This window comes from Mya arenaria, chromosome 13, assembly GCF_026914265.1.
Source record: "Mya arenaria isolate MELC-2E11 chromosome 13, ASM2691426v1".
NCBI lineage: Eukaryota > Metazoa > Mollusca > Bivalvia > Myida > Myidae > Mya > Mya arenaria.
This window is the reverse complement of record NC_069134.1, coordinates 38869466-39089864: the sequence shown is the minus strand read 5'-3', so window position 1 is coordinate 39089864 and position 220399 is coordinate 38869466. Positions and strand designations below refer to the sequence as shown.

The 220399-nt window shown below is 34.2% G+C and overlaps 2 protein-coding genes across 5 annotated transcripts; both read right to left on the bottom strand.

Annotated features, from left to right (window-relative positions):
- Nucleotides 1-3458: 3458 nt before the first annotated feature.
- Nucleotides 3459-189282, bottom strand: LOC128214284 (cAMP-dependent protein kinase catalytic subunit 1). Of its 4 annotated transcripts, none has more exons than XM_052920673.1 (14): nt 189138-189282; nt 168796-168940; nt 148101-148241; nt 109281-109390; nt 81607-81772; nt 41036-41097; nt 39721-39849; nt 37322-37420; nt 34567-34649; nt 28099-28225; nt 21654-21749; nt 13073-13195; nt 8275-8439; nt 3459-7073 (listed from the first exon to the last, which is right to left on the bottom strand). In XM_052920673.1, the coding sequence occupies exons 5-14, from the start codon at nt 81728-81730 to the stop codon at nt 6948-6950; spliced, it is 1134 nt and encodes a 377-aa protein (XP_052776633.1). In that variant the 5' UTR covers nt 81731-81772; nt 109281-109390; nt 148101-148241; nt 168796-168940; nt 189138-189282; the 3' UTR covers nt 3459-6947. The 4 variants fall into 4 exon arrangements, with proteins under 4 accessions (XP_052776633.1, XP_052776632.1, XP_052776635.1 ...); XM_052920672.1 differs by lacking the exon at nt 28099-28225 and adding an exon at nt 27399-27525 and having other exon boundaries at nt 189138-189277; XM_052920675.1 differs by lacking the exons at nt 81607-81772; nt 109281-109390; nt 148101-148241; nt 168796-168940; nt 189138-189282 and adding an exon at nt 43248-43444.
- Nucleotides 189283-202688: 13406 nt separating this feature from the next.
- Nucleotides 202689-203817, bottom strand: LOC128215254 (octapeptide-repeat protein T2-like). The gene is made up of 2 exons (XM_052921961.1): nt 203811-203817; nt 202689-203227 (listed from the first exon to the last, which is right to left on the bottom strand). Exons 1-2 carry the CDS (start codon nt 203815-203817, stop codon nt 202689-202691), a joined length of 546 nt encoding a protein of 181 aa, XP_052777921.1.
- Between the last annotated feature and the right edge of the window lie 16582 nt (nt 203818-220399).

Genomic DNA, 220399 nt, shown 5'->3' with positions numbered 1-220399 from the left:
TTTATTTTTTTCAGGATATTCACATAATCAAGTACTCATCAGTGATGTCAATTTTTTGCTGATTTCCTTTTTTTTGGCCACAACTTAAGTTAAAATTATTCGATCTTTAAAAAAAAAGAGATTTTTTTTGTATATAGTTTGATGGGGATACTCAATTTCATACTGGTTTCCGCTTTTATTACAATTTTTCTTGGCATCCCTGACTCATACTGTGGTTGACACAGAAATGAGAACAATCCTTCTGATTCTTATCAAATATATGCAGTGCAACTATAAATGGTTCCTCTGGTTAGACATTCTCAACCTTTACTTGGATTTTAACCAAAATCGATGGCTATATAACAGAACTGTTGAGTCAAATATGTTTTTTCTCTCCGCTTAAAGGTCACAATTGAGATGTCCTACAGCCCCTGTGGGATTTCATAGTAATACATATTAATATACTTTGTATCTCATGCATTATGCTGTTGTGTGTTATTGGAAATAAACTACACAGAACTAAAGAGCACCATGGAAAAAAGTGTCGTGCATAACATTTATACGGGCAATGGCACACTAGGAGGTCAAAGTAGCCCTATAGTAACAATTTCCTTGCAATACTTGTATTTTAGCCATTTGTGTCTTGGTCTGTACAATTTCTATCAAACTTAACAAAGAAGCCCTGTAGTAACAATTTCCCTGCAATACTTTTATCTTGGGCATTGGTGTGTTGGGTATGTATAATTTCTATCAATCTTGGCAAAGTTGCCCTATAGTAACAATTTCCTTGCAATACTTTTATCTTGGCCATTTGTGTCTTGGTCTGTACAATTTCTATCCACAGGGGTCAGAAACAAATTATTTTCTTATATGTAAAAAGTCGATGTTACCCTTTATTCTATATAAATACATATAGGCTTAAATAAAAAAAAAATTGTTTCTGGCCCCTGTGTTTCTATCAAACTTAACAAAGAAGCCCTGTAGTAACAATTTCCTTGCAATACTTGTATTTTAGCCATTTGTGTCTTGGTCTGTATAATTTCTATCAAACTTAACAAAGTAGCCCTATAGTAACAATTTCCTTGCAATACTTGTATTTTAGCCATTTGTGTCTTGGTCTGTATAATTTCTATCAAACTTGACAGACTTGTACAGCATCTTAGACAGGTGCACCACACAACTTTCATGCTGTCAACTTTTAAACGTGCATGTATCCAATAAAGAATGCCAGACAAATTAAAAGCGTGACCAGAAAAACATGTGACAGAAGCTTTTAAGACAGCGAAATGTGATAACAAGTAATTACAAAAATAAAAGCGTGACCAACATAACACATGACTGAGGCTTTGTAGACAGAGCTACTTGATAACAAAATAATTAAATTCTTCCAGGATTCAATTATCCTCCTAAGAGAAATATGTCCATAGATTACTTATTCCATTTCTATTTACGAACTGATTTCCTTGGTTCCCAGTGGCGGATCCAGGCATTGATGTAAAGCTGGGCGTAACTATGGGGCACAATTTTTTTACATTCGCTCCTTCCTCAAAATCAAAATTTATATGATTTAGAATATGTGCAGGTGAGTGAGCTGGAGGTGTTTCCCCAAAGATATTCAACAATTCACGTCCGAAATGGTACATTTAAAATGGGTTTCATTACTTTTCTTCTCCAATACTGACAAAGGTAAAATTGGACGTTTTCAGGGGAGGGGAGGTCACGTGCCGGGTGTGTCCCCTTCTAAATCCGTTTGTGTTCCATAATCAATCCTCTCATTTAAAGTTATGTCTTTATAAATAGACATAATCAGGGTGTAAGAACTAATCTGTCACAAGGTCATATTGTCACGTACCAAGTCATTAATAACACAACATAAGAATCTTTTGCGTTATAACATGCTTTCGGCTGTTGACTGCTCATTATCTGGAAATTGTGGCGTGTGATGTAAACACAAAACATGAAAGACGTCTTTTTCCCCTGGAGCATTGCCATTGTAAACAAATGGTTAACAACAGATTCTTAACATGGCATTCTTTCTTGCATCATTTAATCTATTTCCCAGCGATAAAATGTTCATGATATTGTTGATAATAATTACAAATGGAGGTTGGTTTCTCTGAACAGTGGAATCAAAAATACACTGTCAACTACAGGGACTAGCCCAGTAGTATTAAAGATGCACCCATACTCCTCAATAAGGTTTACCACAATTAATGACTTTGTTTTAAACTTCAATAATAAATTAATACATGTTGTAAACAATGGTTCTTATCAAGGATAACAGGTTGAATTTGAGAGAAATGAGCATAAAACACGGTATTTCTACCTTACGAGACAATAGTATACCACAGTAAATCTTTTAGCATTCACCAATCATTTAATATTTTTGCAATTTCTGCTATTAAATACACGGTAACAATCTTGTTATCAGAAATTAATATTTTCTATAAATGCATTATTTAGGAGGAAGTTTAAGGTTAATCAGTCAAAAATGATGATTGTTATGTTTGTGAATCTATTGATTTTGAATAAGAGTGTCACTTTAACATTCAAAAATAAAGCCTGTTTAGAGCCCCCAAACAACAATGAAATAGAGACACACACATATAAACACCACATACACAGAGACACACACATATAAACACCACATACACAGAGACACGCACATATAAACACCACATACACAGAGACACGCACATATAAACACCACATACACAGAGACACACACATATAAACACCACATACACAGAGACACACACACATATAAACACCACATACACAGAGACACACACATATAAACACCACATACACAGAGACACACACATATAAACACCACATACACAGAGACACACACATATAAACACCACATACACAGAGACACACACATATAAACACCACATACACAGAGACACACACATATAAACACCACATACACAGAGACACACACATATAAACACCACATACACAGATACAAACACCACATGCTTGTCAAAATAGCTGATAAATGAGTACAGCCTTGGAACGGCCTGTGAAACCACAGGTTCATTGAAACCCATTTCAACTATGTCAAAGCTATTTACCTTTGGTGGACCACTGTATGATGCTACATGTACATACAAAATATCAAGGGTCTGGGTCTAGCAGTTTCAGACAAGAGGATTTTCAAAGACTCCTATATTAGTCCTAAGGAAACTTGTGAACCCCAAGGTCTGACCAATTTTGTCTCCCAAGGTATAATTTGAAGATACATGTAGGAGGACCTCTATTTGATGCTTCATACAAAATATCAACGGTTTGGACCTAGCCGTTTCAAACAAATACTTTTTTTCTTATTTCAGTCTATAGGAAATTGTGACCCCTAGGGCGGCCCAGTTTTGACGCAAGATGCATAATTTAAACAAACTTGATTACAGCTATGTTATATGCTAGATACAAAATATCAAGGGTCTGGATGTAGGTAAAACAACAATAAACACGCCTTTAGATTGTGGAAACTTTTATTTCCAAAAGACTTACAATTTATATTGAAATTAATGACCAGTAACATTATTTCCTATTTAATACTATAGCTTAAAACATGTACACATGTTACGATTAATGCAAGGTTTGTAAAATGATTTCAAACAATGAATATTACCTCAACTAGGTTAAATGCCGTCGATCAATCAAAATAGATAAGCTTGACCAACCTCTTGACCACAACAGATAGTAATTAGAAAACCAACATTATACAGATATAATATGCTGAACCAGACAAAAAATATAATTCAATTTATGCTTATTTATCTATTATTTCCAAATTTCCATTTTTTTCTCGATTCCGAAAATGCTTCACTTAACCATTTAACTGGCTGGCTGGCTTTAAAGCTGCATTCTCACAGATTGAACATTTTGACATTTTTTTTATTTTTTGTTTTTGAACGAGGAATTTTTTACCTAAATATCTGCAAACCAGTGATAAAAGACTGCTGAAAAAAGATCAGAACGCAGCTTTTCATATTTCCAACCCAAAATTGATGTTTTATGCATTTTTCTTAAACCGTTAGTAACAGTTTAAGCCATAAAACATTAAATTTGGAATGGAAATATGAAAATCTGCGATCTTATCTTTTGTCAGCAGTCTTTCATCACTGGTTAGCAGATATTTACGCAAACATTTGCTAATTTCAAGACAAAATATAAAAAAGTTGGAAAAACAGTATATCTGTGAGAGTACAGCTTAAAGTCTTAACTTCCAAATGTTGAAAACAGTTAAGTTTTTACCACTGGAGCTAACTGTATGAAGATTATTATTGAAAAAGCACTTTAACAAGCAAACAACTAACAATATATATAAACAATATCATGCAACCACAATAAAATGAAAAACTTATAAAATTAGTTCATTCTATACATGTTTATAATCATTTACTTGACAGATAGAAGAAATTTCCTTCAGACAAATATTTAAATTAATTTGAACATATACAACTAAATGATATACAGATTACATAGGATTCTAGACAATAATGATCAGACATTTGCACAACTTAACAGTACAAAATATTAACTTTTTACTTGAAAACAAAACATCCATTATTTCTTTCAAATTATTTTTTTGGCATACAACATTTTCTGTTTGTTTCTAACATATGTAATTGACTTAGGTACAGTCGAACCCCACTGGCTCCAACTCCCAGGGACCGTCAAAAATACCTTGAGTCTCGGAAAAATGGAGCCAAACAGGAATGCTGATATTCAGTATATAGAAATCGGTCCTTAACATCAAGTTCGAGCCAACAAGGAATTGGAGCCAACAGGGTTCGACTGTACTTAAGAAATTATATATAAATATATATATATATTCTTTGTTCTTGCAATTCAAGTATATACTATACTATAAAGCAAGCAAACCTTTCAAAAATTGCCAAAAATACATAAATAATTTAATAAATCAATCCGTAGTAACATGATTAAAAACAGTACACTACTCCTTTAATTTCAATTTCACCAAGTTGCTATTCAATGTACAAATCAGTTGAAAATACACATTTTAACAGTTACAACACTGAAAAAGAGTAATCTGCCTGGTTAATGAATATTTACAGCAAGATGTCATTCCAGAAAGTATTTACACCCTACGTATTTCAATTCAACCATATTATTGAAGCTACTTATTTCATTTTTGTATTTGCTATACAGCTTTCACTTGCACAAAGCAAGTTTAATCAGAAAGGAGAAGTAATACATGTAAAAACTTGTCAAACAACTGCTTTTTATTCAAGACTGAACAATTATATACTGAACAAAAAACAAAATTAATATGTCCACTTGTGTCAACCTGTAAGAAGTACACCTACCCTGCTACCTATATATATATATATATATATAGATACAATAGAGAGGTTGGAAAACACTATGTGTACAGTTACTTATGTGTATCTACACTTTTATGCATTAGCCACAGTTGGGTTCATAAATTAGTTAACAAACTTCACTGTAAACTTATGTGTATGCTTATCGCATGAATCCCTTCCTTGTGCCATCATATGTGGGATTGAACTTGTAGAATGTACATTTACCTGGATGACATCGTTCACAAGACGCAACCCATGTGTAGGGTACACGTACCTTAATGACAAAGTGCACAAAAAGTCACCCACATTTACATGGACCTGTATGATGTAGCGCACAAAAAGTACCGGTAATCCACATTTACACGTTGTGCACAAGAAATAACCCACATCTACCTGTATGATGTAGCGCACAAAAAGTTACCCACATGTTACCTGTACATGAAGTGTTCTATAACCTCTCGAAAAAGGGGAAAAGTGCCTTGTTTAAATCAAGCATGCTTTACTTGCTCTTGCCTGTGACAATGTCCAAATGTAAGTATGACACAATAACAAAGATATGATGGAAATGGTAAAAACGCGGATGACTTACATAATATACAGACTTTTAAAGATTTTATTGCTAACATAAACAGAACATTATCACACTCAAATCTAAGTTCAAACATAACTGGCCTAACATGTAAGGAATAACTAGAAAAATATTTCAAGAAATCATGTCAGAGTTTAAAAAGTTACGCATAAAACAAAAACAATGAATGCCCTGTTGTTGTCAGTACTTCTCTTTGTTCAAAACGATCAATAAAAGCATATTGTACTAGCTCAAGCAATTTATTTTTCAATCAAGTACTAAGTCATAAATCCATTTCTGTAAAATTTCAGGAATAAAGGGTAATTGATTTGTTAAGTAAGTTATTGTCAGTTTAGGACTGTAAGTTTAACAGATGCTTAACCTTAAATAGTAAAAATCAATATAATTTTTATAATGCTCAGACTGTATCCGTAACAACAGAATACAGAGCTGAGAAATATTGATACAGATGGTACATCAACAGGCCAAAAAGTAGACTGCAGAAAGGACGCTTCAATCATATAGGTAATCAGACAATCACACACACTGCTCACAGCATTGCACTGGAAGGAACCTTGCCGTCCGTCCGTCCACTGTAAGCAACCTTCCATGTCCAATAAATGTCTTCGCACATTTTCTAGCTTCGCTGACAAATGTCTTCATAAATAATTTTATAATCACTTATATTATTGTTTAATACTTGAACCATCAAACATTCTAAAAGAATTCACTAAAAAAACTCATAAATAGACAGGACAGTCGTAAAATAAATCCACATCCATCTGGTTCTTCTCCATTACATTGACCAGAGATGTCACATGAATCGGCTATTCTTCTTCAATGTTGTTTCAATATGAACGGTAAAGAATATATCCAAACAATGAATGATTATTTGGATTATATCTGGAGACATTGTCATCATTTCTCAGCAGCCACTTTTGCTAACTCCGACCAACCGCCCACAAGGCTTCACTCAAACTGTCCGATGACGAGCTTACGCGTCACACCATGTTTTTTTTTAATCAACAACAAAATGGTCTTTGTGACTCGTACACACAAGATGTCTAGAAATCGGCAAACTCCTTGGAGCACTTTTCCGTTGATGAGATCCTGAGGGGCTCCTCCTCGTAGTCGTCAAAGTTGCTGGTGTCTCCTGGCCCTTTGCATTTGGGGATGAATGGAGCTTCCACCTGGGGAGATTAAAGTATAAGTAAATCAAACAATATTCACAGAGGTTCTGATTTGTCATACCTATTTATAAGGCTTGTTAAAAAATTGACTTTTACATAGCTATGTTTGTTTATGCTTTTCACAAATAAGGAGATAGGCTTGCTTATCCGAAATTGTGTTATTTAGATGAGTAGTGCCAGCAAGCCAGGTTCCCCCATGTATTTTTCAGGCCTATTCCACCTATTACACAAGGATATATCCCATTGAATTACTGCCAAAGAAATTTCTCTGCAATGATCATTTAGATGTTACTTTTTCATATTCTCTGCTATTTTTTTGAGTAGATTTACATAAATGCGACTTTTGCTCAAACATGTTTTATCAACCAAATATGTAGGGTAAATAATAATTGGGTAGTTAAAATCACCTATTGTTTTTCTTGATAAACAAGATCATAATTATTACAATGAGGTCAGAACAATTAAATTTTATAAAAATACAGAACAGAACAGTTCTGTTCAGTTATAAAAATACAGCTGATATAGAATGCTGTCATTTATAAAGTACAGCTTGACAATATAAACAATTAGTACTTATAATTGGCGTAATAAAAGTGTCATTGGTTGACACCTAGAGCTCAGAGGTTTCAGACTCATGCATGTAATTAATTGTTCATTATGAAGATGAATTAGGGCATCTAGACCCCAACAATTGTAGGTCTGGACCGATTTTGAACATGCGTGACTGATATCAGTAACAGAAAATGGTTAAAAAAAGTGATATTTTCAGTACAAAACCATTTCAGTACAAAACCACTCTGTCAGTTAAAATTGTAATAGACAAACCTGGTTTGTCATTCACACATCCCCAAAACACCCCCTGAAGGAATGACTGGGTTAATTAATTCGTAATTTTATAGGTTCGCAGAGTAACAATGACATCCTTTGATGATTATGGCTCTATGTAGCAGAAGTGTGACAATTGTTTACATGAGTAAAAGACAACGATGTCAACTTGTCTTTGATATAATAAAAGAGTCATTAACACAGAGCAAATTAATCACCCTCAAGGATTTCCTGTGTGTATTTAGAGATTTGTGAATGACTAACAATGTTTGTGTATAACAGTGAGTTTTTACCTTTGTTGTTTTGGACCAAAATTAGTCCTTATAGCAGGCAAAATTATTTCTGTACAACATGGAAAACTTCCATGAGATGTTACCTTCTTCTGGTAGATAGCAATCCAGTCAGTAGTGGAGAACCATTTGTGGTTCTTGATGTCATTCACTCCGTTCTTCAGGTTTCCGAAGCGCTTGGTGAGGTCTACTTGGAGAAGCGATCGCAGGAGGTCCTTCAGATCAGAGCTGAAGTGTGATGGGAATCGAACCTGCAAATAGCAAACATCTTGGGTTATCCTAAATTGATTTTGTACATTCTCTTGGCTAAATATTCATCACAAATTTTTTCTTGCTCAGTCATCAAAACAAGTGTTTTGGATGAACAAGCCTGAATTCATATTCTGCTGTTTGGCTTTTCATTTTTGAAAGTCCTGCTGCAAAATAACCCCCAGAATTTAAGCAAGCCCGAAAAGCATTTTAACAGTGAAGGGCTTGGTTTAAACATATTTATTTCATGAAAATGCAAGTGACAACATATATTACATTCTATATATTTAAGAATTTGATCGAAAACAAAAGCTTATTATAAAGATCATTTTCTAGTGAAGGGCTTGCAGGCTTGTGCTTATTTTGACCACTGCTTGCCTATGTCTTAATAAAACAAGAGCTTTCACAGAGACAGCGCGCTCGACTATTCCGCCGCTTTTCAGTGTAAGGATTAAAAAGTTTTGGCAAAACATGCATAGATCACTGTTAGATTAGATTTCAATGCAATACATGATGTGCGGAGATATTAACATAAATGTGGTTACATGCAAAGTTTTAACCAGAATTTTTAAGTGTAATAATAAAGGGCTATTATTTGCAAAACACAGTTATCTAACTTGGTTATTCAATTAGGTTGGGTGGTTGAATACCATTGTATAAAGTCTCAATGCAATACATCAAGTAGTTGCTGAGATATTATCATATGTGTGCTAACATGCAAGACCTTAACCAGAATTTCTAAGTCGCATAATAAAGGGGCAAAAATTATATAATATGAAAGATGAGTTATCTTACTGGATTAAATAAGAAGGTTAAATGGTTGGGAGACTGTGTGTAAAGTTTCAATGCAATACATGATGTATTCGCTGAGGTATTGCCTTAAAAGTGGTTACATGTAAAACCTTAACCAGAATTTCTATGTCGAATAAAAAAGGGGCCATTATTTGAATTTAATGCAAACTAGAGTTATCAAACTTGGTTAATTAGGTAGGTTGGATGGTTGAGTACCATTGTATAAAGTCTCAATGCAATACCTCAAGTAGTTGCTGAGATATTAACCTATGTGTGCTTGCATGCAAAACCTTAACCAAGGGGTGACGCCGACACCGACGCTTGGGTGAGTAGTATAGCTCTCCTTATTCTTCGAATAGTCGAGCTAAAAATAGATATATTTTTTTGAGGAAAATAAGGTAACTGTTTATTGGAAGTTTAAAAGGCAAGGTGGTTTCCTATGTCAGAGTTTTATTATCCGCCATGGCACAGACATTGCACAGGGAAATTTGGATTCCAACCGAATAATCTTATTTGCCTGGCAATAGCTTGATACCTTTGTTGGCAATTAAATTAGTTACCTCCAGGGTTGCAAGCTCTGACATATTGAATAATCAGGGAACTTTGTCACTGGCTGCAGAATCATCACACATAAGTACTTTTAATAAAAGTAATCTCACAAAGCTAATTTTTATTGAAATAAGATTGCTATATAAATAAATTATGTGTCTACAAATGCAGGCTTTGAGATCATAAGATCGTGTGGCAAAATGCGCAGAAAAAATCCTCTGAAAAATGGCGAGACAAGACTTCAATCGTGTTACTTCATTTTTCTCATGGGATGGCAATGTACAGAATTCTCCCTGACCTTAAATGTCTGTGAAAGCCTTATAACAAAGTTCTTACTTCATGAGAAAAACAATTACTTTTATCGATTAACTCGATGTGTACCAGAATTAGGACAAAAAAAGTGCCATTGTATTTTTTTCCTCTGTTCAAATGGACCAAAATACTGACTTGAATACAACTGACAGGACCCTGAATAATCCTGATATAAATACTTATAATGGCAATGCCACCTCATGGTGCTTCTCCATTTTTTGTACAAATTGAACTCTTAAAGCTGCACTCTCACAGATTGACAGTTATGACAAGTTTTTTTTTTCATTTATTGTCTTGGAATGAGCCATTTTTGGGTAAATGTCTTGAAACCAATGATACAAGACTGCTGACAAAAGATCTGGTCACAAAAATATTGACACACAAAATTGATGCCTTATGACGAAAAGCGTTAGTAATGCTAAAGAAAAATTAAATTTTCTGGTGTTTTGCAAACAATAGAGATGTGTTCTATTGTGAGTTATCTTTTATGACTGTATTGAAGGCATTGATGCCAAAATCAGCTGATTCTGAGACAAAAACTTAACACAATGCCAAAACTGTCCTTCTGTGAGAGCGCAGCTTTAAGCATAAACTTGGATCTTATATATTCTTTTGTGGGTTACTGAATAATCGAGGGCTATCATACTCATATTAAAGCTTCTTATTGATTAAATTTACAATGAAAATGAAAACTACAATGAGAAATTATGAGGCGTTTACCGACATAAATGATATTAATTCTGTATGCAATCTTGTATTTAATATTTTTTTTTGATCATTTTACTTTTGATTTCAGCTACCATTAATTTCTAACCGCAAAACAAATCACAGTGAGAGAGGAGTAAACAATTGGACACCATTGAACTCTTACTAACCTAAGTCATTGTATTAAATATGCATTAACTAAACAGATCTAGCTGTCAGCACTTAAAAACAACTCTATTTATGGCTCAATAAGAAACTAGGTACATATTTTCTCTAGTCATTTAATCAAGTTTTATTTTTTGTTACTCGGTCTTAATTCTTTTAACTTAATCGATTACAGAATAATGATTGCTCTCTCATTGATGTTAACAGATCAAACACCATCATATTAAACCGGATCAAAATGAAAAAGCAATTTTGCACAAAGATTTTTGTTATAGATCTAAGTGAGTCTGAAAAAACAACTTAAGTTTGTTAAGTTTAAATTTATTTATTTCTACAATGATTGTGATACAAGTTGCTTCAACTTATATTAATCGCTTTTGTTGGCACAATGTTGAGCCAGAGTGTGATCTTGTGCTGTGGGGGAAACTGGAGCACCCAGAGAAACCCCACTTGTCTGACTTGGTGACCACAAACCAAACTCACATGAATCAAGTTTGGTTTGTTGTCACCAAGTCGGACAAGCGAGTTGCCTAAACAAAACTTGCATAGTTTTTAAAATGAAAATCTCCAACATCAAAAACACTGACTCATAAGCAACATTTTTTCTTGAATTTCATTTGTCTTTGTTTTAAATTGCTCTTAATTGATCTACATTACAAATATTCCTTCAAATCCCTGTACTTGTGGTTCATATCAAACTCAACAACATAAATCAGAGACTAGTACTTTTTTGCAAGAATCGTAACAGGGACTCGCTTAAACTAGTTCTTCCCAGTTATGCATCTAAAAACACTTCTTTAATCATTCTTTCACTCTATTATAACTCTAATATCGAAATTGCGGAAAAAATAAATAAATTCAAGTATAACAAAATATTTTGGTTTTAGTGGGGTGCGAACCCATGCCTGTCAAGTCAAGAAAACCAACGCCTTATCCGTTAGAAGATAAGGACTTATAAAACAGTAGATGGATATTTTGACCTTTAAGAATACATCAATAACATAACGTGATAATGTCAATCAACCAATCACGCAACAATGAAATTATCAACGTGATTAAAAATTTTGATCAGACGTTAAGACTATATTTGATCAAATATCAACATTTGCTGAAGGGTTCCAGCTGTCAGTTGTATATAACTTCTAATAATTTTCCATACTTTATTTCGTAATAAAAAGAAGTGCATTTTACAAGCCATGAGCGTGCCTTTAAGGTGTATAGACACGCTAATGCTTCAATCACGAGTTACATAAATGTTACTCCACCCACTATCACGCTATCTCACGATTATAAAGATATTTTTTGTTTTGTACAATTTCTCTTCTGTTTTTTTTTTCTTACAATTACTCATAAAACAATAATCCCCACCGACATAAAAAACTGATGATATTAGAAATTGAAGAATTTCTGATGAAATTATCTCGAAATCATAAACAAAGACTGTTTCCAAGCCAAGATATTTTTTCAATGTTATGAACAAAACAAATCCTCATCTGTCTACAAAACTACATGGATTAAAGAAAAAAAATTATGATAAATTCATGCTTAATTAATTCTTAAGTAACAACTTGTTTACAGGTTAAGTTAGCTTTTAAAAAACTAAACTCCTCATTATCTTAGCAATAAATGGAAATTATCATGAAAAAAGGACATTTTTCAGATTACAATATCTAGATCACTTTGACTCTGATGTATAGTAATTTGCATAATTGAGATAGATGCGTGTCTATTAAAAATATTGAGATGAATGCAATTAAGGTTGATGGATTTTTTTGAAGAATTTAATTGTGTATACATCTGCATTTACCACAGGTTATTTCGATTAAGGAAAATAAACATTAATATCTACATAATGAGAATACAATTCCATGTATGAAAACAACTTTTTTTTCAGCATCATTTAAAATAACAGCAATAGAAACTTTGGGCGTTCACACTCTAAAACATTAATTAATTATTCCTACTTACGACCAATATAAATTTTGATTCAGTCCATGACATGATTTCACAAAAGTTACGACAACACCTTAATTTTTCTTTTCATCTGTAACATATTTTAAATATAAATATAATGTCATTTGCATGTAGATAAATTACCACAAAGCACCTTACCTTCCCAGAAACAATTTTCTCGTAGATCTGTATGGGCTGATCTGCGAAGAAGGGGGGATAGCCAGCGGCCATTTCATACACCAACACTCCGAGTGCCCACCAATCCACAGCCTTGTTGTAACCCTGAAATACACAGAGTCAAATTGAAGTGGAATCCAGTAGGTTTCTTTAATTCTTAGTATACACTGTAAGCTTGATTGTTGCAAGCGCCTGAGTGTGTTTAGCCCTAATTGGGTGTTCGTAAAACATCTTAAGTCAATTCTTACCTTAAGTCAATTTCCGCAGACTTTTGTACAAAAAGTCAGATTGAAAGAATTGTACCAAAGAAAATGCCACAGGTGGGGCTCAAACACACAACCTTCTGAACCTCTACCAATGGGCTTGTTCACCCAATTATTAAGCCATTATGTTATATGATTAGAGAGATCATTTAACTTAAGAAAATGTCAAGAAATGCAGCCCAGTCACTTCTTGCATGAAAATAGACCAATAACTTTCAATCTTTTGCAGCAGCAACTTTCAGCCAATTTTTAAGATTGATACATGAATAGACCAGGTTAATGACCTTAAACATAACAGCTACAGCAACAAACAAAGTTTAACAGCCTAAGGTGTTTCAAATCAGCTTTACTTAGTCATCAATTTAACAAGATTGATGATAATATTAATAAATTTCAACCTTGAAAAGAAAGTACAGGAGAAGTTCCACAATATTGTAAATGGCAACCATTAATTCATTTTAATTCCTTTTCCATAAAGTGCCTGATTGATCTGTTCAAAACAAGCTAACTAAAAACACAGCTATGTGACTAAAAACCAGGTTTTCAACATTTGTGTGGATTTAACAGATCAAATAAGTGATGATAAAGAATACAGATGAAGAAGGGAATCTCTTTAATGTTTATCAGATTCAGAAGTTAAAACATGAGCACCACAGTGCAAATTTAAGTGCTAATATAATCTTTTTGACCAAAGACCCTAAATCCAGCGAATTTTGACCAAAGAACCTTAAGTGTAACTTTGACCTTTAGTGTAGACAGGAGTGTTTCTTGTGACAAAAAATCTTATCGTGGTGAAAATGTGTTCGAAGTAAATTTGCGACTTTGGTTTTGTAGGCGAGGCAACAAGCTGTCTTGTCATGAACAAAATTATAGGCATGGCAAAGTTACAGCCCGAACACAAATTGTAGACCTGCCCACCTGCAAGGCCGCCCACTTACATCCCAAATCTAATAACCTAGTTTTCTTCCTTGATAAAAATGGCTTATTAAACGTGCATGCTTGTGCTTATAGGGCCTTAAAAAATATACTTGGTTTTAGTTATCCTACCCTACCTACAAAATAGGTGCCAACCCAACCATTTTTATAGCCAATTATTAAAAAAAATAGAAAACAAAACAAAACATAAAAACATTTTCTTTTTAAGTGTGTGTTTCAATATGTTGTTTAAAACCTTTAAAGTATTATACAAAAAAAAAAAAAATAACCACCATTCTCCAATGATGACAATTACGTTCTTAAATAAAGCCTAATAAAAAATAGATAAAATAAAAAAAACTTAACCAGCTCTAGCTGTTTTTGAAAAGGACGTAACCCTAACCAAACTATTTATATTTTTTTTGCCTTACTTGCTTCAAATGTGTGGCCATTTGTGGACTTGTGCACTCAAGTTATTACAGTGCTCAAGGATGGCCATGCTACTTAATTAAAGGTCAATCTGTTTGTCCCAAAGGGCATTCGCTTGCTAGAGGGTGAAAAGTTTATAACAGTTGACATTTCATCTAGAAGTCTAATAGGCACAGGTGAATATGTCTAGATCTCATATTTCTTTTAGAGAATTATGTTATCTTTATGTAGATCAAAATTAGTGGCAAACATTATATACAGCAATTGTGGACCTGTCAGACATGTTAAAACCTTGGTCCATCATATTGAACTTTACTTTCATGCATTTCTAAATCAATCACTTTCAATGTATACAAGACGGGCATGAACCTTTACACCAGCTGTGAAGTTGACCAACGAGCATAACTCACAAAATGGTGAACATTTGTGCCAAGTTTCATAGAAATATAAAAAAAGGTTTTAAAACAGTCTTCTCATAAATTGACAGTTTTGACCATTTTTATTTTTTTTGGTCCCCAGATCAGTTCATTTTGGCATAAGTGCCTTCAGTTCAGTCGTATAAGAGAACTCACAATAACACAGATCTCAATTATTTGGTAAACTGCAGAAAAAAATACGCAAAAATGGACTCATTCAAAGACAAAAACTTGTTGTCAAACCGATAATTCTGTGAGAGTGAAGGTATTAAAAAGTGCAAATCTGTTTATAAGCTTACAAGGGACAGCTACCAATTTAACAACAATGGGGATGAAACTAAAATTATAGCAATACACTTATTTATTTTTCTTAGAGGAAAAACCAGACAAGCTAAGAAACCGATGATCCTTTCATAATCATGAGTCAGACAACAATGTTTCCTCAGCTTAAGAACTGGGAAGAGTGCCAGTGTTAAAGACAAGATGTAAACATGCCGCTGGCTTCCTGGAAATACAGCTCTACTGGCACGGCTAGTCTGTATATAGTGCCATTCTGAACTCCTTGGCCATTTTCAACCAAAAACAACCTCATGCCACAATTTCTCGAAACTTTTAAAGCTTAAACAGGCTTAAGTAGCTTATTTCAATTAGCCAGAATACATACTTAAATTTATTTCTAATAAATGATAAATGGTTTATTGTGATAAGCATACAAATATGTCCAATTTAATGTTAAACAACTCCTAAAGAAGTAAATATTACGCAAATTATAGAAAAAAAAAAACTAGTCAGCTTTGCTTGTTATAACGGACTTAAGAGGTTTCGAGAAATCAAGGCAAGATGTATATGGACAGTTTACAATGTTAGAAATCTTTACATCTAACTATGCTGCAAGTAGATTGAGTAGTAATTTCAATTTAGCAGTTAAACTTAATGACTTTAATCTTGGGAATCTTCATTATTAATGCAATAATTCACTTCATTGGCAATCAATTAAAACTTGTGAAAATTCTACAATTAATTAATACTATTATTCATAAATTTACGAACTACTTCTACTGATTATCAGCATACATCCGAGGTTTTGTTTTTGATTGAAAATTGCCGAGGAGTTCCAATTGCTGTAGTGCAATATAGGGGGATGGCATTCGGAGCATTTTTATCGAAAACAACCTCAGATGTATGCCGGTACATAAGTTGAAGTAGTTGGTAATTTTTTGAATTATATCTTTAATCATTTGTAGTGATTTAGAGTTGTATTTATTGATCTAAGTTTAAATTAATTGCCAGTGAAGTGTATTATTGCAAACATAATTCCCAAGAGATAAGTCATAAAACTTAACTACTAAATAAAATTACTACGCAATCTACTTGCAGAACACTTAAAATGTACCGCTTTTTGAGTATGTAAACCGTCCTAATACATCTGAGGTTGTTGATAACAAGAGGCCCAAAAGGGCCTATGCTCTACTGGCATGGCTTTTGTGGTCATATCAATCCAGAGCATGTATGTATGGGTAAAAGGCAACAGACATATAGTTATGTTTTGTGTTTGGGTAGCACGTTCAACATTTGAGCCCAGAAAGTATTGTAAGCAGATTAGTTGCATGAACTATTTTAATATGTGCCAAATAAAAGTCATCTGACAAAAAAAAAAAAAAAATGCTTTCAAAACTGTACTCATAGTAAAAATTTCTGTAGTTTTAAAAGTTAAAAAAAGTTAGTCAAAAGGTCAAAGTCAAGGGCATCCTAGGACAACATTGATCAATTTGAACAAACATTCACAATCAATTGTGCTGAGATGGATGCAGAACACACAAGAAGATTTTCAAACCTTTCCAGATTTATGTTTACCAAACCTGTGAACCCTGGGTGTGGCCAGTAATGACATCAGGTGCATAACTTGAACATTCACAACCAATTTTGTTAAGATGAATGCGCAAGTACAGAACTTAAAAGCTAAAAAATGGCCTTTGGGCTTTCAACAAGAACAAGGCAGAGTAATTCACAAAATCAACTGCAGAAGCAAAAAGCAAATTGTCTCTCAAAATCCTAGACTTGCAAATTGTCCCCCTTAACTCTAGACTTGAATTTACATGTACATGTAAACTTGGCATTTCTTTAAAACTTTCATGGCCCATAATCTAGGCATGCATGGGCAGATCTGGCTGGTTTTCGAAAGGAACCGAGCTCTAATGGATATCTAGATACTGTACAAGTTTCATTGAGATACAATCAAAACTGAAGACTGTATCGTGTTCACAACCAATTGTTTACACAATAGCATTTTTTTATACTATCAAGGGCCATAATCTAGGCATATATGGGTGGATCTGGCTGGTTTTCGAAAGGAACCCAGCTCTAATGGATATGTAGATACTGTACAAGTTTCATCGAGATACAATCAAATCTGAAGACTGTATCGTGTTCACAAGCAATTGTTTACAGACACACGAACGGACGGACGCACGGATGCACATACTACATACACATTACCATCGCATAAGCTCTTCTGGCCTTTGGCCAATAGAGCTAAAAATGGCCAAGGAGTTCCGAATGAGGGGGATGGTTCTAAATGAAATTTAATCTTTATATCAGGAACTAAAAGAGACAAGCCAAAAGCAAAAATCTGTAGCTATCGGTACTTGAATTACAGGGATAAGTTGAAATCCTAGCAAATATAACACTAACAAGAACCCACAGTACATTGAAGTGCAGAGAAAATCATGAAGTTTCAAATCAAAAGACACAAAAAGCAAGATGTTTAAAATCTGCATTTTTCTGAATTGTTTTTGCAAACTTTTTTGCACGGATGACTAACATCAAACAGCGATACCATATCGAAGTAGATACACTCTTGCTATTTATAACCATAACTATTACTTATATTTGGGTAGATGCGCAACAGTAATTTGAAACACATAAATATTTCTTTTCAAGTACATAGCTATAAACTGTCTGCACTTTCTTAAAACCAAAGAGCCTTCAACCATTAAATTTAGGATTTCAGACAGGGTAAAAATATTACTTTCGTTAAAAAAGACTTCAATGATGACTAAAATTTAGTTTGTTTACGCAAACACCATCTTGTAAACATGTTAAATAATCATAAGACTAAGATCTCATTTATTAAACTTGACAAACAGCCTGAAAAAACATCCTGATAAGGGTCTGAATATAGCAGGAAGTCTTCTAAATTAATCGGAAAGTATGTAATTGCTTACACCATTAATTTCGTCTCCTCGTAACAGTTTTGTATTGACTTTCTCTCTTCTTAGAACTTCACAATTGGATGCAAAAGGGCATTGTTTTTTACAACTGATGTCTCCGCGAAATATTGACCAAGGAGTTACTTTTAAAAAATATTCTATTATCATAATAGGACCTCTGTGTTTGTATATAAGCAGTCATCGAAATTAGACTTTTGGATCAACAAGCCCGAATTATTATACTATAATAATTGCTTGGCGTCAAATTTTTGAACAAGCCCTGCTATATAAAATTCAGAATTTGAGCAAGCCCGAAAGCCATTTTACCAGTGCAGGGCTTGCGGGCTTGTGCTAATTTCGACCACTGTGTAAGTGGCTTGGACACAGCACCTAGGACAACTTTCAGAAAGCACAGACAAAAGCACCGCAGGGCGAACACCAAAAGTAGTCTTTTGTACTCAGCCAAAAATATGGGCGAAACTCAACAACAAAATTTTAAATCTTAAGTTATGGGCCTTGCTTTAATTGTGTGTATTATCAATGGTCACATGACTGTGTACCAAGGATCAATGGAATATCTTGAAACTGTTTCTAAGTTTTGACAATGGTTAAAAGATTTGGGCTAACCAACAATGCATAAAAAAGATGACAATGATATGACAATTATGTGACCTCACCTTTTTTGGTCATAAGCAACAAACATGAAAAGAAACGCATTAGATCAACTGGAAATTTTACCCATTTAAGGTGTTTTATAAAACATCACTGTTTTATGATAAAAGCCTTTTATGGTCTAGCAAACAAAGTACGGAAATGAGAATAATCTCAGAACAATCCAGTATTGGCTAGGCGTTCAGAGAAAAAAACAGTCTCGTATGTAATTAGACAATGATCAATAGCTTCCTGACATGTTTCCTCTAACTCTGAAAGAATTAGGGTCACTAACCTTTCTCAAGATTTTCTAGGAATTGAAGTACCAGACTCAATAACAAGGAAGCACCAAGTGGAAGAACAATGTTTTTTCTTCAAAATGCTACTTAATACCAGACTTCATAACAATGAAGCATCAAGAGGAAAAAACAATGTTTTTTCTCTTCAAAATGCTACTTAATATGATTAGAAGTATGTGAAATTAAGAGAGTTAAGTTTAACATTACAGTCAATGGCAAACTGCAAAAACCTCGAACAGAATTTAGAATCAATGTCGTGATCACATGATTTTTATCTACACTATGTATTCCCAAAGGGCAAATTTATCAACGTGGGGTATTTTTTGGACAATTTTATTTGAAGCTTTTATATATGACAATTGAGAAGAAATGGATATTATAAATAAAATGCCAATAGTTTAAAAATTGTTATGTCAAAAGTATATTGTGAATGATTTATGATAAAGGTATTACTAACATATGATAGAAATAGACATACTCATACGCAATATCATGTTGCAATTCGGGAAAATAATAAAGAAAACTGTGTGTTTTTAAAACAATTATTGTAAAACTGTTAGCAAACATTTAAACTGTTCAAATTTCACAATTTCTTTCTAAGATCAAAAAAGGAATCATGTATGTGTTTCAAGTAGTATCAGCTTAATAAGAGTGCGATAGCTTTTAATGAAATGTATTTTGAAATCTAAACACTCCATTTTGACAGCATACATACATGTGTATGTGTCCCCCAGAAAGGATAGCCAAGTTTGAGAACAAAATAACTATCAGACATAAACAGGGTAGATACATACGCAGAGAAATCTAAAAAAAATAGTTAGAGAGAAAAAAATGAGTTTGTATTGATAACAATATCCTTCCGTAATTTTGATTTATTTGTTAAATATTGACTGTAAAACCATGCCAAAATTGAAACAGTCTCGGGTAATATCAATTTATGCATTTATGTGACATGAAATACCAATAGTGGCAAACTTACCCCCCTCCCGACTTGGGGTAAATTTGCCCCCAACAGTAAATTATACCCTAATATATAGGGTATTTGCATTAACATTTGGAGGTTGTTTTTCAAAAATGGAAATATGGTGGCTGTACAAGATATTTGGTTGTCTGCTGCAAAGCTCTTCTAAATGATTAAATGTGAATCTTTCCAGAGATCTCATTGGCTGAGGCATGAATCTAAACATTAAATGAAAATAGAGCTGAAAGCACTGTTTGAACTGTTTGGAAGAATAAGGATGAATCATGTAAAAAAATCACACAAACTATATTGCATAAAAAGAGAAAATGATGAATATCATGTGTCAAGTGTTTTGCTTTTTTCATTCGTTAACAATCATAACAATAAGATAATAATTGGATTTTCCATTTCTCGTCTATCCAATGTCTATTGCCAGCGCTTGCAATTTTTTTATTCACATAACTCTGCACTAGTCTACCTTTATTCCAAGAAATATGTTGTTAAAAATTTAACATATTGCTGTTTGTTAAAAGACATCAAGTCCAAAATTATAAATTGTTCAGGTCTATGTTAAGAACAGAAGATTTACAAAGTGCACAGACTTTAAAACTGAGATAATGAAGTGTGTATATGTATCAACACTTCAAAGTCTGATCATAAAAATGAAGACAAACATATGCCTCCCTTACAAATTTGAAATCTGGGGTGACTAAGTGTACTTCTGAAGAAAAAGAAGATTAACAGCTTGATTTTGTTGGCTGTTTGAGCTGGAATGACTGCCCTGTGTACTTTTACACAAGGTGAAACAAACGGCAATATATTGAATCATTAAACCGCAAAAGCATCAGTTCAAACAGCTTCTAATGCAACATGAAAATGTTCGATTTCCCGATATAAAAACAATATAGAAATCTTAAATCCAAGCTCATGTAATGTTCTCATACCGAATTTTTGAGACAGTACCTGATCATATTGAAACAAACTCGACTGGTTTGGGCTGTAACCAATTTCGAGTGCTGGTTGTTACACTAAGTTTAAACAAATTGGGCCACTGGACTATATGAGTCCATTTTATCCTATGTTTTTACAGCTGAGAGATGGCATATAGTTTTAATAGAACAAGGCCACTATTAAAAAAAACTTTGGACTTATCCAACCCAAATTTTGAGGGGTGGGGAGATCGGTAGGTTAGGTTATGATTTTTCAATTCCTAATATCCTCAATTCCTCAATGAAAAAAAAAGATTATATGACCAATGGAGATGAAAAAAACTCAGTCGCATGTAATTCTTGAGTCAGTCCAAACAAACTATTTTTCATGATTGCCCTTATAAAAAAAATTGCTCATGGGCTTAACCCTGTAATTCAATTTGATAAAGTTCATTTCTGGCCAAACATGAGATGTTAGAATAGGGTGTTACCTTGCTGAGGATGATCTCTGGAGCGAGGTATTCTGGAGTTCCACACAGCGTCCATGTTCGGCCTTTTACTCTCTTCGCAAACCCAAAGTCTGTAACCTGAAAAGTAAAATGCCTACAATGATCAACCTGTATGAGACACAAAATCAAAACTCATAACCCTTTGACGGAGATATGTTTAATAGTTAAAGTCTTGCTGTATTAAACCTTCAAAAACAACTTGACTTGGTTTCTATATTTTCATATTTTTATATATTTAATATATTTACTATTCATAATTAAGTCAAAGAATTAGCTTACAACTTTTCTAAAAACTCACAATTTTAATTTATTATGATTAAATACCTCATCAAAATATTTTTTATCAAAATGTTATTAAGTATTATGGGTTTTATGCATGATAAAGACAACCTTCAACTTAACCACACAAAACATTCTTTATAAAAACAAAATCTATCATCTACATGTATATATATATGTATGCACCTTGAAATGTTAAAAATTAACAAAACAGAAATATTATTTGAAATAAAACTAGGTTGAATTTCATTGAAGCATAATTATTATCAGACAAAACAATGTTAGTGTAACAAAGCGATAAAATGAAACAAATAATTATCTTAAAATAACCAAGATAAAGTCAAAATATTGAAAAGATGTTAAAACAATAATAAACATTATCCAACTCAACTGGAAAAAACACATTAGTTAGTTGTGTATGTTAAAGTTAATCACGAAAATGCAAAATATCATATTTGTCCTTACAATTATGCATATATATATGTGCAAGAAAAATTTAACCTTTTGTGCACTAATTATGAACCAAATATTTGTTGTTCACAATATTGGTTTTATGTAACCTACAATAATACAATAGGGTAGTGGGTTTATAAAAGGGGAATAAGCTGCATTCTTACAAGCTTTCAGTCAGGTTAAGCATTGCGCATGTCCCAGAATCAGACAAAATACCCATAAAATGGTCATTATTCATGAGAGCCATTTTCCTTCAAAAATAACCTCGGATGTATGTCGGTAGATCAGTAGAAGTAGTTGGTAGAAGTTTAAATAATAATACAAGTTAATTGTATTGTTTCAACATGTATTTTGTTTTACTTAGTGAAAACTGATTGCCAGTGACATGCATTATTACATAAAAAATTAAGACTCCTGAAAGAAGTCATAAAGTTTAACGGCTTAATTGAAACTACTACGAGATCTACTTGCAGCATAGCTAAATGTAAAGATTTCGGACTTTGTTAACCATCCTTATACATCCAAGGGTGATTTCGATGGAAAAATGTCAAGGTGTTCCGAATGCATTAGGGCATGAGGTCTATAAGTCAAATAAGGTTATACAATGATCACAAAGTACTGTTTGTTCAACTTGTTTTAACCGTGTGCTACAATATCTTATCTTGCGTACATTATAAATTATAAATAATGACATTTTGTTATAATGCTGTTTGTAAAAGAATACTGCAGCTATTATGAAGACACAAGTACACAGAGATATTAAGTTTTAGAATTGCAACAATTTGCCTCAGAAACATCAGCAGAAGACAGAAACTAATTACGACTAGACAAATATGTTCTTAATATGCGTGTTGTCAAAACAACAATTCCGCCTCTTTGTTTTACACTATAAATAGAAACAGAGAATTAAAACACATTAATACTCAAGAGTCATATACGTTTTACGTTCTAGAATAATTCACTACATTGCAAGAAGGTGAGTCGTTTTATGGTGTACAACACCAGTGTGTGTATGCTAATTTGGCCTACAAATGACATACAGTTGATCACTTGATCGCTTTGATCCGAAGCTTGCATTTTTACGGCTCAATAGCTGCAACTTTGTCAAGCAGACGCCAATGCCCAGGGCCGGAAATTTTTTACGCTTAATCAGGAATGTTTAAAACAAAAACATAAACAAAATCCATTATCAAAACAACTCTTCTTCTCGTTTTTAAACTTCGGACACTCATCTTTCTACAAAACAAACATTAGATATTATTGCTGGAACATCTTAATTGATAAATAAAAAGATGACTTTAATAACAGAAAACTTGACAATGAATCTAATGCCATAAAATTGGTTATTTAAGATGAATTGCATGATACTGCAAAATCATAAATATTCGTTGGACATTAATTTTCATGGATTTCTTGGGTTGGCTTATCCACAAATTCAAGATCCCAACGAAATTTTGACCTTAAATTCTACAATCATACTGTCTATGTAAAAGGGTATACATGTAATTTAACTTCACCTTTACTGTGTTTTATCAACTTGCAAAAACAATGGCTTCACTATTATATATCCATGATGTGGGTGAATCTTATTTATGACCCTGAAATTAACGATCATGCAAATTGATATGGCTATTTTTATCTGGCCTATTGTCCCATTGTAGTAAGAGTCATCAACTGCGTGACGTAGATATATATATATATAGCACAAGATCAACGTGTGGTAATTTTGCAGACGACTTTGGCTCGCAGATTCAATTATTTGTTTTTTTTTTCCCTCAACAAAATGAAAATCAACAAATTAAAGTACCCACGAATTGACTTTTTTAAAAGACCAATGAAATTCCTAGCCAACGAATATAAATGATTTCACAGAGTACTGACTGAAAAAAACACATTCTTATCAGACACGTGAATATTTCTTCTGTGATCAAAATCAGTTAAGTACTTGTGATCAGGTTTAATGTCAAGTAATTATTTCTGAGTAATTCCAAGAACATCATTTTGCAAAACTTAAATTATTTAAAGGAAGGCAGAAAGAGAGTTTCTTAATCATTTAGAATTCACATAGTATGGTCTAAATGTCTCAAATTATAACACATTTTGAGCAGACCTGGCACTAAATTATGATGTAATTTCTGGTAAGATGTAAAACTACATGCATTATTATTTATTTCCCTCATATAAAGAAATACGATACTTAATATAAATATATTTAATATACAGCATTTCCTAAATCTTTAACAAACATTTGAGCAGAACACAACATTATCAAAGCTCGCACAGAAAAATGTAACAGAACTAAACATGCCTTGCTTTTCTTACTATGACATTGAGCTAGGATTTTTGCCAACATTCAAACAATAACGTCATATCAGTTCTAGTTTATGTACATCAATAAGAGTTCTGCAGAGTTAACGCCAATCATCATTTCTGTTGTTCAAAGAACAGAACTCAATAAAACCTAAAACCAGAGTTTTGTGCCTTGCTAAATATATATTGGGCCCGTTGTTCAGAACTTGTTAAAGTTTACAATGGTATTTACGACATTGTTGTTTTCTTTTTAAAAGTGAATGTTTGATAAGGTATTCATATATTCAAATAAAACAAGCTGAAACAGTTTTCTCAACTCATGTTACGAACACTACAGATCACAAGAGCATCCATCCATCAAGCTTCCAAAAAAGTAAAGATATGAATGTTAGCAACGATACCGTTAATCACGTAGTTAACTTAAACAAAGATCACAACAATGCCGTCAATCACGTAGTTTACCTAAACAAAGTTCTCAACAATCCGCCCAATTGTCTGTATTGGCACCGGCAATATGTGTACCAAGATTCATTGGAATATCCTGCATAGCATATGAGTTATGGCCAAGTTTGGGCACAACAAGGATGCTGACCCCGCAAAGACACCTTGCTAAATATGTGTGTATTGTCTCCGGCAATATGTGTACCAAGTTTCATTGGAATATCCTGCATAGCATATGAGTTATGGCCAAGTTTGGGCACAACAAGGACGCTGACCCTGCCAACACAATGACAATACCTTGATGTTTTTCTAAAAATAGGCAAACTAAAAATTATAAACAATTCTTTTACTACACAACTTTCTATTTTCTGTATAAACTGGATAATAACCATGAAATTACCTAGCACTTGAACATAATGTCTGTTTGATAATTTTTGTATAAGTCTGATTTATTTCAAAAGAAATTCTTACATCAGTATTCTGCCCATTTATAGAGCCCTGTGAAAAAATAAATGAAAAGAAAACAAGATAGCTCTAATAAATTACCAGGAAGAAATAAAAACGCTGGAAAAATTCCTAGAAAGATGATAAGAGGCCATCAATTGTTACAGGAATGATCGGAGACCGTTCACAAATTGTGGACATCGATTTCATAGGCCATAGAGTAACGCCATTCTGCAGAAGACTGGGAAGAGACGAGGAAAAACGTTACTATGCACCAGGGAAAAAACAAGCTGTGTATGGGTTGTAGAGGGCTGGTTAGCGGATCAATATTTCACATCAGCACATGATACAGAGACACTAGTCACACTATGGCACTAAGCCTTCTTGAAGTTCTGATAAAATCGGAAAGAACGTGCATGACAATTGTTTACTTATTTGGGAACATAGGAAAAGAAAAATGCTAGAAATAACATCAAAAACTTTGCTAAAAGTCCCTATGAAAAAATCCCAGGCTTTCGAGCATTGTAAAGATACTAGTACAGAAAAAAAAATAACATTTAAAATTTAATTAAAGTTTTAATTGTAAGTAAATAAAAAATGTTTATGTAAATATGAATTAACAATAAAAGATGATGTTATTTCTTTCTCAACCTTCAGAACTTCTAAATTGATAATGCACGCAACAAACTTTTATGCGATTCAAATCAATAAACCAACAATATAATTAATCATCCCTTGTAAATGTTTAATGTGCAGCCAATTTCAAAGAAATTCAAAAAGAAAAAAAAGTTGTTTTGAATCAACTAAGCCCATTACTTATCAAATACAGACACTTCAGTTTTTTATTTTCATTTTTATGTGTATTTTGGAATAATAATTTAATCTATAACTGCAATAACAACCTTTATGTAACGTCATAACATCGCATGAACAAACACGCTTTTAATTGATTAATATCGCGTTGTTATGACTAACACAACATTGCAACAGTCTATTGATCCATATTTTATTTTAAGGTTACATAACATCATATGAACTAACACCATACTTTTATTGATACTGTTTCATTTTAAAAGATTGCAAGATACTAAGATGAACAGGAAGTTATTAAATCTAAATATCTAAGAAAATAACTGTAAACAATAAACTAAAAAGAAAAAAATCTTACCATAAATAGCCTTAAGTTAAAAAAAAATACTTCAAATGTAACATTTTTTGAATTTTGACTAATAATTTCCTCTCTAATTTCAAAATGACAATTTTCACATGTTGCTATCAAGTTTTCTATAAGTGTAAAAGTTATTTTAAAACGATATTTTAACTATTACTTGAAAACACGATTTAGGTTATAAATAACTCTGAATACATGTATATAGAACATGCACACAATAATACAGGATACTTTTCACTAGCAAATTACACACAATACAGATATAACTGATTTTTATTATCTTAGTTTTAATTGAGTAAAATAAAGCCTTAGATATTAGTAAGGTTATCAGACATGGGGGTTAGTGAAATTGGGGAAAAGGGGGTAGACCGAACCATACAGAAATTGAGTTTATGTTAAATTCTGTTACCATGGCAACCATTTGAAAGACAAACACTCGCACAAGACAGGCAACAGACAGATGCAAGAGCGCTGTTAGCAGAAACATAAAATTGCACTGGTTTTATGACACCGAGATTGCAGCCCGTGTCACATATAAAGCACCCTGTAACCTCCGAATATCAATAGCTGGTGTCCGGCATTGCCATAGCAACTGCTACATGGTTACTATAGCAACACCAAAATCCTACCTTGAGGTACCCAAGAGAATCAAGGAGCAGGTTTTCGGGTTTTAAGTCCCTGTACATAATGTCTAGATGGTGTAAATACTCCAACACCAATACGATTTGTGCGGCGTAAAACCGCGAATGTGGCTCACTGTAGGTGGAAAAAAGTACGCAATAATGAAAATATATGTCACAGTACACTAGTTTGAATGTATATCTATGTATATATATAAAGGTTAATGCTATCTAGGATAGGCTGAACCTAGGTGTTAATGCTATGAACTGGATGCACGTGGGTTGCACAAACTCCGAAAAACGGCAGGTATATATGGTACAACAGAAATGGAGCATACAACGAACAGCTGAAGTAAAAACAAACATGATCAACATAAGCATAATGCAAATAAAAGAGAAAACAACTGTGATGATGATACTAAGCTTTGACATGCAGCGTCACATACATTACACCTTTCGAGAAGGAACTAGGCTTAATTTTACTGAATTCTTCATTGTGAAAAACTCACAGAAGACTTTTGTAAACCAAAGAGGCTTAATTTTACCGAATTCTACAATTGTGAAAAATTCACAGAAGACGAAAATCAATGCAGTTACCATCATCAAAGCCGTTTTCTCGTCAAAATAAACGGTAAAAGGTAACATACAGGACTACAGTGACCTACACTGTGGGGCTACGGCTTTACGAGCCCGAAGCCCCGTTACTTACTTTTAGGTACCCTTGAAAGTCAATGAGTAGGTTTTCCGGTTTCAGATCTCGATAAATGAGATCCAGATAATGCAGATACTCAAAAGCCAAGACAATTTGTGCTGCGTAAAATCTGGAATGTGGTTCACTGTTGAAGCAAAGAAAAGAACAAAATGAGGTCATTTTTAAGTACGTCAAAAGTGAATTCTTCGTCTCCCAAACATGTAACAGTACAAGAACACGATGCATTGCTCAAATGAAACACTTTCCTGTGCTGAAAATAAATTAAGTTTATAAGACAATATAAGTTTGTTATTTAGTTGAGAATGTTAAAGACAAAGAGGACTCTGAAATAGAAGCAGCAACTAATTATGAAGTTCGAAAACAGACAACTCACAGTACAAGCAACAGTGACAATGAAAGTCGCATGCAAAATATAGCAAATGTGACCGTTAACTGTCATCAGGTGTCAAAATACTGCATCATAATTACTCACAACTTTGCATAACATGTGCGACAGATTGTACCGCCAGTAACGATAACTTTGTACAAAATGCTTTTTAAATGAATATATCATTATTATTGAAAAACTCAAAATTTGCCAACTTTTTGTACTGAAATGTTCTAGTAACTTGACATAACACTGCCTTAACAATAATATACAAAAATACAATGACCCACTGTCATCAAAGGATGTTAATTCTATTCTAAACCTTAGAGTTATTTGACAAACAAAGATAATCTATTTGAGTCAGTAACTTGACACCTTTCTTATTATACGCACAATTATGCAAAGTAAGGCAATAACTGGACCTTTTTGCTTTGGTACAGATAATACAGTATTTTGAAACACTGTAACAGCTTAAAGTGAATGATTATAAAGATATAATTTGATATAACAAACACAGGGAATTGGGTATTTTCACACAAAAATCAGAAACGGGGGATTTGTGAAGTTTTAAGGGGCAGGTAACTCAAGTCACACTGTGATTACCGGGCAGACAGGCACCAGACAACTTGGGGCAAATAACCTAGTCTTTGACGTTAGTAGTTCTGATAAATAAGCTCAAATTCTTATACTAGTGATTGACATAACATTTTTTTTAAACCCAGCTTTATGAGCATGCTCAGAAAGCATTTTACCAGTGCAGGGAGGGTCTTACGGGCTTGTGCTAATTTCGCCCACAGATAACCATGGAGACGTCTATAAAGCTTTATTGTGAAATATGAAAAAAATTCCTGATATAATTCCGTATTGTATTATTTCTTGAAAATGGTATGATATTAAAAAAAAATCATGTGACAGTGACGAAGGATTTCTTTGATCTATTCAATTTTCATTGACAAAATGTTACTTCCTTTTTAATAAATATATGGAATTTGCTTAGCATGTGACAATTTGCCTGTATCAACATGATGTAAATAATGTAGTACATTTGATATTATTCAATTCAATATTATATTGACAATGAACTCTGCTCTTGAATAATTAATCAGACTCTTATTACCTAAAAAAGTAGCATGACTCGGCATATCAAATCAAATTTACGCATTAAGGTAATTGACCTTCAATAATCCTTCACGCTTTGTGCCATGAACATGATAAAAACATATGATCGGAGGTTGACACAAATCTATGGCTTAATTACTTCCACTGCTTTAGAATTCTAATCATTAAAACCCACCATTATCTTAAGGTTTTGATCTGTGATATCAATGACCACTGTCCCTGGAGAAACAAAATTACTATCTGAAATCTGACCATCAACTTCGTCAACTACTAATGATACACTGACCATGTACACTAGCTGTCAATTCTGTTTTTGATAAGTAGCATTGGTACAGGTGTATCCAAGTATATTTAGAATGATCGTTTAATGTTGTAACTATAATTGATCCTGAACAGGTTATTTATATCTCTTCCAAGAAGAAACACCACACATGCCATCATGTGCAGACTGGTTTAGATGCTGTGGCTGTACTATTTCAAGACACCTCTTATGCATTGCTGTTTATTTATATATATTTTTCTTACCACATTTATAGAAGTGGTTTTTGCACAATTCATAGAGTTGTGGTTTAAGCAAGAATTAGGAACTGGTCTTTATTCTGTTTGGTCTCATTTCAGTGCCTTAAAGCTGCTCTCTCACAGATTGACTGTTTTGACTTTTTTATTTTTCATTTTGGAATGAGCCATTTTTTTGCGTAAATGTCTAGAAACCAGTGATATAAGATAGCTGACAAAGAAACAGATCGCAGTCTTCATATTTGCATTCCAAAATTGATGTTTTATGTCTTAAAGCGTTACTAAAGCTTTTAAGAAAAATATTGATTTTTTTGGCAGTTTTCCAAACAATTGAGATATGTTCTATCAGTTATTAGTTATCTTATATGAATGAGTTTCGGCATTGCTGCCAAAATCATCAGATTCTGAGACAAAATTTAAAAAAAAGTCAAACCTGTCAATCTGTGAGAACGCAGCTTTAAATTGGCATTTAAAGGACCTCTTTATCCATGCAGCAAAGGCCTTCTTGAGATAGAAATATCCGAAGATCCGAAAGATACTAACAAAGGAAGGTCTGCTTAAGCTTAGTTCCAAAATCAAAATACAGAAAAAAGGTTGAGTTAAAATAGTCCCAAATGAATATAAAGACAAAAGCCTGCTTAAAATTCTAGATGATGTGTATAAGCCCCAGGGTCTGGTCCCAATTGTCAACTGCCTGGGAGTTAGTGTCAGAGGGTCCTGCCACTTACGGCCACATAGCCATCCGGCCCTATTAGAATATTTTCTGGCTTCAGGTCGCGATAGGTCACATCGAGGTAATGCATGTACTCAAAGCTGAGAACAATCTGGGACGCATAGAACCGGGAATGACTCTCACTGCATAATAACATAGGCATAATAACACAAGCATCTGACGCATTCAAGGGATATATATATATATGTATCAAACTATACAATTAGGCTTAACAAAAAATAATGTTTGTTTTCAGTTTCCCGTCTTACCCTGACCCCAATTTTTTATGTCAGCAACTGTTAATTTGCTCCTTTTGCGAAATGTTTTAAGAAATTTCTTGTGCCGGATAGATGCCAAAATTTTTCGGTCTTTATAGGGCTATTTTTCCCCTATCAAAGAGCACCCCCCCCCCGACCCACCCCCCCCACCATTCCTTTAAAAGTGGAAAAAAACAACATTGAAATGTACCCTGATCAAATCGTGACAGTTTTTAGTGTAAAAATGATATTAGAAACAACTTTACTTAAAAAAAAAACAATCACGCACTATGCTATACTTTCTGGCCAGGAAATTGAAAAACAAACAAAGTTTTGTGCCCAATATCAATGCACAATTAGCCTGCTGGTTGGTTCATGAACTTATAAATTGACTATTTTACATACTTATCAGTACATACATCTATATAAACTACTTTTATAGCAAATTTTATGTAAACATTTCACGGTTGAACGAAAACCAAGTCTTCATGTACAATGTCGCCTTATATTCAATCTGTACTATTTACATAAACATATAAATACAATAAACAGTGACTTAAGTCCGACAAAGTACATGTAGCTGCTTGATATCGATTTCCTATCAGTAGCTTGCAACTTGATATAAACTGAAGATACAGTGAGAAATTTCCCGTTATAGTAAGTGAAGTGTATAACCAAAGTGCTAAATTGAACTAACAGCTTTAGTAAACTCCGTCACCTCTGGACACTTAAAACTTGTTTGTTACATGTAGTGTTTTGTTACATTCAAAGTCCTTATAAACAGAGTTGACTCTTTTCTGGTCCAATTCAGATTTAAATATGAGTCAGCATTTAGGTTTTGCTTATACCAAAATAAAATGCTGGCATATTGTGCAAATATATTCAAGAACCAACCAAAAAGACTACATATTAAATATAAGTATTAAATATTTTCACAATCTCAAAAAACAACATATGCTTATACATAACGTCTTTTTTTCTCTGATTGTAACTGTTGAGCAGTATTCATAAAATTTCTCAAGTCATTTTCTATCTTTTAGTATCTCTTTAGTCATTTAAAATAAGAACTAAAGGATTTCCAAAATGCTTTGTTTTCATTGACCTTATTGAAAAAAACTTACTTAAATGTTTAAAAACACCTATACATTTCTTTTAATTTGACTATGAAAATTTTAAGAAAACGACATAAGTTAGTAAATGACTTTATGAATACTGCCCCTTATTGTATAAAAATGTCTCTTTGACTTTGATTGAGTTTAAAAAAAGAAGGTATGTAAGCATATGTTCAAAACAGAAAGAAACAACTGTTTATATGTGTGAAGTTCAGGCCTAAAATAAACTTTGTAAGCATAAATGTATATATAACAAAATTCATATAAAGTTAAGCAATCCATTACCTAAAAGTCATAAAATATTGCATTCAATTTCGGACAGTTTAAAAATAGACTTGTATAATTCAGTATCAACATAGAATATTATATAAAAGTAAATAATTATATGTCAGATCAAGCAACAAGATAACAAACATCCACCTTGCTTCAAACAATCAGAAAAATAATGGGTTCAACAACCTTTAAACTGTTTTTACACGTTTTAACAGGAGTGAATTAGGCTTTGAATGTTAAAAAGATCAAACCATATAAAATTAATCTTGAATTAAGCCCAGCAACTATGGTTTACTTTTTATCAGCGCTTAGGTTTGCTTGTTGGTTTGTGTTTAACTGTACCACTTTCAAGCCACAGACGTTTCTTATAGCTTAACGTTCCTAATAAAGTTTAACAACAAAAATAGCATGGGCTAAAAGGAGATCTGATCTAATAGACAATGCGTTTATAGACCTGGACCTCGAAAATGTCATTGGAGATAAACGATCTCGAAGTTTAATTTATAGCGTAAACAAACAAGCATGTTTTATATATAAATAGGAATCTTCAAATGGATCCATTAAAGACCAGAACCCTATAAACAAGCATAAAGGAACTTGGTCTCATTAATCCTACTGTTTCAAAAGAATGTCACTTTCATTTGTTCAGCGAGGCCTATTGATTTCACTGTCATGTCGTTCTATAGTTTCCACTAAATATAGCTAGATCTAAATCCCGACACTTATATTAGATAGACTGATCAATTCTCCCCGCTGAGTTCCGGAAGAGAGATTTGCCAGTCCTTGCCAATAGAAGTACCTTTATGACACGGTATATTAGATTAGATAAGGTGACAACTGCATTTTGAGAATCTGGTTTCCTTGTGTATATACATAGAAGTAGAGCAGAAAAAAAAATCTATTTCAATAATTGCATTTACTTAAAGCTATACTCTTACAAATTGACAGTTTTGACCTTTTTTATTTGTCTTTCTCAGAATCAGCTCATTGTGGCATCAGTGCCTTCAATTCAGTCATATAAGATCACTCACAATAGAACAGATATCAATTGTTTGGTAATTAAATGCCTCTATGGTAGGTAAGAAACACTTTTAGCTATAGAACATCAATTTTTAAACGCAAATATGAATCCTGCATTCTGCTCTTTTGCCAGCAGTTTTAAATCATTGGATTCCAGAAAATTACGCAAAAATTGGCCAATTCCAAGACAAAAAAAAATTGTCAAAACAATCAATCTGTAAGAGTGAAGCTTTAAAATACAATAAAATTCAAATGAAAAAAGTAATGTGATACAACTTTCCCCTTTCATTTTGATAATATTTAGCATTAACTTCCGTCACTCAGGACAGATTTAAGGACATTAAAAAAATGTGTGCAAAAAAAAAACTGCAACAAATTTGCTACATTTTTTTGCCATTTCTTCCTGCCTGACTGCAATATTCTAAATTTCCTGGAAATCATTTTCTACAGCACTAGAGCTTAACCTAAAGACTTTCTTTCCTGGAAACTTTCCCCAGGAAGAAATCGAAGGTATGATCTAGTAGATCTTACATTGCCATATGCCACATGTTATTAGCTGTATACCACTTTTCTTGGCAATGTAATCATACCCACTAGCTAATATATAATTACATCTCTAACAAATGAGAAGCTCCATTTTTTCTCAACAAAGAATGTTTACACTGTTTTAATAAGTCTGCTCAGTGTTAAGATTCTTCAATATTTCTTAATAAGAAATAATTGTAGAATTTGAGTTATAAATTTTGTCCATATACATTTTTTTACCATATTAACTATGGACTCTCTTGCACGCTTTAAAGGAATATGCGTTTGAAGCAAGGTGAATAGAATACAAAGTTTGGAACTTCGAAAACATAATTGCGTATCATTTCTATAAATTGATATTCTTTTATCTACATCTAAAATAATGGTATCTTATAATCAATAATTTTTATCTTTAGTTATCTTCTTTATCAATAAATAAATAAATAAATAAATAAATAAATAAGACACAAATTTCATGTATACTGTTAAACACGTAAATATGACCCTGAAGCAGTGAAAATTGTATAGCCAAGGTCAAGGCTCGTGTGTGTATATATTTCTTACCTAAATCTTCCTATTCTTCTTAGATGGGAGAACATCTCTCCTCCGGTAACAAACTCTAACACCATATATAAATTGGAGGTATCCTGAAATACAGTGGAATAATAAAGCTACAAATAGGAAAGAAACATAAAAGGTAAAAAATGTAACATTTATAATACGACTGTTTGCAACTAAAATTAGCAAAACGTGCTTGTCAATGAGTTAATCAAACGAAGCGCGTTCACATTGGAATTTTGCACCAATCAAATGATGTCATGATTACTAGAACAGCCATGCGTTTAGTAAACATGTTTGTGGAAAACGTTTGCTGTTTGGAACCCCGCTTGTAGTGTATGCACTGCTTGTTGCAACAGGGATAGAAAACAAAACAGTTTGCGAATGTAAGGAAAACGCTCGCCCTACTGAATGCATTGCCAACTGTATTTTTCAAAATGGGTTTTAAATCAAAATTGATGTGTGCCTATTGGAAACTGTCTAACCTCATTGGTAGCATCTAAGAATTTGTTCAGGTATAGTTCAGCCGTTTAGCAGTTTTGTCACATGATACATATTTATGTTCCTGCAACTAAATCAGTCAGCAGACAATCATGGATTGGATGGACTTAACACTGCTTCTTTATCATGCTTCAGAACCTCAAAATGGTAAATCCATTGGCAAACTGTACACATAGTATGACACACTAATGTACAGTTAAACAGGGCCTCAAACAGCTACAATAAAACATAACTGATGAACAGCATTTATCAAATAAACATGATAGAGTAGAAAATGTAATGAATAAAATCATTTAAGTATTATTAGGATTTTATTTGATTTCAATGACTTTAAATGTGTTTACAAGAGAAACTACGTAATAATAATGTAGTTTATAAAAATGACTCATCGTGATTAAGAAGGTTATAACACTTTTATTGCATAATAATGATGCAAACAGTTACAAAAGGGTGATGCATATGGTTTACTCAGAAAAAACGATATGCATATAACAGATTGATCGTAATTTAATGCATAAGAATCTTTGTGGGTTTTTTACAATTCCTTCAATTTGTCAGTAAAATAAAGTTCTTCATATGTTTTTGTATCAATCTTTATCAATATTTTTTTTAAACTGCAGCTTACTTAAAAATTAAGCCCTATCATAAACTTGTAAGCATTTTGTAACAATCACATACCTTAAATCACTGTGCATAGGACACACTTAACCCCCCCCCCCTCAATTCAAAATAAATAAAATGCCTGTATGATAGTGTACAATAGTTTTGACGACAGTTTTTACATGATGCATCATTGTGAACTGTCGATGTGTGATTTTATCCCAATATACCACATGTTTAAAATACTTAACTAAAGTGTTGAGAACATTTATGTAAAATATACAAAAGTTGCTTAAATAATTCGCGGAGAAAACAAATGATTTGAGGGCTTCGTACAGAGTGACATTGGGATGAAAGAATGAGATTGTTGTTTATTGATTACTTAATACAATATTTACTGTTTATATGCTTTATATCACATATACCATTGTTAATTAAATATTTTTTGTCATTTAAGTACATGTGCTGTACTATTTAATAACTTTTGCAATTTTCACAATTCAATAAAATTTGTCAAAATAAATATGGTGGCTGCCGATCTTGACATTTTTTCACTGCCTCTCATGTAGATGCTATTAGTGGTATTAATTTTTTTTTCATGATTTTCTCATATTTTTTTGCCTGAGTGTGATCTATGATAGCTTCCTAAACAGTGATTTACGGTAATTGAGACAGATGCATGTTTATAACAATATTGAAATGAATGCAATTAGGTTAATGGATTTTATCGAAGAATTTTGTATTCATCTGCATTTACCACAGGTAATTTTGATTATGTAAATAAACATTAATATCTACATAATGAGAATACAAATGTATAAAATCAAGTGTCATTCAAAATAAAAGCAAATAGAAATCTTGGGCGTTCACACCTGAACAGTGATTTACGGTATATACATGTTGAAGAATGCTGCTAGCTCATTTTGTTCCAGATGTCAAGGTTTATTACATTAAAGTTATTTTAGTGAGAGTCATAAGATGATGACTTTACCACGTCCTTCACAGTAAAGCTCTGTTCAATTTTATCAAAACACTACATTAAATATGTAAAACATCGCACATTATTGTGTTTTAGTGCCATTATATCTTGCAATATGATGTTGTTAACAGAACACATACCAAACGCGCCAACAACATTTTTGATGCTTGTAAATAAATGTACTGAAATGTTGTAAATTGTTTGACCGTAAACTCAAACTGCGTAAAACTGAAAATGTACATGTTCCACTTAAACCATGATTTGTAATTTCATTCAAATCTTGCTTAATTATTGATAATTACATTTTTTGCCCATTTATTTGCTGTTTAAACGAAATGTACTGAAATGTTGTAAACTCAAACTGTGTAAAACTAAATATGTACATGTTCCAATTTAACTGTAATTTATAAAAAAAATATTTCGAATTTTACTGATTTATTAATAATTACAATTTAATGATCGTCCAACATTTTTTGCAAATTCATTTGCTATTTAAACAAGGAATTCTTTCAAATACCAAGTAAACAATCAATAATAAAAATATTGTCACTCTGCTGATGTAATCTTACTTAAATATTTGCTCTTTCAAGTGTAGCCTATTAAGGCCTGGTTGGTCAAACAACATCCCGCATTGAACCAATAAAATACTAGACGGATAGAAACATTATAAACAACACTTACCTTAAAATGATATTCTAAACTAACAAGAAATGGGAAGGTGATGGCTTGTAGGATTCTTTTCTCATTCAATGTGTGTTCCACTTGCTTCAACTTCACCACCTATGGAGAGCAAAAAAACAATGAAATAATATAAGCTGTCATAAAAAATAACTGTTTTAAAGCTTTTGATGTAATGCCTTCTTAGTTATTGTTGGTCATCGAAATTAGACTTTTGGATGAACAAGCCCAAATTCTTATACTATTGCTTAGCATGAAAATTTTGAACAAGCCTTGCTATATATATAAAATTCAGAATTTGAGCAAGCCTGGAAGACATTTTACCAGTGCAGGGCTTCCACTTTGCTGGCATCACAAATAAGTATCATTGCACCATGTTACAATGACATCATATATCAAAATAGTGCATTATCAAAACGCAATTAATAATGCACTAACAAATCTTTTAAATGATTAAACCAAGAATGTATATAATAAAAGGGTTATTAGTAATGTGTTTTGAGCCAGGAAGTCTTTCGAATCTCCAGGATGTTTGCAGGTATTGATTTCACAAGGCGCCATCTGCAAAAATCTACTAAAGTAATTAACCTCCCAGAACAAAAGGCAGTACTCATAACCCTATTATAATTCATCTTTTTTAAAAACATTAGGAAAATTTAAACTGAACATGTATCTCCTATTGATAAAAATATGAAGGCCACATAAACAATGCTTTAGACAACCACAAAATAATGAATTTGAAAAAAATGTTACTTTGTACAATTATAACTATCACCATAACTTTTCCCGGTAATGCATTATTCTGAAGAATTTTTAAGAATTTTTAACATAATGATCATATTACCTGTTCCTGTTTAAAAGACACCCCATTTGTCAATAGCAGTTGGATTGTAAATAACATAGCAAATAGAAACAGATCTCTTTAGAATGTTAACAAAACAACAGCGAAAGAATTGAATGAAGAATCAATACACTTTGCCTGTTTTAAAGGGACTTGCTCAATGACCTGTTTTTGTAAAATGCACTTTTTGTTTGTATGACAAAGTAAAGTTTGGCAAATCATTTGGAGTGTTTAAACTAAGATACTGATGGCTGAGACCCTTCAACAAATGTTTATATATGCTTGAATATTGTCTTTGAAGTCCACAGCTTTGAAATCTAGTGTTAGTAATGCAATTCAACTAAAAGCTTAAAGGTTAAGTTATCTCTGTGATTGTGTTTGGGTCCTCGTGGGCGTGAGGTTTTGTTGTCAGTTTTTATTTCTTATCCTTGACTGTACTGGCATGAACCAGAAGATTTTTTTACACTTGAGGTGTATTTATTTTTGCAATTTCATATGTTATTATCTTTTTTACTCTTTGAAATTGCAAAAATAAATACACCTCAGACAATATTCAAGCATATATAAACATTTGTTGAAGGGTCTCAGCCATCAGTATCTTAGTTTAAACACTCCAAATGATTTGCCAAACTTTACTTTGTCATACAAACAAAAAGTGCATTTTACAAAAACAGGTCATTGAGCAAGTCCCTTTAAAACAGGCAAAGTGTATTGATTCTTCATTCAATTCTTTCGCTGTTGTTTTGTTAACATTCTAAAAAGATCTGTTTCTATTTGCTATGTTATTTACAATCCAACTGCTATTGACAAATGGGGTGTCTTTTAAACAGGAACAGGTAATATGATCATTATGTTAAAAATTCTTACAGAATCATAATCATTAGCTATAATCGCATCCTGATTTGAATGAAATTGTGATAATTAACTCAGAAAATTAATGTAATAGGACCAATAAATCAGCACTAACCTCCTGATAACATTTAATAGAAATGGCATTTAAAATATTACTTTATATCACCTGCTTTCTATGAAGTTTAGTGTTCAAATTGATGTTTTGTCTAATTGAACGGCAGTTTTTTCAAAATCTGCCAAATTTTATTTAGGTAAATCATCAGTCAGTTGTTACTGATTTTAATCGGGTGAATTGGTTGACTTAATCAGCGGCAGGGTCAGTAGACAAAATATAACCTCAAACACTTGTGTTGGTTACAAGGTAAGTATGTATTTACCAAAATACAATATATAGAATATTCATTTTGGTAAATACATATTAATAACCATTAAACAATACACAGGGGTGCTAACAGCTGATTACTGTCAATCCTGAGAAATAGCTGGGGAGGTCTGTTTTTGCCCTAAGCATGGTAAAGGGGCTTAAACCCCTTTTGAAATTGTTTCCATTATCATTTATATATTCATTTTTTAAGGTGTATCCAACTGTTTTGAAGTGTGCATGTCCGAGCAAAAAACAATCTTAACAACTGTTCAGTCCTCTGAAGTGCCCGTGGTTTGCAATATTTAGCTCAGTGTATTTCACTCAACGCACACAAATATCACTCACCTTTTGTTTGTCAAGTATTTTCATGGCAAAATACTCTTTGTTAGTCTTGTGTTGTACTAACATGACTCGACCAAAGGACCCAGTACCCAGAGTTTTGATCCTGTCGAAGTCGTCGAGGCCCGCTGTGTTCTGCAATTAAAATTGTATACATATGTTTATGCGCAGTTTTCCCAGATAATGTACACACATTGTATAATTCAACATCTTGTTACGATTTTAACTTGTCCAATAAACAAGAAAACATGAAGCGAAATTAACATTAAAAACAACAAAGTATTTCTGCTTTGTCGGATGTCATGTCGGGTAGCAGCATCGACCAATAAGCGCCTCTGTATCTGGACAACGATTGGTCAATCATTTTTTGAGAGGCTATTTTGATTAACAGGTCATATCGTGTCAATTGTCTCCCAAACATGCAAAAGCTTACAATAGAAGGGCAGGAGTCTTCATTTGCAATTTTGAAAACTTTTACTCCACAGAAATTATATATATTGTGGATATGTATCCTTATCCATAACATGTATGACATCTTTAACAAGTTTATCATCATCAACAAGTTCAGGATCCAGACAGAAAACCATTTCAGATGTTAATGATAGTGTGAAGTGCCAGTTTTTAGCTGAAGGAGTTATGTAAAAATCTTTTTGCAACAAACAATCTGAAAGCAGTCTCAAGTAGCTGAAAGTTTGTCATTTATTAATGTTTGACGTCACACATTTGCCAATCTCGCACATTCAAAAGAACAAAATAATGATAATCATTTGCATGAGAATGCAAACATGTGACTAATAGAGTTTTAATTACAATCTTTTGACAAGTTATTCACGTAACTGGTAAGCATATAATTACTTTCTAAAGCGTAAACATGTTTTCCAATAAAAAATATCTTATTATAAAGCTTAAACTGATCTTCAAATGCTAATTATCACCATAATTCAAGTCATTCTAAATGCAAGTTTTTATGTCAAGCATATTGAGTCAACTTTTTTCTATGACAAATATCTGGATATTATTTAGATGCCAATCACTTATTGTACGAATAAGAGCTTGTACTCCAAAGTTATATTATTTCAATACTTTCAATAATTCGCTCAAGATAACCAAAATTACAAAACTGCTATTTACATCACATTCTACCTTAGTATGTGTGCATATCAACTTAAAAAAAAGCATACAAGGTAGATATATTGCTGCATTGTTGCGCTAAAATAATCATCTGATCAGAAATCCTAGGGCTTATCAGCCTTCATACTTCATATGACTGTAAGCCATTTTGGCAGTAAGTAAAATAAGTACGGAAACAACAATTAATTACCTGGCCTGGATGATCCCATTTTTGTGTGAATTCCTCTTTTGCTTTGGCGAGAAACTCCTTGACTGAAAATAGAACACAACATCATTATAGCACTTGAGACTAAAGCTTTATTTTATGCACTTTGTCTTAACTTCAAAAACAGAAAGGTGATTTTATTCTCAAGAAGAACACACATTTATTATTGTCATTTTCACTGCATGATTTCACATGTTGCCGTTTTCACATTACTGCGTTGTTGCACCCTTAATTCTAAGTATTAAAATTGTGAATCAAACTATCCGGAAATGGTGCAAACTCCAACCAGAAACAGCATCCGCGAGAACATGTTTGAAATTGGCAAACATATGAATAATAGAAATTTTGCACAGTAATGTTTTCACATGATTTTTGCATCAAAACAATAAACAATATATCTTTAATGCATCCGACTTCCAAACTTACAGTAATAGAGTTCTAGACCAATAAAGGCAAATATCTTTACTCCAAAACGCCTCATTCTCTTAAGAAATGCCATTTTTTTGGCACGAATTACGCAACTAGTTACAGGTCCATGAACTGCATCAATTTGTCACACGGCTAATATGGGATTAATCATTTTCATTTATATCTAGAATTACCAACCTATTTGTGCATGGATGACAAAACATTATGGATTTGTCAAAAATCAAAAACAGGTATATCTTTAAATAATAATAAATCTGACGCATGTACGTTGACATTTTCTTGCACATCTTCATGCAAAAATCCAGTAAGTGCCAAATATTACTATATGAACTTATTGAGTTTTAGCACTTAGGGGGATACCAGATTCATTGCTTTTTGTGTGATATGGTTGTTAACTCTCTTTCTTCCTTGATGGATGACTTTTAACAGTCATGATAACAGATCAAACTTTTCAAGCAATGTACATTAATTTATAGTTGTTTACTAAAAGAGTACGTAACTTTTGAGTGATTTTGTTCCTTTGAACTGCAGGGAAATTGATCAGCCATTAATTAATAGCTGTCATGACTTTTGAAGACTGTAGGAAATAAGTTAAGTGAATTAGTTTTGTTTCACAATTTACATACATCAGATTGATGTTAAGTTTATATGACACAATACATTTTTAAAGGGAAATAGCACTTAAATTGGTTTTCCTTCAAATATCTGTTTCAATTTCATTTTCTTAACTTTGAACGAAATCATATGCGTTCTAGCTGTTCTGATCTTTTTGACTATATCTGTTGAGATATTTAAATAATGTAAATTTGTGCAAAAAGTACTAAAATGTCAATAATTGGTTAAGAGCTTAAATTAATTGTATTAATGAAATAGCTATAAAAATAAATGTGATCCCATTTTGCCATGAAAAGTTCACTCAAAATGTGTTGCCCCTTCTTCAAATCTGGCTAAACCATAAGTACAGTAATACTTAATACAGGGCTTTTTTCTGTCCATTTTGGAAATGGACCCTAGTGGCAAACTTTAAATTTTATTTGGTGAACCAGCGAATTCCCGAAACAATTTGCTAGGCATATCCTCAAATCTTGAAATCAACAAAAATCTGAGGACACTCACATGCTGTATTTTGGAACTGTATCATTTTTGGGTCCCCAGAACCAAGTACCGAGTAGACAATATTACTAAAACAATTCAGATTGGGATTTTTGTCAAAATGGAGAAAATATCGCATATAATATATGGCTTTGGGAATGGGTCCCACAAAAAACCTGCCATTGTTGACTCAAATAGTAAAAATTCAAGAAATAAGACTTCTTGAACCAGGTTGACCTTCCTGTGAATTACATTGCATAATTGAAACAATTCTTTGCCAGAATTATAAGACAATCTACAAATAGAAAAAGGTATCATTTTATGGAAGTGGGAAACTTGTTTCTAGTCTGCGTTTTCACACATGCTAGTTGCTTGGTGTCCACATGCTTGGATGGGTGTAGTCATGATAAAAGAAATTGAAATATGATAATTTTATTCATTTTTCAATGAGGACTCAAACAATGATGATCACTCTGTCAATTCTGCATTTTCTGTGACATCAATATGTGTGGTAAACATACAATTTTTCAATGAACAACAGTAAAGGTAGTTTCTGAAATTCAACTGCTTGTCAGGTCTGCTTTAGCAATATCGATGCAAAACACCAGACTACACAGGAAAATTGAGGTCAATTTATACAGTTTAACAAATCACAAAATGACTGAAAATTCCCTACCATTTTCTGCTGGGTCCCCTTTCTTTGCAGTAGCAGAATTACCCATTATTCAACTTTCAAATAACTCCAAATGTAACTGGTTAAATGCTTTGTAATTAGAAACAAATATTCAATGAAAATAACAACCACACTAACATAAACTGTTATCCATTGAACCTAATAATATATGCAAGGTGCTTGTAAGTTGTTGACAGAGATGTGTATTCCGGCCTGTATTACCTACAAAGATCACTACACAATTTCTTATTTTGACAGCAGACTTTTCGAAAAATCGATGTATGGAATGTTTTCTTTAAAGGGGAATGTTTATTCAAAGGGTGGTGTTAATGGTTGTGAATTGAATAAGCATTTAGTGGCGCATGTGGGAACTATATTTCGACGCGTAGACAGTAATGACCGGCAATACACACGTTTTGTTATCGACCTCAGCGTTTCTAAAAATAGAATGTTGTAGCCATTTTTAGACTATCAAAAATGTACATACGTTGTATAGACATTTCAAGCGACTTAAGTCTTAGAGGAACTTATTCCCTTGATAACAAAACCCATATTCTATAATAACGTACAAAAGGGGTGGAGGTTTCTCTCGTAGTCTGTTTCTTTATGCTCTTTACTGCCCATTTCCGCGTTTGTTGAAAAGCTGCAGACGCCCTACGGAAGAGTATTGCAAGGGACACAACCCCGAATTGATTGTGAATAAATTTCAACCGCGTTTATTCAATCTTGTTAAAAGTCACGATGTATGAAATCAATCTCACACGCAGTGATTTCCCCTGACATGCAAAACAGAATTACTGTACTGTAAGGGTGGTAACACTTCGTGGAGTTTGGTATGCAACGAGACCAATTTGCTATTGAGTGTTTTATTTTACTTTGTCTTGTTTCATCTTTTTATATTTCATAAAGATCTTAACTGTTACTGTAATTTTGTGTATTCAATTCATTTGAAAATATAAACTACTAAGAACAACCCATACAGTCTTGGAAGGGTTACTTTAATGTAGATTTATTAGTGACGATTAATGCACCGCTGATTTGTACAACACTGGTCTGATAAATCTACTATTAATTCGCAACCCAAGTTAAACTATTTTAAACAGTTTAAGAATAAGAGAGATTTTAAATTCGAGAACAGGCGCGTAGGAGTTGGTGCCGCAGGGGCCGAGGCCCCAATATTTTAGCGAGTAACGGCAATGGGCCGCGAATCATAAATGTCATGGCATTGATATGAATGATATATGATATAGAATTGCATTATCCAGACTACGATTGTGTTCACACTCTCTGGAAATCGAGGTTGGGAGGTATAATAAAATAACACGTATTTAAATCGTATTTTTTTATGCAAATTAAGTAATACTAGTATGGTCGAATCTGAATACTACTTTTTACTATGCTGTCATTTTTCCCCGACTTACAATAACAATATAATATTTCAAGATAATACACTGAATAAATTTGTTGAGATAATGTTATCAAATAATATATCACTTTTAAGATGTATGGCTATTTATATATTCACTGCATTTTTAGATAGCAGTCTTATATAACTGGTTTGCAGACATTTACACAGAAATTGACTCATTCCAAGAAAAGAATAAAGAAGTTGTCAAAACCGAAAAAATCTGTGAGAGTGCAGCTTTAAGGCGTTCAGTCAACATTGATGCAGATGCTTCTTAGTTTAATACCTTCAAGAAAATTGTTGTATTTGGACATATCAAATTGTTGTATGAACTGTTAAAACCTTTGTATTTTGTGTACATCTCATTTAATATGTTTTATTTTACTGTTCATGGCCGCCGATATTGCCAATAAAACTTAAAAACTTGTATAAAATGAAACAGTTTCAAGATCGCTTCAAAGATATTTGTTAATTAAACACATTGATCTTGTAGCTATGAAAATGCTGCGCATGATTTGAGCCGCATTTAAGGTTGACGCGAGACGCTGTTAGGTCGATGAACTTGTGTCACAACAAATTATATGTAGTTCATTTTTGATCGAGTGAGGACTGTACACATCAATTGAGAAAGACCACACATACTACTGATTACGTTTCTTACAACATTCAGGTTCATTGAAGCTGCACTCACACAGATATACCATTTTAACAATTTTTTATTTTTGTCTTGGAAAGTGCAAAATTTTGCGTAAATATCTACAAACCAATGATATAAGATTGCTGACAAAAATCAGATCGTAGATTTTTATATTTCCGTTCGAAGATTAATGTTTTATGGCATAAACCGTTACTAACGGTTTAAGAAAAATGCATAAAACATTTTTTTTTCGACTTAAATATAAACATATGCGATCTGATTTTTTCTCAGCAGTCTTATATAACTGGTGTCTATGGATTTTCGCAAAAACTGGCTCATTCCAAGACAAAAAATAAAAAAAAAGTTGTCAAAACGTTTAATCTGTGAGAGTGCAGCTTTAATGTAAAATTTGTTCAGGAATATATGCAAGACCAGTTCCGGGATTCGATCCCAGTATCTCACCTGTTTACCATTGAATTAAACCGTTAAGCTACATCTACTTGACAATGGTTTTTAAGCCGGTAGAATAAAAAAGTGAAAGAAAATCCTATATTCGTGAAAATTAGTAAGTCTCCAATTAGACATAGGTTGAACCTTCACGTACCACATTGTCAGTGAAGCACGGTAGCCTAGGTAAACAAGCCTTATAAGGTATGCATAACTGAGAGAAACTGGGTGTCGCCTGTCACGTTCAAGTGACACTCTTATTCAAAATCAATACATACACATGCATAACAAATATCAATTTTGACTGATAAACCTTTAACTTCTTACTAAATAATGCATATGTGGAAAATATTAATTACTCACTGATAACAAGCTTGTAACCGTGTATTTAATAGCAGAAAGCGCAAAAATATTAAATGATTGGTACTACAGTCTCATAATGTAGAAATACCGCCTTTTATGCTCATTTCTTTTAAATTAAACTCGGTATACTTTATAAGAACCATTGTTTTCGACATTTATTCATCCATTTTGGATTATTAAAACAATATCATTAATTGTCGTAAATCTTATTTGGAAGTAAAAGTGCATCTTTAAATGTCGGCAACACCTATATTCCCAAAATCAAAGGACCACTTTGTGGCAGGGGACATGAGCATTATGTGCGACACAGGGGTTTCTCACTGATTTAAAAATCTTTTATTATAATATTATTTGTAGACTATAATTATATTATATAGGTTAAATAAATCGTGATACACCACATAGGTTGAAATCATAAATACAATTGTTATAGGGGGGGGGGGGGGGTAGAATGACTCAAAAAAGGCTGACTTCGCGTGACATTGACCTATATGGGCGTAGTTACAAGAGTATTGGGTATACTTTCATATTTGATGATACTGCCTTCCTTGTTAGTTTTAAAATCCACACTACAAGTTAAATTTCCTGTCGGACACGATCACGATATTTGCATATGACGAGTACGTTTATAAAATTACCGGCATTGACAGTATACAATCAATGACATTGGCCACAGGCACAGCAGTGGTAAAGTATTCGTTTCAGGTGCGGAAGGTCGGGGGTTCAAATCCCAGCCGCGTCAAACCGAAGGCATTAAAATATGGTGACAGTAGCTCCATTGCCTAGCGCTCGGCATTTAAAGGATATTACTGGGAAAATGGTATACTCATTACTGGTACAACCCAGGAAAGTTGTATCCCGTTTATTGGTGCTTTTAATAAACCGAGCACGTTTAAGAACCAAGAGGTCTCTTCGCAAAGAGCTACGGTACCGCAGTCACATATCTTGTATCTCTCCAATGTCTGGATTTGACAGTGAATTGCTGTCACTTTTATCTCCTGTCATTTATGGTTTTTAATAACAATTTAAGTCGTGATGACGTCACGGCGGTGTCAAGCCATAATGCAGCCAATGAGCTCGGAGAGACATTGATACTCTCAAATAAACAAAACAAACAGGTACAGCAAACCGTCTTCATACGCGCATATAACTTGTACGTTTTATAAAACTACCCCACAACGTTTGACCTCATTATATATGACCTTGGCCCCTATAAAAGCAATGACCTTGGTGAACTATTACACACATGTACAGCAAACCATCTTCATAAAGAAAAAAATACCATGGAATTGCTGACCCTCTGTACGGTTACTATTTGAACACTGGTAGACACATCCGCCTCCTACAGTTGATGTTCAATCTAAAGCAACGCCGCTATAATTCATTTTGACTTGGACATTAATTATTAATCTGTTTAATCTATAGTGTATGTAGGTATATATGCCACCTTGAACACGAAGTTCTGAGACGGATACCACTACCGATCAAATTTCAAATTTACTTTTTATGTCAATTTCAGTGAATTCTTTTTTTCAAAATACACCATTAGGTACTAAATTGTTAAATTTTTCTTTGGGGAGTACCCTCCGCCATCATTTTAAACCAGCTAAAATTTCGGTTCATAGTGAGGGAGGGCGAATGTCAAAAGATTGTACCACCACGACAAAGTTACGCCCCATTTAGTGTCAATATCTGGATACCCACTCATGCTTCTAACAAAATTGAATTACTTTAATCCGGACGAACAGTCGATTGTCAGATATACATAATGGCCTCATCAACGCTGTTTGTTGTGCTATACTTATATTCATAATGACTACTCAATGAAGGAACGAAAAGAACGATTTTCAACAGAAAAATCAACTCACAAAATGCGTCATGGAGTTTGGCCAAGTCCTTAGACTTCCGGTCATGCTTATCCTTGGATTTCTTGGAGTCCTTCTTGGACTTGTCGCTCTCGATCATGTCCAGGATAAAATCCATGTTCAGACTGTCTTTACTAGTTATAAATATATCTTTTTGTTTTTTTATTTATAATTTTCTTTTATATATGTGACCCTTTCAGCAATTAATATAGTCTTTATAGAAATATCCAATGATCATAAACTTGTTTCACTTGTTTATAAATATGCATGAGAAAATAAATCGTGTAACGATGAAGTTTCCTTTCTTACGGTCATTGGCCACGATGATTAACAATTAATTCACAACTCAACTCACCTCAACTCAACTCGGAGTATGAGTAGAATACACGTTGTCTCTGTATAACCTTCTTAGTGACGTAATTACATTTGTTGCTTTCGTTTCAGTTCATCATGGCTAGTTTGTGTGTATTGATTATCCCCACGCCTGTATATATTTCACATACACATATGCACAATGGAATTCAAAATCAACTCAACTTGACTCACTCAAACTATAAACAAATACACAATGGAATTTAAAATCAACTCAACTTGACTCACTCAAACTATAAACAATACAAAGTCGTATTTTTTTTTAATAATGTCTAAAGAAGTGTCCTTTATGCTACACAAGTTTATCATCCGTGTTCTGTGCTCTACGGGATATGAATATGAAATTTGATACTATTTAGTTAAGAAAACTCCCATTTCACGGCATCACATTTTTTTTAAAGTACATGCACCCGTTTTAATGATAAACAACTCAAATGGAAAACACCCAAAAACCATAAAAGTTCAAATGACGTTAGTCCACATTTTGAATAGAAAACGCTAAACCGCAGACAATCTTACATCTAAAACAAATTAAATGTAATTTTAGATTTCATCTCATATTTAGTGTTTCTACTTTCATCCTTTTGGTTGTCGTTTGTTTCGCATCAATGAGCTTTTAAATTAGTTATTCGCCAATTTTATGACATAAGTTATAATAAAGTCTTAAAACGCCGCTGAAATAAATATCTTTGTACGTATATGCATTATTAAAGGCGCTCTCTCACAGATGTCATTCTTTTAAAGGCCTAGTTTAAGGAATGTTTGGCATGATAATTCCCTGCTGTGCATCTCCTGCTAATTGTGTCACAGTAGGGACCTATTTCCTGTGTATTCGTTTATTGACTCGGGGCCATTTAGGGTCCCTTTCTGTAATTAAACAGCCAAAACTGCACAGCAGGATACTCAGATCGGAGATCTTATAAGACAAGGAAGGCAATTATATTAAGATCAATTAACAGAGGTTGTGTACAAATACACATTTGTTTTTTAGGGGGGGGGGGGTCACTTATAGAAGGCTTAAAATCTAAGTCTACTTTAACCCCCTTTATAAACAAATACCAAACAGTTACGGACAGGTAGTTAGAACTCACTATTCGTTGAACAGACATGCCTAATTTCAAGGCTAAACATCCCGAAAGCACAACGAGTGAGCGTGGACAAGTAATATAAGCGAAGTGTCAACAGTACTAGACCGATATTCATAAAACATCTTAAGTTATTTCTAAACACATTCCCTTTAAGTGTCTCACTTGTCACACGATACAATAATTAACTATATATTATTTAAACTACTTTATTTGTATAACTTGAATGTAATAAACACACTTTCATTTTTAAGTCACTGGCACGTTTCTTTCAATCTGACTACGAATATCTTAAATAGATAATTTGTGTTGAAGTTGGACTTCTTTTATTGTCACCATACGAATATCTTAGGAAATCAGTTTAAGATAAGAATTTGCTTAAGATGTTTTTATGAATACCGGCCCAGGTTTCAACTCAGGGAACGGCCTCGAACTTTATCATTCGGAACACCTCGGCCATTTGCCATCGAAGTTAAGTAATTTTTCGATGGAAAATGGCCGAGGAGTTCCGAATGGCGATCTATTCGATAAGCTGTCAGCTTTTGTCACAAGCCAGCTAACATAAACTATGATAATTATAAACTAAGTCTGAAATTTCAATTTTCAACAACGTTACTTATACAGTTTGGCAATGGGAAGCATTTTTGTCCAATTTTTAAATTTTTAAATGTTCAGCGTGACTTACGCATTCCGGCAAGGTCAAACATTTTCTATTCCACTGTTTGAACGTCATATATCGTTTCAAGCCCATTTAAGGATTGATCGCTTTTTTCTTGCGTTTATGCTGTATGAACGCAGTAGGGCACGCGAGCCAATTCCATGAAGCGCGCTGCAATTGCGTATTTGTTCTTAAAGAAGTGTAACCGACAACATACCATTGTATAAAAGAATAGTTGGTTTTTGTAACGTCGTATATCATTGGTTAAATGACGTCGCGTTAATCCAATCGGAGCGCAATATTGACGTAAACAATGACTTCATAACTACTTTTGTGAATATGAACGTCAAGTTTTATCTTCACAAAGGACTGGGAGCATCTAAATATCTATAGTTGAAATAACATCGTTACATTCAATAAAGATAACTTATGTTTTGTTCCATGCCTGACGCTTTCATGAACACTCAAGCGAGTCCCTTTAATGCGAATTGTACCAGTATATCTTCCTTGTTTTTGGAATATCAATATGAATATATCTGACTGCAATAAATCTAAAAGTGCACGTCCCTTGTGTTTTGAATCAAATGTACGAATTGCAATGCCATATCTTATAAACATTTTACAACGCCTACGTAAATAGGTTATTTTTACACTTTTATGACGAAACTGATACTAAATTGTAAACATCCTGGTGAATTATGCATTTTTAAAATATCAAAGCGACTATCTCTTTACGAATTTCATGTTGGCGATATACACTATACTAACGTTAGTATATCATACAGAACAAAGTGCATATATTTATTAAAAAAATATGTTTTTCAATATTTTTTCCAATTTTCAGTATTATAATTTTTAGATCGGAATTATAAGATTTTTAAAAAAAAATATAATTGAGTTTGAAAATCCGGTGCCAGTGGACCCACCAGTCATTTAATATTTGCGCATTTTTAGCTATTTAATACACGCTTACAATCTTGTTATCAGTAACTAGTATTTTCCATAAATGCACTTTTTAGTAAGTAGTTAAAGGTTAACAACTCAAAACTCTTGTTTGTTATACATGTGTACAGTATGTACTGATATTAAATCCGGGTGTAACTTTAAAAGAAACACCTAGGATTGGAACTTCAAATGAAGTTGCGCTATTGTCAGAACGAGGAAAAGCATCTGGGTTCACACTTCACATGCATATAACCAGCACTGAACCACTTGAGATAGCCCCTTTAATATGAATAGTGACAGCACTCCCTTCCTTGTTTTTAGATATGAATATAACTATGAGTGTTGTGGCTGCTATACATTTTAAAGTGCATGCACCATGGAGTTTTAATGTATATGTACGCAAAAACAGAATTTTGAAACGTCTTACGACATACCAGCTAATGTGTGAGACTAATTTCTTCGTACGCACTACTTATTTCTGAATACTGTTCACAGCAATGAATTGGTCGATTATATGGTCGACACGGCGATGGGGTGGTGTTGACACCAACTATCTTTTGCAACGACAGAATCCCTTTACTTTTATTCCGAATGTAAATGTAAAATTAAAGTTCCGTAATCGGGGGGGGGGGGGTATTTTGTCCGTCTGCGCAGAAATTTGAAAGGTCTTCCAAATTTACAGGTCCATCCAATTTTAGAAATTCACATTATTTAAAATATTCTTTGGTTTATCGCTGCTATAAAAATATATGAAAGGGAAACAATCGAAAACAAAATTTCACTTATCGGTCACTGGGGGTTTACCTCCCTTTTTGTGGCCGTTTAACTATACAAGCAAATTAGAATCAAACCATTTTCGAAACTAATGTTCTAAACAAAATATAATAAGCGGCTTCATGAACAAGTAAGTTATAAGAACCAATTCAACTCCTTACGTTCCAGTAATGTATATGCATGTACAGAATAATCATTGTATCTAATCAAACGTATAATAGATAAACACATTAATTGTGATTTATATTAAAGAAAGAAACCGTATTTGGGAGTTTACGCTTAACGCTGTCTTCACTAAAGCATTATACAGTGTGTAAATTTATATATATATATATACATTTAGTTCAAATGCGTAATCAGTCCTTATAGAAATGCAAACACAGACAGCGATGTATGTCAGATTACACCCTCCTTTGTTCGTATTTCAAAGACCTGGTCTTTGACAAAGTAGTTCCAATTATGCCACACGTAATATTACAATAATCGTAATAAATGGTTAAAGTCGCCGTTCCCAAATTATTCAGTGAATTGTGAACTATTGTTACGTTAAATTGTGCTGTAGCCAGCCATTTAACAAAGTCCCATGTCTTAAAGGTAGATTAAGCGATCTTTTAAATGCATGTGCACTGTGTTCAGATAGATTAAGCGATCTTTTAAATACATGTACACTGTGTTTTTCATAGACCGCATACTTACTTGTCAAATTTGGTGCTGTGTTTTGTTATGGATGTCTTTAAACACGTCTCAAATCCAGCAAACATGTGCTTTTAATTGATTATTGAAAGAAGAATTGTAAAAAATAACCATTTTTCTTTCAGGCGCGTAGCGCCCAATACGCGAGTACGCGGCTGAACCCACATGATTCTGACAAAAAAAATCAATAAAAAAATCAGCCTAAGTTGCAGTGCGCATACTTGACTACACGATCCTAAAACTGTCCAGTTTCCAGTATTAAATAAAGCACATCAGAACGCACAAAATGTACCAGATTGCACCATGGTTCTAAAAAATTTCAGAGGGAGTATGCCCCCGGACCCCCTAGCAAAATTATGAATCCACAATGATAGAGAATGCTGAAATCGTCCAAGTTAACTTTTTATTTCAATAAAGGAGAAAAGGTAAGTAAATACGCCTAAAACGCAACATTTCGAAATTATCTTTTCTTCAGGATGAACTTCCAAACCCTCATGCATACACTTTAAATCAAATAGGTTACGCCCTCTATAAGTACAAACGTGTAGTTACGTTCGTAAATTCAGCCTTGTAAACACACCAATTGCTTTAGAATGCATTTCGTTATTATGTTCATAACTTTCAAATTAATTATTCATAGCGGTAATGTCATCTTGCTTGGTGCATATCTAAATAATTGATATGTATGTACTATATACACTGTACTTTAAAGATGCACTCTTATTCCCAAATGAGATTTTTCACAATTAATACAAATGTACCAAAAAGGATGAATAAGTGTCGAAAACAATGGTTCTTATGAAGGATACTGTGTATATTTTGAACGAAAGGTGCAGAAAACAGTATCTCTAACTTTAATATGGGACTATAGAACAAATGCATTATTTTAATAGTAAGTAGTTAAAGGTTTAGCACTCAAATTTTATGTTTGTTATACATGTGTATATATTGATTTTGAGTAAGATCATTACTTTAAACATTCCATAATGTTTGTCATGTTATTGTATGCACTGAATTTGTGCATTTATCTTACTCGAAGTTTTTGCATTGAAAATATAGATATGATAAAATGTGAAACTTTTGGTAACGCTTATAGCTTTAGTAACGTATTTAGCCATAAAACAGCCATTTTCGAATATAAAAAAAATAAAAACTACGATGTAATATTGTCAGCATTCTTATATAACTGGCTTCGAAACATTTACGCTAAAATTTGCGCATTCCAAGACAAGCAATAAAAGAAGTTGTCAAAATGGTCAGCCTGCAAGAGAGCAGCTTTAAGACACCACTATAGCATTCATTAATACAGCACATAGTATTGATTTAATATAAACATGACAGCCATGATCATGAGTCTGTTAAGTGCCAATATTTTGCACGGTAAAATGCAGTGGACACAGCCACAATGGTAATCCTTTGAAGGTCATGCACAGATATTTTAGACAAAAATAAGTAGGCAACGTAATATGTCTTTCAATTTTGAACGTTGTTATATAAATATGAATTTAAAGACTCAACGTGTCTAGTAGACCCTTATACTCATTCACAAACAATATATTGATCTTTGTCAGATATTGTTTATTTCCTGATTACTTATCAATTTTGATATTATAGCTGCATTCTCACAGATATACCGTTTTTATAACTTTTGAATGTTTTGTCTTGGAAAGAGCAAATTTTTGCGTAAACATGACCAGATCAGATCGCGGATTTTTATATTTCCGTTCGTAAATGAATATTTTATGGCTAAGGGGTTACTAACGGTTTAAAAAAATGCATACATCATCAATGTTTGAATTTAATAGGTAAAACTCTGCGATCTATCTTTTATCAGCAGTCTTATATCACTAGTTTCCATGCAAGTTCGCAAAAAGTGGTTCATTCCAAGACAAAAAAATAAAAACAGTTGTCAAAACGTTCAATCTGTGAGAGTGCAGCTTTAAACACAAAATGCCTGTAAGAAGAAAATCGTAACACTGAAAGCGTTTTTAAGCATTTTCAGTTTGAATCGTGATACGCTTTGTGGATGAGCATCTTTTATGTACAAAATCTAGGCCTGCAAATCACAGATAACTTAAGCGTAACAGGTTTAAGTATCATAGCTCATTTCGCAAAATTAGCTGCGTACGACATTATAATGGCAATAAAAAACATTATCGTTATCTTATGTTATAAGGTTTCCCTTCAAAAGTAGAACAACTACGTTAAAAAAGAAAAACCTTAAACCTACTTAATTAGACACTTAGGGTTGTTAGAAGAACTTCTAGAAATTAAAGCCATATAAGGCACTAAAAACTGTTCGAGAATCTGGTAGCAGGTCAGGCACTAAAAATGTTTGAGAAACTGGTACCAGGTAAGGGACTCAAGACTGTTTGAGAAATTGGTACCAGGTAAGGGACTCAAGACTGTTTGAGAAATTGGTACCAGGTAAGGGACTCAAGACTGTTCGAGAAACTGGTACCAGGTTAGGCACTAAAGACTGTTCGAGAAACTGGTACCAGGTTAGGCACTAAAGACTGTTCGAGAAACTGGTACCAGGTAAGGGACTCAAGATTGTTCGAGAAACTGGTACCAGGTAAGGGACTCAAGACTGTTCGAGACACTGGTACCAGGTAAGGGACTCAAGACTGTTCGAGAAACTGGTACCAGGTAAGGGACTCAAGACTGTTCGAGACACTGGTACCAGGTTAGGCACTCAAGACCGTTCGAGACACTGGTACCAGGTAAGGCACTCAAGACTGTTCGAGACACTGGTACCAGGTTAGGCACTCAAGACTGTTCGAGACACTGGTACCAGGTTAGGCACTCAAGACTGTTCGAGAAACTGGTACCAGGTAAGGGACTCAAGACTGTTCGAGAAACTGGTACCAGGTAAGGGACTCAAGACTGTTCGAGAAACTGGTACCAGGTAAGGGACTAAAGACTGTTCGAGAAACTGGTACCAGGTAAGGGACTCAAGACTGTTCGAGAAACTGGTTCCAGGTAAGGGACTCAAGACTGTTCGAGAAACTGGTTCCAGGTAAGGGACTCAAGACTGTTCGAGAAACTGGTACCAGGTAAGGGATTCAAGACTGTTCGAGAAACTGGTACCAGGTAAGGGACTCAAGACTGTTCGAGAAACTGGTACCAGGTAAGGGACTCAAGACTGTTCGAGAAACTGGTACCAGGTAAGGGACTCAAGACTGTTCGAGAAACTGGTACCAGGTAAGGGACTCAAGACTGTTCGAGAAACTGGTACCAGGTAAGGGACTCAAGACTGTTCGAGACACTGGTACCAGGTAAGGGACTCAAGACTGTTCGAGACACTGGTACCAGGTAAGGGACTCAAGACTGTTCGAGACACTGGTGCCAGGTAAGGGACTCAAGACTGTTCGAGACACTGGTGCCAGGTAAGGGACTAAAGACCGTTCGAGAAACTGGTGCCAGGTAAGGGACTAAAGACCGTTCGAGAAACTGGTGCCAGGTTAGGGACTAAAGACCGTTCGAGAAACTGGTACCAGGTAAGGGACTCAAGACCGTTCGAGAAACTGGTACCAGGTAAGGGACTCAAGACTGTTCGAGAAACTGGTACCAGGTAAGGAATTAGAGACTGTTCGAGAAACTGGTACCAGGTAAGGGACTAGAGACTGTTCGAGAAACTGGTACCAGGTAAGGGACTAGAGACTGTTCGAGAAACTGGTACCAGGTTAGGGACTCGAGACTGTTCGAGACACTGGTTCCAGGTAAGGAATTAAAGACTGTTCGAGACACTGGGGCCAGGTTAGGGACTTAAGACTGTTCGAGGACCTGGTACACCGGTTAGGGACTACAGACTGTTCGAGACACTGGTACAAGGTTAGGGACTAAAGCCTGTTCGAACTAAAGACTGTTTGACACACTGGTACCAGGTTAGGGACTCAGCACTGTTCGAAAAACAGGGGCCAGGAAAGGGACTTAAGTCTGTTCGAAAAACAGGGGCCAGGAAAGGGACTTAAGTCTGTTTGAGAAAAAAGGGGCAGGTAAGGGACTTTGTAAATAACATGAACTTAGTTTTCATCTTTAATACTGGTTAAGAAAGTAAATGTTTTTTTACGAATAAGACAAATGGCAACACGTAAACTTCGTTAATAACACTAACTGAATTTTCATCTTAAATACTGGTTTAAGTAGTGAACATGCATTTTCTCATAGATATAGATATAGTAAAGTACAGAAATCATTACACTACGATCATTTCACCTTAAGACTATGATCTTTAAGGACTCAGGTCCCACGGATATGACGTACTATTTGGATCAGCACTCTTCTTCTTTTAGTCGCTTTGTATGAAACAAATGCGCACCTCTGAACTTAAAAGTACACCTCTACCGTATTGAGAGGTACAGAGGTATTTTCATACCTTTAAACAGAGATGCAGGTCTCATAATTAGAGGTTTTGGGCTGTAATTTCGGCTTTAGGCGACTTTTGACCCAAATAGTACGTCATATACGGAGGCGTAACCTAGTGGTGTGAAGTTTGGTTGAGTTACTTCTGGTTTATTTGATCACACTAGTACATTCACTATTTTCTGCTTTTATATATGCTACCGTGACTGACGCAAATAGTAGTCCACCCCAAAAAACAACAACAACATCATCAACAGCTTCAACAACAACAGCTTCAAAAGCAACAACAAGAAGAAATAACTTACAGTCAAACTTTTCCTTTTTCTTTGAGGATTTCGTCCCGTTGCTTGTTACACTGCTCATTTTTATAGTCCTCTTGTGCTTTTATAACACGGTCATTTAAATAAAGTTAATTTCCAAATTCCCGGATGTTTTTGATTTTTTAGGGCAAGAAATCACAGCAAATATTTGTACTCGTCTTTAATATCACCGCTGTTTCGAAACAGTCATTTAATGCATATAAATCAAATTTATTGTAATATTATTTCGCAATAAATCTTATATTCCTTTAGAAAAGAAAAATAATGAAATCCGATTAAGTTTTGGTATTTGTATATATTCCGTGTAAAGCAGTCGATTCTTTTTGATAAATTATTTAATTAAACGAAGAATGAGAAATAAATCCATTTTGTATTAACAGTTTATTTATTTGATAATCCACTCGATTTTTGCTTTATCGAAATGAAACAACAATGGTCCGGGTTTACATTCAATGTACAAATGTTAAATAGACAGCCCGTTCTTCTATTCTAACTGAGTATTAAAACCTGTTTGTTTATTGCCCAATCGTCTTACAAGATTAAACATAAACTTTGAAGATATACCCCCTTTGTTTCATATAATAACCGTCTTATTATATTGATTGATTTTTGAATTGATCACATTTTGTATTAATCCAAGATTAAATACCAAAACACTTTGAAGGAATTAGTTTTCCACCATGCGATGCATGTGTGTGCTAGATTTATACCATTTTTATTGTTAGTTCAATATAAGTCCGCCCGTCCTCCGTCCGTCCGATCGTCTGTATGTCCGTCTGTCTATACGTTCTTTTATGCATTTTGAATTCTGTAAATGCAAAAAAATGTGTTGAAAATCATGATTCAATGTAATCAACAAGATAAACAAACGTCCTCATTGTCTGTCTATCTGTATACCTGTCCCGTCTGTCCGACCGTCTGTCTTTCATTTCTTTCTTCCTTCCTTTCTTAAAGCTGCACTCTCGCAGATTGACCATTCTGACCACTGTTTTATTTTTTGTCTTGGAATGAATCAATTTATGCGTAAATGTCTGAAAACTAAATGATAAAAGACTGCTGACAAAAGAGCAGAACACACTTTTCATATTTACGTTCAAAAAGTGATGTTTTATGGCTAAAAGTGTTACTAAAGCTTTAAGAAAAAAAAGTTTTTTTCGGCAGTTTTCAAAACAATTAACATCAGTTCTCTAATGAGTTATCTTATATGACTGAATTGAATGCATTGAAACAACGACTGATTCTGAGACAAAAAATAAAACAAAAGTCAATACTGTCAATTTGTGAGAGTGCAGCTTTAAATATGCATAAATGCGCAATATATTTGCCTTTTGTTCCTAATGTGCCATTTCACCATCCAGGCATTAATGAAGTACCGTCTAATACATAAGATGGCCCAGTTTAAACACGCAACATTCAATTACTTTCTATAGTGTCTTTCATGCACTCAATTAAAAGATAACCGCTTTTGTGCGAGAAATGGACCAGGTTATGAAATTGAAATCAGATTAAAAAATGCATTTATGTAAGATGTCGCGTGCAATAAATGCTTATAAATGGCTGAAGACGGATAAATTATAGATCCCGTAGATAAAGCAATACATGTTCAATGAGCAGTATTTAAAAAACCAAAACAAACAAACATGGGACTCTGTAACGTGGGAGTTATATATATATAATTTAATATATTATATATGTATATTAAGTAAAGGCGGATCCAGGTTTTGAGGTTAAAAGGGGCGTAACTTAGGGGCGTAAATGCTTTTCACCCCGAACTGAATCTTATTTGTTTGAAAATGTTGACAAGGGGTGGTTTGGGGTAGTCCCCTACTAAAAATCGAACAATTTCTAGTCTGAAATGGTGCATTTTGGGCGTACTTTATTACCCTTTTCTCCTATATTGAAAGAAAAAGTAAACCTGCAAGATTTTAGGGATGGGGGGGGGAGGGGCGGGTGCGCCCCCTTGAACCGCTAGTGTTAAATATATACCCATAAAGGAGTGAATTAAAACATAAACAAAAACCCTGTAACTTTTTTTCGCTTTTGTACGAATAATATAACATTACTATTGTATAACATTACTATTGTAATAGAGGATTCATCAAAATTAAAATGAAAAAACAACCGACATCTTTTTTTGCACATGCACAAATACCAACTGATCGGATAATACTTCATAATAATGCTTCTACCGTATTCGTAATCTTTTCACTCAAAGTCTCAAAATTAAGCTTTTAATACCAATTGCTTATGCTGTAAATATGTGTTTATGAAGTCGTAAAACCGATTAACAAACATTACTTTTGCACCCAATGACTTACATTTGAGACAACTCTATAAAGTTACCCATGGAATGAAGATTCGAAGTAAATTTGTAAAGAATATCGTTTATGGTATTTTATGTACTAATTGTGTCTTAGTATTGTAAGCAATAGATAGAGTCGGCAGGCCAGGGGCAACGGTTGATTTCGTTACTAAATGGAAATTCAGAGATTTTCCCCCAACTAGCATAAACTTTAATGCCTCGATGTTGCTGTGAAATTTGTGAACTTTTCGACGTACGTTTGAGAGAAGTCTTGCTGTGTTCTAGACCTGCAGGGTCGGTATTAACATCTTAAGCTATTCACTAACTTAAGTCATGTTATTAAATTAAAGCTGCACTCTCACAGATTAAACGTTTTGACAACTTTTTTTATTTTTTTTTGTCTTGGAATGAGCCAATTTATGCATGAATGCCAGTGCTTTAAGACTGCTGACAAAAAATCAGATCGCAGATTTTCATATTTAAGTTCAAAGATTGATGCTTAATGCATTTTTCTTAAACCGTTAGTAACGCCTTTGGCCTTAAAACATTAGTTTTCGAATGGAAACATGAAAATCTGCTATCTGATCTTTTGTCAGCATTCTTATATCGCTGGTTAGCTGATATTAACGCAATAAAATGGCTCATTCCAAGCCCATTCTTTTTTTGTCAAAACGGCAAATCTGTGAGGGTGTAGCTTTAACAACTTTTGAAATATTTTAATATCTTTGATATGATTTGAAACATACTTTTATCTTTAACACAAATATCCATTTATTTTAATTTTTCTTTGATATTTGTAGTAAATTGACTGAGGTTAAAACATAACGTAAGACGGCCCTTAGACAGACAACCGGGCGTTCAGCTACCTTCTTGGTGTCACGGTTAATAACGATTGCTGTCGGAAAGGCCCGAGTGGACTTCGTAATCATTCGGTACATATCGTGATATCCTTTCGGCACCAAAACAAGCTCTAGTTTTTCATCAAGCGGGCATTCATCAATAAGCCAAATCTATCAATAAGATTAATTGATTTTACTAACCATATATTCAAATGTAAGAACTTAATCTTCAGGTCCTTTAGAATTATTGTTTACATGAACTGGATGACGACTTTTTGTCAATAAAGCGAATGGTTTAAACGCAATTACAGGACTAAAGCTAAGTAGCAAAGTGAATAGTTAAAATGATAACACTTTTGGCAATGTTGGCACAACGAATAATGTGAACTCCAAAGTTAGACTAAGCAGGATGCAAGCATGCCACAGTTTCTAATCAACACTTTAAAGCTGCACTCTCACAGATTTACCATTTTTACAACTTTTTTATTTTTTGTATTGAAAAGGGCACATTTGTGCGAATATATCTGCAAACCAGTGATAAAAGACTGATGACAAAAGATCAGATGGCAGATTTTCATCTTTCCGTTCGAAAATTCATGTTTTATGGCTAAAAGAGTTACAAACAGTTTAAGAAAAATGCACGAAACATCATTTTTTGAACTTAAATATAAAAATCTGCGATCTATTTTTTGTCAGCAGTCGTATATGACTGGTGTACATGAATTTTCGCATAAAATGTCTCGTTCCAATAAATATTAAAAAAAAGTTGTCAAAAAGATCAATCTTTGAGAGTGAAGCTTAAACACCCAATCTGGTGCGAACGTAAATGAGTACGAATTAAAAAAGAGTGTTGCCTGTTGCGGTTTAAGGCTTATCAGCAGCGCTATGTTCTCCACCATTTTATTAAACAAACGGCTCTATTTTGGCATGTAGGCGGGTTTCTGTTTGCTTAATATCTTTAGCGGTAAGAAACAAAACAAGTTTATGACCACTACGTTGGCATTTGAAGAAACTTCCAAAACAAAGTCATAAAACAGACACATACATAATTAACAAATCGTTAACGTATCATTTTCAAGTACACTCTAAACCATGCATGAGAGATTTATAGGTCTTAATGCACCAGTCAATTGTTACCACGGCCCCCAGGTCCGGGTGTATACCGGGGATAGCCGGGGAAATGGGCTGTGTTTTTACCTTCCAGGTGGCCCTGCAGTGCCGTGTGAATGCGGTGGTTTTGCTATGCGCCAAGTATAGCGGGGAATGGGCCTTACCTAGGGTTTCTGGGGTGCGGGGGCATTTGGCGGGGGGTTTACCAGCAGTTCGTTCCCACAGGGCGGGGATTTTGCCCGGGCTTGGCTGAACCGAAAGTCAAAGTCCCCGCTATTCCCCGGACATGGGGACCGTGGTTACAATTGACTGGTGCATAATAGAGCAAATTAAAGCGTTTATAAACCACTTTCAAAACCAAATAAAGTTACGTACACTTCTTTTGTTCTCATTATCAAAGTGAATGAATGTCGATGAACAAATTAAGTTAAACTTTTTTTCCCAATGAAAATGGTGTCCAATGCATTTATGTAGAAACCAGCGTCCCATGTATAGCCTGAACTGAGGGCAAATTTTCTCTGGTTAACCCAAATACTTGACATGACAGAAACATTCAAATAGTTCGATTGATCTCTAAATTCGATATATACTGACTGAACAAATAAACAAATCTGCTTGCTACACTATAGACAGACACCGTGAGAAATCTGCAAACAAATGGCAAACATAATCCTAGTATGCTATTCTTGTATTATTTCTTAATATATTTATTATTAAATTATTTAACGGATTCAGTATAAATTCGTGGCGGTTGTATTATTTCGCTGCTCGTAAGAATAGAACATATACTTTGACGAATCACACAACTGTTTCAAGATAATAAAAGAAAGAACATATTCAGATAAATTACTACTATAAGGGTGCACCATGCCCCCCAACCCCCGTCCCCCGTCCCCCTCTTGCGTTCTGGATTTACATTTAGCACCCATATCATGCTTAACAAATACTATTTGATTATTTTGAAAGCAAGCGTACCGATTAATGCCAAATTTTGTGTTCTGTGTACCGCTTACCTCGCTTTTAAGCCCCAAGCACTTCTTAAAAGGCCTCTAAATACGTCGTACCAAAAATGGGGGATGGTGTCTTACACCCTGTATAATGGTATTGTATGCACCCTTAGTCTGATTAATTATTATCTGTAAAACAAGTATAACATGTCTTCCCGTGAGCAATCAGTACACGTCGGTTTTGTTGCGCTTCTGTAGTCAACCACTTTGTAGACAAAGGCAACATAAATAATAATTATGTAATTTGCGGAAACCAGCACTTGGTGCTATGGATGGAAACAAATTGGCTCCACTCAGATCTCCGTGTTTTTTATGAGGGCAGAGATTGTTTCCAGCACTTATGTATGGACGCTTATAACGTATTTACTGATAATGCGACATAATTTAGCCGACATATTCAGTTAGTACATGTATGCGTCGATACGATTTTGTCAACAGGTTGAAATATAACTCTTCATGTTGACACAACATCAGTTGACAATATTACATTATCACATCTTCAACCGACTATAATACATATCTCATCAGCAGTCGACAAAACTACACTATCACATTATCAGTCCACAAGGCTACATTATCACATCACCAGTCAACAAGGCTACAATATCACATCACCAGTCAACAATACTACATTATCACATATTCAGTCGACAATAAAGCACTATTACATCTTCAGTCGACAATACTACATTATCACATCTTCAGTCGACATTAAAGCACTATCACATCATCAGTCGACAATACTATATTATCACATCTTCAGTCGACAATAAAGCACTATCATATCTTCAGTCGACAATACTACATCATCACATCTTCACTCTACAATACTACACTATCACATCTTCACTCTACAATACAATATTATCACATCTTCACTATACAATACAATATTATCACATCTTCATTATACAATACAATATTATCACATCTTCACTCTACAATACTACATTATCACATCTTCACTATACAATACTACATTATCACATCTTCACTTTTCAATACTACATTATCACATCTTCACTTTACAATACCACATTATCACATCTTCACTCTACAATACTACATTATCACATCTTCACTCTACAATACTTCATTATCACATCTTCTCTTTACAATAACACATTATCACATTTTCAATCTACAATACCACATTATCACATTTTCACTCTACAATACTACATTATCACATCTTCACTCTACAATATTACATTATCACATCTTCACTCTACAATACTGCATGTTCACGTCTTCACTCTACAATACTGCACGTTCACGTCTTCACTCTACAATACTGCATGTTCACGTCTTCACTCTACAATACTGCATGTTCACGTCTTCACTCTACAATACTGCATGTTCACGTCTTCACTCTACAATACTGCATGTTCACATCTTCACTCTACAATACTGCATGTTCACATTATCCGTGTATACGTTAATATACGCTTACATACCGATTGTTTATCGATTGAACTCGTCCATTGTTTGCCAGAAGGGCGTATCAAACTTGCATTGCGTATGCTGATAGGCCTATTAGGTTATCTTTGAACACTTCAAACACACATTAGTACAGAGGTTAGCCGTTTGTACAATTAAGTTAACGTTTCTGATTTTCCTTTTGAACAAGAACATTAAAAGAAGAAAACAAGGTCAAACATTGCAGCCTGCATGTGTCGTGCAATTTGCATACATTGACTGATTTTTTTATGCATGATCATTAAGGAAACGAAATGTACACAGCGCATGCTGCTTTAGCAAACCCTTTCAGAAGGTATCCTTTTAGTTTTATCTATTTTCAACAATATTATTTAAAGAATGATGCACTCTTTCTCACAACAATTAACACCATTGTTTTAATTTACCGAAAGGGATGAATAAATATCGAAAACAATGATTTTTATGAATTTGAAAGAATGGTACAGAAAATACGGTATTTTTACCTTATGAGACGATAGTTGATCACTGTAAATCTTTTAGGACCCACCAACATTTAATATGTGTGTGTTTTCAGCCATTAAGTACTTATACACGGTTACAATCTTGCTACCAGTTATTAATATTTTCCATATATGCATCATTTAGAGAGTAGTTAAAGTTTTACCACTCATAATTTATGTTGTTATACATGTATACATGTGTGTGCGTTGATTTTAAATACGAGTGTTACTTTAACAAAAACAACAAGGAATGTGTTTTTTCACAATCAGCATGGTTATTTATGTATGTGCAATAAAGTGCAGATGTGAGATACTTACAAAATTCCGCTTCTTTTTCCTGCCTTCCAGTTTTATCAACTTTTTCAGCCATATTCTCGGGTGCAGACTATTTAAATCCACTTATTTCAAGCATACACCCGCCCACCAAAGATAATAAGTTCCAATTTCCACCAGGCACCAGGCAACCTCACAATTTCTGTGATTCTAATGTTGTATTTTTCTAAGATTTAAAACACAGTACAAGCTGGCACAAATCCAACCTTCTGGTGGTTCTAGGTATATTTCTTTCACAGGCACTGTTTACTTTTCGTTATTTTTGTATATAATCCGTTTTTCAGTGATACATCTAAGGACAAGAACAGAAGAAGAAAAAATAACACAGAAACGAGCAGTTATAGGCCTTCTGATCGAGTTAAGTCCGAAAACCACAAAGATTGTTAAGACGAAAAACTTATTCTAATTGTTTTCCAACATTGCAAACTGCCAAAAAATACTAATTTCGTTTCTCTCTCCCTCAATCACTGCGTGAAATGTGTTTTACAAATTACTAAAATATACACCGAGTCGAGATATGTTTATTATCAACCTCGTCCTTAGCCTATTTCGCCAATGGAAAACGCTGTTATTAAGTGTATCCTAATTTAGAAGTAGCATCGCTAAAGATAACCTTCATTTATATCATTGTCTATAATTATATCTTTGTTATCTATCATTACCTAACAGATAGTTATAATAAAAACAAATGATTGTAGTTATTCAGAGCACGTAATAACATATATGTTAAGCTACAGTACTTTTTCGCTGAGTATGTATATAAATGAGTACTCCTTAAAGGCATTTCACTTTGCATAATACAGCTGAGTACGATATCCCTATGGCAGTTCATTTTTATTTTAAATGCATGGTTTAAAGCTGCGCTCTCACAGATTGACAGTTTTGACTTTTATTTTATTTTTGTGTGTCTCAGGATCAGCTGATTTTGGCATCAATGCCTTCAATTCAGCCTTATAAGATAACTCACAATAGAACAGATCTTAATTGATTATTAAAACTGTCGAAAATTTCGTTTTTGTTAAAAGGTAAGTAACGCTTTTGGTCATAACACATTTATTAATTTTCGACCTTAACTATAATAAAATGCGATCTGATCTTTTGTCAGCAGTCTTATATTACTTGTTTCAAGAAATTTACGCAAACAATGGCTCTTTCGAAGACAGAAAAAGTTATCCAAACGGTCAATCTATGTGAGTGCAGCTTTAACGTACATGTATTTGATCATATTACACAAACGTATGAATTATACAATCTGCTATGTAAGTTTGACTGCTGAAATCGACTAGTTTATGTTCAACTCGTGAAATAAAGTTAGTAATTCAAACGTATAAACATCTTAAAATATCGCTTAACCTGGCGGATGAAACATGAACTATGCAACTTCAAGTTTAAAATACAAATATTAAGTTCATGCTCCATTAAACATTGAATGTTATCTATATGCGATATGCATGAAATCAAATTTAAATATAAAACATTTACATTCCAATAAAAGTCGCTAATATACAACACTATTTTCAATAATCCGCCACCAATCTTCAAACGACACACTGACCTATAAGACTTCTACTAAATTCAATATTTTGAATTTAATACTTGTGAGCCCATGTAGGAATTTATCCTATGTATACATAACACCAGGATAAGCAGGGTGATAAAAACTGGCAAAGAACCTTTAAATGGATAACTACATAACAAGCCCTTTATAAGATTAAAGATGCACTCTAACTCCCCATTCAGATTTACCACAATTAATACCATTGTTTTAATATTCCAAAAAGGATGAATACATGTCGAAAACAATGCTTCACGTTTGATAATATGTGAAGCATTTTGGCTATGAATGTTGTACATTTAATGCTAAATAAATGTTGTTGTTGTTGTTGTTGTTGTTGTTGTTGCTTCTTATGATGGATACTGAGTTTAATTTGAAAGAATTGCACAATAAACACTTTGTTTCTAACCTAGGAGACTATAGTCGACCACAGTAAATCTTTTAGCATTCACCAATCATTTAATATTTTTGCTCTTTCTGCTATTTAAAACACGGTTACAATTTTGTAATCAGTAATTAATATATTTCATGAATGCATTATTTTAGTAAGTAGTTAAAAGTCTATCAGTCAAAATTTGTTATACATGTGTTTGTATTGATTTTGAATACTAGAGTCACTTTATAATACGTGATGCATATAATTTCGAATGTCGATTTTCGATTGCCGATGGCTAAGCCAACTTCACACATCACTCCAAAATATGATCCGGTAAATTCTAGTTTTGAACACCTTCAATCCGATCAGTATATACCATCTTTGTCAAATCCGTACAGAAATATTTTCATCCATATTTACATACAACAGAAAGATGAAAAGGGTTTAAAACTTTTACCAACTAATTAAAGCTGCACTCTCACAGATTTACACTTTTTGACTTTTTTTTGTGTCAAAGAATCAGCTGATTTTGGCATCAATGCCTTCAATTCTGTCATATAAGATAACTCACTAAAGAACAGATTAAAATCGTTTGTAAAAATGCAGAAAAACTCATTTTTCTTTAAAGGTTTGTAACGCTTTTAGCCATAAAACATCCATTATCGAACATAAACATGAAAATATGCAGGGGTAGTATTCAATATACATCTTAAGTTACGAAAATGGTCATACATCATTGACTTCATTCACACTATTTGTCAGTTATTAATAACAATTCATCCGATTAGCTACATCGATCTTAGATCCAATTAAGACCAATATAGAATACCAGTCCAGATCTTTTCTCAGTAGTATTGTAACACTGGTTTCGAGACAGTTTCGCAAAAAATGGTTCATTCCCAAACAAAACATATAAAAAACTTTGTCAAAACGGTCAATCACTTGTCAAAACGGTCAATCTGTGAGAGTGCAGCTTTAATAGTTAGTGTGTTTATTTGGTTTTCTAAACGATTAAGTTTAAATGAATGAATGTGAACCTGTCCATCGATCCAAGTCGCGTGTGAATGAGCCAGGACATTAAAGACTGATAGAATATATTACTATATAATTCTGTATCAAATTTTTTACTATGTGTAAGGTTTTCTTTTTTCTGAATTCTTTAAAGGTTTTAAAGCTTAGTACAATAATTTATTTGTAAAAACATCATTATAGGAGTGAATGCATTTAAACATACACTCGCCTAAGTCAAAGGATTAGATTAATCTGTAAATATAAAAATGGGATTAGAAAATAACACAAATCTATTTATATAGATTAATTGTTTCAACGATGAACAATACTATCATTGCAGTCCGAAAGATTACAAAATTGGCTATATCATGTCTCATTAAATCAGTAATACAGAGTAAAACTACATAAGCAACAAAAGCTAACATTAACAATGCAATTTTTAACATCTTTATCAGCATCCCTATCTGTTATTGATGATACCGACATCACAGGGAGTTATCGGAGATCGAAATTTATCATTTAGGTCAATGAAACCGCTAAAATCATATGCCGTGATGAGCATAAAAGCAGTATAAATACCCCTTTGCTATATAGATATGCACCACATACCGTGATAGGCATTAAAGCGGTGCAAATAGCCCTTTGCTATATAGATATGAACCACTAACCGTGATAGGCATTAACACGGTGCAAATAGTCCTTTGCTATATAGATATGCACCACATACCGTGATAGGCATTAAAGCGGTGCAAATAGTCCTTTGCTATAACAGATATGCACCACATACCGTGATAGGCATTAAAGCGGTGCAAATAGTCCTTTGCTATAACAGATATGCACCACATACCATGATAGGCATTAAAGCGGTGCAAATAGTCCTTTGCTATAACAGATATGCACCACATACCGTGATAGGCATTAAAGCGGTGCAAATAGTCCTTTGCTATAACAGATATGCACCACATACCGTGATAGGCATTAAAGCGGTGCACTACATACCGTGATAGGCATTAAAGCGGTGCACATCATACCGTGATAGGTATTTATATATGCACTATTATACAATGATATGCATTAAAGCAGTGCAAATCCCCCTTTGCTAAACGGACATGCACTATATACCATGATAGTGCATAAACTGCTGTTATATTTTTTACTTATAAAATTGCAATACTTATACACGTATTATTCTATATTTAATCATAGGCATTGAAGCACAGCAATTTGCGTGTTGGCGCATCACAGTTCATTTAACAAGTAAAGAAAAGTGGTGACATTTTATGGACGTTTTCTTGTTTGTTTCGATATACTTTAAAGATTATCATCGAAATGTCTTTGCGTACACATCCAATGACTTTCATATTTCAAAAGCCATTGACGTAAAAGTTTTGATCAGGAGAGCAGAAAATAACATGTATATTGCAAAATATGTGTACATATATACATATACATTAGTTGTGGCATGGGCGTATGGGATCGATGATGATGATAATGACGCTGTTCATGGTTTACAAAACTTGTTTTCCACCAACCATGGCAGTTCAAGGGACTAGACACCATATTTCTAGACCCTAGTCACGTGATAACGACTAGCTTCTGTCGTATTTGTGCCGAATAATCGGTTTACGAAACTGACCAATGTTCGATTATTAATCGATTTAATCATTATTTTTTGGTCTGAAAACATGACCGAGTTCAAAATAAGCTTGGCATGGCCTTAATACAGCCTTAATGGAAAATGCATTTTTTCACAAGTTTCTTGGCATTTACTGCAATTATCTAGCAGTGCAGATGTAAGCTTTTAACGGAAAACTTAGCATTATAGGTAAAGATGGTCTTTGTTCTATGTTTTACTGTAGGTAATTAGGTTTGCTTTGATAAAAGTTTTGTTGTTTATTGTAGTTCGATGAGATGACTGTTATGTAAATATTACAAAATACAGTCGAACCCCGTTGGCTCGAACTCCCAGGGACCGGCAAAAACACCTCGAACCTCTGAAAATTCGAGCCAAGCGGGAATGGTTTCATTTAGTAGAAAGAAATCGGTCATTAACATCCAGTTCGAGCCATCGAGGAAATCGAGCCAAGCGAGTTCGAGCCATCGAGGAAATCGAGCCAAGCGAGTTCGAGCCATCGAGGAAATCGAGCCAAGCGAGTTCGAGCCATCGAGGAAATCGAGCCAAGCGAGTTCGAGCCAACGGGTTTGGAATGTAGGTCACAAGGTTCTAGATATCAAATAGATAACATATTGACTTAATGCTAATAATAATATGAACGCAAACGTTTACGCCCGGGTGTTGGTATTGGCGATATTGGGAGTATTTTGTTAAGCCCTGTAAAATTATTTCCTTATAATCCTGACCTCCGAGTCGTTATCATGAAATTAAATAAATGTTTCCTAAAATTAATCCACGGTCAAATAGATATTGACCGGCCAGCTTTAATACTGACTATGCTAATAACATCCCCATAACTAAATTGAAGGAAATTCAACAAAGTATTTTTAATTTAATTGTTATGTGTTATGAACATGTTTTTCATAAAAATTCAAGCGTTTGTAAGCTTTCACTTTTGTAACGCATGTAATTTTCTTAGAGTTTGGACTGTATTGATCCAAATACCATATACAGTGATTTTTTTGGAATTATTTTTACCACCTGTACCTTCACGCCAAATTGGGAAAAAAGTCGAATTTGGGAAAAATACAAAATCAGGCCAAAATAGCTTATATAATGGAAAATATAGATGTTTTAACTTTTTTATGCATACATTATGTTGTGAAAGAGTAAGTCTTGTCAAGATTTTGTTTATATTTCAAGAAATTCATTCTTTTTTATTCATTAACGAACTCCGCATTTATCAAATTAGGAAAAAAATATAAAATTTGGGGAAAATGGACAGTTTTTCGCAAGTATAAGCAGCCTCTAGAAGATAGTAAATTGCACAAAAAAATATTGATTTATGTCCTGATTTTACCGAAAACACGCAATGTCCAAAGCCCCAGCATCGATAACCGTTTTCTTTAAAGCTGCCCTCTCACAGATTGACCGTTTTGACATTTTTTTTAGTTTTTGTCTCAGAATCAGCTGATTTTGGTGTCATTGCTTACATGTTTGGAAAACTGCCGAAAGTTTATTTTTTCTTAAAGCGTTAGTAACGCGTTTAGCCTTAAAAATCATTGTTTTGATCGTAAATATGAAAAGCTGCGATTTGATCTTTTATCAGCAGTCTTATATCACTTGTTTCAGGACATTTACGCAAACATTGGCTCATTTCAATACATTCTTTGGTCAAAACGGTCAATCTGTGAGAGTGCAGCTTTAAGTGGCACTCGTATTTAGAATCAAAATATACTAATGTATAACAAACATAAATTTTTAGTTAAAAACCTCTAACGTCTTACTTAACAATGCATTCATGGAAACTATTAATTACTGATGACTTAGATTGTAACCGTGTATTTAATGGCTAATCACGCACAGATATTAAATGACTGGTAGGTCCTAAAAAAATTACAGTGATCAACTATCGTCTCATAACGTAGAACTGTAGTGTTTTATGCACATTTCTTTCAAATTAAGCACGGGTTACTTCACTCCATTGTCTTCGATATGTACTCATCCTTTTCGGTAAATCAAAACAATTGTATTAATTGTGGTACTGCTAATTTAGGAGTCGGATTGTAATATAGTAAGATGTTTGTAAACAATGTTATTTTGTATTCAAGACCACAAATTTATTATTACTCGGAAGCTAAAGTGGCTGGATGACTCAACGGAAACAGTATTCGCACAAATTATCACTTTCTCATTTGTTCCACTGTCATTTTTTCCTCCGCAGACTAATTAACAGGAATTATTTACAGCCCTGGGGTTCTAATTTTAGTAACAATTCACAGGAATTGCTCGGTGGTGTATGTTTTCCTGACTATTTATACAAAGGTGAACGTCTGCAAGTTACCTGGAAGCTTGAATGTTACATGGTGGCCATCAATCGGAACATCTCGGCCATTTCTATTGCAAAGAAATATAAACTTACCGAGCTTGCCGCAGATGGCTTTGAAACCCCCCAGTATAAATTGTGAATTAAAACCGAACGGCTTATCGTACACAATATAATAGGCTTTTCTTAACAATTATCAACCTCATGAATAAAACATGAGGTTTCCAGAACGAGGCTCAGATGGGTCAGATGTAAACATTGCTGATAAGCAGAAAGGCATGTCCGGATGTTAAACAAAGTTATCTCTGGTCCAAATACAATCCAACTGGCATGATTTTTTTCGGAACATTACATAACAGACGCGTTTTATGTTAAATCAGTGTTCTTTTCTCTCATCATGATAGAATAATTATTCTTTGGTACTACACTTCCTTCTTGTCATTACCCTTTATTTCTATACCAAGTTTCATTTGAATCCCTTAAGGTACATTCCAAGATATGGCTTTGAAAAGCACCAATTTTTGAAGGATATGATAATGATTCGTGGGTACTGCACTTCCTCTTATTTTCATTAGTTTCATTTCAATCCCCTTAGTACTTCCAGACAAACACCCATTATCGAAAAATGTGAGAAAAAGGGACGATATTTAAAGGAAGATAACTAAAACATATGCTGGACAGGGTTATGGTTCTAGTTCATTTCAATGCCTTTAGTACAGTCCAAGATATTGGCCGGACAACCCCCCATTTCCAAAAACTATCAGATAAAGTGAGTTTTAGGAGAAATAGTAAAATATAGGGCCTGATTATGGCTTTTAGGCACTGCACTCTCTTGTAATGCCATCTATCTACATTTCAAGTTTCATTTCAATCCCTTTACGGTATTGCCCAAGTCATGATCTGGCCCGGACAAGAACCCATCTCAAAAACTACAAAGGTATACAAAGGGTTAACATACACGGGTAAAGGGTAAACACATTTATGGTTACTGTGCTCTGGACTTCCACTTATTGTCATTTAATGTGTTTGAAGTTTTTTAGAACTTTCCACGATATGGACCGGTCAAGAAATATTTTTTGAAAAAAAATACGTAAAGAGGAGACAACTTATACAATATGAGGATTATGGTTCTCATGCAGTGCACTTCCACTCATTGCCATCTATCTATAGACCAAGCTTTATTTCATTCCCTTTTGATTTGTTTAAAGATATGACTAGGACAAGCATCGGTTATGAAAAAAATGATTAATGGGAGATAATTCAATGCATATGCTGATGATATGATTTTAGTTCTTGAGCACTGCCCTTTTTCTCATTGCCATATATTTGTAGACCAAGTTTTATTTCAATCCCATCAGTAGTTTTGATTTTTTTTCTCCGCACAAGGGTGTGACGGAAGGGCGGACGGACGGACAGACAAAGCGGCGACTATATGCTCTGCCTTCGAGCAGCACAAAAATGTGTATGATCAAAACTGTGTATGATACGATGGCACAGATGCGGTGACCACACGATTAAAAAGTTGTAGCCACAAGATAAAAGTTGTTGCCGCAAGATAAAAAGTTGTGGCCACAAGATATAAAGTTGTGGCCACAAAATATAAAGTTGTGGCCACAATATAAATAAAGTGAGGCGGATGTCACCTCTGTGCTACCGATCCTGTGCCACCGTTGTAGGACCAATGACGGACATCATGTACACCTATGTGAATGTAGGTTGTTTTTAATATAAGGGGAATAACCACTCTTAGCCGTAAACTTAGAACGAACAAAGTTACTTTCCTTGGGTACAAAACATCTTTCGAGTTGAATAAACACGTTTATCTATAAAACTCACACATTTCAATCAATCGACTGAACGAAACACGATTTTGATATTAATTTCTCTTACACAAAGACGCATTTGTTTGTATTAATATTAAACCACAAACAACGTCTTTACATTTGCTTAAACTGACATGATCGCCTATTATGATGGTTGCTTAATAATAGTGTTTGAAAATCGGACTCCATTTGCTATCGATAATCGAATCGAATCGGAACAAGTAGTTCGATATTCTATCGGACAATAATCGAAAGTTCATAATATCGTTTAGGATTACATTCTTTATACATAGTATACTCATGATTTTATAAATGGTTCAACCTGGAATCAGTACATGTGATGCTATAGTCATGTTTTTTTGAAACAGTTAGTAAATATTCATAACCTTTTTTGTCTTTAATAACGTAACGAAAAAAAACAACAACAACAAAACACATACTTAATAATTGCACATCAATTGCAAAATGATGCATCAAGTAAGTTATCTTAGCATTTTATCCATGTAAAAGCATATTAAATATTCATTAACCAGCTTAACATTCAATAATCTGTAATATTGAAGATTTCATTAATATATCTTAATTTCATAAAACTTTCACCAACAAACGATACCAAAAAAGGTTTCAAAAAACAAAATGCATCGAGCCGGGATCCCCGGTTTTTGCAAGTCCGGACCCACTACACCACAGACACAGATTTTTGAGGTTTTATTAAATATGTAAACAATTAAAAACAATGTGTAATTTGGGGAGAGTTTTTAAGCAAAAGTGTTTACATTCACCGCATTTGTGTAAGAGAGTTACCTCCCTTTTCGAAAATGTTCTCAACAAAAATTTACCGGAAAGAGAAAAACAACAACATTCACTCTACTTTTACCGCATAACAAAAAAATATACGTAATTACCAGAAGTAACATTAGCGACATCGATTTTGGACAACCACTATCGATTGTCGCCGACATAGCATTGTCAGCGACGATTTATCGATTGTACTCGATAATCGTTTCATCACTACTTAATAAACATAACCTGTATTATAAATAATCAACACCAGACTTGTCACAATTTAGCTTGTCGTGGGGTCAGGGGGCCATGTTAGTGTCTACATGTACGTTATTAAGTATATTACATTGAATTGATGATGAAAAACACTGTTAATCAGGACGTGCTATAAAGGGAAACGGTTGAAAAACCTGATTCAAAAACGCCTTTTGTCTTATATAAGCTGTCCTCGTCAATAGTATTTTACCTTTGTTGAGTTCAAAACTGGGTTTTTAGTATCAGGGGTGCTAAATGTGTTATTTATATTATATGGAAATAAGAATTTTCTCTTTTTTTGTGTCATCCTTGGTTCGGCGTGCCTGTCATGGCTATTGATAATATCATGTATGTATAATGTTATTTACTTTACATATTGTTTATTTTAAATGTCCATGTATGTGCATTCCTTACTGAAATAAATCTATCTAAAAATAAATCTATCTTTTACCATAAAGCGGCGAAGATGAAACGCCTGTTTAGTTTGGCGAAACCTGTGGCCACCCGTAGTTACTAAGTTGTTGCCACAAGTTACTAAGTTGTTGCCACCAGTAACTTAGTTGTGGCCACGATTTAATAAGTTGTGGCCACAAAATATTTATTTAAGGTTGAAATAACTAGTTTATCTATACAATTGACCACAAAATAAATAAAGTGATGCGAATGTTACCTCTGTGCCAACATGTATCTTTTAGGGACCAGGGTGTTTGACTACAAGGGGAATAACCACCCTAACCCGTAATCTTAGAACGAACAAAGTTACTTTCCTTGGGTACAACACGTATTTCGAGTTGAATTAACACGTTTATCTATAAAACTCACACATTTCAATCAATCAATTGAACAATACACGATTTTGATATTAATTTTATCTTACACAAAGACACATTTGTTTGAATTATTATTTAACCACAAGCAATGTTTTTACATTTAATTTAAATGACATGATCGCCTATTCGCGATAATTGCTCTATAAACATAATAGCCTGTATCAATCAACACCAGACTTGTCACAATATAGCTCGTCAATGGGGTCAGGAGGTCAATGTCAGTTTTCAATGTTTGTTCAAGTGCGTAGCCGCCTATACGTAAATACGCGGCTGAAGCCACATGATGCTGACAAAAAAATAAATATATATATAATCAGCCAAAGTTGCAGTATGCGTACTTGACTCCATGATCCTAATACTGTCCATTTTCCAGTACTAAATAAAGTACATCAAAACGCCCAGAGTGAACCAGATTGCATCATGGATTTCAAAATATTACGAGGGGCATGCCCGCGGACCCCACTAGCACAATTATGAATCCACATGAATAGAGGGCTAGCTACGCCCCTGACGTTATTCAACTTGACGGAATTTTGTAGAATGATGTAACACTGAAATTTTGACCGAAGATTTCATCATTAAAAAACAAGCAAATCTTAAATATTTCACTCATGCAGAAACACAACATAACGTAGCCTTTTTATAGGCCAAGAAATATTTCCATGTATTTTCTGTCAAAAAAGTTATTCAGAAATTAACGTCACTTGCTCGATTATTTACATCGGTTGTGACCCGTGGTGAACCATTTGAAAACCCCTTCAAGTCACGTGATTACTCACCCTGTTATTTGTATGTATGTATGTATGTTTTTCTTTAGACCTTGTGGTCAAGGATAACCCGTGAATGTGCAAGCACTTATTTCCAACGGGGTCCTTTGGTTTTGCTGAAAGGACACCTTGGTAATCCTTAACGTGCTCGGTGTAAAGCACCGATACACGGGGTACAACTTTCCTGGGTTAAACCAGTACTGCGTAAACCACTACCCTTTAAATACCGAGCCCCAGACAAGGGAGCTACTTGTACCAATTTTTAACGGTATTCGGTATGACGCGGCCAGGGATTGAACCCCCGACCTCCCTCTCCGTAAGCGTACGCCGTAACCTCTAGGACACGGAGACGGTTTAGAGTACAACATATTGAAATGAAGATTAATAACAATGTTAATCATGGCGTGTAATTAAGGTACTATTTAATGTTGAAAAGAAACCAGAGCATGGATATTATTGTTTTTATAAAATTAAAACCAACCAACCATTTCCAATTATAAGCAAACGGCGAAACAGATTAATTGCTATGCCTGAGGGCATACTATATTTATGCTGACATAACTCATGTTTGCCATGTTAACTGTCTAATATATAAATAACTGAACACTATAAAATCTTAAAATGTCTGTTGCTACATAGCTATCATGTTTATGATATTGTTAACATAACTTTATTGACAATATTACTGATGTTAATGGCAATACATAATCAGAGATGAATGTAGATGACTGCATTAATGATTGACATATATACTAATTATAGCAGTGTTAAAAGCTGTACAATAAATAGAATCTTCGTTCTTCTACAATACAAACATCTTATGATCTTAACAATGGTTAAAACTGCACTCTCTTAAACCTATTTGACAACCTTTTCCTTTTTTGTTTGTCTCAGAATCAGCTGAGTTTGGCATCATTGGTGATTTCAATTTAGTTATATAGGATAACACACAATAGAACAGATCTCAATTGTTTGGAAAACTGCCGAAATTTTCATTTCTCTTAAAGCGTTAGTAACGCTTTTAGCCATAGAACATCAAGTTTTAATAGAGAGAAAATATTAAAAACTGCGATGTGATATTTTATAAGCAGTCTTATATCACTGGTTTCCAGACATTTACGCAAAGTTTGGCTCATCCCAAGAGAAAAAAAATGTCAAATCGGCCAATCTGTGATAGTGCAGATTTTAAATCTCAAGAGATGTTAAAGCTGCACCCTAACAGATTGAACGTTTTGACAACTTTTTTTTATTTTTTGTCTTGGAACGAGCCATTTTTTTGCGAAAATGCATGAAAACCAGTAATATAAGACCGGTGACAAAAAATTAGATCGCAGATTTTTATATTTTAGTTCAAAAATTGATGTTTTATGCATTTTTCTTAAACCGTTAGTAACTGTTTAAGCCATAAAACAGTAATTTTCGAACGGAAAATCTGCGATCTGATCTTTTGTTAGCAATCTTTTAACAATGGTTTGCAGATATTTACGCAAAACTTTGCTCTTTCCAAGACAAAAAAATAAATAAAAATAGTTGTAAAAACGATAAATCTGTGAGAGTGCAGCTTTAAAGCCTGTATTAATTAAGTGTGTAGATAAAACTTAATAGATAACCAGTAGCCAATAAGGTTATTAATAAACAACGCTCTTTAACGTAAAATTAACAGCAAGAACATCACAACGTCCAAGAGAGAAAAACGCAATATGCCCCATTGAAATAACACAAACTATGTCTTATAGTCATGGGCAACGACATTGTTTCGTTTATTTGAACAATGTTAGAAAAACTAAAAAAACTAATCATATTTATGCACCCTTTCCACTTAAGGGGGTCCGGGTTAAATTGCCACCAAGGGCTCTTTCTCGATGCCTCCCTTACATGGACTCGAAACAATCTCCTACGTAGTGACCTCCCTGGGCGAGAAACGTTCAGCAACTGGAAGTAACCGCTGCGTGGGGTATGGAATTCAAAGCGTTGATCCATGAGCTACCAGCATGCGTTACAATATACTTAATGTCAATGGGTTTAATACAAATATGGCTGCCTATGTGCAGAGGACATTGAATTCTATCTGACCTCTCTGTAAATAAATAAAATGATCAAACCAGGACGTCATAATTAGGGATTCAAAATACTAAAGTTTATCTTAATCGCACCCCGTTAGATTCGTTGCATGTCTGACAAGTTTATCAACTTCAACAATAATAAACCATGCTAAACATACTAGTTTGAAAACCATGATTAATCATAGAATATCTTAGTTGGCAAGAAACAGGCAATTTATCAGTGGAGCTGTAAAAAAGATGTTTAATCTGCTAAAAAACTGCACAACATGAAAAACAACGTTGTCCTCACTAGGACCCCCAAACACGGATGTGTGACGTACTTTGTGTCCCAATTACCAGCCCAGCAAACAGTTCTAAATGGTTTCTGTCAGAGCCTCAATTAATTCCCATGAAAAGTTCGTAGCGATTGTATTTTGGTATGGTAATAGGTGCATGGTTCTCCAACGTGAACATATGTGTTATTGTTATTGTTCTATAAACGGGACAATTTGGTCTTCGCACCACTTATAATTTTCCATATAAAGTCTAATGGCCATGAGGGACCTTTTCGTGAAGAGATAATAAGATGGAAGTAATTCTATTAGAAAAACTGTCCAAGTCTGGAAACGGACTTGTTTGTCTGCCATTCGTGTCAATGTTTTATCAAATCGCTTATTCATTTCGCATTTTTTGGCGTTTTATTATTATTATTATTATAAATAATAATAATAATATTAATAATAATAATAATAATAATAATAATAATAATAATAATAATAATAATAATAATAATAATTATTATTATTATTATTATTATTTATTATTATTATTTTGTCTGTGACACCTTAAATATTGCAAAAAACTATCATTCAGCAATCGCAATGGTGAAATGAAAAATTAAACATGTGAAATTTACAATACATACACGTAGTTGCGTATTTAATATAACTCCTACTCCATATAGTTTATATAATTCTATGTAAATATCTCGAACCCTCGAGAACGAATGACAGCGAGTGAATTGTCATGTTTAATTCATCTTTAGATTAGACAGATTAGATACAGCCCCAGGAGATATTTTTGCGCTTAACGTATATACTGCTTTCATATTGTTAATTTAGTTACTTACGACTATTTTCTGGATCTATATCTATGTATGAAAGATTTTAAGTATCTTCCAAGGCCGCCCGTGCGGAAACGAGGTTTACCGACATCAAAGACAACATTAATGTATGCTGTCTGGAATGCCTCATCATAATGTCTATAATGCTTCTAAAACATAACGTCCGGAATTCATTAACATAATATCTGGAATTCTTCAACATAAGGACTGTAATGCTTCAACATAACGTCCGGAATTCATTAACATAATATCTGGAATGCTTCAACATATTGTCTGGAATGCTTCAACATAATGTCTGGAACGCTTCAACATACTATCTAGAATGCACCAACATAATGTCTGGCATGCTTCAATAGAATGTCTGGAATACTTCAACATAATGCCGGGATGCTTGAAAATAATATCTGGAGAGTTTCAACATAATGTCTGATGTGCTTAAACATAATGCCCGGAATGCGTCAACATAATGTCTAGAATGCTTCAACATAACGTCTGGAATGCTTCAACATAACGTCTGGAATGCTTCAACATAATGTCTGGAATGCTTCAACACAACGTCTAAAATGCTTCAACATAATGTCTGGAATGCTTCAACACAACGTCTGGAATGCTTCAACATAATGTATCGAATGCTTTAACATAATGTTTGGTATGCTTCAACAAAACGTCGTCTTGAATGCTTCAACATAGTGTCTTGAATGATTCGGCACAATGTATCGAATGCTTTAACATAGTGTCTGGAAAGCTTCAACATAATGTCCGGAGTGCTTCAACATAATGTCTGGAGGAATGCTGCAACACAATGTCTGGAATGATTCATCATAATGTCTGAAATGCTTCAACATAATGTGCTTTTGGCCCTTGTCTAATGACATTTGCATTCTTATTTTTGCATGTTATTTTTTCATTAACTATTTTAGATTTACTGGACTTGAGCATATTTTGATAGTTTCGTATACTTTATAGCCTTTTCAATGCACGCTGTGGTATTTTACTCTAAGCCAATGACTTACGGTGTATTTTATCATCATTTCAATATGTTGCCTCAATAACGTACATATTGAAACTGACAAAGCCCCCTGACCTCATTGAAAAGCTATATTGCGACCGGTCTGATGTTGATTATTTCACGGGCTATTTTTACAGCAATCATCACAATAGGCGGTCGTGTTCGCCCATACATTTAACACAACAATTAACATGTAACTTCGACGTGACCTCACATAAACGTATACTAGCAGCAATAATGCCATCAATAAAGCCATTTGAACTTAGCCAATTTTCGGCTGGGCCAACAACGGCGTACTGTCATACACTAGTTGCCTGGTTTGAAGCCATAAAAACAAATGCGAGAAAAACAGGTTAAATACCAGGTCAGAGACAACTCCATACATTTTCTATATATTCTATTGTCAATTGACTAATATACATGTAGGATAATACTGGTTTCTAGTGATTCACTTACCCCAACACCATATGTGTGGAGATAGCTCCACAGAAGTACTAAACATTAAACAACGTTACTAAAAAATTACATTTCTCCTAAGAAAAAAAATAATTTAGTTGATCGTAACCACTATGTATTCTGTAAAATGACAATAAACACAAACAATGCGGTGAAAATGTAAACAATAAATAGTAGATCAAGTAGTTCCAGCATGTTTTTGAAAGCACAAACCATTCGGCTTCAAACCCTATAAAGATGGAAGTAGCCAATGGTCTGAGGTGGTATGACCATGCTTTAATTCACTGTCATGTGTCAATTTAAAGAAATAAGGCCTGTAGCAATGCGTAGGCACTTCCGAATAGGTGTAATTTGCCCTTCCAGTCAGCGGAGTCGTTTATAACTCAATAGAAAGAAAAATGCAATCAACACCAATGTGCAGTAAAAGAGAAACACGTACATGTGTAGCCAGACGTACATGTTCAAGTCAAGTTGAACTTAGAAACTCGTATGTATTTTTTACTTGTCAATTCGATAAATCTAGTTTCTCTTAAACGTGTACAATGTACACATGCCTTGATGACGTAGTACATAATTTTTTTTTCGAATGAACACGTATCCGAATTAGTTGTTTTTCGTAACCTAAATTGCTGAAAGCTCACAAAACAGAAATTGTATTTATCAAGCCTTCCTGTATATAAAAGGGGCATACTATATGGCCATATTTTTCATCTTTCAAAAACATTTTCTGGCGTTTGCTGTAATCCCTCCGTAACCCCAATCTTCTAAATAGTGAATCGTTATCGGCTTTCTATTTCAATTTTCGGATTATTTTGTAAGTTTAATCACATATCTGTTTCTGGTGTTAGGTGTTTACCTCCGCAGTATATTTTGTTTATAAACGGTGAATGATTTTGGATGATTCTTTTTTTGTTTAAATATGTCAACTTACAGAATTCCATCTGGTGTTTAGTGTATCCTTCCGCGACCTCCTTGTCCTCCCGTTTCCCTGAGTCGGAGTGTTTGCTGCCATGGTGACTCTGCTTTCCGAATATCTTGTGAATGATGTCCGCCATGTTGGCGCCGGATCGCTCCCCTACAGCTGGCTACCAGTCAGCCTGCAACGCATACATATGCAATTATTTAAGTATATAAGCAATCTCATTAAAATCAGATCCCCAATACACGCTTCACGACGTTACGCTATGTACATAACGTAATGAAATGAAGCGAACGTCACGATATGATTTTAATGAGATTGGTATATAAGCACATTACAATAAAATAGTGATAATTAAAGATGGACTCACCAAGCTTCACATCTAAAACTGTACAGAGCAGTTGTTTATTGTACCGGCTTCAAATAGAAAAAAATAAATATTGTTTGGGATTAACACTGGTATCAATAATAGACCCCTTTTAGCATCATGCTGGTCGCCACATCGCGTCGCCTTAGGCATAACACATTATTGCTGTAGTAGTATGGGTAAGAATGTAATGCACATCATTCCCTCAATACCAATTATATATTAAGTAATCTTATTAACATATGGTCAATAATAACAACGTGAAATGGAGTGTATAGTCCATGTCAATTTCAATGACAATGATTCTCGTTTGTCAAGGTCAAGGTCAAGGTCAAGCACAGATACGTTTCTCCATGATGAATTAGACAATTCAAAATTTAGTGGTCATTGTAATAAATAGCGTCGAAGAAGAAGGTTTTAATAATGCATGAACGACCTGCATACGGACAAACTACAATTATGACAGCCAGACAGAGGTGTTTATTGTCGTGAACATGTAAATAACAATTTCTTGACAAAAAATGATATGCCAAATAATAAATATGGTCGTTAAGATACATGGCAAATAACAAGGAAAAATGAAAACACAACAGAGAATTGTAATTTGTTTACAAATGACATTTATCTATATTAAAATGTAAATACCACATATCTGAAATACCAGACCATTATGACTTGCATGGGTTAACATTTTTGTAAGGTCAACCAAGTTAAATCAGTGATAAGGCGTGTTGACCTTCCAGCAAACTATGGTGATTGGAAGCTGACAAGAACCATGTTTTAACATACAAGTATTTCAATGTATCATGAACTTCAGTGCAAACATTATTGTCATTCATCATGAGAAAAATTATGTCAGTATTGCAATATTGTCACAAGCATGACGTCATGATCAAGAAAAAAACACGTGTACAGACCTTCTTACAAGACATCAAGCTCCGTAAACACGTTTCATAGCATACTTTGACTTTCAATTAACCTAAAGTCAATTAGGAAAACCTTTTTATCTAATTGCTTTCAAACAAGAAAACAGCGACAAGCGACTAACATGAGATAGGAATTCAACGTGTCAAGCAGACAACATAGAAAGTAACATGTAAGACAACGTTATCAGGCTTAGGGAACAGAAAAGCCATTGTCATCAAAAAATTGAACCAACTTGAGTTCATTTCATGGCCATCATGATAACAAATCGTACAGTATGCTTGTCAGTTGCGCCGCAGTCAACAGGAATGCTTCTTTGTTGTGAAGTGATGGCTGGGTTTAATTTTTTGACATGCATGTCTAGATTAAAACGAACCAAAACATGTTTTGATCGTTGAATAAGAAAACCAAATATTTGACGTATTTTCTCAAGTATTTTGTTTGTGCGCTAACGTTTAAATGACGCTACAACCATTTTCAGAACAATAAACTAATTGTTTTGAGGCCCTGTTATTACTGCTGCTTTCGTAGAAGTGTTTACTGTTATTGGACACTATTTTTCTATTATTGTTGTGGTTGATGTTTAATATAGGAACACTAAAAACAAATGTGCGAATTAGTTTCAGGCCTTTTATGGTGAATGTACAAGGTTGAGTCCGGTATCCCAAATATATATCATTATTTAAAGCTGCACTCTCACAGATTGAACGTTTTGACGATTGATTCTTTTTTTGTCTTGGAACGAACCAACTTTTGCGAAAATCCATGGAAACCAGTTATATAAGACTGCTGACAAAAAATTAGATCGCAATTTTTTATATGTTAGTTCAAAATTTGATGTTTTATGCAGTTTTCTTAAACCGTTAGTAACGGCTTAACCCATAAAACATTAATATTCAAACGGAAATATGAAAATCTGCGATCTGATCTTTTGTCAGCAATCCTATATCATTGGTTTGTAGATATTTACGCAACAAAATGCTCTTACTTTTGAAAAAGTGTTAAATCTGTGAGAGTGCAGCTTTAACGTCTCTTTAACGATATAGCCATTAGAATAAAGACGAACAATCAAGGCTTGTATTGCACGACACGTGCGCAGAAAAATCCCCTTGCAATTAAGTTTTAAAACCTAGTAAGTATGAATGAAGTCAGGGGCGGTTCCAGAATTCGGTGTTAGAGGGGGCGTAACTTAGGTGCGTAACCTTTTGACTTATGCCGCTCACTCAGACCCAAAATTAATTTAGTTTAAAGTGTTGTTAGGGGGCTGGGTGTAGTTCGACAAGAAAGTTTTAACAAATACTAGTCCGTCGTGCATTGTGGGCGCATTTTATTACCTGTTCCTCCTATTTTGAAATAAAAGTGAACTTGGATGATTTTAGGGGGTCCCCCCCCTCGATCCGCTAGTGGAAATCATCATTTGAAAGCATACGCATTTATTACTTATGCTTGAATTAAAATGTTTGAAAGTAGACATGTTAGACCTAAAATTCTACTCAACTATAAATGCTAGCTTTGGCGGTTTTCATCATAAACACGACACTAATGACAATCGTCAAAATTATAACTTGTGATATTTGATGAAATAGCTTAGTTACAGTCCCTGTAGACTAGAAGATACTTCACGAAATATATACTATTGCCCCTATATGTATACCTTCACAAATGTGGCCGTACGCTCGTTAATACTATTGCTCCTATATATGTACCTTCACAAATGTGGCCGTACGCTCGTTAATACTATTGCTCCTACACAAATGTGGTCGTACGCTCGTTAATACTATTGCCCCTATATGTGTACCTTCACAAATGTGGTCGTACGCTCGTTAATACTATTGCCCCTATATGTGTACCTTCACAAATGTGGTCGTACGCTCGTTAATACTATTGCCCCTATATGTGTACCTTCACAAATGTGGTCGTACGCTCGTTAATACTATTGCCCCTATATGTGTACCTTCACAAATGTGGTCGTACGCTCGTTAATACTATTGCCCCTATATGTGTACCTTCACAAATGTGGCCGTACGCTGTTAATGCTATTGCCCCTATATGTGTACCTTCACAAATGTGGTCGTACGCTCGTTAATACTATTGCTCCTATATGTGTACCGTCACAAATGTGGCCGTACGCTCGTTAATACTATTGCTCCTATATGTGTACCGTCACAAATGTGGCCGTACGCTCGTTAATGCTATTGCTCCTATATGTGTACCTTCACAAATGTGGTCGTACGCTCGTTAATACTATTGCTCCTATATGTGCACCTTCACAAATGTGGTCGTACGCTCGTTAATACTATTGCTCCTATATGTGCACCTTCACAAATGTGGCCGTACGCTCGTTAATACTATTGCTCCTATATGTGCACCTTCACAAATGTGGTCGTACGCTCGTTAATACTATTGCTCCTATATGTGCACCTTCACAAATGTGGCCGTACGCTCGTTAATACTATTGCTCCTATATGTGTACCGTCACAAATGTGGCCGTACGCTCGTTAATGTTATTGCTCCTATATATGTACCTTCACAAATGTGGCCGTACGCTCGTTAATACTATTGCTCCTATATATGTACCTTCACAAATGTGGCCGTACGCTCGTTAATGCTATTGCTCCTATATGTGTACCTTCACAAATGTGGCCGTACGCTCGTTAATACTATTGCTCCTATATATGTACCTTCACAAATGTGGCCGTACGCTCGTTAATACTATTGCTCCTATATATGTACCTTCACAAATGTGGCCGTACGCTCGTTAATACTATTGCTCCTATATATGTACCTTCACAAATGTGGCCGTACGCTCGTTAATGCTATTGCTCCTATATGTGTACCTTCACAAATGTGGCCGTACGCTCGTTAATGCTATTGCTCCTATATATCGAGGGATGAAAGCGAAAAGGTTCTATCTGCTTCTTTATTTAATGTCACTTAGAACCTTTTCGCTTTCACCCCTCGATATTTACCTTCACAAATGTGGCCGTACGCTCGTTAATACTATTGCTCCTATATATGTACCTTCACAAATGTGGCCGTACGCTCGTTAATACTATTGCTCCTATATATGTACCTTCACAAATGTGGCCGTACGCTCGTTAATACTATTGCTCCTATATATGTACCTTCACAAATGTGGCCGTACGCTCGTTAATACTATTGCCCCTATATGTGTACCTTCACAAATGTGGCCGTACGCTCGTTAATACTATTGCCCCTACCTTCACAAATGTGGTCGTACGCTCGTTAATACTATTGCCCCTATATGTGTACCTTCACAAATGTGGTCGTACGCTCGTTAATACTATTGCCCCTATATGTGTACCTTCACAAATGTGGTCGTACGCTCGTTAATACTATTGCCCCTATATGTGTACCTTCACAAATGTGGTCGTACGCTCGTTAATACTATTGCCCCTATATGTGTACCTTCACAAATGTGGTCGTACGCTCGTTAATACTATTGCCCCTATATGTGTACCTTCACAAATGTGGTCGTACGCTCGTTTATACTATTGCCCCTATATGTATACCTTCACAAATGTGGTCGTACGCTCGTTTATACTATTGCTCCTATATGTATACCTTCACAAATGTGGTCGTACGCTCGTTTATACTATTGCCCCTATATGTACACCTTCACAAATGTGGTCGCACGCCCGTTTATACTATTGCTCCTATATGTACACCTTCACAAATGTGGTCGTACGCCCGTTTATACTATTGCCCCTATATGTACACCTTCACAAATGTGGTCGTACGCTCGTTTATACTATTGCCCCTATATGTACACCTTCACAAATGTGGTCGTACGCTCGTTTATACTATTGCTCCTATATGTACACCTTCACAAATGTAGTCGTACGCTCGTTTATACTATTGCCCCTATATGTGTACTTTAACAAAATATGGACTAGTGTAATGGACATACATTAGTTCTAAAGAAAATACATGAGCTTGTAAAATGAACTGTGCCAATAACAATAGTTATTACGTCATCAGAAGATATTTAACATATTATAACTGACATATAATTCCAATAAAAATACCACATATAAACAAGTGTCAGCTACATTGTTTATTGTTTCTTCGCTCAAAAGCTCTGTATACAAATACAGCAAGGTTATAAACTTTATACAAAACCTTTAATAGTTGATTGTGGCTGGTGTTAATTAATATTGTAGTTGGTGAACAATGCAATGTGCCACAAGGATTGTCAGGACAAGTCAACACGTTAATTGATAAACAGAACAGAACAGAACAGAACATTTATTGTTCACTTGAACATATACCGTTCATCGTTATTACAATAAAATAACACATGGCATGGCAATAGTTGATAAATGCGAGAGTGCATTATACATATATACATATATAAATTATCAATGATTTCAACATTTTAAAATCAATAAAGTTAAGCATTATTATCCAGAGCATTATATCGTAGCTTAAAAGCATGTTTGCAATACAAAGCTAGTTTTCGTAGACATGCAGCATTTTCCGAGTTTAATAATTGAATGAACAGGCTTGGTCTTGCATAGTTAAATTTAGTTATGTATTTTTTCCTAATGTCATTATATTGCGGACAAATCAAAACAAAGTGATATTCTCCTTACAATATCATTATGAACACATAAAACACATTTACGTTGATTTCTTTCAATATTAACATATCTGCCTCTTTCAACATTCAACATAAATATTATGATAGGACAACTTGCGTGAGTAAACTACATGAAACTATTGAAGTAGATTATAAAGAAAATGCGATGTAGGGGGTAAAATGAGTTATAGAAAATATATGATGTTAAAATATAATCATTTTTAAATTATATAATTCATATCAATTATATTGTCTGTAATAAAGCTATTGATTGGTATTACTCCAATGTCCGAAAAGATACAGATAGATTATATATGGCATAATGTGACAGATTCTTTCTATCGGGACAAGAACTCATGCAACCTCTTGGATGAGAGGCGGAGACTTTTACCAGCGAGGGAAATAGACATACTTGAGCGACCACGGGACAGGCTCGCACTATATGGTCTAGAACTTATGCAGCCTCTTGCACGAGAGGCGGGCACATTTACCAGAGAGAGAAAGTTGGTTCTTACTTGATGCTCATGTTTGAGCGACCATGAGACAGTCACCTACTATAAGGGACAAAAACTCGTGGAGAGATTCCGATGAGAGGCGGACACCTTTGCAAGAGAGAGAAAGCTGGTTCTTAATTGAATTTCATATTTAAGGGAACATGAGACAGTCTCTCTCTATAGGGACTAATACAATGTCCAGAGAGAGTGAAAGTTAGTTCTTACTTGACGCTCATGTTTGAGGGACCATGAGGTAGTTTCCCGTAATAGGGACTAGAACTCGTGTAGCCTCTTGGATGAGTGGCATACATTTTTACCAGAGAGAACTTGACTCTCATGTTTAAGGGACCCTAATACAGTCTCCTAGAGATAAAACGATGATCGAGTATTGTCGAAAGTCGATTATTTGTGTCCGAGGTCGGCGATAATCGATTTCATTATTCCACAATCGATTATCGCTAATGTACGGCAAAGGGAAGTAACTGTGTTGTGTATGTACTGATTTTCTTTAAAACGGGAAACGGTACGGACTTATACGGGGTAATACGGCAATTTATTCTCAATTATTTTAGAATTAAGTTATCTCCTACACTTTACTAAATTATCAATTGTAACCTGGAATGTATAACATAACAGCATATAGAACATAACTAATTGTAATATGTGTATTCATTTAAAGACATGTATGTACAAACCAATATAGTTTTGCATATACTTGTAATATATTCACTTGTTCCGTTCCGATTATATAATCGATGATTGATCGAAATGGCTCGTCCGATTATTTTCGATAATCGATTATGACTTTGGTCCGATTTTCAATCCCTACTGAGTCTCCCACTATAGGGATTAGAACTAATGTAACCTTTTGGCTGAGAGGCGGAATCTCCATGAGAGAGAACGTTAGTCTAAGTCCCATTACAATGTATGCAGACATTTCGCATTCTCGTTTAATCGTCGTAGTATAACCATTCTCCATATAAATGCAACTGCAAATTTAATACTCGTTTAATTAAGGTTTAATGCTATTGCCTGACATTTTTCTGTACAAAAACGAAAGCAATCAACAACAGCCCACATAAATATGATGAATTGCCTCATTAAACACAGTGGTGCATTTTGATTGAAATAAGCAACGGAATGTCTACACAGATGTGCATTAAAATACTAGTTAAAGCTGCACTCTCACAGATTCACCGTTTTGACAACTTTTTTTGTCTTGGAATGAGCCACTTTTCTAAGTAAAAGTCTGGAAACCAGTGACACAAGATGTCAGATCACAGTTTTTCATATTTACATTTGAGAATAGCTGTCTTACGACCGAAAGAGCTATTAACGCTTTTAGATTTTTGTTTTTAGAATTTTCGTTAGTTTACGAAGCCATTGGGATCTTTTCTATTGTGAATTATTTTATATGAATGAATTTAAGGCGTTGATTCCAAATTCAGCTGATTCTGTGACAAAAACTTTAAAAAAATGTCAAAACTGTCAATCTGTGAGAGTGCAGCTTTAAGAAACGCTGACCATCATACGTAAAAATGACATACTTCTGGTTTTTGCATAAATGTATATAAATAAACCTTAAGCCGATTGTCTTTATTTTACTGATAATCTTATGAACTGCAATTTCGATTTCCTGTTATATTTAACTCAAGTACTGCAGGCTGAAGTTGTGTGCTCGACATAAAGCTTCATCGGAATGTTTGATAAGTACATCTTTATTTTTGGGTGACAGTATTTACTTACATAATACTTCGGGCGAAGTTATATACATGTGTGTCTTAACCACCATAAATGTACAAATTCTCGTTTTTGATGACCTTTATGGCCGCTAGCGCAATACAAAGTAAACACAAATGTATAAAGAAGAAAATAGTGCTTTAATTTGAAATGGCAAGAAATGTATTCAAACAATTAAGGGAAACTTCACTTTTATTTCAATATAGGAGAAAAAAAGTAATTAAATACTAATGCTTTAAGAAATATGAGATTTTTGGCATAAAACTTCAATTTTCTGACTTTTATATGAAAAAACAACAACTGCGATCTGATCTTTTGTCCGCAGCCTTATATTACTGGTGTCCAGACCTTAACGCAAAAATTGGCTCATTTTAAGACAAAAATAAAATAAAAAAAAGTTGCCAAAACAGTCCATTTATGAGAGTGCAGCTTTAAATGTTTGAGTCAGCTACAATCCGTCAATTGAGTTTCAAATTAAGTGCACCATCGATAGCTTTCCCACATCTTTTAAGATGCACTCTTACTCCCAAAAAAGATATACAGCCGAAAAGGATGAACACATATCGAAAACAATGGTTCGTATGAAGGATATTGTGTTTAATTTATTACCTTATGAGACGATAGTTGATCACTGTAAATCTCTTAGAACACATCAATCATTTAATTTTTGTGCATTTCCAGCTATTAAATTCACGGTTACAATCTCGTTATCAGTGATTAATATCTTCCATAAATGCATTATTTAGTAAGTAGTTAAAGGTTTATCACTCAAATTTTGTGTTGATGCACATCGGTGAAGATGAATGGTGTATCGTTAACAATGTCTTTGCAACGAAAAGAAATAAATGATGTTCCAACAATCATTTGGAACACCTCGGCAATTTTCCATCGAAAACAACATCGGACGTATGAAGATACATCAGTAGAAGTAGTTCATATACTCTTTTTTTTAAATGAGTATTAAATAAGTGAGGTGTTTTAACGTGTATTATGCACCAGTCAATTGTAACCACGGCCCCCCAGATCCGGGGGTATGCCGGGGATAGCTGGGGAAATGGGTCGTGTTTTACCTTCCAGGTGGCCCGCAGTGCCGGGTGAATGCGGTGGTTTTGTCTTCCCGCCAAATATAGCGGGAAATTGGCCTTATCTAGGGTCCCTTGGGTGCGGGGGCATTTGGCGGGGTTTTTACCAGCAGATCGTCCCCGCAGGGCGGAGATTTTGCTCGGGCTTGGCTGGACCGTAAGTCAAAGTCCCCGCTATTCCCCGGACCTGGGGGGCCGTAGTAACAAATGACTGGTGCATAAGTCTTAATTGATTGCCATTGAAGTGCATTATTGAACAAGTAATTATGATTACCCAAAGTAAAGTCATTAAGTTTAACTGCTCCATTGACATAACTACGCGTTCTACTTGCAGCGAGGTTAAAGTGTAAAGCTTTCTGACATTGAAAAAACGTCCATATACACCCTAGGTTGTTTTTGATGGAAAATGGCCGAAGTATTCCGATCGCTTTCCCACATGCACATGGACGATTCCAGCATTAAGACTCCACATGATCGCACATGGGTTTTCATGAATGTCGTATCATTAACAATATCTTTGCAACGCAATGAAATAAATGAGGTGTCAAACATGTGTGAAATATGCATAACTTGCAATTGTCCTAAACAAAAGCACGCAATTATGAGCATATATATCTATAGCATGCATCAAGCTAATGATAATAAACATATCTCCGTCCTCTATTATACGAAACAATACCAATGAAAAATTATCACTTGCTTGTAGGGAAAGGAGTAATTACTCACTAAAACAGTACTGGCTATTCTAGACTGGTACTACGTTACCTTTTTTAATACAATAGTCATTTTGGAGAAAAAATGAGGGCACCAGTCTAGGTTATTCCTGTGTCACATAAATCATGACAAATCTAGAAAACCAGCGGGCCTCGAGAACAATAAAATGTTTATTACATGTTTGTTACTATTCAAATATTAGTGCTTTCTGGCAATAAGAACACATGCTTATTATACACATGAACAGTTTATTATCATTTTTCATTGAACGTTTGGTTGAGTGTAAACATGTTGATGACAATTCTTTTGAGAAGAGAATGTTCTTTTTTTATTTTTCAAATAATTTATTTGACCTACTTGTTTGAGAATTATTTCATCATTAAAAAGAAGTATTGTCAGTATTTCTACAATATGAGACGATAGTTGATCACTGTAAATCTTTTAGGACCCACCAGTCATTTAATATTTGTGCGTTTTCAGCTAATAAATACACGGTTACAATCTTGTTTTCAGTAATTAAAATTTTCCATAAATGCATTATTTAGTAAGGAGTTAAAGATTTATCACTCAAAATTTATGTTTGTTATTCATGTGTATGTATTGATTTTGAATAAGAGTGTCACTTTAATAATGTGTACACGTTAAACGCAATCCTGACCATTACCCTAATTCGTTGTAAGTTGTACTTACATTAAAATGCTCTGGATCTTGTAGTAATAAACCAAGTAAAATATACATTAATGTCATTTCAGTATGCTAAAAATAACTCAGATTATGACACATGATTGCTACTTAAAGTAGTTAACATAATATTTCATCTTAATAGAATGTTCCCTCGAAAGTGACATGAATCCTTACATAGCTATGTCATTTGCTCAAGATATATTTTTCCGTGTTCTTGCAGTACAAAGCAATGGTACGGTTATTCCACATCAATATTTCGAATTATTCTCGCAACACATATATAAACTGTATTTTAGGATTAAAAACAACAACAACTTTATATCTAAAATCTTAACTAGCTTTACTACGTATTCATTGTATCCGGGGTCAATGTCATTTATCAAAGGCGAAGGTTATTCATTCTATCCGCGGTCAATGTCATCCATCAAAGGTGAAGGTTATTCATTGTATCCGGGGTCAATGCCATATATCAAGGGTGATGTTTATTCATTGTATCCGGGTTCAATGTCATTTATCAAAGGATAAGGTTATTCATTGTATCCGGGGTCAATGTCATCCATCAAAGGTGAAGGTTATCATTGTATCCGGGGTCAATGTCATGTATCAAGGGTGATGTTTATTCATTGTATCCGAAGTCAAGGCCATTTATCAAAGGTCAAGGTTATTTCATTGCATCCGGGGTCAGATCTTTTAGGTGAAGGTTATTCAAGAACAACACTGTATTCATGGATTGAAGACACATATTACAACTACAAAATACGCGCTGTTGAAATGTTTCCGATTCTATTGACACCAAGGTCAAGGTCACAAAGGTCAAGGTCAATTATGGAGTGATAGGAGCAGCAAACATACGACATTAAGCCGATTTCTCAGACCCTTGTCACAGTTAATAACGTAATTAACGACATCGTTGTGAACATTTAGACCTGATGGAACATATACTTAAATAAAACAAGTACAGCTGAAACAGTTGTCTGTTATCTTGTCAGAAATACTGTTGATCACAAGTGTATCCAATCAACTTCCAGAGCAATAACGATTTGGAAGTTAACAATGATGACGTTAACAACGTTGTTAACTTTAACAAAGTTCTGAACAATCGACCAGATGTGCTGTACAGACTTATTAGCTATTGAATGCCGAATAAACAATATGTTATGTTATGTTAAATGTTAAAAACCCTAAAGCCAGTTGTAAAAAACTGCATTCCGAACTCCTCGGCCATTTTCAAACGAAAACAACCTCGGATGTATGCCGGTACATCAGTAGAAGTAATTCGTAAACATTTAAATAATAGTATTAATTCATTGTAGTGATCTAACGTTTATTTTGTAAATTTAAGTTTAAATTGATTGCCAGTGAAGTGTTTTATTGCAAAAATAATTCAGATTTCCAAGAATAAAGTCATTAAGTTTAACTGCTGAATTGAAATTACAACACGATCTACTTGCAGTTTAGTTAAATGTAAAGATTTCTGACATAATAAAGAATGGCCGATGTTGACCCGAATGATAAAACTGAATTATGATCAGGTTTAACTTAGCCTATATGTGTTTTGATTGGTCAGTTGTTTATCCAATATTTAAGTTTGACCAATCATATTGCTTTCATGTGGAAACTGGCCTAAATATAACCTGCAAAAATATAAAAAAAATATCCAGTTTTATGCAATTGAGTGTTGGTAAGTTAATATTTGGCTTTGGAAAAATACGGCAAAATGATTATTAATCGGTTAATATTTATCCAGCAATTATAAACAATGAAATCATTTAAATTCCCAAACTAGCCGTATTAAAGATAACCAGTGGAAAACTTATCCAAGTTTAATACAATTTGACTGCCATATCATTTGAGGGAATCTTTACCGCATCCTTTATGTTTGATTTGAATATCATACCCCCATATACAACTTTATGAAGTGTTTGTAAGATTTGATTTACAATAACATCTTACCATATATACATCTATGTATTGCAATAAATCTCATACTCCCAATAAATGTGCAAAATCATCTTATAATGATGGAATACTTGGCACTAGTTCTTTTTATCGATCCCACGCCTCGACCTTGGAAGCCTTTTACTTTATTTGCGACTTTTAAGCTGCACTCTCACGGATTGACCGTTTTGACAACTTGGTTTTTGCTATGCAATGAGCATTTTTTTGCGTTAATGTAAAAACAGTGAAATAAGATGGCTGCCTAAAGACAAGGTCGCAGTTTTTCATTTTTACGGTCGAAAAATTACGTTTTATGACTTAAAATGTAACTAATCCTTTAAGAAAATTAAAAATTTGGTGTTTTGTTTTTCTCTAACGACTGAGATCTATTTGATCATGAGTTATCTAATGTGACTGACTTGAAGGCATTGATGCCAATTCGACAGCTGATTCTGAGGCATTTTTTAAAAACAAGTATCAAAACTGACAATCTATGAGAATGCAGCTTTGATGTTTAAACTTTAAATTATTTATTGTCATACAAAGCATCTTTAGTCTAATCTGGTGTCGTAGCTGTGTGAAACTTAATTCCTTATCATCCGCCCACGAATCTTAGGCCTAAAAAACATTTAGTTCCGGCGCCAGGCGCCGACCCTACCGTTTTTATGGTTAGTTGGAGATTTTTTATAAATAAAATAAATAATAATAATATTTAAATATTTTTTTCACCGTTATAAAAAGATGACAATTGCGTTAATAATAAAAAGCCTACCTACCCTACCTGTTCCTGAAAAGGATGTAACACTAACTAACCCATTTGTTTTGCCTAATATTTCTGATCCACACAAGCAACAGATATTGAGAATGATTCGAAACACTGGGATATTTTTCAATTTACAACATACTTAAAACGATTAAAATATTGAAATTGTTAGCGATTTTATATAGAGTTGAACCAAACGTAGAATATGTTAAGATTAACAAAATGTAAATTAAAGAATCCAAAATATAAGGCTTTAAATGATAATATATTCATCCGATAAAGAGACCAAAATATAACATTTTTTGCGAGACTTGTCATTTTAATTGTTCATCGAGTTACTTGCGTGTCATAAATTGAAATTAATAGCGTTATTTTCTCGATTTATGCACTGTAGATGCAACGGACTAAATTTCATTTTAAGAAGATAGGAAATAAAGTATCCAATTACTAAAATATATCTGAAAAAAACAACTTACCTAAACAAAGAAATATCCGAAAACGTACTTTAAAATTCTTTACAGCATTAAGATACACACATAAACCACATAAATCCAAGAAGAGATGAACAATTAACCATGCGACCGCAACTTGCAATGACAACTGACTAGTCCTATACTTAACGAAACCACCGTATTATACCATATATTTTATCTACCTATATCTCTCTGTATTCCTAAGATAGGTAGATAGCGAATGTTTGGTAGCTGTTCTTAGGATGGTCATTTACAATATGTTTTAACCATATAACTTCTGCAACATTTGTTACTTAACAGTGTATAAATGTATTAAGCTGTCAATAAAAAAATGTTAATTAACTGCCCTTATCTGATGAAAAAGTCGTAAAAGCTGACAGCGTGTTTGTGCATAGTGCAAAATTATTGTGTAAAATCAATCTCAGTTTGCAAGCAACTCAAATATTGAATCAAGAATAACACTTTAAACTGTAATTTTTAATAAAACAGCAACAATCCATTTCACACACGATGGCAGCCCTCCAATAAATACGATGCAACTACGATGTTAACAAAATACAATATGATATGACCGTATACATTGATATGCACTCGGAAAAAGAAACTTAATCTTATATAAAATAAGTCGAAATTAATTCAACACATTAAATGATGATATGGTGTTTGCATCCATAATATGAAAAATAAACATTAGAGATGCACTCTTACTCCCAAATAAGATGTACCTCAATTTATAATACAACTGTTTTAATTTACCAAAAAAGATAAATACATATCGAAAACAATGGTTCTTATAGGGGATTCCGTGTTTAATTTGAAAGAAAGGTGCAGGTATTTCCACCTTATGAGACGATAATTGATCACTGTAAATCTGATATGACTCACCGGTCATTTAATATTTGTGCATTTCAGTTATTAAATACACGGCTACAATATTGTTATAAATACACGGCTACAGTCTTGTTATTAGTTTTTAATATTTTCATAAATGTATGATTTAGTAAGTTGTTAAAAGTTTATCACTCAAAATGTATGATTGTTATACATGTGTATGTATTGATTTTAAATTAGAGTATCACTTTAACTGTGATACAGAGAGGCAGATCAAATAAAGTGACAATTTTCAGATTTAAGAGATCGATTATTAAAGTGACACTCTTTTTCAAAATCAATCCATACACATGTATAGCAAAAATTAATTTTGAGTGATAAACCTTTAACAACTAAACAAATCATGCAATAATAGAAAATATAAATTACTGATAACAATATTGTAACAGTGTATTTAATAGCTGAAAACGTACACATATTAAATGATTGGTGAGTGCTAAAAGATTTACTGTGATCTCAAATCGCCTCATAAGCTAGAACTGCTTTGTTTTCTGCACATTTCTTTCAAATTAAACTCGGTATCCTTTTACATAAGAACCATTGTTTTCGACATTTATTCATCCTTTTTCGTAACTCTAAGCAGCTGTATTAATTGTGGTAAATCTTATTTGGGAGTAAGAGTGCATCTTTAAAGAACCTGCACAATTTCTTTATTCCGCTAGAAAACATGTTTTGAATAGAATGCAATCTATCATACCACTTATTCATCACTAGATCATTCAAGATGCACTATTACCCAAAAATAAGATTTAACATATTTGATACAATTGTTCTAATGTACGCAAAAGGATGAATAAATGTCGAAAACAATAGATCTTATGGATGATACCGAGTTTATTTTGAAAGAAATGTGCAGAAAACACGACATTGCTACCTTATAAGATCATAGTAGATCGCAGTAAATCTTTTAGCATTTACCAATCATTTAATAATTTTGCGTTTTTAGCTATTAAATACACGGTTATAATATTGTTATTATTAATTAATATTTTCCATAAGTGCATTATTTAGTAAGTATTTGAGGGTATACCACTCAAAATTAATGTTTGTTCTACATGTGTATGTATCGATTTTGAATAAGAGTGTCACTTTCAATATAAAACATCCGTTATTTACGGATATAAAGAGAACATGTATCCTGCGCACAGCTGCAGATGACACTATAACAACTTGTTTCAATAGAATATCTTCCGGCATAAAAGATAATTAATTTTATGCCATATCCAATAAGCAATATTTTATTTATACTCCATTAACTTTATTTCACCAGTGTATGGGTGTGGAAATTGTATTGTTAATTTGTAAAGTAGAAATGTCAACACATATATGGTTAAGTAATTTGTTTAAATAATAATTGAAAATGTTCATCAACATGTTTTTGTAAACTTTTGTTACAGGTTATATCATATATTATTACTGTATTAATATAATTGGCTTTGTATCTGACGGTAGACTTTAAAGGGGCTGGAAACCAGCTGGTCACAAAATCGGCAAATACATTATTTCCACAAAACATGCATAGAATTGTCAATACGAGCTATTGTGAGGCCGACAAAACATCATTTTCTATTATTTAAAGAATATTTTGTCGCTATTTCAGCTGAGTTTATCCGTTTAAAAATAGCGCATACTGGTTTCCAGTTTAAAGCGTGTATATTTAGCATTTGAGAGTCACGTGATTAGTACAGATACAAATACCGACGATATTTTAAAATCAACTGAAATTTACGTGATATACAAACAAATAAAATTTCGGATTGGAAAAAGACGCATAATTGCGAAAGATACATTTAACGCAAGCGATGTGATACATCAGTAAGTAAGATTCCATATGTTGTACACAACGATATCAAGGTAAGGTTTTGACAATTTTCTTTTTTTCTTTCACTTGTATCATCTGGTGTCTAGTCCCTTTAAGAGATTGTTCAAATACACGTCAATTTCCTTAACGTTGCGCTAAAGTTAAGTGGCATTTAGTGAAAGTGTGTAAGGCCATTCGAAATTGATTCTTTGATTACCGTCATCTTGTTGGTAGCTTTTGCTTCATTGAAACCGAAAACAACATATGTCCGACATAAAAAATAGCAGAACAGAACAGAACAGAACAAATATAATTAACTCGAATATGTACAGTTCAGCGTTATTTCAGTAACATAAACACATGGCATGACAATATCAGTTTTATGCGAGAGTGCAGTATTGACATACCACGTGGTTTGTGACGTCAAATTTGGTTATTGCAAGAAGCAAAATTCATCTCCCTTAAGATATGAAAACGGCTATAAGATTGTTATTTTCATATCATAGCAGGGTTAAAGAAAAATAATTGTACACTATGCTCGGTTTCTGAGCAATATGTTGAGCTATTGATATTCCTTTATAAAAACTGGACAAAATTAATGTCAAATTAGTGCCCGTGGCCGCGTTAGACAGTTGGCCGCTTGATGCACATACTTTATATATTAAAACGTACTTGAAGTAGCCCGATACGGCAGGTGGTCCTTTAAAGCAGGTGACCGTTCGACCAGGTGTGACTGTATGTATAAAATAATGATTGCGAAATGATTGCGATTGCAAAAGAAAATTACTTTTCTGGTCCAAAAAAAAAGGGTTAATGTGTATATTTACCATGTTTGCTTCTCAAATGGAAGTTTCGGAATGCATATTCTATCCATGGGGTACATATATTCCTACAAATGAGGCTCAAATACTAAAATAATATGCCTTTTATCTATGTTGTGGCTCTCCTTCTTAGCGTGTGCTCAATTTCCACTAAGATAATACAATCTGATGTATAGGTGGTAGCATAAACCGGTAAGAATACCCTTTTACTGATAAGGCTACCTGTGATTTATTACGAACATATCATTAAATAAGAATATTAAATTTTAATAAAAAGATCTCCTATCGGCCAATTAAGTGTAAACAACAATTAAAACAATTTTAAACAAGTTATTACAACAATATATTAATCACAATCTTTGGCACTATGTTAAGCGAGAGTGAGGTCTTGTGTTGTGGGGCAAACTAGAGTACCCGGAGGAAACCCAATTGTCCTCCTTGGTTACCACGAACCACAACTCACATGCAACCTGGCAGAGAATGAAACCCTGGTCGCCTAGGTCTTTTATAACTTTAAAAAAAGAAAAGCGACATCTAGTAGATAGGCACACTTTTGTTTGGTGTTTTTACATGCTATTTTCAGTGGAATTTTAAGGACATTGCAAGAATTTAAGCAATTATGCGCTTAAAGCTGCACTCTTACAGATTCACCGTTTTGAAAACTTTTTATTTTTATTTGTCTTGGAATGAGCCAAAGATTGCGTAAATGTCTGAAAACAAGTGATACAAAAGTGCTGACAAAAGATCAGATCGCAGTTATTCATATTCACGTTCGAAAATTGCTATTTTATGGCTTAAAGCATCCCTAACGCTATAAGAAATATGAGTGTTTCGGGAGTTTTCCAAACAATTGAGATGTGTAACATTGTTAGTTATAACAGCTTATGCCAAGTCCATCTAAGTCACTATCGTTGAAATGATGCTGCGCGTGTTTATGACCTTGTAGATGTCAAACTATATAGGACTGCACACAGACTGTAAATAACAAACCAACGACTCACCCGCTAAAAATCTATGTATAAACCAGACTGTTAACAACAATCCAACAGCTCGCCTTCTAACAGTTTGCAAGTTTTGTGAAAACCATCGTTGTTTTTATGTTGTTTGTTGTGGTTGAAAAATGTGATCAGTTCAATTAAATGGGATGTTCTGTCCAGGGTAGGTATTCAATGTTAGTCTTGAATTGATATAAGAACGATGTAGCTAATCGGATTGCCTTTAATTAAAAACTGATCAATGAATGAATGATGTCAATGATGCTTTACCATGAAATGTACTTAAGTTGAATATTAAATACCACCGCTGGTTGACAAAAAGTTATGGGATTTTATGTCCGGCGTTGGATGTTTTGTCCACCCTGTCAAAACGATGTTGGATGTTTTGTCCACTCTGTCAAAATGATGTGGGATGTTTTGTCTACCCTGTCAAAATGGTGTGGGATGTTTTGTCCACTCTGTCAAAATGGTGTGGGATGTTTTGTCCACTCTGTCAAAATGATGTGGGACGTTTTGACCACCCTGTCAAAATGATGTGGGATGTTTGGTCCAGCCTGTCAAAATGATGTGGGATCTTTAGTCTACCTATTCAAAAAAGGTATGGGGTGTTTTGTCCACCCTGTAAAAATGATGTGGGCTGTTTTGTCCACCTATTCTAAAAGGCATGGATTTTTTGTCCGTGTGAGTTAAAGTCCCATATTCACAAACTAAACATAACCCAAAATATAAATAACAATTAACTTGCCTGCTTACAAATATCAAAGCTTTTTTGTAATACATTAAACAGGATTGTACTGGTTTCGTTGCTGTAGTTACACACAATTTGGGTAAAACATGTTTTTTTTGTCAACTGGAAAACGGATTATTCACAAGTTTATAAATCTGTGGGTGAAATTTAATATGCATACTAACAAAACATTTGCCTGATGGCATTACATTTCACCCACAGATTAAATAACTTATTAATAATCCATTTTTCAGTTACCGTAATGTACCAGTCAATTGTAACCACACACACCCCTCCGCAGGTCCGGGGAATAGCGGGGAATTTGACTTTCGGTCCAGCCAATCCCAGGTAAAATCTCCGCCCTGTGGAGACAAACTGCTGGTAAAATCCCCCTACACCCCGGGACATTCTAGGTAAGGACCATTCCCAGCAATGTTTGGCGCGAACACAAAACCACCGAATTCAATTGGCACTGCAGGGCTACCTGGAAGCTAAAAAAACGGCCCATTTTCCCCGTTTTCCCCGGTAAACACCCCCGGACTTGGGAGGGGGCCTGGTTACAATTGACCAGTGCATGACATCAAACAGCTTACATTATATTCAGTAAAAGTAATCATCTTTTACCTCAGCCACGAGTTACAAAGTAAAAACTATGTCCAAAAAAAACCTAAACACAATTAACTCCTCAGGGTTGAGCTAAGACAAAACTTTGATTAGAATGTTCAATTACCGTCTTACATAAGTAGCCCATCTATCATGGAAGTTACAGCGGCGTTAACAGATGATTGTCAACCGAAATAATCTTTCATGATATTAGCGAGTGTAAAAAAAGGAAAATGCAAAACAAAAGGCATGCTGACACGCTAGATAATAGTTTGATGTTGTGAACAAGTTTATTTGTCCGATATTATGACGTTATGACATATGATCCTCATAAAAACTTGAAATATCACTGGATGTGATTAATATCCCAACCGATATAAAACAGCAATAAGGTTGAAAGTTGGTTTAATTTTTAAATGCAGTACTTCCTGTCGCTCAAGTGCATCAAAACCCCATTTGTACAGGATAAATTTGGGTTGTATAGCAAATATGACATAACAACAACCCCCCCCCAACAAAAAAAATGCAACAACAAAAAACGTCCAAGTTTAATTTTATTTTTTTATTTCAATATAGGAGAAAAAAGTAATAAACATGCCCAAAATGCACCATTACGGACTTGAAAATGTTAAAATGCCTCCCACCCCCTCCACCACCCACTGCCAACGCTTTAAGCAAAAATAAAACGGTTCCGGGGGATGGGTTTACGCCCCTAAGTTACGCCCCTTAATCAAGTTTAATCCAGTAGCCGCCCATGCGTGCAACCGGCCGTGGGAAAACTACATGTCAACCCAAACTTGTTAAGTCATATTCTTTGTGCCTTTTATGAAGGTAAAGTCACATCAGATTTAAAATCTGCGTTAAATTGAAAAGACAAGACTTACTGAAAATTAGGATTTTCAAGCATTGGTTATACTTGCATGAGGTGAAAGCCTTACTAAAGTCAGTAAAAAATAAAGAAGCCACAGAAATATCATAAATTTCCTTCATGAATGCTTTAAACAAACTGGCGGTGTGGCAGATCGTCCCAGAACTGGCAGACTACGTGTAACAAACGCAGAAACGGTCAGTTTCATTACGTTGATGCGTCTGCGACGTTGTTTTCAAACGGCTTCTTTTATAGCACTTTGTTTCGGTATTAGTAAGTTTACTGTTTTACGACGTCTTAGACGAACACGCCAGTCTATTCGAGCAACGAGGCCGTATGTGTGACAAATTACTCGTTTACAGTGGGCACAGCGTCATTTTTGATGGGGTCTAGCACAATGGGCTCGGGTTCTTTTTCTTATGAATCGAGATTTTACCTAAGTCACCATGATGACCCGTTCGGGTTTTCAGAAGAAAAGGAGAAGGTTTTTCTAACTGTTTTTTGTTGGATACGAATACATTTGGGAGCGGTATTGTCATGGTTTGGGACGGAATCATGGGCTGCATAAACGAACCTTATTTTGTTGTAGTTCAGGTCAATCTCAATGCTCAAGGCTACACTGACCAGATTGTGTGACTTGAAGCAGTTCTATTTTTGCACCAACACGCAACTGCTATTCTAATGCATGACAAGGCATATCACTCAACGGTTCATGCATATAAATGTCACCAACGTGTTGCCTTGACCAGCCCTCTCATCAGATATGAGCCATATTAAGCATATTTGGGACGGCCACGGTTAGGCCAAGAGGCGACATCAACAACCTGCATGATTTAGCAAACGCTCTTAGTCAGAAATGAAATGATATTCCATTTGGCGTCATTTCAACGTTCTGTTCGGTCAATGCGTTACCGCATTATGGCGTGTATCCGCAGAAGAGGTGGTCATAAGAGATATTAAATAAATATAAACATCAATTCTTACCAATTAGCACGTGCAAATCTGTATGCCCCCTGTTTTTTGAATAGTGAATCAAATTGCAACTTTGTAAATATCTTACCTCCGTTTTGAGGGCCCTAAAACTTGTAAATAACTTCATTTCAAAAAAGCAAAAAGAAACCGCATGGTATAGTTATTTACTGCTCAACATTTTAATATAAAACACCACACATTTCACTTAAAAACAATGTACTTCAATAATATAAACGCAGGTGTATACGTTTTTTGTAACAGAGTATATCAAATAACCACAACATGGTTTGTGCTGGATTTAACAAGAATAGTCCGATTTTTTTTCAAGATGTATGCTTTTGATATGATAGACAATCCTTGTGGAAGCCTCTTCATTATGTCGACAAGAGTTAAAGTGACTCTCTTATTCAAAATCAATACAATACACATGTACAACAAACATACATTTGGAGTGATACACCTTTAACTACTAACTAAATAATGTATTAATGGAAAATATTAATTAGTGATAACAAGATTGTGACCGTGTATTTAATAGCTGAAAACGCAAAAATATTAAATGATTGGTGAGTGCTAAACGATTTACTGCGATCTACTATCGTCTCATACGGTAGAAATACCGTGTTTACTGCACCTTTACTTCAAATTAAACTCGGTATCCTTTATAAGAACCATCGTTTTTGACATTTATCATCCATTTTGGTATATTAAAACAATTGCATTAAGTGTGGTAAAATTTATTTGGGAGTAAGAGTGCATCTTTAATACTTTCCTTGAGGGCAGGTTAGTTATTGATGTTCGATTTGTTTTCATGAGTGCTGTACTTCTTTGATGTATACATGTTTTGTTTTATGGGCCGGTGGTCGTACATAATTGAATAAAAATGACTTGAGTCAATTCAACAGCTCACGTAGAATCAGTTAATTAGGTTATGTGTTTTTAACTCTTCTTTATTTTTTTTTTTACCTAGTGGTCTCCTTGGCTACCGTGGATTTAATATTATCAAGTCAAGAAAGACCAAATAGTTATTAATTGTCTCTTCCCCTCTTTCCAAATTGCCATTTTAAAGCTGCACTTTCACAGATTGAACGTTTTGACAACTTTTTTTTATTTTTTGTCTTGGAATGAGCCATTTTTTATGGAAACCAGTTATATAAGACTGTTGAGAAAGAATTAGATCGCAGGTTTTTATATTTAAGAACAAAAAATGATGTCTAATGCATTTGTCTTAAACCGTTAGTAACCCATAAAACATTAATTTTCAAACAGAAATATGAAAATCTGCGATCTGATCTTTTGTCAGCAATCTTTTAACATTGGTTTGCAGATATTTACGCAAATATTTGCTCTTTCCAAGACAAAAAATAAAAAAATGTAAAATATGTATGTGAGAGTGCAGCTTTAAGTACGGTCGGATTACTGATGTGCACGCCTTTGGTTTCATCAGATCAAAGCCGAATTTTTAAATTTTGTTTCTTTTATACACAATTTATTTTCGCTTCAAGGTTCGTTCTATTGCACAATTTTTATGCATGGTTAAACATTGGTCAGCAATGCATCAAATGAAAATACTTGCACAAATAATATTTATTGATTTTCACAGGTATTAAATCCAATCTGAACTTATATATTGCAGGAATGTTTTATAGCCACTTTCAATTATTCACTCCAGGCGAAGTAACTGTTCATGGAATGCAACTCACGAGTTAGATATAGTTGTGTCCCCTACATAATGAGAAACACTCCAAAGATAATGTTCGTTACGCGTTCAATGCTCTTAGAGAGTTCGAAAACACACAAAACTGTTTGAAACAGTAACCGTTAAATAACACAATATAAGTTCGATTATAGCCAATACATAAATGTGGCTTCAAACTGAATGGTGAGACTTAAAATTATCGAATCCATTTGATTGAAAAAGGTAACTACGGGCTACTTATTTGATAAGAAGCAAAATCAACCTTTTAAAGCCAGGTGTAACAGTACTAAAGTCAGGTGTAACAGTTCTAAAGTCAGGTGAAACAGTAATAAAGTCAGGTTTAACAGTACTAAAGTCAGGTGTAACAGTACTAATGTCAGGTGTAACAGTTCTAAAGTCAGGTGTAACAGTTCTAAAGTCAGGTGTAACAGTAATAAAGTCAAGCGTAACAGTTCTAAAGTCAGGTAAAAAAGTTCTAAAGTCAGGTTCAACAGTTCTCAAGTCAGGTGTAACAGTTCTTAAGTCAGGTTTAACAATTCTAAAGTCAGGTGTAACGGTGCTAAAGTCAGGTGTTACAGTTCTAAAGTCAGGTGTAACAGTTCTAAAGTCAGGTGTAACAGTTCTAAAGTCAGGTTTAACAGTTCTAAAGTCATGTAAAACAGTTCTAAAGTCAGGTGTTATAGTTCTAAAGTCAGGTGTAACAGTTCTAAAGTCAGGTTTAACAGTTCTAAAGTCACAGTTCTAAAGTCAGGTGTAACGGTTCTAAAGTCAGGTGTGACAGTACTAAAGTCAGGTGTAACAGTTCTAAAGTCATGTGAAACAGTTCTAAAGTCAGGTGTAACAGTTCTAAAGTCATGTGTAACCGTTCTAAGGTCAGGTGTAACAGTTCTAAAGTCAGGTGTGACAGTTCTAATGTCAGGTGTAACAGTTCTAAAGTCAGGTGTGACAGTACTTAAGTCAGGTGTTACAGTTCTAAAGTCAGGTGTAACATATTAAAGTCAGGTGAAACAGTACTAAAGTCAGGTGTAATAAATCTAGTCAGTTGTAACGGTACTAAAGTCAGGTGTAACTATTCTGAATTCAGATGTAACAGTACTAAAGTCAGGTGTAACGGTACTTAGGTCAGGTGTAAGAGTTCTAAAGTCAGTTGTAACGGTACTCAAGTCAGGTGTAACAGTTCTAAAGTCAGGTGTAACAGTTCTAAAGTCAGGTGTTACAGTTCTAAAGTCATGTGTAACAGTTCTAAAGTCAGGTGTAACAGTTCTAAAACCAGTTGTAACGGTACTAAAGTCAGGTGAAACAGTTCTAAAGTCAGGTGTTACAGTTCTAAAGTCATGTATAACAGTACTAAAGTAAGGTGTAACATATTAAAGTCAGGTGAAACAGTTCTAAAGTCAGGTGTAACAGTTCTAAAGTCAGGTTTAACAGTTCTAAAGTCATGTGTAACAGTTCTAATGTCAGGTGTAACAGTTCTAAAGTCAGGTGTGACAGTACTTAAGTCAGGTGTTACAGTTCTAAAGTCAGGTGTAACATATTAAAGTCAGGTGAAACAGTACTAAAGTCAGGTGAAATAAATCTAGTCAGTTGTAACGGTACTAAAGTCAGGTGTAACTATTCTAAATTCAGATGTAACAGTACTAAAGTCAGGTGTAACGGTACTTAAGTCAGGTGTAAGAGTTCTAAAGTCAGTTGTAACGGTACTCAAGTCAGGTGTAACAGTTCTAAAGTCAGGTGTAACAGTTCTAAAGTCAGGTGTTACAGTTCTAAAGTCAGGTGTAACAGTTTTAAAGTCAGGTGTAACAGTTCTAAAACCAGTTGTAACGGTACTAAAGTCAGGTGTAACAGTACTAAAGTCAGGTGAAACAGTTCTAAAGTCAGGTGTTACAGTTCTAAAGTCATGTGTAACAGTTCTAAAGTCAGGTGAAACCGTACTAAAGTCATGTGAAACAGTTCTAAAGTCAGGTGTAACATTCTAAAGTCAGGTGAAACAGTTCTAAAGTCAGGTGTAACAGTTCTAAAGTCAGGTGTAACAGTACTAAAGTCAGGTGAAACAGTTCTAAAGTCAGGTGTAACAGTTCTAAAGTCAGGTGTAACAGTTCTAAAGTCAGGTGAAACAGTTCTAAAACCAGTTGTAACGGTACTAAAGTCATGTGTAACAGTACTAAAGTCATGTGAAACAGTTCTTAAGTCATGTGAAACAGTTCTAAAGTCAGGTGTAACAGTTCTAAAGTCATGTGAAACAGTTCTAAAGTCAGGTGTAACAGTTCTAAAGTCATGTGAAACAGTTCTAAAGTCAGGTGTTACAGTTCTAAAGTCACGTGAAACAGTTCTAAAGTCAGGTGTAACAGTTCTAAAGTCAGGTGAAACAGTACTAAAGTCAGGTGTAACAGTTCTAAAGTCATGTGTAACAGTTCTAATGTCAGGTGTAACAGTTCTAAAGTCAAGTGAAACAACTCTTAAGTCAGGTGTTACAGTTCTAAAGTCATGTGAAACAGTTCTAAAGTCAGGTGTAACAGTTCTAAAGTCATGTGAAACAGTTCTAAAGTCAGGTGTAACAGTTCTAAAGTCATGTGTAACAGTTCTAAGGTCAGGTGTAACAGTTCTAAAGTCAGGTTTAACAGTTCTAAAGTCATGTGTAACAGTTCTAATGTCAGGTGTAACAGTTCTAAAGTCAGGTGTGACAGTACTTAAGTCAGGTGTTACAGTTCTAAAGTCAGGTGTAACATATTAAAGTCAGGTGTAATAAATCTAGTCAGTTGTAACGGTACTAAAGTCAGGTGTTACTATTCTAAATTCAGATGTAACAGTACTAAAGTCAGGTGTAACGGTACTTAAGTCAGGTGTAAGAGTTCTAAAGTCAGTTGTAACGGTACTCAAGTCAGGTGTAACAGTTCTAAAGTCAGGTGTAACAGTTCTAAAGTCATGTGAAACAGTTCTAAAACCAGTTGTAACGGTACTAAAGTCAGGTGTAGCAGTTCTAAAGTAAGGTGTAACAGTTCTAAAGTCAGGTGTTACAGTTCTAAAGTCAGGTGAAACAGTACTTAAGTCAGGTGAAACAGTTCTAAACCAGTTGTAACGGTACTAAAGTCAGACGTAGCAGTTCTAAAGTAAGGTGTAACAGTTCTAAAGTCAGGTGTCACAGTTCTAAAGTCATGTGTAACAGTACTAAAGTAAGGTGGAACAGTTCTAAAGTCAGGTATAACAGTTCTAAAGTCAGGTGTAACAGTACTAAAGTCAGGTGTAACAGTACTAAAGTCAGGTGTAACAGTACTAAAGTCAGGTGTAACAGTTCTAAAGCCAGGTGTAACAGTTCTAAAGGCAGGTGTAACAGTACTAAAATCAGTTGTAACGGTACTAAAGTCAGGTGTTACAGTACTAAAGTCAGGTGTAACAATTCTAAAGTCAGGTGTAACAGTACTAAAGTCAGGTGTTACAGTTCTAATGTCAGGTGTAACAGTACTCAAGTCATGTGTAACAGTTCTAAAGTAAGGTGTAACAGTACTTAAGTCATGTGTAACAATTCTAAAGTCAGGTGTAATAGTACTTAAGTCAGGTGAGACAGTACCAAAGTCAGGAGCGACAGTACCAAAGTCAAATAAGACAGTACCAAAGTCAGGTGAGACAGTACCAAAACCAGTTGAGACAGTACCAAAGTCAGGTGAGACAATTCCAAAGTCAGGTATCAGGGGATACGGTACCAAAGTCAGGAGCGACAGTACCAAAGTCAGGTGAGATGGTACCATAGTCAGGAGCGACAGTACCAAAGTCAGGTGAGACGGTACCAAAGTCAGGAGCGACAGTACCAAAGTCAGGTGAGACAGTAACAAAGTCAAGTGTACAGTTTTAAAGTCAGGTGTTACAGAACCAAAATCAGGCAAAGCAGTACTTAAGTCAGGTGACCAATGTCTGGTGAAACAGTACCAACGTCAGGCGAAACATTACTAAAGTTAGGTGAGATAGTACAAAAGTCAAGCGAAACAGTATCAGAGTCAAAACAACTGGTAAAAGAGATCCAAATTTCAAAGAATAATATATATATTTCTTTGCCATCTTCACTCCAAAGAAGAACAAATTATTATTTGAATGACAATTATGTGTTACATAAGATTGGAGGCATCAACGTATGTCCCTTTAAAGCTGCATTCTCGCAGATTTACCATTTAAACCATTTTAACAACTTTCATTTTTTGTCTTAGAATAAGCCAATTTTTGCGCAAATATATGGAAACTAGTAAAACAAGACTGTTGACAAAAGATCAAATCGCAGTGTTTTACATTTACGTTCTAAAATTGACGTTCAATAGCTGAAGGCGTTACTAACGCTTTAAGAAAAAAGAAGTTTTCTAAACAATTTAGATCTGTTCTATTATTGGTGATCTTAAATGATTGAAATGAAGGCATTGATACCAAAATTAGCTGATTCCGAGATAAAACCTAAACAAAAATGTTTAAACTGTAAATCTGTAACGAGTGCAGCTTTAAACGCATTTACATGGAGACGGCAAAATATGAAATATTTGTAAGTACTTAGGTTTGATAGCTGCTACTAGTCCTAAATCGTGTCTGGAGGCCGTGAGTTCTCATCAGGGTTGGCGTCTATTAGTTGCTACTTAAGGACTACATCTGTGTTCTTTCACCTGGAATCAGAGGTTGCATACATGTACATATATCAAATTGATGTCAATACTTGACCCTCTCATTTAGGAAATTAAGCTTCATTCAGTACTATGTTAATAGTGCAAGCCCAGTAGCCAAACATTCCCTTAAAGCTACAATCTCACAGAATAAACGTTTCGACAACTTTATCCTTTTTTTGTCTTGGAGCGAGCTTTTTTTGTGCGAAAATGCATGAAAAACCAGTGATATAGGACTGCTGACAATATATAGATCGCAGGATTTCATATTCATATTCAAAAATTGATGTTTTATGCATGTTTCTTATGGCGTTAGTAACGCTTTAGCCTTAACACATAAGTTTTCGATCGCGACTATGAAAATCAGCGATCTTCGGTCAGCAGTCTTATATTACTGGTTCAGATATTTATTCCAATATTGGCTTATTCCAAGACAAACCAATGTCAAAACGGTAAATCTGAGAGAGGGCAACAGGATAAGCTTGTTTGGTTTTTACGTTCATGACTCCGTTAATTGTATTATCGACATGATTCACATTCAACATTAAGACGGACAGACAGAGTTGTTTATTGTCGTAAACATGTAAATAACACTTCCTTGACAAAACATGATATGCCAAATAATAATTAACATGGTCACAATGATACATGGCAAAATAAGAAAAGAATGAGAAGAGAAAAAAATAAGCACAAATAAAACATAATATAGATTATAATTTTTATACAAATGATAAATATCTACATTAAATAAAACTGCTTAATATATGCAATACCAGGATAGTAGGGATTTGGGCGGCTATTTTCATATATTACTCTATAGACTAGATCATATTATTGATCACAGAATTTCTTAAAAGAAATGCTTGGTAAATGAATTTACTTAGATTTCTTATTTAGACTATATTTTGCGATTTCAGTAATTCAACAATTTTGTGCATACTTGGGTTTCTAATATAGAATGTTTTTATCAACTCCTTTCTGATATTGTTATACACAGGAGATATTATGACAAAGTGGTATTAAGACAGTTTCTGACGATAACGATCACCTACTCCCGTTCCCGTTTAATCAGTATTTTTTTAATTGAATGTTTTTTTTGGAAGTTCGCACATGTGCGATGGATTGTGTAGAGGCGTTTCGCACCCGGCTTGCCTACTTAGTTATTTGGAAGACAAAAAACCCCCATAAACTTTAATTAAGGGCTAAAGGCACATGTGCGATGGATTGTGTAGAGGCGTTTCGCGCCCGGCTTGCCTACTTAGTTGTTTGGAAGACAAAAAACCCTATAAACTTTAATTAAAGGCTAAAGGTTTACGACCCAACATATACCACGTGATAAATCACGTCAAATATGATACGTCGGAAGGCAATATTTTGCTTAAAATGAAGACCTAAATCAAAGATAACTTTTCTTTTGCTACACCATTTAAAATAAAACAAAGGGCAGTCAATGCCGTTTAAAGAGCCACGTCTTCGTTTTATTACCGGAGTTTGATAAGGTAATTAGTTTCATCAAACAAACCTGTTAACAAAAAAAAAAATGTTTTTACACTGCTCCGTCAGTCGACCGTATTGTTAAACGGTTTGTCGAGGTGTTTTAAGAAACTAAACTCTCGATCAAACTCTGGTAAAAGACCGAAGGCGGGGCTCCGTAAGCAGCGTAGACTGGTCTATGATTCATTAAACATGTTGAAGAAATAGTGAAGTTATCTTTATTTAAAGTCTTCATTTGAAGCACAATGTAGCCTTCCGAGGTAGCATTTATGACACAACTTATCAGGTGGTGTACACACACTGATACACTAAACGGGAGGAAATATCGGCACAGTTCAACAGTGAAAACATACATAAAATATTTACACCTTAACTTCCATTCCTTAAATGAACGTCATTTCGGCAATTGCGTTCATCAATCGATGAACGCAACATCTTCGGATATGTTCGGATCGCAATTCATTGCATAACAATACACATGAAAAATATTTATCTTATTATTGTTTGTATTGTGTCAGAAGGTCCCGTAAAATATAAATCAACATTTTAGAAAGTGTTAGTTTTTTAAATTTTAAATGTATAGTTTTTTGAATTGAAAGCATAACTGTTTGAATTTTACGTTTAAAAGTGATTTCAAGTGGTTGATCTTTTCCCGCGATATTGTGACGTCATTAAAAAATACTTCCGGGACGTTCTATTTACAGACAGGGTAGGAATGGGTTACTGAAAGTTTTTTTTTAAAATGAAATTAAGTTTTTTTTTAACAATTCTTGAATGAAATAATAAACTATTGGTGTAAATATAAGTAATGAATTGCGGGCTTGATGTCATTATCGGGGATATGAACGCAATTGGGCTTCGGACTCCACACACTTTGACCAGCCCAATTGCGTTCATACCCCGATAATGACATCAAGCCCGCAATTCATTCCTTAAATAATATCGTACACGACTATTACTTGGTCGGTCAATTGTATGCAAGAGAACGCCATTGTTACATTTTAAGATGCCACTTTTTGTACAGTCGAACAATCTTCGCATGTTTATTACCTATGGTGTTATTAACGTTATTGTGTAAACTAGAAATGTGTCCATAGGACACGGATGCCCCCACTTCGATTTTTTGTCACAGAAAATAAGCCATAATGATTATTCAGGATAATCTGAGGGCCCTAACTCCTAAATGATTAAAGCGATTTCCATGGCTATCGAACTTGATCAAGATATTATGGTCACAAACATGTGTTAAAAGTTTGGTGAGGATTGGACAAACAGTTTTCAAGAATTAGATCGGAAACAATCTTCGGGACGTATTTTTCAAGTCTTTTTTTGCAAATAAAGGGCCGTAACTCCTAAATGACAAAAGTGATTTCCATGGCTATCGAACTTGATCAAGATATTATGGTCACAATCATGTATGTAAAGTTTGGTGAGGATTGGACACATACTTTTCAAGAATTAGATTGGAAACATATATTTTTGAAGTATTTTTGGCAAAAAAGGGCCGTAACTCCTAAATGACTAAAGCGATTTCCATGACTATCGAACTTGATCAAGATATTATGGTCACAAACATGTGTTTAAAGTTTGGTGAGGATTGGACAAACGGTTTTCAAGAATTAGATCGGAAACAATCTTCGGGAATTTTTGGCAAAAAAGGGCCGTAACTCCTAAATGACTAAAGCGATTTCCATGACTATCGAACTTGATCAAGATATTATGGTCACAAACATGTGTTTAAAGTTTGGTGAGGATTGGACAAACGGTTTTCAAGAATTAGATCGGAAACAATCTTCGGGACGTACGTACGTACGTACGTACGTACGGACAAGGGCAACCCTATATGCCGCCACTTTGTGGGGGCATAAAAATGGCACTCGGTAAGTGGTATAGGGTTTTAATAAAGGTTTTTAAGCTACACTCTCACAAATTAACAGTTTTGACCTTTATATTTATTTTTGTCTCAGAATCAGCTCATTTTGGCATCACCGCCTTCAATTCAGTCATATAAGATCACTTACAACAGAACAGACCTCAATTGTTTGGTGAACTGCCGAAAATTTCATTTATCTTAAGGCGTTAGTAACGCTTTTAGCTATGAAACATCAATTTTCAAACGTAAATATGAAAACTTCGATCTGCACTTGTGTCAGCAGTCTTATATCACTGGTTTCCAGACATTTTCACAAAAATGACTTACTCCAAGACAAAAAAAAATGTCAAAACAAATTATCTATGAGAATGCAGCTTTAATACCCCTTTTATTATAGCATATTTGTCTCTCATAACTATTATTTGGCTATTTTCAGAAAATACGACAACCACAGCAAAACAGATGTTCCAGACACTTGGCACCAAAGCACATTAAGCGGCTTTATGCCAAATCACCGTTGTCTAATGGACATAGAACGCAGAATGTAAAACGACTGGCGATACGACATACACGAACTGACTGCCAAGTTCAATTACGCTGGAGATATTTTGCTTTGTAGAAAATAATGGCCTTTGATATCAGTTGATAACAAGTGGATTAAAGAATCTCATACTTCTTCACGACGTCATAAAAGTTCGGGGTCATTTCCTGGCAAAGATTTGGATCATCGTTCCAAAGCCTTTTTTCTTTTCAAAAGAAGTGTTTTGTTCACATATGTTGCAATTATTTGAATGCACTCCTTACTTACCAAATATCTTGAATGAATTTTTTCAACTGAAAACATGAACGTTCCGTTTTGTTTATGGCAATAAAGACGCATAATTGGCAATAAAGCCTAGTTTTGACTTGAAAGGATAAATTGAGACAACGATATAGGAATTGAGCCAACTCTATTTGCACAATGGAACTGACACAGAGGAGTGTCAAGCTGCCCTTATCCGCGAAAATGGTCCGTTATGAGCATTTAGCTATCACTATCCAGCAAATTGGAAATGGTGCAGAATCAATTTCCTCTGTTACGCGTTCACGAGGCCGTCAAAGAGAATTGGAATTAAACTGACATTGATGTTTACGTAGTTTTACTTTACATGTATGTATTTTACAACAATTGTGAAACAAGTGACCACTCTCGTTGTTGACACGATATCACGCGAGAGTGTGGTCTTGTGTTGTGGGGGAAACCGGAGTATCCGGAGGAAATCCACTTTTCCCGCCTTGACCACAAACCAAACTCACATGCGACCAAGCTGGAAATCGAACCCGGGTCGCCTAGGTGAGAAGCAAGTGCGTTAACCGTTCACAACCAAAAGACACTTTTTCTTCGCAGGAATAAATTCCAGGTTTCCTCAAATGAAGAGAGTCCACATTCTGCACTACCTAAGTATTTAAATATGGTTAAATGGCATTCCAAGACGTTGACATAAATATCGACTTACGGATGGTGACAGGACGTTAACACGGACGCCCACTGACTGACCTTACCAGTGCAATGTGAATGGCGACATACGGACCGTGATAAGACCTTAACATAAATGCCTACTGTGCTGGTTTATACAAAAGTGCAGTAAATGCCACAAAAACTAATTATTAAAACGTATCTTTGTTTCTGCCGATAACTGCCATGCACATCTAAGCTGATCTTAGAAGAAATGCAGATGAAGGAAATGAGACATAGGGCGATTCGCTTACGGGACTGCCAATATTTAAAACTCTTGCAAAAAGCTTTCCAGATGCACGTTTTCCGCTATGCTGAAAGCATTATGGTGTAATGCTACAATTCCATTAATCGACGTGTTAATTTTCAAGCAGATCAATCGTAGATTCATCTAAATTTCTCAAGAAAGTTGGAAATGGTTGGTTGCATATTGATTTGATTGCAGCAAAACGGATTTAATAAACATATTGCATAGAAACTAACAAAATACGTGTCGAATGTATGTAGAGCATATGATAACACTATGTTTTCCTTCATCGAACGATACAAACGTCTCGAGGAAAGTACGAATTTTGCTTATATTTCAGAAACTGAATCAGTGGCTGCCAAAGAAAGGTACATTTTGATCTCCACTGATTTTATTGTATATATGATGTAAGCCGTTTCTTTGTCAAACACACGGTGACCTATTACGCTAGCATCAATGGGGTTAGTACATGTTTGAGGAAAACGGGGAATCACATTTGGAACACCCTAAAAAATATGTTCAAAGCGAGGTCCCTTAAAGGACAAGGTAAAGCTAGAAAAATAATTTGTCAATTCATGGTAACAAAGAGGAAACACATGGAAACGAAATGCAACCAAAATCGTAAGTTAACATCCTGTTACAACATTCAGGGCCCGTTTCAACAATATAGTTTAGTCGTAAACATTACACTGCTAAAAGATGCGCTCTTACTCCCAAATAAGATTTACCACAATTAAAACAAATGTTTTAATTTACCAAAAAGGATGAATTAATGTCGAAAACAATGGTTCTTATGAAGGATACCGAGTTTATTTTGAAAGAAAGGTGCAGAAAACACTGTATTTATACCTTTTGTCACAATAGTAGATCATAGTAAATCTTTTAGCATTCACCAATCATTTAATATTTTTGCGTTTTCTGCTATTAAATACACGGTTTCAATCTTGTAATCAGTAGTTAATGTTTTCCATAAATGCATTATTTAGTAAGTAGTTAAAGGTTTATCAGTCAAAATTTATATGTTTCATACATGTGTATGTAATGATTTTAAATAAGAGTGTCACTTTAAGAGTGCTCGGTTTGAACACTAAAGTTACGGGCAGAATCTATGCGATTAATTTCCTAACAATATTTTTTTATTGAAACGCAGCTTACGCCCAAAACAGAGTAACTCCTAGACAGGTACGATCTCAAGCTTAACGATCTTTATCGAAACGTAGCCCTGTTTCGTCAAATATAAGAGAACACAATGATTTGTATATAACTGCCATCAAACACCTTGAGGTAAATAACCAAGTTCATGTGTACCATTTGCTCTCTAAATCAACACCAGTATGAAGCAAAATGCTTCCCTTACTTTGAGCTATTTAGGTCGTATAAAAATAACATGTTGATATTTTTAAGTCACACGGCAAGCCAGGCAAATATAGATATTCCAGACACTTGACATTAAGGAGCATTAAGCGGCATCATGCCAATTCATTATTGTCTTATAGTGGCCATATATGCTTTGTGATTTACGATGCCACAAAAAGCAAGAGAAAACGAGTACTGTCTGTTAAATGGGTTAAAAATAGGTTAGTGTCAGGCAGCAGACTTTAAAATAACGGAAATATAGCAATGACCTTTAAAGCTCACTCTCACAAATAGTTAATGGTTTGGTTAAACTTTTTTTTGTCTAGGAATGAGCCAATTTTGGCGTAAATGTCTGGAAACCAGTGATACAAGACAAGATCAGATCGCAGTTGATATATTTATTTTCGAAACTTGATGTTTTATGGATAAAAGCGTTACTAATGCTTTAAGAAAAAATGAAATTGTCGGCTGTTTTCCAATGAGATCTGTTTTATTGTGAGTTTCATTAAATTTTCGATGTAAAATGGCCGAGGAGTTCCGAATAGTAAATATATATTGCTGAGTTACAATGAAGTCTGTTTTCATGAAATTTACCATACACCGACCCTTTAAACAGCAATCATAATAAGGAATTTGTTCGCCTGTTTCGTACACGCAGTCTCATTTAAAAGAAACGTACTCAACACTATGATGACCTCCTGTAATATTAAATAATATCACTTGCTTTGTTCATTGACAGTTCAAGAAATTAAAAATGAAACAATGTAATCCACTAAAACAGAATGTACACATCAATTAAAAGTATTACTCTTGTTGCTTTCTCACAGAACGAATTCTTACCCATTCACGCAATTTTCTCGTCTTGTCACTATCAGGGACCCTACTGACTTTGATATTTGATCGTATTTCTGTCAGCTCATTGTGCTTTTAGCGTGTCATTATCTGTTAACGTGCGTTTTCAGTGAAAAGTGAACGGTTTTTCACTTTAGAAATATTCCCTGAAGTAATTTGTCAAAAATTCAACTAAAAACAATTGTAAACAATCGCGAAGCTACGTTCCCTTTTCTCGTGAAATATGTTGAGAATGTTGTTCTTTAAAAGGTCAAGGTCAAGATCGAACCTACGGTATGTCGAATAAAAAAATGTATGACGTTACTATTCAACAATATAGGCCAATACTTCTATAGTTCATTTCATATCGCGTCAAAATATGTTTGGTTAATATTTAAGAATTTATTAAATTTTTCTTGCGTTTATGATATATGAACGCAGTAGGGCAAGTGAGAAACTTCCATGAAGCGCGCTAGCTCTTCTTGGTGATTTGCTCGCTTGCCCTTATTTCATTTGCATTTTAAATAATCATTAATTAAGAATAAAAACTATCAGCATCTTGCATCTGCTATTGAGTATTCGTTCTTACAGAAATGTAACCGACACAGAATAGCTGTTAGAATAGGTTAATTTCATGAGTGTTATTCAGTATGATTTTAGAATAGCTTAATTTCATGAGTGTTATTCAGTATGATCGTCAAGTTTTGACCTTACAGAGGACTAGGCGAATAGAATATTTTCATAAGAAATATTTTTATTAGCACTTCGATAAGTATCTGATTATTCGACTTTCAGTTTTGTAGCAACTGCTCAAAGCATTGAAACACGTGTAATTGCTAATGATTCATAATGCAGTTATAATTTTTCATATTTTTGTGGCACATAAACCGTTTTTCTAATAACACGGCAAAACAGATATTCCAGACATTTGACAAGAATGAACATTACTAGGCTTCATGCCAATCCATCGTTGTCTTTAAGTGGTCTTCTTACAGAAGTAGATGGCACACTAAAATACGCTTAGCGATACCAGAAACAAGCAAGAGAAAACACGTTCTGACAGCCAACAGGAATGCCATCATGTACGTGTCAACAATGTTTAAAAAAACCTTATTATAAATGAGATAAATAAGTCGGTTATCAATGTAATACATTTTTACGATTCCACAAGCAAGGGAAACCACGTTTTGACAGCCAACAGGAATTCCATCATATATGTGTCAACGGTGTTAAAAAAGCTTATTATAAATGAAATTGAGAAATTTGTTATCTCGCTATTTGTATCTTGGTATTTCATGGCAACACGACAACATAAAATCTTGTACTCATTTCCTGGAAACAATTTCTAAACCTGTACCAAAAACCTTCTTATTTTCAAGTTGCGTCAATTCGACGAAGTCTTTTGTTCATGCGACTTGCAATTATAACAAATATGTCCTGCAAAATGACCAAATATCATCACTGAATTTGGAAAACAGAGCGTTTCGTTTTGTGCAAGGCAATAAAGACGCAGCCTGTAGAAAATAATGATAACGCAAAAATGGGCTGTTAAAAGCAATGAGCCACCACCATTAAGCATATAAATGGAACACAAGCGCAATCGTTTGCCCCATTAGCCGTCGAAGAGAGTTGAAATTAGACCGACGAAGAGGTTTTCTTTCCATAAAATAATTTGTAACATTGGAACAGCAATCTTCTAAATTACTGTCATGTGAGTTGAAATGACCCATGACCATGTACTAATTTGCTATTATATGATTTTTTAAAGTTCTAGTTTTTTTCTGTTTTTTATTTGGGGGGGGGGGGGGGGGTTGGTGTTGTGAAAAAATAGCTGCTATATATAGCGGACATAAGTCAATTCATATGTAGGTTTTTATATTGTTTTCATCTTTTTTGATTCTATTTTTCGAAGAAAAAATTCCAAGGAGATGTTTTAAAACAAGAGCTGTCACAGTATGTGACGAATGCCCCCGGTTGTGACATTGACCTATGAACAAGGTCAGTACATGAAAAGATGATCTTGCCTTTACATGTCAAATACATATGTCAAGTTATTTTAAATTGCCTCTAAACATAAAAAAAATAACACCCATAGTTGACAACCGACACTGTAATGTCCTTATATACGCAGCATTCCATTGTGAATAAACACCCAAGTGTGACCTTGACCTTTGTGATAGGGACACGGGTCTGTCATGCGACACGTCGTCTTGGTATGTGGAACACATGTGGCAAGTTATTTTAAAATCTGTCCATACAAGGGAAAGTTACAGCCCGGACACGCCAACTTATACTCTATGTCCTTATATGCAGCACTCTGTTGTGAATAAACACCTAAGTGTGACCTTGACCTTAGAGGTAGGGACACACGTCGTCTTGGTATGTGGAACACATGTGGCAAGTTATTTTAAAATATGTCCATACAAGGGAAAGTTTCAGAGCCGGACGGACGGACGGACGGACGGTGCGATTTTAATATGCCCACCTTCGGGGGCATAAAAACCTTATATATAGCATTTACGTTGCTTATGGACCATGACAAGGCGTAAACACGAATACGGACTACGTTGCTTATGCACCATGATATTGCGTAAACATGTAGCCCAAACACACTGTTGTTAAATAAACTATGTGAGTGTGTAGGTAAATTGGGTTTATACGATACAAATTTGATCCATATTTGCCTTTGAAACATAAACGTAATAGTGAATCTTTTTTCGAGGCCGGTTAGTCAGCACTGTCAGTAATACTTCATAGGAGTTTATGGGACCGCGACAATGGGGCGCTTACCAATCGAGACACTGCTCTTTTTGAATAATGAAATATACTCAGAATCAATATGGCCATTTCCGTCTTCACTTAGCCCTCCATAAAAAATATGATTCCACTGGCAAGGATAATTTCTAAAAAGGAAAACGACAATGTTTTGTATTTCATCGTATTTGTATGGTAATTAAAGTAATTTACAACGTTAGTTATATCACATTAAAATGACATCAGTTTAAAAAAAATGCTTCGGGATTGTCGCTCGTTTTCATTTTTTTTTATCGTTATGAGAGAGAGAACATTGCAAACAGATCTGCTTGTGGATTTTGATACAATAATTATATACACAGCATTTTGCGATGAACATCCCTGACGTATTAGTTTGATACTGCGTGTGTTTGCTGTATTGCCATTTGGTCTTGGTATCTCTTCTAAATTATACAAGCATTTCATTCTTTCGCGGTTAGAGACCAGAGAACCGACCTTAACCTTATGTTTTACAGATCATTCTAAGGCAATGACACAGATCCAAACTACGCTGGTTACGGACCATGTCAAGACGTTAAAACGAATGCGGACGTATTGAAGTGTTTTCTGCAACTATTCGATGTATCCGAAAATGAAATATAAAACTGCCATAGATGAAAGACATTAACAATAAACTTTTCATCTTGAAACGAAGACTCCTTTTTAGAGTCTTAAAACAGCAAAATGCATCGGCGAAGGGAATACCCAGAAGCCTAGAGTTACTTTTCGAAAATACATTTCAAAACTATAATATTTTACTATTGCAGATATGTATTTATTTTTAATTTGTTGTGGTACATAATTTTGAAATAATCGGACCTGTTATATCTGCAATAATGATGATATGCTTTGAGGTAAAAATGCTACGGTAATAAAACTTCTAACGATCAGAACGCTTCGCTAATGGCACTGCCGATATGTAATTCTCCTGTTTAATTAAACGCGTGTGAGGGGCTCTGCCGTTTGACACGTGGAGATAAGATTAGCACATGAAAGAATAACGGTTTTGTGCTGCAATTTTTCTATCAATCGACATGTTATTTAGCTAGTAGATCAATCGTCAAATTAATTTATTTGAAGAAGGGCAACACATTAAGATTATATGATGTTTTAACACTCATACACAGCCATTTCAAGTTAATTAATATTCAGTGTGTTACATGTTTGAGAAATTACGTATAAACAAAATAAACACTCAAAACCATTCAATAATATTGGCTAAAGCCACGCTTTTTGTCCCATTGAAATTCACCACTACAGACATTTTATTGCGACAACACTGAAATACTAAATACAATATTAGTTTATTAGACTAGATGCATAGAACATTCACTTGTCGGGTTCATCTTTGTCCGACATTCATTAGAGCTTGATTAATTGGCGATGACTAGATCTATATTCATGTTCAAGAGCTAGAGTATTTGTAACGACTTCTACTTTAAGGACAGTACTACCTTTGAAAGGACTTAAGGACTAAAAGAAATCTAGTACAAAATCTCCTCAAGTGATCACATGACACCAACGTCTGACAATTTAAACTAGAATAAAAATCGCAATACATCAACAAAGAGGTAAAACAGTATTTAAGATTAATCGAATTAGTCAGAATTAAGTACAAAAACTAAACGGAAATGCTACTAGGTTGATCTCATGACACTAAAACATCTGGCAATTTCAACAATAATTAGAATTGCAATATATCTACAAAGAGGTAGAATTATTAATAACCATTCGTAATATCCACAAGTAAGTAGAAAAGAACAAAAGTACCGACGTTATTTTAAAACTTGCTGGGGTAAACGTGGTAAATTTCGATATGAAAAAATGCGGATAAACTGCGAAATATGCATGTGTCAAAGGCGATGTGAAATCAGTAAGTAAGATTCAAAGCATCCACGCTACAATTACTGATTTTTTATATTATGATTTTAATATTTGTTTAGACTGAATCAAAACTGTAGCGTGCTCGCTGAACTTATATTACCCGATGGCGAGGGTAAATAAGCTTACCCCACCTCACCCCTTTGCTTTCTAAATCAACTCCATTTTGAACCATATTGCTTCCCTTACTTTGAGCTATTTAAGTCGCATAAAAATAGCATGTGGATATATTCAAGTCACACTGCAAGCCAGGCAAATATAGATATATTCCAGACATTTGACATTAAGGAGCATTTAGTGGTTTCACACCAATTCATTATTGTCTAATGGTGGCCATATACAGATGCTTTGTGATTTACGATGCCACAATAAGCAGGAGAAAACGAGTACTGTCTGTTAAATGGGTTAAAGCTAGGTTAGTGTCAGGCAGCAGACTTTAAAATAACGGAAATATAGCAAAGGCCTTTAAAGCTCACTCTCACAAATGGTTAATGATTTGGTTAAACTTTTTTATTTTTTGTTGTCTCGAAATGAGCCGATTTGGGCGTAAATGTCTGGACACCAGTGATACAAGGCTGCTAACAAAAGATCAGATTCAATATTGTATATTTATGTTTGAAAATTGATGTGTTATGGCCAAAAGCATTGCTAATGGTTTTAAGAAATAAATGAAATTGTCGGCTGTTTTCCGCACAAATGAGATCTGTTTTTTATTGTAAATCTTATATGACTGAATTGAAGGCATTGATGCCAAAATGAGCTGATTCTAAGACATAATAAATAAAAAAGTAAAAAATGTCAATCTGTGAAAGTGCAGCTTAAAACTTTTGATAAGAAATCGGGACTAACTTTATTCTCCTGTTACAATATACTGTTACAAGAAAGTGGGTCGTTTTATTTCAAAACACAAATGCAAATGTGGTTTAACATCGTATCTATACAATTCTTTACTTTTTTACTTTTCCAATTTAATCTTCTGTTTCGGGGCAGAGATGTTATATTAGACATTCCCGTTGAAATATAATTTGTCAGTGTAACGTTTACAAAGGGCAGACAACTTTGAGACTTTTAATTACTTTTTCTAGAATGATAACCATAACGTTTTAGCGTACCGTACAGGAGTGTATATTGATGAGTTACAATGAAGTCATTTCGTGTATCTATTAGTTTTTATGAAATTTACCATACACCGACCTTTTAACAGCAATCGTAATTAAGGAGTTGTTTGCATGTTTCGTACATGAAGTCTCATTTAAAAGAAAGGTTGATCTCATGTAATATTAAACGATGTCATCCGCTTTGTTCACTGATATTTTCGGGAAATTATTAATGAAACAATGTAATCCGCTAATTCAGAATATACACATCAATCAAAAGCATTTCCCTAGTTGCTATTCCATGGAACGAATTCTTACCCATTCACGCAAATTTCTCGTCTTGTCACTATCATGGATCCTATTGACTTTGATATTTGGATCGTATTTCTTTCTGCTCATTTGAGCAGGATGTGCCTTTGGCGTGCCTTTGTCTGTTAGCGTGCATTGTCTGTCCACAGTGAATTGTGTTTTACTTTAGATATATTCCCTGAAGTAATCTGTCAAAAATTCAATTAAAAACAATTGTAAACACTCTAGAAGCTACTTTTCAATTCCCATGAAGTATGTTTAGAATGCTGTTCTTTAAAAAAAATCAAGGTCAAGGTTGAACAATGTTGAATAAAAATAAATGTATCACGTTAATAGAAACGAAATTTTAATCAACAATTTCTATAGTTCACGTCAAAATACCTTTTGGTTAATATCTAAGGATTCATCCAATTTTTCATGCGTTATGCTTGGTGCTTGCAAGCAAATTTAATATACCGCGCTAGCACTTCTATGTAATTTAATTGCTCGCTTGCCCTACTGCGTTCATTCAACATTTACGCAAGAAATGCGTTAAAACTTATAAATTCGGTCTAAGCAATTATTTATTACGATTAAAATAAGCAATACCATCTGTAATTGAGTATTTGTTCTTTCAGAACAATCCAAAATCCTCGGCCATTTTTCCATTTTCTATCGAAAACAACCTCGGATATAGTAAAAGTGGTTCGTAAAATTAAAAATAATTTTATTAATTAATTGCAGTGCTTTAACGTGTTTAACAAAGTTTCAGTTGACTCCCAATAAGGTGTTTTATTGCATAAATAATATTCATAAGAGGTTAGTCCTTAGGTTCAACAGCTAAATTACTACGCGATCTTCTTACAGCACAGTTAAATGTCAAAAATTCAGATATTGTTCAGCGTCCATATACATCCGAGGTTGTTTTCGATAGAAAATGGCCAGGAAGTACCGATTGCTAACAGAAATGTGTCCGACACACAAAAATTGACATTTGTGACGTCGTATATCATTGACTAAACGACGTCGTGTTAATCCAATTGGAGCGCAATATTAGAATAAAACAATGACGTCTTAACACCTTGGGCGTTATTCAACATGATCGTCAAGTTTTATCCTTACAAAGGACTAGGCGAGTAAAAATATTAAGAATTTAACATGATAAGCACTTCGATTAGTATTCCGATTATGCGACAATCAGTTTTGTAGCAATTGCTTAAAGCAATAAAACACATGTAATTGCTAATGATCCATAATGCCGTTATAATTTTACTTTTTTTTCTCGCACATTAACCGTTTTTGTTGAAGCACGTCAAAAACAGATATTCCAGACATTTGACATCTCTGAACATTACTAGGCTTTATGCCAGTTCATCGTTGTCTTATAGTGGTCTTCTTATAGACGGAGGGAGAACTATAAAATACACTTAGCGATACCAGAAACAAGCAAGAGAAAAGACCTACTGACAGCCAACAGGAATACCATCATATATGTGTCAACGGTCTTATAAGCTTATTGTAAATGAAATAAAGAAGTTGGTTGTCAATGTAATATATTTTGCGGTTCCTCAAGCAAGGGAAAACACGTTTTGACAGCAGACATGAATGCAATCATATGTGTGTCAACGGAGTTAAAAAGCTTATAATATAATGAAATAAAGAAGTCGGTTATAAATGTAAAACATTTTGCGATCCCACAACAAGGAAAACTATATTCTGACAGCCAACAGGAAAGCCATCATATTCGTGTCAACGGTCTGATTATAAATGAAATAAAGAAGTCGGTTCTTTGCATCTTGGAATTTCGTGGCAACAAGAAAACACAAAATCTTGGACTCATTTCCTGGAAACAATTTTAAAAGCTGTACCACAAAGTTTCTTATTTCCAAGCTGCATCAACGTGGCTAAGAACTTTGTTCATGCGACTTGCAAAAATAAAGATAAGTACTCCAAAATCACCAAATATCTTTACTGAATTTGGAAACAAGAACGTTTCGTTATATGAAAGGCAATGGGGACGCAGACTGTAGGAAATATTGATACCGTGATAGTGGGCCGTTTTAACCACTGAGCCACCGTTATTAAGCATGATGGAACCCACGAGCAATTATTTCCCCATTAGCCGTCGAAGAAAGTTGGAATTATACCGACGAAGAGGTTTTCTTTGCATAAATTAATTTGTAACATTGGAACAGCAGTCTTAAAAAATCCTGCCGTGTGAGTTGAAGTTACCCATATAATGATTTGCTACTATATAATAATTTGAAAGTTCTTATAAATTTATAGGGAAAAATAACTGCAATACATTAAACACGAACGCCGATTTCGTTGCTTCTGGGCCATGCCATTGCATATGCTCAAACACACTGTTGTTTAATGAACTGTGTAAATGTTTAGGTAAATTGGGTTTATACGATATAACATTGATTAATATTTGCATTTAAAACATGAACGTGATAATGTATACTAATAAGGCCGGAAAATAAGCACTGTCAGTAATACATCATAGGAGGTTTTGAGACCACGACAATTGGGCGCTAAAATAATCGAGACACCGCTCTTTTTGAATAATGTAATAGACTAAAAATCGATATGGACTTCCCTGTCTCCACTTAGTCCCCAATAAAAATGTAATTCCACTGGTAAGAGAATTTCTGAATAGAAAACTAACCAAGATTTGTATTTTATTATATCTGGATGGTAATTAAAGTAATCTACAACGCTGTTAATATCCCATTAAAATGACATTAGATTAACTAAAAAGCTTCGTGAATTGTCATTGGTGGTTTTCATTTCTTTTTATTGTTGCGGAAAATACATACTGAACAGATGATATTATCTACCTGTGGATTTCGATAAAGTAGTTTAAATACACAGAATTTTGCGATTAACACGCCTGACGTATTGCTTTGATACTTCATTTGTTTGCCGTATTGCCATTTGGTCTTGGAATCTATTCTAAATTATACAAGCATTCTATTCGTTCACGGCTAGAGGCCAGAAAACCGCCTTAACTTCATACTTTACGAACAATTCTAAGGCAATTACACATACGCAAACTACGCTGGTTACGGACCATGTCAAGACGTTAAATCGAATGCGGACGTATTAAAGTGTTCTCTGCGACTATTCGGGGTATCCGAAAATGAAAAATATAATTTTCACAGCTGAAATTCCTTGACAATAAACTTTTCATCTTGAAACGAAGACACCTTTTCAGAGTCTTAAATCAGCAACACGTTTCGGCGAAAGGAACACACAAAAGCCTAAAATTACTATTTGAAAATATATTTCAAAATTACAATATTTTACTATTGCAGATATGTATATATTTTTAATATGTTATGGTACATAGTTTTGAAATTATCGGACCTGTTATATCTGTAATAATGATGATATGCTTTGAGGTAAAAATGCTACGGTAATAAACCTTATAACGTTCAGAACGATTCGCTAATGGTACTACCGTTATGTAATTCTCCTGTTTAATTAAACGCGTTTGAGGGGCTTTGCCGATTGACACGTGGAGATAAGATTAGCACATGAAAGAATAACGGTTTTGTGCTGCAATTCCTATCAATCGACATGTTAATTAACTAGTGGATCAATCGTCGTTAAATCTTATATTTAATTATGTTTTAACACCCGTACACAGCCATTTCCAGTTTATACTCAGTGTGTTGCATGTGGCAAAAATTTGTTATTCACAAAATTAACACGCAGAACCATTCGATAATATCGGCTCTATCCATGCTTTTTGTTCTACTGAAATTCACCACTACAAACGTTTCATGTCGACAATACAGAAATACCAAATCATTCTTTTCGACATCTAACAAATCTAGTTTGATATACCAGATGCATAGAACATTCTCTTGGCGGACTGGTCTATATCAGACATTTATTAGAACTTGATTAAATGGCGATGACTAGACCTATATACATGCCCAAGTGGCTCGATCGTTTATGATGCCTTCTACTTTAAGGGCACTACAAGTTTTGAATAGCCATAAGGACTTAAGGACAAAAAGCACAAAAGCCGCACTAGTGATCACATTTCACCAAAGCATTTGACAAGTTCAATTATAATAAAAATCGTAATACATCTTCAAAAGGTAAAGCAGTATTAATTATCATTCGATATAGCCACAACTAAATAGAAAAGTATAATAACTGAATGGAATAGCTACACGGCTGATCACATGGCACCAAAGCAGTTGACAATTTCATTAAGAAAATACATTCGCAAGACATATACGCCCACTTAAAATAGTATTTATAATTATTCGTAAAAGCCACAGCGTCTTAAACAACCAAACACATTTATAAGTACAATAGTTACATGAAACAGCTACATGGCTGACCACATGGCATTATAGCACTTGACAATATCAATAATAATTAAAATCGAAATTCATTTAAGAAGTGGTATAACAGTATTTATAAGCATTCGTAATAGCCTAACTTAGCAGAAGGGTACAATATCTAAACGGAACAGATACATGGCTGATCACATGGGATCAAAGCATTTGACCATTTCAGTAAGAGTAAAATTCAAAACATCGACAAACAGGTAAAACATGATTTATAATCATTTTTACATTAGGAAAGTAACGAACAATAAATGTGTCGAACATTAAACAACACTACACATGAACACTTACTAAATCATGTTTCATTTACTACAACTAAACCACTGTAACATTTTTATTACTAATATCACTACGCATATGGCAAAATATGGCAAAATGATACAATGTATACATTGCTTTGTTGCTTTCTGTGTAGGGGTGTTCTCAAATAAAGATACATTTGAGCGGTGGATTATCATTGGAACTGCTATTCGAAACTATATTAACGTATTAACGTAGCTACCTTCATTGAAAACGCAGTCAATGCTATCAATCGACAATTATTGATTTTATATTGATTATTACCCTCATCGTCGGGATGTATCTAGAACCACAAATAAATGGTATGTTTTGTCGATTTAAATGTGACTGAAATCACACGCACGTGTAGATTATGGGGTTTCATAACCAACATGCACTTCGAGGTAATGAATGCTTATAGTATAAGCTATGTGTTTTTTGCCGCCATATGGACAAAGGAATGTTGAAATATCATATCATGTTGAACAACTTTAAAACATCAAATAGAAAACATGTACCTTATGAATGCAGCCCATAGCAATGCTTATCATCAATAATCGCATAGTTAAGCTCACACAATTCATAGTTTTTTTCGTACGCACGAGGTTTGCTACACGCAATGGTATTATGTTTTAATTAATCATACATTCAAATTACGGCACGAACAATAGTTGCAACCTTGCTGCAGATTCACAAATAATGGAAGTTTACATGAATGAAACTGCAGTATAATGAATTTCTAGTTGCTTGGACATTTATGCAATATTTTTGTCTGGTAACAATAACTGATATTTTTGCCTTTGATCCTTAGAAAATTATTCATGTAAGCTCTCTTGAGCATGACATTCTCTTTGTGTGCTGTTTAATTCGTGGGATGTTCTTTGTTACCGAGGGTGATGTGGCGGATCCATTGTATAATGGTAACACGCTTGATTGTCAATCCAGGGGTCGCAGGTTCGATTCCCTGCCGCACCACTAAAATACCAATCGTCTTTCGGGAGGGACGTTAGAATAGGGGTCTCATGTGACAGTGCTTAATAGGATAGAGAGGGTAGCTTTAACCAGGGATACATTCTGTCTATGCACTATACTCCAAAAAAACATGAAATGACTAACAATCTTATTGAAGCACTCGCCGAATGGGCAAGTCCCGAGTGCGTGTATAAATTAGTTTACACACCACCTTGCTACCGTGTATTGTGTGTCAAATTGCCTTTCGTGCAATAACTCGTTGATACTCTATATGCATAGAACTTGACTCTAATGATAATTAGAAATAAACAACAACAGGTTTTAGGTGCATATTTAATATCAGCCTTTATAAATATTTTCTTTAAATTAATAGCTACGTGGCAACAATTCCCCAGTTAATGAAGCGCCAAAATATCGCTCATTTTTTTTCACTGTACCTTAATCGTATTTCCTTTTAGTTTTGAGCATAACGTCAAATGAGGTAAACATAGGAATGCATTTATTTTTATTTTTTAATTGGCATCAATCTGTAGTGCGCGCCTTTAATATTAAAGGACAAGGTGAAACTCGAATGTGTGGTATGAACGATAATGGTTATAGAAAAAAATAACCTTTTAAAATTAAAAACAAAATGACGTTAACATTTCTCAATCAACTTTGGGACAAAATATTCCATTTATTATAAAACTTTGTTGTAGCCATTTCCGATATCAATGTTTGTACATTGTATCATCAAATACGCGTAGAATTTCAGAATTCAAATGCAGATTAACAAGGCAAATATTCACGATAATGAGTACGATTTGCTTCCTTAACCAGCAACTGTTCCTCGAACTTTATATCGTACAGAAATAACATGTGGCTATTTCCAAGACGCACGGCAATCAGTAAGAACGACAGATATTCCAGACCCTTGACATTAATGAACATTAAGCAGCTTCATGTCTAATTGTGATCGACTTCAGAGAGAACGCAGAATGTTCTGTGATTTGTGATACCATATGTCTTTCAAATGGTATTAACCTGGCGGGAGTGGTTTGAAATAAAGAGAAAATATATGTAAAAAGCTGTTGTTTTTATTTTCTCTATTATTCGACGACATTGCATTTCTGTGTCATTATCTAGCGAAGATTCAGAGATTATATGTAGTTTACACGACATGCTGCTGAGAGCTCTCCAGCGAGTACTAAACCGTAATACCAAGAAGAAACTTTGTGCTTACGATAACTTCATCTTGAAGTTATAATATATAATTACATTGGAAATATAAAGGTTTTGAGTTGTGCGTCTCAATGAAGATTCAAAGTCAGCATTGGTGGTAGTAGGATATATGAAGACCGTGACAATGCATTAAAAGAATTGAGCCACTATTCCATTTGCGAATTAATTTGCCCTTTTCTAACCTTACTAAGCTTTAAATAAGAATTGGAATCAAACTGTGACAAACACATTTTCTAAGAAGGAAAAAGGTGATGTTATATGCTCTAAAATATATCTCATGGTTATAATAGTAACTTATAGTGTTGTTAATAAAAATTACATTTATTTAACTCATTTTTTTAAGCAGTCCATATTTTTCGATTGGTTCCTTTAAATGGAGTGTTGAATTATATAAATGGAGCTTCATTTATGCCATTTATAAAAGTGTGTGGATTCGTTAAGATAATTATAACAGGTTTGTGAACATTACAGATAACCGTTACAATGGACGGCAAACATTTCTTATTGCTGCTGTATATGCAATGGTAGAAGATGGACGATACACGGTTGGTACTATTTCTTTTAGAGTAGAATGGAGTGATTATAATACTCCGAGGGAATTGGACTTAGCAATAGCATTTCCCCACTATATTATACTTCCCCAGTCTATACAAGTAAGGAGGTCGTGTCATTTCGGGACAAACAATGAAACTGTAATGTGCCAGTGTCTTAAGCAGGGACAAGATTCTTTTTTTATATTTTTTATTTGCATTTTGCTTTCTTAAAAGGAAAAAAAAACTTCGAAAGTCCAATGTTATTCGCTTTTTTAATGTTATTTTGACAAATTGATAATGCTTCCTTCTAATCAACAACTTATACAGAATGTACACATAATTGACGCATATTATAAAATCATTTCCGTTGTTTTTATTTTACATAGTAGTTACTCATTTACGCAAAATCCTCGTCTGGTCACTTAATTGATCCTTCTGCCATTGAAATATGGAAATTATTCCTTTAAGCTCTCTTGAGCCGGATGTGCATTTGGTTCTATATTTGTATAGCAGGATGTCCGTTACGTGCGTCAACAATCGACAGAAATGTGTTTTTTTTCAGATATAAAAAGGCCACATCGTGATTTATTAAATATTCAATGATTCACATGTTGAACAGTCTAGACGCTTCAATTCATGATCAGAATGTTGTTCTTTAATAGTTCAAGGTCAAAATCGAATATCGGATAGGCACCCTGTTGGTCAGAAAAATAACTCCAACATTGTCATTTTGCGTGAAGAAGATGATCAAGTAAAAGAAAACATCATTATTAATTATTTTAAAGTTGCAATTGTTTGTACCTTTCTATTACCAAACATGATATGATTGTTGACAGCACATTGCCTTGGTCAGTTTTGCCGCAATTGCATAAGGCAATTGAATGCAATAAGGTGATAAAATTTCACAATTCCCTCATACTTTTAAATGTTTTCGGCACATAAACCGTGCTTTTTTCAACAAGGAAAAAACAGACATTCCAGACTTTGACCTCAATGAGCATTGTGCAACGTCAGGCCAATTACCTAAGTGTGGTCGCTTATAGACATAGAGGTGGAGAATGTCATGTGATTTGGGATAACACAGATCAGCATGAGAATACTATCGGTCAACTATTATTACTCTAGAGGAATGAAATTATGTAGATGGAAACGGTCTTTATAATAAAGAAGTTGAATACAACTGAAATAAAGAAGCTAATTATCACGGTTTTTGCATATTTGTATCTCATTGTAACGATGTTAAATCTCACCCTTTTTAGGCCGTTACCATCTGCAATGGCCCGTTAAATTGACTTCCGCTCGAGTGCGTAGCACCAGTGTTGTAAACTATTTTAAGGGCATTTAAAGATTGCAACGACCTACGATGGTCACAATGTTGTTAATTTAATTAAAAACGATATCAAATAAAAAACAAGTTTTTTTACAGGATATCAAACTGCAATGAAAGTTGACATATCCGCATCGTCCTTCTGCGATCACCTGTTCTTTAAAAGGTTAAGGCCAATATAAGAATACAAGCATGAAAGCACTATGTTAATAGAAATACAATTCGATAACAAATAAACTTGAACATTTCTATAGTTCACGTGATATTGCGGCAAAAGATTGATTGAACAATTGAACATTGATTATTTTTCCTTCAAAGATGCAGATCTGTGTTTATTTCTTTTACCTTACATGTAAAGTCTATTGACAGCACAATGCATTGGCGAGTTTGCTCGTAATTGCGCAAAGCAATAAAATACAGTTACGTGATACAGGTTCATAACTTTCTTACACTTAAAAATTCTTTTGGAACACTAAACCTGAACTTTCCTCAAAAACACCTGGCAAAAACAGACATTCCAGACATTTGACATCAATGAGCATTCAGCATGCTTCACGCCGATTGCTCGTTATCAAATTGCGTACGTTTATTAACAGAAAGGGAGCCGAATATAATATGCGATTTGTGATACCACAAACGAACAATAGAGAATACGTACCGTCTGCCAACTGTAAAAACAGGGGAATAGGTCTTATCTAATGTCCCTGGGGTGCGGGGGCATTTTTTTTTTGCATGGCAATATAGACGCAGTCTGAAGGTATACACCCAAGGTAATCGGCAGTAATAAGAATTGAGCCACCACTACTACACATAACGGACCAGATGCAAATTCATATTGTCATTTTCTGCGTTCAATATGCCGTTCTAAAGAATTGGAATGAGTCTGATGGATATTCTTGCATCACAGGAAGAACGTTCCACGTTATGCACGATATAATACTTTATGGTTAAAGTGATTATCACTTTTAAATACTTCTTGCATTGTCCAAGATACAAACAGTAAAGCAGATTACAAGTTTATCTATTTCTTACATAGCATAATAATCAATGTCTTATGAAATTCATACATGGACACAGCCATGAGTATTATTCCATTTGCGTAAACAAAAAAGACACAAAACCCCTACAATAGCCAGACCGTCCAGGATATCAAGTTCATTTTTTTAACAGAATATCATTGAGTCTTGAGCATGTAAGATAGTATGTTTTTTCTTTCATTGAAATTAAGTTGCAGCTAACATTAATACAACACTTTTTATCTATCTTCATGTGCGTTGAAAGGACCGAAATAATTGGAACACGCATCATAAACGTGCAAGTTGCTCGTTATTTTAAATAGCTAATGCGTTTCAAAACCAATGTGTTTTATCTCATGGTTTTACCTTTCAGACTTCCAGCTAATCAAATTATATTTTGTTCAAGAATTTAATATTCAAAACCGGCTAAAGTCATTAACAAATGACAAAACGAAATGCCGCTCAAAATAATTGAAATTCATGAAGATTCACAGAACGAAAGTCCTGCACGTTATAAAAATGAACATTTGTAAAAATAGAAAATCAGCTTATTTTTTTTGGCATTATCGCAGAAACGAACAATAAAGAACATTTCAGTTATTTATTCTTTCGGTGGAGTGTCTGTACAGTAAGGACTTTTCCAAAACATATTTATCAATGTTTTATTGAATTCGTATATGGACAAGTCATTAATAAAATGCAATTTGCGATAAAATATAAGACAAAAAATCGCGGGCAAGACGGTCTAGAATATAAAATTTAATTTATCAATGGAATGACGTTAGTTCTTCAGCCAGTAATTTAGCGTTAAACACCGAAAGTATAGGAATAATAATCATGGACAATACGAAGAGAAGAGGATAACACGTAGTTTATCAGAAATGGTATTCAGCTTTGGAAATAGCAGGCAGCACTGTTTGAAACAAAGAAGAAGATAACAAACATATTTAACATGAGGGTAATGATGACAGTCTTAGATATTAAGAAATATTTGTCAACGGCCATTGCATCTAAGTAGCTTTTGGCAGAGACCTTGCATGTTAAGTTCATCTTTAAACCAAGATTAACAGATTCTGTCGTTGGTACGACAGAGTCGTCGCCTCCTGATCCTTAGTAGTTGTTAGCTGTTAGGGGACGAGAAATTCATACACTATGAAGTAGAGGCTGCCAAAACATTTTGGGATACATCGTGATGAAGTGATGGACTTCCAAGCCACATAATGTAGTGACATAGATTTGCATTGAAGCATACACTGCTCGATGAAGACGCAAAGACAACGTTTTCGGTCAAATGAGATATCTAGACCGACAAACAAGACGCTATAAGAAATGAGACTCCGCGGTGTTAGATTAAAGGAAAAAAAACCCTCTGAATCAAGACTGTAACAAACGAATTGTTTTTACATGAGGAAAGCCACTTTTCCGTTTGTAATAAGCACATGGTGCGCATGTTAATTCCCTAAGTAATGTGAAACAAAATGAAATCAATTGAAAAAATCATTTCAAAAAAATATTTACCCCGTCTTTGAGTGGATATCACAGTCACTTGATTTTCTGTTAAGTAAAGGTCACTTAGCAAACTGATTTGTGTCATATGAAATTCGTATTCAGACACCACAATGAGTGTAATGCGATTTTCCTTTTTCAAAGAAAAAAATAAATGACCAATGTGAAATCGTCTAGAAACTCGTTTGGTGTGGTCAATTGAATGACAGAACAGAAGTCAAGATACGCATAGACAACTTTTACATAACAGAGTGTGTTTTTTTATCTGGATCCAGCAGGTTTTCGTATTCTCCGTCGTGTGATTTAATAGACAAACAAAGTCACATTACACCTTTTCTGTTTGGAAATGACGTTTAGTGACTATCGTTCTGTTTATTATATCGGTGACTACAAGGGCTCTTGATTCTATTCGAAACCTTATGTTCAATTGTATTACATTTACCAAGGGTATACCACTCTACCGCTTTAAGACACTGCCTAACCTGATTACGAAAATGTTTTGCTATACACGGGGAATACATTTTCGGGTTACAACAATGTCGTTTTGTGTTATATGGCATTTCTCATACAACGATATTGAGACATCCAACGTAATTTAGACAGTTGCTTGTTATACAATAATTCCGCTGATAAAAGGGACTTATACTATACTTCTCTTTAAGTAATTTTCTACGTGGATGCCCAAGTCTCATTTAATTTACAATCGAAATGTACAGCAGATCGTAAGTATACCTAGTGGTTCAGCGAATTTCCAAGGTATGTTGTCTGTACAATAAGTGTGTCATACGTAGCAAATGTATCGCGTAGTATGCCGTTCGAAGTTCGTGTGTGAATACAACCATAAGTTAAATAATACAATTTATTAAACTAAATTTATTTGCTGTACCAAAAAGGATATATGTCTTAATCTATCTATAAAATGTCATTTGGTATTCAGCCGCCAGTAACATTTGCTGACATATTTTACTTAACAGATTGACAGTTTTGATACTTTTTTAGTTTTTGTCACAGAATCAGCTGATTTTGGTATCAATGCTTTCAATTCAGACGTATTAGATGACCCACAATAGAGCATATCTTAAGCGCTAGTACCGCTTTCAGCCATAAAACATCAGTTTTCGAAGTATATATGAAATACAGCGATCTAATACTTTGTCAGCAGCATTATATCTCTTTTTTCCTGACATTTATGCAAACATTCGCTCATTTCAAGACAAAAAAAACAACAAAAGTTGTCAAAACGGTCAATCTGTGAGAGTGCAGCTGTACGTAAAAGCTCTTACTATTACCTGCGACCGAGTTGTAACGACATAGAAAAAATAAGGTATTATGTCACATGTTGACATTTGAGCTCTTTTAACCGTTAAGAAAATGTTTTAAAGAGATGATACTAGATATATGTGGATTCTGATTCAGAAAATATAAAAAGACATAATTATGAGAATGTAACGACGCTTTTTTAACACTGATGAAACCAATGACTAGAAAACGTTCCATGGTTTTATTTCCGCATTGAGTGCCTGGCCCCAATATCACAAAAATACGTAAGTCAAATCTTAATCTCAATCTCAACTCATTTTACCACATAAACGCATAGTGTTGTTCAAAATCTTGCATGTTTTTTACTTTTTGAGAACGTGTTATTGAATGATTTTGACAATATTTCAAAGAAAACTTATTCTAGAGCAAAAAATATACTTGAGGTATTGTTAAAAGACAATGAATTGTACTCAAGTACTTTTTTGGCTGTAGAATATTTTTCCATTTATATCTAAACCAAATGTTAATCAACAAATTCAATGATAGAATGCGGCTTAAAAATGTGTTAAACATATATTCTTTCAATAAATGTTGATGTTATGTGGTAAAATGAGTTGAGATTGAGTTTGTGATTTGACTTAAGTAATTTCGTGATATTGGGGACTGATGTCGATTTGTTTTGTATGTGCGATGACTGTTTTGTCTTGAATGTTCTGTGTCACGCGTTCAGTGTTCGTTGTGCTTTGAGTTTATGCCTTAAAAAAGATATTGTAAATTGATTGGTTACTGGGCTTGTCCCCAATGCTTTCGTTGTAGTATTAGTAATTTAATCTATCACCAACGACCAAACGCTTCTTCCATATACAACAAAAACTCGTTATGTCGAACTCTGTTATCTCGTTGTGCTGGTATTACAGCTTTGACTGTATACCAAAGCAACTCGTCACATGCATGCAGACAATAACGAAACGATAGTTCCAAGATTACCAATCATTTTACATAAGAAACAAAAAATACATCAACAGTTGTCATGAATGTTCTTGCTAGAAGATGTATTTAAAGGTTAGAGTTATTAAGATAGTTAAGAGACTGGCATTTTTTTATTTTTATATTTTACTTTGATCATTCGATCGATTGGATTAATGCTGCAATTTCGTTCAATCGACATGTTAATTATCTAGAAGATCAATCGGTATTTGATCTCAACTTCTAAAGAGTCGGAAAGGAATCGGATGTGTGGAATGATTTTAGCGATATCGATCAACATATTTAAATGTCGGTGAATTATGAAATCATATAAAAATAGGTTGGTGCAGAACATGGAACGATACAAAATAACGCTTGCTAATATACCAGACTTAAATGTTACAATGAAGGATTAGTTGTGTCCGTAGGTACGCAGGGTGAGGAATCAAGTTACTTAAATGGGTTCTCACGTGGGTCACCACGGGTCACAACCGATGTAAACAAACAGACGAGTTAAAAATATTTGTTTTGACAGAAAAAATATGAAAATATTCTTAGCCTATTAAAGACAATGCTATTGTATACTTTTACACGTATGACATCATTTAGATTTGCTTGTGTCTAAATGCTGCAGTCCTTGGCCAACATTTCAACTTGGAGTAATTCAAAGTACAATACAGTGCGGAAATTCTGGCCGAGGATTGCGTCGTTAAAATTTAAGCAGATCTTTATTATTTACATCCACCTTTGACGTATATGATTTCTTTGCAAAGAGCTGGCGCAAATTTGTTTTACCGCAATTAAGGAGGAAATAGTGTTTACCAATTATTGGACTTTTGATGATTTAATAAATAGAACGTTGTGTATGCAAAGTATAGAAATAAGCTGTGATTTGCAACGGAAAACTTATTTACGAAGAGTCACGACATAAACATATGTCAAAATCAATTAAGTGTTATTTTTAATGGTCATGGCTAGCCTTCAAAATGGTTTATTTTTGTACAGTTTGTATTATCAATATTTGATTCAACTGCAAAGAATTTGAGATGATGTACCTTCAACAACCTATGAATACGACTAAACAATTTGATGAATAAGAAAGGTGTATTTATATAAACTCATACTTTGAACGCATTTGCGTAGCGCAAATAACAGTTTTTTTAACGGCCTTGTGTTCCGTGCCAAGGTCAATTTGACGTATTATTTTAGATGATATGCTGCTATAAAGATTGAACCACTGCTGCGCTGCGTAATGGAATAGACTTAAAATAAACTTGTTTGCTCCCTGTATAATCACAAAGTTATCTTGGAATTTTACTGACGCAATATTCTCATCACAAGAACTCTTCGGCTTGAACTAGTATTGTTAAGTTCTTTGGATAATGGGATATCTGTTATTGCCGTTTGACGTTTGTCAACAATTGAACTGTTATCTTGAGGCCTTCTTGCTTCCCTATTTGTGTAAGTAATAAACACGCCTTCATTGTTTCTATACCGAATATACGAATAATGGATCAGGATTTAAAGGGGCTTGACACCAGATTATCTAAAAATCGGCAAAAAACAGTATTTTCTCAAAATAAGCCTAGAATTGTCAATGCGAGCTAGTAGGAGTCCGATGATAGTTTACTTTACATTATAATAACATTACAAATAATAAACACAACAATCATGTTGCTGTATCATCTGTGTTTCCCCGTTTTGAAATAGCAGATAATGGCTTCCCAATTAAATCATATCTGTTTATGAGTAAAGATAAATTTACCTACGTTATTTTTTAAACGTACTGAAATTTACGTGGTAGACAACCCTAGTAAATTTCAAACTGAAAAAATGCGCAAAAAATGCGAAAGATGCATATGTCGTAAGCGAAATGATACACCATTAAGTAACATTCAACTCGTTGTACACAACGATGTCAATTGAATGTAAGTTTTTTGACAATCATCTTTTTTTGCAATTGTATCAATTGTTGTCTAGCCGCTTTAAACTTCCGGTTAAAAGAAAGGCAAATTTGAGTAATTTATGTCGCATACAAACAACACGACTGTATATTTTAAGGTTATACAGCAAGCACGGAAAATACAGATATTCCACACAATTGACATCGATTACCATGAAGCGTTTTCACGCTTATTCATCCTCTTCCAACTATGATGGGCGAGATTGGCCTGAGGGTATTGGTGTTTGCTTCGAACCCAAGAGGTTGTGGGTTGGTTCCATACAAGGGGTACCTTCTTATGGTCAAAATGGTCGCCAGAATATTTTTGTACCTAGGACACAGACTCGATAGCGATTTTTAAGCGATGAGCTGCCACACAATTGAGCTTAAGAAATAAGCATAAACTGAACTGAACTATGATCGTTTATAGAAAAAGAGTTCAAGACGTGATGGAATTTGAAATGCCACAAAATATGATACTGTTTTTATTAATGGAACTAATCTATGATCGTTTATGAAAAAAACGTTCAAAACGTGATGGAATTTAAGATTCCACAAAAAGTAGGAGAAAACATATATCTATCTTACCGGCCTTTGAAACTCAGAATATCTTAGCGACGTTTTTGGATCTCATGGTCATCTTCTGGTAAGAATTTATTAGTTCTGTGTTTTGTACTTTTATGTCTATCGTCGTTTTATCTGCATCTCTAGGTGATTTCGAGTAATCGATCAAGATCTAAAGGTATCTGATAAATATGTAATAAATAGCATGATATAACCATATGACGATATAAACGTCCGGACACAATTGAATGAGATCTGTTATGTTTATATTTCAGATTGTAAAAGGAATAAACTGAATATATTAAAGCGTATCTAAAAATATTACATGAACGATATATGAGATTTATTGGTACAGTACACGGTGATATACACCGCTAATGTCAATGGGTTAGATAGAAACAGCATCATGAAAGACAAATCGTGTTAATTTGTCAGACGAGTTTGTCTGAATTCCGTCATTTATAACACGTTTAAAGAAATAAAAGTTATCTATTCAATGAGTATTGTAAAAATAGCTGTTATAATATTGTATTTGCGCGATGTGTGCGAAAGTATTCGAACTGGAAGCTGTTGCCCGGTTTATTGACCAATCTCCAAACAAACAACAGTTGTTTTTGACATGTCACACTGAACAACCTTATATCTTTTACTCCGTCAATATGTCATACTGACAAATCTCGGTTTACTCATGAATAGTATTTTTTTCCGTCTGACTCTTTGTAGCAGTTCAAATGACATAATACCAGCTTTTTATATTTTATCCGATATTCATTAGACATAATGAGCAGATCTCTATCCTCACATTGAAATGCTGAGTACTCGTATCGCTACCGAAGATTTGTTTTACAGACAAGTCAGATTTTCTGACATTGTGGTTGTATGGAATAGCAACTAGATAACAATGTTCGACACTCTACAACGTGTTCCGCCAGTTGTTTCTATTCTGAAGGTCATGAAAATATATTCCGCTAATTCTATAGAACCTTTTAAAGACCTACACTAGTAAATGGAAACGGATTTCGACTTTCACCAAAAATATAGTAACCATATATATTCCACAAGAACGTTTAAACAATACTTTAAATTTGATGAGGTTTTAAATAAGTCTTTTACTTTCCGTTTTCTCTAAAGATTATTATAATTGTATTTCTTATATGGTGTAACAGTAGGATTTATTTCTAAGCGGTATTAGTTAATCAGAAAATGAGCAAGTTAAAAGTAGGGGAAATATTGTCTCACGTGACCATATGACATATGCGAGTTTCATAAGAAACTACTTCAGCTGGAAATTGTGACTGATTCGGTTACAATGCAATGGACATGCGCATTTGCATACACTAATAAATACTGTGAATAGAATATTTACGCTTGACAGTATGTGTTCCTTATTAATTACCACAAACCAGCATCTACCCGTAAACAAAATCGCAATTGCTGTGATTTATAAAATACGATGATTTTGTATAATAAAAACATCGACAAACGTGATGTAAAAGATATACTCGTATTTAAAATCAATACATACACATGTATCACAAACATACATTTTGATTGATAAACCTTTAACTACTTACTAAATAATGAATTTATGGATACTATTAATTACTGATAAGCTACAAGATTGTAACCGTGTATCTAATAGCTGAAAGCACGCAACTAGTAAATGACTGGTGGGTCTGAAGAGATTTACAGTTATTAACTATCTTCTCTGTGGGAAGAAATACCTGTTTTCTGCACCTTTCTTTCAAGTTAGACACGGTTTCCTTCATAAGAACCACTGTTTTTTTTATCTTTATTAATCCTTTACGGTGAAATATAACAGTTGTTTTAATTGTGGTGCTGCTTATTTTGGAGTAAAAGTGCATCTTTAAGCAATAATATTACCAAAAAGAATTCGTTAGATGATTTAGTCATTAAAATATATTATGCGCGTTCTTGAAGAATCATTATAGAGTTATTTGATGGCAAATGCATTTACGTATAATTTTACTACAAAATAATGAAAACAATCTACGATCTTAATTAACTTTTATTCTTATCTTGCAAAATCTTCACTTCAATGGGAACTCTGATATTTGATCCGTCAAGGTTTAAATGAGGTGGTTTAACAAAGAGAAACTATTTATGAGGAATCTTGAGGGGAACAATCTTGAGAAAATGTCAATTGGGATAGCGTATGAATGCTACTTTCTGCTACACAGGCATATAACTAAGTCAACAGTGAGAAAGTGATTAGGATTGATGTTCAGAAATGCACTTTGAACAAGCTTTGTTTTAGCATGTTCTATTTTTTCCATGCATAAACGTTTTAGCATAAACAATAGATAATTAAAATTTGAGACGAAGTTCCTGAAGATGTTTGTATTCTTTTCTTTTAAAAGTAAATAAGTTTTAATAAAAGTTTCAACAGTGCTGAAACGTTTCTAAATTATTGGATTTAATAAATATATATTTTATTTTATTTTGTGGTTCAAAACGACCGAGGCACTCTAACTAGAAGTGGATAAAATGATCTGATATATATTTGGAACTTACATATCACTACTAGTGTATAATGATAAAGAAATTCAAACGACCGAGGCACTCTAACTAGAAGTGGATAAAATGATCTGATATATATTTGGAACTTACATATCACTACTAGTGTATAATGATAAAGAAATTCAAGGGTAGATAAACAAATCTTAATGTGCATCTTTCTCCAATCATAAATCAAATGAAGGCAGAACAGGATTAAAAAGTATAGATTTATATTCATTTGTCCCTGAAATCAGCGTTTTAAGTCATTCTTATGCAGAATAATAATGATATCGTTCTTACAAAACACAAGTTACTGGCAAAATTCCAGAACCTGCTCAAATAATCTGGGTTCTTAAGCTGAACAAAAAAAGGAAATGTACTGCACGCCTCTCACAAAATATTTTAATTTCATATTGTAGTTTAAAGTCTATGGTTATGAAAGGTGAGTTTGGCAACTTGGTGGTTCTTATGAAAATAAATCCAAGATTGCGACGAAGATGTCCGCCACAATTTACCATTTCAGTAAAATTACTATCATAATGTTCGAATATGGCTTTTTTATTAAACAACTAAAAGTGAATATCTGCATGGATATTACGACATTAAAGAACTTCAAGGTAAATATCAAGGTAATTTCAATGTCAATGTATGAATAATTATGCAAAATATTTCCTGTTTACTTTTCATCTTTTGTAATTTATTTGTGTTTAGCTTGTGTCAAAAAGTGGTGGCAAAATTGTTCATTGTATGTTTCTTCATTGAAAACAATAATTTAGGGTATAGCTTAACACCAAGGTTTCGTACTATTATAACATGCCAAAGGTGGTCGCAAGGTTGCCCCTGCTGTAGGAATACTGCGGCACACTGGTAGTGTATATGAATGACATTTATCTATTTTATAATATGCATTATGTTGACATACTTATCTGCACCCTATCCCATGTCATATTCAAGCTTATTTCAGCCATTTCAATGTCAAGGTCATTTCAAGGGCAATATATCAAAATATATGTTTTTCCCTGTTTACCTTTTTATTCAATTTAATTTACTTTTAATATGTTCTACCAAAGCTAAGCCAGAACTCATTCAGTCGCCTTTTGGCTGCAACAAACATCAAACTTCAAAGTCTTCCCAAATCACGTTTGTGTCCAATAAACCTTTTTTATTCTGCTTTGTGCCAAATAAAGACCGTGTGAAGCCAATCGAGTGCTAAGTGATTCATATATTTGCTATATACCAAACCGTGTGGTATTTACTAGCATATAGGTTCTATTCAAACCAAAACAGAGCCAGTAACAGTGTTCTGTCACTGTTAATCAAAATGTATATAATTTAGTCCGTTCTTTTCTCTATCAACTCAATTGTGACAACAATTATGGTAATTAAGAGCCAAGCAGACCCTGTGTAGCTCTAAGTAAGCCTACTCAACTGCAAATAGGTCATATTTGGAAACGACGAAGCCCATTTAGAACCAAGCAGACCCATGTGCATCTACTTAAGCCTTCCCAATATCAAATAGACCACATTCGGCAAAAAAACATAAAAGCCCATTAAGAGAAAACAAACCAATGTGCATCTCTTAGTAAACCTACTAAGTGTGAAATAGATTACATTTTTGGAAACCATAACACCCATTTATATCAAAACGAACCTATGTGCAGCTCTGAATTCATCACACACACTGCCAATTAGACCACATGTGGCAATCAAGGAGCCCATTTAGATCCAAACAAACTCATGTAGAGCACTTAGCCAAATCAGTGTCATATAGAGCACATTTTGGACTCAATATAGTTTAATTAAATTAAAACAAAACCATGTGCAGCGGTAAATCAGAATGCACAGAGCTCATTAGACCATATTTTGGAAATCATGAAGCCCACTTAGATATAAACAAAACCATGTGTAACTCTAAGCTAGCATACACAGTGCCCATAAAACCATAATTTGAAAACCATTAAGCCCATTTAGATCCAAACAAGCCCATGTGCAGCTCTAAGTATACATACACAGTGCCCCCATTATACCACAATTTGGAAACCATAAATCGATTTTGGATCCAAACAAAAAAAGTGTGCAGCTCTAAGTAAGCATACGTCATTCCCATTAAAACACTTTGGAAACCATAAAGCTCATTTAGAGCCAAATAAACACAAGCAAGACAAATTACACGTGGTACATAATTATGGTATGATATATTAGGCTAATGAAATCAGAAATGTGTTCTTCGTTCTAAATTTACTAGTATGTTCTGAATATTGACTGTTTGAACACCATTTTAAATATCTCTATGGTAAAAGCCTGTAGGTTGCAACCAACATACAACATTGTAAGCACATGGAAAGGGGTTCAGTTTGGTGTATATACAAGCTGGACACACTAAAATAGTTTTAATTAATAAAAGAAAGCTAGTCCGATTGTGTATTATCTCAAAATTAACCTTTTGAACTCTAAAATGACCTTCACATTAATTTCATACACAATGGAAAAAAGAATAATCTGTTTCAGACTCTTTTTTCTCCCAATGAGGACTTGGTACCCTGACCGATATTTGCATATATATTAAGTGCCTTGTAATTCAATTTAACTTCTCGTGAACTTCCAATCTTTTGGAGACTTTTAACTGATTTCTGATTTTCAAAGCAAATTATGTTCCAATAAAGTTGCTCATTTAAAGCTTTTTTCACAATAAATGAATATCGTTAATACGTGCATAGTATGCTAAGTGTTAAATAAAAGCGAATGCATCTCTGAATATAATCAAAGGGCAACTTGTTTCTGATCTAAGGAAATGTACAAATACGTCATTTTGTTTTGTAATAACATATATTACCATGCTCTGAAATATACTGTCCGCATTCTTGAACCTAATGGTGAATGTCATACAAATAAATACGTGTAAGAATTTTTTGCACAATAACAAACATCATTTGACTTTATTGACATTATGCACGGCTATGCAATTTGCAAGTTTAATTCAAACGCTTTACCTTTCATTAGTTGTTTGGCAAGACTCATTAAAAATGACGCCTTAATATATAAAAAAACATAAACTCGGACTACATACATGCGTTTTCATTCAGACAAGCTAGAGAGACTTGTTTACAGATTGTCAATTAAAAATCGCCGGGTAACCATCTGCATATGTCCATAGCCTCTTTGAATGGAGGCAAAAACACACTTCATTTTGACTTTGATAAATAAAAAATAGTTTATCGTGATAATCATGAATATAATTCCTATTGAAAGTCTTAAACCCTTTAAGCAGTAAATATTACGCCAATTAAAGAAAAACAAAAAAAGATCTTAGACTTATCGTGTTATTTGAGACTTAAGAAAGTTCGAAAAATTGGAGCGAGCAGGATTTTACAGTGCTAGAGTGTAGTTCTTTTACAAGGAGTCCTTTATCGTCTTAGAACTATTTCCTATGTCTTGATATAACTCCTTAATGTTGACATTAAAAGAAATCAGTACGCATATACTTGTAATCTTGTTAGCTCGTTATTTTTCATCGATGTGTTTCGTAGCCTTTGTGTCGATATAAGCGTTGTCGACACTTAATCCTCGACTTAAACAAAAACAAACGATAAAAGATTTCGAAAATTGAAAACATGTTGTCCAAGGCAATACGTACATGTCTAGCAATGGTTATTTGTTCGGCTTATCATTGTCTATTTATGTCCTTCGTAAAACTGAGAGAAAAAAACCCGGCTTTTTGCGTTCGATCTGCGCCGCTAAGGTTCACTAAATACGACGGATTGCCATTACAGTGTATGCAGACGTATGTTACAAGAGCACTTCTGTAATTTAATTGCACAATATGGCCAATGGTTTCTGATGAACAATTTTGAAAATGTGTTCCGTCCGTTGAAATGTAAATCAATGTTCTGAATCGAATGGAATAACTTTAACTGAATGTTGAAAATGGCCAAGCTATTTGATAGAAGTCGTTTGAAGAACGATGACGAACGGACAAAGGGACACCATAAAAGATCAGGAATGTTTTGTGTTGCCTTAGCAGGGGCTTTCTCAAATTTTATTGCATATCCGTAAAACAAAAACTTGCAAAATGCATTATTCTCAATTGAATATTAGTTTTACTGGATTGTATTTTGTTACACTTTTTGTCTAAAGCGTGTACATATATTTCAGCAAACTCAATAATATAATAAAACTACAGGGACAAGCCGCCAAGTAGTCGAAGTATATCAAACCATCCTGTTAGGAGGCACTAGGTTAGCAAATTAAACTAGAAACACAATCACGAACAAACACCACAAACACACCACTCATCAACATAGCTTTACCAAAAATTAATTCGGATTATCGCACTGGAACGGTCAGTGAAACACGAGTACACTTGAACACGAGACTTCTTGGGGCTACAACTAGTTAGCATGGCTGTAATCCTACGTCAAGAATGTTATTGTGTTTGTGATGGTTTATGTCATAGAACAATCGGCGAAACAGCTTGCTTAAAGGAAATTTATTGGACATCTCTGAAGAGTGTTTCCTCAAAGAAGACGTCATCATGACAACGGATAACAGTAAAGTGTATCTAAGTGGAAAATCAAATTACGCTGTCTTTTACTCTTAAAGAAGTGTCATTCAGCGTTTCAGATGCCACCAATTGTGGATGGTAGCTAGATTCCTTTTATTCAGTTACGCATTACCTTCAATTTCAATAAGTCGATGAATTATTGTAGCTGGATTCATACTCGCTCCAATTTGGTTTTTAATTTTTATTTTGCTAGTATCTATGAATTCTTGGACATATGTGAAGTTGAGCACTTGTATACTAGTCTTATCCCCAAGTGAGTTCCTGCACCAACATTCGTTGATACATGTATTTTGATGCCTATGTTGTCTGTATGTTGTTTGTACGTTGTGTGTCTCTCATTGAATGTATTATATTCTATTGGGCTAGTTTCTGTTATTTCCATTGATTCCTTGTATAATAAAAGTAAGAATTCAGAATTAAACTCCTGTAATGGAAATATACATACTTCCTGAAAAATGGCTAACTGAGCTTCATTCAAGCAACAACCTTCCCATTGCAAAAACTTCACTGCCTTATTAGGCTTGGATCAAGTACAGCATTTCCTAATTAATTTCAATTTTTAACATATTTTTGAATTGTTTGATACAGGAATTTATAAAACATGTTTGCTAATATAAAATGTGCAGGTTCATGCTAAATTAAGATAAGGAGTTCAATCTAGGTGGGCGACATCCATGATGATTCGTCAAGATGTTATAAATAGTACAACCATTAAATTTACGGAAGTGCAGCTGATGTATCATTCAGCAATTTGTCTCGTCCCAATAATAAAATAAATGTGCTTCTACTGGCATTAAAAGACCTGTCTTATTACTTAAATATCAATTTTGTTAAAATATATGTCGTACTAATTAAGTGGCATTGGAATTTCGAGTCATTGAATTACAGTCGAATTCTTAGAAATACTTCATATTTTCTAACCAAATTGATTCCCCTTTGACTATTCCTCGTGCATTATACAATGAAGTATTTCAGAACGTTGCTGCAGTTGTATAAGTTTGTAGTAATAACTAGTAGGGGTTTGAATCGATGATACAGGGTATTGCTTAAAATGGTAAAAATCTTTAACCCTCTTTAAACCTTCTTAATCCTCATGCATCATTAAGACCAACATGTCGCTCATGTAGTAGAAAACAATCCACGAACATCGAAATTCTATAGAAGCAGGATGAACAAAAACATAAGCCTACCGTGAATTTAGAAACAGTCACAAAAACACGAATTTAACCGATATAAACGACATTGGCGGAGCAAACGCACCCAAATCTGATGAAGTTCTATTGATTTATTTGACCATGAACTTTCTAGGAATGTTTATGTTTTACATTAACTGATCTGAACGCAAATTATCCTCTGTATAAAATGACTAGCACTTAAAATGTTGGAAAGGAGAATTGCTTTTCATACCAAAAAAGAAGAAAATTACAGTTCTTGCGGCAACAACGGGTGCTCAGGCTGCCTCATATAGGCGAAGGCTAGATTCAAGGAAAATGACTTATTATACATGTGGGCTAACCTAGCTCAGAACTATGGAATGAATGATATTTGCCACAATTTTTCAGAATAAAAACCTGTAAGAATATAAACGTGTCATTACTTGAGATAATTCACTCGAAGTCAACATTGGCACTTAATTGGTATCAAGGAAATATATCGATAGAGGAGGATCATGTAGGTAACCATGGCGTATTGTGATATTATTACAATGAAACCTACAGGGATTAGTCTAAGCCGATGCTCAAGTTTGAAAAGTAGCGTGTTAGATATTCGCTGGGGAGTTTGAATATAAATGATTGATTCGTTGCAGTGGTATAACATCAAATACAAAATAGTCACTAAATGTTCGTCTTAAGACCACGTTGGATCATTTTATACTGTTAACGGGAATGAAAGTACGAAGATAACCTTTTTTATAAAGTTATTCTCACAAACTACATGTTTAAGATTCACTGTCAATCCAAGAAGTTTAAATACCAAAACTTCATTGGATACCATCACAAATGACAACAACATCAGCCAAACGATAAACGTTGACCTTGTTGACACACATAACAGGGGAGAAGGACGGAAGACATTAAACAACGTCACAATACGATTACCACATATTTCATATACAATGAATTATCGTTATCATCAAGTGTTCGGGTTTAATATTGTCGAATATGCTCTTTTCTAGTTCACCTTATACACTTAGTACTTGACCTTGCTGTTAAGTACTTAAAAAACTACTAAATCGTTTCTACGTAACTTATTATATAGGTGAAACAATTATGTTTGATAACTACTAAATGAATAAGATAAATATAGATAACACTTACCTCTTTAGAATGTGTTTTATCCAACAATCCAATTTAGCTTTAGAATTCCACGAATGTTCACATTTCCCAATCCGAATATAATCTGAATAAACCCGGAGCATTCAATTATTCAATCCTCCTCTGAAACCCAAAGCGTTTTCCCTGAAATAAACAGAACCATCTAAATACCCTGCAACATTTAAATATTCTGTTGAAGTCACGCTATTTAAAAACGCTTTCCACGGGCAAACTATACTCTCGACTAACAGTTAAATACAGAATCTTGTACTGGTATTGAATGAATTACGATGTTTGACATTAGAGAATGGGTCAATCACTGCCTGTTCCTATAGCGGAGAAAGGTTTCCAGGATGTTACAAACGGTTACAGATACTCCAGACATTTGACATCAATGAGCATTGTGGGGTTTCATAACAAATCTTTGTATTCAATCTAGAGTGATCGTTAATAAACAGCGAGCTGAGATGTACTTCAATTTGAGAATCCAAAACAAGCAAAAACAACAAAAACAAACTAGATGTCAGGTGTTATTCAACTAAAAGAGTGACAACAAATATGCATATGGAACCAATGCTGTTTGGAGCACAGGGTAAGATCCCAGAGGTCTTTTAACTGATAGAAACGATGACAGTCTTTAAACTGGAAATAAATAGATGTCATGGACCGTTGTTTCTAAGTACCTCTTAGCGAAACTTTTGCATCGTGATGATATCTCCTGGCAAGTATTCAAACATTCAATACCTTTCGAATGAGATTTCGGGACATCATCTCTAGATACTAAGTAGTTTTTACAAAATATGTGAACACGGCTGTTTTTTTGCACAATGAAATCAAATTAAAAGCACGAACAGTAGTTGCAATCCTGCTGCTTATTCACAAATAAAGGATGTTTACATGAATGACATTTGCAGTTTCATGAAAAATACTCAGTTTCCATATTTCTAGTTGCTTGAACATTTACGCATTATTTTTGTCTGGTAACAATAATTGATATTATTATAGTATTATTGCCAAACGTGTATTGGCTTGTTGAGAACTGGCGTGCAAAATATTAAAAACACACACATATACAAAACAAAAAACAACAACAACACCCTCGCATTATCCTCTCTAATATCTACAATACCTTACTAACGAAATATATTTAAAACGTGGCCTGTTTTAAGGCACACACTATGGCTCGATGCATTTTGTTTAACTCATTTTACTTAAATGATAAAAACAAAATACCCACATAATACCCATACAATTTAGGTACAAATACAAAATACTAACCTTAATCAAAGTGTTATTAATGAATAGCTACCCGGGAACACTTACCCAGTTAAAATGCCAAAATATCACTCACATATATTTAACTGTACCTTAATTATGGTTTTAGTTTTGATCATTAAAGGCATATGAGATTAACGTGTTAATGCATTCATTTTTAATTTTTTTGGCATCAACCTATATTGCGGGCCTTTAATATAAAGGGACAAGGTGAAACTCGCCGAATAAATGGTATGAACGATATTGGTTATAAAAAGGATGTTTAAAAAAGGATAAACTTAAAAAATACGTTATTACATTTCTCAGTATACTTTAGGACAAAATATTCCATTTATCATACAACTATGTTGATGACATTTCCGATATCAATCTTTGTACATTGTATTATCAAATACATGTAGAATTTTCGAATGCAGATTAACAATGCAAATATTCACAACGATGCGTATAATTTGCTTCCTAAATCAGCAGCATTTCCTCTAACTTTTCATCATACACAAATGACATGTGGCTATTTCCAGGATGCATATCAACCAATTAAAACGACAGATATTCCAGACACTTGACATTAATGAACATTAAGCGGATTCATGCCGGTTCATCAATGTGTAATTGTGATCGACTTCCGAGAGAATGCAGAATGTTCTGTGATTAGTGTTGCCATAAACACAGAAAACAAAACAAAACACGTACTGTCTGTCAAATGGTATTAACCTGGGGGAGTGGCTGACAGCAATGTTTTAAATAAAGAGAAAATATATGTCAACAGCTATTGTATTTTATTATCTCGTTTCGGCTACATTGTACTTTTGGGTCATCTTCTAGCAAAGATATGTATGTAGTTTATACGATATGCTGCTGAGCGCTTGCCATCGTATACTAAACCGTAATTCCAAGAAGAAACTGTTGTGCCTGCGATTACCTCATCTTGCAGTAGAAACATTTAATTACATCGGAATATAAAGGTTTTGATTTGTGCGTCCCAATAATGATTCAAAGTCAGCATTACTGGTAAGACTTCATAGGATATATGAAGACCGTGACAATGCATTAAAACATGAGCCACTATTCCATTTGCGAATTAATTTGCACTTTTCTCACCTCACTAAGCTTTCATTAAGAATTGTCAAACTGTGACAAACACATTTTCTATGAAGAAAAAGGGTCAGGTTCTGCGCTCTGAAATATATCTTATATTTATAATAGTGACTCATAGTGTTGTTGATAAAAATTACATTAATTTTACACAATTCTTTAAACAGTCCATATTTTGCGATTGGTTTCTTTAAATGGAGTGTTGAATTATTTAAATGGAGCTTCATTCATGCCATTTATACAATTTTGTGGTTTTGTGAAGATAATAATAACAGGTTTATGAATATTACAGATGACCGTCACAATGGACGGCAAACATTTCTTATTGCTGCTGTGAATGCGATGGCAGAAGATGGACGATACACGGTTGGTGGTATTTCTTTTAGAGCTTGACATCAGAATGGAGTGATTATAATATTCCGAGTGAATTGGACTAAGCAATAGCACTTTCCCATTACATTATACTTCCCCAGTCCATATAAGTAAGGAGGTCGTGTCATTTCGTGACAAACAATGAAGCCGTAATGTGTCGTAAAGTGTCGTCTGAAACATACACCAATGACAAGATTCTTTTTTTTATATTATTTATTCACATTTTGCTTACTTAAACGGAAATTGACCGACAAATCCAATGTTATTCGCTTTTTAATGTTGTTTTCAAATTGATAATGTGCTTCCTTCTAATCTACAACTTATACAGAATGTACACATAATTGACACATATCATAAAAACGTATTTCCGTTGTTGTTATTCCACACAGCATTCAATCATTACGCAAAATCCTCGTCTGGTCATTATATTTGATCTTTCTGCCATTGAATTATGGAAATTATTCCGTTAAGCTCTCTTGAGCCGGATGTGCATTTGGTTCTATATTTGTATAGCAGGATGTCCGTTACGTGCGTCAACAATTGACAGAAATGTGTTTTTTTCAGATATAAAAAGGCCACATCGTGATTTATTAAATATTCAATGATTCACATGTTGAACAGTCTAGACGCTTTAATTCATGATCAGAATGTTGTTCTTTAATAGTTCAAGGTCAAAATCGAATATCGGATATGCACCCTGTTGGTCAGAAAAATAACTTAATAAGTAGTTGATCAAGCAAAAGAAAACATCATTATTAATTATTTTAAAGTTGCAATTGTTTGTGCATTTCTATTACCAAACATAATGAGATTGTTGACAGCACATTGCATTGGTCAGTTTTGCCGCAATTGCGTAAAGCGATTGATAACAATTAGGTAGTAAAATTTCACAATTCCCTCGTACTTTTAAATGTTTTCGGCACATAAACCGTGCCATTTTCAACAAGGAAAAACAGACATACCAGACTTTGACCTCAATGAGCATTGTGCAACCTTACGCCAATTAAGTATGGTTGCTTATAGACATAGAGGGGATAATGTAATACGATATGGGATGCCACAGATAAGCAAGAAAATACAGTCGGTCAACTATTATTACTCTAGAGGAATGAAATTATGTAGATGGAAACGGTCTTTATAATAAAGAGGTTGAATACAACTGAAATAAAGAGGCTAATGATCACGGTCTTTGCATATGTAAAATCTCACCCTTTTAAGGTCGTTACCATCTACAATGGCCCGTTAAATTGTTTACAGGTCGAGTGCGTAGCAATGGTGTTGTAAACTTTTTAAAGGACATTTAAAGATTGTAACGACCTTTTATGGTCACAATGTTGTTAATTTAAATAAAAACAACATCAGCTAAAAACAAGTTGTTTTTACAGGGTATCGAACTGCAATGAATGTTTACATATCCTCATCGTCTGTTTGCAGATCTCCTAGTCATGTGAATGTCTGTACAGCATAGGTCATTAATCAAATTTATCAATGTAATATGTAACTCGCAATTATAGACACAGCAATGAGTGGTATGCGACTCGCTATTACAATGAATACAACAATATAAAATAATCTTGTTCTTTAAAAGGAAAAGACCAATATAAGAATACAAAATGAAAGCACTATGTCAATAAAAATAAAACAGATAACAAATAAACTTGAACATTTCTAGAGTTCACGTGATATTGCGGCAAAAGATTGATTGAACAATATCAGAAAAATTACTTGTTCATTCTTTTTAAGATGCAGATCTTTATGTATTTTTATCACATGACATGTTAAGATTATTGGCCACAGATTGCCTTGATGAGCGTTGTTGTGATTGCACAAAGCAATAGGACCGAGTTAAGTGATACAGGTTCATGATTCCCTTATTTCTTTTGCAACACAAACCGTTTTTTCTTTTTCTCAAAAAAGTTGCGAAAACAGATATTCCAGACATAAGACATGAGTGAGAATTAAGCAGCTTTACGCCATTTGCTCGTTTTCTTACTGTGTTTGTTTATAGACAGAGAGAGAGAGAGAGAGAGAGAGAGAGAGAGCAGAATGTAATATGCGATTTGTGATACCACAAACAAACAATAGAGAATACGTTCTGTCTAACAACTGTAATTAATCTGGAGGAATGAAACTGGGTAGGTCTCAAACGGCTTTTGAATAAAGAAGTTGATAACAACTGAAAAATATGTTGATGATAAACATCTTTGCATATTGGCATCTCTTGGCGACAAGATAATCGGGGTCATCTCTTGCCAACCATTATGAACCCTCCATTCACGAATTTCTTTTTTTTCAAGTTGCATCGGCGTTGCGTATGATTTTGTTCATACTCGTTGCGGTAACAAAAATGTGCTCCGAATTCACCAACTATTCTGTTCTGATTTTGAACATCAAATTATATTTTTTCATGACAATACAAACGCAATCTGAAGGTATACACCCAAGGTAATATTGAGACGGTAATCGGCCGTTATAAGAATTGATCCACCACTATTACACATAACGGAACAGGCACACAATCAAATTAGCCTTTTCCGCGTTCAATATGCCGTTGTAGAGAATTGGAATGAGTCTGATAGATATTTTTGCATCACAGGACGGAAGTCCCACGTTATGCACGATGTAATGCTTTATGGTAAAAGTGGTCATCACTTTACAATGCTTCTTGCATTGTCCAAGATACGAACAATAAAGATAATTAAAAGTTTATCTAGTCGTTTGGTTGATTAAACAACAAGCATCTGTTACATAGCAAATTAATCAATGTCCTATGAAGTTCGTACATGGACACAGCCATGAGTATTATGCGATTTGCGTTAACAAAACAGACACAAAAATTTCCACAAGGGCCAGACCGTCCAAATTATCAAGTTCAATTTTTCAACAAAATATTGTTGAGTCTTTCGTCTTTCGCATGTAAGATAATATTTATAATCTTTCAGAGAAATGAAGTTGCAACTATCATTTATACAACACATTTGTCTCCCTGTATGTGCGTTGAAAGGATCGAAATAATTAGAAAACATGATGAACGTGCAAGTACTTCCCTGGTGCTTTAACATTTATAAAAGCACAGCTTATAAGGAATTTAAACGGAACCATCGGTGTAATGAATGAAATAAATTTTACCGTTAATGACACCTTCCTTGTTTCAGCCACTGAGAAAGGCTTATTACTCCACTGAAATGGCTAGGGTCATTCAAGCCGAGATTCTTATGAAAGTGCTCCTACGCTTTATCTAACCTAGCTGTCATCACATATTGAAATGAACGTTAAAATCTGCTGATGTAAAAACAAGAAGTATTTGAAGAATGGATGGATCGCTGTCTAATTCCGCGAGAAAGGTTTGATTTTTTTTTAATTTCAAGTTACTCGTTATTGTAAATAGTTAATGCGTTTCAAAACGAATGTGTTACGTCTCATTTATTTACCTTTCAGACTTTCTGCTAATCAAATTATATTTTGTTTTACACTTAACTTTTCAAAACCGGTTAAAGTCATTGACAAATGATGAAACGGAATGCCGTTGAACATAATTGAAATTCACGAAGATTCACGGAACGAAAGTCCTGCACGTTATAGAAGTTAAAATATTGTTAAAATAGAAAATAAGTTTAAAAATGTTTTTTTTTTTCTTTTTCCCATAAACTAACAGTAAAGAACATTACAGTGATCTATTCTTACGGTCGAGTGTCTGTACAGTAAGCACTCTTACGTAACACATTTATCAATGTCTTATTGAATTCGTATATGGACACAGGCGTGAACGTAATACACTTTGCGATAATAAAAGAGGATGAAAAATCGCGCGAGCCAGACTGTCTAAATTTTGAAGATAATGACCTTGATTCTTCATCCATTAATTTAAAGTTCAGCACTGAGAGTACAGTAATTATATCATGGACTGTAAAAAAGTAGTGGAAAACACGTATTTTATCGGAAATGGTATTCAGCTTAAGGAGTAGCAGGCAGTAGTGTTAGAAACCAATAAGAAGAAATGAGGGAAATGATAACAGTCTTAGATATTAAGAAATATATGTCAACGGCTGTTGCATCTTAGAAGCTTTTGGCAGCGACCTTGCATGTTAAGATTTTATTAGGCCAATATTAACAGATTCTAATTTTGGCACGAAAAACAGAGTCCTGGCCTCTTGAACCTTAGTAGTTGTTAGCTGCTTGTGTAGTTGTTAGCTGCTTGTGAACCATAAATGCATGCACTATGAAGTAGCAGATGGCAAAACATTTTGGGTTACATCGTGATGAAGTGATGGACTTCCAAGCCACATAGTACAGTGACATAGATTTGCATTGAAACATACACTGCTCGATGAAGACGCAAAGTCAGCGTTTTCTGAAGAGTTTAAATGAGATATCTAGTCGGGGACAACAAGGCCCTATGAGAAATGAGCCACCGCAATGTTTTAATAATGGAATACACTCCGAGTTATGACTGTGCCAAACAAATTGTTTTCACAGGAGTAAGGCCATTTTGTTCCGTTTGTAATGAGCGCATGGTTAAAAAGGTAACTCCCAAAGTAATGGACAATGAAATGGAATCAATTAAAAAACAATGTTTTAAAAAAATCTTAACAGGATCCTTCAGAAGATATCCCAGTCACTTGATTTTCTGTAAAGGAAAGGTCTCTTAGCAAACTTAGCAATGCCATGTATAATTCGTATTCCGAGACAACAATGGGTGTAATGCCATTTGCTTTATCAAAGAAGAAAATAATTGATCTGGTCAACTCGTTTGGAGAGGTCAATTGAATGCCAGGACAGAAGTCAAGATAAGCATCGATATATTTAACATTTCAGAGTGTGTATTGTTTTGGATCCAACGGGTATTTGTATTCGCCGTTGTGTAATGTAATGGACAAACAAACTAACAGAACACGATTTCTATTTGAAAATTATGTTTAGTGACGATCGTTCTGAATATTATTTACTCTGTGACTACGAGGGTACTTGATTCCATTCGAAACCTTATGTTCCATTGTCTTAAACATTTACCAAGGGTATTCCACTCTGCCACTTAAAGAGACACTGCCTTACTTATTGACGAAAATGCTGTGCTGTACACGGAACATGCATTGTTGGGTTACAACGATTTCGTTTCTTGTTATGTTTCATTTCACATACAACGATATTGTGACAAACAACGTTAGTAGGCAGATGATGTTGATACCTTAATTCCGCTAATAAAAACGACTAAGTATTGTACTTAATAAAGCCTTTATGTTCTCATTTATAAGGTACACCTACATCGTTAAAATCAAATCAAAATGACATCTTTTCAAGTAAATTTCTACATGAATGCCCCCGAAGTCTCAATTCATTCAAAATCGAACTCTAAAGAAAATTGCAATTTAACCAAGTGTTCCATCGAATTTCCAAGGTTGGTTGTCTGACAGTTTTGAGACTTTTTAGTTTTTGTCTCATAATCAGCTGATTTTGGTATCAATGCCTTCAATTCAGTCATAAAAGATTACTCACGGTACAAAATATCTCAATTGTTTGGTGAACTGCCAAACATTTCACATTTTCTTAAGCGTTAGTAACGTTTTCAGCCATAAAACATCATTTTTCGAAGTAAATATGAAAAAAACAGCGATCTGATATTTTGTCCACAGCCTTTTATCACTAATTTCCTGACATTTATGCAAACATTGTCTCATTCAAAGACAGAAAATACACAAAAGTTGTCTAAATGGTCAATCTGTGAGAGTGCAGCTTTACGCAACAGCTTTTACTATTTCCCGTGACCGAGTTGTCAAGACCTAGAAAAAAACAAGCTATTATGTCACATGTTGACATTTGAGCTCTGATAACCTTTAAGGAAATGTTTTAAAAAAGATTTAATATATGTGAATTATCAGTCAGAAAAAAATAAAAAGACGTATAATAACAATTATGGAACCGACGACTTGAAAACATTCCATGATTAATTTCCGCCTGGAGGACTTGGATGATTTGTATTTTGTTTTGTACGTTCTGTGTCATTCGTTCAGTGTTTTTTTGTGCTTTGACTAGGTACCTTAAAGCTGTGCTCTCACAGATTGACAGTGTTGTCCTCTTTTTTGTTTTTATCTCAGAATCAGCTGATGTTTGCACCAATACTTTCATTTCAGTCTATAAATTAACTCACAATAGAACATATCTCTATTGTTTGTAAAACTGCTGAACATCAAGCGTTAGTAACTCTTTAAGCTACAAAAATAAATATCGACCATTAATATGAAGAACTGCAATTTTAAGCAGTCAGCGTTCTTATAGCCCTGGTTTCCAGACAATTACGCAAACATTGGATTATGCAAGGAGAAAAAAATGTCCAAACAGGCAGTATAGGAGAGTGCAGCTTTAAAATGAGTCATCTCAAATTGTTTGGCTACTTAACATGTCCCCAATGCTTTCGTTATAGTATAAGTATTTTTCTATTACACCTATGACCAAACGCACCTCCCATACACAGCAAAACATTTCTTTACATGCATGCAGACGATTTCGAAACGAGAGTTCTAAGATATGTAATTTTATAAAAGAAATAAAAAGGGCATGAGAAGTTGTCGTGCTTTTTTGCTGCTAGAAAGGGTATTTAAAGATAACTAATTAAGATGATTTATAGAGTGCATTAAAGGAACATTGATCATACAATACAGTGTATTAATGTTGCAATTTCGTTTAATCGAAATGCTAATAATCTAGTAGATCAATCGGTTTTTGATCTCAGCTTCTAAAGAGTAAAAAAGAATCTGATGTAAATTGATTTTAGCGAAATGGATCAACATTTTAAAATGTCGGATACCCATAAAATCATATAAAAATAGGTTGGTACAGTACATGGAACGATTAAAAAGTACGTTTGCTAATATACTAGACTGTAATAAAACAATGAAGGATAGGTTGTAGGGTGAAGAATCACGTGACTTAAAAGGGGTTCTCACATGGGTCGCCACGGGGAACAACCGATGTAAACAAACAAATAAGAACATAATATTTGACATAAGAGATAAAGAAATAGTACTTAGCCTATAAAAGACGATGCTATTGTATGATTTTACACGTATGACTAATTTAGATTTTCTATAGTACGATACAGTGCGGACATTTTGGCCGAGGATTGCGTCATTAAATTACGGCAAATCTTAATTTCAGTCACCTATGACGTATACAATTTCTTTGTAAAGAGAAACATAATCTACTGTGCTGGCGCCAATATGTTTTACGGCAATTAAGGAGGAAAATAATGTTTACAAGATATATACCAATAATTAGACTTTTGATGATTTAATGAAGAGAACGTTGTTAAAGTACTTAATTTGAATGTTTTGTTCAATGGAATGTACAGAAATAAGCTGTGCTTTACAAGAAAAATCTATTTACGAAGAGCCACCACATAAATATATGTCAACTTCACTTAATTGTGTATTTTCAATGGTCATGGCTAGCCATCAAAATGGTTTATTTGTGTACAGTTTGTATTATCAATGTTTGTTTCAACTGCAAACGATTTGAGATGATGTACCTTCAACACACTATGAATACTACTAAACAATTTGAAAAATTAGAAAGGTGTACTTATATAAACCTCATATTTTAAACGCATTTGCGTTGCGCAAATAACAGTTTTTTTTATCGGCCTTGTGGTTCGTGCCAAGGTCAATGTGACGTATTATTTAGATGATATGCTGCTATAAAGATTGAACCACTGCTGCGTTGCGTAATGGAATAGACTTAAAATAAACTTTTTGTCTCCGCGTATAATCACAAAGTTATCTTGGAATTTTACCGACGTAATATTCTCTTCACAAGAACTCTTCGGCTTGAACTTGAGACATTCTTGCTTCCCTATTTGTATAAGTAATAAACACGCCTTCATTGTTTCTATACCTAATATACGAATAATGGATCAGGATTTAGACACCACAGGGGCTAGACACCAGATGATCCAAAAATCGGCAAAAACAGTATTTCCTCAAAACAAGCCTAGAATTGTCAATGCGAGCTAGTAGGAAGCCGATGATAGATTACTTTACATGGTTAAAATAATAAACCAAAAATTGTATCAATTGTTGTCTAGCCGCTTTAAACTCCGGGTTTGAATAATTTATGTCACATACAAACAACATGACTCTGTATATTATCATGTTGTATAGCAAACACGGAAATTACAGATATTCCAAACAATTGACATCGATGACCATGAAGCGTTTTTACGCTAATTCACAGTCTACCATCTATGATGGGTGAGATTGGCCCAAAGGTATTGGTGTCTGCCCTTAACCCAAGAGGGCGCACAATCGAGCTAAAGAAATAAGTATAAACTGAACTTAACTATCAATGATCGTTTATAGAAAAAGAGTTCAAGACGTGATGGAATTTGAAATACCACAAAGATGATACAGTTTTTATTAATGGAACTATTATAAGATCGTTTACGAAAAACAACAACTCAAAACATGATGGAATTTGAGATTCCACATAGAGTAGGAGAAAAACATATATTTATGTTACTGGCCTTTGAATCTCAGAATATCTTAACGACGTTTTTGGATCTCATTGGTCATCAACTGGAAAGAATTTATTAGTTCTGTTTTTTTGTACTTTTATGTCGATCGTCATTTTATCTGCATCTCTATGTGATTTTGAGTAATCGATCAAGATCTAAAGGTATCTGATAAATATGTAATAAATAGCATGATATAACCATATAGCGATATAAACGTCCGGACACAATTGAATGAGATCTGTTATGTTAATATTTCAGGTTGTAAAAGGAGTACACTGAATATATTAAAGCGTCCCTAAGGTACATTTTCGTTTTATCAGAAAATATTTCATGAACGATATATGTGACTTATTTGTAAAGAACACGATGATCTATGACGCTAACGTCAATAGGTTAGATGGAAACAGCATCATGGAATACAAATCGTGTAAATTTGTCTGAATGCCGTCATTTATAATACGTTGAAAGTTTTTTATTCATTGAGTATAGTTAAACAAATGTTTATAACATTAAATTTGCATGATGTTTGCGAAAGTATGCGTGATTTTGTGTTATTCATGAAACTGGAGATACTAGATAAAATCCACTTGCCTCGCTTGGTGACAAAACTTTAAATAAAATATCAGTTGTCACACTGCAATACCCTATATCTTCTACTCCATCCATATGTCATTCATTGTCACAAATCTCGGTTTACTCCATTCTCCCGTCCGATCTTTGTGGCAGCGCAAATGACATAATACCAGCTTTTTATTTTTATCTGACATTCATGAGACATTGTGAGGAGCTCTCTGTCCACACGTTTACGATATAACACCGAAGACTTTATATTTTCAGATAAGTCAGGTTTTCTGACCGTCATATTTTGGTTGAATGGAGTAGCCACTAGATAACAATGTTCGGCACTCTACAAAATGCCCCGTCAGTGGTTTCTATTCGATAAAGGTCATAAAAATATATTCCGCTATTTCTATAGAAGCTTTCAATGTACTACACCACTAAAGGGACACGGATTTCGACTTCGGGGAATTTGAACGAAAAATATAGTAACCATATATTCCCCGAGAGCGTTTAAACAATACTTTGAATGTGATGAGGTTTTTAATAAGTCAGATATATTCCATTTTTCTGAAAATAAATATAAATGTATTTCTTATATGGGTGTAATAGCAGGATTAATTTCCAAGCGGTATAAGTTAACCTGAAAATAAGCAAGTGTAAAGAAGGGGAACTATTGTCTCACGTGACCATAAGACATTAAGGCATGAATGTAACGCATGTGATTTTCATAGGAAAAGGAAAATACTTTAGCTGGAAATTGTAACTGATTTGGTAACAATGCAATGCACATGCGCATTTAAATTCACTAATAAATACTGTGCAAGAACATTATAATGCTCGAAAGTATTTGTTCCTTAATTAACACAAAACCTTATTTGCCCGTGAACAAAATTGCTATGCATTACAGATAACGATGCGTTTGTATGATGAAAAACATAGACAAACGTGATGTTAAAATGATACTCGTATTTAAAATCAATACATACACATGTATAACAATCATAAATTTTGATTGATAAACTACTTACTAAATAATGAATTTATGGATAACATCAATTACTGATAAGTTACAAGATTGCAACCGTGTATTTAATAGCGGCAAATGCACTGCTATTTAATGATTAGTGGGTACTAAGACTTTTACAGTGATTAACTATCGTCTGTGCGGGTAGAAATATCGTGTTTTCTTCAGCTATTTTTCAAATTAAACACGGTATCCTTCATAAGAACCACTTTTTTATCTTTATTAATCCTGTCCGGTAAATGATAACAATTGTTTTAATTTAATTGTGGTTCTGCTTATTTTGGAGTAAGAGTGCATCTTTAAGCAATAATATTACTTAATTTGATTAGAGTCCGTTAGATGATTTAGTCATTGAAATATCTTATGCGCCTTCTTAAAGAATCATTAAAGATTTATTTGATGGCAAATGCATTTCCGTATAATTTTACCACAAAATAATGAAAACAGTCTATGGTCGTAATTAACCTTTTATTCTTATCTGGCAAAATCTTCCCTGAAATAAAAACTCTGATATTTGATTCATCAAGGTTTAAATGAGGTGGTTTTACAAAGAGATAAAACTATACTATCTCTGAGGAATCTTGTGGGTAAACAATCTTCAGAAAATGTCATTTGGGACAGCGTCTGTATGCTACTTTCTGCTACAGACAAACGAATAAGACAACAGTGCGAAAATGAAACTGATGATTAATTGGTGTTTAGATGTGCAGTTTGAACAAGTGCTGATAATTTTTGCACAGAAATTAGGATACACAAAAAGTTAAGAACTGTTTCTGATCTGTTTTCTTGTCATGTGGGATCATTTGATAAAACTAATTGACAATTTTTTATGATGTTTAATTCCAGATTTGTTTTTTTTTGGGGGGGGGGGGGGGCGCGGGGGGGGGGGTTGAGGGGTGCTTGACGATAGTTCAATTACCATAATTATCAATTTACAGCGTTCATGTATATTGATGAGAACCCTCTTTAAAGTATGAGTTGAGTTCATATGTTTCGAGTAATTGACAAAACATATCAAAGAACACAAAATGCATTATGTAAGTTATATAGTAAGACATATAACAAGAAGTAAAAAGGCATGACTGATAGTGTTAAAAAATGTACAACGTGCATAACAAAACATGAAATAGAACATCAAAAGGCATGACTTTTTATGGAAAAAAGCGAAAGATGAAGGACTATAAACAAAGCTATGTATCGTTGAAAACAGATTGGGCAATACATTCAATTGTATTTTAAATTAATAAAGTAATTGTAAGTCTGTTATCCATTTGTACTTTTATATGCTGTTATTTTCATCGCAATTGTGACCTACAACAAATAATGATTTTCCTTATGATATTCTTAGCTTGCATTTGTCAAGATTGATTGAGAGTGTTTTAGAGTGTTTTACTTATTCCAATTATAAACGTTTTATCATAAACATATATATTATTAAAACTTGAGAGAAAGTTCCTGAAAATGTTTTTATTGTGTGTTTTTTCTAAAATATATTTTATTTTATTGTTTGGTTAAAAACGACCCAGGCACTCTTACTAGAAGTGGATAATACGAAACTGGTATATATTAAAACTTACATATCACTGTAAGTGTATAATGATCAAGATCGCAAATTGCCAATTTTGATTATTCCTGTTTTATTTTCGTCTTTTATAATTTATTTATGTTTTGTTTGGGTCAAAATATGTGGGCAGAATTATACAAAGTGTATTTATTTATTTAAAACAATAAATAACGGTATAGATTATATATTTTTTGAAAAGACCAATGTTTCATACTATTTCAGCATGCCAAATGTGGTCGGATGGTCAGTTGTCCGGTGAACGCAGTGGTAAGCGCACTCGCTTCTTGCCAATGCGACCCGGGTTCGATTCCCGGCCTGGGCGAATGCGAATTTGGTTAGTGGTCACCATGCCGGACAAGTGGGTTTTCTCCGGGTACTCCAGTTTCCCCCACAACACAAGACCACACTTTCGCGCAACATCGTGCCGACGAGAGTAACTTTGTATAATCTATCATAGGTTTTTTCATAATCGTTGTAAAATATATAACGTTTCAATTAATGGTTAAGAAATTCAGTGGTAGATAAACAATTCTTAAGGTGCATTTTCTTCCAATCATGAATCAAATGAGAACGGGACACGATTGAAAAGTAAAGATTTATAATACTCATTTGTTTGTCCCTGAAATCAGCATTTTAAGTCATTTTTATGCAGAATAATAAGAATATCGTTCTTACAAAACACATGTTATGTGCTAAATTCCAGAACCTGTTGAAATAGTCTTGGTTCTAAGGCTGAAAAAATTAAAACAAGAAAATTTACTGCACCCCTCTGCGATACAAAATATTGCAATATCATATTGTAGTTTAAAGCCTGTATATTTTGAAAAGTTTTTGACAGCTTGGCAGTTCTTGTGAAAATATATCCAAGATTGCGGCGAAGATAACCGCCATATATTGCCATTTCAGTACAATAACTGTCATAATGTTCGAATATTGCTATTGTCATTAAATAATTAAGAGTGAATAATTACATGAATAGCATCTATCATTATGTACTTTGCAATTTGAAATACGACATTAAAGAAATTCAAGGTCAACGTCAAGGTAATTACAAGGCCAAAGTATAGATAATTCTGTACATTTTGATTTTTCCTGTTTACTTTACATCTTTTATAAAACATTTATGTTTTGTTTGAGTCAAAAGAGGTTGGAAAATTTGTACGAATTATCATTTCTTCATTTTAAACGATATTTTAGGGTATAGATTTTATATATTTTGAAAACACCAAGGTTTCATACTATTACAGCAAGCTAAAGGTGGTAGCAAGATTGCCATTGCGGCAAACTGTAGTAGTGTAAAACTGACAAGTTTATCTATTTCATAATATGCATTATATTGACATACTTATCTGCCCTCTCTCATGTCAAATTCAAGCTCATTTCAAGGTCAAGATCATTTCAAGGGCAATATATGAAAACATACACATAATATTAATATAGTTTAGTATGATCTACGAAAGTTAAGCCATAACCCATTCAATCGCCTTTGGGCTGCAACAAACACCAAACTTCCAGGAAGTCATCACACTCAAAGTCTTCCCAAATCACGTTTGTGTCCAATAAACTTTTTGTATTCTGATTGGTGCTAAATAAAGACCGTATGAAGCCAATCGAGAGCCAATTGGTTCATATATTTGCTATATACCAGACCCAGTGGTATTACCTAGCATATGGGTTCTATCCAAGCCAAAACAGAGCAAGTACAAGCGTAGAAACCAAGCATATCAAATGTTAAGAACTCAAAAGGTCTATAATTTAGACTCAATTGCGACTACAAAGCCAAACAGACTCTGTGTAGCTCTAATTAAGCACACTCAGCGGCAATTTTTAAATTGTTATATATTATAACTATATATTTCAAGATGTTTTTGGTTTAAAAAAGCTTTCAAAACATCATTACAACCAATTATTTTGAAAATAATCTTATATCACAATTGGCGGTCATCTTGGTTAAAGCAAATTCACAAAGGCGACTTTGTGAACAAAGTCAATTTTCATAAACAATGGACTTTCACAAAACACAAAAAAAGAAAATAATATGTATAACATTTCAGACTCTTTTCTCTCCCAATGAGGACTTGGAACCCAGACTAATATTTGCATATAATTAAAGTGCCTTGTCATTGAATTTTACTTCTCACGAACTTCCAAGCTTTTGGAGACTTTAAACTAATTTCTGATTTTCCTAAGCAAATTATCTTTCAATAAAGTTGTCCATTAAAAGCCCCTTTCACAATAGATGGGTATCCCAATACGTGCATTGTATGGTAATTGTTAAATAAATGAGAATTACGTCCTTTGGTATTTTAATAGCATATACCATGCCATGAAATAAACTGTCGCGTTCTTGAGCAAAAAAACTGATGATGCAGACGTGGGTGTCATACATTCGGCATATGTCAACAGCGTCTATGAATGTCTTTGAAACCACGGAAGCATGAAAATTACGAAGTGTCACACGGTGCTAGAGAGCAGGACTTTTCCTACTAGGGTAAAAGTATAAAGTATCTTGATATCAGCCAATAATATTAACATCTTTCTACCTTTATCGTATAAGATTTAATTCCTATGTCTTAATATAACTCCTTAATATTGACATTTAAAGAAATCAGTACTAATATATTTGTACACTTGTTATCTCGTTAATTTTCTTCGAGGTATTTCTTAGGCTTAGTGTCGTTTAAAGCATTGTCGACACTTAAGCATTGGCTTAAACAAAAAACAAAAACATTGTCTATTGATGTGCTTCGTAAAACGGGAGTTTGCGTTCGATCTGCGCCGCTCATGTTCATTAACTACGACGGTTTGCCATTACAATGTTTGTAGACGTATTCTACAACAGCACTTCTGTGATTGAATTGCACAATATGGCCAGTGGTTTCTGATAATCAATTTTGAAAGGGTGTTGAAATGTAAATCAATGTTCTGAATTGAATGGAAACACTTTTATTTGAAAGTTGAAAGTGGCCAAGCTTTTTGATAGAAGTCGTTTGAAGCACGAAACATCAGACAAAGGGACACATTAACTTTCAAAGTTCTGGAAATTAAACTATTAATTGTTGCCTTAGCAGGGAGTATCGCAAATGTTAGGGGGTATCCGTACAAGGACTTACAAAATGCACTATTCTAGAATAAATATTAGTATTACTGGCTAGTATTTTGATATCATTGAATGAACATAGATTTCAGCAACATATTTTAACTTACAATTAGGTATTTGGATTTTTTAAGCATTATAAATCATGAAACGTAGTTTTCTTTTCATTTCATGTTGTATTTGTTTGTCAATAATATGTGATATGAAGTTTGTAAAGCACTTTTGAACATATATTTTTATATGACATGAGCGCTATAAAATATGGTAGATAACAATACTACTACTACAACTACTTCTACTACTACTACTACTACTAATAATAATAATAAAGAAATCAATAATATGAAAAATACAGGGACAAGCCCAGTAGTCGAACATTAAAATATACAATGTTTCGAGGCACAATGTAAGTAAAGTAGAGACACAAACACCACAAACAGACCGCACATCAAAATAGATTTACCGATAATTGATGAGTTATTATTGCCTTGTTACGGTCAGTGAAACACGAGTTCACTTAAACATTGAGGTTACTGAGTCTACTGGGGGCTTACACTAGTTTGTATGGCAAAACCATACGCCAAGGCTGTTATTGTGATTATGTTGGCTTTTGTCCTGTGACAGTTCGTTTGAAGGAGATTTATTGGACATCCCTGAAAAGTGTTTCCTCAAAGAAGACGTCATCATGAGAAAAGACAACAGTACTGTGTATCAAATTGGTTAATCAAATCACGCTGTCAATTATTCTTAAAGAAGTATCATTCAGCGATTCCGGGTTAGTGAGGATTTGTTTAACTGCTTGCCACTGGGCTTGTTCCTGCAATGTCCATCTTATCCTTGTATAATAAGAGTAAGAATTCAGAATAAAAATCCTCTAATGGAAATGCACTTACTTTCTGAAAACTGGCTTAATTAGCTTCATTTAAGCAACAACCTTAACATTACAGCCCTCTTTGCAAAAACTTCACTGCTTTATTGGACTTGGATTAAATGCAGAATTTTTAATTAATTTCAATTTTTAACATATTTTAAAATTGTTTGATAGAGGAATTGATAAAACATGTTTGCTAATAATACACATACAATGTACAGGTTCATATTTCATTAAGTCAAGGAGTAAAATTTAGGTGGTCGACATTCATGATGATTCGTCAAAATGTTATAAAAAGTACAACCATTAAATATACGGAAATGCAGCTGACGTCCCATGCAGCAATTTACTTGTCCCGATAATGAATTAAATGGCATTATTACCTCCATTGGCATTAAAAATGCTGTCTTACTAATTAAATATCAAATATGTTTAAATATTTTGTTTATAAAGCGATTTTAATATAATAAAAATGTTCTTTATCGTATGTTGTCACTTTGGTCCGAAAAATGGAAACGAGGCTTTCGTTATAAATAATCATATAACTTTTAAAGTGGAGGACAATTGTCAATTAAATTTGAAAACTCATTGGAAGGATACATTTTATGAGAATAAAGATTTTGGAGACCTTTGCAAATTGCCCTATTGAATCATAAACCTTTAAAATTTAATACCAATTTGGTCTTGTTACAAAAGTTTCATTACTTTAACGTCGTACTATTTAAGCGGCATTGGAATTTCGAGTCATTGAATTACAGTCTAATTTTTTGAAATACTTCTTATTTCCTTATCAAATTGATTCCCTTTTGACTATTCCTCATACATTATACAATAAAGAATTTCAGACTTTTGTCGCAGATATATAAGTTTGTAATAATAACTAGTAGGATTTTGAATCGATCATATAGGGTATTGTTTGATGTGGTGAAAATCTTATACCGTCTCCAAACCCCTGCATAACTAGGACCTTACTTTCGTTCACATATTACACAACAATCAACGGACATCCAAATTCAATAGAAGCAGGATGAACAAAAGCAAAAGCATACCGTGAATTTAGAAACAGTCACAAAAACACAAATTAACCGATATAAATGGCATTGACGAAGCAGACGCACCCGAATCTGATGAAGTTCTATTGATTTAATTGATTATGAATTTTCCAGGAGTGTTTGTCTTAAACCATCCGCTATATAAATAGAGAAGCAAATGAATTTTTGAAACCGAGAATTGATTTTCAGACCAAAAAGAAAGAAATTACAGTTCTTGAAGTGCCACAATAACGGGCGCTCAGGCTGCTTCAAGTAGGCGAAGGCTAGATTAAAAAAAGAAGACTTATTATACATGTGGGCTAACTTAGCTCATGGAACTATTGAATGAAGGATATATCGTGCAATAGTGTTGCAACACTTTTTCAGAATAAAAATCTGTAAGAATATAAACGTGTCATTACTTGAGATAATTCTCTCGAAGTCAACATTAGCACTAAATTGAACTCAAGGAAATACATCGATAGAGGAGGAAGCATGTAGGTAACAATGGGGGATTGTGATATTATTACAATAAAACCTACAGGGACAAGTCTAGGTCGATGCTCATGTTTGAAAACTAGCGTGTTCGATATTCACTGGGGAGTTTGAATATAAATGATTGATTCGTTGCAGTGGTATATATTCAAATACAAAATATTCACTAAATGTTCGTCTTTAGACGAGATGTTACCATGTTGGGTCATTTTATACTTTTAACGGGAATGAAAGTGCGAAGAGAAGCAATGCTGCGGGAATCATTCGTGTTAATCCTCTCCTCGAGATAAACATTTATTAAAGAGTGTATAATGAGATAATGAAAGCCATTATAAACGGCACTCTATAAATAATCAACAATTGATGCTTACCAGTGGCTTGTTAGAGCACAAGGAAAGGACCATTTTTATAAAGATATTCTAACAAACTACATTTACTTGGATTCACTTGCCATCCTGTGAGTTTAAATACAAATATTACAATGGCTTTGGTCACAAACGACAAAACGATAAATGTTGATATTGTTTACAGACACAAAAACAAGGCCTTACAGAAGCACGAGTTACAACCAACGTCACAAGACGCTACTACTTATTTCATTTACAATTAATTATCTTAATCAATAATAATTCAGGTTTTAATATTTTTAATATTTTCGAGTTTCCTTTTTTTGGTTCATCCTATACACATATTACTTGACCTTGCCGTAAAGAATATAACATAGTAAAACGTTTATACATAAGGTATTACATACAAAAAAAATAATGGTTGAAAAATACTCAACAAAAAACTAAAGATAACACTTACCTCTTTGAAATGTATTTTATCCAATAATCAAAATGATCTTCAGAATTTCACGAATGTTCACAACTCCCACTGTATCCGAATATAGTCTGAATTAACCCGGAATATTCAGTCAATCAATCCTCCTCTTAAGCCCACAGCGGATTCACTGAAATGAACAGAAACATCTAAATATCCTGCATCATATAAATAATCTGTTGAAGTCACGCTATCTAAAAACGCTTTTCACGGACAAACTATACTCTCAACCAGCAGTAAATAACATAATTTTGTACTGGTATTCGTTGAATTACGATGTTTGACATCAGAGAATGGGTCAATCACTGCGTGTTCCTATGGCGGAGAAAGGTTTCCAGGATGCTACGAACGGTTACAGATACTCCAGACATTTGACATCAATGCGCGTTAAGAGGTTTCATAACAATTCATCGCCTTCAAACTGGAGTGATCGTTTATAAACAGAAAGCTAACATGTACTTCAGTTTTAGAAGCCAAAACAAGCAAAAGAAAAAAAAACAACAACAACAAACTGGATGTCAAGTGTAATTCCACTGAAAGAGTGACAACAATTATGCATATGTAAACAATGTTGTTTGAAGCACAGGGTTAGATCCCAGAGGTCTTTTAACTGATAGAAACGATGACAGTCTTTAAACTGGAAATAAAAAGATGTCATGGACCGTTGTATTTTAGTACCTCTTGGCGAAAATTTTGCATCTCGATTATATCTCCTGGCAAGTATTTAAACATTCTTTCCCGTTCGAATGAGATTTCGGGACATCATCTCTAGATACTAAATAGTTTTTACAAAATATGTTAGCACGTCATTCCTTTCATGCACTATGAAATCAGATTACGAGCACGAACAGTAGTTGCAACCTTGTTGCTTATTCAAAAATAAAGTTCACATGAATGACATTGCAGTTTCGTTTAAAAACGTTTCCGTTTATAGTTGCTTGATCATTTACGCAATAGTTTTGTCTGGTAAGAATAGTTGATGTTTTTGCCTTTGATCTATAGAAATTATTCATGTAAGCTTTCCTAAGCATGACATTTTTTAGTGTTATTATTCAAATCGCGGGATGTGTGTTGTTAACGCGCATTGTTGTCAAATTGTCTAACGTGCAATAACATTTTATATACTTATAGGCACAGACCTGACGTGCAAAATATTTAAAAACACACACATAAAAACAAAGCAAAAAACAACACCCAAACAACATATGTTCTAGGCACAGTAACAAATATTAGCGTTTATAAGTGTTTTTTTTAATTAATAGCTACGTGGCAACAATACCCTGTTAAATAAGCGCCAAAAAATCGCTCATATATTTTTAACTGTACCCTCATCACATTTCTTTTAGTCTTGATCATTAAAGTCATATGAGGTTAACATGTAAATGCATCAACCTATTTCAGGCACATTTCATATAAAAGGACAAGTTGAAACTTGAACGTATGGTATAAACGATGAAAGTTATTGAAAGAATACACTTCAAAATGACTTTGGACTATGCACGATATGTTCGAGTAATCCCACTAGCCGATACATTGTATTTAGAAAGGCCATGCTAATAGCCCAATGTTTATATTTATCTATTCATTAATCTGTATTTATTTAATTATTAATGCATTAAGTTCCTCACTAGTATATGCCATACACTTATCATCGTATAAGTCAGATACAGTTACTCGTTTTTTTCTTCAAAAGTGTCTTCTTACAGACGTAAGAAACCGTTTTAAAGAAAAACTCGCACTGAATCTATTATTTGTACATTTTATTATTAAATACGTGTATTTTATGAATGTAAATTAACAAGGCAAATATTCACGATGATACGTATTATTTGCTTCCTAAATCAGCAACAGGTACTATGACTTTACATCGGTCATAAATAACATGTGGCTATTTACAAGATGCACAGCAAGAAGTTAGAACGACAGATATTCCGGACATTCTTCATCAATGAACATTAGGCGGCTTCATGCCGATTAATCATTGTCTAATTGTGATCGACTTCAGAGAGAATGCAGAATGTTCTGTGATATGTGATGCCATAAAAGACAGAAGAAACACGTACTGTCTGTCACATGGTAATATTTACACCTCAACTTCCATTCCTAAAATGAACTGCCTTTCGGCAATTGCGTTCATCAATCGATGAACGCAACATCTTCGGATATGTTCGGATCGTAATTCATTGCATAACAATATACATGAAAGCTATTGATATTGTTATTGGTTGTATTGTGTCTGCAAGTCCCGTAAAATATAGATCAACATTTTTAAAAGTGTTAGTTTATTATATTTTAAATATATTGGTACCAGAAGTGTTTTAATTTTTCGTTTTAAAGTGATTTCAAGTGGTTGATCTTTTATTGTGACGTCATTTGAAAAAAATGTTTCCGGTTATAGTCGGGTCGTTCTATTTACAGAATGGGTAAGAACGGATTACTGAAAGGTTCTCTTAAATGAAGAATGAAATATTTTTTTAAACAATTCTTGAATGAAATAATGAACTATTGGTGTAAATATAAGGAATGAATTGCGGGGTTGATGTCATTATCGGGGATATGAACGCAATTGGGTTGGTCAAAGTACGCGTAGAGTCCTTCGGACTCCACACACATTGACCAACCCAATTGCGTTCATACCCCGATAATGACATCAACCCCGCAATTCATTCCTTAATTAACCTAGGGGAGTGGCTGACAGCAGTGTTTGAAATAAAGAGAAAATGTATGTCAGTAGCTGTTGCATTTTATTATCTAAATTCGACGACACTGCATCTCTGGGTCATCTTCTAGCAAAGATTAAAAGATTCTATGTAGTTTACATGATATGCTGCTGAGCGCTATCCAGCGAGTACTAAACGTAATAACAAGAAGAAACTTTGTGCCTACGATAACTTCATCTTGGAGTTGTAATATATAATTACATTGGAAATATAAAGATTTTGAGTTGTGCGTCTCAATGAAGATTCAAAGTAAGCATTGTCGGTAAGACTTCATATAATATATGAAGACCGTGATAATGCATTAAAAGAATTGAGCCACTATTCTATTTGCGATTTAATTTTCACTTTTCAAAGCACACTAAGCTTTCTTAAAGAATTGGAATTAGGTTGTGGTAAACACATGTCCAATGAAGGAAAAAGGTCAGGTTTTGTGTCCTAAAATATATCTCATGGTTATAATAGTAACTCATAGTGTTGTTAATAAAAATGACATTTATTTAACACATTTCTTTGTCCATATCTTTCGATTAATTTCTTTAAATGAAGTGTTGAATTATATAAGTTGAGCTTCATTCATGTCATTTATGAACGTCTGTTGATGTATAAAGATTATAATAACTGGTTTATGAAACATATCAGATGACCGTCATAACTGGCAGCAAACATATCGTATTATTGCTGTGTTTGCGATGGTAGAAGAAGGACCACGGTTGGTGGTATTTCTTGAAAAATGGAGTGACTATAATACTCCGAGAAAATGGGACTTACAAAAACATTTTTCCATTAAATTATACTTCCCCAAGTCCGTACAAGTAAGGAGGTTAAAGAATTCCCTCATACTTTTAAATGTTTTTGGCACACAAACGGTGCTTTTTCGACAAGGCAACACAGACATTTGACCTCAATGAGCATTGAGCAACTCTTCGCCTATTCATCGTTACATATAGGGTTCGTTTATAGGCAGAGATGGGAGAAAGTAATGTGACTTGGGATACTACAGATAAAAAGAGAAAACAGTCGGTCAACTATACTAACCCTTGAGGAATGAATGAATTAGATGGAAACGTTCCTTATAATAAAGAAGTTATCAGCTGAAATAAAGAAGTTAATGATCATGGTTTTTGCATATTTGACTCAAACTTATGTGCTCCGAAATCACCAAACATTCCTAGTGAATTTGGACACAAGAACCTGTCATTTTGTGTATGACAATTAAGACGCATTCTGCATGTAAACGTGAAAAGAAAAATTGAGACCGCGGTTATGGACCGTTATAAGCATTGAGCCTCCGCCATATACGGGTGAGGTATAAGAGCCTTTGCAGATGGTAACGACCGAAGAAAGTGTTTTATCGCTATCATTACACCAAGAGTAATTTTGTGGTTAAAAAAGCTGTTAAATGACATGAAAAATGCAAAAACAATTCAAAATAATCTCCTAAACGAGTACTTGTGTGACGTTATTAGCGATGTTTTTGAAAAGGGTTAACAATGTGCTTGATAAGGGCCGCAACAATATACGGCAGTTGATTTTTGGCTTCGACGAAATTATACGGGATTTCTTGGACTATTCACACACATATTTTATCGGGTATTTGTTCAAAACTTTGCATCGTTGACCCACGTTTGGCCAGGAAACAGGTCGCTCAGCATCCATTGATACGATGCGGGCCTTGATAGCGCGCATGAAAAACAAGGTAGTCGTAAACGGCTCGTGAATTTACTGAATAATCCACGTTATCTACTGAGAACGCCCGGAAATAGAAGAAGACTGCCGAAGATATTGTCTGAACGGAACAAAAGTGAAAATTTTGCATGATATAATACTTTATTGTAAAAGTGATCATCCCTTTAAATGCTTCTTGCATTCCCAGATACGAAAAGTAAATTTATTGACATCTAGATATTTTGTAGATTTTCGGTTGATTGTGCGGTGAGTGTTTTTTCTTAGCAAATGTATCAATGTCTTCTACAAATCGTAGGTAAACACAGCCAGTCATGAGTGTAATGCGATTTGCCGTAACAAAGGCAATTTAATAATCGAACCACTTAGGACTCAGAATCAATTTACCTTTTTCCGTGTTCGCTTAGCCATTTATTAGAATAATAATTACACTCAGGCATTATCTCTACGCTTTGTAATACGCTTATAGTAACTCACAATGCTAATTTAAATACGAACGACATCAATCAAAACAAGTAGTTTTTTAAAGGATATCGAACGGCAATGAAAGTTAACATATCCGCATCGTCATTCTGCCGATCTCCTAGTCATTTGAGTGTCTGTACAGCAAAGAACTCCAAGCAAAGTTATCACTGTCATATGTAACTCTATTTACAGACAAAGCAAAGCAGTTATATTAATCGCGATTGCAATAAATAAAATAAAATACAATAAATTTTGTTCTTTTAAAGGTAAATGTCAAGATCGAAAAAAATAAACGCACAATGTTAATAAAAATTAAACATACTTGAACATTGCTATTGTTCATGTGATATTGCGGCAAAAGATTATTTAAAAAAATATATATAGGAAAACAAACTTTTTCATTCTTTTAAAGAAATCATTGCAGATCTTAGTATATTCATACACCTAACATGTTAGGATTATTAAAAGCACATTGCCTTGACGAGTGCTGTTGTAATTGCGCAAAGCAATAAAACCTAGTTAAGTTATCTAACTGTGTTTGTTTATAGATAGAAAGAGCAGAATGTAATATGTAATTTGTGATTCCACATTCAAACAAGAGATAATACGTACTGTCTGCTAACTGTAATCACTTCGAAGGAATGGTACTAGGTAGATCTCAAGTGGGCTTTAAAGTAAAAAGGTTTATTACAAATGAAATAAAAAAAAGTCGATGATAAAACTCTTTGTATATTGGTATCTCTTGACCGCAAGATAATCTGGGTCATCTCTTGGCAACCATTATGAACCTTATATTCACGACTTTCTTTTAAGTTGCATCAGCAGTGCGTATGATTCTGTTCATACTCGTTGCGCTAACAAAAATGTGCTCCGAATTCATTAACTATTTTTTTTTAAATTTGGAAACGGTAAATTTTATTTTGTTAATGGCAATAAAGACGCAGTTGGAAGGAATACACCCAAGGAAGTATTAAGACGATAATCGGCCGTAATACGAATTAAGCCACCACTATTACACATAATGGAATGAACAGGCGCAGAATCAAATTGCCATTTACCGCGTTCAATATGCCATTGAAGAGAATAAAAATTAGCCTAACGGAGACGTTTTCATCACAGGACAAAAGTCAAACGTTTTGCACGATAATACTTTATGGTAAAATTGATCATCACTTTAAAATGCTTCTTGCCTTGTCCAAGGTACCAATAGTAGAGAAATTACAAGTTTATCTACTCGTTCGGTTGATAAAACAACAAACATCTGTTACATAGAAAATTAATCAATGTCCTATGAAATATCGTACATGGACACAGTCATGAGAATTATGCGATTTGCGTTAACAAAAAATACACAAAACCCCCACAAGGGCCAGACAAAACAGAAAATTAAGTTCAATTTTTCAACCTAATAAATTTGAGACTTTAGCATATAAGATTTATCGTCTTTTAGAGAAATGAAGCTGCAACTATCATTCATACAATACTTTTCACGGGTTAGTGGTCACCAAGCCAAACAAGTGGGTTTTCTCCGGGTACTTCGGTTTCCCGCTTAACACAAGACCACACTCTCGAGCAACATCGTGCCAACGAAAGTGATTTAGTATAAGCTATTATAGCTGCTTTTACAATCGTTGTAAAATATATAATGGTTAAAGTAACACATTTTATCTTCTAACACGTGCGTTGAAAGGACCGAAATATTTGGAACACATATCATAAACAGGCAAGTTATAAGGCAAGTGGCTGTAACATTTATGCAAGCAAAGGTTATAAGGGATTTAAACGAAATTATCGGTGTACGAAATGAAATAAGTTTACCACTAATGACATATTCCGTGTTTCAGTAACGAGTACTATCTGGAACCATACCGGATACTATCACATTGTGAAGGTCAAATAGCAGTGTTTTGTTTTGCTATATCCACTGAGAAATGTTAATAACTCCAGCAAAATGGCTAGGGTCATTCAAGCCCAGATTCTTAAGAAACTGCTCGTACGCTTTATCGACCCTAGCTGTCATCACATACTGAAATGAACGTCAAAATCAGCCCAAGAAAAAAAGAAGAAATATTAGAAAACTGACAGGATAGTAATTATATAAATGGAATATAAAAAAGGAGGGGAAACACGTACTTTATCGGAAATGGTATTCAGCTTTGGAACTAGCAGGCAGCAATGTTTGAAACCAAGAAGAAGATAAACGTATTAAACTTGATGACAGTCTTAGATATTAAGAAATAATTATAATATGTCAACGGCTGTTGCATCTTAGAAGCATTTGGCAGCGACCTTGCATGTTAAGATCATCTCTAGGCCAAGACTAACTAACTCTGTCGTTGACAAGAAAAACAGAGTCCTCGCTCCCCTGATCCTTAGTAGTTGTTAGTTGATGAAGTAGCGGCTGCCAAAACATTTTGGGTTACATCGTGATGAAGTGATGGACTTCGAAGTCACATAATACAGTGATGTAGATTAGCATTGAAACATACACTGCTCGATGAAGACAAGACTGTGACAAACAAATCATTAAGGAGGAAGGCCATTTTTTCCGTATGCAATAAGCGCATGTAGATAATAGTAATTCCCAAAGTAATATTAAACGAAATGAAAGCAATTAAAAAATCATTACTTGTTTAAAATGTTAACATGATATTTGAGTATATATCCTAGTCACTTGAGTTTCTGTACATTATAGGTTTCTTAGAAAACTGATCAGTGTCATATTCGTATTCAGCCACAACAATAAAGGCATTGCGATTTGCTTTGTTAAAGAAGAAAATAAAGAAGCGAAGACAGACCGTCTAGAAACTCGTGGTCATTTGAATGACAGGACAGAAATTGAGTCCAGTTACGCATCAACATGTTTTACATTTCTAAGTAATTTTCCTGAATTCAACTGATCTTTTACCTTCAGCGTGATTTTACAGCCAAACACAAAAAAGAACACGATATCTTTTGAAAAATGTTTAGTGAAAATTGTTCTGAATATCATTTATGTGATTACGTGTGCTCCATTAGCCATATTTGTCAGTGTCAGTATGTGTGTTTTATATAATTTATCATACAACGACATTGTAACAACCAGTGCAAGTAGGCAGTTGATTATGATAGCTTTGTTTTGCTGATAAAAATGACTTAAATCTGCACTCTAACATGCATGGAAACCATTAAAAAAATTGATGTGTTCTGCATTTTACTTAAACCGTTAGTAACGATTAAAGCCATAAAACATTAATCTTCAAACGGAAATATGAATATATGCGATCTGATCTTTTGCCAACAGTGTTGTATCACTGGTTTGCAGATATTTCAGCAAATATTTACTCATTTTAAGATAAGAAATGAAAAAAATAGAATAACGGTATATCTGTGAGAGTGCAGCTTTAATACTGTACTTCATTATAAGTACAGAATAGATTATTAGTTTATATAGTAATCTATCGAAAATTTCACTTTTCTTAAAGCGTTAGTAACGAATTCAGCCATAAAACATCAATTTTCGAAGTAAATATGAAAAACAACGTTATGATATTTTGTCAGCAGCTTTTTATCACTGTTTGTCTGACATTTATGCAAACATTGGCTCATTCCAAGACAAAAAATAAACAAAAGATGTTTAAGCGGTCAATCTGTGAGAGTGCAGCTTTACGCACCACCTCTTACTATTTCCCGCGACCGAGTAGTAAAGTCCTAGAAAATAATAGGGTATTATGTCACATGTTGACATTTCAGCTCTTATAACCTTCAAGAAAATGTTTAAAACAGAGGAATAAAATCTATGTGGAATCTGAGTCAGAAAAAAACAAAAAAACATATGAGAATGTAACGACGTTTTATTACAATATGAAACCAACGATTAGAAAACATTCCATGATTTTATTTCCACCTTGAAGGCCTTATGACAGTGTCAGTTGCACTCTTACTCCCAAATAAGATTTATTAAAATGAATACAGTTGTTTAAATATTTCGACATGAAGTGTTTTCTGCACCTTTCTTTTAAACTAAACTCTGTATCCTTCATAAGAACCACTGTTTTTACATAAGAAACAAAACAATAAAAAGAAAAGCTGTCAGGATTTTTTGGCTAGAAGACGTATTTAAATGTTAGGGTTATTAAGATAGTTAAGAGACTGGCATTTGTTTTGTATTTTACTTTGATCATGCGATAAATTGAATTAATGCTGCAACTTCGTCCAATCGACATTAATTATCTAGAGGATCAATCGATTTTCGATCTCAACTTCTAAAGAGTCGGAAAGGAATCAGATGTAGATTGATTTTAGCGAAATCGATCAACATCTTAAAATGTCTGATACTCATAAAAATCATATAAAAATAGGCTGGTACAGTACAAGGAACGAAACAAAAAATTACGCTTGCTAATATACCAGACTGTAATGATACCACGAAAGTTTCCAGAGGGTGAGAAAACACGTGACTTAAATTTGGTTATCACATGTGTCACCACGGGTCACAACCTATGTAAACAAACAATTAAGATACTTTTTTGACATAAAATATATGGAAATATTTCTTAGCATATAAAAAAGTATGCTATTTTCTGATTCAACACGTGTGAAATAGTTTAGGTTTGCTTTTGTGTTAATGGTGCAATCCTTGGCCCACATTTTAATTTTGAAGAACAATGCAACGCTAATGTTTTGGCCAAGGATTGCGTCATTAAAATTCAAGAAAATCTGGATTACAGTCACCTATGACGTATACGATTTCTTTGTAAAGAGTAACATATTCTACTGTGCTGGCGCCAATTTGTAAAAAATGTTTACAAGATATATACCAATTACGAAACTTTTGATGATTTAATAAAGAGAACGTTGTTCCAGTACTTAATGTGAATAATTTGTTCAATGTATGATAAATGAGCTGCGCTAGACAAGCAAAACTTATTTACGATGAACCACTACACACATTTCATTTAGACAGAACCGAAAAACCTATAACCCTATCTTTCTTTTACACTGACAAATCGAAAATTACTTTATGGACGGTCAAAATATTATCCTGTCTGATCTTTCATGCTCAGCGTTACTCACATTTGACCCACTTTTTCAATTCATCAGGCATTCAATATATATGCAAAAAGCTACAGAAACATGCTCAGTAGCAAAAAGTTTAAACATAAACCCGGTTTAGTGGCAATGGGCAACGCCAAAGACATAGAACACAAATTCACAAACAAGAAACATAGAACAGCACACAACTCTACAAACAGCACAGTGCATAAACACTATATATATATAATTGGTATGTTTATCAAGAATTGTTAGGTACCGCCTTGGAACGGTCAGTAAAATGTAAATTTACTAGGGGTTTAAACCAGTTTATGCGCACAAACCTCACTCTTATCCCAACAATTCTTAATAAAGATAAAACGCAAAAGATAAATCTTATCAAAGTATGCATTAACTTGAGGAAACTTATCAATAAAACAAATAATAATAAAAACGAAAAGGTAAACCCCAAGTACTTCAATGATTAGAGATCCCAACTCTATCTGCAGACGGAGGGAAACAATTCAGAGCACCTAATGCAAATACTTTTCAAAGATACGATGCAGTCATCGTTAGAAACCAAAAGCTTCACACACAGTCTGCCTTAAAAGGTTTAAAACTGTGTGATCATAGAGTTTCATAATAAAAAACATCATTGTACTAAAACTGGGAACAAACAAAGAAAACCATTATTAAAAATAAAAGCGACTAGTATATGCTATTCTCTCCTTCCAAATGATTTGAAAACGTAAAATATTTGAAGAAATTTAAGTCACAGCCAAAACACTCAGAGTCAGTCAACATGTGTCCGCAAAACACGGTTTTAATGATAACATGAATTAGCAAATTCTTCATAAAAATCAAAGCACTGAAAGTTTAGTTATAAAAGGATGCTATATTCAACCCAATATTTTGTTTCAGGTATTCATACAAGAAAGCAAGTGCTCTTCAAAATATTGCCTTTATATCCACGGTTTAAATAAAATCCAAGTAATTCATTAAGTCTATCTGCCCAACTGCCTGCTGGAAACATTTTAATTTTACGAATTTTCTTTAAAACATCACCATAAAAATCGTTTTCACTTTGCAACTTTTTTAAGTGTTTTTATTTGAACTACTGAATGACGATTTACACCGTTCTGTTTAATAACCGCAAGCCACGAACAATATTTAAATGGAACGAAAAAATACGGCAAAAACAAATGGACGACTGTTTAACACGACACAAATAACATTATGCTTAAACCATGAAACGTGCTGATTTTTTTCAAAAATTCACTGAAACGTTGCGTTTTGTTACTTTGAGGGCTATTGGTGTCTATATTGGTATAAGTCATAGACACCCTCAAACCTACAAATTTTCTATAACGAATTTACGAATATTGGATTAGGATTAAAAGGGGCTAGACAACAGATCGTTAAAAGAAACAGTATTTCCTCAAAACAAGCCTAGAATCGTCAATGCGAGCTAGCAGGAGGCCGATTATACATCACTTTACATGGTTAAAATAATAAACGCAAAATTGTTGCTGTCTCACATGTGTTTCCCCGTTTAAAAATAGCGCGTACTGACTTCAGAGTTTAAATCATATATGTTCATGAGTAAAGATAAATATACCGACACTATCTTTTAAACTAACTGGGATTTACGTGATAGACAACCGTAGTAAATTTCGAATTGAAAACAATAAATGCGCAAAAACGATATTATACATCAGTAAGTGAGATTCAATTCGTTCACAACTATGTCAATTTTATGTAATATTTTGACAATTTTCTTGTATTCTTGCAATAGTATCATCTGTGTCTATCCCCTTTAAACTCCCGGTAAAAAGAAAGACAACTTTGTTTTTTATGTTGCATACAAACTGCATGGCTGTATATATTGTCATGGCATACAGCAAGCGCGGAAATTATAGATATTCCAAACATTTGACATCAATGACCATGAAGCGTTTTCACGCTAATTCTACGCTTTCAATCTATGATGGATGAGTGTGGCGTTTTGGTGTTTGCCTCCCATGAGTTCGATTCCCGCAAGGGGTACTTTCTTATGGCCGTTCAAAATGGTCACCAGTAATGATTTATACCAAGGCAACAGACTCGACCTAAATAAAATATGTATTACATGAACTAAAATATGCTGGTTTAAAGAAAAAAGTTCAAAACGTGATGGAATTTGAGATTCCAAACGAAGTAGAAGATAAACATATACTGATGTCAAGTGTTATCACTTTGGAGGATTGAAATTGGATAATCATAGGTAAACAATGTTTGGGCAACAGGGAAATATCGTAAGTAGGTATTTTTTCTTAAAATAATGTACTACACGATAACGGTCATAGATAGAACAAAATATATGTTATCAGCCGTTGAATCACAGAATATCTTGGCGACGTCTTTGGATCTCATGGTCATCTTCTGGTAATAATTTAGAAGTTCTGTTGTGTTTTGCCCTTATGTCTATCGTCATTTTATCTGCATCTCTAAAGGAGATTGAACTACTAAGGAATATGAAAAGAAATTGATATCCGTTTATACTGATTGTGTGTAATCGATCAAGATCAAAAGGTATCTGATAGATATATTATGAAATAGCATGATATAAACACATGTCTCCAACGAACGATATAAACGTCCTGACACAATTGAATGAGATCTGTTATGCAAATATTTCAGATTGCAAGGAGAAATACACTGAAAAGTTATAGGGTCCCTAAGGTACGTTTTCGTTTTATTTGAAAATATTGCATTAACGATATATGTGATATATTTGTAAAGTACACGATGATCTATGACGCTAACGTCAATGGGTTAGATAGAAACGGCATCATGAAAGACAAATAGTGTTCATATGTCAGACGAATTCGTCTGAATTCCGTCATTCATAAAACGATATTTATTCAACAAGTATAGTAAAACAATTAGTTACAACACTATATTCTGATGATGTTTGCGAAAGAATGCGTGGTATTGCAATGTTCAGGAAACTGATAAAACTAGATAAAATGCACTTGCACGGCTTGATGACCAAACTGTAAAATACATTCGGAACACCGCGGGCATTTCCATCGAAAACGTCGGATGTATGCCGATACATCAGTAGAAGTAGTTCGCTAAATTTTGAATAATACCATTTATTAATTGTAGTGTTTAACGTGCATTTTGTTTTTCTTAGTTTTAATTGTTTGCCAGTCACGATGTGTATTATTGCATAACTGATTAATATTCCTAGAGTGAACTCACTAAGTTTAACTTCTTAATTCAATCACTTCGTGATCGGCTTGCAGCGTACTTAAATGTAAATATTTCTGACATCGTTAACCGTTCATATACATCCGAGGTTGTTTTCGATTGACAATGGCATAGTAAATTCGACTGAAAACAAACAGTTGTTTTCGACATGTCACACAGAAATACCGTATATCATCTTCTCCATCCATATGCCATTCTGACAAATCTCGGTTTACTCCTGAATGGTTAGAACATTGTCCTGTCTGATCTTTGCGACAGCGCAAATGACATAATACCAGCTCTTTATATTTTATCCGACATTCATTAAAGGATATGAGCAGATCCCTATGCTATAGAATATAACATCAAAACCTTTCTATTTATAGATAAGTCAGGTTTTCTGACCGTCTTATCATTGTTGTATGGAGTAGCCACACGATATTCAACACTCTACAATATGTTCCATCAGTTGTTTTTAATCGATAAAGGTCACTAAAATATATTGCGCTTATTTCATAGGATTTTTCATAAAGCTACACTAGTTTTACGAAAAATATGGTATTCTACTAAACGTATCTTCCCCGAGAGCATTTAACAATACTTTGTATGTGGTGAGGTTTTCAATAAGTATTTTCTCTGAAGATAAAGGTAAATGTATAACATATGTAAGTGTTACAGCATGAACAATTTCTAAGCTGTATTAGTTAACCTGAAAAAGAACATGCGTAAAGAAGGGGAACAAAAAGTCTCACGTGACCATATGAAATTAAGGCATGAATGTAACGCTTGCGAATTTCATAGGAAAACACTACAGCTTGAAACTTTATAGGACTGATTCGGTGAAAAAGCAATTAACATGCACACTAAAATACACTTATAAATACTGTGAATAGAACATTATAACGCTCGAAAGTATGTGTTTCTTATAAATTTCCACAAAACAGCATCTGCCAGTGAACAAAAAAGCACAATAGCTATGCTTTACAGAATACCATGCTACTGTATGAAAAAAACATGGACAAACGTGATGTACAAGTGATACTCGTATTTAGAATCAATACAGACGCATGTATAACAAACATAAATTTTTAGTGATAAACCTTGGACTACTTACTAAATAAGAATTCATGGAAAAAAATAATAGCTGATAACAAAATTGTAACCGTGTGTTTATAATTGAAAGCTCACAGAAATTAAATGACTGGTGGGTGATATAGAATTACTGGCATCAACTATCGTCTCATAAGTAACGGTTACTGTGTTTTCTGCACCTTACTTTAAATAAAACACGGTTGTCCGGTTAGCGCAGTGGTTAGCGCACTCGCTTCTCGCTTCTCACCTAGGCGACCCGGGTTCGATTCTCGGCTTGGGCGCATGTGAGTTTGGTTTGTGGTCACCAAGCCGGACAAGTGGGTTTTCTCCGGGTTCTCCGGTTTCCCCCACAACACAAGACCACACTCTCGCGTAAAATCGTGCCAACGAGAGTGATTAATATAATGTTGTAATAACTTGTTTCACAATCTTTGTAAAATAAATATGTTTAAGAAAGTATCCTTCATAATTGTTTTCGATATTTAATCATCCTTTTCGGTAAATTAAAACAATTGTATTAATGTTGGTGCTGCTTATTTGAGAGTAAGAGTGCATCTTGAAGCAATAATATTAACAAATTTGATAAGATTCCGTGATTTAGTCATTAAAATATCTTATGTGCCTTTTTGAAGAATCAGTATACAGTTATTTGATGGCAAATGCATTTTGTACCATTTTACCACACAATAATGAAAACAATCTATGATCGTAAGATCGTAATTAACCTTTATTCTTATCTGGCAAATTCTTCCCTGAACTGGAAACTCTGATATTTGATCCGTCAAGGTTTAAATTAGGTGGTTTCACAAATAGAAACTATTTGCGAGGAATATTGACCTGATTCAATCTCCAGAAAAAATGTCAATAGGGACAGCGTATGTAGGCTACTTTCTGCTACACAGGCAAACGAATAAATCAACAGTTCGAACATGAAACTTGTGATAAGCTGATGTTATGATATGAACTTTGAACAAGTGCTGATCAATCCTTGCACAGAAATTAGGATACACAAAAAGTTAAAATATGTCTTTGATTTTTTTCTTGTGCTGTGGGATCATTTGATATAAGTAATTCACATTTTTCAATATAACACCACTCAGACCCCGATCGCCATGAACAAGAAATGTTTTAGAATTTTCTACTTATTCTGTGTATAAACATTTTAGCATAAACAATATATTGTTAAAACTTGAGAGAAAGTTCATGAGGATGTTTGTATTTTGTTTTCTTTCAAAAGGAAACGAGTCTTTATAAAATATTATACAGTCCTAAAACATGGCTAAATTATTTGATTTAAAATATATATTTTTATTTTATTTTGTGGCTCAAAACGACCAAAGCACTGTAACTAGAAGAAGATAATACCAATCTGATATATTTGTGGAACTTACATAAAGAAGTTCAATCTTAGATAAACACTTCTAAAGGTGCATCTTCCTCCAATCATAAATCAAATGTAATCTAGACATGATTCAAAAGTATAGATTTATAATTCATTTGTCGCTAAAACCAGCGTTTTAAGTCATTATGATGCAGAATAATAATGATATCGTTCTTTCAAAACACAAGTTATTGGCCTACTTCCAGAACCTATTCAAATAGTCTGGGTTCTAAGGCTGAAAAAATAAAACAAGGAAATTACGTCAACCCTCTGCTATACAAAATATTTTAATATCTTTTATTATAAGCTTCACACAATATAATATTTTTAAATAATAAAAGAAAGAAGCTAATCCGGTTGTGTATTCTTCTTATTTACATTTGACCTCTAAAATGACCTTTAAAAATTAAAATGTAATATATACACTTGGATATTTACACTGTAATATATTATAACTATATATTTCAAGATTTTGGGTTTAAGAATTACTTTTGAAACTTATATCGGCCATCAGCAATCGGGATAAAGGAAATTCGTAACAGCCACTGAGTGGCCAAAGTCACTTTCATAAAAAACTGACATTCTCCTTACCCTAAAATAAATAATTTGTGTAACATTTCAGACACTTTTTTCTCCAAATGAGTTCTAGGAACCCAGACTGATATTGCAAATATATTGTTAAGTGCCTTGTAATTCAATTTTACTTCTCATGAACTTCCAAGCTTTTCGAGACTCAACTGATATCTGATTTTTAAAGCAAATTATTTTTCAATATAGTGGCCCATTAACAGCTCTTTTCACAATAAATGATTATCTCAAAAACGTGCATTTTATGTTAAGTGTTAAATAATTGAGAATGCATCTCTGACAATAAATGAAATGCAACTTTATTATGCTCTTAGAAAACGTACAAATACGGCATTTTGCATTTTAATACCATACATTATGCCATAAAATATACTGAACTAATGGTACATATGTGGGTGTCATACAAATAAATACGTGTAATAATTTTTTTGCACAGTTACAAACATCATTGAAAGTAATACACTTTATTCACGGATATGCAATGTGCAATTATTGTTCAAATCATTTACCTTACATTAGCTGATTGGCAAGACTCAATAAAATGGCGCCTTAATCTATTAGATTGCATAAAGTCGGACAACATAGTTGCATTTTCATTAAAACAAGCGAGACGGATGTTTTCAGATTTTCAAAAAAATATCGTCGGTTTACCATCTGCATACACAATAGCGTCAATGAATGTATTTAAAACCACGGAAGCATGAATATTACGAAATGTCACATGGTGTTACGGTGCTAGAGTACAGGACTTTTCCAGGGAAACTTAGGTCAAATAATTTAGTCACTTGATAAGCCAGCATAGTTATTTTTCGTCGAGATGTTTCATAGCCTTGATGTCGTTATAAGCGTTATCGACGTGCTTACACTTCAACCTTGGCTTAAACAAAAAACAACTGTTTAAAGATTTCGAAACTTATATGTACTTGTTGTCCAAGTAAATACATATATGTACATGTCTAGCAATGCTCATTTGTCTGGTTTACCATTGTCTATTTATGTCCTTCGTAAGACCGAGAGAAAAAACGGGAGTTTGCGTACGATCTGCGCCACTCATGTTCATTAATTTCGACGGCTTGCCATAACAATGTTTGCAGACGTATTTTACAACAGCACTTCTGTGATTGAATTGCACAATATGGCAAATGGTTTCCGATTTACAATTTTGAAAGTGTGTACCGTCCGCTGAAATTTAAATCAAAGTTCTGAATCGAATGAAAACACTTTTAAAGTGGCCAAGCTTTAAGATAGAATTTGTTTAAAGGACGATGAACGGAAAAAGGGACACCATAAATTATCAGGAATGTTTTTTTTTTGCATTAGTTGGGTGTTTCTCAAATTTTATTGCGTAATCATAAAACCAAAATTTACAAAATGCATTATTTTAGATTGAATATTAGTTTTACTTGCTGGTGTTTGGTTACCCTTCTCTATAGCGTGTACATATATTTCAGTAAACTCACTAATACAATTAAACTACAGGGACAAGCCTAGTAGTTGAAGATTATAAAACCACCCTGTTAAGAGGCATAAGATCAGGGAAGTGAACTTAGAGGCACACGGTGAGGGAAGTGAACTAGAGGCACAATCGTACAAACACCACAAACACACCACTCATCAAAATAGCTTTACAGATAATTGATGGGATTATCGCCTTGGAACGGTCAATGAAACACGAGTCTTTTTCGGGCTAAACTGGTTGTAATCTTACGTCAAGACTGGTATTGTGATTGTGTTGGTTTTTGTCATGGAACAATCGGCGAAACAGTTTGCTTAAAGGAAAATATTGGACATCTCTGAAGACGTCATCATGAGAACAGATAACAGTAAAGTGTATTAAAGTGGAAAATCAAATTATACTGTCTATTACTCTTAAAGAAGTGTCATTCAGTGTTTTAGATGTCACGAATTGTTGACGGCAGTTAGGTTGTTGATGTTTATTTACGCATAACTTGTTAATCCCCCATTAAAACGTTTATAGGCAAAAACCTACTTAGTACTCGATATTTGAGTTTGATACTTTGCATTAGTCGATGAATTTTTGTTGCTTGATTGATAACTGCTCCGATTCGGTTTATAATTTTGAATTGTTCAGTATCTCTGAATGTTTGGACAAGTATGAGGTTAAGCACTTGTAAACTAGTCTAAACCTCCACTGAGGTTCTGTTTCGCAAATCGTTCCAAAAAACGGTGACCCCAGCATTGGTTGATACATGTATTTTGATGCATGTGTTGTCTGAATGTTATCTGTACGTTGTGTGTCCCTCATTGAATATCTGTTAGGCCCTAGCATTTGGCATTAATCAGGGTACTTGTTAAATTGGTGGCATTTGGGCGTGTACATGTAGTTTTCGTCGTAAAGTTTATAATACAAGTAAGAATTAAGATTAAAACTTAATACCAAGTTCGTCTTGTTACAAACGTTTTATTACCGTAGCGTCATCCTAATTAAGCGGCAATGGAATTTCGAGTCATTGAATTACAGTCGAGTTCTTAGAAATACGTCATATTTTCTAACCAAATAGATTCCCCTTTGACTATTCCTCGTGCATTATACAATACAGTAATTCAGATCATTGCCGTAGTTGTATAAGTTTGTAGTAATATCAAGTAGGAGTTTGAATCCATGATACAGCGTGTTGCTTAAAACGTTGAAAATCATAAACCCTCTTCAAACTGTCTAATCCGTGTGTATTTGGATTATTAGGACCTACATGTCATTCACGTAGTAAACAACAATCCACGAACATCCAAATTCAATAAAAGCAGGATAAACACGCACGCGAATAATCCTACCATGAATTTAGAATAGTAGCAGGATGAACTCGCGCATAAGCCTATCGTGCATTTAGAAACAGACACACAAATACGAAATTAACCGATTTAAACGAAATTAGCAGAGCAGACGCACCAAATCTGATAAAGTTCTATTGATTTATTTGACCATGAACTTTCCAGGAGTGTTTGTCTTAAACTGATTTGAGCGCAAATCATCCGCTGTATAAATTGACTAGCAAATGAACAGTTAACTGAAAACGAGAATTGATTTTCATACCAAAAAGAAGAAAATCACAGTTCTTGAAGTGCCACAATAACGGGCGCTGAGGCTGCTTCAAGTAGGCGAAGGCTAGAATCAAGGAAAATTCCTAACTATACATGTGGCTAGCCTAGCTCATAGAACTATTGAATAAAGGATATAGTGGGCAAAATTGTTGCCACACATTTTCAGAATAAAAACCTGTAAAAATATGAACGTGTCATTACTTGAGATAATTCGCTCGAAGTCAACATTGGCACTAAATTGAACTCAAGGAAAGATATCGATAGAGGAGGAATCATGTAGGTAACAATGGGGGATTGTGATATAATTACAATGAAACCTACAGGGACAAGTCTAGGTCGATGCTCATGTTTGAAAACTAGCGTGTTAGATGTTCGCTCGGGAGTTTGCATATAAATGATTGATTCTTTGCATTGGTATATATTCAAATACAAAATAATCACTAAATGTTCGTCTTTATACAAGACATTACCATGTTGGATCATCTTATACTGTTCACGGGAATGAAAGTGCGAAGAGAAGCAATGCTTTGGGAATCATTCGTATTAATCGTCTTCTCGAGATAATCCATTATTGAAGAGTGTTCATTGGGATTATGAAAGTCATTTTAATCGGAACATTTGAAATGATCAATCATTGATGCATACCAGTGATTTGTTAGAGCAATAAGTAAATGCCTTTTTTATAAAGATATTCTTATACACTACATGCACTCGGAGTCATTTTCAATCAAAAAAGTTTCAATACCAATATTACAATGGATTCCATCACAAATGACAAAAACATAAGTCTAACGATTAACGTTGACCTTATTTAAAGACACAAAGAACAAAGATATTTAACAGAAGTACGAGAGACACACAACATCACAAGACGAGTACCACATATTTCATTTACAATAAAATATCGTTATCAAAAACTATTCGGGTTTAATTTTGTGGAGTTTCCTCTTTTTTAGTTCACCATATACACATATTACTTGACCTTGCCATAAAGTATTTAAAATAGTGATTCGTTTATACATAACGTATTACATACGTAAAATAATTATGGTTATAAAATACTCAATGAAAACAATATAGATAACACTTACCTGTTGGATTTTGTTTTTATCCAATAATCCAATTGATCTTCAGAATTTCAAGAATGTTCACAACTTGCACTGTATCCGAATATAGTCGGAATAAACCCGGAGCATTCAGTCAATCAAGCCTCCTCTTAAGCCCACAGCGGATTCCCTGAAGTGAACAGAAACATCTAAATATCTTGCAGCATATAAATAATCTGTTGAAGTCACGCTATCTAAAAACGCTTTCCATGGGCAAACTATACTCTCGACCAGCAGTAAATATTAGAATCTTGTAGTGGTATTGAATGATTTACTAAGTATGACATCAGAGAATGGGTCAATCACTGCGTGTTCCTATAGTGGAGAAAGGTTTCCAGGATGTTACAAACGGTTACAGATACTCCTGATATTTGACATCAACGCGCATTAAGAGGCTTCATACCAATTCATCGTCAAACTGGAGTGAGCGTTTATAAACAGGCTGCTAAGATGTACTTCAATTTGAGGATCCAAACAAGCAAATGAAAAAACAACAACATCAAACTAGATGTCAAGTGTAATTCCACTGAAATAACAGTTATGCATATGGAAACAATGTTGTTTGAAGCACAGGGTAAGACCCCAGAGGTCTTGAAACTGATAGAAACGATGACAGTCTTTAAACTGGAAATAAATAGATGTCATGGACCGTTGTGTCTTAATACCTCTTGGCGATTTTTGCATCGCTATTTTATCTCCTGGCAAGAATTTAAAAATTATATCCCATTCGAATGTGATCTCGGGAAATCACCTCTAGATACTTAATAGTTTTTTTTACAAAAAAATGGGAACACGACTGTCATTTGTTGCCGAAGATACATGTTAATAAATTTCCGTACTTTTACAGGGCATGGAACTTTATTTCTTCCCCGCAATGGGAAAGAAAACTCCCGTTCCACAACACGTCATTTTAGAATCATATTTTGATAGAGAATTACACGCGATGAAATGGGTTTGGTCAAAATATAATTTATAAGTCAAACTAACTCATTTTTAACGTTTCACTTTACAAGTTACCAATCATTCACGTTTGCCAAGGGCGAATCGAAATAACCCACATACACGTGAACTTAATTTATAAACAATTATGGCTTAGTATCTTTGTTTCATATGTATGGTAGTTACAAAAACACAATACAGTTATTTATTTTTGCTACTTATTTTTTATTTAAAATTTGAAAATGCAGAACAAAACGAAAACGCAAACTATGCTTTTTAAGAAAACCCTCATACGAGCTTTTGTGATTGAGACAAAGGGGCGTTATAAGAAATCAACTTCCGCTGTTTTGCATAATGGAATAGACTCGGAGTCAGCTCAGGGTCTTCTAAGCGTTCTCTGAGTCATCTATTTAATAGGGAATTACAGAAACAAATCATATTTACAGGAAAAAGGCATGGTTATGCGCTTTCTAATAATATTAAGGTAAGAATAGTTATTCACATTCTTTTAAATTTACATAAAAATGACATCAATTTAAAATGTTTTTAAATTTGTCTCTGTTATTTCCTTTAGCAAGATTGGAGAAAAATTAACATGTTGTAGCCGCCTTAAAGAGAAAACACTTGGCGATTGAATTTGTTTTACAGTAAAGGTTTCTTATCAAATTTAGCATAAGTCTTACAGACACATCCATGAGTGTTATGCGATAAGCGAGGCCAAAGAACTTAAGAAAAAAAACCCAGGACCAGACCGTCAAGAAAATCACGTTTGGATTTGTCAATTGAATGACGCGACATAAATATTGAATGTCAGTAATAACTAATAATGTTTGAATGTAAGGCTGAGTTTACATACAACATGCCATTTGTAAACCGAAACATGTATTATGTGTATATTTGACATATTTTTCAGCTGGGCAATACCCTTTTATCACTTATTTAACCTCGACAATGGGCAATGCGACAAAAGGAAAAATGCAAGAAAACTGGATATATATTTTACTAGCCCTGCTCATATCCACCAATAGGACCCTGCAACACATTAAAGTTACTTTTTTATAGATGAAACAATCAAATGCAGTCATGAAACGACATGTATATAAGTGCCTACATATAATAAATTGACTTGTCACGATTTTCTGGAATAACGTTTTGTTTAAAGTGTCACTAATAAAAATCTAATCACTTTTGTAAACATTGAAAACAGTTTTGTTCGAACCTTTCGACAGTGTTCTTAAACAAACAATTCATTCGTATTTCCAATATAGCTCATATGAAAAAGATACATCATGTATGTTTCAACCAGTGAACACAACTGCAATTTAAGTAATCGACTTTAGATAATTCTTCCTGTAAACCAACAACATCTGTTTTTTTTGTTCAGGGTACACATCAAGCACTTTAAATACTTATCTTTCAGACATTTGACATGAATACGCACTAAGCGGCTTCACGTGAATGCATTGCTGCGTAGCGGTCGTTTATAGACAGAGAGAGCAAAAAGTCCGTCAACTGTATTTCAGACATTTGACAAATAAACATTAAGCGGCTTCACGTCAAATCATTGCTACCTAGCAGTCGTTTATAAACAGAGAGAGCAAAAAGTCTGTAAACTGTATTTCAGACATTTGACATAAATGAGCATTAAGCGGCTTCACGTCAAATCATTGCTACCTAGCAGTCGTTTATAGACAGAGAGAGCAAAAAGTCTGTAAACTGTATTTCAGAGGGTGTAAGATTCAGTATTGGAATAAGGAATATAATTAGAACAGTTTACACAATAGGACAATCAGAATTGAACTAAATAAGATTATTACAAAATTATGTCTTTGAATTGAAGAAGTGAAAAATAAACCATCTGAGAGTAGATAAAACAGTTTTGATAAAACAGGAATTCGGTGAAATTGGCCATGCGTAGCCTATATATGGGGATTGGCGGTGTCGCCATCTAAGGCGTCACAATTTCATGACACCTGTCTGACATTTTTTCATCGAATATTTATTTTACCAAACTTGTTTACAATATTAATGACCAAGCTATAGAATTGTTCACAACGTAAATTTACTAGAACACGTCAAGTAATGAAATGTTTAGCTCCAGAAACATTCGTACTCATACTTGAAAAACATAATTGATTTTTTTTCAATAGAAAGCCATTGAATAATTAGCGAGTAATTCAGCAATGCTGCCATGTTTTACTTCGTGCTTTTGAACAGGGACTTGGTTTATTTTAAGGACATTTGTAACATTTCAAATATTTAATTTGAATTCATGTGAATAATAAATAAATTGCTCTCGAAAAGTTTTCAAATAAACTGCTAACAATTTATATTCAAACTTAAGAAATCTTAAATAGTATGCATACATTATAAAGTACAGACTGCATATGATTTCAAATAATATATGGACGAAAATAATTTTTTTTGTGAAAAAATAAACTCAATAAGTCTGTGAAGTCTGACTCAAAGAATTTGCTAGCGCATATAAATGTATTCTTTACGGTGAACAAATTGTGCTTAATTACTTGAGAAGACTTTGAATTTGTCTATGGACCTATGGTATAAACATCGCTACTAGTTGATATAAATATTTCCATTCAAACGCGGTAAGGTGTTTAAAAACCGGTTAAAGCACAATTGGTTTTATTGCCCATGCTAAGGTGTTTTAACTTTATGTGTTTTCGCCCTCCATTGCCAAGACATTTAAATATCATTTGGTTTTACTGCTAACACAAGGGAGATTAAACATCATCTAGTTAAGATATCATTATCAAGACGTTGTAATATCATCTTGTTTAATTTCCAATGCCAATGTGTTTAAACATTATCTGGTCTTATTGGATATGAAGTTTAAACATCATGTGGTTTTATCGTTCACGGTAATGTTTTAAACATCATATTGTTTTAATGCCCAGGTCAGGGAGTCGAAACATCATGTTGTTTTATTGACAATCCCAAAAAGTTTAAACGCCAAATCAGGTGGTTATATTGTCCATGTCATCGGGTTTAAACAATACATGGATATATAGCTCATGACAAAGTCTTTAAACAATACATGATTATATAGCTCATGTCAAAGTGTTTAAACATCACGTGATTATATAGCTCATGTCAAAGTGTTTAAACATCACGAGATTATATAGCTCATGTCAAAGCTTTTAAACATCACGAGATTTTTAAGCTCATGCCAAAGCATTTAAACATCAAGGGATTGTATAGCTCATATCAAAGCGGTTATTGTTCGATCGAATGCCATTCATAATAAGTTATTAAAACAATAAGTCAAACTATTAACTTAAGACTTTCATTTAAGACTATGTCGATTTTGCGCAACGATAGTAATACGCGTTTGCGCTTTAGTTATGTTAATGTATTGCACGGATACGTTATATAAAGCTTTATTAAATAGTCGGAAAAGATGATAAGATAATTACATTCTATTAAAGTGTTAAATATAGATCAAGTATATCACGCTGAGAACTCTGTGAAAGCATTTTGAAGTAAGGCTGCAGGTTTTCTAACATTCAACATCCTTAGTATTCTAATATGTCAGTCACATTTAATCTGCATTTCTAAAGGAGCTTTTACTGCTAAAGGAACTTGGATATAAATTCGTAGTGGGTTAGCTTGCAGTCAGCGTAATCGAATAAGATCTACATTTATTTGATTAACATATACATATTAAAATCCAACATGACATAACCTTATATCTCTTAACCACAACGAACGATATAATCCCACTGATACAATTGAATAAGATTATCTCTGCATATATTTCATGCTCTTAGTAGGATACACTGAATACATGGTAGCGTCCCTAAGGAACCTTTTCATTTTCTCTGAATATGTTTCATACATGATGCATGCGATTACTTTTTCAAGCACACCATGATCTATAACGCCCGCGTCAATGGGTAAAAAAGATTCGGATAAAATATGACATCATAAAAGGAAGATGGTGTAATTTGTCTGCTTTGTATAACCATTCAATGCGGTAACGCATATATCTTTGTCATAACTCTGTCATTTATCAAACGCTCATTTCTTCAATTAATAACTATTGAAAAACATTTGTTACATTTTTGTATTGATCCCGATTGTTTTGTGTTAAGAAGGAAATCGGAAAAACAACTTGAAACCCGCCTGCCCGGCTTTGTAACCAAAATTAGAACATACATCATTTGTTTTTGACATGTCACAATGAAATGCTATATATCTTATATCAATCAGTGTTTGAGAAAACTAATCACCTACTCAAACCTCGGTAATAAAACGTGTCTATTGAAGGGGCAAAGACTGTCCTACTCTCTTTTAAAATGGTCGAGAAAAATAAAAAGGTTTCTGTGTTTTCCGTTTTCATTCGAAGCAAATTGCTTCGTAGCGAAGCAAATTGCTTCGTAGCAGTTATAAATGGTATACACAAATCGTATATCTAGTTCTTCATCTTTCCGCCAGTCTGACAAATCTCGGTAACGTCTGATCACAATTGCAGCACAGATGACATGAAACCAGTTTTTTCTGTCTTATCCAACATTCATTAGACATACTGAGCACCTCTCTATCTTCACATTGAGACGATGTCTCATATCGCTACATTTTTAACCGATAAGTCATGTGTTCTTACTCAAATAATTTGTCCCTTATAATATACCGCCCCGGGAACTATTAGTTTTTTGACGAACCAATATGGCATAATGGAATTTGGTAGAGGATCATCCAAGGAACCTTTCAATGAGTTAATTTTAAAATCTAAGTAGGATTCTTTATTTCAGTTGCAAAGACGATAAACAACTTTTTTTGGTGACAGAATCTTGAAGAGGAGCCACCAATGTACATTCCTTTAAAGTGTGGTTGAAATTTGCGCAGTGGTTTAGGAGCAGATGCCGATTGAAGGAGAATGAGACGACGACGGAAAAAGGCTCATCGCAGTAGCTTACCCTTGACGATTACACAATTGCTATGCATTACAAAATTCCATGCTTTTGTACGTATATGAAAACATTGACAAATGTGGTAAGCAAAACCCATTACAAAATTTGCATACAATCGTTAGATAATTTGGTCTTTTAAAATATATATATTGCACCTCCTTGAAGAAGTAGTTTGATGACAAACATTTGTTCTTATCATTTCACTAGATAATAATGAAACCAATCTACAATCTAAATTATCCTTTTTCTTGTCAAGCAAAATCTTCATTGTAATTCGAAATTTGAGATTTCATCGTCAACATTTAAATGAGATGGTTTCACACAAAGGAATAATCTATGAGAAATCTTGAGCGGAAACAATCTTATGCCAATTTGGAGGGAGTATCCATTTCACTTTCTGTTACGTATATTCATTGGTATCTCATCAATGTAAACAGGCACTTTGATGCTCGTTGATAAGCGAGTTTAACCAATGCGGGTCATTCATTTACAGCAAACAAACAATTTTTATTCTTATTTGTTCAGTTTTCTGGTATTGACAGTATTGTAATAACCATCGATAATCGATCAAGCCGGTGCTAAGGGCATTGACGGCACTGAAATCACCATAAAATATCGATGAAGCCGGCGCTAAGGGGCATTGACGGTACTGCAATTAACATAGAATATCGCTCAAGCCGGCGCTAAGGGGCGTTGACGGTACTGCAATTACTAAAGAATATTGATGAAGCCGGCACTAAGGGGCGTTGACGGTACGGCGAATAACATAGTATACCGCTTAAATCGGAGATAGGGGGAGTTGCGGTACTGCAATTACCATTGAATATCGCTAAAGCCGGCGCTAGGGGACGTTGATGGTACTGCAATCGCCATTAAAAATCGATCAAGCTGGCGCTAGGGGGCGTTGCCGGTACTGCAAATTTAATAGAATACCCCTTAAGTCGGCGATGGGAGGCGTTGACGGTACTAAGTTCACCAAAGAATATCGCTCACTTTGACGATAGGGGCCGTTGGCGGTTCTGCAATTACCATGAAAAATCGCTAAGCCGGCTCTGGTGGGTGTTGACGGCATTGCAATTGCCATAGGCTATCGTCCAGGTCTCTGCCAGAGAAGTTGCCGGTATTGAAATAATAGCATAATATTACCCAGGCCCCTGCAAGAGAGGTCGACGGTATTGCATTTACCAAAAAATATCGCCCAAACCTCTGGCAGGGTGGTTGACGGTACTTTAATGACCATTGAATATCACCCAGACCTCTGCTAGAGAGCGTTAGCGGTATTGCAATTATAATAGCGTAACGCCCAGACCTCTGCCAAGGGGCGATAGCGGTTGAAGAATTACCGAAGAATATCGACCTGACCTCTGCAACGGGACGTTGACGGTATTGCAATTACCATAGAATTACGACCAGACCTTTGCCAGGGGGCATTTACAGTTTTGCAAATACCATAATATATCATACAGATCTCATAAAATATCTGAAATGAGGCGTTGATGGTATTGTAACTATCATAGCATATCGTCAAAACCCCTGCAAGGGAGCGTTGACGGTATTGCAATTTCCATAGCCTTATCGCCCAGACCTCTGCAAGGGGCGTTGACGGTATTACAATTACCTTAGAGCATCGCCAAACCCGTGCAAGGTCGGTACTGCTATTACCATAATTAATGGCTCAGACGGTATTGCAATAATAATAAATTATAATATCACCAACACCTCTGCCAGGGGCGTTGTTGTTATTGCAATTATCATTAGGAATAAATATCAATGAACAATTACAATAGCACATTGCCAAAACCTCAGCAAGGGGCGTTGATGTTATTGCAATTATCATAAGGAATAACTATCAATGAACAATTACAATAGCACATCGCCAAAACCTCTGCCAGGGGCGTTGTTGTTATTGCAATTATCATAAGGAATAACTATCAATGAACAATTACAATAGCACATCGCGAATACCTCTGCAAGGGGCGTTGATGTTATTGCAATTATCATTAGGAATAACTATCAATGAACAATTACAATAGCACATCGCGAATTCCTCTGCAAGGGGCGTTGATGTTATTGCAATTATCATTAGGAATAACTATCAATGAACAATTACAATAGCACATCGCGAATACCTCTGCAAGGGGCGTTGATGTTATTGCAATTATCATTAGGAATAACTATCAATGAACAATTACAATAGCACATCGCGAATACCTCTGCAAGGGGGCGTTGAAGACATTGCGATTACCGTATAATATCGCCAACTCCTCTGCCAGTGGGCGTTGACGGTATTGCAACTACCATTAGGAATAACTATCGATGAACAATTACAATAGCGCATCGCCAAAACCTCTGCAAGGGGGCGTTGACGGTGTTACTATTACCATAGAATATCGCCCAGACCTCTATGTCAATTACCATTAGGGTTAACTATTCCCACCTTAGATAAGTAGATTCCAATATTTGGCCATGCTAGAAATAATTATCTTGCCCATGGGCAAAGATAAAACCAGTGTGGTATGGCACTCCTATTTATTGTCACACAATTACCTTCCTTGTTGAAGACCCTCGTCTATAGAATCATGGAGACCTTGTCTTTCGGCAATATTTAAAATCCAAGTTAATTATTCTTGCTTCAAACGGCACCATAAAAAAGTTTTTACGCTGCATTCAAGAAATAATGCTGCACTTTCCTCAGAACAATTTAAAGAACAATTTGACTATTTACATAATCTGAATCACTGTGCGCATATCCATGACAATCACAAATTCTCACAAATCTATACGCAAATTATTTACAATTCGCAAACATAATCCAGCGAAAACTACATTTTAACGTTATTTTGAATAACTGAGTTGGGAGAAAAGATTCTACCATTACCCTCGGGCCGGGTGTTCTGCGGAAAGAAAACATCGTTTCCACTAAAGACCCTACGCTCGGATTGGGATGAATCTATCTCACACTCTCGGTGATGGAAGATAAACACACAATGGCCAGTCTCAATCAAACCCAGACTTTAGATGTGTTATGAGCTTTTAAAGGATCGCTTTCAAAACGCATTTTTTCATTTTGTATGTTGAGTTCCTAATTGTATAAGTAAAGTACATGTTTAATGATGCTTTTATTATTATACTACTTTCTTGTTGGTAAATCAGAAACGATATTTAATGTAATGGAATGTGAAACATAACAATGTCCTGCTAGCTAAGCCTGGAAGTATGTTACCAAAAAACAATTTGATAGTCTTAGAGGGGAAAAAATGCAATGGAACAGTGTTTTTCGCAATATCACGTTAAATTTTCAATAAAAAAATATGTTGACAACGAAAGAGGAGTTTTTAAGATAACGAATGCTTTAAAAATAGTCTCAATTCAATATCAAAGGCATTTACTATGTTTAATAACTTGACAATCAGAGATGAATCGAATTCGAAAAAAATACTATGGTTCCTAAAATAGTTTAAGACAATTCTCCTGCTGAAAGATTCAGAATGAAATTGTGAGAAAATTCGCCTGGGCACCATTATATTCCAGTGATTTCTAAATGCAACTGACGTAATTAGAGATCGAAATATGTTTCCGTCGAATTTTACCATGTGACAATCCTCTTAAGATAGACATCAATGGATTCACTACATTCACCTAGTCATTATCAAACACTAATTAAGTCGAAACATACTTTGATCAGAGCATGTATTACATTCTACAAAGACACCGTATTAAAACTTAATATATTGATGCCTGTATCCATTTGTGTTCCTTCAACCCAGTAGTAATGCCGCTATTCTGAGTGACTGCTATTCGGAGTGACACGCTAAAGTTGGGTGTGTTTTGTCCGCCAAAGGTATTCAACTAATCGAAAGGAATAATTTAATTTCCACAGTTGATTTTATTTTCAAGTCTTGCAAAAGTTCATCTGAAGGCAAACAGAAGTTAGCGGAATACTTCCAGTTATGGTAAAAATGATTGGACACATCCTCAAAGTATTTAAAAAAAAACTTCTTCGAAATTCCTATTTCCAGATGTTATTAATATAAAGTACATCCAGGCACTAATTTAAGACTTTCCATAGTTTAAGCGGTATTTGACCAAAAGCTTTCTTTCGTTGAAATATATTAATAACATTACATTTGTTTGATAAAGTTACGTAAAACGCTATCGCAACTAAGGATGAAAACAAGGCAAAGACCTGTGTCGATACATCGATTATTTCTTAGAAAAACAGGTCAGGATATTAAGTAAACCAGACTGATGTAGACAGAAACAGCTATACAAACATTCCACCAATCAAACGGTACTAGAAAAATAACACTTACATACTCTCACAAATCATTTCTTAATTATTGTGATGTCTATCTACACGAATTACTTGTTGGGCCATTTTATGTTTTGCCACACACAAAACATACGACTAGCAAGTTTTGCAAGATCTTAGATTTGACATAAAACACATCTAATTGGCATATTAAATGCATTGACATATGGTTAAAACTAATACTAAATACTATAGAGAATAGTTTTAGAACAACACATTAAAATGGGTGTAGACGGAAGGTAAGAAGGCCACTTGATCCATGAAGTTAGAAGGCCCCTTAATTTGCTCGATGACCTATTACGGCTGAATTAATGCGAGCATTTTTGTTTATGTCGTTTTACAAAAAATATAGACTGTGCGATTGTCATAATAAAGAACTAATAAGATCTGTTTAATATCCAACATGTACAAAAACAATACCAAACTCCATATTGAAGAGACAGCAATTGTCAGGGACAAATCATCAAATGTGACAACACGGCAATGAATTTAGTCATACTAGGGATGAAACGATTATCGAGTACAATCGATAAATCGTCGCTAACAATGCTACGTCGGCGACAATCGATAGTGGTTGTCCATAATTGATGTCGCTAACGTGGTAAAAGTTGAGTTAATGTCATTTTTTCTTTCAGATAAATTCTCGTTGAGTTCATTTTAACAAGGGAGGTCACTGTCCAACACAAATGCGGTGAATGTAAACACTTTTGCTTAAAAACTCTCCCAAAATAACAAATTGGTTATATATTTAGTAGAACCTCCTTCTATAACCTGTTTCAATCGTGAAGTGGGTCCGGTCTTACCTGCAAATACCGGGAATCCCGGCTCGATGCATTCTTTTTTTTGAAACATTTTTTGGTATCGTTTGTAATTACAAGGGTAGTAATGTCAGGTGCATCCAGATTTCCTGGTTCGTTGTTTGGGGTGAAAAACGTCTTTAATACGGTGAGTATAACCATTGTTATCTTTATGATAAAACTATATTTTTAGAAACGACCTTGTACACCGAATGAAGAGTAAATTATTATTGCTAATTTACGATGAGGCTTGTTTTAGATGAAAAGCATGACCGTATTAAAACATCTCGTGTAAACAACGCACGTTTGTAATAGGCTTACCGACTCACTCAATGCACTTTATTCTTCAAAACAACGATTTTATACCGTTTTCTTTCGTGTAATTCTCATCTGATACCGTCATATGGTCGATCAAGGCATTGTTATTGTTTTTACGGGGGCATATCGCAAGTTTATGGGAAAAAATGAGCACATTTAAGAAAATGCTTACTGGTTCACTCTGGTGATTTTAAGAACCCAGGTTCGTCCCAAATCTATGGCACACTTGAACAAACGATGAAAAGGCGTCGATTGTCTTTCCTTATACATGTATGTGTACTATAACACGCGGAAGAAGGGTATATCTTTAGCGAGGAAACCGTGATTCACCCATAATAACACGGAAGCCGTGATTCACCAACGATAACAATAAAGCCGTGATTCACCTTAGATAACGATGAAGCCGTGATTCACCTATGATAGCGATGAAGCCATAATTAACCTTCTATAACGGGGTAGTCGGGGTTCATCTACTGTAACGAGGTAGCCGTGTTTCACCTAAGATACTGCGGAAGACGTGATTCACCTATGATAATGAAGAAGCCGTGTATCACCTAAGATACTGCAGAAAGCGTGATTCACCTAGGATAATGACGTAGCCGTGATTCACCTGAAATACTTCAGAAGACGTGATTCACCTACGATAACGCAGAAGTCGTGAATCACCTAAGATAGCGCGGTAGACGTGCTTCTCCAAACGTGATTCACCAACAATAACCAGAAAGCCGAGGAAGACGTGATTCACCTACGATAACAGAGAAACCGTGATTCACCTACGATAACGCAGAAGCCGTGATTCATCTACGATCACGAGGAAGCCATGATTCATCTACGATAACGAGGAAGCCGTGTTTTACCTACGATAACGCAGAAGCCGTGAATCACGTAAAATAGCGCGGTAGACGTGCTTCTTCAGACGTGATTCACCTACAATAACGAGAAAGCCGAGGAAGACTAGATTCACCTACGATAGCGCAGAAGCCGTGATTCACCTACGATCACGAGGAAGCCATGATTCACCTACGATAATGAGGTAGCCATGATTCACCTGCGAAAACGAGGAAGCCGTGCTTCACTAGGGTTGCCACCGAAGTCTTGCACGGCTAGATCATCACCAAATTCAGGCTCAGCGAGCCTGGTAACCTTTTGCAAGCCTGGTAACCTGCAAGGTAGGATTGTATACAGGAATGGCCGGAGTTTTACACAACAAGTATATGTTAAAGAGACTGCTAGATATGAAGTGAAATAAAATTCACAATTTTGACTTCACATTTCGAATCATAATAAACTTAGGCATTTCTATACAAATATAGTTTCCTTTTTCCTGTTATGATGCATTTTCTGCATTAGGCTAAGCAAAATAATTGTTTAGTTTCTCGGCCACTATATTTCATTTTCATTACCTTCATGTTTGTATCAATATTTGCCCAAAACTTTATCAACTTTTTGCTCAAAACAGTCAACAATAAATAAACGAAAATCTTTATACGGTGTTTAAGTATTTCAAATGGTGCTTTATACGGGGCACCGTTACGCGACCTTAATGCAGTGATATTACTGCCTCATACGGTATGCGGCGGCGTGGTGCCTCCATGTCGCACTATATACGCAAATTTTTCAGAACTCTTCATTTTTTAAGTGTTAATCTATTATTTTCTGTCGGTATACAACGTACAGTAATATTTTCATTCATGGCCATATTTTCACACCTTTTATTGTGATGGTCAATGTGTTACTGTTTATCATTGTTGTTATAATGATACACTTATTTATAGAATATTTAATAATGATATAAATAGACTGAATAAGCAATAAACCGAAGTCATAAAAATAATACTAAATAGCTAAAATAAGGCAATTTACTCATTTTTGAAGAATTGTCATTCCAGTATAAAGCTCTTAAAATATAATAATATAAAATGTAGTGTTTTTTTCGTACCACTGTATGAATTTATACAAATAACATTACCACGGAAATGTAATATAAATCTGCCATTTTAACCTTCAAGTTTTGTACTATAATAAAATCCCAGGGTCTCAAATCTTGGATGAATTTGTACGGGAACTAGCGGTGCTGGTTCTCGAGCCTGGCTCTCAGAGCCACCGCTCGTACGTGTGGTGGTGCATGGTACGAGATCTATCAAATCTTGATTACTTTCTTATCTTTGCCTCCCTTCCTCACACTTTATCTTCCCATTACACTACCTCCCCTCTTTTCTTTTTAAATCTCAAAAACTGTTTATGTGCTTTCAACCTCTCTACTTCCTCTTCTTATCTCCTTCCTCACTCTTCTTCCCCAGTCATTCTTTCCCCCTCTTTCTCTCTTTCTTCTCCTTCTCTTCCCCGTATTTCTTCCCTCCCCTTTCTTCCTATTCTCTATTACCCTCTTTCTTCCCTCCTCTTTCTCTCCTCGTTTTCTTCCCCTTCTCTTTTTTCCCTCTTTCTCTCCTCTATTTCTTCCCTCCTCTTCCCCCCCCCTCTCTCTCTCCTCTCTCTCTTCCCCTTCTATTTTCCACCCTCTTTCCCTCCGCTTTTCCACCCTCTTTCCCTCCTCTTTTCCAACCCTCTTTACCTCCTCTTTTCCACCCTTTTTCCCGCCTCTCTCCTCCCTATCTCGTATTTTTCTCCCCTCTCTCTCTCTCTCTTTTTCTCTCTCTCTCCTCTCTTTCTTCCCCTTCTCTTTTCCACCCTCTTTCCCCTCCTCTTTTCCACCCTCTTTCCCTCCTCTTTTCCACCCTCTTTCCCTCCTCTCTCCTCCCCATCTCTTCTTTTTCTCCCCTTTACCCCTTCATCTCTAATACTTTGTTCCCTCCTCTCTCCCCCTTTTCTATCCATTTTCTTTCTCTCCTCTGTTTCTTTTCCCTATATAAATATATATAATAATTTATTTTCAATAACACAATTTCAATAAAATAAAGGTATAGGGGCGGAAAACAATTTATTTTATACGCATGAACTCAAGACGAAGGTAAAATAATTTCTGGAGTCTAGAATTTAGTTCATAACAATTAACCTTACTATATAACCGCCAACAAGTAATGGCAATTCTTCTTTTAACAGAGATTTTGGAGGTCCTTATCAAAATGAATCTTCTTACAGGTGTTATAGTACACTTACACAGATTAGGATAAACAATTGAGGTATTTTAATTGTTGATTGAGCGTGTCATAGATAATGACTTGGGATGAACATGGGTTCTAAAAATGTACAGAATGAACCAGTTAGCATTTCTTAAATGTGCAGATTTGTCTCCAAAACGTGCGATCTGCATTCGGAAAACGATGATAATACCCTTCGCTGACAAAAGCAAGTCGTTTCAAATATAATCGTTTCAAACCCCAAACAATGAACCAGGACGCACCTGACATTTCTACCCTTGATTAACTACAATATTACAGGTTATTGAATGTTAAGCTGGTTCTCATATATGTAATATGCTTTCCATGGATAAAATGCTAGCTTGATGCGGTGTGCATCATTTTGCAATTGATATGCACTTATTAAGTTAGTGATGTGCTGTTATGTTTTTTCGTAATGTTATTAAGACAGAAAAAGGTTATGGAAATTACCTTACTGCAGAATGCATGACTAAAGCATCACACGTACTGATTCCAGGTTAAACCATTTAAATGATCATGATGATGCTATGTATACAGAATATATTCCTTACTGATATTATGAACTTTTGATTATTGTCCGATAGTAAATCGAAATGCTTGGTTCGATTCGATTCGATTATCGATAGCCCGATATAGTCCGATTTTTAAACACTAAGTCATACACTGGTGGCAATGATTTTTAGTTTCGACGAAACAAAGTCGAGGTCTTGTCTTAGGATTGGTGTCATTGACGGTGTCTATGTCGGTGTCGAGGTCGTCACTAAAAAAATGTTATTTTCATTAAAACTGTTATCATGTTGGTGACAAATTGAGAAACAGTTTGTGAATATTAGATTGATCGATCGAAAATCGCAGATGACTTCAACTTGGGAACTGATAATCACAATAGGCTTCCATGTGTGAAATTAAATTACACGTCTCTTTCTCAGAAAGATTCGTCACTCTGCTTCTTAGGCTCCTTTAGCTGTGCACGTCACTAAGATTGTTGATGCTTTAGTTACGCATAGCTTTTTAATCCTTACATTAAACGTTAATGGAGAAAAACCTTCTTCGTACTCGATATTTTTCGGCACTGTGAGAATCGTTCAATTCATTTGTTTGCATGCTTTGTTTGTATCTAGTCGTAAGGTACTTGAAGAAAGTTAGAGTTATATTTACTTGATATGTTTAACTTTATTTTGCATTGTCTACAGGTTGATGCTTGCTTCGAATTGGCTAGTTCTTAGTATGTTTGCATTTATTGAATGTTGGGAGAATTGTGAGGTTGAGCACTTCAATACGGCTTCAACCCCCCAGAGAGTGAACTACAGTACAAGGCGGTGACCCAAAGAACAGAGCTACATATAAGCAAACAAATAATAATTAAGGTAACAGTTCCCCTTCTTCTTAATATCAGGATCTTGAATGTTGAAATTGGTATCGAAATGTGCTGATTCTTTTACTGAAATACTTACTATGTTTAAATCTTATATAATTAGAAAAAAATGATAAAAAAAATGTCCTTTCTGGATTTTTGGTATGGAAATATGACAATAGTTTATTGTATCACACTTCTTTTAATTGCATAATAATTTTCTTTGAATTTTGTTTGCGAATTTATAAAGTATACATTTTAAAAACTTTATACATATAATTTTGAAGGGCTTTGTTAGATTGCTTATTAAGAACCATAATCCATAACAAGGAAATACATAATTTGTCAGGTCACATTTGTTAACGTCTTTGAACAAATCGAACGACATTAAACTCTTTAATCCTTGATTTAAATTCGAATTCTAGAAAATACTACACATTGTCTTACGAAAATAAATTCAAAGTACATTATGTCCTGTCCATTTCTCGTGCATTATACGATACAGTGTATCAGAACATTGCCCCTGTTGCACTAGCGTGTCTTTTCATAACTTATTGTTTTCAATGGATAATTTAACGTCTTGTTTAAAACGGTCAACATCTTTAGCTCTCGTACAACCTTCAAATCTACCTGTCGTTGGATGATAACAGCTAGTGTAGATAAATATTTTGTAGCCAATGATTAATTTTAAATGTTGAATTTCAGGTACAAACAACTTTCTTATCCGATCACCGAAACTAAAATTACAATTGAAACTTGATGAACACGCTCATAAAGCTACCATGCATTTGTTCACTAGCATCATTTCAAACAGACACACAAACACCCACCGATATAAACGAAATTGGTAGAGCAGATGCATCCTTATTTCCATCAATCATATTAAAATATTTGACCGTAATATAAACTTTCCATGAACTTCTTAGGAATTTGTATCATTAAACTGATCAGACCCGAAATCAACCATTGTATAAATTGCGGGCAATGAACTGTTTGATACGAAAATAAGAGAAAAAGAAAATACGAGAAAATACCAGTTTTTGAAGTGCCACTTCAATTGGTGCTCAAGAGCCTAAAGAAGGCGAAGGTAAGAGTCATGCTATTGGGCTAAATATGACATGTGTGCGAAAAGGATACACACAACTGTTGACAGAATGGCATGGAATAATCAAAGAAATAGGTTGAATTGTTTCTACACTTTTTTAACACAACATTCTGTCAAGTAAAAATGTCATTCCTTTAGATGTTTAAATGTTCCTCCCACAATTTAACATATGATAACAACAGAGACAGATCGAGTTGCAGAAAATGGTGTCGATGCTCATATCTGAAAATAAGCGGCTTAGACGTTTTCGGGAAGGTTGAATGTAAATGGTTGATTGTTTAGTACCTCAAATTACAAACTAGAACTTTAAAAACTAGATTTTCTTCGGCAGACTAATTTTCACCATGTAGGTTCGTTTAATATATTGAACAGACTAAATACTGAAGAGAAGTATTTCCCACTATGAATCTGCTCCATACAAAGTGTCCCAATCGTGGGGCCAAATTTCTTTGTCGAAAAATAGAAGACACATTGTCATGCCAAATGCTGATATACAGTAAAGCCAAAACTCTCCTGCTAGCTGTATATAAAGTATTGAAAGTATAGCAGATTTTGAATAGTCTCTAACATTTTGCTTATCAGGGAAATTGCTCAATTTCAAGTGATTTGTCGTCGTCAACAGCTCCTGTTTATCAATTGAGGAGAGGCTTACCAGAGGAAATCAAATAAAACGATTGCTTCTTTTTGATGTAAGGCTTACACTAGACTTCGAAAAATTGATCGTAATCAGCTTTAAACCGGTCTATAAAATTCGAATATAAACTGTAGGAAATCAACGAAGTCCCAGAAGTTCCTCTGAATTACATGTACTACATTATTAAAATTTGTGTTACTTATAGATATGATTTCATACTTCCATTGTATGTATATCTTGTTGACTATTGTATATTTACACTCAAGAACAATGTAGAATAGCTTTCCACTTGATCGACCTTTATGACCAAATTATCATACAAAGGACCTTACATACGTCGTTATTTAAAACAAACATCTATAAAATGAATTTATGGAAGATGCTAAGCGAGCCTTTGGCGCTCTTCACCATAACAAGTTCCATACAATGTTTAAGTGAATAGCAACGAAAGTAAGATTATTTTTATTACATGACACATTCGTGGCCAAAGAGACATCGTTATATTTTTGTAAAATGTTTGACGCTAAATTAACAGGGAAAAATGACGTGAATGTCATGTTTAATTAACATAAACATACATAATGATTAAATAATGTGTAAGCTAATGTTATGTAAAACTATTTAAAATGCTGCAAATAAAAAAGTATATACATTATGCTATGCCTATAACACAAAGAAAGCTTCACAATGTGTCCGCTTTTTAATGCTAGCTTTATACTCAATTAAGTTGTCTTCATATACCATGTGTATTTATTACTAATACATATATGTACTTCGCGTGTATAAGAAAGTTTATTTATACATTTTTGTATTGCGAAATCCATTGCTTTGTAAAAAGTGTTACGACACGAATAATTGTACGTTTAATGCAAATCAGGACTTAAATGTAGAAAACACTTACCCCAAATATTTGCTTTAATCTTTTATCCAATAATCCAATATAGCTTCAGAATTTAGAGAATGCACAATACTAACCAATTCAACGCAATTAATCCGAATATTATCTGAATAACCCTTGAGCAATCAATCAATTTTCCTCAATCCTCCACAGTGGAACATCGCTTTCCCTGAAATGAACATCAACATAGAATGATCCTGTTCAAGTGGTGTTATCTAAGAACGCTTTTCAAGAACAAACTGTTATCTCGACCACGAGTATGGTTTATCAGTATTGAGTAAATTGCCGTCTTCTACATCACGGAATGGGTCAAATACTGCAGATTCCTGTTTCTTTATCGGAAAAATGCTTTAATGACGTATCAGAAAACGTCCTGAACGAAGTGACTTGTTGAACAAATCATGCCGTTCATTTTCATTGTTAAAATGCTAACAATAATATCGAACGACATTATTTTAAAGAAAGGGTATATAATTAAATATACTTTCTACCTATATATTAAGAAAAGTGTGTTTGAACACTATCATTATTTAACAAATTTATATGGAATAAAATACCAATCACAGAACACGTATACATCGAACAATAAAATGACCAAAACACATTTAATGATCGCAACAACTTCTGCTTAATGTTGCAAGTAGGAATTTCAAGCAGTTCAAATCAAATAACTATTGTTGTGTTATGTGAACATTTATGACCATACTCGTGTTTATTGTACTTGAATTTTGACTTGATTGTCCCAAAGGAGTATCGGAACTATTAGAAGTTTCACGATACTTGTTGACTAATGAAACTACATAGAAAATAGCTTCGGTCTACAACAATGCGCAAATAAATGACAAAGTAAATGAATTAATGAAACCCTTTCAAATTAAATGTCTTATTGGAACAATTTGAATTATTTTTCATCTTTCCAAATTACCTTTTGTTCATCAAATTGATGTTTGCATTTTGATAATGCAATTCAAGGAAATTCCAAACATGAAAAATATTAAGATTAAAGAACGTATAAAAACAAATCAAACAATTATCGATGCTAGTTCTTTTGGGTCGAATAGCCGGGCATGTTTTAAGCCCAAGCTTTGGTTTCAGAAAGAAAGTATCAACACATAAAAAAGAACAAAATATCGGTAGTCACCACACTGCTACTGCCAACACAATTTAAAGCCTCAATTTTAATGAACTGCTGTATTGAAACCAATGTAAATTTTGCATGACTTTATTGTTTAGTTGCTATGTTCAGGAGTAATTTACACGTAGATAAAAAGTTTACGCCAAATCGCTGAAATACGTAATTTATTTGTAAAGTAGATCGACATGCTAAAGATAATAATACACTTTATTTAAAAATTCTCTTGACCGATATGATCCGTGTTTAGGGACTTTAAAACCTGGGCTATCTTTAACTGCAAGCATTGCTATTCTTATATTGAGAACATATGATTTTCAAGTCTAGGGTTATCTACAAATCTACAAATCGAAGAAAGTAATTAAAATTTCAGACATTATTTGACATATGTCTTGCAGCAGCTCGCGCCTAAGTCGGATAGAAGAATGAAAAAGCGGAACATGTTGTCTATATGTTACTAGGAAAGAGCTGAAGAGGCTTCAGTGCGGAATGATCTAAAATGGGATCAATACATTTGGAGTGACTGCATATGAACATTTCAAGTGTCTTAAGCGTGTGAATTAGTTCAAAGCATTGCAAAAGTTAAACTCCCTACCTGAATGTAAAAAGAAGAACCAAGAATTCCAGTATAAATTGATCAGTGAGTTTAAAAGCATTCATCATCATCAATGGAAAATATAAGTTAGCAAATCCATCATTAATGCTTCTTTACTTTTCAAACGTTTTCCTTCGTTAAAGTTTACGAATGTAATTTGCTGTTTCTGATGATGATGGATACAAAAAGAGCGCCGCGGAGTGTTTTTTTATGTAATCGATCATTTATTTGAGCCGTTTAAAGTTTGTCTTGCTGAACATATGCGTGATGTCTCTGAAAACATGAGTACCTGATTTCATTTGAATACCTGATTTGGTTTGAATACCTTGAACGAATTCGAGTTAGGGTGAAGTTGACGTTATAAGGACGACGACAACTATGCCGACTCGTAACTGATCCACTGTAAGTCACCTGTTGTTTTAGGCGCAGCTGCGATTCCCATAGTACTAAAGTTGTTGATGTCGTAGTCTTAGATAAGGTAGTTTTAACATGCTTTAATGTTTGTTGTTGCTGTTGTTATTGTATGGTTATCATTGGTAGAAGCTTATACAGTAATGGTGTTTATCGGGGTTGTATTTGTAGTTGTCGGCGTGTGTTAGGTTATTGACTGCTTAGTTGTTTTATCACAGACGCGGAATTTGTATGTCGTTATTATAGAGTAGTTATAAGAATAGTTGTAGTTGAGTTACATGGTTGTTTTTTGATTGATTGTGTATTGTCTACAGTTTGATGCTTACTCCAACGAGTACTCTTTAACTCATTACGATTAGGAATACCTATCTTTTAAATCCATAATGTTTTTGCTAGGATTAAAAAGTGCACACTTATATACTGAAATACTAAGTATGTTCAAATCTTTTATAATTTACAGAAGTTTTGAGATAAAAATGTCTATCTGGTATGTTTTTGTTTGAAGTATGGAAATAGACCTAAAGTTTATTTTATCACATTACTGTCAAATTGTATGGTAGTTTATTTTAAACCGTGTTTTCGAATTACTGTAAGGATTCATTTAAAATACCGATAAACATGATATTTTTTGATTAAAAATCAGAGTCCCTTACAAGTAAATACCTGACTTGTCTTGTCACGGAATCACTTTGAGCATTCCAACAACATATGTTTCTTTTTGTTTCAGGAAACACACCAAGTACTGCAAATGCTAATGTTTCAGACGTTTGACATGAATTAGCCTGAAGAAACTTCAAGTCAATACCTCTCTACCTTATGATTGTTTATAGGCACAGAGAGAGCAAAAAAATATGTCTGTCAACTGCATTTCAGTTGGGGTAGTAAGATAAAGTATTAGGAATAAGGAAGATGGTCACAACAGTATACCAAATAGGACGACAGTATCTGAACTAAAGAAGAATATAACGAACATTATGCCTTTGAATTGAAGAAGTAATAAAAACATTTTAGAGTAGATACAAAACTTTTGTAAAAAAAAGTCGGTGACATTGGCCATGCGTGGCCGCTTATTGATTGCCGGAGTCGCCATCTGAGGCGTCACAATTTCATGACACCTGTCTGACAGTTTTTCATCTTCACTACGTCATAGAGAAGAATATATGTTTTACTTAATTATAAAACTGAATTAAAGAAATTAAACAACACCGACATAATGTAAATTTACTAAATCACTTTCAGTAATGAGATATATAACTCCTGAAACATTCGTACCCATACTTGAAAAAAAAAATGAATTTGTTAGTAGAAAGCTATCGAATATTTAGCGAGTAGTTCATCATTGCTGCCATGTTTTTCTTCGTGCCATTGACCACGGACGTTTGAGGATCTTTGGATTGAAACCATTTCAATTAAGTATTTTTTAATTCAAGTGTATTTTGATACAAACAATTTAATAAGATGCTTCCGAAAAGTTTTCAAATAAACTGCATAAGGCTTAACAAAAAACATTTCAAACTTTGAAATCTTAAAAAGTGTGGATCCTCTATAAAGTATAGACTACAAATGGTTTCTAATAATCTAAGAGCGATGCTAACTTTTGTGCAAAAACACTTAATAAGCCGATGAACATGAACCTAATAAATTTACTAGGGCGAATAAGGTATTCCTTACGATGAGAAAGCTATGCTCATAATTGGAGAAGGCTTAGCTTTTTGATGATATTATTGTATAAGTATCGGTACTATTTGATACAAATATTTCGATTCGAACCGGAAACGTGTTTGAAAACCGGTTTTAAGACGTTTAAACATTATGTGTGTGTTGCCCCTAATTGTCATGACATTTTAACATTATTTAGTTTTATTGATAATGTCAAGGTGTTTAGACATCGTATGGATTATATTAACCACACCCAGACGTTGTAACATTATGTTCCTTTTTTGCCAATGAAAAAGCGTTTAAACATCATCTAGTGGTTTTGCCAATGCCAAGCTGTTAAAACCTGCCACATGTCTTTTTATTGCCAATGTATAGACGTTAAAACACCACATAGTGTTATTGCCAATGCCAGGGTACTTATAGTTTATTATTATTTATTAGATTTTATTGCCAATGCAAAGACGTTTAAAACCACCGGGTTATATTGCCATACCAAGGTGTTAAAAGACCATGAGGTATTATCGCCCATGTCTAGAAGTTTAAACACCACATGACATTATTGCCAATGCCAGGGTGCTTAGACATCTTGTGTTTTATTTCAAATGCCAAGGCGTTTAAACATCATAAGGTTTTATTGCCAATGCCAAGACGTTTATTAGCAATGCCGGAGATTTTAACATTACGTTGTTGTATACCTCATGTCATAACGCTTAAACACCATGTGGTTGTATAGCTCATGTCAAAGTGTTTAATTAACCCCTTTCAACAAATGTCAAAGAAAGCACCCATGTTATCAACTTGCACGGATGCCATACTGCACGGATAGGTTTATTAATCTTTATTTAAACTGTCGGAGAAATGATCAGATAAATAAACTACTAGCAATTTTTTTATCAGAGCAAGTATATCACGCTGAACATTCTGTGAAATCATTATTAAGTAAGGCTGCATGTTTTCTCGCAATCGACATGCTAATCATCTAATATGACAGTCGTCATTTGATCTGCATTTTTAAAGGGAATTTTAATGCTAAAGGAAATTGGATTTTAATTGGTAGTAGGATAGCTTGCGTTCAGCGTAATCGATCGAGATCTGCTATGAATGTAAGAAAAACATGTTAAAACCAAAGACTCTTAACCATAACAAAGGATATAAACTATCTGATACAGTTGAATAAGATCAACTCTGCTAGGATTTCAGACTGTAAGTAGGATACACTGAATAGATGGAAGCGTCACTTAGTTAAATTTTCATTTTCTCTGAATATACGTTCATATATGATGCATGCGATTACTTTGTCAAGCACACCATGATCTATAACGCCCGCGTCAATGGGTAAGAAAGATTCGGATAAAACATGTCATCATAAAAGAAAGATGGTGTTTAGTGGTTTAGGTATAACAATTCAAAGCGATAAAGCAGATATCGTCGACAAAACTTTGTCATTTATAAAACGCCTAGTTCCATCATTATAAACTATTGAATATTCCATATGTTTTCTTGGCAAATCTCGGTTTACTTATGAAAAGTTAGAACATTCCTCCGTCTGATTTTTGTTACAACGCAAAACGCTTAAAACCACCTCTCGACATTTATAAGATATAATGAGAAATTATCCACCTGACATTTAGACTCTGACTAATGTCGCTAACGAAGACTTTCTATTTCCAAGCTCTGCGCACTGCAGTTTGAAGAAACTGATGTTCAAGTCTTAATTTCAGTCTATGTAGCACAACTGATATCAGAATTGATCTCAGTACAGGGTCAAAACTGACCCCAGGGTATGATTTTAACACAGTTGGTAGAGAGCCTATCTGCAATGCTAAAGAATTTCTTTTAAAAGTCAGCATAAAACTAAGATGGCTCCATTGCTGCTAAAACATTTTTAACAGGTACATTTACGTTAATTGAATTTTACAATAATGTGAGTGGATTTTAAGAGGATTTTCTTTCATTTTCTTTCAAATAGTCGTCTACCGCCAAGAAAGCTTTGTATTTGACGAACCAACAAGGCCTGAAAGAATGGGGAAGATTGTCACTCAAGGATTATTTATGTAACTTTATTTTGAAATTAAGCAAATGATAATTAAGATTGAGTTTTTTGTTTTGTTTTCTATGACAAGAAACCACTTATAGTAACAAAAGGTACATGTACATTTTTGAGAAGTTCAATTGAAATTTGCACAGATGTTGTTATGCAGTACTAAAGACCATGCGTTTGTACGATAAAAGCATTGACAGCCGTGGTGAGAAAAATACATTCCGTTAAATAATTTGGTCTTTCAAAATGTCAAACGCACCTCCTAGAAGAAGGTCTTTGATGCCAAATGTAGTTTGTATATTCCACCAGAAAATAATGAAAACAATCTACAATCTAAATTATCTTTTTTTCTTATCAGGCAAAATCTTCATTGAAATGGGAAATTTGAGATTTGATCGTCAACGTTTAAATGAGATGGTTTAACAAAAAGGAATACTCTACGAGAAATCTTGAGCGGAAACAATCTAATGCCTAATTACGATGAAGTATCCATGTCACGTTCTGCTATGTATATAAATTGGAACTCATCAATGGGAGATGGCACCTTGATGCTTGTTTTGTAGATATGCAATTTTACAACTGCGTCTCATTTATATACAATACACGAAAACTTGTTATTTGTCTTTGTTCTTTTTTCTGGTGTTGACATTTTTTTGTAACTACCATAGATACCACTCAAGCCGGCGATAGGGGACGTTGACGGTACTACGATCATCTTAGAAAATCGATCAAGTCGGCTCTAATGGCGCTGATGGTACTGCAATTGCTCAAGTATACCATTCAAGTCGGCGATAGGGAGCGTGACGGTATAACAATGACAATAGAAGATAACTCAAGTCGGCAATATGGGGCGTTAATGGTTGTGCAATTACCATAGAATACCGCTCAGGTCGGTGATAGGGAGCGTGACGGTACTACAATTACCACTGAATATTGCTTAAGTCGTCGATAGTGGGCGTTGACGGTATAGCAATAACCATTAAATATCGCTCAAGGACCGCGCTTCTAGAATGCATTTATATTTTCACTGTGTTTGTTGAGTTCTCAATTGTATTAGTAAAGTATATGTTTAATGATGCTTTAGAAATTCAAATACATTATTCATGATTAATCTTTCGGACGAAAAAAAAGTAAATGGAAATGCAATGATAAACATTATCAGAACCTCCTAGCTAAGCAATGGGTAAATTTGATAGTTTAAGAGAGAAAAAATGCAATGGAACAGTGTCTTTCGCAAAATCTCGTACGATACATTGATAATATATTTTATGTTGACAACGCCAGAGGAGTTCTGAGCAAAACTACTGAATCAGATATAAAAATAGTATTTTTTCAACATCTAAGGCACTTACTACATTTGATAACTTGGCAATCAGAGCTTAATCGAATCCGAAGAAAATACTATTGTTCCCAAAATAGTTTCAAAGACAGTTCTCCTGCTGAAATTCAAATAATTTCTTCATCAATTATAGTGATGCCTATCTTCACGAATTATTTGTAGGGCCATTTTAGGTTTTGCTACAAAATACGACTGACATCTTTTGCAAGATCTTCGTTTTGACATAAAACACATCTGACTGGCATATTAATTGCATTGACATACGGTTAAAACTAATAAACATAACAAAGAGTATTATAGAGATAAGTTTACTGGTTAACAGTAGAGTCAACTGATTGGAAACGCGTATAGAAGGGTGAATCACGAAGAAAATTGAATACAAGTTTAAATTCTTTCAAATACCATTTTCATTGTATTAAGAAGAGAGATTGGGCGATAGTTTGAAGGGTTTGAAGGATCACCTTTTTGGAAGACGGCGGAGACATTTGAACATTTCCATTGTAATGGCATAACCGAGGAACCAAGCGAACCATTGAACAATACACATAAAGGTTGGCTAAGTTGGACAGAAGCTTCACATAGAATACGATTATTAATGCCATCTGGGCCCGATGTTTTACCTGTCTAGAGACAGTTTATTGCATCCTCAACCTCAGATGGTAGAATAATTGGGGATTCTTGTTTTCCTTGCTCAGCTCTTATTTCGTGTTTGGGAACAACCTGATTTGAGTCGTCAACGTATGGTTGTTGGACAAAAAAGTCATTGAGAATATCAGCTTTATGTTGTTCATCCGTAACAATTTCACCATCAAGTGGATTGACTAGTGACGGAATGCCCTTTGATGTTGTCGGAGTGATAAATGATTTTAAAATTTTCCACTAGTTCCTTGAACTGAGCTCACTGGATTTGAGATTCGAAGCAATTTTATCAAAGTAAAGCGATTTAAAACTACTAACGAGAGCAAACATAGTCGAGGTCTTGTCTTAGCATTGGTGTCATTGTCGGCGTCGTCGGTGTCGATGTCGTAACGCAAAACTTGTAATTTTCATTAGAATTGTTATCGTGTTGGTGACAAATTGAGAAATAGTTTGTTAATATAAGATTGATCGATGACGCAAACTTGGGAACTGATAATCACAATAGGTGTCCAAGTGTGAAATTAAATTACGCGTCTGTTTCTCAGAACGATTCGTCGCTCTGCATCTGAGGTGCCATTACTTGTGCACTTCAGCAAGAGTGTTGATAGTTGAGTTAAGCATTTTGTAATCCCCACATTAAACGTTTATGGACTGAAAACCTACTTAGTACTCGATATGTATTGGACACTGTAAGATCCGTTCCAATCATTTGTTTGAAGACGATGTTTGTATCTACAGGCTAAGTACTTGTATGAAGTTAGTTTTAGTGTTTTAGTGTACGTGGTTTGTTCAACTTTACTCTGCATTGTCTTCAGTTTGATGTTACTACATATAGGCTTATCCTAATATTTTCCACGTTTTTCAACAACGTTGCGAGAATTGTGAGGTTGAGAACTCCTATGCTGCTGTAATTACTGTTTTGATAAACGTTCCGAGGCGATGACCGCCAATAACTGAGCTACATATAAGCAAAAAAACATTTAAGGAAACAATTCCCCATGCACAGCTAGCCAATTTAATAAGGAGCTGGAGCCGCCTCATAAAAATCATGGAAAGATTGAACACAATGCAGTACTTATGTAGAAAGTATCAACCAGGTACACAATCGCTCCAAGGTTTCTCTGATTGGAATTGCTTACATTTCAAACATATATGTGAATTGTTTTGATGGCGGAATGAATAAAACCTATTGCCAAAACTACTCAGATGATGCAAAAAGCTAAGTTCACTAAAGATATCCCAAGAAGTAAATAAAAACATACTCTCATAATAATTATCAATACTATATTTCAAATCGATAATCCAGTGTCTTGTAAAACGTCGAACATCTTAAGCTCTCGTTCAACCTTCCAAACTACCTGTCGTTTGATAATAACAGCTAGTGATTCAGCCAATGTTACAGCCTTAATGTTGAATTACACTTACAGACAACCTTCTAATACGATCACCGAACATCAAACTACATTTGAAACTGGATGAACACGATCATAAGCCTACCATGAATTTGTTCAAGAGCACAATTTCAAACAGACACACAAACACATCATTAACAGAAATAAATGGCTTCGGTAGAACAGATCATCAATATTTCGATTAATTTCATCAGACTATTTGACCGTTATATAAACATCTATGAATTTTTGAAAGTTGCTAAACGAGCCTTTGGCGATCATGATTATAACTTTCCCGTATCTAGTTTTACACTTTATTTTATTAAAAAGGTGAAATCACAGGGAAGTGCTTAACAATGTGCAAGTTCGCTTAATGCTAAATTAAGTTGTCTACATATATAATGCATTTGTTTTAAATAAATATATGTGTTTCGCATATATAAAAGGTCTTTATCTTTAAGTTTGTTTTGCGAATTTCTTCGTTTTGTAAACCATTGATACGACATGAGTGAACGATAAATACAAATCAAGAGTTTAAATGTAGATAACACTTACCTCTAAGACTTGTTTTATCTTTTATCCAATAATCAAATATATAGCTTTGGAATTTAGAGAATGCACAACACTCAGAAATCCAACGTACTGAATCCGAATATCATCTGAGTAACTCTGGAGTAATCAATCAATCAATCTTCCTCAAGTGGAACATTGCTTTCCCTGAAATGAACAGTAACATAGAATGATCCTGTTGAAGCGGCGTTATCTAAGAAAGTTTTCCACGGGCAAACTGCTATCTCGACCACGAGAATGGCTTATCGGGATTGAGAAAATTACCGTCTTTATACATCACGGCATGGGTCAACTAAGGGAGGTTCCAATGTTTCTTTATCGGAGAAAGTTTCGATGACGTATTAAAAATCTGAACGCAGTAACTTGTCAAACAAATAATGGCGTCCATTTTCATTGAACTAAATGTTTAAGATATAGTGAAAGAACATTTCATTATAGACAACACATGTATAAAGTATATAATTAAGCAATGAGTTTATTTTCTAACAGTTTATTTAGAAAAAGGGTGTCACTGGGGTTAAAAAAGGGTAAAAACTGTCACAAAGAAATAAATTAACGTGGAATAAATGCGGACCACGGACACGTATTCATCGAACAATAAAAATATCAAAATACATTTAATGAAGCCATCAGCTTCTGTTTATTGCTGTCGGATAGGAATTTCTAGCAGTTCAACTTCAATAAGTATTGTGTTCTCTGAGCATTTATGACCTGCCTCGTGTTAATTGATCTTGAATATTGACTTGATTGTCCCAAACATGTATCAGACGTGTAAGAAATTGTAAGCTTGTTGACTAAAGAAACTATATGTGAAGTTGTGTTTTACAACAAGATGCAAAACGACAAAATTGATGACACTTTTTCAAAAAAATTTGTCTTAATGACATAAGTTGATACAATGTTCCTCTGCTCAAATTACATTCAAAACTTCGCCCTTATGTTTTCACCATGAAATACAATTCAATGAACAATATTGATAGTAGAATATACAAAAACAACAAACATTTACCAATACAATTAGTACAAAAGAATCGCAAACATTAATGTAAACTACTAATAGGTGCATTTCTTTCCAAAAAACAGTAAAACAAATGTATACGTTCAGTTTTTAACACATTTTTTTTCTTACAGCACATATATGCTTAGAAGTAATAGTAATCTATTGATTAACTAAGTTATAGTATTGTTTTACTACTGGTTGTAAATAAAATAAGCGAAACTTGCTCGTTATCGCCTTCTGTTGGAACGAAAAGCCTGTTATTATTTTTGGCCCCAACATATTCCGGTTGTCACCGCGATGCTTTTGCCACCATATTAAATGCTAAATTGTTTATGGACGGTTGACGTGAAACAAGAGTACCAGATTTCATTTGAATACCTTAGACGAATTAGAGTTAGAGTCAAAGTAAGCACTACAACATCTTTTCCTTCTCAAATGCTACCACACTATCTTTAACATTTTTTCTTCGAAAATGAGACAATAAAAAATGTCGACCAGTATGAAGCACATAAGAAAAGGACAATTATTTCCAAGATCCCAGAGTCCAAAGGGGAAAAGATATGTTCATATTCTTCAAGGTTGGGAAAATAAGTTTCATTTGTCACACATTTCGAACACATACGATCTTATGATATTTGTGATCGTAGCTGGTTGAAGATGTTCAAAGAAATAATATATTTCAATGTAAAAATCAACCAAACAATAACCATATTTTGCTCATACGGTTAATTATATACATTGAAAACTAGAATGTTCTTACAGAAGTATAAAATAGCCCCTTTCTGAAATTCGTTGTAGATATTTTGCTTTTGCTGATCAAAATATATGTTAATTAAACATATCAGTTTCTTTCGGATGCTGTTTGTTGTTGCCATTGACGTTGTGGTTATATTGATACCCTGCAAGTAACATTCAATGTAGATTCCCATAGTTTTTAAAGTTAATGCTGTCTTAGTCTTAGTGTTGGTGGTCTAAAGACATGTAACTGCTGTTTTCGGTTTTTGTTGTATGTTTAATATAATAAGAAGCATTTATAGAAATTGTGTTTGTCGGGGCTGAAGTTGTAGTTGTTAGGCGTGTGTTAAGTTATGCGTGCTAAATATTTCTGTATTTCTGTTCTTTAATCGTAGAAAGGGAAATTGTATGTTGATCAATTAGTTTTAAGAATGGGTGTAGTCGTGTTAGTGTTGTAAGATTGTTGTTGGCGTTGTAAAATGAGTCGTTTTGCAGTGGTGGTAATTGTCCTTTTTGTTGTGGTTGCTGAAAGATCTAAATGTGGCCGTTCATATATCAATTAGTACGTCCATTCTTCTTCATCAATTCAAGGTTTCATAAAATGTAGCAATCAAAGACATAAAAAGTTGTGAAAAATATAATTTTCTTGTTTAGTTCCTTTTATACACATACGTCACAGTTGAAGACTGTGAGGATGATTAACATACACGGGAAATTTGTGGTCCTACAAAGCAGCATGAAAAACAAACTCTTGCAAATATTGTTTTAATAATAATGGCGCTGAAATTGAGTCAATGCATTATAAAAATAAGGAAACAATACAGCTGAAAATAGTTGAAACAGAGCTGAATCGAATGATTGTTATTCGATCTAGATATACGGACTATAATTATTTAAAAAAAAGCATGTGGGCACCATTTTCTTCCGATTGATCCTACATGCAGTTGAATGATATATATTAAACAGCCATTATTCGTCATGGGAAAACGTTTTTGTCCAATGTTACCATGCGATAATTTTCGTATGTATTGATAATAATCAATGAAACTACAAATTTACGGATCCGCACATTCATTAAGTAAAAATCGAAACACCCTTTGATCAGGGCATGTATCATATTCAACAAAGAAAACGTATTAAAACTTAATGAATTTATTGACGTGTGTATGAAACTGTATTTCTTCTATCCAGTACCATTGTCGCTATTCTGAATGATTACATATGAAAAATTAATTGCCCTAATCGCGTAATATGTATGCCACAGGTCTTCAAGGAATCGAAAGGGATAATTGCTACACATGATACCTTCAAAACCTTGCAAAAGTTCA

Excerpts from the sequence above, each read along its gene's own strand:
- LOC128214284 (XM_052920673.1), bottom strand. The coding sequence starts at position 81,730 with ATGGCGGACATCATTCACAAGATATTCGGAAAGCAGAGTCACCATGGC. Across the intron at positions 37,421-39,720 it reads AAATACTTGACAAACAAAAG|GTGGTGAAGTTGAAGCAAGT; the intron begins GTGAGTGATATT and ends TGCTCTCCATAG. Across the intron at positions 8,440-13,072 it reads AGAAAATTGTTTCTGGGAAG|GTTCGATTCCCATCACACTT; the intron begins GTAAGGTGCTTT and ends TGCTATTTGCAG.